Raw genomic sequence first — 288,358 nt, 5'->3', positions numbered from 1 at the left:
CCTATTTAGTTATGGGTTCAAAAAACAGGACACAACTGGCAGCCTCTGGAACATGTCGGCAGAGAGAAGCAAAGGCCCTCGCAACTAAGAAGCCTGGGGATGACGTTTCTCTTACTTCCCATTTGGAAACATCTCTTCCTGGCCCCAGCACTGTGATGTCAATGGCACTATTGATGGAATAAGCTGCTGGAGGAACCATGATTCAGTGCACCAGCACACTTGAGCACATGCATGTTTCAACAAATTGACTGCAAAAGTCTGGATTAAACAAAGAAGATGAATTGTCACAAGATGGCGACTCCGATGTGAGTTTGGAAGAATCAACTTCAGCAGAAGAGGCGTCAGAGCAACGGAGAAGAAGAAGGGCAAGAAACTTAAAGCTAGGCATAATATAGATGATGTTTTAAGAGCTTTGAATAGAAACAAAAAAAAATACAAATAAGAAATTTGACAATATTTTAAAAGTAATAGCTAAGATGGAAGGAGCCATAGATATATTAAATGAAAGTTAATATTTGTTGAAGAAAAATATGATGAACTAATGGATAAAGTAACCAGTTTACTTAAAGATGTTAACACTTGGGATCAGGAGAAAGTCAAGCTTTGGTGCTCTAGAAAATTTTAGTAGGAGAAACAACATTAAAATTGTAGGTCTTATGGAAGAAATTGAAGGTGTTGATGTTATTAAATGTTTTTAAGATTGGGCTACCTAGAGTTTTGGGTCAGGATAAAGTGGGAGATAATATTGAAATAGAGAGAGCCCATAGATCATCTATGCCCCCCCCCCCTCCCTCCCTCTCCCCTCCAGGCCAGAAGCCTCATTTAATGTTGATTAAATGCTTAAGATTTCATGATCATGAGAAAATTCTCAGAGCAGCGACCAAAGGAGAAGGGAGGAAATATGAAGGAAAAAAAGATTTTCTTTTATCCGGATATTAGTGCGTCTCTTTTGAGACGTAGATGGGAATTCAACCCTATAAAGAATTATTTGTGGAAAAAGGGATATGACTTTCTTTTACAACATCCAGCTACTCAGAAGATTATGATTCCAAATGGTGAAAATAGATTTTTATGGATATTAAACGTGCTATGGACTTTGTTAATCAATTTCTGGATGAGAGTTGACAGAATTTAGTTGATGGCAATAGTATTTTTTTTAACATTTGTATGTAATTGTTGTAATATATTGCAATTATTCCTCTTGTAAATATGAAACAAAATTTATACATATATAATGTTAACTTCTGGGGGTGGGGCCTCAGGATTTGTCTTCATCACACCAGTTGTATGTCTATGTGTTAGTCACATCACGCAATAGTAAATTGGGTAGTGTTTGAGATTATTTCTTAACACTTATGGGGGAGTTAAGTTTTATTTTGATTTTCTTTATAGATATGAAAATATTTGTTTTACTATTTTTGTATATTTCACTATTTTCTTTATTTCTATTGGAACTGTCAGCAGGTTTGGGTCCAGTGATGGAAGAAAAAAAAAAGAAAAGGAAATCGGGATCTCTGGGAGAGAGAATGTGGATGGATGGGAAGAAAGATAACAGGAATCGATATAATGACAATCCCTGATAATGGAAAATGCAATAAAGTCTGTCAATATTAATCTTTATCATCTAAACAACCCTGTGAAAAGGAAGAGAATACTTGCACATATTTTTTAAAATGGGAACGGACCTGGCCTTTCTTCAGGAAACACATCTAACTGATTAGGAGCATCAGAAATTGAAAAGAGACTGGGTGGGTCAGGTTATAGCATCCTCCTTCAATTCTAAAGCAAGGGAAGTGGCTAGAATCTTCCAGTTATAGTTTAGAATGTTGTAAGTGAGCTAGCAGGTATGTGAAGGTACATTGTCAGATACATTCTGAATCTTGGACCCTGTTAAATTTATATGCTATGCATCAAATATAGATGATAAAAGGTTTATAAAAGAAACCTTTTTTCAATTGGCAGACAAACATCCAAATATAATAGTTGCGAGGAACTTTAATTCTTGTTTTAATCCCATTCTCGATAAATTAACAAGAGCAGTGGTCAGAACAAGAATGGCTGGAGCCACCTTAGTTTCAATGAGAGAGCTGAACTTAATGGATGCCTGGAGGAAATTACATCCAAGACAAAGAGATTACTCCTTTTACTCTAATAGACATGATTCATACTCTAGGATAGACTTATTTTTGCTATCAGCGCATTTTCAGGATAGAATCATGAAAATTGAGTATAAGGTGAGAGTCCTGTCAGACCATTCATCTCTATTACTCTCTATTATTTTGCCTAACAAACAGGACATTGTATATAGATGGTGCTTCAATCCATTGTTGTTGAGAAGATCTGAATTTTGTGACTTAATTAGAATACATATTGGAATCTTCTGTGAGACTAACTGCCATTTATTAACCATATAACCATATAGCAATTAGAGTATGGAAACAGGCTATCTCGGCCCCTCTAGTCTGCACTGATTTAAGTGAACTCCACTAGTCCCATTTACCCTGCTCCCTGTCCATAGCCCTCCAATCCCCTCACATTCATGCACTCATCCAACCTTCTCTTAAATGACAAAATTGACCCTGTTGCAACCACCTCTTCTGGAAGGTCATTCCACTCAGCCACCACTCTCTGAGTGAAGAAGCTTCCTCTTATGTTATTTCTAAAGTTTTGCCCCCACCCCTTAACTTATGACCCCTCATTCCAATCTCACCTACCCTCAAGGGGAAGAGACTATTCACATCTACTCTATCTGTACCCCTCTTATTTTTATGTACCTCTATCAAATCCCCCCTCAACCATCTATACTCCAATGAATAAAGACCCAGTCTATTCAATTTTTCTTTGTATTCTAGATACTGCAATCCAGGCAACATTTTAGTAAATCTTCTCTGCACCCTCTCTACCTTATTGATATCCTTCCTATAATTTGGGGACCAGAACTGCACACAATATTCCACACTTGGCCTCACCAAGGCCTTGAACAGTCTCAACATCACCTCCCAGCTCCTATATGCTATGCTTTGATTTATAAAGGCCAGCATACCAAAAGACTTCTTCACAACCCTATCTACACAAGAATTGACCTTCAAAGAACAGTGAACCGTTATTCCAAGATCTCTGTTCCTTTGCATTCCTCAGTGCCCTTCTCTTCACTGCATGTCTTAATTTGATTATTCTTCCCAGAATGAAACACTTCACACTTATCTACATTAAAATCCATCTGCCACCTTTCAATCCACTCTTCTAAGCAGTCCAAATCCTTTTGCAGGACCATCCTCACTATCCACAACTCCCTCTATTTTTGTATCAACCGCATATTTACTAACCCAATTTACCACTCCATCATCCAAATCATTAATGTAGATGACAAACAACATGGGACCCAACACCGATCCCTGAGGCACACCACTCATCACTGGCCTCCATCCTAAAAGACAGTTATTCACCATGACTCTCTGGCACCTATCTTCTACCTACCATTGAACCCATCTGACTATCTCAACATTAATCCCTAGCACTTGAACCTTCCTCACCAACCTTCCATGTGGAACCTTATCGAAGACCTTACTGAAAATCATATAGACTACATCTATTGCTCTACCTTCATCAACCTTCCTAGTCACTTCCTCAAAAAATTCAACAAGATTCATCAAACATGACCTTCCCCTCACAAGCCCATGTTGGGTGCCCCTGATCAGTCCCTGCCCCTCTAGATACTTATATATATTATCTCTAAGATACTTTCCATTAGTTTACCAACCACTGACATCAAACTTACTGGCTGATAATTGCTGGGCCTACACCTGGAGCCCTTTTTAAACAGAGGAACCACGTTTGCAATACGCCAATCCTGTGGCACCACTCATCCATCCAGTGACTGTTGAAAAATCACTGTCAGAGCCTCCGCTATTTCATCCCTGACTTCTCTCAAGGTCCTGTGGAAAATCCCGTCGGGACCCAGAGACTTATCCATCTTTATATGCCTCAAAAGTTCCACTACCCCTCTTTCCTAATCCCTATGTTTTCCATAATTACCCCTTTGCTCACTTATCCTATACAATTCCATATCCTTCTCCCTAGTGAATACCGATGAGAAGAACTCATTCAACATCTCCCCCATCTCATTTGGCTCCACACACATTTGTCCACTCCAATTGTCTAGAGGACCAATTCTATCCTTCACTCTCCTTTTGCTATTCACATATTTATAAAAACCCTTCGGATTTACTTTCACCCTGTTCGCTATAGCCACCTCGTACCTTCTTTTCGCTATCTAATTTCCTTCTTAAGTTTCTTTTTACATTCCATGTATTTTCCAAGCATCTTGTCTATACCTTGCTTCCTGCATTTAATGTAGGCCTCCCTTTTATCTCGAACCAACTTCCTACAGGGCCCTGGTGAGACCTCACCTGGAGTATTGCATCCAATTCTGGTCCCCATATTTAAGAAAGGACATACTTGCTATATAGAGAGTGCAGCACAGATTTACAAGTTTAGTTCCCAGGGTGGCAGGATTGGCATACATAGATAGGTTAGAAAGACTGGGATTATATGTGATGGAGTTTAGAAGGGGAGACATGATTGAGGTATTTTGGATTATCAAAGAGCTTGACAGGGTGAAATCAAAGTACACATTCCCAATGACGGGAGAGACTAGGACTAGAGTGGATATTTTAAGAATATAGGGAAGGCCATTTAAGACAGAAATAAGGAGAATTTTTTTTACTCAGAGAGCTGTGGATCTGTGGAATGCATTGCCACAGAGGGTGGTGGGGGCGGATTCACTGGATAGATTTAAAAGAGAGTTGGATAAGGCTCTTGTGGGTAGGGGAGTTAAGGGTTATAGGGATAAGGCTGGGATTAGTTATTGAAAGAGAAAGATCAGCCATGATCCAATAAATTGCGGAGCTGGCTCTACGGGCCAATTGGCCTACTCCAGCACCCATTGTCTATCGTCTAATCGCCCTTGAAAACCACGGCTCTCTTGAATATTTGGCCTTGCCTTTTATCCTAACAGGAACATAAATATTCTTCACCCTCAAAATCTCACCTTTAAATGCCCTCCGATTCTCCTCTAACTCCTTCCCAAAAAACAAATCAGCCCAAATCACTCCCTGCAAATCCTTTCTCATTTCATCAAATCTGGTTATCCCCCACTCAAAAACCTTCATCATCAGACGAGACCTATCCCTTTCCATAATTATATTGAAACTAATGATCATTTGATCTGAAATGCTCCCCAACACATACCTCAGTCACCTGCCCCATTTCATTCCCCAACAGTAGATCCAACACTGCCCCTTCTCTAGTTGGTACCTCAACATATTGCTGCAAAAAAAACTATCCTGCACACATTTTACAAATTCTAAACCACCCAGCCCTTTCACAGAATGTGTTTCCCAATCTATATTAGTAAAATTAAAATCCCCCACTAACACAACCCTGTCCTTATTGCAAATCTCAGCTATTTCCTTACATGTTTGCTCCTCTATTTCTTGCTCCCCACTAAGTGGTCTATAATACACTCCTATCATTGTAACTTCACCTTTTCTATTTTTTAATTCCACCCACACCATCTACCTCGCATCAGCACCGCTGTAATATTTTCCCTGACAAGTAATGTCACACACCCCCCTTACCCCTCCAAATCTATCACACCTAAAGCAGTGAAATCCCAGAATATTTAACTGCTAGTCACATCCCTCCTGCAACCACGTCTCACTAATCACCACCATGTCATACTGCCAAATATCTATCCACACCTTCAGCTCTTCCACCTTCCTTACAATACTCCTAGCATTAAAGTAAATGCATTTCAGAGATTTCCCACATTTTACCTTCTGCTTATCCCCCTCTTTACAGACAACTCTATTATTTATTTATCATCCCCCCTCCATCATGGCACCGATCCCTTTCCTCCTTGATCATCTGCCCTTCCATCCTCAAATTTTGTCTTCCAACCATTACATTTTCGTATGCGTGCGCCAAATTAAAAAAAGAATCTCGAATAAACTTCTCATCATCAACATTTGGAGCATAAATATTCATGAGAGTCTAAAATTCTGAATAAATTTGACAATTTACAATAAGAAATCTACCCATTGAATCATTAATAACTGTTTCTAATTTAAAAGGTAAATTCTTATTAATCAAAATAGTAACACCTCTCGCTTTTGAATTGAAAGAAGCTATAACTTGACCAACCCAATCTCTTTTTAACTTCTGATGTTCCTTCTCAGTCAAATGAGTCTCTTTTAAAAATGCAATAGCTACTTTCATTTTCTTTATATAAGCCAAAAACCCTCTTTCTCTTAATCGTATTATTGATCCCATTAATATTAAATGTCACAAACTTTAAATTAGCCATAAATATATTTAGTACTATAAACATCTAATTCCCACCCACAATGGTGGTACTCCGATCCATGGTTACACTTCAAAACAAAATACATCTTTCCAATAAAGAAAGAAACCCCTAAGAAAAAAAACCTGAAGAAAAAAAAACACTGTTAAACAGTATTAAACAGTATTACCCCCCTCTATTTTACGAGAAGCGACCAATGCCACCAAGTGGCTAATGACTTAGGAAGGAGAAATGGACAAATCCACCTCCGCCTGGGGGGGCGTGTTATGATGGCGTAGGTGGGAGATATCAGAACTAATTAAAACCCAATTTAAAAAAAAATTTTGGTAAACCAACAACATCAAAATTTTATGCCAATACTAATTATGAGAAAAACTGTGAAGAAAATGACTTCTAAACAAGTAACAAGTACAGAGAATTTAGGGCCTACCTTGGAAATGGAGCCTGGAGAGTCAATTCCTCATCCTTCAAGATCATTGCGACAAGTCCCAGCTAAGATCCAAGTAACACTAGCGCCACCTTCCCAGGGAACCGAGGAAGATGGCGCTGGAGTTCAGAAATGGCAGCTCCAGCCTCCTGAGCAGTATCAATCACAGATGCATGGTCCTCCACACATGCACGGGGTACAGGCTGCGATTCTACCTGCAGGGAGGGGGCCAAGCCTCCGCAGCCCAGTATTGCTGAACTGTCTGGGTGGCCGGTGTCAGGGGAAGCCAAGGCCGCTTCCCAGTGCCCGGAACCGGAGGCCCCGAACACCCACCCACATTAACAGAGGAAGAGGAGGAAGAAATAATTGGGACCGAAGAGGAAGATACTCAACTGGTAATAGAAGAGGAGGAAACAGTATTGTGTCAGGGTAGGCCCTCATCCCATTATGTTAAAGCTGGACCATCTGTTGAGACTTCTGTAGTTGCTCCTTAATGTGAATCCAATAAGTCAATTTGATGCTTTAAACAAATTCAAATTGTGTCAACTCAAATGAGTCAAAGTTTTACATCTATTATGAATCAGTTTGAAACAAAATTTACTACTATGAAAGAAGAAATGCTTACTATTAAGACCGATCTTTCAAAGTGTGTGAAGACAGTAGATAAAGTGCAGATTAAATTATAGAGGGTTGAGGAAGATTTTAAAGATTGTCACGATGATGTAGAGTAGGGGTGTCAAACTCAAATTCACGGAGGGCCAAAATTAAAAACTTGGACTAAGTTGAGGGCTGAACTAAATATTTATTGAAAAATTTCAACAACTGCATGTTTCCTCTTCTTTCAACATATGTAATGTTAAACTTTTTCTTATTAAAATAAATGTTTAATAATAGTTTTGGATAAACTCTTTCCAGAAGCATTAACAAATGAGAAATAAAATATTCAATAAATAATATTTCTCTATAGAGGATTTGTCAAATGTTGCTAGTGTGCTGTCGAATAGTAAAATCTGAGGGCTATTGAGAATGTGGGAGAATAACAATGTTCCTGAAACAATCAAATGGGTGACTGAATGTGGGCATGAACTCTAGCAGGGTTATTTGTCATGCCCTTTTTCCATTGGTACAGATATCCTTTGATTTACACACTTTTCAAGTTTTATGCCTAATGAGCTTGTATCCAGGTGCAGGACCATTTTTAACCAGGAATATATTTATCACTGTGACATGAAACTATTGGAAGATCGTTTTATCCTGAGATTAAAGTTCATAACACTTACTCAGGCCTGTGTGCGGGAGGGTGGGGTTTGCGGGCGATCAGGTTGGACAACGACAGTGCGGGGGCATCGGCTCTTGCTGCAGGGCGGCATCTCGGCGGATCAGTGGCCCCGTCACCGTGAGTTGCGGGTTGGCCTGCGGCAGGGAGGGGGAGTGGGCAACGGTCCTGGTGAGGTCAGGCCCGAGGCCTCCGGTCCTGGGCGCTGGGAAGCGGCCTTGGCTTCCCCTGACACCGGCCAGGCCGCGCTGCGGTGGGGGGGCGGGTGGGGGGACATGACAGTGCGGGGGCATCGGCTCTCGCTGCAGGGCGGCATCTCGGAGGATCAGCGGCCCCGTCACCGTGAGTCACTGGTCAGCCTGCGGCAGGGAGGGGGAATGGGCATCGGTCCTGGCGAGGTCAAGCCGGAGGCCTCCGGTTCCGGGCGCTGGGAAGCGGCCTTGGCTTCCCTTGACACCGGCCAGGCCGCGCTGCGGTGGGGGGGCGGGTGGGGGGACACGACAGTGCGGGGGCATTGGCTCTCGCTGCAGGGCGGCATCTCGGGGGATCAGCGGCCCCGTCACCGTGAGTCACGGGTCAGCCTGCGGCAGTGAGGGGGAATGGGCATCGGTCCTGGCGAGGTCAAGCCCGAGGCCTCCGGTTCTGGGCACTGGGAAGCGGCCTTGGCTTCCCCTGACACCGGCCAGGCCCCAAAACCAGAGTCCACGGTGAGACCCTGCAACGTAAACAGAGGAGGTGGGGGCGATTAGCGGGCTGACGCCAATGCATTCTGGGATTTGTTGTATTACTGTGGATGCGCTTTACTGGCGCGGCGGCCAGAGGGCCACCTCTAATACATTTTTGAAATGATCTTGCGGGCCAAATATAATTATATCGCGGGCCAAATTTGGCCCGTGGGCCAGAGTTTGACATGTGTGATATAGAGGAATGGAAAGAAACGGTTGGTAATAATGTGAAGATTGTAGGCTTGCCTGAAGATTTTGAAGGCTCAGATCCAGTACAGTTTTTTCAGAAATGGATTCCTTAACTTTTGGGAAATAAATAATTTTCTGAATGGTTTGGAGTTGGATAGAGCTCATAGATCTATCAGGAAGAAACCTTTTCCTGGTCAACCACCATGCTCTATTTTAATAAGATGTTTGTGTTATCAAGATCAATAGATGATTTTGAGAGTTGCAGTGCAAAATGTGAGAAAACATCAGTTGGTTGGGAATAATAGAGTATTCTTTTATGCTGATATGAGTCAAACTATTATTATTAATCCCGTTAAAGCTGTGTTATGTGTTAGAGTTCTGTGTTGTGTATTGGCCTATGTGTTGTGTGGTTTAATGTTAAAAAGCGACAGTTTACCTTAGAGAGTCAAGGTGAAGGTGGACTGCTGAGAGAGTGGGAGAAGGACTGAGCATGTGCAGAAAATGATTTAAAAAATTCTGGACTTGGACGATAAACCACCACTGGGTGGTGCTGTGGAGTGGAAGAAGGCCCAGAGCATGAGTCATGGTCTGGAGGACAGTTTAGAATGTTGGGATTTCAAAAAGGATGAACATTCCGAAGGCAGGCAGAAGATTTTGGACTAAGCCAGTTGTTCCTCTCTCTGCAAACAACAGAAGACAATTTTGAATTTTATGCTCTCTCTATCTCTCAAAGATCTTTTGGGTTCAGTTTACCAAACAAACTGAATTTTGTTTACGATCTTTGCTTCCATTGAGATCGAAGTTTTGTGAGTTTTGTGTCTAATTTTTTCTGTGGGCTGGTTGGAAATATAACTTAGACTTTAATTACATATGTTATATTTAGGCTAGGGAATTTATTAGTTTTACACTGTTATAGAAATTTGCATATTAACCAGTGGGCATTGTTATAAAAGGGGGGAATTTTGAATTAAAATTTGAAGGTGAATTTTTGTTAATAAAGTAATTGTTCATCTTTACCCCTGTGTGATATGCCTTCTTTGGTTTGATCTTGTAACATAATTTGGAGGCATCATCAAAGATCAAACCAATTTGGAAGCTTTAGGGGCGATTGACTTGTGCTTAGTTATCAGTCGTCTGAGTTTGACTCAACCTCCAGCTTGAAATTAAAAATAAATGGTGAGTGTATAAATCACCAGCAGATAAACCAGCAATTATGAATATTGACCAGTTCATAGCTAACCCTTCAGTGGTTAATTTAAAAATGGCTAAAGAGTCAGAACTGATGGTTATAATTGGCAAGTTAAAACTTTTTACAGTAAGAACTGGGATGAAAAAAAAAAGGAGATTGCCCAAAAGATTGTTAAGCACTATGGTGAAAAGTGGGTATTTGAAGAAGCTGCATTAGAACAGTTTCCAAAGGAGAAAACTTCAGAGGAAGTAAAGTTGGCTTTGAGAAAACGAGAGTTAGAGGAAAAAAGAAAGGCAGAAAGAAAAGCCGAACGGGAAGCAGTAAGGCAGGAAGAAATGGAGGAAAGGGCAGCCGCAAGGGAGGAGAGAGCAGCCACAAGGGAGGAGAGAGAGAAAGAATGGAAACATGAGCTAGAACTAGCTAAATTGAGGCAAACCCTAACCCAAGGAGAGGGAGAAGCCCAAAACCCATGTTCTGTTCAGGAGGAGAGGTTTCTGGTCAGTAGAGAAGTGAGGTTAGTTCCTCCATTTGAGGAAGCTGAAATAGACCAGTATTTCCAGCATTTTGAGAAAGTAGCTGTAAATTTAAAATGACCACCAGACCAGTGGTCACTCCTGCTACAAAGTGTTCTTAAAGGGAAAGCCCAACAGGTGTACTTGGGTCTCACTGTACAACAAGCAGCTGATTAGGAATTTGTAAAGCAGGCTATACTCCAATCTTAGGAAATAGCCCCAGAGGCTTATAGACAAAAGTTCAGGAGTTTAAAAAAAGCAGCAACCCAATCTTACCTGGATTTTGCTTATAGGAAGGTTGTGTGTTTTGATCGGTAGTGTGTCGCAATGAAAGCAGAAAATAACTTTGATTTATTGAGGGAAATCATTGTGATTGAGGAGATTAAAAATTTTGTTCCTGATGATATTCAAGTGTACTTGGCAGAGAAAGATATAAAAACTTGGCAAGAATTGGTTAAATTCGCACAGGAATATGCTTTAACCCACAAGCTTAAGTGGATACCAGGGAAAACCTTTCAAAGGAATATTGCTGATAATCCAAGTTGAGTAAAAAGAAAATCTAGAAGTGAGGATAAAGGAAGAGAGGAAGAGAAAAGGGTGAAGGAAAAATTTGAGTGTTATTTGCCACTATTGTAAGAAGCCAGGGCACATAATAGCAAATTGTTCTGTACTGAAAAGGAAGAAAGAGGAAGGGGTGGGACCAACTGCCTGTGTTCAGAGTGAGAAAGTTAGGGATATTTTTAAACCATTCATGACTGAAGGTTTCATTTTGGTTAAAGAAGGATCCAATCAAGTGCCAGTTAAAAATCTGCGGTATACTGGAGCAGCCCAATCGCTTGTATTAAGCAACATTTTGAATTTTGGTGAGGAGACCGATACTAGAGATGTGAATTTAATTAAAGGCATTGGTGATGAAGCAGAGCCTATACCTTTGCATAGAATAGTGATGAAATCAGACTTAGTTAATGGCCCGGTTATGATAGGGATAAGATCAAGTCTGCCAGTGGATGGGGTTTCTCTTTTGTTAGAGAATGATTTAGCAGAGGGTAAAGTCATACCTGCGCTGTAAGCCATTGGTTTATGAGTCTGAAAAGGATTTGGAGTGTGGCATGTGCCATTACTAGAACCATGTCTAGAAAAAAGGTAGAGGTAGAGAAAGTGTGTGATGATCCTGTAGTGGAGGCAAGCATTGAGGACAAACCTAAGGATCCAGCTTTGCTGCTGTCAAGAGAAGAATTAATAGCCAGACAGAAGCATGATCCTGATCTTGCTGGGATAAGAGATAAGATTCTGTCTAACCAGGAAATTGAAACTGTGCCAGTAGGTTACTTTGTTCAAGATGGAACATTGATGAGAAAGTGGAGACCACAAGTGATACCTACCAGTGAAAACTGGGCGGTAGTAAGGCAAGTTGTAATTCCCAAAACTTACAGGAATGAAATATTAAAGTTGGCTCATAGTACACCTTTAGGAGGTCATCTTGAAATGAAGAAGATGGTAGAAAAGATAAGGAAAGTTTTATTGGCCGAAATTAAGAAAGGATGTTGTGAACTTTTGTAGAACCTGTCACACTTGTCAACTGGTGGGCAAGCCTAATCAAGGACCACCAGTGGCACCTTTACAACCCATCCCTGCTTTCGGGGAGCCCTTCTCAAAAGTGATAGTGGATTGCCAAAAACCAAAGCAGGAAATGAATATTTGTTAACACTCATGTGCGCAGCTTCAAGATTTCCAGAGGCTATTTCCCTGAGAAACATTAAAGCAAAGACGATTGTGAAGGCTATGCTAAAATTTTTCACTTTGTTTGGCCTACCAAGGGAAATTCAATCGGACCAAGGGAGTAATTCTAAGTCTGGAATATTTCAACAGGTGGTGTATGAATTGGGAGCCCATCAAATTGTGTTGTCTGCCTATCATCCTGAGTGAAAAATATGATGAGGGCTTATTGCATGGAAAATAATGAGGATTGGGATGAAGGCTGTTTGCTGTTAGAGAGGCAACTCAGGAGTGCCTTGGCTTTAGTCCATTTGAGTTGGTGTTTGGTCATGAAATCAGGGGTCCATTACTATTGTTGAAGGAACAGTGGATACATAATGATATACAATCAAATCTGTTGGATTATGTTTTCAAATTTAAAAACAGATTACATCAGGCTTGCGAGATGGCAAAGAAAAATTTTAAAACTGCTCAGGGAAAAATGAAAATTTGGTATGATCAAAAAGCAAAAATTAGGGACATTAAACCTGGTGACAAAGTATTGGTTTGTTTCCAATGCAGTCAAGCCCTTTGAGAGCTCAGTTTTCAGGACCATTTAAGGTGAAATCAAAAATTAACCAGGTCACCTATGTCATTGAGATGCCTGATCATCGAAGAGAGACACAGATCTGTCACGTGAACATGTTTAAACCTTACTTTGAGAAAATGACTGAGGAGGACACTGGGATTCCAACCAAGTTGCTAGTTATAGAGGAAAGTAAGGAGGAGATAAGTTTTGGGGAAGGTCATGGAGCACAGAAAGTGATAAGCCCCAGGCTGGAAAATTCTATAGTTTTGCAAAACTTAAAAACCAAGTTAATGCATTTGACTAAATTAGAAAGGGAAGAAATGAAATCATTACTTATGAAATTTAAGGATATATTCCCAGATGTTCCAAGAAGAACTACTGTGGCTTGTCATGATGTGATGCTAAGCCTATAAGCAGCATCCTTACCAAGTTAATCAGGAAAAGAGCAGATTGTTGGATCAAGAGGTGGATTATATGCTCAAAAATGACATCATCTGAAAATCAAGTTCAAATTGGAGTTCACCCTGTGTTCTGGTGCCTAAGCCAGATGGCTCAATTAGGTTTTGTACAGATTATCGAAAGGTAAACATGGTGACAAAGACTGATATGTTCCCTATTCTTAGAATAAATAATTGTATAGATAAGGCGGGGAAGGCTAAATTTATTACAAAGATTGATCTCTTAAAAGGATACTGGTGTGTTCCTTTGACAGAGAAAGGCAGGGATATTTCTGCATTTGTTACACCTTCGGGATTGTATGAGTATAATGTTATGCCTTTCGGGATGAAAAATGCACCTGGCACATTTCAGAGAATGATAAATGTAATAATTCAGGGTTTAGAGCACACAGGAGTCTATATTGATGATTTAGTAATTAGTACGGATTAATGGGAAGCACACATGCTTGAATTAGAGCAGTTATTTCAGAGACTTATTTCAGTTATTTCACCTCACAGTGAATTTGCACAAGAGTGAGTTTGGACATGCCACTGTAATTTATCTGGGTTATGTGGTAGGACAAGGACAGTTGGAACCAGTTGGAGTGAAAGTATTGGCTATCACTGCGTTCCCTATCACCGGTAATAAGAAAGCTCTTCGGAGATTTCGAGGTATGATTGGCTATTATCATATATTTTGTAAAAACTTTGCAGAAATTGCACTCCCATTAACAAAACTACTTGGAAAGAAAGAAAAATGTATCTGGTCAGATGCATGCCAGGAAGCGTTTCTGAAATTAAAGGCCATTTTATGCCATCACCCTGTACTTGTGTCCCCTAACTTTGAAAAGCCATTCTCTTTAGACATGGACGCCAGTGATGAAGCAGTTTGTGCTGTACTGTTACAGAAGAAGGATGGTGATGGAGTAGAACATCCTATTTCGTACTTCTGTAAAAAGTTTAATGACCATCAACGAAATTACTCGACCATTGAGAAGGAGTTATTAGCACTTGTTTTTATTGATATGTATATTTGTACTGCTCAAAAACCATTAATAATATATACTCATCATAATCCATTAGTTTTTCTGTCTAAAATGAAAAATAAGAACAGACGGTTATTGAATTGGAGCTTACTATTACAGGAGTATGATTTAATTATTACACACATAAAGGGGAAGGATAATATAATAGCAGATTGTTTGTCAAGATATTAATCTGGGTAGATATGAATCTAATCACATACTTACTGTGAAAAAAATGGAGTATTTATTTTATTAAGTAATACTTCCATTAATTGTTAAAAATTTGTTCTTGTGGATCAAATTTCTGTTTTTAGCAGGGGAGGTGTTACAGATATCTGTGTTGTGTTTTGGCCTATGTGTTGTGTGGTTTTATGTTAAAAAGTGACAGTTTGTCTTAGAGAACCATGGTGAAGGTGGACTGCTGAGAGAGTGGGAGACGGACTGAGCATGTGCAGAAAATGAAAAAAAAATTCTGGACTTGGACGATAAATCACCACTGGGTGGTGCTGTGGAGTGATAGAAGGCCCAGAGCATGAGTCATGGTCTGGAGGACAATTTAGAATGTTGGGATTTCAAAAAGGATGAACAGTCTGAAGGCAGCCAGAAGGATCTGGACCAAGTCAGTTGTTCCTCTCTCTGCAAGCAACACAAGAAAACTTCGAATTTTGTGCTCTCCCTCTCTCAAAGATCTTTTGGCTTTGAGAGAGTCTTGTATGTTTTGTGAGTCTTGTTTGTTCTGTGTCTAAGTTTTTCTGTGGGCTGGTTGGTAGGAAATATAACTTAGACTTTAATTACATATGTTATATTTAGGTTGGGGAATTTATTAGTTTTACACTGTTATAGAAATTTGCATAGTAACTGTGGTGATATGTAATTATACCACTAGGTCATCAGGGGTCATCCCGGTGACCTTGTATATAAAGCAGTCCAGAGCTACAGTGTAGCCTTCCAGGTTTGTCTTGCAGACCTCTTAGTGTACATATCAGTTTATTAAAGCTGTCTTATACTCGCACAGCTGTTGTGGTTATTGTCAGTACAATTTAATAAACTAATATGATAGCTTCTAGGATGAAAGCTGCTTCTGCTCCAACTACCTGGAGATTCTTCCTGAGGAATGGAATTCGGTGATGACTAGCATGCACGTGCTTCTGAGGACAGAGATGGTGAGGAACCGCTCTACTGGAATTGTGGTGGAATGCAGGGAAGACCACAGAAGTACAATAGGGCAGGTAAGAAATGGCCAAGAGCCCTGCCTGCCATTGGGTTCACCGGTACAGATGCCGCCAACCTTAAACCCCGGTCTGATCAGAAAGGGGCCACTACAAGTGCGGGTGGAAGGATCTCCACAAGTTGTGCTCCCGATCGCCACATATGTACAGAATTCCTAACCACTCCAGAGCCAGTGAAAGCAGACACTGCTACCATCACTCCCCCAGCAGCATTTTCCCCAGTACCTCGGAGACCTGACGCTATGGCTGGGATCCCCCCTAAGCCCACTGCAAATGTCCCAAAGCCAGAGACTCAGCCAACAGCCACAAGCAACCAGGTTACTCTTCCAGAAGACGCAAGCCCCAGCAGCTTCCAGTACCCCAGGGTCCACCTTGCTACACCTAAGGGATCAGAGACTGCGGCTTAGCCATGTGCTGCGACCAGACAGGCTGGAGCTCGACCCCAGAAATCCCAGAGTCGGCACGCACTTCGGCTGCTGGCAGAGATGCTTTCTGAATTACGTGGAGGGTGCTGAGGCATCAGATAAAAAGCTATTAATGCTGCTGTTAGCCCAGCTGGGAGACCACCCTTACTCCCTTATACAGGATGCCAGGTCCTACCAAGAGGGAATGAGCATTTTACAGACAAAAGGCAAAGGAGGAAAAACCCAACACCCAACCCCAACCAACCAATTTTCCCCTGCAACCGCTGCAATCGTGTCTGCCTGTCCCACATCGGACTTGTCAGCCACAAACGAGCCTGCAGCTGACGTGGACTTTTTACCCCCTCCATAAATCTTCGTCCGCGAAGCCAAGCCAAAGAGAAGAAGAGACAGTAAGGGGGATAGTGAACTCCACTCCCGGTACAGGCTCATGACCAGGTCACAACAAGTAGGGGAGTCTGCCAGAGACTTTACACTCTCTCTGAAAGACATGGCGAGAGGCTGCAACTTTAAAGCAGTATCAGCTCAGGAGTATGCGGAGGACCTTATTAGGGAAAGAAATGTTGTGGGCATACGGTCCACTGAGACGAGACATCGATTGCTGGAGAAAGGAACGGTGGGGCTAGATGAGGCAGAATATTGTAGAAGCTTTAGAAAGCACCAGGAAAGAATTGGAGGAGTACTCACAGGACCCTGGGGCTGGGACAAACAAAACACTGCTGGACTCTCTAGCCCCACGAAAAGAAAAGTATGCTGTCTCACAGGAATTCACAGCAGCAGCAGCACCTTGAGGGTCCCAAGGGCTTTTTCTGTGGACAAAGAAAGCACCCCAGAGCCCTCTGCCCTGCCAGAGAAAATGTCTGTTTCAACTGTGGAAAATGTGGGTATTATGCAAAAATCTGCAGAAGCCCCAAGGACACAGCCAAGGCCTATTCTCATTCTAATGAGAGGCTGGAAAGCTCTTCTTTCTCCACAGACAAACAGAAGAAGAAGAATGCCATGTCCAGCCGGCCATCTTGGACAAATGCTACAAAGCAGAGGACACAGTCTTCAGAATATGAATATGACACTGAGTACTATCGGATGGAAGGACACGAAGGACATGCCAGACTTTCTTCCCTACACATGAATCAGGCGAGTCCACACAATTTATCTGATGCCACTGTGTGCATCAAAATTAGTGATGTGAGGGTAAATTGCTTAATAGATAATGGAAGCACTGAAAGTTTTATTGACCAGGGATTAGTCGACCACCTTGCCCTTCCCACACGCCCAAGTGAGCACCGGATCCCGTTAGCAGCCAGCAGCCTTGAGGCTGAGGTAAAATAGTTTTGCAGGGTTACTCTAGAAATCCAGGGCACAAAATACGGAGGGTTCAAATTACTAGTACTCCCTCACCTCTGTGCCCCAGTACTATTGGGGTTAGATTTTCAGTGCCAGTTAGAAAGCATTACGATAGTGCACAATGGGCCTCATCCTCCATTACGCCTTACGAAGAAACAACACTGCAGCCTGTCTGTCCTGAACATAGAACCCCCGCCACTGTTCACACACCTGACGCCAGAATGCACACCGATAGCCACAAAGAGCAGGCGGTACGGCCCGAGGGACAGAGTCTTCATTAGGACAGATGTCCGCAGGCTACTACAGGAGGGCATCATAGAGCAGAACACCAGCCCCTGGAGAGCCCAGGTAGTTGTAGTAAAATCAGGAGAAAAACTGTGCATGGTAGTGGATTACAGCCAGACAACCAACAAATTTACACAACTAGATGCCTACTCCCTGCCATGCATAGCAGACATGGTCAACAACATTGCGCAGTATAAGGTGTTCTCCACCATAGACCTGAAGGCAGTATACCACCAACTGCCTATTAGAAACAGCGATCGCATTTACACGGCATTTGAGGCAGACGGCAGGCTGTATCAATTTCTGCAACTTTCCTTCAGAGTCACCAATGGAGTGTCCCTGTTTCAGAGAGAAATAGACTGAATAGAAGATGAGTTCCAACTGAAAGTGGTGTTCCCCTACTTGGACAATGTGACAATCTGTGGCCACACTCAGAAGGATCATGACACGAATTTAAAACGCTTCTTCCAGGCAGCCGAAGAAAGGAACCTAACGTACAAAAGGGACAAATGCGTCTTCTTTAGTGCCAGGAAGTTGCCATTCCTAGGCTACATAGTGCAGAACGGGAAAATCAGCCCAGACCCAACCTGTATGTGCCCTCTCCTAGACCTCCCAGTGCCACACATGCTGAAAGCACTAAAAAGGTGTTTGGGGCTGTTCGCTTAATACACCCAATGGGTCCCCAACTACGCCGACAGGGCCCGCCCACTTATAAAAGCCTCAGTTTTCCCACTGCACCCAGCAGCCACCAGAGCATTCAGGGACATTAGGGACCATATCGCTAAATCTACCATGCGGTCCATAGCTGATTCAATCCCATTTCAAGTTTAAACGGATTCATCCGATGTGGCTCTGGCAGCCACCCTAAACCAAGATGGATGACTGGTGGCCTTTTTGTCGCGAACTCTACAGGGGTCAGAAGTAAGACACTCAGCAGTAGAGAAGGAGGCCCTAGCCATTGTGGAAGCAGTAAGGCACTGGCGACATTATCTGGCGTGCAAACACTTCACCCTCATCTCTGACCAAAGGTCTGTGGCTTTTATGTTCGATAACCAGAACAGGGGGAGAATTAAGAACGACAAAATCCTGCGCTGGGGGATAGAATTGTCTACATTTAACTACGACATTCTATACCGCTCCGGGAGACTCAATGAGCCCCCGGACGCGCTGTCCAGAGGCACTTGTGCCATCTTTAACCACATGTACCAGTTGCAGAGCTTGCACAATGAGCTGGGCCACCTGGGGCGGGGTCGCTAGACTGTTTCACCTCATTAAAACCCAAAACCTCCCATTTTCAGTAGAGGAAGTGAGGTCAGTGAACAAGAGCTGTCCCATCTGTGCGGAATGCAAACCACAATTTTACCGCCAGACAAAGCCACCCTGATAAAAGCTACCAAACCTTTTGAGCGCCTCATCCTCGATTTTAAAGGCCTGCTCCCATCCAATAATTGAAATGTCTATTTCCTAAACATCACAGATGAACACTCCTGTTTCCCCTTTGCAATCCCGTGTTCTGATGTATCAGCAGCCTCTATTATAAAATGCCTCCAACCCATCTTCAGCATATTTGGGTACCCAAACTACATACACACAGACAGGGGCTGCTGCATTCATGAGCACAGAGGTACAGCAGTACCTGCACGAGAGAGAGATTGCTACCAGCCGCACTACAAGTTACAATCCTGGGGGAATGGACAAGTCGAAAGGGAAAATGCCACTATCTGGAAAACAGTCCTCTTGACTTTAAAAGCAAAAGACCTGCTTGTTACTAGATGGCAAGAAGTGTTGCCAGAAGCCCTACATTCTATATGTTCTTTGTTGTGTATTGCCACTAACATGACCCCACATGACCGTATCTTTTATTTCACAAGGAAAGCCATGACGGGCACAGTGCTGCCTAAATGGATGATGACACCAGGACCTGTTCTCCTCTGGAAGCACTGCGGATCCCACAAAGCGGACCCGCTGGTGGATCAAGTGGAGTTGAGGCATGCGAACCCTCAGTACGCCTTTGTCACATTCCCAGATGGAAGAGAAGACTAGGTGGCCACCCGGGATCTCGATCCGGCCGGATGTGTGAACAACCCGGAGAAAACACAGATGTCTATGGATCAACAAGGAGCCCAGCAGCAGTCACTAGAACAGTCGTCCATCGAGACACCCCAGAGGACTATACCACCCACCCAGGAAATCAGGACCCTGGGTACGCCCACCCCACAAAATATCACCACCCTAGACTTGATGGCAGGACCTAATCCCATACAAGAGGATCCACAGCCCATATGGCCAACCAGTACTTCCCATTCCCACACCTTCACCAAGAAAGGCTGAAAGGCAGACCACATTCCCCACTCCTATACCACTACTGAGGAGGTCCAGAAGGCAACGGAAGCCACAAAAAATTTTGGACTTATGAACTTACAAACAAGGGAAGGGGGACGTGGGTGATAATTTTTTAAGGGGTGGGTGAATGTGGTGATATGTAATTACACCACTAGGTCACCAGGGGTCATCCTGGTGACCTTGTATATAAAGAAGTCCAGCGCTACAGTCTAGCCTTCCAGGTTTGTCTTGCAGAGAGACAAGACCTCTTAGTGTACATATTAGTTTATTAAAGCTGTTGCACTTCTGTTGTGGTTATTGTCAGTACAGTAACCAATGGGGATTTTTGAATGAAAAGGGGAATTTTTGAATTAAAGTTTGAAGGTGAATTTTTGTAAATAAAATAATAGTTCATCTTTACCCTTGTGTGATATGCCTTCTTTGTGGTTGCTAGTTTGATCTTGTTACATATGGAAAAGGGGATATAATTTGTTTTCAGATACCTAGCTACAATTAAATTTTTTATGGAGAATTTTAATTGCAACTCTTTACTGATTAAGATGATGCTCTGCTCTTGCCTGATAATAAACAAAAAGAGAGTCAAGATCAATTATCTCAAGAATGTTGATTCAAGAGAAGAGTAAAAATGGTGTATAGAAGGTGGAATGCCGTGAACTGACTGAAATTGATGATGATTGAGTTAATAGAGACTTGGAGGCAGCTCATCATTCTTGATATATTGAAGATTGTTGTTGTTTCTTTTTTATCTGAGAACTCAATTCTCCACCTCAGAATTTTATTATTTTTTATTTTCCTCACTGCTGATTATTAAACATTAAGGCGACTGGCCTGTTGGTCAGTCAGCACGGTAAAATACTTACCGGTGAGATAATGTTCTCCAGTGCTTTAGAGATAGTGCGATAGCCTGGGCCTCTTTCTCCATGGAAGAGTGCCAGATCTCAGGGCTCTGGAGGATGCGCAAAAAAAACACCACGGGCCTGCCCACCTGGTTAAGTGTGGCGGCCAGGGCAAAGTCCGACACATCACTCTCCACCTGGAATGGGATGGATTCGTCCATCCTGGCCTTTGCAATTTCGGCTTTGATCTGGTCGAATGCTTCGTGGGCTTCTGCTGACAGGGGGAAAATAGTGGCATTGATGATGGGTCAGGCCTTCTCTGCATAGCTGGGGACCCACTGAGCTTAATAAGAGAAAAACCCCAGGCACCTTTTCAAGGCCTTGAGGCAGTGGGGGAGTTCCAACAGGAGGTGCATACAGTCAGGGTCAGGGCTGATGACTCCATTCTCCACAATGCAGCATAGTATAGCCAGGCAAAGTGTGCTGAAGACACATTTCCTTGTGTTATACATCAAATTTAGGCATTTTGCAGTACGGTGGAATTTCTGGAGGTTCCTGTTATGGACCTGCTGATCATGGTTGCAGATGGTGACGTTGTCAAGGTATGGGAAAGTGGCCTGCAGCCAATGTTCATCCACCATCTGATCCATTTCCCTCTGAAAGACTGAGACTCTATTCATGATTCCAAAAGGGACCCTCAGGAAATAGTAAAGCTGGCCATCCACTGCGAAGGCGGTATACTGGCAGTCTTCGGGGCAAATTGGGAGCTGGTGATATGCAGACTTAAGGTCTATGATGAAGAATATCTTGTATTGTAGAATCTGGTTCACCATGTTGGCTATGTGGGGCAGGGGTTATGCATCCAGCCGGGTGAATCTATTGATGGTCTGGGAGTAATTGATGACCATCCGGTGCTTCTCCCCAGTCTTCACCATCACTATCTGGGTTCTCCAGAGGCTTGTATTCTGTCCTATTACCCCACAGCAAGAAGGCATTTTACCTCTGACTTAATAAAAAGGGACATAGGGTCTAAAGTGGTAGAATCATTATGGGTTGGATTAAGAAATGTCAAGGGTAAAAAGACTATATTAGCAGTTATATACAGGCCCCCAAACAGCAGACTATGAGTTACAGCTGGAAATACAAAGGGCATGTTGCAAGGATAATATCAAAATAATTATGGGGATTTTAACATGACAATAAAGTTGAATCTAATCTAATCTAATTATAGTGAGAGGTGACTGGAAGTGTAAGTTGTCCTGAATTATATGGAGGTGTTCCTAAAAGGTGGAAAACATTTCCATTGGTTCAGAATTCCCTTGTTGCAAATCAATTTAATATTTTAAGGGAAAGAGATAAAATATCTTTATGGAAAAGTTATTATGTTAGGGAAAGGAGAATGATTGGTACATTTTTGAAGTGAAAATTGGGTAAATAATTTAAGAAGCAAAATGTCTTAATGTATTTGTGTCAATTCCTTGAAAATACAGCAATGTGCAGCTGTTGGACACAAGTGACAAAAATATCTCCCAGCTATTGTCAAGGGTTTGGACTGTCTAATGTAAAAATGGAGGAATACCCAGAAGGCCAGGTCTGTGAGAAGAGAAACAGAGCTAACATTTCAGTTCAAAGACTCCACTGGAAATGAGAAGACAAAAGAAGTTTGGTAAGCTGCAGGTAGGATGGAGGAAGGAGATTGACAAAGTTTACTTCTTTATTGACAGTTCTGAGAAAGTAATCGACAGACTCAACAGTTCTGATTTCAATGGCGTCACTGGGGGGGGTGCAGATCACACAGGGTGGTGCCATCAGAGGGAGCGACACCAAAATGACTGTCTATAAAATTTCTATGCAGTGTTTCAGCAGAATTTTAATTTTATTTTTATAAAAATAAACCCTTTAGTTATAAAATCAAAAGCAAGGCTAAAACTCTATGCTAATTTACTTTTCGAACCTTCTAATGTGTTCCGATCAGAGCTGTCACTATACACCAATTACAATGACACTTCGAATCAAGTGGTTTCGTCTGCACATTGCAGCTGCTGTTTTTATAGTCGCTTCTTTTGTCAAATTTCTGATGTTTTAGCTACAATATTGAGGTAATTAGTATTTGTGAACCTATAATCAATAACTTTTTTTGAGAATGAAGTAGTAATTAAAGGAACAAAGGAGAAAAATCAAAAAAAGGCTTCCGCTCCGTTACTAATAATGTTGTAACTAATAATGTAATTCAATGTAGAAAGAAAGATTTTACAGAACAATTTTGTATTAGTCTAAGAACTATTCCAAGAAATATAATCTAAGAACTATTACATTTTATCAATTTACAACTATATTTATCACATATTATTCTACATTTTTACAGCTATAAATTATATACATTTAGGCTTGTGTGCATGATATTGTAATTTAATTTTGCTAGATGCTTATCTCACTATTATTGCCATTATATACAGGAATTACGATTTATATACAGGAATTACGATTTATGAGTGACATTAGAACAAAAAACATTACTAAGGATTCTATATGGTCTGGTATGGGAGGAGGTCCATGGGGTGGGGGGAGGGGGTGACACCAACCCTTGTGATGCCACCATGTGATGCCACTGCTTACTTTAGATAAAGAGATTCAATTTATGGTGCAAATCCTAATCATAAGGAGTTCTGGTGCCAAAAGAAAATAATAAAAGATTCAGCTAATAGCACTGTTGGCTATTCTTGCCAAGATCAAATGATCCAGACAGCATTAGCCTTCAATGTCTGAGACCTGGTATTTTTATATAAAGAGTCTATCTATTTGTATCTCCAATGCTAAGCGCACAAAGTTGATAAAAATAGTTACACAGAACAACAAGTACTCTGTCACTAATAGGTATTGACTTTCCTAGTTAAGCATTTCTGTAATTAAATACCTCTAAAATTTCAGTATCCCTGAGCCTGGTGAAATGAAAAGAGAGCTCATCCTTTTTATAATGCTCTGTCATAGGGTTGTAGAGCTGTACAACAAGGAAACAGACCCTTCAGCCCAACTTATCCATGCTGATAAAGATGGTCGTCTTAGCTAGTCCTATTTTCCTGTGTTTGACCTATAATTGCTCTAAACTTTGTTATCCATGTAACTGTCATAATTGTACCCAATTCTTCTGGCAGTTCATTCCATATACCCATCTGCCTCTGCAGCTTCTCAGGGATCTTTTTAATCATTTCCCCCTCACCTTAAACATATACCCTCTGGTTCTAGACCCTACATCTCAGGGGAAAAGACAGTGACAATTTACCTTTATCAATGCCTCTCGTGATTTTGTACTGCATACCTTTAAAAGGTCACCCCTCAGCCTTCTATGCTCCAGGCAAAAATGTCCCAGCCTTTGCAACCTCTCCATATAATTCAAACTTCCAGTACCATTAATAACCTTGTGAATCTCTTTCGTACCCTTTCCAATTTTATGATATCCTTCCCATAGTAAGGTGACCAGAACTGCACACAATATTCCAAAGATGGCCTTACCAACATCTTGTCCAGGTACTCAGTGGCCTCACCAATGAAGCACACTTAATACCTTCATTATCATCTTGTCCATCTTTGGTGCCACTTTCAGTGAACTACTTGTGTGTGTGGCAGGCTGCACCAAAGGAAAACACAGGCACAATACTGTTTGAGGCAACACAGCTTTATTCCACTCACATAAATATCTAGGTGGCTGCTCGCTGTGCTCACAGTGTGATCCTAGGGAGAAAGAGAGCACATGGTCAGGACCTCAGCTTTATACCATGGGTCCTCTGGGCCCACCTGGTAGTTGGATGTCATTAGGCCGGGTGCCACGTCTCTAGGCCACCTGTTGGCCAAGTGATGTACCGCAGTGTATCATCACAATGTGTTCCCTTGATCTTTCTATCTACAGTGCTTCCCAGGTCATAGTATTTCCTGTGTAAGTCCTACCCTAGTTTGACTTTACAAAGTGCAATATCCTAAACTTATCTTAAATGTACACATACTACACCAGCACAATTTGTCCTTGGTCCAGAATCTGCACATACATCAAGTCTCTATGTTCTATATTCACCACCCTGAAGTTTCATACCCTTTGTTCTCAGTCCCTTCCACCTATAATCATGAACATTCATTTAATGATCTCTGATAGTTTGAGACTGCTGGTTCTGGAGACTCCAGTACATCATGACAGGCCACCACTTGAGGAAATGGGCAAATCCATTATTTACAGACAATGTGCTTCTGAATAATATTTAGCTTCTTATATTAACTTTCAACGTGTTCCTTGATCACTGGCAATAGAACAGAACAGTACAGTACAAGCCCTTCACCCCACCATGTTGTACTGATTTATATAAACATCAATCTAACCCTTCTTCACCAGCCATAATCCTGTTTTTATCTTACACCCATGAGTCTATCTTGACCAGCCTCCAACACCACCTCTGGCAATGCATTCCAGGCATCCACCAATCTCTATGTAAAAAAAAAACTTACCTCTGACATTTCCCCTAAACTTTCTTCCACTCACCTCAAATACTATAAATCATATTACATAAAATGTACAAAGCAGCTGTTTAAGCTAGCATGTGGTTCCAGCATAGTCAAGATAAGAGCTCTGCTTTTATCATGATGCTTCAAACTATGCAAGCCCCTTCTAGTGAGCACTTGAATGACGATCTTTGGGTTCTTGCCATGAAACAAGGCAGACAAGCAGAGCAGCAAAGGTTATATGTGGTTTCTCATCACATTTGCAGCAAGTTACTTTGTTCTGCATCTACTACAGAGAGAATATCAGTCTGGTTCAAGGCAGCCAAGAGAAAAAGTAAACTTAAGAAGTATTTGCAAACCATAATACATAGAAGCTGAATTTAGACATTCAGCCCATCGAGTCTTCCCTGCCATTTCATCATGTCTGATTTATTATCCATTTTAACCCCATTCTCCTGTCTTTTCCCTTTAACCCTTGATTCCCTTTCAAATTAAGAACCTTTCTACCTCTGTCTGAAATAAAACAGCTGTCCGTGGCAATGAATTCCAGATTAATCAGTCTCTGGGTAAAAGATTCCTCTCATCTCTATTCAAAAGGGACATTGTTTTCTGAGGTTGTGCCCCCTGGCCCTAGACTCATCCACCACAGAACACAATCTTTCTACGTCTACTCTATCCAGTCCTTTCAGTATTCAATAGGTTTCAATGAAATCTCCTCCCCTCATACTTCTAATCTCCAGCAAGTATAGACATAAAAAGGTCATCACTGATAACTTTTTCATTCCAGCGATCATTCTAGTGAATCTCCTTTGAAACCTCTCTAATGTTAACACATCCTTCCTGAGATAAGGAGCCTAAAACTGCTCATAATACACCAAGTGCATTCTGACCAATAAAGGCTCAACATAACATCTCTGCTTTCATATTCTAACCCTCAATGAAGGCTAGCATTGCTTCTGCCTTACTTACCACTGACTCTTCCTGAGTGAAAATGTGACAGATAAGCTTTTCTCTCATATCTCTTCACTCTAAGCATTTCCTTTACTGCTCCAAAGATCAGATTACCACCAGCATCTCTTTCAGGCTCCATAATATCCTCTGAGACATTTGGTGTGTACATTCCTGATTGAAAAGTTAGAACATGCACTAGCTAATACTAGAACTCATGAGATAGTTCAAAGCATCCCCAATCAGTCAGACAACAGCCCTTCCTTTGACTCAGTAGCTGCACTTCTACAAGATCAAATACTAAGAATTTTGGAAATATGAAATAGAAATATTGTAAATACTCAGCAGGTAATGTAGCATTGTGAACCTAGAAATGTGGTAAGAATTTAAGACTAAGAATTTGTCAGGTATTTGGTGACTTGACTCAGAGGAGCAGAAAGCAAATGAGCTAAAATGGCTAAGATCTCCTGTACTTTTCTCCAAACACCCCTTCAGTCTGTTCACAATCAGCAAAATGATGGAAGATGAAAATTGATACCTTCCCACCTGTAATCTGCTCATTGATCTTCAGTCTGGGTACCACCAGCATCATTTGACTCCACACCTCAATATGGCATGGAAGCCAAATCACTTCCAGAGGCAGACATAAAAATGGAATCACAGTGAAATATAATAAAATATAATGGAATCAAGGGAAAATTCTCCACTGCCTGGAATTATAATGAGCACAAATGTTAAAGCCAATCATCGCAACTGTGGGACACCACTGTAGAGTTACTCAGGACAGTATCCTCGAGTTTCAGTAATCACCTTTGACCATAATGATTCAATATTGTCTCATGTTGTTGTTGTGTATTTTCCCTTTGAAAATAACATCACTCAGGAGGAGAGGTAACTATGTCCTTATTCATTCAAAGATGGCACCAAACTGAAACTCTCCCCACAATGTACACCATGTACCTGTCATCACCCACGCATGTGCATTCCAACAACACTCCTCATGCCTGATGTCACACATGCATGTGCATTCCAACAATGCTCCTCATGTCTGATGTCACCCATGCATGTGCATTCCAACAACGCTCCTCTTGTCTGATGTCACCCATGCATGTGCGTTCCACACTCCTCATGCCTGATGCATGTGTGCTCCCATAACACTCTTCCCCCTCAAATGTTTTGTACTTACTGGTAAATAAGTATAAAGTTAAATTTATCAACGTTAACACTACAGAGAATTTAACTATAACTTCCACTAATCATGGTTACTATACATCTCACACTATTTGACTTAAAATGTATCAACTGGAAACATACAAAATGTATCAACTGGGAACATACAAAGTCTTTAAGCAGGCCCATAGTCTTTGAGATGCATTGAATAAAGTCTTCAAGTCACTGCACTTAAATATACTAGGCACATCCCACAAGGTGTCCTCATCAGGCCAGTGGACTGGATGATTGGACTGACTGCTCTCTATAGCTTCATTTGCCCATCCACACTACCAATAGGGCCTTCCTTTGCAGCGCCTGGTTAATTGTGACCTTATAGTCCCCACAAATTCAAATTTCACCATTAGGTTTTCTGACCAGCACACTAGCAACTGGCCAATCACTGTATTGGAGTTTTCCGAGTATTCCTTTGTTTTCTAATCTGTTGAGCTCCGTCACAATTCCTTTTTTTAAAAAAAAATAACATATATATAATTTTTTTTAATCGCAAAAGGTACTGTCCTTAGCTTAAAGAACTTGGGTTTGACTTTCAGTTCCAATTGCAATTTTACCTGGACTCCCTAAATTTTTCCCAGGTCCTTTTCAAAAACTGTCTAATACTTCTGAAGCACCTGCTTCAGCTTCGATTTCTTTTCACCCACAGTTTGTACATTCTTCACTGCAACAATTTCCTTCCAATCCAGTTGGATATGCAACAACTAATCTCTTCCAAACAAAGTGGGTTATTTTGTATCTACAATGTAAAGGAGTAATCTTTTCTTTGTATGTCCCTTATACTTATATGTTTACATTTCCCTAGCACTTTGACTTTCTCTCCAGTAACCGTCTTTAACACTGTATTTGACTGTTTCATTTCAAGTTTGGGCAGTAGTTTGTTTTTCAGATCTTTCGACATTAATGACACAGCTGCCCCTGTGTCAAGTTCCATCTGGACCGGATCATTGTTAACTTTAATACAAACATGTCCGTTCTCTTCACTACATGCCCCCCTTGTGTAATATCAATGTTACAATCAGCCATTTCAAAACTCAGTGCTATCTCAGACTTAATGTCCAAACTTTTCCTGCTCAACATTTGTTGTTGGGCATGGTGGTCAGCCAAACTGATTACCAATATCTCAGAGCCTCATCCAAAAAATTTCCAAAGTACATATCTCTGACAACTTGCGCAATTTTGCAAAAATTTGGCTCACTGTTGCACCTGTCTTTTGCTTTCAGGTGTAGAGTTTGTATCTTTCTGTGATCATCCCTGGTTTTGGGGACAGATGTTCTCCAAGTAGGTCACATAATTCTTCAAAAGACTTGGTATTTGTTATTGCCGGTGCCAAAAAGGTCTTAATCAGACTATGTTCTGCATCCCACCTCGCTTTAAAAGAGTGCCTGTTTTTTCTTGCAGGTTTCTGTATCCCTCACACCATGGGGAATGCAGTGCATATCGAACCTATCCACAGTTTTCCATTTCTTTATATTCTCAAAAACATCCTTCCATCATTATTATTATTCAGTAACCAAGTAATTCCAAAATTTATTCTCACTTTTTTGTTGTCTGCCTCGAGTTTCTTCCCTTTTCCTTTCTTTCTGCTGCCGAGTTTGTGCTTCCATCTTGCTGTAGCCTGACATCATTCCTTCTTTCTTCACTCATTTTCCACCTCCGCCATCCTTTTACCCGAAAATTCTGTAGATCCCGTCATCCAGAGTTATCCTTGTCACCATTTGGTCGTGCACTTTCTCTTTGAAAATAACATCATTTGGGAGGAGAGGTAAGCATGTCTTTATTCATTCAAAGATGGTGCCAAACTGAAACGCTACCCATGATGCACACCACGTACCTGACATCACCCATGTATGCATGTTCCCACAACACTCCATGTACCTGACATCACACGCACATGCACATTCCCATAACAGTTATTTTCTTCTTTCTTCAGAGATATAAATTTAAAATCTTCTGAACTTTCATTCAGCCATAGCGCTACCAGTTGCAACAGACAAAGGTCAGGTTCACAGACATTTTCTGTAAGAGATGTTGTGCCAGCTAACAATACATCAATTGTAAGTGCCAAATAGTTGCAAGATGGAGAGTGTTGCCAAGATGGAAGGGGATCACATCACGGATGTATGCATAACTCAGAAGTAATCAAACAGGAGCCAAAAAGAACTCATAGAATAAAAGTACAAAATTAAAAAAAACACCCAACATAGCATATTGCTTCAATCCCTTCCTGAAAGTCAATTTCTCCATTTTACATTCACAATCATGTTCATACAGTTGCTCGATAATGATTTTTCCTGCATTCATGGAAAAGTTTTCATTTTTTTAATGTGCTAGTGATGTTTTGATATTTATGTAATTAAATCAGCTATTTGTAAAACATTCAGAGATCATTAATCTTTTGTGGTATTGCAGTTCCACAGAAGTGCACTCCTCGTTGTTAGAGCTACAAGACCCTTATCTTTCCTCTCCTTGCCCTCATCCATTTCATTTCACTCTTTGTATTTTGTGACCATTGGTCCTAAGATAAGTGAAGGAAGGTGTTTCACAGCAACCTACTTAGTCATTCTTGTTCCATCACCCTTCAGCTCAGAGTTTGCCCACGAGTTTGCTGTTTAAAAGCATGGTCCTGTCACTGAGAGAGAATGCTGTCAGAATAATATAAAACATAGTGATGGGTTAGGGAGCTCAAGTCCACAACAAACAGCAGTGAATAAAACTCAAGAGTAGGGAAAAGGACCAACTAGTCTAAAGTAGAAAAGGGAAGCAATGTATCTTGTCCACTGCTGAACAATCCCTTTAAATTTCTGTGTGAAATTGCTGGCCTTGTAAAGTTGCAATCCTGCAACCTGCTCCACTCCTTAATCACTGCCTGAAGAGTTCTGTTAATATTAATTATTTGTGATCCAATTGTTATTACAGTATTTCAATCTTTTATCTTGTCAAATGTTAATTTGTGTCCATAGTGAACATTGTGTTTAGGAGTTTCTGGGCAGAAGAAAGAATGCTGCATTCAAACTTGCCTAACAATATGCATGTTATATATTGGGGTGGCCAAACTGTGCTTGTGAGTCACATGTGGCTCTTTGATGTATAATATGCGGATCACAGAAATATGTTGGCTGGGACAGGAATCGTATGAGCAGCACATTATATGTCAAAGAACTGCATGTGACCGCAGACTCTCACCTATCCCCAGGCTGCCCACCCACCAGAGCTCCTGATGCCCCAACTGCAGGCTCTTGCCTAGGCCCTGGCTGTCCGCCCATCCAAGCTCCTGACTCCATAGCCACACTCCCATCCAAGCTCCCGATGTCTCGACTATGGAATCTCACCTAGGCCTTGGCTGTCCGCCCATCTGTGCTCCCAATGCTCTGACCGTCTGGTCCCCCTCTATGGCCACCCATCCACTAACTTCTCATCAGTGCTGAGTATCATCTCATCTTGAACTCTGCCTGACCCTCTGTGTCAGTTCATCTTGCTTCCTCCACCCATTGAACCAATAAAGCCACTACCATGTTCCTTCACATTTTCCATCTCCTTCATATCTTAATTCCCTCCATATTCAGCCATATTCACCAATTGTCAAACCAAAATGTTTATCCTTTACTCCACATTGCACAACATTTTTGCAAAGATCTATCTGATCAACCACAAGGCCATATATTTCCTTACCATACAAGAGGCCAGGCTACGTGTGATTGTTAATGTCGCTGCCTTTGTTTTCTGTGTTCCCATTCAAATCATTACGTCATAAAAAGTCTCCCACCTCTACATCATTCAGTCTAGGAAATGCTCATTTTAAAATTTCTGGTGGCTCTGGATCACACAACCCAAAATCAGTTTGATTATTTTCTGCCAAACCTGATCACAATTACAGAATCATTATTGAATGCAAAGATAACCTGGGTCTTTTTATTCCAACCTCTGAGCAACTTCTAAGTCCACCCCATCCCCACACCCTTTCAGTAATATGTTGCTGAAACTATATGTACCACTTTGGTTGCCAGGCATGAGGGAAGATGTCATTAAGCTGGAAAGGGTGGAGAAAATATTCATGAGGATATGCTGAAACTGAAAAACTTGAATTACAAGGAAAGGCTGGATAGTCTGGGACTTGAGTGTAGGAGGCTGAGTAGTGACCTTATAAAGGTGTATAAAATTAGACAATTTTAACACATCAGGTAACATCTGTGGAAGGAAAAACAGTGTTTAGTCAAAGACCCTTCATCAGAACTCATGGACCTCCTTATCATTAGGACTGAGAACTCTGCTGCTTTCCTCCTTTCCCCCCAGGCCATCAAGCCAAACATTTTTTCAAAAGGCACCTCCACTCTTCACCTGAACTCACAATTGTTCTATATTTTCTTTTTCATCTCTTCTACTCTCAGAGTAACAAACTGGTCACCAGTCGCTTACCCCCCAGTGGATAATGTTAACAGTTTTCTTTGCATTCAAATCTGTCATCTTTGGAAACAGCAGATTTATTGTCTTCATTTCCTGCCACAAACTCCTTCCTCTCTCTAATGATTGTGTCTCTCTTTCATTTCTGCATTTAATCATTCACTACATTACCATCCTATCCGGCCCTGAACAGAGCTTCTGATCCCTATATACCTTCCCCTCATCCCTCTACCTCAATAACACGAATCCATAGTTATAGTATTGAAATCTATATTCATGTTTTAAATTCAGTTTTCCACTCATTTGTGACTTTCCCCTCCAACTAGCAACATTTGTAACCTAGTTGCAGGTTCATTACAGGTTCATTCAGAACTCCTACCCACATCCTTACCTGCATGAATACCTATTCACCCATAATCTCAGTGATTGTTGACTTGCAATCTGTCTCTACAAAGTAATTCTTTGAATTTGGACCTTGTCTGACATTACACCTCTCTATCTCTATGAATTCCCTAGTCTCACAAATATCTATGTATTGTCTGGTCATAGGGATCCTCATTTTACTTTGGCCCATCTTTAGCTACATGTCTTGTGCAGCCCACTAAGACCTGGAATTGCCTCTAACCTTTTGTATCCCTATCTTTTCCTCTATGGCAATCCTTAATTTCTTTCCATTTGATCACACTATTAAAACATCACTAGAGACGACATGATGTCAAGATTCATTTGTTGTTGTTTTTTTGTGAATCAGTTTGCAGCATTTTGCAGCTCTAGAGGACTCAATGTGCTCATGTTGTTGAAGTAGAGTGGTTAAAGCTAGCCTAACTGAGTGATCCATATCAGTAAATATTAAGATGTACCTGGGTAAATAAAGTAAATGATGGTACTTGGCATTATTATAAGTTTTGGTCATCATGAACATAGATGATAATTAAGAAAGTTGAAACGAATAACCTGAGCTCTTGTTTGATTGGTGCCATATAAAAGGAGGGTGTGGAGTTATTTGGATGACTCTTTCAAAAGACAGTGCAATGGGCCATATAGCTTCTTTGTTGTATGTTTGCAAGAATATTTAAATCAGATGAGTGCCTCCAGCTGCATAGTGCTATCTGGTCAATTCTCCAGAGTTGGGTTTGAATCCAAAGAAGCAAAGTACTACCACTGAACCAAAGTTGACACATATAGGAATACAACTCCAACTGAATCTACAGTAGAATACAGAAAGAAAGTTGTGGAGTTAGAGTTCACTGAACTGGTTTGTAAAGCAGTTTCTCCAAGATGAATAACTATGTTGATTACAAGGGTGGATTGACATTAGAGTATTGCTTGGCTAGTTATGACGCAAAGGTGAATCTGACTCAGTGAAGTGCACTTTTCCTCAAAGGAAAGCCTCAGGTCCTCATGTAAAAGGTTTTAAGTTGATGTACTACACTAGAGCTTGAACAGACAGAACTCCAAAATCTACACCTTGTAAGTTCAACTATTTTTATTTTTAAAATGTGCCATGCACCAGAATTTTGCTGAGACCAAAATTCAAAATGTGACTGTGTAAATTACACAGCACACTTCCAAATGTTCTCAATACATATAATGTACTTTTGCATGGAGGAGGAGTGGGGAAGGGTGGTGGCATGAGGTGCACATGAGTGATGGTATTAACAAGTCAAGTCGTTTATTGTCACCTGACTGTACCACCTGACATAACAACATTCTCTGGTCCTCACTGTAAACCACACAGACATACAACCAGATATAACACACATACAGACAATCCCACCCTTCAAAACAAACCAGGGATTGCAGGTCAATTGGATGTAATTAAGTGGCACAGACTCATGGGCCAAAAGGAACTGTTACCATGATGTATGTTTAAATTTAAACAAAACATAGGCATATTCGAGCATTCCTCTGTACAAATAAATAAATAAATAGATAGCATTTCATGAATATGAGTATCTCAGATGGTGAGGGTGAGCAACTCCTTTGGTTGTTCAGCATTCTCCCTGTCTGTGGGAAGAAGCTGTTCCTCAGTTTGGTGGTGCTGGTTGTGATACTCCTGTGTCTTTTTCCTGACAGGAGCAGCTGAAAGATGCTGAGCACAGGGTGGAAAGGGTTCTCAATAATCTGTTTGCACTGGCATCACTCGCTCACCTTTTCACTATGAATATTCATTCTGTATACTCATGGACCTCAATTGCAGGACCAGCCCCAATCAAAGGGTGCAAATGGGCTCCTGTGTAATGAGAAAAGCTATTCCTGTCTGTCTAGCCAGCTGCTGAGGTTCTCCAGCAGCCAAGATTCTATGAAGTGAATTATTCTTTCTCCAGTAAAATCAGGTTTCCCTTCCATTTACCTGGTCTGGACCTGCTGACTGGAAAGATCCCAACTCTGCAAGGTTGATTGCTGCCCTTTGTTCATAAGGCAATTGTGAAGCAGTGTCTTCAGTGGTGAATAGCAGGGTGATGTACAAGAATTTCACTTGACGGGCTAAACCACAACAAGGTTCTGCCCCAATTGGAATTTCTAGTTAACCTGGCGACCATTTATTCAATATTTTCATTTGTGGTGAGTTGATCTGGCTCTGTTTTCTTTCTATGATTATGTATGATAATTGGGCTGTAAGATGAGATCGGAGTGATCGGCGTGGTTTAGCTATATCTGTAGGTTTTTTTTTTAAGTTTTTTTTTAAAGTTTTTTTAATTCAGATTTGTTTTTTCTTCTTTTTTGGGTTTTTTCTCTTTTTTCATATATTGTTATTAATTATATCTTTTTTTTAGAGATAGTTCACACCCTAAACTGATCTAAAAAATTTTTTATGATATATTTTTATTCTGTAATATTATTGTTTAATATCTCTGTATTAATTCATTACTTACTATGTATTTTTTATATCTCTTTGAACTGTATGTGTTTATAAATTATAATAATAATAAAAAGATTGAAAAAGAAAGAAAAAGAAAGGAATTTCTTTGTTTGCTAAGTTTTACCCAAATTTTCACTCACCACACAGGACACTTAATTTTTACATCAAGTAGTAGCCTAAATCAAGCTGCAAGAGAAAGAGAATGATGAAATAAGCTGTAAACCCAAACAAAAGTGGGAACAAGATCTAAACATAAAGATAAAAAATGAAAAATGGGAAAAGCTATGGTCCGGAACTATGAGAAATACAATAAACATGAGGTTACGCATGATACAATATAATTGGTTACACAGGCTATATACCACGCCCAAACGTTAAATAAATGGGACCCAGCAGTATCAGATAGATGTTTTCGCTGTAAGAAGGAAATGGGAACAATAGTACATTCAATTTGGGCATGTGAGAAAGTGGAAAAGTTTTGGGAAGACCTAAATCAGGTATTAAATAGAATCACAAAAAGCAACATACCAAAAAATCCAGAGATCTTTCTTCTAAGTAATATCAGAAGTAAAGAAAGTAAAGAACGAGGCCTCAATTTGGATGAAGCACAAAAAAGATTTATTATGATAGCCTTAGCTGTAGCAAAAAAATGTATAATGTCAACCTGGAAATCAGAAGAGAGCCTGAGAGTACAGCAATGGTACATAGAAATTAATAAATGTATTCCATTGGAAAAAATAACATATAATTTAAAAAATAACATCACACTATTTGAACAAATTTGGGAACCGTACATGGAACACAACAGAGAGGTCCTACCGCGGACCCCCACCCCCTAAAATGACAGAATGAGAAGAAGATTAAATTAATTGACCCATTGTGTAAAAGTAGATGACACAATTTTATTGTTTATTTTCATTGTGTGATGATATTGTTTAATGGGTTTATTGTATTGTATATGTTGAACATTTAGTGGGTAGGAAGGGGATGAGAAGGAGGGAGGGAAGGGAGGGGGAAAAGAGGAGAAAATGACATTGTGTATATTCAAGAGGGAAATGTTTGTGTGTATTTTGGTTAATATGGTTCATAGTGTGAAAAATAATTTAAAAAAATGTAGCCTAAATCCAGAGAATATCTGCAGCTGACACATAGACATTTTCCAGCATAGGAAAACATGCATTGAAGCCTGGCATATCCAAGCCAATTGTGTGTGTGGGAAAGCAACATTTTAATTCACAGATAAGTATGTACTTCAATCTCAGGCTTTATACTTGCACATTAAGTCATACTTCCAGGATTTCCCAATAGAAAATATCAGTTTTATAGCACAGAAACAGATTTTTAAGAACCAACTCTCCATGTTCGCCAAGTTACCATCTCAAGCTAGTCCCATTTGTTTGTGTTTGGCCCACATCCCTCTTAAAAGTTTCCTTTCTATTTACCCCTCAAATATATTTTAAATGTTGTATTCCCTGTCTCTACCACTTCCTCTGGAAAATCGTTCTGTATACCTTCCACCCTCTCAAATGAATAAGGTGCACCTCAGGCTCCCTTTAAATAGTTCTCCTCCCAACTTAAATGTCTGCCTTTTAGTTTTTGATTTCTCTATCTGAGGGAAAAAAAATTGTACCATTCACTTTATCTATGACCTTCATTTTTTTCAGTACTTCCATAAGATCACTCCTTAGCGGCTGATGTTCCAGGGGAAAAAAGCATCAGTCTATCCAGTCTTTCCTTATCACTCAAACCTCCAATGCTAATCAGTGCAAATCTTTCCTGTTCCCTTGCCAGCTAAATGACATCCTTCCTATATCTTGGAACCGGAAATGGACAGAACACTAGAAGTGTGGTCTCACCATCTTCTTGTAAAATTGTAAAATGATATCACAACTGTTGTTCTCAATGGCAAAAAAACAAACTGCTGGAGGAAGAGTTTGGACTTCACCCTATCTTTTAGCTGTTCCACCCAATTGATTCCTTTAGCAAACTTTTCTTTTGTCTCCCAGTCTCTTGTATTCAATTCCCTGCCAAAAATTATCTTCATACCCTGTTCACTTATGACACCACTTTCAGAGAACTATGCACTTGAACCCCTTGGTCTCTCTGCAACATAGCACACTCCAGAACCTTGCCATTTACAGTCCAAGTCCTTTCTTGGTATAATTTCCCAGTAATGCAACACATTGCCCTTATTCAAGTTAACTTCCATCTGCCATTTCTTGGCTCCTTGCCATTTACAGTCCAAGTCCTTTCTTGGTATAACTTCCCAATAATGCAACACATTGCACTTATTCAAGTTAATTTCCATCTGCCATTTCTTGGCTCATTTTCTGAGTTGATCACAATCCTGTTATACTCTTACATAACTAACCCCAACTTCATTGTCCATTAGAAATAAAGAAAATTACAGCACAGAAACAGGCCCTTTGGCCTTTCAAGACTGTGCCGAATTATTTTTCTGCTAGTCCCACTGACCTGCACTCAGTCCAAAGCCCTCCATACCTCTCCCATCCATGTATCTGTCCAAATTCTTCTTAAATGTTAAGATTGACCCCGCATTCATCATTTCAGCTCCTTCCACACTCTCACCACTCTGTGTGAAGTTCCCCCTAATGTTCCCCCTGAACCTTTTATCTTTAGCCCATATTCTCTGATTTATATCTCACCTACCCTCAGGTAAAAAGTCTACCTACATTTACTGTCTATACCCCTCATAATTTTAAATACTATCAAATTTCCCCTCATTCTTCTATGCTCCAGGGAATAAAGTCCTAAACCATTTAACCTTTCCCTGTAACTCAATTCCTGAAGTCCAGGCAACATCCTAGTAAATCTTATCTGTCCTCTTTCTATCTTATTGATATATTTCCTGTAGTTAGGTGAACAAAACTGCACATAATACTCCAAATTTTGCCTCACCAATGTCTTGCACAACTTCACCATAACATCCCAACTCATACTCAATTCTTTGATTTAAGAAGGCCAATATGCCAAAAGCTCTCTTTACAACTCTATCTACCTGTGACACCACTTTCAGGGAACTATATACTGTATTATTCCCAGATCTCTACCGCACTGCACCATTTACTGTGCATGTCCTTTCTTGAATTGTTCTTCCAAAATGCAAGGCCTCACACGTCTTCATTAAATTCCATCTGCCATTTTTCAGAACATTTTTCCAGCTGGACTAGATCCCTCTGCTGTCCACAACACTTCCAATCTTTGTGTTATCTGCAAACTTGGTGACCCAATTTAACACATTATCATCCAGATCATTGATATAAATGACAAACGACAATGGTTCAAGCACCGATCCCTGAGGCACACCACTAGACACAGGACTTCAGTCTGAGAAGCAATCATCCACCACCACTCTCTGGCTTCTCTCATAGCCAAAGTCAAATCCAGTTTACTATCTCACCATGCATACTGAGCATCTGAACTTTCCTGATTAACCTTCCATGTGGGACTTTGTCAAAGGCCTTACTAAAGTACATGTACACAACATCCACAGACTTTCCTTCAGTAACTTTCCTGGTAAACTCCTTGGAAAAACTCTAAGATTTGTTAAACACGACCTACCATGCACATAGCCATATCAGCTATCCCTATTCAGTCCTTGGCTATTCAAATACCTGTATATCTGATCTCTTAGAACACCATTCAATAATTTACCTACAAGTGACATCAGGCTCACCAGCCTATAATCATCAATGTTACTTTTGGAGCCTTTTTTTAAACAAAGAGAACAACATGAGCTACCTCCAGCACCACACCTGTGGCTAAGGACATTTAAAATATTTCTACCAAAGCCTTTGCCATTTCTATACTAGTCTCCCTCAAGATCTGAGGGAATATCTTGTTAGGGCCTGAGGATTTATCCATCTTTATTTGTTTTAAGGCAGCAAGCATTTGCTCCTCTTTAATCTGTGTAGGTTCTAAAATTTCACTGCTTGTTTCCCTTACTTCCCATGACTACACCAGGTTCCTGAATAAATACTGATACAAAAAACCATTTAAGATTCCCCCTAACTCTTTTGACTTCATATGTAGCCGACCACTGATCTTCAAGGGGACCAATTTTGTCCACTACTATCCTTTTGCCTGTAGAAACTCTTAGGATTTTCATTCACATTGCCTCCAAAGGAATCTCATGTCTTCTTTTAGCCTTCCTGATTTCTTTCTTGAGTTTTTTAAGCTTCTCAACTACCTTATTTGCTCCATGTTGCCTATACCTACTATGTACCTCTCTCTTCTGAACCAGATTCCTGATATCCCTTCAAAACCATGGTTCCCTATGCCTGTTAACTTTCCCTTTATTCCTAATGGAACATACAAATTCTGTATTCTCAAAATTTCTCCTTTGCAGGTCCTCCACTTATTTCACACATCCTTGCCGGAAAACAACTTATCCCAATCCACTTTTCTACATCTTTTCTCATTCCCTCAAAATTGTCTTTTCTCCATTTTGAGAACCTTAACTCAAGGTCCAGACCTATCCTTCATAATTAACTTGAAACTAATGTGATCATGATCACTGGACACAGAGTTCCCCTATACACACTTCAGTCACCTGTCCTGTCTTGTTCCCGAAAAGGAGATCCAGTATTGCATTCTCTCTAGTTGGTACCTCTTTTTATTGATTTAGAAAACTTTCCTGAACACATTTGACAAACTCCAAGTCATCCAGCCCTTTTAGAGTATGGGAGTCCTAGTCAATATGTGGAAAGTTAAAATCTCCTACTATCTCAACCTTTTGTTTCCTTCAGCTGTCTGCTTTCTCTCTACAGATTTGCTTCTCTAATTTTCATTGTCTATTGGGAGGTCTATAATACAACCCCATGAATGTGGTCATACCTTTCCTGTTCCTCAGCTCCACACACATAGCCTCAGTAGATGAGCCCTCTGGTCTGTTCTGCCTCCTGGTCACATCTGAAATAACAGAAGCCCAGAACATTCTGCCACTCCTGCCTCTCCATCAACCAAGTTTCACTAATGGCCACAATGTCATATTTCTACATGCAATTGAATGCTCTAAGCTCATCTACCTTTCCTATAATATTTTTTGCATTGAATAGATGCACTTTAGAAAATTTCCATCATGTAAAACTCTGACTTTTAATATTCCATGCAATTTTCACATCATCTTTTCCCTCCTCCACTCCTTTATCTTTTCTGGCACTCTGGTCCCCATCCACCTGCAAATCTGGATGAACCCCCCCAGAGCAGCACTAGCAAACCTTCCTGCAAAGATATTAGTTCCCCTCCAGTTCAGATGCAAATCATCCCATCAGAACATGTCCCTGGAAGAGACCCCAATGTTCCAGAAACACAAAGCCCTCCCTCCTGCACCATGTCTTTAGCTGCATTATCCTCCTATTTCTAACCTCACTAGCACGTGCCACAGGTTGCACTCCAGAGATCTCAACCCTGGATGTCCCGTCGTTCTTCTTTGTGTCTAACTCCCTGAACTCTCTTTTCAAGACCTCCTCATCCACACCATTAGTCCCTTCATGGACAACAATATCTGGTCCCCCTCCCTCCTGAGAATGCTGTGAATTCAATCTGAGATATCTCCATCCCTGTCACCAGGGAGGCAACATACCACCCGGGATTCTCGATTTCTTCCACAGAACCTCTTATCTATTCCCGTAATATCGAATCGCCTATCATTATAGCTCACCTCTTCTCCTTCCTTTGCTTCTTAGCTACAGGACCAGATTCCATGCCAGAGCTTTTATAACCATGGTTTGTCCCTGGTAGGTCCCTCTGCAGTGAGCTTGGATTCACTGGTAGTGTGTTGTGCTGATGGCTGGCCCAACCTTCTGGCTCCACCCCCATCTGCTCACATATAATCCTGTTTTCCTGCCTTATCCCAGACCCTTCAGAACACTACTGTGAGTCTCTATCCTTGGTTATAAGGTAATAAAAGCATTTGTTCTCCCTCCAGTTGTGAGAGCTTTTATTTGCACTACAATTTTATTAGCTTATTCCCTAAACAATGGAAGTGCTACTCAAGCCAGGTATGCTACTGGTAGACCCTCTGTCCCCTGACATGGCTAAAGAGTTCACATACTGGCTAGACTGCTTCCAGGCCTACCTCAACGCGACCAGAGACATCTTCCTCACCAATGAACTCAGGAGGGTATGAACGAGAAGGTATGCAGACATCATATGACTACATATGACGCTGCCATCGAGGTGTTGAAGGCTAAGTACCTGAAGTCACAAAACAAAGTCCTAGTGAGGTACTGACTCACTCTACATTGCCAACGGCCAGGAGAGACCATCGATTACTACCTTCTGGACCTATGGACACTTGTCAAGAGTGCAGGTGTGAAATGGCTACGTCATGTTCATGAGGAAGAACAGATCCAGTGCCTCGTTGAACTGGCCAAATCATTTGAACAGGCCAAGCGTGAGAATGACAACCTCAAAGCCAGTGAGCTCGCTCACCCAGGTGACCCCTTCCAAGGACCGGTTGCTCCCACTACCCCAGCCCAAACAGCTGCTGCTTCCTGTGCCAGGGAGGGCTTTTTCTGCAGCAAGAGCCAACATCTCCAATCTCGTTGTCCGGCTAGAGTCAGTGTGTTCCAGCTGTGGCAAGAAAGGGCACTGGGAGGGTTTGCCGCATGAGGGGAAGCCCGCAGCTTGCTCCCAGATCCAATTCTAGCCCTAAGCCATCTTCCCCAAATTCACCCAAGCCCACTTGCTGCGCTACATGCTGATGGAGGGTGGCAGTGTGGAAACAGTGCGAAAATTCAAACTCGTTGCCATCATCATCAGAGGAGGAAGGAGGGTGACCATTTTGCCGCAGCACGAGGTCGACCCCATCATACTATGCAGGGCAACACAGGATGGTGGGGATCACTCGAATGAGGAGTATGGAGTGTCCAGGGTCCTAGCCTCAATGGTCCTAGATCAGGATAAACCTCACCAGTTCAGCAACTCCATAATGACTATGAAGGTAAACAGACATTCCACTAAATGCCTAATCGACACGGGCTCTACTGAAAGTTTCAAAGACTCACGGACTGTGCAAGAATACAACCTAAAGATGTTTCCTTCCAATTACCGCATATTCCTTGCGTCCCATTCACATTCTATGCGTATTCAACAACATTGTATGGTACATCTGTCATTTGGGGTGGGCGGGGGGAAAGTTCTGTCAATTTTGCCTGTATATACTTAATGAATTGTGTGCTCCGGTGTTGTTGGGTCTGGACTTCCTGCATCACCTTTAAAGCAAGACCTTGGAGTATTCTGGTCCCCTCCCCTTGTAACAGTCCAGAACAGAGACCCCTAAAATCAGAGCCCACATGCAGTCTCTCCATACTGTATATTGACCTCCACCTCTCTTCCCAAGACTGTCCTCGGACTAAAAACCTATTGTTACTAACATTCGGAGATACAACACAGCAGACTGAGATTTTATAAAGTCTGAATGTCTGCTTGACAAAGATATCATCCAACCTAGCACCAGCCCATGGAGAGCACAAGTGGTAATGGTAAAAGGGGAAAATAAGTCCTGGCTAGTAATTTACTATAGCCAAACTATTAATCGGTACACACTCCTGGCTACAATCCCCCTCCCTCTAATTTCGGACATGATGAATGATATTGTGCAGTATCGGGTCTATTCAACCATCAACCTGAAAGCTGCCTATTACCAGCTGCCAATCCATTCCGAGGACCGTCTATATACGGCATTTGAGGCTAACGGTCATCTCTATCAATTCCAGAGGGTCCCTTTTGGTATCACTAACAGGGTTTCTATCTTCCAGAGGCAGATGGACAGAATGGTGAATGAGTATGGGTTGAAGGCTACCTTCCCCTACCTCGATAATGTCACCATCTGTGGCCACACCTTGGAAGACCATGACGCCAACCTCCAGAGTTTTCTGTACACAGCAAAAGCCCTGAACCTCACTTATAACTCTGACAAGTGTGTGTTCAGGACTAAATGTCTGGCTATCCTTGGCTACGTGATGGAGAATGGCATAATTCGCCCTGACTCTGATAGGATACACTCCCCTGTTAAAGCTCCCTGTTCCCAGGACCATGAAGGCTTTGAGGAGATTCCTGGGGTTTTTCCTCAGGATTCACACCCAGTGAATCCCTCAATATGCTGATAAGGTTAGCCCTCTCTTAAAAGCCACTAATTTCCTCCTCTCGGCTGAAGCCCAAACAGCTTTTAACTACTTCCAAAATCATATGGCGAAAGCCGCCATGCACGCAGTGGACAAGAATGTACCTTTCCAAGTGGAAAGTGATGCTTCGGACGTAACCCTGGCCGCTACCCTCAACTAGGTGGGCAGGATGGTTGCATTTTTTTCCACAGATATTACAAGGCCATGAGCTCTGGAATCCATCTGTAGAAAAGGAGGCTCAAGCCACTGTAGAAGCCGTGAGGCACTGGAGACTCTACCTGGCTGGTAGGAAATTTATGCTCATCACTGACCAGCACTCGGTCGCATTCATGTTTAATAATGTAAAGGGGGCAAAATCAAAAATGACAAGATTTCTAGGTGGAGGATTGAACTCTCCACCTACAATTATGACCCTTCAGATGCCTTATCCAGAGAAAGCTGTGCCTCTGCACACACTGGCCATCTATGGTCTCTGCATAATGAGCTCTACAATCCAGGGGTTTCCCACACGGCTCATTTTATCAAGGCGTGCAATCTTCCATACTCCATGGAAGACGTCAGGGAAATGACCATGTCTTGCCAGGTCTGCGTGGAGTGCAAACCGCACTTCCACTGCCCCGCAAAGGTGCACCTGATCAAGTCATCCAGGTCCTTCGAACGGCTCAGTGTCGATTTTAAGGGACCTCTCCCTTTCATGAACGGGAACACCTTCTTCCACTCTATCTTTGATGAATACTCCTGCTTCACGTTTGCCATTCCATGTCCAGACATGTCCACTTTGTCAATCATAAAGACCCTGGATTACATTTTTACCCTGTTCGGGTATTCAGCTATATTCATAGCGACCATGGCTCATCCTTTATGAGTGATGAGCTACATCAGTACCTGTTGGTGAGTGGCATCGCATCCATTAGGACTACTAGCTACAACTCCCGGGAGGAACAGGCAGGTTGAAAAGGAGAATGCCATGGTCTGGAAGGCTGTCAAACTGGCCCTGAAATCAAAAGGCCTTCCAGACTCACGCTGGCAGAAGGTCTTCCCCATGGAGCTCCATTCCATTGGGTTGGTACTATGTACTGCGACCAACGCCACTCCTCATAAGCTCCTATTCAATTTGGAAAGACAGTCGGCATCGGGAACTACACTCCCAACCTGGCTCTCCACTCCTGGTCCAGTCCTTCTCAGGAAGCACATGAGGAGAAGCAAGACTGACCCCCTGGTAGAAAGGGTGAAACTGCTCCACGCCAATCCCATATACATCTATGTGGAGTACCTGGATGACAGGGAGGACGCCGTCTCCATCAGGGACCTGGCATCCACTGGAACAGAGGGTTCGTTGCTAAAGTGCTCCACCAGGAACTCCAGACCCCTGGACTGCTTAAATCTGTAAATAACTGTTTATTTTTCAACCATTATTTTCTGAACCCATGTTCTGTCTTCATTCACAGACCCTAAATTCTACAGGAAGGGGTGAATGCAGTGAACTGGGATTCACTGGTAGTGTGTTGCACTGATGGCTGGCCCAACCACCGGCACCACCTCCATCTGCTCACTTATAACCCTAGTTTCCTGCCTAAACCCAGAATCCTTCCGAAAACTACTTCTGTAACTTCTGTCTATCACCCCCTCAGCCTTCTGAATGATCCAGAGTTCATCCAACTCCAGTTCCAATTCCTTAACTCAGTTTGCAAGGTGCTGCAACGGGATGCACCTCGCAGATGATGTCATCAGGGATACTACTGACTTCCCTAACTATCCACATTCTACAAGAGGAGCATTCACTTGGCTTGGCTACCATTCCCACTGTCTGTGACGAGAGGAAAAAAACATTTACTGTAAATATAAATCTACTCTTACCTGTGCCTACCTGCTATATCCTCTTTTTTCCTCAAATAAAGTGGCCTTTACTTACTCCAACTGGTGGTGGTGGTGGTGGTGGTGCACCACTCCCCTCCCCCTCCCCTCCCCTCCTCCCCTCCCCTTCTCCCCTCCTCTCCCCCTCCCCTTCCCCTCCCCCTCCCTGTTTTTATTCTGTTCGAATTTCTGTTTGCAGAGACAAGTATAATATGAAAGTGGGTACAATGACTTCAAGATGGTGAAATAGTCATTCAAATGCTTGATTGCATGAGCTCTTCGCTCCTCCACCTGGTGGTAGAAATAAATGCTTTTGTAAAATCAGAAAAGATGCAGACAGATAAACCAACCAAATTAGCTCATAAGGAAGAGAGACACAAGTGCCTGCAGATACAGGGTCTTGACCCACTATGCCAACAATTATATTCACCCACAATGCAGCTCCACTTACTGAGTTCCTCTTGGCGTTTGTATTTTTTTTGCATAATCAAAAAAGATAGTTCCATCAAAACGCTTTTAAATGTGAAATATCAAAACCTATGTTCACCTCTTCAGATGGACTAACTTTTATGTATGCGTATCCAGCATTTTCAATTTAAGTTTATTTTTCACTGTGTACCATTTGTGTCACTGTGATTGAAGTTTACACAAAAACACTGGAGAAACTGAGCAAAGCATGCAACATTCTTTATGTCGCAAAGAGAGATAGATAACCAACATTATCTTGATGACGCCTTCAACAAGGTAATAGTTACTACATAAAGAACGTTGCGTGACTTGCTGAGTTTCTCCAGCATTTTTGTGTAAACTCCAGTTAAGTTGTTTTAATGTGCTTCGTTAAAGACAGAAAAAAAAATCCTACTTTTTAAATCCATGAACAATGAAACTGACAAAATCTCATTACATCAAAGTATTTAAAGAGTTCATGTTATGGAGCTCAAAAACTTCAAAATCCAAGGACAAGAAGTGGCCCAGTCCAGCAGATATGCTAACAGGAAAGTACTATTTTGTGAGATTGTTCACTCTGCAGTTATTTGAAATAAGATTTTATTTCAAAAAGTAATCCCTTGGAAGTATCAATCCAAAGGCACATGTGTTACTGTAATTAATAACCTAAAGCTGAAGTCACCAAACATTTAGAGTCAAAGTATTTTCATGCATTAAAGATGTATTCATTATCATTCTCAGATATCATAATGAAGCTCTTCCCTCATTTTCAAAACCATGGCTGAATTCAAGTCCATTCTTGTATTGAATTATATATACCCAACCTCTCCAGGGCAGTATTTACACTTTACTCAAACATCCTACTGTCTTTCATTATGTCAAGATAAGCAAACCCATGATCCTGGCCTTGCTCATAATCTTAGTTTGTTTTCATCCAAAAGGCACCTGTAGAATCCACTTCAATTGCTGTCTGCCATAGTTGATCCCACATTCTTGCTGTTCTTTTCATAAATGAATTGCTTTTCAATGCTACATTTAATTTTTGGTGTTTTTTATTCTTGACCTTACCAGGAAGTTAAAATAATCTTACTGCTGAGTTTCTTAAAACCTTTCAGGATGTTATAGAGGTGCCCTTCAGCTTTCCCTTTCAAAGAGAATTGTAGCCTAGTCTGTTTATTGTTTCTTTCTAGATACAATGCAAGTTCTGGAACTGTCCATGTAAATCATATTTGCACACAATCTGATGCAGATATAGCAATTTTACCAGATCTAAACACACACTACCAAGTTTGATCCAATCACAATGTATTATAAATTGAACATAACTCCCTTCTTTCCACTTCTAGTACTGGAACCGCACTTTTTATTATGGTCTAATTTATCATAATCTTGAGCAACTTTGGTATTTATATCCACAGATGATTTTGCTTCTGTGACCTAGCTAGTATCAATTTCCAGCTAAAATATATGCTAATTTTCTTAATCAAAATGTAATACTTCACACTTTTCCATATTGAAAGTTATTTCTAATATATATGCTAATTCTGCAAGTTTATCTTCATTTTTTTTAGATTTCAGATTTATTATCAGAGTACATACATGATATCACATACAATCCTGAGATTCTTTTTACTTGCAGGTGAGCCAGTTATTGGTAGCGCAAGAAAAAAATTGTACACAACATACACATATACAGAAGTGAAAACAATAGTCTGCAGCAGAGGGAAAAAAATCAATAAAGTGCAAAAGTAAGAGTCGTTAAATGAGTTCCTGATTTACCTAATTGTTGAGGAGTCTGATGGTGGAGGGGTAGCAGCTGTTTCTGAACCTGGTGGTGCGAGTCTTGTGGCACCTAGACCTCTTTCCTAATGGCAGCAGTGAGAACAGAGTGTATACTGGGTGCTGTGGATCCTTGATGACTGATGATTGCTACTGCTCTCCGATGGCAGCGTTCCCTGTAAATGTTCTTGATAGTAGGAAGGGTTTTGCCTGTTATGTCCTGGGCTGTGTCCACACCTTTTGCAGGATTTTATGCTCAAGGGTATTGGTATGAGCATAATGTCATATGTTCCATACCAGTCCATGATACAGTGAACAGCACACTTTCCACCACACATCTGTAGAAATTTGCCAGGGTTCCAATGTCATCCCAAACCTATGCAAACTCTTGAGGAAATAGAGGCACTGACGTGCTTTTTTTCACAATGCTGGGTCCAGGACAGAGCCTCCGAGATAATGACTCCCCCTCTGGTTTTCCCTTCCTGAAATCAACAATCATCTCCTTGGTTTTGGTGACATTGAGTGCAAGGTTGTTGTTGGTGCACCATTCAGCCAAATTTTCAAATTCCCTCCTGTATGCTGACCCATCACCCTTTTTTATGCAACCCATTACCATGGTATTATAGCAGACTTCAGCAGGGATTTTATCTGAAGGCTGCACCTGGCAATTGGAGTCAGGTGACTCAGGCAGCTCAGATCAGCAGGAAGCTGAATGGGCAATAGAAATCAAGGGGCTTGTTTTTTTTTCATGAACTTGTGACACTTTAACTCTGGTGATGGTACCAGCAACCGGAGTTCCACACTGTACATGCAGCAGTGAGTAGGAAATTCACAACCATCTAGTTTTTTTTTCTATACTAGTGACCCTCATGTGATCTGCCATTCCATGTACATTTATTGTTCTACTGTCTATTTTTATCCATGGATAATCTAGAGACAGAGGAGGCGAGTCAGTCGGCCACCACCTCAGCTGTACCGCTCATTGCAGCAGTCAGTTTGAAACCAACACTGTTTGGGCCAACTGACCTGATGTTATGGTTTGTGCAGACAGAGGTGCTATTTTCCACCCAGAATATAACATCTCAGGAGATGTATTTTGTGAATGTTATTGCCTCTTTGCAACTGGAGGTGGCACAAGAAGTACACGACTTCTTAATTTCTCCACCAATTGGAGAATGTTATAACAAGCTTAAAGCTGAGTTGATCGGGCACACTCGCACTTCAGAACAGCAATGTTTACACTGCATTCTTATCTTGGAAGAGCTGGGGGATAGGAAGCCGTCGCAGTTTCTTCGGCGAATGTATCAGCTGTTAGGAGACAGCAAGCTGGAGGACAACATCCTAAAACAGTTATTATATGGAGCATCTGCCCGATAAATACTCATCTGATCCTGGCATCAACATCAGAGGCTGTAGACATCGATGAACTTGTAAGATCATTGACAAGATCTTAGAGGTGGCTATGCTGGGCAGGTCGGTGCAAACAGTCAACAGCAATCAGAAATGAAGGAACTGCAGCAGACTATTGATCAACTCATGAAAGAAGTCCAGGTGCTCATCTGACACACCACCGTGGATCAGTGCCATAGTGACAGCCCAAAAGGGCAGCATTGGTCATGTCAGGAGCAGAGCCACAACTGCAAATGTACACCATTGCACACTGGTGCCAAATGCTGGTATCACTGGAGATTCAGTAACAAGGCTCAACACTGTGTGCCGCCCTGATCTCAAGCTAAACAGCAGGGAAATGCCCAAGCCAGGGACTAGGGGAACAAGTCTTCCTGGTGCAGAGCTGCACAGTCATCCACTATTTCACATTTCAGAAAAATACCAGGCATTTGTTTTCTAGTAGACACCAGAGTTCTCCCTCCATTGACATCTGATATCCATGATACTTGCACAACCGTTCAACTACTAAATCGCCCATTTCTACATATGGAGAAAGATCACTCACACTTAATCTTGGCCTGTGGCGTGTTTTTAGGTGGGTTTTTAATCATTGCAGATTTACCCACACCCATCATCAGAGTGGATTTTTACACGAGTATGGACTACTGATGGATGTCAACCAGCCTCACAGTTCAGGGGATCATCAGCGATACACAACATGTCAGTCTGTCCATTATGACCATGACATTGACTACATGATTTGACACCCTTCTTCGAGAATTTACAAGCATACCGAGTTCAAACACTCTGAACCCACCATATACAAACACATGGACTGCCCATTTTGGCTTGGCCTCGCTGACTTGTCCCCATCATCAGCATGTTGCTAAGGCTGAATTTGATCGTATGCTGAACTGGAAATCATTTGACAGTCTGACAGCAACTGCTTGTCTCCCAGGAGATTGGCACACAAGTGGAGACTACCATGCCCTGAATGCCTGTACAGTGCCCATCCTGTATCTCCAGGATTTTTCGTCATCTCTTAGTGATTGTTACAAAATGCTGTTGTAAGTACACTCAATATGCTATTGTCTGAGGAATATGTGCATCAACATGTGTTCAATCTATATCAATGTAATGCACAGCATCTGTACATATGAATTGCTTTTATAGCTTGTCTGCATCTATCCTAATTAAGCATGACAGGCATAAAGTAGCATTTGCATAATACCTGCACTGAGTGCATGCCCAGGGATGCTTGTACTGACCAAAACAGTTTGCTTTGTGGGCAATATACTAGTAGACATAAAATATGACAGGAAATCACCAAGTAGGCTATAGCTAATAAAAACAGTATGTGATAGGAAAATTTTAAGGTGATTTTCATAAAGAACACGCAGAGATTTTCAGGAAGCAAAAGCTTCATTACCAATGTAATTTCAGATGACTTTTCAACTAAAATTGAATAGTGTAGGATAATGCAAAACCCTATCCTGCTTGAGACTGTCTTCTCCATTCAGCAATAATCCTATTTTTTCAATTGAGCTATTGTAAAACTAGTAAATGAGTTGTTGTAGCAACAGACCTACCAGTGTTGTACTACAATGTAACACTGCATCAGATTTGTCTTCATCGGTCTTACAATCCAGCGGAGTATGCTGATACGTCCGTACCTGAGTGGTGCAGACATACAATGAGTCACAATTCAGAAACTCCCCCTTCAAGTGACAGAAATCCTTTCACAAAGCAGATGAACCATTGGTAAACATTATAAAATATATAATTGTACTCTTATTGATTGAGCAACAGTTACAATTCGGTGCGATTACACCATCTGCAGATTTGCCGACGATACCACTATAGCGGGCTGTATAAAAAAAGCTTCAATAATGAGTCAGAATACAGGAGGGAGATTGAAAACTTGGCTGAATGGTGCACCAACAACCTTGCACTCAATGTCCCCAAAACCAAGGAGCTGATTGTTGACTTCAGGATAGGAAAGCTAGAGGTATTCAATCCAGGGATCATTTGGGGGGGCGGGGGGGCGGGGGGGGGAATCAGAGGTGGAGAGGGTGAGAAAATTAATTTCTTCTGGACTTCTATCCTGGACCCAACACACTAATGGCATCATGAAGAAAGCATGACAGCACCTCTACTTGCTCAGGGGTTTGTGGAGATTTGGTATGACATCAAAAACTCTGACAAATTTCTACAGATATGTGATGTAAAGGGTGTTGACCGACTGCATCACTGTCTGGTATGAGGACACCAATACCCGAGCCTCATCATGTTGGAGGTTTGGATCTGGAGCTTGTGTTGCCAATGGTTTGGACTACAAAAGGTAATGGACACAGCCCAAGACATCACAGTATTATGAGCCCAGAGGACCCCAAATCTCAGAAGCAATAGAAATTCACCAGGACAAATGGTTACTTAAACAAAAGTTGGTTTTAATTATCTTTAAACATGAAAACAGGATCAAAGTTTAACTTGTTACTGTTAACAACTTTACCTAACTTAACCCCCTTCTAATTCTAACCATACATGTATGTAATGTGTATATGTTCAGGAAAGTTCTTTGATTTGCAGTCCAATCTCAATTCTCACTCCTCCAAGTTCACTGGTATCAGGCAATTCTTATGCTGTGTACAGAATTTAACTTTTATGAATTTTCACCAGGCTCTGGTGTTTAAAGGTAAATGGTTTCTGCTCAGGAAGATTCTTGTTGGTTTCAGAGATAATTGTTGCTCGTTGGTCACACACAAACTGATTTCCTCCGATCAGTCACTTCAGTGTCTTGCTGAAGCAACACGCCCCATCATGGGTTTTCCAAATTATAACCTCTCCTTCCAAGTCACCAGAGTTCTTCTTATTTTAGGAGAAACACTCAAGCCAGTCATTTCCTCTTGTAAGGACTAGAAGGGTTTTCAACAGGCTGAACTCAGAACTCACAACCCATCCTCAAAATGGAATTTTCAACAAGCCTGCCAGTTTGCCATGTTGCAGCCTCCAAAAGCTACTGCAGGACTTCTCTCCCTTAAAATCAGAACCCCTCCCAAGGCTCCAAATCCAATTCTTGAAAGATCTTTTATCAGCACTTGAGCCCGGACTTTGTTCCATTTTACACCTACTTCTGAAGTTCCTTTCAAAGCAGTTCCATTGTCTTTTGCAAATTCACTCGTGCCTGAATGTCTGGCTTCAGCAAAGCTCTTGCATTTTAAATGAGATGTGAAGTGTAATTATCTGTGAAGTGAGCTACACTAAACCCCCACAATCAATCTCTTTTAAAGACATTTATATATATTACATACTATAACCCATAACAGGCAAAACTCTCCCCACTATAGACATCTACAGGCAATGCTACTGTCAGAGAGCAACAGCAATCAAGGATCCACACCCCCAGCACACACTCTGTTCTTGCTGCTACCATCAAGAAAGAGCTCTATGAGCCACAAGACTCACACCACCAGGTTCAGGAACAGCTGCTACACCTCCACCGTCAGACTCAACAACAAACTCAATCAGGGACTCATTTAAGGACTCTTACTTGTCCACTTTATTCATTTTAAAAATTCTCTTTGTATTGCACAGTTGGTTTGTTTACATTCGTTATCTGTTTACAGTTATTTGTTTACATGTATATGCTGTGAACAGTTTTTTTTCTTGCACTACAAATAAGTAGTCATTCTGCGTCACCTGCAGAAAAAAGAATCTCAAGGTTGTATATGTCGTCATGCATGTACTTGGACAATAAATCTGAAATTAGTAGCTGTATCTTTGGGTGTTTTTGCTATTTTCACTACTTTTTCTTCACTTAACCCTCCCTGGGTCATCATTTTCTTCACTTAACCCTCCCTGGGTCATCATTTTCTTCACTTAACCCTCCCTGGGTCATCATTTTATCAGCCAAATTCTTTGTTGAATTCAGTCTTTCAATATGTTCATTCTTCTCTCAACTTTGACCATCACGGGTCAATGGGAAACAATGCTGAAAAATTTGCAAATAAGATTCTTTTGAACTTCTAATAGTGCATACTACGATACATTATTGTACACGTCCAATTTATTTCCACGTGTTCTGAAGAACTGATTGTTTTTAAATGTAGTCATTCAGCATGGCCTTTTTGGTCCACCAACTCTTGCTGCCCAATTGAGCTACAACTCTCAGTACATTTTGAAGGGTGGGAAGAAATCAGAGCACTGGAGGAAACCCATGCAGACACAGGGAGAATGTTCAAACTCCTTAGTGTCAGATTTGAACCTGGGTCACTGGCGCTCTAAGTGTTGCGCTAACTGCTACACTTACCATGTTGCCCAGGTCAACCTCCTCCTTTCATTTAAAATAGATGGAATTGCATGAACATTAGGCAAAAAACAAGTATTTTCATTGGCCGAGAAACAATTGTATGTTGGGATCTCATTGGCAGAGCATCAAATCATCAAATTCTATACTGTGCTCTCATTGGATGTGTGAACTGAACATGATGGCCATGTTAAACAAGTGGGTTGATCTGATTCAGCAAGATCATCATTAAACGATAAAATATGTTGACTTCTGTGGCTTTTACGAATTTCACTAAACAGAGTGATATAACAAAGTGCTCTGTTGGATATCAGTCCCAAATCCCAACGAAGTTGAAAATTTAACCTATAATGTGCCACTCATTATAAATTCTCAGCTTTGTCCTTCTTACATCACGGTGCATTCCCACAATCTCTTTCACAAACTTGCCAACCCAATTATGAAGAAACAATTCTCTGTTTTATTAGTTTCCAAATGGCAACACATCATTTTTTAAACCTATTGATCGTGTGAAGTTTGCACCATATGGTCAAGAGCTGCATGATATAGACCCACCCTTTTCAACTGAGCCACCTCCCTAAACCCTTGCTATTAAGGGGAGAGCTATAGGATTGAGATCCAACAATAATGAAGAAATGGTAATGCACTTTCCAACTTAGGAAGGTGCATGGTGGGTTCATCCAATAAATGAACTCTGATACTTTTTAAAATTCCTACTGCTGGGTCACTGTTAGGAGTAAGTTAATTCAACCAAATTCAATTGATGAATACATTCTCTGCTCAGCAGTGTATAATTTCTGGAGTTGCCCTTTTATTTCTGGTGATGAATCTAACTGCCTCAGCTCTGAAGCTGATGATTATCCTCATTTAATTTTTAGTGTTATTCAAGTTGCTGAACGATTATCAATTAAAAGCATTAATTTTACTTTCCTTGCCACAGCCTCAGAGTGCATGTAAATACTTTCTTCCGATTCAGTTTTTTTTCTTCTACCATGACATTCAGGCAGTTTTCAGTAATCCTCGTAATTCTTTATTTCAGGACTTCTTTCCATAAAAGCAGTTATTTTACAGAGAATTAAAATAGACTGCACCATCCATCAGTGTAACAAATAATTAATGCTTACAGTCCATGGTGAAAACTCCACCAACTGGTACATTTGTGAAAGGACAACCATCAGGAAGCTAGCTCTAAACTGATTTATAGTGCTAAGACTCTATTAATTATGTAGATGCAAACCTAGCTGGTGGAGATAGCACCCATTAAAACCACCCCTTCCTCAGTAAGGGAAATTCCAAAACACTGTAGTTTGTTTCAATGCAAATTTTTTAAATTCAGAAAATAAAACACAACACATTTGAGATCCTCAGTTTGTAATGTAAAAAGTTACAAATGGAAATGCTTTCCGCCATTCTGACAACAAACCAATTCAATAAATAATTTAAAAAAAAAGAAACAAGAGAGCAGTTGTTTTGAAGTTATACATATCCTAAAAGTCACTAAGGAGATTGCTAACATCTGCTATTCTCCTCTCATTTAGGGTATTTACATAATCCCCAATCTGGGTATGTTGCTACTAACTCAATTATAGAGGGCTGTTCCAGGAAATCCATGTCATAGTTTTCCAAGTGGCCTGACATTATATTGTTATGATTCTTTGCCCGTCTGCAGCGTGACTACTGTAGGAAAATTTCAATCAACATCATCTTCATCTACTTCAGAATTGTTCCTTTCATTTTCTTCGTATATGTCCTTTATCACAAGAATCCTTACAAGCATATTTTCTAACACATTGCGGTCCAAAGGGGTACTGGAGAACCAAATTGGGCCGTCAGGGGCACTGGAGTGTTCTGGCTGAAGATAAAAGAGGTCAGTTCTCTGTTGTAGATTTGGAGGGCTGGAGAACAAAAGAGTAATATAAAACTGAGTCAATTGTAAAAGAGATACAAAATAAAATCAGTAATTTCCCAACGATCTCCATCCACCCCATTTGTAATTTTGATAGAATGTACCATTTATATGAGATGAAATTTGTCAAAAAATGGAAAAGAAAAACCTGACTGAGGTTAGTGGAAACAAGATTCAAAAGTAACATACAAAAAGTCATTAGATATACAACCAAAAAGTAAAATAGGACAAGACTCCAGTAAAAACTGACAGGTGTGCAATGAATAGCTTTCAAAGAGACAGAGCTGCCATGGTGGGCCAAATTGTTCCTTCAGGGCTGTAACATTCTGAAATTCTAAAATGTACTGAAAGTTGTGGTTGGCTGGCACAGTAATTATACTCCTGTATTAGTTATAATGTTGTGTTTAACTATAGGGCACTTGTGTATATACGATTACTGACACTTCAGCACAAAGCCAAGGGCTACTCTTTGATAACTGCATTATTACTCACAGAAATAATTATTATGTCCTCCAAATTTCTATTTGAAGGTTTTCTTCATGTTCATTTTCTTTATTAATCTTACTGCCTCATTCTCTTTAACTCTATCTTAACTATGTCATGACCCTAATTGTTCTGACTGATGATTTATGCTTACCCAGGAAGCGGGTATTCTTCTTCAATATCACGGAAGAGATTGCCAAACTCAACATTTACTTTTTAGGTTATCAGTTGCTTTTTAAATGCTGTATGAATAAATAATTACATCCTCACCTACCACCCCACCCATTTCAGTCATCTAGTCACCTCCAATGGGATCCCCTCACCAAACACCTTCCCTTCTCTGCAGGAATTGCTCTCTCCCAACCCCCTTGCCCACTGATCATCCCATGGCACTTATCCCTGTGACTGTACCAACTGCTACACTTGCACCGACACTTCTCCCTCGCTCCCATTAGGGGCCCCAAACAGTCCTTTCAAGCAAGGCAGTACTTCACCTGCAAATCTGAAGGGGTTATTCACTGCATCTGGTGCTCCCGGTTCTGCCTCCTCCAGGTCAGGGAGACCACACGCCTATCCATGGCGTACTTTACTGTCAAGTTGAGGCCACAAGCAAATGAGAACACTTCGTATTCCGTGTTAAATATCTCCAACCAGGTGAAATCAATATTGACCTCCAATTTCCAGTACCTTCCCCCTTTCTTGTGTACCCTGCACCCCCCCCACCCATTTTCCTTCATCCTTCTGGCCCTTTCATTCTTCTCTTTCCCCCACTCCTACCCTCTCAACCTGTCCATCACCCACACATTCCTTCCAGCAGCTCCCCTCCTTCCCTTTTCTTCATGATCTACTGTCCTCTCTTATCAGAGTTCATCTCTCTTAGTCCTCTCTACCCCTTGCTCCATCTAGCTTCTTACATTATTCCCATTTCTTCCCTTGCTTTTTCCCCCTCACAACTATCACCTTTCAGCTCGTGTAACATCCTTCCCCACAGTGCCTTCATGTTGGCTGCCCAAGCCTCAGTTCTCCCCTCAGTACATATTTGGGCAGCCTGGAAATATATCAGTCAGTAGCATTCCCTCATTGACATGTCTATGTGCCAAAAAACCAACAAGTTTTGGGCAGACAAAGGGGCCTTTCACTGAGATCATGGTCTTCCAACAGTCCTGGATGTCTGCCTGTGTGCGTCCCCAGGAACAGCCCGTAAATCTGACACACTGCTGCTGTTGGGGATGAACTGTGTCAAGGACCTTTGCGTCCTACTCCAAACACTCTTAGAAAATCTGCATTCTGCAAAGAGGATGGCGAATGTCTCCACTCCACTGCAGTCATCTTGTGGACAATGTACGTTGTGGGTAATGTTCCGGTTGTACACCAGTCAAACCAAGTCCTGGTGCTTGTTCATGAGCACTGGCAATGAGATATTCCGCCAGATGATGTGGACAATCTGCTCAGGAACCACCCCACTGTGTCCATCATGTCCTTGTCTCTCAGTATATGCAAGATGTTCTGTGGTGACCACTCTTTAAAAGACTTGTGGTCAAGGGGGTTTTGTCTAAAAAAACCTTTCCACAAAGAATAGGTCAGGTGCCAATATCCAACTGACTGGGACATTGGGCAATAACAGGGCCAGTCCAACACCTTGGACAAGTAGAACCTCAGCACATAGCAGCATTTGGTGTCTTCCTACTTTGGTTCCATGGAGCACCTGATTCAGCCACACACAATTGTGATCATTAGGATGAGGGCTACATCGAGCACATTCATGCCCCCGTTGTCTGGTGACTTGTACACGGCAACCCTTTGGACCCTTTCCATTTTGGATCCCCACACGAACCTGAAAATTACTCCAGTGGCTGCTAGGGCAGAGGTGCGAATATGGGCCAAACTTGTGCCACGTACAGAAGTACCAAGATCACCTCGCACCTGATGACCAGGTTCTTCCCTGTTATTGAGGGGGATCACTGCACCCACACACACCTAATTTCTGGTGGACCTTTGTGATCGGCTACGACCAATTTTTGTTGCATGCCTCAGCCTCTCCAAACCTGATCCCCGACACCTTTAGGTAGATAGGTCAGTTAGCAGTAAGGCAAGGTTAGTGGGCTTAGTTAGCAGTTTATCCAATTCCAGATCCCCTCCCCAAAGTCTAATTTGGATAGCACATCCATTATGTATGTGTGCAATATCTGGTTGAAAGCTTTCTCCTGGTAATAAGCTGTCCAGCCAGATGTCCAACTCCCTGATATTGCATTGATATCATAGGTGATGGAATCTCTAAACATCGCAAGGCTGTCAGAGACTTTCCTGACCAAAACCAGATAATGTTTCAGGGCAATGATCATTCTTCAGAACAGAGGGAAGAATGGAAAGTTTAGTTTCTAAAGCAGAGCTGGGCGTAAGGGGGAGGAGCAAGGTATAAAACAAACGACTAAATAGAGATAGGTGAAGACAGATCAGGTGATAAAGAAAATGAATACTAACTATTAGTGATGATTTTTCAAAGAAACGATGAGAAAGAGACATAATCATAATGGGGAATGATAAGATAGAGGTTTACCCGAAGCAATTACAACACAGTAGGAAGGGTATGATTAAATTGAGTAAATTAATCAAGGTGGGACTAAAGTATAAGCAATTAAATAATAACATTTCGAAATAGGGAATGGAAGATAAAATAACAGTTAAATTAGTCAAGCAATAAATATATAGAAATCTGAAAAAAGAATCTAAAAATTTTTGAACATTGGATAGGCAGTTGAGGATTAATGGTTCCAATTTCGGCAACATGCAGGAACTTTATAATGTATCATATGTCCTGGTGGGCACAGTCAGGAAATACAGCACAACTCCGATTATCCAAAATCAGATTCTTTGAAATACGATGTAATCCGTAATTTAAAACATTTTTTTGGATAAATGAGGATATCCGAAACAAATCAGAAATCCTCATTTATCCAAATTTTTTCAGACTGAACTGACTGGGGACGCCAGGCTCCTAGAGGAGGCAGCAGCGGACCTTGGGCTTCATGCACAGCGGGGATCTCAAGCTCCCAGCACGAGTCGGGCCTCGGTGGGGAAATGCCCATGATCGGCAGTGGCCAGCATTTTTTTTTGTGAGAATTAAACATTATTTTAATGCTTAAAAAGCCTTCCCTTGTTGTTTGTTGTTGTTTAAACACTTACAAGTGACTTGCTGTTGCTATGGGGCTGTTTTGAAAAAAAAAATCAATTTTCTGAAAAAACATTTATCTGAAATAGGCCTGGTCCTGACCATTTTGGATAATCAGAGTAATGCTGTATTTCCATTTCACTAAGCTTATGGGGAGCTGGAGTTACTGAGAAGCTTTTCTGGATCATAAGGGTCAGGAGAGGAAGTCCCACAGAAGGATGGGAAGTGCAGAATCATCAAGAGGAATAGAGGCTTGAGGCTTTATAAGCCATTGATGAGACCCCTCTTGGACTATTGTGAGTTCCTCATTTAAAAAAGGATGTGATGACGTCAGAGAGGGTTCAGGATAATTCCAGGAATGAAAGAGTTATCATACGAGGAGCATTTGATAGTCCTTGGCCTGCTCTCGCGAGAATTTAAGAGAATGAGTTGGGATCTCATTGAAACATTTTGAATGGACAGAGTAGATGTCAAAAGGTTGATTCCCATGGTGGGAGAGTCTAGGACAAGTGGGCACAACTTCAGGGTTGCAGGGCATCCTCTTAGAACAAAGATGCAGAGAAATTTCTTCAGCCAGAGGGTGTAAATCTGTGAAATTTGTGCCACAGGTGGTTGTGGAGGCCAGGTCGTTGGGTGTATGTAAGGCAGAGGTTCTTTATTAGCCAGGCATCAAATATTATGGGAACAAGGCTAGTCAGTGGAGCTGCATAGGAAAATGGATCAGCTCATGATTAAATGGTGGGGCAGTCTTGCTGAGCTAAATAGCCTATTTCTGCTCCGATCTCTTATGGTCTTATCAGGATTTGTTACTAAGGATATCTCGAATGCACCACAGAGTAAGGGTCTCTGCTGAAAGGAAATAATAAAGGGTAGAAATGCAATTTTTAAAGGGAATATCATAGCTACTGGTGTAACTGCAAATGTGAATTTCTCATTGCCTGTTTGCTTCCTGGTATCAGTGTTGAGAACTGGAAGGTGTAATGTGTTCTAAAAAGGTTGGGGAATCAATGAGCCAGAAATCATTCTTTACAATATAGAGTTAACATTCCAAAACTAAATGGGCTCTGAATGTTAAACATATTAAAGCACACAAAATATACAAAAAATGGTCAATGGCTAGATTCCCATATCAGAGATGTGGCTTGGATTTGGATTAAGATTGGATTAAAATTGAAAAATCCCACTTAAAAATATTTCAGGAAAGATGATGAAAAGCTGTAAGAAGCTTTGTCCTGTTGCCAGAAAAGTTATGAAAATGAAGGAGGTTATTTGACTCATCAGCCTAATATGTTTTAAGAAAGCTTATTATTTAGCAGTAACAGAATGAACATCATTTCTATATCTCAGCCTATTATTTGTGGCAATGCATTAATATTGCTAGAGAAACAAGTCCAAGAACATATGGATGTTGTGATAAAGCATTCTCAAGGAAGATGGGAGTGGATAGATATCTATTTGCCAGCAATATAAAAAAACAGATAGTTAAAGACGTGTCCTCAAACTGGAGAGGGCATGGTAGAGCAGGGCACTGAACATGACTGCCTGTCAAATCAATGCAAGAACATCATATCCTATCTTATTACTCTGCAGTATTGAGTGATTAAAAATAAAAATGAACAATTCTTTTGAATGAGTCTTGAACATAGTCTGATGTTGGAAAGATCATTTACCCATGGCAGAAACAATGTCTAATGTTGTTACTACTGATAAAATGGCTTAATATAAGATTAAAAAAAACATCCACTCATTACATTGAATTCAATGGGAGATAAGGGTTCGCATTATGGAAAATCTCGACGTGGATGGTTTGAGGAATGTAGTCCCATCAGGGTTGTGGATGACCTATACTATCTCAGGGTAATTAGTGATGGGCAACAATACTGGCCTGACCAAGGGGCATTCTGATAATGAATTAAAAAACAATTTATTTCATTGCAAAAGTAAAGTATACAAAACAATTGTTAATTTTAAATTTGTAATCTTTAACCTTACCACTTTGAGAGGTAGCAGTCAAATATTTTTACAGGACATCTTGATGGATCAGCTATATTTTCTTTTTGTTCAAACACAAGTTCATCATCCTCTCGTTTTCGCTTTCCTGGTGTAATTTTGTCTGAAAATACAATTTAATCACTTCAGATTTACTGAAAACTGAAACAGGTTTTTAAGCAAACAAATCATTAAGGCATTGTAGATCTGACAGTGCTTACTTCCTGAATATGCATCACATTATTTCAAATATTAAGCAGGATTCGTGCAGCCCAAGAAAGCACTATGAATACATGCCTCCAAATAGTTACAGTACAATGCGATTCTCCAAAATCGGATTCTACAAAATCCTCATTTATCAGAATTTAAAAAAAATATTTGGATAAATGAAGATATCTGAAACAAATCAGAAATCTTCATTTATCCAAAATTTTTTAGGAGCTCAACTGACCTCGCAGGTTGAAAAAAAATTCAATCGACATGAAATTAGAATGACAATTGTCCTAGCTTCAGGTAACTCCCCTCTCTCTTTCCATTTCTTCTATACCTTCCCCAATTGACTTTTCTCTCCAACTCTTCGTCTCAAACTGCATGCCGCTGTCTCCCAGCCGCAAACGGTTGGAAGGATCCCTTGTCCTGGTGTCATCAAGGGAGTGGCCCCCAGGCAGGAACAGGATTTCGGGCTCAGTGGCGTTCCCTCCTTCCCCTCCCCTCCCTCCCAGTCGGCACACCAGATGCCGGCTCTGAATCCTCCCATCGGCCTACTTCCCCCAGTGTGCGTGTATGATAACCTAGGGGAAGATTTGGATTTGGGACTCCGGTGTCAGGAGCTCCAGTGACTGGGGAGACAGGAGCCCCCTGACTCACCAGTGAGTGTTCCGTTGGCCTGGGAAGCCTCCCCGGGGTTCAGCGGTAGCGATGTGTTTGTGTCGGGGATTGGCAGCAGCGGTTGGGAGGTCTCGGTGATGGCGGATGGGTTCGTCTCGATGATCGCTCGGCCAGCATTTTTTGGTGTGAATTAAACATTATTTTAATGCTTAAAAAGCCTTCCCTTGTTGTTTGTTGTTGTTTAAACATTGATACAAATGATTTGCCGTCGCTACTGGGGTGTTTTTAAAAAAAATTATCAATTCTCTGAAAAAACTGTTTATCCGCCAAAGGCCCGGTCCTGACCATTTCAGGTAACTGGAGTAGAACTGTATCTGCTGTTTCTAAAATGAGTTCCAAAGTCAAAAACTATGATCTAGCGGGATTCAAAGCTCCAAAGTAAACACAAGATCTTTTGCAATTGTAATTTGTAACAAAGGAGATTACCACATTTTAAATGAATTGATTATGGGACTATTTGAACATTACTCAGCTATGGACCTAAAAGGGAATTAGACAACTTTTCAATCATTACAATCAACTATAACCAAATGCCTATTTTCAGAAGAATAAAGTACCAGGTGAATTATGTGTCTACTTGTTTCAGTGGTAGGCCCTTTTTAGATGTACAGTATTGTGACTGTATATAGATATGTTTTTGAAAGATAAATTGGGGCAGGTCAGTTAGTGTAGGTCACATACAAACACTTTAAAACAGATCTTATTTAAAATACTGGAGCTCTGCTCACGCTAAACATGTCGGCCTCAGACCCTTTGCAAAAGCTTTGGAGAGTGCCCAAGAGACTTCATCAATGGATTGTTGTTTACAAAAAGGCAAGACGAAAGAGCTTGTTGGGGCCGCATTCTGTCTGGAGTGGAAATTGCTGTTCTAGGAGGATCATGTGGTTTTGCAAGCAGAGAGAGGGTCAAACAGGTTTTTCTCTGAGAGAGAGACACACACACAGAGATCAGTTCTACAGTCAGCAGGAACAGCTGGGACTGGAACAGGACAAGCTGGCAAGCATGTGGAAAACCCCATTTGGAAGACGGGTTGTGAGTACTTAGTTCAGTCTGGTCAAAGCCCTTGTGGTTCATGCAAGAGGAGAGGACTGGCTGTCTAATATTTCACTTGAAATTAGGGAAACAAAAAGGATCTCTGTGGTGACCTGAAAGAAAGAGGTTATCATCTGGAGAACACTGAGGGGGCAAGTTTCTTCGGCAAGACACTGAAGTGGCTGATAAAAAGGAATCAGCTGTGGGTGTCCCAGTGTACAACAAATCTCTCTCTGAAAACCCACAAGAACCTTCCTGAGTGGTAACCATTTACCTTTCAAGCACGAAAGCCTGGTGAACTTTATAATTATTAAATTCTGTGCATAGTATAAGAATCGCCTGCAACTAGTGAACTTGGAGGAAAGAGAAGTGAAATTGGACTGTGAATCAAAGAACTTTTCTGAACTTACACACACATTACATACACGTGCGCTTAGAATTAGAGGGCGTTAAGTTAGGTTAGTTAAGTCAATAGTGAGTTAAAGTGTGATTCTGTTTTCATGTTTAAAGATTATTAAAAGCAACTTTTGTTTAAGTAACCATTTGTCTTGGTGAATATCTACTGCTGCTGGGTTTTGGGGTCTTCTGGACTTGTAACATTTTATTCATGCTCAACATAAACTGCACAAGGCAAGAACAGGCACTTGTGGCCATGATAGCCAAATGCCATTTTAGAACAGATCTTTTTGTCTGCAAATGCAATGGCCATTCAGCTCAAGTGCTTGAGTTGAAGAGACATTGGAGAGGTAAATTTTAAACTAGTTTGATATGGTAGAAGTAAATGCATTGTACAGTAAAACGCTCTTATCTGGAATTAAAGCAATCAGCAGCCTCAAGTAACCAGCAAAAATAAATAGGTAAAAAATACAGAAAATTAAAATTGGTGTACCTCACCATTAGTTCACAATCACACAATAAGCGATCTCAAGCAACTGGAAAATTCACTTATCTGGCTTATACCAATCCCCATAGATGCCAGATACCAGGGGTTTTTACTGTACTACTTTGTCCTGAATTCAGTCAGCTCTGGAACTACCAGTTTAGTGCCTTCACTTTTCTAGTTCTCTTTAACAATATGATTCAAAGGGAGCTGTGATGGACAGCTCCAGTTATTCACCCAAAAATTAGAACACTTTTTTTGTTCAATATTTTGTGTTCAGATCAGAGGGCAAACGATTTACACACTGGCAGTTGACTGTAGATTGAACCTGAGAATTTACCGTAAATGTAGTAGTTCACCTGTCAGTGTTAATGCTCGGAACCCGGTGTTTGGGGGTGGGGTGGGGGGAGGGGGTACAAATCGACCCAGGACAGATACAACCCAGGAGGTTGTACAAGAGCTGAGCTATTTTGACTCAGCTCCAATGTGAACAAGCCACCCACTATACTGGGTGGCATGAGTGATGCCATTGCCTACGTGCGTTCTTCATCCTGGCAGGAAACAGTCAGTCTAGCCAGGTTGTTTGGAGGGAAGGTCAGTGTTTCAGTATAGTTAAGGATAGTGCTGTTTTCAAATGTTTTTAGTGTAGATGCTACTGTAGTATTCACATGACATGTAGTGTTAGTGTAGTTTTAGCATTAATGTAGAAATTAGTATTAGCGTGGTTTTAGTATTAGTATTGTGACAAGGTGGTACAGGAACTCCTCTCAATAAGGGCCGAGAAGGAAATCTCCAAACATATAACAGGTACTGTGGATGCAAGCCCATTATATGAGAAGGTCTCCTGTAGACTCAGGGACCTAGATTTGACACTAGGTCTGCCAGATTGTGAGGGAGCTGGTCAGTGGGTTTGTCCTTGGTTTGTATAGTCTGAAGCCCACTGCAGTAGATTTTTCCACAATCTTTTATAAATTGTGAACGAATGTTATATTAAATAGTGCATGCATTTTCCCACACTCCTTTATACATTGTGTGTGTATGTCTTATTAAATTGTGTACTTTTCCCCCCATGTTCTTTCATAAATTATGGGTGTATGTGCTATATTCCCACTACAATTTCACTGCCCTGTGCTGGAGGTTGGGCCCCCCTTATCTCCACGATGCCAGTACTTAATATTAAAGGGCGTATGGACCCAGGATTCCATGGTCCGGTGTGAACAGCACACCTGGTATTTCAACAAAGGTTGTAAACACATCAATTTAACAGGTTGCCAATATGAAAGGGGCTTATGAGTATTTTTTAAACTATAAATGAAATTATGTAACATCCATTTCACTCATGCAGATATCTAAAGTAGCCATCATGAAGCAAAGGAAAAAATGCTGGTGGGAATATAAAGGGTACAAACAGTATTCTGTATTACTATAACTAATTCCTTACCTTGATTGTCATTTGTACACAGTGCAGGTACCTCATATTGAATGCATACTGTATTATCACAGCATTTATTCCATTTGTTGACAACATTTCCAAAGGAAAGTCTTAAATGCTGCTCAATGGTCCTTAATCCAAAGTGTTTAGTGTTAAAATAGAGTAGAGTATTAAGAAGTACAAATGGTGACTGTGATCCTAGTTGCTTGCTGTTCCATAGATAATCCTCTTCAACTCGTGAAAATATTGATCCTACAAAAATAGCCAAAGTAAATATTAATTTAAAATCTTCACAATGGGCAATAACTTTATACAATATAGAGTTGAGGAATCTAGGAAGGGAATCAAGTCCAAACCTAAAAACGAGAATTTAAAAACCTTGTGCGCTGGAAAGGATATAATTCAAGATGGTAAGCCAAGGTGGCTAATCAGGCAGGAGCAGCAGGAAATCGACATGAAGATGACTGAAGAATGGGAAAATGACTCCAAGAGCATTGATTGTTTAATTTGGATATTGATAAAAAGCACACAAAAATTGTTTCAGCAGTAGTAGAAAGGGGGTAAGATCAAGATATGTTTTGGTAAGAAACATGAGATGAAAAGAATTAAGTTAAAAAGGACAAATAAATTGTAAAGAATATGGTTTAATCTGTGATGGGGAGAGGAGGGAGATGGGATAGAATAAGTTATGTTTATGCCAAAGGTAAATGATCCTTCCAATACCTGACAAAAAAAAACCTGTGGCTCACCAGGAATGCTGGACCAGCAATCTGTCAACAGCGGAACCAAGGTGCGGGGGAGGATGAGCAGGGTATTGTCATGCTGAGCTTACATCTTTGAGAAACATCGCACTTTAAAGATAAAGAGGAAAAGGAAGCCTTCTGAGGCAATGTTATGGGACTTCGTTGGTGTTGTCCTGCTCTACAAATGCAGAGCTAAGAATAGAAACAAGTTCCATCATGATAGAGATATCATGGAGGAAACTACACAGAAAGGTAACAAATAATAATCATGTATTCAAATATAAAAAATAAGTATGGATGGGCATAGTTTTAAATTGTTATGGGTTTTTGGGTTATAATTAGGACAAGGTTGGTAATTGTAGTTCATTCCTAACTGTCCCTGGAACTCATTGACTAGATCAAACATTTGAAAAGACAGATGAGAGCCAATTGAATTTGTGGCGTTGGAGTCATGTCTTTGTTAGACCATGCGAGGGTAACTGATTTCCTTTCCTATCGGGAATTTGATTAGAGATTTACAGACAAGAGTATATGCATGACATCACATACAACCCTGAGATCCTTTTTCCTCCCGGCGAGGCAGAATTATTGGCGTGCAAAAATAAAACTCAACATACACATGTAAACAATTAAAGAAATGTAAAAAATGACTGCAATACAGAGAGAAAATGTGTGAATCAATTTATTTTTTCAACAATCTGGTGGCTTTGTAATTACCGATGCTATATATTTTTTATTTTAAATAATAACCTTAATTTAAGTTCTCCAAAGCCCCTTGGATACAACTTAACTGCAATGGTACCCTATCTCTGAAAACTATTCTAGTTAGGGAATTCTACTGAACATCATTGGATTAAGAGTTACATGTAGACATAGAGATGTGAGATCTTTAATGGATAAATGATTATTAGGATTATTGTTAGATATATTGGAATTTAACATTAGAATTGATGTAAAATATAAGAGGTCTAACTGAAATTGAAAAATATATAGAACTCTCAGACCATGGCTGTAATTAAATTAGATTTGGTGGAAACTTTGTTTTTTAATAGGCTGAGTAAATGAAAAAGAATTATTTGGAATGGGGCAATAGACTAGTAAATTAGAGACTTTGTTCTGATGTAATATTTGGGAGCTGAAAGGTACCCGAAGTTTGTCGGCCGCTGTTTAAGGGCTTGTTTGTGGCAATGAGTCACATCTCATATGATAGAGGGTGGTGGTGTTATATTCCTTAATGTCATAGTGGGAGTTATATTATTATTAAATATGTTAACGAATGGAGTTATATCGATCACATTGATGTTTTATTTTACTTTAGAGAATTGATTTAACATGAAATTTAAATTGGAAGGGGGGAAACCGAGGATAGCACTAGATAAATTAACAGAATGGTATAAACAAGGAGGTTTACAACTGCCAAACTTTAAAAATTATTATAGAGCCGCACAATTAAGATACCTATCAGATTTTTATCAAACAAGGGAAAAACCAGACTGGACGAGATTAGAATTAGATAAAATAGGGGAAAAGATACCTGAACACATATTATATAAATGGGATGAAAAATTGGTACAACATAGAAGTTCTCCAGTATTACATCATCTCCTCAATATTTGGAAGAAGATTCATGTAGAAAGGAATAAAACAAATTATCAATTACCAAAACTAATATTGACGCAAAACAAGTTACTCCCTTTTACAATAGATAACCTTTCCTTTAGAGAATGGGAAAAAAAAGGGATTAAAAGAATAGAAAATTGTTTTTCAGGAAATAGATTCTTATCCTTTGAACAAATGAAAGATAAGTACAATATAACTCAAGATACAGCGCTGGCATATTACCAATTGAGATCCTACTTGAAGGATAAATTAGGAAGCAGTTTGAGTTTGCTAGAGGCAAACTTAAAAAAATTCACTCAATGTTTTTCTCTTGTGCTTGCTTTCTTTTCTTTTGGAGGTGGGGGATAAAAACAAAATTATGTATAATTTTGCATCATTTCTATTGTAATGTATTGTTCAAGATGAAGAAATATATATGTGATTACAGACACAATGATAATCAAAAGATTTATAATAAATATGTATATTAAACTGCAAGAAAAGGAGAATGAGGAAACAAATGGTAAAACTAAACAAAAATGGGAACAAGATTTAAATATAAAGATAAAAAAGGAAACATGGGAGAAATTATGTTCTGGAACGATGAGAAATACAATAAATACAAGGTTACGTATGATACAATATAACTGGATACACAGACTATACATTACACCTCAAAAGTTAAATAAATGGGACCCAGCAGTATCTGATAGATGTTTTCGATGTAAAAAAGAAATGGGAACAACAATTCATGCAATCTGGACATGTGAGAAAGTAGAAAAATTTTGGGAAGATCTCAATCAGATATTAAATAAAATAACAGAAAACAATATACCAAAGAATCCAGAGATCTTTCTCCTAAGTAACATAAAAAACAAAGAATTTGGAATTGATTTGGAGGATGCACAAAAAAGATTTGTTAAGATAGCTCTAGCCGTAGCAAAAAAATGTATTATGTCAACCTGGAAATTGGAAGATAATTTGAAAATACAACAGTGGTATATAGAAATGAATAAATGTATTCCATTAGAAAAAATAACATATAGTTTAAGAAATAATATTGAAATATTCGAACAAATATGGGAGCCTTACATTAAATACAATAGCGAAAACCTACCGGGGACAATCATTACCTAAGTTGATGGAAGGAGAAGGAAAGAAAAGAATGGACTCAGTAGAATTTCTGGTGTATTTTTGTTGAGTGACAACATTGTCTGACTGGTTTAATATATCCTAGATTATATACCTTAAATGGATGGGAGGGGGGGGTGGGTTGGGAGGAGGGAGGTGGGGGGGAGAAAATGTCACTATATATGTGTGAAAAGGAAAAAGTGTGTATCATGGCTAATGTGATTTATGGTGTGAAAAATAAAAAATTTAAAAAAAAATTTTTTTAATTGGATGATGTAAGAGATATGAGATTCTTAATAGATATATGATTAATTAGGAGTAATATTAGATATATTGACATCTAAATTAGAATTGATTTAAAACATAAGATTTATGTATTTAGATATTTGGTTATGTAATCTCTTAAAAAATTCACTAAATGTTTTTCTCTTGTGCTTGCTTTCTTTTCTTTTGGAGGTGGGGGATAAAAACAAAATTATGTATAATTTTGCATCATTTCTATTGTAATGTATTGTTCAAGATGAAGAAATATATATTTATGTTTGCTGCAAATGGTAAATTAAAAAAATATTTAAAAAGTTACATGTAGACATTAAAATAATTCATTTTGCTATGTTTCACCTATTTTCTTATATCAAAGAGCAAATGATCAAAAACAGAAGTACCAAACTACTTTTTTCATTAGTGGCTGCGTAGAGAAATATTGTTTTCTTCTATGCTTTTTTACTTTACAGTGCAGGCTGACTTTTACAGCTGGATGACATTGAAATAAATAGTACCAATTCCAACTAGAATTGCTACTAAGAATTGTTCTGTTGAATTTGAAATGGGTATGTCTGGTTGGTTTTGATCCCAATTTCTAATATATATATTCAATTACAAGTAAAATTAGGATTGTCAAAGAATTTAATTATGACCCAGTTAACTTTAAATAATCTTAGCCACTTGAAAATATATATTGCTAAACCGCACAACAAACTGAAAGTGCATGAAAGTGTGTATAGGCAAATATATAATATATATCTTTGTTACTGGATACATGTATACAAACGTTTATTACCGTTTGGCAGTATGCTTGGTCGCCAGCTTCTCAAGATTGTATTGAATTCTTCGTTAAAGGCTTTGAAACAGGGGTCAATAAATATGTTTTCATTCCTATTATTTTCATAAAGGTACTGGAGAAGAAAAAACAAATCATTGAAATCATTTAATTCAATCAATAAAATACTGTATATATAATATACATTTTATATATATATATATTTGATTAGTTGAGAACTTTGTAATGGATCAGAGCTCAATCAAGTTCTTTGACAACACACAAAGCAACATTACAATATAAATACATGTTTTTAAAAAAAATATTATAATAAAATAACCAATAATCAATGCATGCCAGAGATGAGCATTTAACAAGTATCCAGATTTTGAAAAAGATGATATTCAAAAGTAAATTTATTTCTGGTAATTGGGTATGGGTATAACCAGAAGGCTTTCAATTTCTTGCTTTTCTCCCCAGTTTGTTGATCAGCTTCAAGAGAGGAATGGTGTTTCTTCTGAAATTGAGCCAAGAATGATGGCTCTTGCTAACAATAATGATTCCAAGAAACTTCATGTCCAGGTTCTTAAAATTACCTCTTCACCATGACCTCAGAAAAAAGGTCTGTGTTAGAAAGCAAAATTATGACCTTTTCAGTGCATGACAGATTATATCATATTTTATATTGTATATATGTTTTTGAAGGAGATAAACTGTGGGGCTAGTGTAGGTCACAAACAAACACAAACATATCACAAAACAGATCTCATTTAAAATGCCAGGGCTCTGCTCAAGCCAGACAATCCAGGCTCCGACGGCCTTTGCAAAGACTTTGAAGAATGCACAAGTAGGTGTTAAGTGGACCACTCTGGAGTGATGGATTATTTGGTTTGAAACCAACAGATGAAGATTGGGTCCAGTGCCACAATCTGTCTCAATGAAGTTTGCTGTTCTAAAAAGGTCATGTGGTTTTGCAAGCAGAGAGAGGAGACAAAACAGGCTTTCTCCAAGAGAGAGGGAAAACTGGTTTCTGCATCATGGCAACTTGGCAGCTTGTTTAAAACCCTTGTGGTCCATACAAGAGGAAATGACTGGCTAGTGTGTTTCACCTGAAATAAGGGAAACCATAAGGAACTCTGTGTTGACCTGCAGAAGAAGAGGTTATCATTTGTAAAACCCTGATGGGGCAAGTTTCTTCAGCAAGACACTGAAGTAACTGATGGAAGTAAATCAGTTTGTGTGCATCCAATGAGCAACAAATATCTCTCTGAAAACCAACAAGGACCTTCCTGAGTGGTAACCATTTAACTGTTTCCACCAGAGCCTGATGAAAATTCATAAATGTTAAATTCTGTGCACAATATAAAAATTGCCTGATACCAGTGAGCTTGGAGGAGTGAGAAGTGAGATTGGACTGTGAATCAAATAACTTTTCTGGACTTATACACTTTACATACACGGTCACTTAGAATTAGAAGGGGGTTGTTAATAGTAATTAAGTTAAAATTTAATCCTGTTTTTATGTTGAAAGAAAATTAAAAACTACTTTGTGTAAGTAATGATTTGTCTTGGTGATTTTCTATTGCTGCTGGGTTTTGGGGTCCTCTGGGCCTGTAACAAGTGATAAAGATACTCAAGTGCTTGCATTAAGTGTTTGTCCCTCAACATTCTTTTAGATATTCTTGTACTTAATCAACTTGTAATTCTGAATTTTTTTATTTGGAAAATATGTGATCTTTGAAGTGCAAACTAGAAGTATGCTTTAAATTTTTGTAATAGAAAATAATTCTCTAAAATAATAATCAAAGGTAAACAACCAATCCTGATAATTCCTTCATAATGCATCAAAGCTATACAGCAAATGCAAAATTCAAATTGTGCACAGGTTTTTAAACTTCTCTTATACTCTCAAGAACTGCTTCCACACATTATAGTTGGATGAGAAGAACACGTATGTCTGAAGAGCTACATCTGAAAATCATTCCCATTGATACTTTTAATGGAATTTGCACCATCTTTATAATTGAGTTAGTGATAAAACTCTCAGGGAAGGAATGGTTTAATAAGTTTGCTCCAAGACTGTAATCTTCATAAGAGATTAAATGAAATTGATTTTTAATAGCAGCAATATATAACCCAGACAATCGACAGGATCCCATTACTTTTGGTACATGGCTAGTCAGAATTGATAACCGGGGTCTTGGGGGGTGGTGGGGGAGATATGTCACTTGATGCAGCAGAGCTAGGAGGATGCGGGATCTGGGGCTCTCCCATAGAATCTAATTTAAAGGCTTTAAAAATGCCCAGAAACACCTCCAAACTAGCTGAATAGCATGAATATGCACAAAAAAACCCGAAAGAACCAAACAAGGTAATTTTGTCAGCAATCAAAACCCTGCTTCTACAGCAGAAACTATTTCATGAACGGGCCGTCCAGAAAATGGCAAAATGGTGGTTGCAAAAGCCTCAATGTCTAAAGAGGGACCCATCTTTGGAACGGTGCCAGCCCAAGAGCAACTGCTGAAGGAAGGAGAGGTAATGAACCCTTTTCTAATAAGCTGGAGTCCAAAACTGAAGAGATTAATCAGTCCATCTCACGACTTAAACTATATTTGATCAGCTGAGTTCCCATGTGGCTGATATAGAGGAACATGTTGGGATGGCAGAGGATCGATTAACAGAGATGGACTCTTCAGTTAACGTGTTAAGGAAAATTACTTTCTACTGGGGAAAATAGACCAGTTAGAGAACCTCAGCTGATACAATAACATCTGTATAGTTAACTTAAAAGGTTGTGAGGGAAATGACCTCTTGGCATTCTTCAATGGGTGGATCCCAGACATTATGGAATGAGAACACTTTAATAATTGTTAATAATTGAATAAGCCCATTGAGTTTTTGCACTCAATCCATCTGCAAGTCAGAGACCAAGACATGTCCTGATGTCTGTTGAAGTATCAGGACTGGAAAAAAATCCTGTGTGTCGACTTGAAGTGGTTGAGAGAGGACAAGAACCCCATCACATACAACAATAGGCCTGTGCTATTTTTTCCCAACCTAAATGCCAGTTTAATGAAGTGCAGGAGTTCAAATCAAGAAGGAACTCTGATCTAAGAACATTCCATTTACCTTACTTCACCCTGCAACATTGTGAGGAGATTCTTCAAAACGCCTAGAGAAGCAATGACATTCTTGCGTAATTTGCCAGGAGGAGAATAAAATGGTGAGTGAGAGCAGATGGAGAAAAACTGGATAGGTAGTCGTGGTTCTCATGAGCTGTCATGGGTATGTGCCTTAAACTGTACTCATTTTTTCCACTTACAATGAATAGACAAGTTCTAAATTGACTAGTCTCTATAGTAGCTAATTTTTACAGTGATTATTTCTGAGTTGGGTGTTTTCAAATCTATTGTTGCATTCAAAAATGAATAATCTTGTATAATAGTTCATGGTTTTAGATAGGAGCCCTTGGCTGGGCAAAATGTTTAGGACTTAGATATGCTGTGTCTTATGTGTGCAGGATGCATATCCCAGACTGATGGGGAAGGTAATGCCGAATATTCAGAAGTCGGCATTGGGAGGGGGGATTTTTATTTTATTAACCTTGTCAGTGCTTTATCTGATCTTTTACTATTTTGTCACAAATGACATATTTTTGCTTGTTCAGATGAATCCTTTATTCAAGATATCTTCCTTAAGGTTTAAGGGCAATGACAAAATAAACTCGTAGGGTGCAACTTCCATTTCTCTTTGAATCCTGTCCTGGACAAGTCAGTGCAGGGTCCAAAATAAGAATGCCCAAAACTACTTTGGCTTTCATGAATTAAATTTGACAGATGTGTGGAGGCAAACATACCCTCAAACCAGGAACTACTCTTTTCCCCCCATAATTCCCACACTAGGATTGACCTCTTTTTGTTATCAACACAATTAATTAATAGAATATTGGAGACTGAATACTTATCCAGAACCCCGTTGGATCATTCGCCTTTGACCGTCTCTATTTTGAAGTCAAAAAAACCAACCAACTCATTCAAAACCAGAATTTTGTAAGTTTATTAGAGACCAGATAAAGTTATTCTATGAGATAAACTGTCCTCTGCTTCCAATAGTTTTATTTTATGGGATATGTTAAAAGTCTATTTAAGGGAACAGATAATCTCATATACAAGAGGTATTATGAAGAAATACGTGGCAGACAAAGGAGGACTGGAAACAAATTCTGAAATTGGAAAATGAGTTCCAACTGTCTGGCTCCAAGGAAGTATATAAAGTGCTTGTAAAACAAAAAAAAAACTCAAGTATAATACACTATATACATATAAAATTGAAAAAACATTCTAAGAACTAAACAAATATATTATGAATTTGGAGAGAAAGCACATAAAGACTTGCCCTGACAATTGAAAGCAGAGGAAAGTTTGAGAACAATTAATTCAATTCAGACTGAAATGAGGTCAGTCTCATAAAATCCAACAGAAATCAATGACACATTTAAACAGTTCTTTGCAAATTTATAATAAATCAGAATAGCCAGAAGACGTGACTAAGACTGATTACTTCTTATCCACTGTTGAACTGCCCAAACTTGACCAAGATCAAGCACATTTGGATCTCTCCTTTACCCCAAAAGAAAATGAAAAAGCCTTAGGCTCACAATAGTCCAATAAATCACCAGACACCATCCAGAATTTTATAAAGAATTTAAGGATTTACTTATACCCATCATGGATGTAATTAATTTAGTATCTAAAACCCAAACTCTCTCTGAATTATTTTCTACTGCCACAATTACAGTGATTCATTAAAAAAAAGACCCATTAAAATTATCTTCATTTCAAGGCCATTTCATTACTAAACTTAGATTATAAATTGATTTCTAAGGCCCTGGCTAACAGGCTTGCCCAATACTTTGAAAATAAATTTCCCCATAAATATACATAGAAAAACTCTCCCATTTATATATATTATGTATAAAACTCACACACACATAATAATTTGTCCTCTTGGATAACCTTTAAGCATCCCATATTAAAAAAGTATTATCAGCAGAAGAAAGATTAGTTTCAGAGTTTCTATCCGTCTCTTAATAAACTCATAAAAGTCCTTCCTTTTCAATAGTGTGGCATTGAAATGCCATCCTCTTTTTAATTTAGCATGTTCTGATTTGGTAAGATGCATTTCTTTAATTTTTTTTAGGTATGCCAAGACCTGCCTCCTCTTCAGTGTCCAATTTATCCCATTAACATTAAGACTAATACATTTTAATGTTCTACCCATATTGTCCCTATCCTGACGGTGACATAAACAGGAAACCCCGCAAAAGAAAGCCCACAGAATTTCCTCTCTCTTTCGCGCCATCTTTTATATATACTCCAGCCATCATTCTCCCCCTTGCTACCACGTTTCCAAAGTTTTCTTTCTGAGCTCTCTGTGAACATTTCAATTAAGTTTACTTTTCAACAATAAATAAAAGACGTTTAAAAAAAAAATACATTTAACTTAGTCCCATTGTAAATATTCTTCAGTCTTCCTCTTTTGCAGCCTCAACATTTTCATAAACCTTGCAGAAAGTCTTTCACCTCATTCTTAGTCTTGAAAAATCGTCAATGTCTTCTGCTACTTTGATCCTCAGAGTCGCAAGGTATATCATCGAGTATTTCAAGTTTTTGGAACACAATTGTCTTTTTACATTGCTTAATCAAAGTAGGACTAAAATCTTGAAAAAAAAAGCACTTTTTCACGGTCACTCTCAAGCGGACCATCATTTTGTTTAGAGTATTCATATACTGCTCCCAGAATTGTTGCTGATTACCGACTCTTTTGAGTCTGAGGGTCCGGTGAGCCCTTTCATTATGCAGTCTCCTTCCAGCACTCACGGGATCCATGTTTCAAAGAAGTTCACTGGATCTCTTCCCTCAATTCCTTCTTTCAGTCCAATAATTCAGACATTATTTCGTGTCTGCTAAAATTCTCCATGTGGTCCATCTTGTCCAGCGATCTTGTCTGTCTGACTCCCATTGCTTCACATCTTTCTCCAAAGCCTTTAGCCTATCTTGTGTTTTTACCGTCTGTTTCTATTTTGACCATTCTTTTCATTAAATCTTCCACGATTTAATTTCAGTCATTCTTTCAGTCATGTCTCTCATTACATTTTCAATGCCAACAAATCGGTTGCTCGAGCTTTCCATTTTCTCCAGGATAATATTTAGCTCTGCCAGGATCTGCTGATCACGAGGCCATTTTGTGCCACTCCCTTTCAGGCTTTCACTCTATGTTCCTGGGTGAGTAGAAACTTCATTTTTTGTTCTCAGCTTCCTTGGTTTCTTAGTAGTTGTTTTGTCCATTTGTTTTAGTAAAAAATTCTTAATTTTAAAGTTTTTACCTTTTTTGGTACTCTTCACGGAGAGTGCCATCAAAACACGTCTGTCTAAGTCCTTTGCATGGCCACGCCCCCCCAGCTTGGCCAATACTTGCCAAAATTAATAAATCCAGACCAGAGTGGCTTTATTTTGAAACACTGATCAGCAAACAACCTATGTAGGCTCTTGTAGTAGTATTATCCACTATGCAAAGTCCAAAGCTGAACTGAGTGTCACTGTGGTTCTGGATGCTAAGAAAGCCTTTGACAGGCTGGAATGGCTGTATTTATTTAGTCTGGCCAAGCACGGGTTTGGGCAAACTCTTTATCATAGACCTAAAGCCAGGGTCGCCACTAATGGAAAGATCTTGGCAACGTTCCCTCTGAGCAGGTCGAGTCAACAGGGCTGTCCCATATCTCCAGGACTTTTTGTCTTGGCTATTGAGCCCTTAGCAAAGGCAATTAGACAAGACTCAAATATAAAGGGTTTTAAAGTTGGTCAGACAAATCAAGTTGTTACCTTTATTTATCATTCACACCATGCTCGTATACTAAAGATGAGATTTGATTTCAACAGGACCACGGAGCATATTTACATAAATATAAGTTAGAATAGAAGTTAAACACATTAAAATATTAAGACTTATACATTAACAGTCCATGGTATCCTGTCACCAAATGTTCTGGGAGTTCAGGGTCTGATGGCTTGGGGGAGGGGGAAAATTAATCACAAAATTAATCTTATGGCAGATAATATAATCCTGCATTGAACAGATCTGGTCAATTCCCTTACAGACTTTTTATGGCAAAGTTTCAGGATACAAGGTAAATTGGAAAAAAGTGAAATTATCCCACTAACAAACTTTGATGGCACTGAGTACAAGCAAACAAGCCCATTCATGTGGCCCTCGACTGGCATTAGATATCTTGGAATAATGCAGATAATGATTTTCAGGATTATTATAAACTTAATTACCTCCCGTCATTTAGTAAAATTGAAGAAGATTTGAGTAGGTGGCTGAATTTGCCCATCACTCTAATTGGCAGAGTCAACTGTGTGAAGATGAATATATTGTAGAGATTGTAGTGTCTTATCCAGTTCTTGCCTCTTCCATTACCCCAAACCTTTTTTAAAACCATTAGTAAGTATGTTGGGCAATTTATATGAAATTGTAAAGTACCCAGAGTATCATGGAAACGTTAATATTGAACTATAGAAACTACTTCATGAAAGAAGTGTATATAAATTTGTTTCTAAAATATACTTTTCAATGATGAATGAGGGCCCAAAGCCAGGTTTGCATAAATCTAGAGTGAATTGGGAGTCAGATTTAGATGTAACAATTGATAAGCAACTTAGTCAGATCTATGTCAGTGAAGTTTGTTGGCTACTATCAATGCCAGGAATAGACTGGTTCATTACAATTTTCTCATCCTGCAGAAATTACACCAATATAAATCCGAGTTATCAGAGATGTGCTTTAGGTGTGGTATAGAGGCCGGTTCTTTCTTACACTCTACCTGGTTCTGCTTGAAGGTGAGACCCTTCTGGTATGACCTTTGTGACATCCTTACTAAGATCACAGGAGTCACCTTCCCATTAGACCCAGATCTTTGTCTTCTGGGAACTTTACAAGTTTTGATAGATTGCTAAGTTCCAAATTAAATTCACAGAAATGGACTTGTATGTGGCCAGGAAATGTATAGCAGTAACATGGCAATCTGACTCCCCTCTCCTCCTTGATAGGTGGTTTTCAGAAATGAGCAGCTGCATTCCTCTTGAAAAAACATCAAATATAGTCTTAGGAAGGGATATAAATATGGCATCTTTATTTAGAACACAGAGACTCTTCAGTGGCACCACCATATGTTATGATCGCTATTGACGAGCCAGCAGACCTCTGTAAAAGTTATAATATTGTGGTACTATCACGTCTCTATGTGTTTTATTGTATGCATTGATGATGGGATTTTTCTTTTTTTTCCCCTCTTTTTAATTGGGGGGGGTGGAGGGATGGGTTTTCTTGACATTTTGTATGGTTGTTGATTGTTAAATATACTTAAAATTATAAATGAAATATTACAAAAAATAATTGATAACCTAAAATTTAAACATTTAAACCAGCTCTTAAATTTTAGGATTCAATAATTTATTTTTGTGTACATCTATAAAATCATTGACCCAAGAGCTCAGACTGCTTGGAAGGCTGTGGGATTCTAACATGTTCTGCACTTATCTAAGTTTATCATCTCCAGAACCATTTAGAAGTTGCACAACAGAACATTCTAACTCCTTGAAAGATATAATGAATCTATCTAATGGAAAGAAATATCAGTAAAAAGTTAGATTGAACATTTTTCATGAAGTGCAACCCCACCTCCATCTTGACGAGCAATATTGATCCTGGCATTTTAACAGGCCACTGTGAATTAATCTTAGAATTGTTGGGAGATTCAGAGGGGTGTTTATGGATATCTACTGAGAAAATAGTTAACAAGAAGGGGGATGAGATGATTCAAAGAACTGGCAGAGACTCAACAGGCCAAATTGTCTCCTTTTATGCTACAAGGAATTACGAAAATCGACAAAAGAGAAAATTGAAATGTTGCCAAATTCTTAATGTGGGCATTTATCAAAATGCACCATACAAAAGTGGAATGCTACATATGAAAATTCATCCTTTGAAATGCTGAATGTGGAAAAGACATCAAGATCAATTAAAACAAAGGCAAAAACAAAATATAATTCTTTTTACATGTGACCCCCCCCCCCCACCCCCCCCACCCCCGCATGACAAGCTAATTGGGTTATGGAAATTTATCCTTACAAATCTCTATCCCAAAATTTGAGGAACATTAAAAAATGCACTCATACAAAATGTACCATATATGCTGTTGTTTCGGACGACCTGAATTTCCACCTAAAATGTTGGTTTTGAGTGATACCCTTTGTATAAGAAGATCCCCCCCTTTACAAAATCTGGCACTTACCGCTGATCAGTGGATGCTGTTAAAAGCAAAATCATAAATTAGCATTTAAAGATTTAAATTTTCAGAATCAGGATTTATTGTCATCAACAAGTCATGAAATTCGGTGGTTTTGCAGCAGCGTCATGGAGCAAACACACACATTATAACCATCTTACAACATGACTAAAAAAAAACACCAACCCACATAAATAAAATTAAATGAAATAATAACAATAATATTGCATGAAAAGTGAGGCCGTGTCCTTGGTTCATTGATTATTCAGGAATCTGATGGCAGTGGGGAAGAAGCTGTCCTTGTGCTGTTGAGTGCTTGTATTTAGGCTCCTGTACTTTCTTCCCCAATGGTAGCTGAGTGAAGAGGGCATGACCTGGGTGGTGGGGGTTCTTGAGGATAGAGGCTGCTTTTTTAAGACACTGCCTCATGTATATGTCCTCAATGGAGTGAAGTCTTCTGTCTGTGATGTCTCAGGCCGAGCTAACAATCCTCTGTACAGGTACACAATCCTTTATCCGGAACCCTTGGGGGTCAGTGTGTTCTGAATTTCAGGTTTTTTCGGATTTCGGATAGCCAGATTTACGCCCTATCGAATTGTGCTGCTGTATCCACCCCCCACCCCCTTCCAGTCGGGCTGCTGTCTTCCCCCTACCCCCTCGTCTGCCCGACTCACACAGCCGGACTCTCCCTCCCGCCCGCCCGACTCGTGCTGCCAGTCTCCCCCTCCTGCCCAACTCACGCTGCCGGTCTCCCGCCCGCCCGACTTGCACCGCCTGTCCCTCGTCTACCCGACTCGCCCCACTTTCTGGATTTTGGAGCTTTCCAGACTTTAGATGTCAGGATAAAGGATTGTGTACCTGTACTTTATTCTTGTCCTGAGGGTTGGCGCCTCCAACTCAGGAGTTTTTTTAAAATGGATTTTTAAAAATAAACCAGTTGGCTTCAGTAACATGCTGTTTAAAGCCTGTACAGAGCCAACAGTAGTCAGATGGACCCTACGGAGAAGCGTTGAGACTTCGCAAACAACTAATTGGGAATGCGCGAGCTGGCAGGAAGATGGCAGTGGTATTGAGCTAAGGTAAGAATTTAGGACCTTTGTATATGATGACTTGATTTTAAGGTGTAAATTTTAAGTTTCGAGGACAGTCCTAGACAACAGCATATACAATATGTTAAAAAAATAAATACACTATTTATTTAACTCTTATTTTCTGATGTACTCGCAGGTGATATGGCTTCCCATTATGGAAAATCAATGACATGACCTGCTTTCTAGCAATGCAATCCCCTTCCCTAGAAACGTGAGAGTCGCCTGCATAATATTAATACAATAATGAAACATATTTTCTGCAACTTATGGTGAAGAGGTTTATTTATAAACATTCTTTTTATATATGCAACTAACCTGTTGGATTCCAAGACAAAGATAATATAGACTATCAGGTGCATAGCATTCCCCATTTGGCCTTCGAACTTCCTTTACAAACTCAGCCAATCCATAATCAAGTTCTGCTGCTGTACATGACAACAAGTCCTCTTTAAACTGTGTTGACTTTGCCAATACTAAAAGAAAAGTGGAAAATAATTTATATTTTTGACTATTTCAATGCAACGTGGCAATGTTTTGATTTTAAAATACTTTAACTACTCCGCCTTCCTTTCTCTATTACCTCCTCCAATTTAATCTCTGCTTTCTCTTTATTGTGTCCTGTTCCATTCTCCGATTTTAATTGGTTAACCACTGACAACCATGTCCTCAGCTGCTAAACCTTGACTTCACTTTTAGACTGCCATTTAAAACCCACACCATTGCCTTAGCTTTTGACAACCTTTTCAAATAATAATTACCTTGGGGAACTTTGTATCAAATTTAGATTGATAATATGAATGAGTGTAGCTTCATTTCCCAGTTTTGATTCAGCAGACTTTGGCTCAAGTTCATTTATGTTGCCAGTGTCAATGATAGGGAATGTAGGCAAGGAATGTGGGTCTGGTGTATAACCCAAGCTGGGGATTGAGTACATCAGCTTTGCATGCAGCTGGAGCCAGGCTCATTTACAGGCAAGTTCCACTCCACAATATGGAGATCAGAACCTGGAATATCAGGATTGCAATGGACCATTGCAACAGCAACAGATTTGAGTGCTGCTCGGGTTTCATAGTTTGACACTTTTACACTGGCCTGACAGCTCTGCACATCAGGCAGGAGATGACCAGTTTAAACAACAAAATAGTAGGTATAGCTTTTTTCTGGAAAGGCAACTTAGAAGAGGAACACCTACTACATGGAATAAATTTCATCATAATTCTCCCTGATGACTTTCACATCAGGGTGGGAAAGGTTACATACTCTGGCAAAGTATGATCAACAAGGAGCAGGAATAGCCAAATCCACTGGGTTCTTCTGGAGTACAACCCTCATCCTAATGATTAAATGGTTTATGATGAATACATCATGTCACAGCAAGATCATGAGTTTATGAACTGGAACCCAGTAGATCATATCACTGTCTGACCAAGGAACAGCAAAGATGTTTACGTCATGCAAGCCACAACAGGCCACTCCTATACTGACCTCGTTTCTATTTACCCAGTTATCTCCGCCAAGCTGGCCCCAAGTCATCAGCAACAACAATAATGCTACCAGAAAGAACGACGACAAAATTCTTATGGATGCCATAAGATGGGTTTTATCTGCCAGCACTTTACAGACATGTGTCAACAGGCAGCCCTTAGGAGCTGAAGTTTATGGGCTCCTCTGAAGTTTGGTGTATTTGCCACCTGGGAAGAGACTTCTGGTTTGTGTACCTAGAAGTCTGGAAATGATGAGGAAACTGATAAGCTACTCAATGGAATACACAAGGCCTTCCAGGATTGGAGCTACATTTTTGTTCAAGAGTACAGTAACTGCTCTGCAGGCAACTGATGTCAGAAATCCAGCAGATGGGAAGGGTCCTAAAAACAATAACTGATGAAGTGAGTGCATGTGGCTGAGCAACCAACTGACAGTCATGACATGCGTAGGTTCTTCAATGCTATAAGAAACATCTTTGGTGCAAATACACAAGGCTCCACTCCAGTGAGAGCCAAGAATAAGGTGAGTTCATCAGGGACAATAATAACATCTAGTTCCTACCATTAAACAGTTGTCTATTGTAAGGAACATTTCAATAACCTCCTCAACTACAACTCTGACTTGAGCACCCTGGATTCTAACCCACAACAGTGTGTTCAGGTCAGCCTTCTGCTATCTTTGACCGACAAGAAGTTTATCCCAGTTCAAAAATAGTAGTAACTTGGGAACAAGTAGCAGCTCTGTTGAAATTCTTTAACTCTGTGAAGAGGTTCAGTCACAAATCCATCATCTTTGTCCAGATCCCAACCCTAATGTCTGACAGAAGCCCAAAAGAGCTCTGGAGAACAGAGAAAAAGATTCTAGAATATATTCAAAGCTCCTTCAACACCTCTTTCTAAATGAGAACTTTCAGGCCATGACCTTTCAAAATGAAGAATGACCATTTGGGATGATCTGGTGAATCTCTGGGCCATATATTAAGAAGTTCTGCTTGGTTTGTTCATAGGGAACAGAGAGTAGTAGAGCATAATATTCTCACTAGAGATCTGTGACCAGAGGTAATGTTCAGGAATTAGTGCTGGGACCTTTGTATGAAATATATGATTTGGACAAAAGGTAATTTGACTGATTAGTAAATGGTAGACAACATAGAAGTTGGAGGAGTTTTGGTTAATGAAGGTGGTTGCCAAAGGTTATAGCAGAATATGAAAATATGGGGAGATGAACTTTAATCCAATTAAGTGAGAAATGTTGCACTATGGGAGGTCAAAGACTAGAGGAAAGTGTACACTAAATGGCAGTACCATTAAGAGGATTGATGGATCGAAAGTCCATCGCTCCCTGAAAATAGCAACAAAAATAGATAGCATGTAAAGAAGGTCTAAATGGAGTATAAAAATTGGTATTTTGTTACAGCTGTATTAAACTTTGATACGGTCACATATGGAGTATTGCAAGCAGTTCTAGTAGCCACATTATTGGAAGGAACATTTCCCTGATTTGGAGAGGGTGCAACACAGACACACCATCTGACTGGATTAGAAAATACGAGTTAAAAGGAGAACTTTCTCTGGAGTATTGGAGATTGAGGGTTGATTTGATAGAAGTATATACAATCATGAGAGGTAGATTATTCAAGAGTTTTTTTCCCCCGAGGCAGAGATGTTAAAAGTAGAATCTGAAATGTGATACCAGCGTGGGTGTTAGAAGCAGATTATGACAGCAATGTTTAAGAGGTATTTAGACAGACACATGACAGACAATGGAGCGATATATGGAACACATGCAGGTAGATGAGATTATTAAATAGCTTCATGGTTGGCTGAAGGGCCTTTTCCTTTGCTTTGCTGTTCCAGGTTCCAAGTGGAAGATGGAGCTCTCTACCTCACAAACTATTCACCCTCCTGTGCCATCAACCAATGTTTATCAAAGCTTTATGTGTTGAAAAGTTTGCAGTTCCCACGTTCGTCTCAGAACCTAAGAAACCAAAGTGCACCATTTTCTATCCTGAACGACAGTTTAAGAAGTGAAAAAAAACATATAATTTCAAAAATGACTTGTCGTTGGTTATGTAATTCTTACTGCATGGGAGGTATTATTCTAACTTCTAGAGGCCATCAAAAATTACTTTAAAAAAATCAAACTACATTTAAATTTAATTTCCATCTCTTTTAAAAATCAAAATCGCCAGCTTTCTTATTTTCCCTTTCTTTGACTTTCAGCACTTCCTCTAACATTGTGGCTACTATTGAAGTGGATTAATGGAGATAAATATCTATCATGCCAGTGAAAATTGACTGTTCTGTCAACTTACAAGCAGTGTTATATCCATCTATTTTAACCGTATCTTCATTCTTTGCTTTCTTGTTTACAATCCAATGCTTCCAAGCATTTATACCATAAATGTAACTTAATGTGAATCCATTTTCAGGAGGGGAGATGCTGCCATTTTGGGAATGATCATCACAAAGTGCCTTTTGCTTTGTACCCTATGAAAGTTAAACAAACCAGTATCATGCAACAGATTAAGATGCATCATTTGAAGATGTATATTTTCGATGTAGCAAGAAATAACACAAATACAAACCATAAATAACGCATGAAGTTCTATAATTAATTTGTCAAATAAAGTAAAACGATAGTGTCAATTTCGGACTGTGCATGTGTGTGTGGTATATGTATGTACACACACACACACACACACACACACATGCATAAACAGGCAGTCCCTGGGTTAAAAACAAGTTCCGTTACCCAAGTCTATCTTTGATTCAGACTTGTAGGCAAGTTGGAACACGCAGCATCATGTAACACAATGAGTTATTGGACTTGGGTGTCGGGCTCCTGAGCAAGAGTGGGGACGTCGGACTCCAGGCAGGGATTTTTATTGAAACCCCAATTCAGTGAGACCCCACCTTTTTTACATATACATATATAGATGTGTATATAACACTCACACACACACTCACACAAAAATAACGAAGTAAATAATTTGTCACCAATACATGCAGATAAATAAGGAAGAACTGATTACATCAGATTTAAGCTCATTTTTATATCAGACTTAAAACTGTGCCTAATATCTAAAAATAGAACGCCCAGTTAAACTTTGTTAATTCGACAAATATTCTGTCTAAAAAATAATTCTTATACCTTTCTTCTGGATTGTGGTCTGGGTTGCTCTTCATATTCTTCCCCAAAAACTGGAGGTAACAGATAATCGCCCTCAGTATCCAACTCTTCTGCAGCTGTTAAAACACAAAGTTTCCTTTTGCTTGTGCATAATACATGAGCTCAACAAAATAAACCCATTAACATCATTAACCATATCATCATCATTCAATGGTAGAGAAATCACTTTTCGATATACACCCTTTAAAAATAGATCACTAATTTCTACTCTTGAACGTGTTAATCTTAAACTTTGCTTCCCAATCAAGGGGAGTTGGAACTGCAACGTACAATGTAATAATGGGAACAATTTGGAATGCCAAAGGATCCACCAAAATTCCAAAAAAGATACAAATCTTTGGATTAACTACTTCCTGCGGTAATTAATACGTGCCATATTCTAATGATACTAAGTAAAATTACCCTAAATCCTCCAACTCCTCTCAAATATTATGGTGGGAATTTCAGATGGATAACTTTAAAAAAACATAGTTCATGTACTACAAGCATGGACAATATTATGCTCTTAGAGTGCACTTCTCATGATTAAAATATGACAAAAAAGCAGTTTCAGTTGCCAGTTGAGATAAGGAAACAATAAGGAAGCATAAGGAAATAACATAAATTCTTGACTTTATTAGTGAACATCAAGTAGGATTTAGCAAAAACATGTTAACTTGTACCCTTGTTCTCATTCACCTGCAGCATTCTATTCAGAAACAATTCTTTGTTCATAATTACATTGCAAGTTATTTACATGTATCACTAACATGAGATTATTGTGGGGAGGATCTTAAAATATTCAAGGTAAGTTACAAAAATAAAAGTCACTGTATTTTACTTAAATAACATACTTCTTGGAAAATCAATCTCCAGGTCGAGTCCGAGTTCATATTGATTATCAGGCATTTTGGATTGCTCTTCCAGATCATCTTTCATGGTTCCAAAAACATCTAAGAAACTTCCACCATTGTCATTGTTGTCAATGCCTAAGAATAGATTCCACAATAGTACATCATAGAGAACGAGGATATTTTTAAAGATTAAATTCTATCTCAATATATATTTAAAAAAATTTTTTTAGTTGACATTTAGCTTTTCAGCTCTGGTAACATTCTTGCGAATATTTTCTGTACCCTTTCCAAGTTAATAATATCTTTCCTTCAGCAGGGTGCCCAATACTCCAAGCATGGTCTCATCATGTGAGACAGCACATCCTGATGTCTTCCCGATCATTGTAGGGGACTTCAATCAAGCCAACCTGAAGAAGACCGTAATGAACTACCACCAACACGTCACATGCGAGACCATAGGAGCCAGCACACTTGACCACTGCTACACCACCTTGAAGAACGCCTACCAAGTCATTTCACACTGCACTTCAGCAAGTCTGATCACCTGCCTGTACTTCCACTCCTGGGGATACAAGCAGAGACTGTGGACCACAGCACCAGTAGTGAAGATATGGTCGAGGGAGTTAGAGAGCATCTGGAGGACTACTTTGAAATGGACTGGACCATATTCAAGAGCTCATCCTTAGTCTTGAATGATTATGCAACATGTGTCTTTAACTTCATCAAGACCAGCATGGATGAGTGTGTGCCCATTCACACATACCAGTGTTCCCCAACCAAAAGCCTTGGATGAATCAAGAGGATTCACAACCTGGTGAGAGCAAGATTAAGGGTGTTTAAGGCCAGGGATCCAGATCTCTACAGGTACAACCTGCACAATGCTACCTCTGAAGCAAAGTGGCAATTCCAGAGGAAGGTTGAAACAGATAGATACAGGAAATGCAGGCCATTACTGCCTATAAAGTAAGAGTGAAGTCCATAGATGGCTGTGATGCTTCATTACCTAATGAGCTATGCTTTGAGGAGAACCCAACGGTGCCTACCAGATTCCCTAAAAGGGAATATTGGTCTCTGAGGCTGACATTGGAACATCATTCAAGATAGTACTGAAAATCTGTGCCAACAAACTAGCCAGAGTGTTCACGGACATTTTCAAACTCTCACGGCTGCATTCAGAGGTCCCCACCAGCTTCAAAAGGACATCAATAATCCCAGTGTCAAAGAAGAACAATGTGAGCTTCATCAAAAACTATCGCCCAGTAGCACTAACATCTACTATCTACTTTCCAGTAGAAAGTGTGGTGAAAAAGGCATTTGACATTGACGTCAAGCACAGGAGCTGTCATGTTACAATTAAACAAAATGTTGATCAGAATCAGAATTTATTGTCATGAACATGTCACAAAATTCATTGTTTTGTGCAGCATCACAGTGCAATGATTCATAGAAACCACTTGACAACAATAAATAAAATAGTGCACCAAAAGTTAAAGAAAGGCAGTGTCTTTGGTTCACTATCACTCTGTAGCAGACACAATATCGCTGGCTTGCCACTCAGCTGTGGATCACCTCGAAAAATAGCAACTCATACATATGGCTGCTCTTCATAGACTACAGCTCAGCCTTCAACACCAGTAGTCCTTCAATGCTGGTCAAGAAGCTAAAAACTCTGCGCCTCTGTACCCTCCAACTGGATCCTTGCTTTGCTCATCGGAAGACCACAGTCGGTACGAATTGGTAAAATGCCCCCTCCTTACTGACCATCATCACAGGAGCACCTCAATGATATGTGCTTAGTCCACTGCTCCCATGACTGTGTGGCCAGGCACAATTCCAATGCTATCTACAAGTCTGCCAATGTCACTACAGTTTTCAGTAGAATCACAAACAGCAATGAGGAAGCGTACAGGAGGGAGATAGATCAGCTCGTTGAATGGTGTAACGACAACAACCTTGCGTTCAAGATTACCAAAACCAAAGAGATAGTTGTGGATTTCAGGAGGAAGCCATGAGAAAACGATCTAGTCCTCATCGATGGCTCAGTATTGGAGAGGGTCAAGAACCTCAAATTCATGGATGTCCATATCTCTGAGGATCTGCTCTGGAGCCTCTGTGTCAATGCAATCATGAAGAAGGCTCTCCAATGGCTATACTTTGTGAGGTGTTTGAGGAGATTCAGTATGTTACAGAAGATTGTCGAAAACCTTTACAGGTCTATCATGGAGTGCATCCTGCCAACACTCAGGACAAGAAAAAACTCAAGGAGTTTGTTAACTCAGCCTGCGATATCAGACGGGCACCAGACTTCACTCCATTGAGGACACCTACAAGAGGCGGTGTCTTAATAAACCAACCTCTATCCTCAAGGACCCCACCACCCAAGGCATGCCCTCTTCACTCTGGTCCCATCGGAAAAAAGGTACAGGGGCCTATAGACGAGCACTCAGTGGTACAAGGTCAGCTTCTTCCCTGCTGCCATCAGATTCCCGAATGATCAGTGAACCAAAGACACTGCCTTTCTTTAACTTTTGGTGCACTATTTTATTTATTGTTGTCAAGTGGTTTCTATGAATCATTGCACTGTGATGCTGCACAAAACAATGAATTTTGTGACATGTTCATGACAATAAATTCTGATTCTGATCAACATTTTGTTTAATTGTAACATGACAGCTCTTGTACTTGACGTCAATGTCAAATGCCTTTTTCACCACACTTTCTACTGGTGTTGTTACTTTCAAGAAACTATGTGCCGCCTTTGTTTTACAATACCCTCCAGGGCCCTATCATTTACTGTGCAGATCCTGCTATCATTTATTAATGGGTCCACCATTCATTCCTCAAACTATTTATAGTTACCCCAATCCTAAAATTACATAATATTCTCACAAGCAAGCTGTATCCAACACTATGGTTGCATTGGTTTCTTCACAGCAATGGTTCTTTTAAATCTTCCTTTCCCTTTTCCATTTTGTTGCAATGACTGTACATTACTGTTTCACTCCTTAATTTCCTAATTTATATCAATTTTTTAAGCAAAGAAGATTTGGTGATTTTAAGTGGTTTGATAATTTCAATACGTGCCCTTTTCTCTATATCAGGGAGAGAAAATAAATTAACAGTTGCATTTTGACTTCACCAAGAATGATTGACATTTTGTTTTAATTTCTGTCTTTACTGGTACTCATGGTGCACTCTAGTGGTGGGACATAAAAATGCACTTCCACTTCCAGTAATCTGAGTTTTTGAGTTTTTAATTTTATTTAGCAAGGACCACTGGAAACACTGATCAAACACCATATCTTTACCCATTTTCCTTCATTTTTCACTTAAGTGTCAAAGCTTACCGCAAATTTCCATAGATACAGGATTCCGTTCAGCTTCAGCAATAATTTCTGCCATAGCAAGTATGTCAGCTTCAATAGGATTTGAAGGTACCTTCCTCCTGAGATCCTCAATTGTTTCGACTATCTTCTCAGCATTCTCAAGGGTAGTAGGTAGAAATACTGGAACAGGTACCTGATCCAGAAATATTGCATTAATGGTTTCATTTATCATGAGAAATAAGCTAAGAATTGGACAATAGTCAGTTTAGTGTGCTGAGGAAAGAAAAAAAATACCATTTCATTTACCTATTGCACAGTTTTACTTTTAATGTGCCCACCACATGTTTAAAGAATGAACTTACTGGAATAGGCATTGAAATTGGTACTGGATAGTTGTTACAATACATGTGCATTGGCACTGGGATGTACACTGGTACAGGGATAGGCACAGGAACCAACTGAGGCTTCCAGTCATCCTCTGAAATAAGAAAACATGAGAGTTCATGAAGCATAGTCAAAGATATAGATATTAAAAGCAAGTCAGAAATGAAAGATTGAATAAAAATTGGTGAGAAAGATTGGGATGAGAATGACATAAATAAAAGCTGGAGGAGCATGGTCTTTAGTTTTTTATCATTTTTCCACTTCACATTATACTTTGAGATCCCATCACACCACTGGGACAATGGCAAAATACCCCATTTCCCCACATTTATCAAAACTATCCAGTCGCTCACGCTCATTTGCACTATTAAAATGAAAAAGAAAATATGAATGAACTGTTTTTAAATGTTAAACAATAATAGAATATTGGGAAGTCTGTCAGGTCCATTAAAAAAATCTTCATCTGTGAAACTCCAATTATACAATTTAAAATTATCAATCTTCTGATGGACGTACCCTCCTTGCTCTATAATCTCCTATATTCCTTTTCAGATCTTTTCAAAACTCAAATCCCACCCTATTGTATATGGTGAGTCCCCAACTTTTACTTCATGGCCCTCTAGCCTTTACACTCATCCTCTCTTCTTAATTAGATCCAAAATATCCCTCGAAAACCAAGGTTACTAATGCCAATTAACATTGCCTTTAATCCTGACAGGAGCATACAAACTCTTGTGCTCTCAAAATTTCATCTTTGAAGGCCTTCCACTTACAGAGAATCCTTTCCAGAAAACAAGCTATCCCAATCCACAAATTCTCGATCCTTTCTCATTTCCTCAAAATAGGCCTTTCTTCAATTGAGAACCTTAACCCGAGGATCAGCCCTGTCCTCACCCACAATTATCTTAAAACTAATAGCATTATAATCACTTCATCCAAGGTGTTTCACTACATATACTTCTGTCACCTTTCTTGTAATATCATTTGCTATCTTGTTCAGCAACCTCATGTGCAGCATCTTATGGCATAGAACACTACAGCACAAAATAGGCCCTTCGACCCTCGATGTTGTGCCAAACCATATATTCCTTAAAAGTACAAAATCCTCCCTACCCCATAACCCTCTATTTTTCTTCCTTCAATGTGATTGTCTAGGAGTCTCTTAAAAGCCCCTAATGTTTCGCCTCCACCACCATCCCTGCCAAGACATTCCAGGCACTCACAAGAGAAAAGTCCCAGCTCTGCTAACCTTGCCTCATAAGACCTATTTTCCAATCCAGATAACATCTGAGGAAATTTCCTCTGTACTCTCTCCATAGCTTCCATATCCTTCCTGTAATGAGGTGATCAGAAATGAACACAATACTCTAAGTATGGTCTCACCGGAGATTTGTAGAGTTGCAAAATGACCTCTCTACTCTTGAACTCAATCCTTCTATTAATGAAGTCCAACATCCCATGAGTCTTCTTAACTATCCTATCAACATGTGCAACGACCTTGAGGGATGTATGAATTTGGACCTCATGGTCCCTCTGTTCATCCACACTCTTAAGTAAGCAACTATTAACCCTGTATTCACCTTTCTGGTTTATCCTTCCAAAATGCATCACCTCACACTTATCTGGATTGAACCCCACCTGCCACTTTTCCACCCAACTCTGCCTCCTGTCTATATCTTTTTGTAGCCTTCGACAACCTTCAGCCACATCCATAACTCCTCCAACCTTCATATCATCTGCAAACTTACTGACCCACCCTTCCACCTCTTCATGCAGGTCATTAATAAAAACCACAAAGAGCAAGCATCCCAGAACCTTGCAGTACTCCACTAGTCATCAGCCTTCAGGAAGAATACTTTCCTTTCACTATGACTCTGTTCACTACCTGTAAGCCAATTTTTAATCCACACAGTCAAGACTTTCAGAACGATTTTCTCATATGGGCCCTTATCAAATGCCTTACAAAAATCCATGTAGACCACATCTACCATCTTACCTTCATCAATTTCTCTTATTACCTTCTCAAAACACTCAATTAAGCTCGTGAGGCACGACTTTCCCTTCACAAAGCCATACTGACTATCCTTGAGTAGATTGTACTTCTCCAAATGCTCATAAATCCTATTCTTAAGAATCCTCTCCAATAGTTTGCACACCAATGACGTTAAGACTCAAAGGCCTTTAATTTCCAGGATTTTCCATATTACCTTTTGTAAACAGGGAGATTACATTTGCCATTCTCCAATCCTCCAGCACCTCACCTGTTGTCAAAGAGGATTCAAAGATCATAGCTAATGCTCTAGCTATCTTGTCCCTCACTTCCCACAGCAACCTGGGGTATATCGTGTCTGGCCATGGGGATTTATCAATAAATAGCCGCTTTCAGGTGGCCAGAATACCCAACTGTAAAGCTGCCTATTCTACCCCAATGCGGCTGTTGGGTGGCCACCTGAAAGTGGAGAACCCAGCCAGGAGGAGCACTTACCTAACCCTCCTCCTGTAGGTATATTCTCTGGCTTGGAGAATCCCCCGTTGCACCGAAAGCAACAGTGGGACTTATGGCCACATTCCACAGGTGCCGGCATTTGCTGGACGTGGCTCTCCTTCAGCTGGCACGTTCAGGTGACAGAAAGGCGTCTTTTCCGCGGCCACCTGAACGTCCCAGCTGCACTCCCCCAGCCGCGTCTGCCAGCGCATTATCTGCGTCCGAGCACCTGAAAGCAGCTCGTGTTTTTAAGAATATCCAAGCCTCATGGTCCTTTTCTCTTGTGAATACTGAAGCAAAGTATTCATTTAGAACCTCAGCAACCTCCTCTGCCTCCAGGCACATGTTGCCTCATTTATCCTTCAGCGATCCCACTTTCATTCTCATCATCCTTCTGTTCTTCACATACACATAGAATGCCTTGGGGTTCTCCTTAATCCTACATGCCAAGGCCTTCTCATGCCCCCTTTGAGCTCTCCTAAGTTCTTTCTTAAGCTCCTTCCTGTTTACCATAGACTTCTCATGAGTCCTTCCTGTTTCCTATATCTACTATGTGCTTCCTTCTTCCTCTTGAATACCTGTCTCACCTATTTCGTCAGCAATGGTTCCCTTTTCCTACTATCTTTTCCTTGTCCCAGTGGGACAAACCTAACCTGAGCTCAGCACATGGTCCTTAAACTTCCTCCACATTAGTTCCTTGAACAAGTTCCTGCTTCATCCCATCATAATTAGCCCTTCCTCAATTAAACACTTTCCCATTTTATCTACTTTCATCCTTTTCCATAGCTGGTTCCTGACTCTCACAGCTCTCCTCCTCTTTAAGCGATGGTCCTGAAATTACAATGCTCCAAGTTCCCTTTTGAAAATCCAAATAAATAATATCCATTGACTCTCAGTACCACATGGACTGACTCATCTATCTGTGACCATTAAACTTTCACAAATAGCCTAAATTACATAGCAACAGTCCACGCCAAAGCTTTGAACAAACTTTGAAGCATTAACCATAAATGTTACAAAACAGTAAGACTTTACTCAGGTTATAAAGATGGCTTTTTACTGCTAGACAAAAGTTAGAGGTAATCAGCAAAATTTCTAAAAACCATACATGCACTTGAAGATGAAAGTTCATACCTGTTTGACAAGATTTTGACTGCATATGAGGTTTACAGTAAGTTGCCTTTGTTTGGGTCAAAGGTTTGCATAGCAATGCTTTATTTTTCAGTTCTTTTACAGGTGTCGGTGAAGGTGTCAGTATCTGATTAGAAGCCTAAAATAGTAAAAAAAAAGTTAATGAAGAAATGCATTTATACCTTTTCCTAACAAAAGTGAAACAAGAGGGATAAATATCCACGGTGATATTTTTGGTTTTATAATAGAAGATGCTGCAAATGATCAAATCAGTTAGAATTTCCAGCATATTCTGTTTTAATTATAGATTCGCCAATATCTGATGTTTCTTTACAATTTCATTTTCACCTATTTCTGGCTGAAAAAAAATTGGTGGCGTACACATTTGATACTACTGAAAAAAAATCAGGGAAGATTACATACAAAAGATCCTTTAGACAGAGTTTGACTTAATTCCAGGCACCAATCTCAGGCTGATGAAATTTAACACAGGGCAATGCAATGTGATTCATTTTGGAAGGAAGAACAAGGATGGGCAAAATGGCAAAATTCTAAGGAGTATGCAGAAACAGAGGGATCTCTGTGTAGATTATTTAAAGTAGCAGAACACTGTGAGAAAGCAGCTAGTTAACCATAAGCTACCCTGTGGTTCATAAGTGGATACTTTGAGAAGAAAAGCAGGAAGATTTTGTTGAACCTTGGTAAATGCTAGTTAGGCCACGTTTGAGCATTACATTGCATTCTGATTCCCACATTTTAGGAAGAGTGTGAAAGAAGACACAGAAAGATGTTCTAAAATAGTTCCAGGAATTGAGGATTTCAGATACAAGGGTATATTGTGGAATCAAGAATTTTTCTCCTTGCATGGAAAAAAAAATGGAGTTCCGTTAGGAGGTTTACATTCGTTAGATTAGGGGTGGTCAACCTTTTAATTTAGACATACAGAAGGGTAAAAGACCATTTCAGCCCACATGTAACTATTGGGGGTGTAGGTTAATTGGTTGGCACAGACTCATGGGCTGAAATGGCCTGTTACCGTGCTGTATATCTAAATTAAAAATTAAAAGGTAGGCCACCCCTAGGTAGATGATACAGATATGAAGCAGTGGGCAAATGATTTTGCAGAAATAATAAAAAATATTTTTATGTGCAGAATGACATGGAGCTCATTCCTTGTAAGGATGATGGCAATGGTAAATAAGGGGCTTTGAAAATCTGATAGGCAAAATAATTTGCAGGACTACAAGTGAAAAACAAGGAAAATGGTACAGCCTAGGGTGCTCTGCCAACAGCTGCAATTATTGACCCAATGGATCAAACAACTTTTGTGCCATGATTCAATTAACTGGTCAAAGCTGCACTACAATTATGTCACCCCCACCCCCCCCCACCCCCTCAGTAGACAACAACCCACATTCATAAATGCTGCAATCAATCCCAGACCTGGCAAAAATCCCTGGCAGGATTGGATGATATTTATAAACAACTACACAATAAGACAATAGGGAAGTGGTGGATAGAGGGTTATTGAATTTGCAGCTCTTTTGCTGCCTTAGTTGTAGGGGGAGATTCCAATAATTCTGAAATCAAATAAACTGCAGAGGGTGGAAATCTCAAACAAGAACAGAAAATGCTGGTGGGCTGCATCTGTAGAAAGAGAAACAAGCTGTATTTAAGACTGAAGTCCCTTTATCAGAACCTGGGATTTGAGAAAGTTTTATCTTGGAGAGAAGGTGGGGATGGTTAAGTCAAATATAACATCTATGGTAGCTGAGGCAAGGGCTTCAGTGGGATGAATTGTTAATGGAAGCTTGCCAGTTGGGGTTGGGAGTGGGATGGAGCTTCCCAGTTGCCTGTCTGCTTAATTGTCCACCCCACTTCCACTCTGACCCATCTGTCTGTGGCACCTTGTATTGTTAAATTGATAAAGCCGCTTATCTTAATGAAGACATTTATGATTGTTGGAGACCCATTATCTTAGCCCCCTGGACACCATTGTTCAGGAGTTTCTCAGGTTTGTGCTCAAGATCCAACCAAATACAGCTGTATCATCAATGACCTTCATCCATCATGAGGTTAGAAATGGGACTATTCATAGATGACTGTGTCATATTTAAATTAGTTTGTAACTCCTCAATTAATGAAGCAGTTGATGCTCATCTGCAGTGTTGGCCTGATGTGTGGTACTATTGTTACTTGCCACACAAGTCTAAATGACCATGTGCAACATGAACAGAATCATGAAAATAAACAGATGCTGGAAACATGGGCCAGGCACCATCAATGGAAAGAGAAGTAGAATTCATGTTTCAGGTCAAAGACTCATCACAATTAGGAAAGAGAGAAAAAAAGGATAGTTTTACATAGCAAACAAGGTGGGGGAGAGATGGATTAATGGAGCAGTCAAGGAGTGATTATTCTTCTTTGTCTATTCTATACTACTAAGAGCAGGGCTGTGCAATATGGCCAGACATTTTTAAAAAAAGATGTACTAATGGAGAAATACTAGGATCATAGCATTGATAAATTCAAGGCTTGAAGATTATGTAGAGTCCAGAGGCTGCACCTTGTCCGAAAAGAGGGCACCGTTCTCAAGCTTGCTTTAGACCTTTTGTAAAAATGCAAGATGCCTCAAACTTGTGAGAATAGGAATAGGATAGAGAAAAAAAAATAAACTGGAAGGCTACATGAGCTGAGGGTGGCTGTTTGGAATGCAGATGCTCTGCAAAGTGGTCACCCAATTCCATTAATTTCTCAAATGCAAATACAGTATTCTGAATGAAAGAAGTTCAAATGAAACATTGCTACATTAAACAGTTTGGAATCTGAAAGGCAGGAAGGAAAAAAAGTGAAAGGACAGTTATATCTCTAGCAGTTGAATGGGAAAGTGCCATTAAAAAAAAGAGTGGGTGGTAAGGTCAGAAAAGGAGATCAGAAAATAGAAGGTCTCTTTGAAATGTTGGAAGGGGGAAAAAAAGGGGAATTATATGCCTAGAAGTGTTGTAGTTATGTTGGAGCTGCTTGAAATCTCACAGCCATATTACTACGATACCCATTACACAAATAACGTTTATTAATTCTCCAACTGCCCCATTAACTCATTAGATCTGGCCTCATCCTTGATCTATCCCTCCCTCCCCCACCTTCTCCACTTTAAAATTAACTTGTTTTTATTTCTGTCCCAGTTCTGATGAAAGATCATTGACCTGAAACATTAAATCTCTTCCCCCCCTCCCCCACTGATGCATCTATTTTTATTTCAGATTTTTAGCATTTTGAAATTTTGAAACATTTTAATCATGAAAATGCTGGGTTCATGTTTTGAATAAAAAGTTCATTAACCCAAAACGATTTCTCCTTCCACATACTGTTTTCTGTTTTCATTTGAGGTCGCCATCATTAACAGTATATTTCCCTCTTACCCAACAGCACTATAATTGCCAGATCAACATCCCTTGGAGGTCATCATTTGCCAAAAATTCAATGATCGATGAATAAATCCCTGCCTCCCGTGTTGCATATACCGGCAACTAATGAAAAAGAAAAGGAGTTGTATAATTTTCAGTGAATTTTCTCCAGTGAAGAGTAGCAGACTGTGCGTGCACTTCATGATTATTTCTGAATTTAGTTACAACTAGAAATAGTGAAATAGCTACTGTGTCCAAGTACAGCTTTAAAGCAGTGTGAATTTATCTGTTGAGAAGGTTGATCTGATAAATCAAACTCAAATATTTACTGTAGTCAGGTCACAATTAAAAGATGTATGACAAACCAAATTTTGTATACATTTCATAACAAGCTAAAATTCTCCACAATTTCTCACATGGCAAACATTCCAGGAAGGAGTGACAGACATCTTCAATTCTGGTAAAAATCTATTTTCCTCTACTCAGCAGAATTAGACATATTTTATTATTCTTATAAAGAGATCAACGAGCTGTAGTGATGATCAATAGGAAGACTGCACTTAAGGGTGGCACGTTTAGCGTAGCAGTTAGTGCAACCCTGTTACAGTGGCAGCAACTGGGACTCAAATCCCCCACTGTCTGTAAGGAGTTTGAATGTTCTCTCCATGTCTGCGAGGATTTCCTCTGGGCACTTTGGTTTCCTCCCACCATTCAAAACGTACCAGAGGTTGTATGCCAATTGGGCATAATTGGGTGGCATGGGCTCGTGGGCCAAAAGGGACTGTTACTCTAATGTATGTCTAAATTTAAAAGAAAAACGATGATATACAAATCATAAAATGAAGTTTACCTTTGAAAATAATCAAAAAGTGAGTCAAATTTTACAGAAAGATCCATAATTTATTTAATACTTTTGGACCAAATGAGAATGCCTACTGGAATTTACTTTCCCTTTATGATAATAATGTCATTAATGAACCACTGATATTAAGGTTATTGTTGAATAAGTTCTAGTGTTTTTCAACAGAACTGTTCAGAGAAATGGAATGTAACCGTAATTCCATCCTCAATCAGAAAAGGGAATATGCTGTTTAGTTCCAAACAGAAATGATTCATTTTGGCTGTAACATTTGAGTATTTCAGGATGATTTCTTAATTTGAACCTTGTGAAGACAAAGCAAGCTAAAAAATGAATCTCTCTCCAAAATAAAAAAACCCACTGTATTTGCTGAATTTAAAAGAACAAACTTTCCAAATTATAATGCTAACTTCTGGATGCTGAGAGAATATTTCCCAGATTTGATTACCTATACATGCAGAGCAAGTATGAGAACACCTTTTTTATTATAACACAATTGCTGTGTACATTAACTTATTTATTTGCTGACAGTTTTGGACTGCTAAATTGAAAAGTATATGAATTGCAAAAAAAGGGGTGCCATTTAGTTTAACAGTAATTGGCAAAAAAGCCACTAGAAAAGTGCTTAGTAAGATTGTTGTTGATCTTGTGCTTCAAGATCAATTTCCTCACAACCTTTTGTTGTCTCAGAGTCCAAAAATCTAACTATCACTCTCTGGACACAACGAGTACAGGTCCTTATCACTTTAGCCATGATTCCGAAAACCAAACATTTTCTTTTAAATGCATGTACAGTATATTTTCAGGTGGAAGAGAGGGCAAGGAGAGAACGCAGCTTGGGTGGTGAGCTGGGAGAGCAGTAGCGCGACTCAGATGGGCGAGGAGAGTGAGAACGTGGCTCGAAGAGCGTGGAGGCCCAGCTAGGGCAAGTAGAGTCGAAGCCCATTGAGCCACCAGGGCCAGAGGGTGAAGGGACCTGGGTGCTGAGCTCCACGGCCTGGGAGGAAGGAGGAGAGAAGCGATCCGGAGGCGAGGAGAAGGTGGTACCGGAGGGAGATAAGCCAAGGGAACATTGGGTAACGGCCGAGCCCAAGCAGCTGCAAGAGCTGGGCCCAAGGGAGGAGCAGGTGATGGGAAGTTCCATGGCAGCTGAGCCAGTGCAGAGGGACCAGATGATGGGAAGCAGCCTAACAGCAGCCTGGCCAGAAAGAGGCAGACAAGAGCATAGCGGAGCCTGGCAGGTGAGTCTCTTTTTGTTTTAATGCGGGATCAATGGCTGTCTTCATTACCCATAATCTCCCATGCAGATGGAACCGTTCTGCGTTTCCCAGAGTGGTTCCAGCTGCGTGGGGGGTTTTGGGTAACGAAGATGCCTATTGCTCATTGAGCAAGCTTCTTCTAAGCGGAATTGCTCCACAAAAAGGATATATTTTGAATTAATATATACTGCCACCATTTTAATTCCATAATCAGGAATAAAACAAATGCCAAGAAGTGTCCAGTCCCAAAAACCTTGGATAAAAAGTTAAACATCTGTACCTACAGCTTGCTGGGGTGGAGTTCTGAAACCTTTCAACAGTAGGTGTTAAGAAATTTCTCCTCATTTGGAGGTTTTTAAAAATTCATTTATGGCACATGGATTTCAATGGCAAAGCCAGTGTTTATCACTTGACTTTAATTGTTCTCAAGAAGATGATGATGAAGCACTTCCCTGAGCTGCTGCGATAGTGTTGTGAGTGGACTTCAACTGTTAAAGATGATGAGTTCTGGTATTTAGGCCCAGCAATTTTAGATCCGTCAGGAAAGGGTGTAATTTGGTTTGATACTGGCATTCCCACATGCCTACTGCTTATATATTCCTTGGTGGAGGAAATTGAAAGTTTGGGAGTTACTGCAAAGAAGTTTGTGGCTATGGTGTGGATGTGCAGGAGGGTGTGAATAATTTGGACTGGGCATCAATCAGGAAAGCAGTTTTGTCCTGGATTACAGCCAGCTTTTCCTAAGTGTTGCTCCTGCTGCTGTCATCCTAATAAGTGAAGAATATCCCACCACATTTTGATTTGTGCCTTAGAGAGAGTGAAAAGGCTTTGAGGTGTTCTGATTGAATTATTCCCAAGAGGATGTCAAACCTCTGACAAGTTCTTTATATAGTCCAATTAAGTAATATGCAGCGGTATGCTTGGAGGGAGTGGCAGAACCAGTGCTAACAGCTCCCATCATGTGACAGCTAGACACAACATCTATGAGGCATAGTGACTCGACAGCACCCGTAGGTCTACTGAGAACCCCTGGCCTACTCAATGTAGCTACATCATGAGGTCGTTAGCACTTCAGATGTCATGACGCCAGGTCACCTGTTGTGTGTCTATAACAAGCCTGATAACACAGTAATAAACGCTTCTTTCTTCGCTGCCTGACAACTTCATGTGTAGTCTCGTTATTTCAACATGATGGCATATGAGCACAAACATCATCCACCACAAATATATATTAATGATTTGGCTGAAAACATAGGTTAGTTGATTAGTAAATTTGTAGATGACATGAAAATTGACGGGAGTTTTGGAGAGGAAGGCTGTCAAAGGATATATCAGAATATAGATCAATAGGAAAGGGCAGATAGAGCTTAATCCGAGAAAGTATGAGTATGACTGGTAATGAATCTCATCAAGTTCCACCTTCCAATAACATTGGACCCGGTCCACAGATGACGCAATAACTTTGACCCTCCACTCTATCCTGACCCGCCTAGAGAATATGCCTCATATGCCAGGCTGTTGTTCATCGACTTCAGCTCGATAAACAACATTCAACATGATCATACCTCAGAGACTGGACGAACTGTCCTCGCTTGGAGCTCAACATCCATCACCCTCCTTGCAACTGGATACTGGATTTCTTGACTGAAAGACCAGTCAGTCCGGGTTAGTAGCAAAACATCAAGTCCCATCACATTAAAACCTCAGGGCTGTGCTCAACTACTTCTATTCACACTGCTAACTCACAACTGCACTGCCAGATTCAGTTCTAACAGAATCATCAAGTTTGCAGATGATACACCAGTCTCTTTGGCAACAATAATGATTCTGCTAACAGAGAGGAGGCAAGAAAGCTCATAAAATGGTTTGAGAACAACAACCTGAGTCTCAATGTGGACAAGACAAAGGAGATGATTGTGAACTTCAGGAGGATAAAGACTGACCATTCTCAACTGTACCTCAATGGTTCCATTGTGGAGTGAGTGGAAAGCACAAAGTTCTAAGGCATGCATGTAAATGACAATCTATCCTGGATTCACAACACACATTCATTAGTAAGGAAGGCGCAGCAGTGTCTACAATTCCTAAGAAGGCTGAGGAAGGCTACCGGCCCCCACCTTGACAACTTTATACAGGAGCACAATTGAGATTGCCCAGTAGACTGCATCATTGCGTAGTATGGTAGCTTCAAAGCATTGGACCAGGTCAATACTGTGGATCACCAAAATGGTCAAGAAGATCACTGGGGTCTCCCTTTTCTATATTGATTACATTCACCAGGAGATTGCTTAAATGGGGCTCAAAGAATTATAGAACACCGTTTCCATCCAGCACACAGTATCTTTGGCCCACTACCATTAAGAAAGAGACACAGGAGCATCAAATTTAGGACTATTAGACAGGGAAATAGCTTTTTCTTGCAGTTTGTGAGATTGATGAACACTATCCTGTAAGCGAGTAAATCATCCCAAAATATTTATATATATTTATTATATCAGTATGTCTTTATGTATTTATTATGTACTATACATTGTGTGTGAGTGTATACACACCGTGGTTTTGAGGAATGATGTTTTATTCAGTTTTATGTGTACATTCAGATGATAATAAACTCAAAACTGAACTTGAGATGATGCATGTGGGAGAACAAATGCTACAGGAAAGTATACAGAAAATGGGAGGACCTTTTAAGAGCCTTAATATACAGAAGCTACAATTCCATTGCTCCCTGAAGTGGATAGGGTGGTAAAGAAATTGTACAGCATTCTGTCCTTCATTGGAGGGTGCATTGAGTATAAAAGTTGAGATGTTGAAACTTTTGTCAGACCACACAATAGGAAGGATGTGAAGATTTAAGAGAGTGTGCAAAAGATATGCTGTCTGGATTGAAGTGTATTAACTATAATGAGAGGTTGGACAAACCTGGATTATTTTCTCTGGAGCATCAGAGAGGAAGGGTTGACCTGTAAAGATGTACAAGATTACTAGGGACATAGACAGGGTCATCAGAGACTTTTTCTCTTGGGTGAAAATATTAAATATTGGTCGATATGGGTTAAGGTGAGAGGTGAAAAATTTAAGGAGATCTTTGAGGCAATTTTTTTTAATAAAGAGTGGAAGGTGCATAGCAGAAAGTACAGCAATATCAAGAGCATTCAGAGAGACAGGGAATAAAGGGATAAAAGCAGGGAATTAAGCAGGGAACAGAGGGATAAAAGTCTATGTTCAAGCAGACAGGAAAATGTTGGAGGAACTCAGGTCTTAAAGCATACATAGGAAGTAAAGATATAGAACTGATATAGCCTCGAAACATCAATTTTACATCTTTACCTCCTATGGATGCTGGGAGACATATAGATTTTCTCCAGCATTTTTGTGTTTTTACTATGATCACAACATCTGCAGATTTGCGTATTTCACCTCAACTAGACAAGGATTAGTTTAGATTGGCATTGTTGCCACTACATGGTATAACCTGCTCTAGTGATGAACCGCTCCATGTTCTATAAGCTTCTGGTCAGTGATGTACAGTAGATCATTGATGATCGTTGGTGAATGCCAATGAAAAGTGATTATATATGCTTTTGTTGGTGGTGGCTATTGTCTAGCACTGTGTTGTATAGTATTATATTATACAGGTGCCAGTCAATATATGCTTAACTTGAATGTTGTTTTAGGTCTAGCTGTAAGCAGGAATAGACTGCTTCATTTTCCACGGAGTTGTCAATAGAATTAAACAATGAATTCATCAGTGAGCATCCTCACATCTGACTTCATTGATGGATTAATGTGGCAATAAATTTACAAAGATCACATATTGCTAAAATTACCAGCACAATTCTAAACATCACAAATGAAAAAGCTGAGGGCACAGAATGAAATCCTGGGGAAAAACTAGATTCAAAAACTATTCCAATTATAGAAAATGTATTAACTTTCAAAATACTTACTGTAACTTTGTAAACTTGGGTCTGAATATTCTGATCTGAAACTGAAGAAAACGCAAAACTTTAATAGTTGAAAACTGAGGAAGATAACTGAACTAACTTGGTGAATTTAAGCTTTGTATGATCTTAATCGTAAATAGAGGCAAATGTACATCCAACAAATGTGTACCTTCAATAAACATGAAATATTTTCAGAGCAGCAACAGTTTAGATTTAAACCCTGTCTTAATACAGAGTAAGATGATATCAGCCATCAGGGCAAGAGGAATGATAAAACTGGTCTTGGTGCCATGCAGTTATTGACATAACCACCCACTGGTCAAGTTCTAGATTGCTTTAAGTGATCACTGCTTGAAATAATAAACCTATGTGAATACCTGCTGGCAGGAAAATGAGAAGCTATCATGTCCTCAGCAAAATGCCTGGCATTTTTTTTGTATTCTAGTGCAAAGCCTTGAGGAAAAGGGGGAAAAGATCGATGAAAAAATATTTTAATATTAATAAAATTATACTTCTGAAATACACAAACAAAGATTTTGAAGTTGGCCACTATTTTTACTCAGTAATTAGATAATGAGTTTATTGTCATACACACATCTACAACATTCACACCCCCATAAATGTTATTAGCTGCAGCCAAACAGACATTTTGTAAAAACCCCAAAAATATACATTATTTACCATACAAAAAGAGGTAATAAATATAAAATATAGCTACCAGTAATAATTATTCACAATTACAGCAGTGCAAGAAAAAAAAGCATTTCGATACCACATACAGGTTTTTGGTGCGCCTGAGCAATTAACGATAAGAATAATAATGACGGGTCCAAGAGCCTGATGAAGCTAGAAAAACTGCTCATGAAAGAGAAGTGCTGGGCTTCTGGCTTTTGTGTCTTCAGGATAACAGTGAGAAGAGGTTGTGACCAGGGTGATGAGAGTCCTTTCTGATATTGGCTGCTTCCTTGATACAGCATGTCACATAGATATCTTCAATGCATAGGAAGTCAAAGACTCTGATGGTCTTGGCTGCGTTTGCTGCCTTGTGCAGCTTTCTGCTCTTCTGGGCACTTGAATTAACAAAGTAGGCAGTGATGGAACCAGTCAGTATACTTTCTTCAGGATACCTGAAGACGTTTGATACAATATTGAAAGAAGTGTTAAATCTTCTTAGAGAGGCCTTGGCATGCCTTCTACATGGTTGCCTCGATATTTTGACTCCAGGAAAGATGTAGACTCGAGGAACTTGAAGGTACTAATCCTCTTCATTTTTGTCCCATCAAACGAATGTATGGTCTCTTGGCTTTCCCTTCCGCAAATCCAAAATAATAACTCCTTGGTCTTGTTGACGATTAGAACAAGATTGTTGTTCTGTCACCACCCAACCAAATTATAGATTTTCATCCTATATTTTGACTCATCATTTCCTCTTACTCAGGTATTATCAGTGCTTACATTCAAGAGATGTACTTGTATTGGTATAACTCTGATGTTTGGTTATTAAGTTTTTCAATAATCTAGACTATGATCAAAAGTCATTACTATTGTAGTTTGCACCAATTACTTCAAAAGGTTCATACTAAATTGAAATAATAATGAAAAACTGTGGAACAAATGCAAGTTCAAATAAAATATGAGCCACAGCCATATACAATTTTAATGTTCTTACTTAAATGTACTATTTATATGAGAGTGGGTATGGAAGTTCACGAAAAAGGAATGTGATTTTCCAGATATGCTTTATTACTGGGGTGCCTTGGGAACAATTTCCAAGTTGAATTATTTTACAGTGTTAACGCTCATCTTACAAACTATATAAGCAATTATAGAACATTTCTATAAACAAAGAACATGTATAAATCACGTGATGATTTTTTTTCTAATGAACTGCCATCTACATTGATTTTCTGGAAGAAAATGAAATTCAGAGATGAGGGTTTTCATTTTATGTGCAGTGACAAGGGTAGTTGGAATTGTTCTCCTTAGAGTTAACAAATGTTCAAAATTATGAGGAGCTTTAGGGCTCAACAGTATTTTTAAATTAAATGGGAAAAGGACAAGACGAAGATTCATTTTTAACGTATTTTTCACTTTCCAGTATTTTGCAGAAGTACAATCGATTGAAGAGGTGTTTCCCAGTCCCATCATATGCACAATGAATCCGCATGAGATCCTGTGCTGTATAACTCCACGTTTTCCTGTTTAATAAGCTTGTATTCAAGCTGTAGTCTGTTACATTACCAAGTAGCTGTTGTGAGTGACTTTAGTAAGTGGAAGCGTCAGAACAAAAAACAATTGTCAGGTCAAGTTTATCATCATCTGATTGTGGAAGTGCAACTTGATGAAACAGTGTTCTCTGATCCTCGGTGCAAAACATGCAGACACATAACCAGACATAACACACATAAAGACAAATAATACATAGTTTAGTTTAGTTTATTTATTCATATAACACATTTAAAACGACTCACATTGACCAAAGTGCTGCATAGATCAAAAAGACATCACAACTAGGCAACTTATTTAAAGTACAGAATAAAACAAATATGACAGGTTAGAACACAAGATAACAATCAGGGGCATGAGGAGGACTCAAAATGCTAGTGAATAAAAGTACATCTTCAATTTGGATATAAAAGAGTTGATGGATGGGACCAATTTGATAGAAGGAGGAATGTTGTTCTACAGTTTCGAGTGCTGAAATAGTGAAGGTGTGATTTCCTCTGAGTTTACAATTTGAGCGCAGAACAGCCAAGCTCCCCAAGTTAGCCAGCCTAACCTGAGGGTTTTTGAAGTGGAATAAGGAGTTAGGAGATCTGTGATATAAGAGGGGACAAGCCCAATAATGGATTTATACACAAACAAGAGAACTTTAAAATAAATTCTGAGTCTTACTGGCAACCAATGGAGGAAGGCCAGAATAAGAGTGATATGCTCCCTCTTCTTGGCACTTGTCAGGAGCCTGGCTGCAGCATTCTGAACCAGTTGCAGACGGGATAATGAAGACTGACTAACCCCAGCATACTGAGAGTTAGAATAGTCTAAATGGGAGAATACAAGAGCATGGATAACTTTCTCAAGATCTTTAACAAGTATTTTATCCATATAAATAAAGTCTTGTAGATTTTAGACTTGAATTGTCAGTGTGAGCATTCATTTGGTCGTTCAGCATTTTTACTGCCCGTGGGAAGAAGCTGTTCCTCAGCTTGGTGGTGCTGGCTCTTATACTCCAGTATCTCTTGCCCATCGGGGAAGATGCTGTGTGCAGGGTGGAAGGGGTGGGCCCACAATAATTTTTGTGTGCCTGCCTCAGACGATGATCCCGGTAGATCATGTCAATAGGTGGGGGAGAGTGAGATTACAGTGATCCTCTTTGTCACTCTTATGATCTGTGGATTGACCTCTGATCCATTTCTCTATAGCAAATGTACCAAACTGTGACGCAACAACCCAGGACGGTCTCAATAGAGCTCATATAGAAGGCTGACATAAAAGTGGCCAGTAGCCTTGCCCGCTTCAGTCTTCTTAGGAAATGAAGTTCTTGTTGCGCCTACCTGACAATCGAGGAGATGTTGAGTGTCCACAATAGGTCACTAGTTAAATGAACTCCATGTAACTTGATGCTCTCCATTCTCTCTACTACAGAGTTGTTGATGTGAAGTGGAGACTGGTCATCCCTGATCCCCCTCAAGTCCTCAATCATCTCCTTTGTCTTGTCCTTGGTAAGACTCAGGTTGTTATTAAATATGAACATTTCAGTGAGGATGGGCATGATTTGTTGGTACATAACCAATAATATATTACTAGTTACATGGAAATGGCTGACCAACAGCCATACAGGGCAGATTATAGAGAATGAGAAAATATCTTTTCTGTCATATTCTGTCAATTGGTACATTCCTGCAATCAAAAAGGGCAAATCAGGACTGACCATATCTCAATGAATGGCCTTATTTCTGCTCAGTAGACTCAGTTGACATGAGTGCCTAACCACAAAAAGAGTAAATATCATTCTGCTCAGTGCATTTATTCTGGTGATTAAGCACCTACCCACATTCATGTTCTCAGGACCTTTCTGTGTAAACATGTTAGGTTCATTCTGCTGACTATAAAACTGCAGAAGGCATTGCTGATTACAAAAATGCTTCATTTCTCCCCGCCATTGAATTGTTTCATTCAGCTCTCTCTGAGCTTTACAGCAGTCACACCTAGCAGCCTAAAATGAAAGAAAGAAAGAAATTACTTCAGGAAATACAATTCCTCTCTAATGACACATCATAAAAAGATTAGTATATAAATGCATAATAAATCTTGTTACAAATTCAATAAATACAGATTTTTATATCAAATTTTATCATGATTTCTTTTTTTTTTTAATTTTTTATTTTTCACACCATAAACCACATTGACCATGATACTTATATTTTCCTTTTCAAATATATACAGTGCCATTTTCTCCACCCCCCTCCCTCCTCCCATCCCACCCTCCCTACCTCCCCCCCATCCATTTAAAGTACAAAATCTAAGATACATTAAACCAGTCAAACAATGTTGTCATTCAATAAAAATAAACAAGAAATTCCACTGAGTCAATTCTTTTCATTTCCTTCTCCTTTCGTTAATTTAGGTAGTGAATGTCCCCGGTAGGTTTTCTCTATTGTGTTGCATGTAAGGCTCCCATATTTGTTCAAATATTTCAATATTATTTCTTAAACTATATGTTATTTTTTTCTAATGGAATACATTTATTCATTTCTATATACCATTGTTGTATTTTCAAATTATCTTCCAATTTCCAGGTTGACATAATACATTTTTTTGCTACGGCTAGAGCTATCTTAACAAATCTTTTTTGTGCACCATCCAAATCAATTCCAAATTCTTTGTTTTTTATGTTACTTAGGAGGAAGATCTCTGGATTTTTTGGTATATTGTTTTCTGTAATTTTATTTAATATTTGGTTTAGATCTTCCCAAAATTTTTCTACTTTCTCACATGTCCAGATTGCATGAATTGTTGTTCCCATCTCTTTTTTACATCGAAAACATCTGTCAGATACTGTTGGGTCCCATTTATTTAACTTTTGAGGTGTAATGTATAGCCTGTGTATCCAGTTATACTGTATCATACGTAACCTCGTATTTATTGTATTTCTCATCGTTCCAGAACATAACTTCTCCCATGTTTCCTTTTTTATCTTTATATTTAAATCTTGTTCCCATTTTTGTTTAGTTTTACCATTTGTTTCCTCATTCTCCTTTTCCTGCAGTTTAATATACATATTTGTTATAAATCTTTTGATTATCATTGTATCTGTAATCACATATTCAAAGTTACTTCCCTCTGGTAACCTCAGACTGCTTCCTAATTTGTCCTTCAAGTAGGATCTCAATTGGTAATATGCCAGCACTGTATCTTGAGTTATATTGTATTTATCTTTCATTTGTTCAAAGGATAATAATCTATTTCCTGAAAAACAATTTTCTATTCCTTTGATCCCTTTTTTCTCCTATTCTCTAAAGGAAAGGTTATCTATTGTAAAAGGGAGTAACTTATTTTGCGTCAATATTAGTTTTGGTAATTGGTAATTTGTTTTATTCCTTTCTACATGAATCTTTTTCCAAATATTGAGTAGATGATGTAATACTGGAGAACTCCTACATTGTACCAATTTTTCATCCCATTTATATAATATGTGTTCAGGTATCTTTTCCCCTATTTTATCTAATTTTAATCTAGTCCAATCTGGCTTTTCCCTTGTTTGATAAAAATCTGATAGGTATCTTAATTGTGCGGCTCTATAATAATTTTTAAAGTTTGGCAATTGTAAGCCTCCTGGTTTATACCATTCTGTTAATTTATCTAGTGCTATCCTCAGTTTCCCCCCTTTCCATAAAAATTTCCTTATTATTTTCTTTAACTCCTTGAAGAATTTCTCTGTCAAGTGTATTGGCAATGCCTGAAATAGGTATAATATCCTTGGGAAAATGTTCATTTTAATACAGTTTATCCTTCCTATTAGTGTTAATGGTAAATCTTTCCAATGCTCTAAATCATCCTGTAATTTTTTCATTAGTGGATAATAATTGAGTTTACATAGATGGCCGAGATTTTTATTTATTTGTATACCTAGGTATCTTATTGCTTGCATTTGCCATCTGAATGGTGATTCCTTCTTAAATTTGAGAAATCCGCATTATTCATTGGCATTGCTTCACTTTTATTTACGTTAATCTTGTAACCCGACACTTCTCCATATTCCTTCAATTTTTATATAATTCTTTTATTGATAGTTCTGGTTCTGTTAAGTATACTATAACATCATCCGCAAATAAACTGATTTTATATTCCTTGCCTTTTATTTTTATCCCTTTTATATTATTTTCTGTTCTTATCAATTCTGCTAGTGGTTCTATAGCTAACGCGAACAATAAGGGTGATAGTGGGCATCCCTGCCGTGTTGACCTGCTTAAGTTAAATTGCTTTGATATATATCCATTTACTGTCACTTTCGCCAATGGCCCCTTATATAATGTTTTAATCCAATTAATATACTTCTCTGGTAAACTGAATTTTTGCAATACTTTGAATAAATAATTCCATTCTACTCTGTCGAAGGCCTTCTCTGCGTCTAAAGCAACTGCTACTGTTGGCGCTTTACTCCCTTCTACTGCATGAATTAAGTTAATAAATTTACAAATATTGTCTGTTGTGCGTCTTTTTTTAATAAATCCAGTTTGGTCTAGATTTATCATTTTAGGTACATACTCTGCTAATCTGTTTGCTAATAGTTTAGCTATTATCTTATAATCTGTGTTAAGTAATGATATTGGTCTATATGACGCTGGTGCGAGTGGATCTTTCCCTTGCTTTAGTATTACTGTAATTATTGCTGTTTTACATGAATCTGGTAAGCTTTGTGTTTTATCAATCTGGTTGATTACTTCCAGGAGGGAGGAATTAATAAATCTTTAAATGTTTTATAGAATCCTATTGGGAATCCATCCTCTCCTGGTGTTTTATTATTTGGTAGTTTTTTTATTATCTCTTGTATTTCTACTATTTCAAATGGTACTGTTAATTTATTTTGTTCCTCTATTTGTAATTTTGGTAGTTCAATTTTAGTTAAAAATTCATCTATTTTCCCTTCTTTCTCTTCGTTTTCAGTTTGGTATAATTGTTCATAGAATTCTCTAAAGTTTTCCTTGATCTCCGTTGGATTATATGTGATTTGTTTGTCTTTTTTCCTTGATGCCAATACCATTTTCTTAGCTTGTTCTGTCTTAAGCTGCCATGCTAGAATTTTGTGCGTTTTTTCCCCTAGTTCATAATATTTCTGTTTTGTCTTCATTATGTTCTTCTCCACCTTATATGTTTGTAGTGTTTCATATTTTATTTTTTTATCTGCCAATTCTCTTCTTTTAGTTGTATCTTCCTTCATTGCTAATTCTTTTTCTATATTTACTATTTCCCTTTCCAACTGCTCTGTTTCCTGATTATAGACCTTCTTCATCTTGGTTACATAACTTATTATTTGTCCTCTAATGAACGCTTTCATTGCATCCCATGGTATAAACTTATCTTTCACTGATTCCGTATTTATTTCAAAATACATTTTAATTTGTCTTTCAATTAATTCTCTAAAATCCTGCCTTTTAAGTAGCATGGAGTTTAATCTCCATCTATACATTCTTGGAGGGATGTCCTCTAACTCTATTGTCAATATCAAGGGTGAATGGTCTGATAATATTCTAGCTTTATATTCTGTTTTTCTTACTCTATCTTGCATACGAGCTGATAACAAAAATAGGTCTATTCTTGAGTATGTTTTATGTCTACCCGAGTAATATTAATATTCCTTTTCATTTGGGGGTTGTTTCCTCCATATATCCAAAAGTTGCATTTCTTCCATCGATTTAATTATAAATTTGGTTACTTTGTTCTTTCTGTTAATTTTTTCCCCAGTTTTGTCCATATTTGAATCCAAATTCAGGTTGAAATCCCCTCCTATTAATATGTTCCCTTGCGTATCTGCTATCTTCAAAAAAATATCTTGCATAAACTTTTGATCTTCTTCGTTAGGTGAATATACATTGAGTAGATTCCAAAACTCCGAATATATCTGACATTTTACCATTACATATCTCCCTGCTGGATCTATTATTTCCTCTTCTATTTTAATTGGCACATTTTTACTAATTAATATAGCTACTCCTCTTGCTTTTGAATTATACGACGCTGCTGTTACATGTCCTACCCAATCTCTCTTTAATTTCTTGTGCTCCAATTCAGTTAAATGTGTTTCTTGCACAAATGCTATATCAATTTTTTCTTTTTTCAGTAAATTTAGCAGTTTCTTCCTTTTAATTTGGTTATGTATTCCGTTAATATTTAAAGTCATATAGTTCAGCGTAGCCATTTCATAATTTGTTTATCTTCCCTTTCCGTTTCTCCATCATCACCTTTCCTTCTTATCCATTTCTGCTTTCTTGTTTTGAACCCTTTATAAGACATTTCTAAAACATCAAACATTTTCCTTATTCTCCTATTTAAAACTTCTTTAACCCCATTCTCCCCTCCCCCTCCTGAGTTGCCCTTTATCCCTTGTCAGGCAACCACATCTCCCCTCTCCATTTGGATTTGCGAATTCACTCGCAAACGTCAACTGATTTTGTAGTGACCATAACTCCTCCCCACCCAGCCCCCCCCAGAAAAGATTTCAATTTTTATATGTAACAAAGGTCACTCTTTTAATTCCCTCCTTATTCCCTCTATTCCCTTTCCCTCCCTTATTAATTATTGTCTATACTCTATATATTTTCCTCTAAATACGGATACATTCATGTATACACACTATATATATACACACATATACCCCTTTACACACATACATATAGTTTGTGGTCATTTTTACTCTCATTACATGTCTTCATCTCTCTGCTTGTTTTGTAGTTGTTCTGCAAATTTCCTTGCTTCCTCTGGATCCGAGAATAGTCTGTTTTGATGCCCTGGAATAACTATTTTAAGTACCGCTGGGTACTTTAACATAAATTTATATCCTTTTTTCCATAAGATCGTTTTTGCTGTATTGAACTCCTTCCTCTTCTTCAGGAGTTCAAAACTTATGTCTGGATAGAAAAATTTTTTTTGACCTTTATATTCCAGTGGCTTTTTGTCTTCTCTTACTTTCTTCACTGCTTTCTCCAATATATTTTCTCTTGTTGTATATCGTAAGAATTTTACTAAAATGGATCTTGGTTTTTGCTGCGGTTGTGGTTTCGGGGCTAAAGTTCCATGTGCCCTCTCTATTTCCATTTCTTCCTGTAATTCTGGTCTTCCTAGGACCCTGGGGATCCAATCTTTTATAAATTCTCTCATATTCTTGCCTTCTTCATCTTCCTTAAGGCCCACTATCTTTATATTATTTCTTCTATTATAGTTTTCTATTATATCTATCTTCTGAGCTAACAGCTCATGTGCCTCTTTAACTTTTTTATTAGATTCTTCTAATTTCTCTTTTAATTCCTCTACTTCCATTTCTACAATTGTTTCTCGTTCTTCCATATTTTTCACTCTTTTTCCTATCTCTGACATGGCCATTTCTATTTTATTCATTTTTTTCTTCTGCATTCTTAATTCTTCTTTTTATCTCATTAAATTCTTGTAATTGCCATTCTTTCACTGATTCCATATATTCTTTAAAAAAAGATACATCCATTGTCTTGCCTTTCTCTTCTTCTTCCATTTCTTCATGTTCTTCTTCCTCTTCTTCCTCTGGGTTGACCATCTGTTGTTTCCTTGTTTTCTTTTTACCCTCTTCTTTCTTGTTGTCGTTATTGTCTGTGTTCTGCACCTGTTGCTGAGCTGCAGGTGTCTCTCTCAGCTGTGGAGATCGACTCCGCAGCTGTTCCCCCCTCCCGTCAGTGTGTTTTTTTTTCATGCGCATGCGCGGTTGCACACTTTTACTCGGCTCTGCGAGCCATTTTTGTAGTCCCAAGCCCGGGACTTCCACTGACCTGAGGGAGCGGGCTTCTCTCTCCGCGGCGAGCCTCTTCGGACATTCTTCCGACATTCTTTCTTCCTCTTTTCTTCCCGTTGTTTTCGACTTTTCTCTCTTCGCTACCATTTTCTTCTCACCTTTATTTTTACTTTATTATAAATTTTAATCTTGTACCTTTGTGCTTTGTGTGTTTTTTTTAAACTTTTCGGGAGAGGGCTGGAATTCCCTGACTGGCCACTACTCCATCACGTGACTCCTCCTCTTTTATCATGATTTCATGTAATAGCTTAAGTTTTCTAAATTGTTAATTTCTCAAATAAATTTTGTATTTGTATTTTTGAATAGGGATTCTCAAACTCAAGAGTTTTACAGCATGGAAACAAGCCCTTCAGCCCAACTTGTTTATGCTGACCAAGTTGTCTACTTTTATTAAAAATAAACAAAAAGTACCTATAAAGATAAACATCCAGAAATTAAGGTCACATTGACCACTCAAGATAAACATTATTAAAGACATGCAGTGGGAGTACCTTACAAAAAGAAACTATGCTACCACAATTATTTGTGGAAGTTGCCACAATGCACAACTTGCATTGCTTCATAGACTATACCTGAATTTTTTTTTAAAGTTTAGACGTACAGGATGGTAACTAGCCCTTTTGGCCCATGATCCCTTGCCGCCCATTAACATATAACCTCGTATGCTTCAAGGGAAGAAAACCAGAGCACCCAGAGAAAACCCAAAACACACAAATTTTACAAGAGAACAAAACTCCACATTTAAAAGTAAAGAAGATTTCATAATTATTCTGAAAATTTACATGCCATATTTTACTAAATTTATTTTGCCACTGGTTTTCATTCCAAAGATCTTATATGGTGAACTGGCACCATATTTTAGCAAAGCAAATTTTAAAGTCAGATTTAATATAATAACTATTTGGAATATACTGTATTTTGGAATCTTAATTATTTACAAATAATGCAAGGTAAAAAAAAATAAAGAAACATTTCACTGACCTTGAAGTACCAGTCTATAAACCTTTTGCAACAGTCATCACTACAAAAGTCTCTTGCTTTTCCATCTATTTCTTTAGCCGCAGCTCGCTTGCACATCTGGGAGCAATAACTGCAGGTAACACAGCGCAGACCCAAGCGTTTTGCAAAGTCTTGCTTGTATAAGAGCTTACAGCCTGAAAACAGAATGTTTTTTTTTCATGCAATCTTTGTTAAGAAATATAAACAAACTCGGATAAAATTTACGCTTGACATTCAAGTGCTGGATATTGTATCCTTTTTAACCTACAAGGTAAAATGCTTTATCTATTTATTTTTCCAGACTTGGCCCATAAGAAGGACACTAAAGGTGCATTGGTCGGCATTCAACAAGTTCATGGCTGAATTAATCTAGTCTTTCCTATACCTCCATTTTCTATCAATCCCCTTCCATCCAAAAATCTATTGAATTCTTGAATGTACCTCTTACCACTTCGCCTCTGAGGTAGAAATTTTTAAAGATCCAATACTCTTTAAAAAAATCCTCAACCCAAACTTCAATGGCTGACTCCTTTCCTGAAACTGTGCACACAGTACAATATTCTCTTATACATCAATGCCCCCTCAAGCCATGCATCTTTAATGAGGCAGATCACTAATATCTGAACACTAGAGAACAGAAGGCCTATCAACTCAATCTTTCATCTTCCCTAGAATCAACTTAGCTTGGTTGCAACTGCCCATAAAAGCAAAGCTTTCTTCATTAAAGAAGTAAAAGGTGTAAGCCGTATGGCAAATTTATTCTGAACAAAACCCTGTATAGCTATAATACACTTCAATATATGCCCCTCTCTAGTTTCAATGCCAAAAATAAAGCATATAAACTGGCAGAAAAAAGCTATTCCCTCAATAGACTATAGGTGCTGAGTTGAATTAAATATTCAGGATTTACAGATTTGGGGGCAATGGAGCTGAGATTTTTAGTTGGTCATAATCTAATTAAAAAACAGAGCAGCCTTTAAGACCCAAAGAGTCATTGTGTTCCTATATACCTTTGTCATATGACTCAGTTCTTTTGTTAATCTCGCCCAAGTCAGAAGTAATAATCTTGGAGGACAAAAGACCAGTTGTAACTTTTCTGCCGTTCTGAGGAAGTATTGCAGTGGTGTTGTATTTCAATGAAAGAATAAAACAAGTTCCCAGATGCCCTCTCATTTGGTTGTAAAATATCCTGTGACATCTTTTGGAAAAAGATTTGATGAAAGATATTTATCTCTGATTCTATATGCATCTGCTAGTTTTCTTCATGCTCAGAATGCATTCTCAAAAAGTACTGATTGAATCAATACCAATAGGAGGTTAATGTAGCATTATACAATTATTGATAGCACTGGACACCAGGTGTGATCTCTTATCCTCTGCTCTGCTGAGAACCTGGTCTAAACCCCCATCCTCTTTATTAGTACAACACAAGAGGCAGACGTTGCAAGGTCCAAGTTATGCACTGCAGCCTCTCAATACTCAGATGCAGGAGTTGGAACTGCATTTTGGCTGACATGGTGAGAAAGGGTCATTGCTGGTGTCTGGCAACACATGAACTCTGTGTTGACAGATTTCTTGAATCCTAGCATCTCCCCCTTCATTCCCCACCCTTGGACAAATGAAAGCCGTGCAAACAAAGTAGTGACACAGCAACATGGATTCCAGCTATATTACAGGTGTATAGCACATACCATAAGTGCTTGGAATGGAGGACCAAGAATAGCATAACCATTCAAAAACAGTAGTAAGAATGTACCAGTGTATAAAAAACTAGATCTGTTTAGTACCAAGTTCTTTGTACCAATTGGATGTCCAGAATTAGTTCATAGTCTAAACATTGTTTTATCCTCAAAATTGTCTTCTATCATGTTAATATGATATTTGTGCCCATTATGCATAACAAATGTCCAATGGAATATAAAAATGTTTGGAAAGCATTTCAGTAAACAGAGCATTTATGGACAATGCAATATCAGTCAATGAACTGAAATTGAGGTGGTGTGTACGAATCATAGCAAATAGCTTACAGTCCAGGTAGCAAATTCAATTTACTCGGGGAAAAACAGACTATTTAATGTAAGAGATAAATAGAATCTAAATAATTTCTCCCAATAAAAGCTAGGCAATTTTTCCAGAAGAATTGAGTGGATCAAATATAGTTACATATAAATCCATCACAATCACTTGTCTGGGGATTATCCAATCATCTCCTTCTGGCTAATGATAGCAGTCACTTGATGCTGGCATTTAAAATTACTATACCTTTATGTCTTAAATTTCAACCATGTAATGAAACATACCTTCACTACAGAATGTTTTCTTTACTCCCGAGAACTTCACAGTTTCATATACAGTTTTCTCTTCCTGACAGTACTCACAATACGACACAATGCAATGCAACTTCTTGTAATCCTCACAGCACATTTTGCTGCAGAACTGAAATATGATATTCTGAAGGAAAAAAAATGACTTCAATATACATCTTTTTATGGCAAAACTAAACAAATTCACTGAGCACACTTTTGAAATCCTGCATTTGCAGATCCAAGTGCAATACAAATTCTTCCAAAGAATTTTTAATCCAGAGAATTACATCCTAAGTATGTATTTTTACATTTGAGCTAATCCCACCTATCATTATGAAGTCCCAGTTATCCAGCAACAATTTACATGGTTTGTACATCATCGGTGCTACATAAAATTATGAACATCCTAGCCCCTGGAACCAATTTTTAACTCTCCTGGCTGGATATATGGGCTGGGTTGCCATTCTCCCAGCTGGAAATAGTAATTCACTTATGGTGAAGGCACATTTTCCTAAGGAGATCAAATGAAAAACAGACAAACATAGAGTTCCCCAGATGAAGAATAAGACACTAAAGATAATGAAGCAAAATGGCTATGAGTGACAAGTATTTGCGTTGTTAGGTCCGGTAAGAATCAGGCTGATCTGATATATATTTAAAAAAAACCCAAGAAGATACACAAGAAAAGATCAGCTGCTGATATAAATGGCAGTACATGAACATTAAAGACAAAAATGCTCAAACATATAATTCCACAGTAATAATAAGAGAAAATTCATAACTTGGAAGCATCAGAAAAGTTGGTTGAAGGTACAGGATGCCACTTGTTCAAAAAAAGGAACAAGATCAGGCCCAGCAACTACAGGCCAATCTGTTCAACATTAACAGTTTAAGAAAGCTTCAGAAACACAATTAATAGTCATTAATAGAAAATGTATAAAGTGTGGCAAATTTGTTTAACTAATTTTAAAGAATTTTTTTTTTTTACCCAGGTAATAGATGCAGATGATGAGGGTACTGTATGGAACATGATCTTCCTGAAAACTTCTGATAAAAGTGCCACACAACAAGCTTAGCAACAAAGTTGAAGCAGAAAGAGCAAAAGGCACATTTTAAATATGTATACAAATTTGACTAACAACCGAAGGTTGTAGTAAATTATCATTACTTTTGCACTGGAGGAGTATGAATAGGAGTGAGTGTTAAAATATATTGCTATTTTGGATACATATTAATGTTAACACCAGGGACCACAAACTACAATTTCAGAATTTGATCCAATCCTTTGCTAATGAGGATAGAAACAGACTGATGCAATGGAAAAAATGCATAGTATATGAAGTTTATTAGAAAGAAATGAGAAGCAATAAGATTAGCAATTTTAAAATAAAATTTACACATTGGAACAGGTTAGCATTTTCTGAACTGATTTCATAAGGTATTTTCAGAGGAGAATTTAATGCAGTCAACTGAAATTTCAACCTTAACATTGCCTCGCTTCTTCCAGGACGCCTCCCTCATTATTCCCCTTGAAATCTGTTGGGATTCTCCACTCCAAGTATGTTATTGCCTTTCCTCGACTTTAGTCCTACATTATTCTCCCCTGCTTGCCATGAAGCATCTTGTACATAAAATGTACTTATTTTATAGCTTTTGTAGATACCGTACGGCTCCTAGAACGCTTCCACCAGCGTTGTCTCCGCTCCATCCTCAACATCCATTAGAGCGCTTTCATCCCTAACGTCGAAGTACTCGAGATGGCAGAGGTCGACAGCATCGAGTCCACGCTGCTGAAGATCCAGCTGCGCTGGATGGGTCACGTCTCCAGAATGGAGGACCATCGCCTTCCCAAGATTGTGTTATATGGCGAGCTCTCCACTGGCCACCGTGACAGAGGTGCACCAAAGAAAAGATACAAGGACTGCCTAAAGAAATCTCTTGGTGCCTGCCACATTGACCACCGCCAGTGGGCTGATATCGCCTCAAACCGTGCATCTTGGCGCCTCACAGTTTGGCGGGCAGCAACCTCCTTTGAAGAAGACCGCAGAGCCCACCTCACTGACAAAAGGCAAAAGAGGAAAAACCCAACACCCAACCCCAACCTACCAATTTTCCCCTGCAGCCGCTGCAACCGTGTCTGCCTGTCCCGCATCGGACTTGTCAGCCACAAACGAGCCTGCAGCTGACGTGGACTTTTACCCCCTCCATAAATCTTCGTCCGCGAAGCCAAGCCAAAGAAGATATTTCAGCTTATGTCAAGTTGTGAAACCCTCAAAAATCACTCAAAAAATGGGGGTCAACATTCTCCAGATATACTTTTGAAACCTTAAGTTCAGGTCAAAAACTGTTTTGACGCCAATTCAACGTATAAGTCAACCCTGTAAGCGCCAATTCGGTGTACTAGTCAACCCTGGAATCACCTCCCTACCACTCCCTGACCCCGCCCCACCACCAGGCGCTGCCATAACCCACCCAGACATTCTATAATTGTAGAGCCTGCGGTCACTGCTCCTGCCCGGTAGGCAGAGGTTGCCGCTCCTGCCACATAGGTCCGAGGCTCCTGCTGGAGAATGAGGTCGTTGGTCCTGTCTGGTAGGCCGAGGTTCTTTTTTTTTTTAACTGTTTTTTTTTAAAACTTGCTTAATTTACAGCTTTGTTACTTGGCAATTGGGTGTTTTAACAAATTTTGGGCTGTTGCTGGGAGGCCCGGATAGCCCAAAAATGAGGGGGGTGGGGGAAGAGTCAACTTATACACCCAATATACCATAAAGCCATTAAAATGAGGTTTAAAAAAAAGGTGGGCGGGGGGGGGTCCAACTTATCTGCCAATCGACTTATACACCGAAATATATAACATTATAAAAGAAAATCATCCATGTATAATCAGCCTTCATTTATTTTGTTACTTGCAACTGCATTAAAATTTATATTACTCTTACCTCCCATTCCAATAGTTCTGGCTTAGCACTGAATCCATTCTTGCAATAGATACATTTCAGCTGTACTTCGTTTGTTATGGCCTGTCCATTTGTAGCTGTCTGAACACTGTAGGACTAAAACATAACTATGATAAATGTTGTATTTGTATTTCCTTCGCATCCCTTCTTAGTATTTTTTTCCTTAAAACCTCATATCTTTGCCTATTAAGCAGCTGTCCTACCAATCAGAATGTCTTCAATGATGGAGTAAAGTTCAAACCTATTACCTTTCTGAATGCAAATAGTTTTAATCTCCAATTATGGACACAAAATGTATTGGGGAATGGTCCATGAAGGATGCAACATGAAACATGTCAGAGATTTTTGAATTTATTTATGTTATTTTTATTGAGGAGAATTTAAGTTAATGAAACAGAGCCTAAAAAGTCAAAGAAATTGATTATACAGTCATGACTTGTTTATTCCAGATCTTGGGTGGAACAACAAAAAACCTGAATCAGTCTAGCTTGGTAGCAAAATCTAAAGCCCTAACATGCTGAGCTCTGGCGCACCTACTGCTGTGTGCTCAGCCAACTACTGTTCATGTGGTGACTCACTACTGCACTGCCAGATACAGTTCAAATAGAATAATCAAGGTTGAGGAGGGCAAGCTACTGCCCCTCTCCTCCCCCGATCACATTTTACAGGAGCACAAATGGGAGCAGCCTATCTGTCTTCATCATTGTCTGGTATGGCAGCTGCAAGCATTGGACCAGAGGTCAATACAAAGGATAATCAAAATGGCTGAGAAGATCACTGGGATGATCTTTCCTCTATTGATGGCATTTACTGGGAGCATTGCTTAAATAGGGCTCAAAGAATTATAGATGACCCATTCCATCCAGCAAACAGTATCTGTGACCCACTAATTACCATTAAGAAGAAGGTACAGCAGCATCAACATCAGGACTGCCAGGCTGGGAAATAGCTTCCTGCAGCTTGTGTGATTTTAAGTATCCTATAATCGAGAATATCATCCCAAAATACATATAAATATTTATTTTAAATTATATCTTTACATATATATATGTGATTATTATGTGCAGTGTATTGTCTGTATATGCATGTGCACAGTGATCCAGAAAAACAGTTTTGTCTGGTTATATGTGTGAACTATGATAATAAATAAACTTGAAGAAACTTTAATTCTGATATGCCAACCAATCTGAAATATATGCTTATTATACACCTCAGATACAATTACTACATAGATGTCATACATTTTTTTTAAAGAAACTTGAGATTTGTAAGGAAGACTAGAACTGCATACCAATCTGTAGAACTGAAAAGATATTTTGAAGTTGTTCCCATTAGTCAGAATTTATTTATCATACAACATGCAGAAGAAAAAAAATTCAAACAAGTGACCAATAAAGTGAACAAACATAGAAACCTGAAATTTAGCAATACAGCTAGAGCTGCAGAAGTTGTAGAGTTTTCCATCAGGCATTGTGGCTTGGTATTGAGGCAAAGCACTTTTTTTACAAAAGGGGCAAGATCCCAGACCTAAAAGAAATAAACAAACTTCTGTGAAATTTAGAAGTATGATGTGATGATATTACAATATTTACAAAACTTCAAATTTAGCAAACAGCAATGGCATAATTTAGCAAATATGTGCCCATTACGAACATAGATAGAATTTATTAAGAAACCTTTCTGTAACAGAAAATACACCAATTACTTCATTCTAATAGATGGCAGACTGAAAAAAATGTAGACATGAAAAAGGCAAGCAGGAATTTTTGATAAATTAATAGGTGATTATTGTAACTGAATCAATCAAGGCAATTAAGGCAATTTAACAAGTCAATCTTAACATTAATGTCTCCCAAACAGTATTTCTTCTCTTCATTAATGGAGTTCAAAATCTGCACAATGTACTCCAGACGCAGACTCACCAAAGCCCTGAAATGTTGGAAGACTTGACAGTAATAATATCTACAATAACAGTCATATTCTATTAACATTCCTCATTACTCTTAACAGTTGATCTAGCACATTTAGGATTTTGATGCCAGGCAAACAGATTTTATGGAATATCAGGTGATACTCCAACACACTAAATTCATTTTTTGTTTAAGGTTTATCACTGCAACATTCAGTGAATTCTAAGTTTAAAGGGAGCACAGCCAACAGAGCCATGCGTATTTAATGGAGTACAAGAGTAGAGGTGAATAGACTAGAAAAGTGGCAAACATTATCTGATGAGACAAGGTACTAAACTCTCACAATTTCTGAATTGTCCAAGTGGATTATCAAATTTTTTTTTACTATACTTGCCACCCTTTCATAACTAAAATTCCATGGTCTTTAGAACAAAGTACAGCACTGAAGCCAGTATTGGAGAAATAAATGCTGTGAGATGCAGCATTTCTTTAATATTGTCAAACAAGATGCAACCTCGTATAATTAGTTCAGAGATTTGCCCAAAACTGAATTCACATAATATTCAGGTGTGTTGTTCTGGTAAAACAGGGATGCTTTCCTTTTTGTTTTAATTAACCATTTACTTTTCTTAAATGGAGCTCTACTACAAAATATACAAGGAATACAGGGAATATTTCAATTGTGAATTTTCAAATACAAAGAATTATTAAAAGAACTGCATGAGGATTTAAGAACGATTGCATTAAATTGCTCACCTTTAACTTTATAATCAATCTAATTATAACAGTTTAGTTATTTATGGAAAACAGTATCTGTTAAAATAGGAAACAATGCTTCCACATGATGAGTGGGCTTGCTGTTGTTACAGCTTCATGCTCTCCACATCTTGGTGGTCTGAAAGTTATCTGTTGATGTGAGCCTCCAGTGGAGGTTCTTTTCTGGGTTTACTTCCTCTTTATATCTGAAACCTGGGGTGGACTGTGATGCAAAGTTAAATTCCACAGAGCAGATTTTTAAATTGGTCATGGACCCCAAAGTCGTCTGTCATTTCTAGAGTCTATCTTGTGCCTATATTTAATGTTCAAGGCCCTGTTGGAATACTTCAAGAGGATGCTCTTTAAGATCAAATTGCTCTACAACCCTTCTGGTTCACAATGCCACACACTTAATATTCCAAGAAGTAGGATCAACACCAGCAGATTAACCCTGATGCAACTTCTTGCTGTTATTGGGATCTTGTTGTTCACATATTGACCAAATAAGTAACTTTGCAATATGGAGTTAAACAGGAAAGTCTGCAGAAATTGATTATAATGAAACACACAAAATTGGATAAACTCCGGTCACACAGCATCTACAGGAAGTGTAGTGCAACCAACACTTTGGTCCTGAGGTAAAAATCAAAAAGGCATTTACAAATATCTAGAATTCAGCGGCAATGCAAGTGAACACTATCTTTTTTTTAATTTCTCCTAAATTTAACACATCTGCAAAAATACTGTACACTAGATATTACACCATTTAAACTTAAAAGGTCGACACAGAAAGCACTTACTAAATATTGTCATTATTCTATTTTTTAATAATTTCACTGTTTTATAACTTAACAGTGGCAAATATTTTATTAAACTACATCTGATTTAAAGTTCAGAAAAAAGTAGCTTTACAATCTTAACTATGAAAATATATGATGAAAATGATGAGGGAAAAACACAATTTTAACTTTACCTGTTGGTTTTTGACATTTTGTCTTGTGCATGGACATGCATGCAACTGAACAGTATGCTTCAATATTCCCACCAGATTCCACACTCTGAGTCATATCAAAACTTCTACACAGAGTTCTGCAAGCTGTGCAGGGAATTATTTTGCTGTTTTTCTAAAATCAAGATAAAAATATTTTGTTCATCTGGCATAGTAGTCTCAAACCACTTAAAATATATTTTAAATTTCAATATTAACATTATTTTTACTATTTACTGCTCAAAATTACACAGAAAAATCACAAAGCATAATTTACAATAGACATGAAAAGAGAACAATTTAGATGTTGTGTTTCACAGACAATCAAGAATTTCTAGTCACCTGGAATGAAAATATAGTTTAATAAAAATATAAGTACTTTTGACAGCTCAATAATTTGATAACAGCAGCCCTGAACTGCAATGGCCAGGAAGCTTAAAAGATTTGCAGGAAAATTTTGCAGATTCTAGTACAAGAAATCACTGTTTAAAACTAAGGGATCCCTCCCTCCCAATTCCCCCCTCCCCCTACTTCTCCACAGCTAGTAGTGCCTCAGCCTTGCAATGCTAGCGACACGGGTTCCGTACTGACCCAAATTCTGTGTTGAGTTTGCACATTCTCCTTGTGATCACATGGGGTTCCTTTCATATTCCAAAAGACGAGCAGTTGGTGGGTTAACTGACCACTGTATATTACCTATAGTGTGTAGGTGAGAGGTATAATCTATGGGAAGCTGATGTAAATATGGGGAGAGCTAAAGAAAAAAAGATACATTTTGGGTTAGTCTAAATAGGTTGTTGATGGTTGGTGTGAACTTAATGGGCTGAAGGACCTGTTTTTGTGTTGTTACCTCTCAATGAGATGGAGAGTCTTTGAATACATTTAAGGCAAAGGTTATTGGCACTCGCCATGAAAGCAGAATTGAAGTGATAATTAGATCAACAATGACATTATTGAATGTCAGAGCAGGCTTCAGGGGTGATTTCTGCACCTAATAGATATGTTCATGTCATTTTGTCAATAATCTGGAATAAGATAGCCTGACCCAATCAAAATAACAGCAAGGAAGCCACACAGGAGATTGCAGATGCTGAAATCCATAATTAAACATAATCTGCTGGAGGAACTCAGGTTAAGCAGCAACGAAAGAAAAACAGTTGACCTTTATTCTGAAATATCTAAACATCTTTAATTTAATAATGTTACATATACATGTGATTATGTACTATATATTAAGTGTATGTGTGTGCACAGTGGTCCAGAGAAATGCTGTTTTGTCTGGTTGGAAAATGTAGTCAGATGACAATAAACTTGAACTTGCTTCAAGACTAACCATTCTTTTTCTACCACAGAAGCTGTTTGAACACCCAAGTTCCTTCAGCAGATTGTTAGCTTAGTGAGAAAGCCACAACTGGCCTGCGTTACCAATTTAAAAAAAAGGATCAGAAGATTTGGGGAATTGAGATTTTGTTTCTGTTATCTATGCCAGGATTTACAATATAAAATACAGATGCATGCAACAGTGAAACTAACATTAAGTGTCTGTGATCTAGTGTGAGGGGTAGTTTCTGCAGTTAATTACCCAAGTATTGTTAATTGGCTGGATCAACCACAGATTGGGAGCTACTGGAGTATGTTGGAACTTGCTTTGTTACCATTCATAAAATGACCAGAGTGGTGGTATAGTTTGTAGATTATAGAGCCTATCTTACCAATGACAGCAAAAGTTGGTCCTTCACATTGATACTGGGTATGGAATTTCCTGACCTTTATACAAGTGGGTAGGGCCTGTGAATCAGTGACCCAACTTTGCCAAAATTTTATCAGATATCTGGATGGCTTAATTACAAGTTGATGAATGAATCCTGATGTTTCCCAGTATCTCTTGCCCTGCTTAGCACTCCTGGAGTATGTGGGCAAGAGAAGGTGGGAAAAATAAATTTGGTGACATTACTCAAGTAACTGGCTGCCCAAAATACCAGGGAACAAGGCCCAAGTATTTTGGGCAAACAATTCAATGAGGCTTTAGTCCTTTATTGAAATCAGTCAAGTATAATCACATTGATCTATCAAAATATTTTAATGGTCATATATAAAAAAAATCTGAAATTTGCAGCAAATAGATTAAACTTTTGTGTACATATCTACAAAAATATGTAACTTGGTTTAATACAGCTATAATAAGCTTCTTGTAATAAATTTTATTTAATTAATAAAGATGATTGGACATATTTGCCTGTTCAGCAGTTACAAGACTTTCTGCAAATTACCTGTTTAAAATCATTGAGGCATCTAGCACTACAGAATCTTTTGTGATGACCATCATGGAAAAGAAAGTGGCTTCCAGATCCTTTATTATAACAGTATATCCCACACTGATCACAGCCGTTCATTATAAGTCCATTGGCTTGTCTATATTTATTGAAACATGCATCACTGCAAAGTTTGTGGACAAAATTTTTAAAGCTCACTTCATGTCGAATCTATAAAAGAAATGTACAATATTATCTAGGCTGCACCTGTTACTTATGTCCCAGTTCATGCATAGATTTTAAAACAATTGACAATGTTTCTTTGTACTTCCTGACAATAAGTCCATGCAATTGTAGTAAATTTTAGTAAATGTTTTTTTCCTCTCTAAACTTCTCAGGACAAAGAAGGACCTTGACCTTAGCTCAGCCATTTTGTCAGGGCCACAGGATTTTGGTCCAATTTTACTTCATTATTAAGAATACCAAAATTATACTTATGTGCAGTGTTATGGGAGTACTGTACTGTTGGAAATAATATCATTTGATGGTCTTCAGATGAGGCTTTGTAGATGGCAATAAAAATGGGATTGGTACTATTATTGATATGGCTTGTATTTAGATTTAAAACAGCAACATGCAAAAATCTCTGATCAACGTATTGTTGTGGGACCCTGTTGCATGTAAATTGACGACTGTGTTTGTTGCATCACAACAATGACTCTACTTTAGGAATATTTCAATGGCTGTTTTGAGAAGATAAGGAATAACTTTTTTTAATTACAGTGTGGACACCAAGTGTATAATATCCTAAAACCAATCATCTTAGACTACTTATCCTGCAGGAAGGATGCACAGCATAACAAACATTTCACAAATATTCCTTCTTCCTCTTGGGTGCATAGTTTTTTCCACTATTCCCGAAAGACAGAAAATAAATAGCAACTTCCTTAAAGTCGTTTATAATCAATTTTAAGTAAAAGTTTTTTTTTGTTCTTCAACTGCTGACTCCTGTAGCTACATTATGTTCCTTTGGAACTTTATGTTCTCTTCCAGAATTATGGACGAGAAAACAGGTACTGCAGTGGTAGAAATAACCAGTACATATTTGTTAACCAAATGAATGCTGTACAAACTATTAGAAGTGGACCAACTATTTTGCATACAATGGCATAAATAACCTCTTAATCATTTATGAAGAGCTTATTGAAAAATATAAAGATCTGACACTTCCTATTCTTCAAAAGATGCTGCACCATTTAACCTATGGGCAGGTGAGTTTAACATGTCATATGAAGAACAACATCTGTAACAATGCACACCTCAGTGCTACAATCCAGTGAAAAATCTAGATTATTTACTTAGATCCTAATCAAGTTTCCAAGAAGTGGAAGTACTACCACTTAAATCAAGCTGTTAAGTCTTGGGTCATAATCATCAGGGGAATGAAATTCATAAAAAGAATAAAAAATCTTATATAAATCTAACAAAGAAAATATTGATTTTGAAAATAAAGAATAATAGATCAATCATATTGAATTCAAAAGGACAAAGAACAGAATGAAGAGACAAGGATAATGTCCACATTTCTCTGGACTTTAAAGACCTTTGACAAGGTTCCAAAAATTAAAATGAAGAGTAAATTCACAGCATATGGAGACAAGGAACAACCAACAAAATAGCTATCAAACAGGATAAAATAGAGGAGCAAATGGCAAGCAATTGCAGAAGACAAGAAGTTGGGTCTCATAAGGATCAATGCTGGAATGATTAGAAGGACCATGATATGTAATAAACTGCATTACAGGTGCCTAATCTTTTATCTGGAATCATCAGGACCAGACACCTGCCGATGTTCTGAATCTCTCAGACTTTGGAATTATTTTAAAATGGCAGTCCCTTTAAGCAAATGCAGTGTTTCAAAATCGTGCAAATAAGGGGGCGAATGAGTGTTAAATGAATTTAGATAAATAAAGACCATAATATCACTAACATTTTTTAAATTTTAAAGTAAAACTTAAAAACAAAACTGGCACAGACAAACATCTCAAACAGTGCAAGTGCAGTTAACGTACATTAAAGCTCAAACACTGCGTCAGAATGAACTTTTTTTAAAGACTTCTTCCAGTGTCGTCTGTTTAATTAAAAGAGGTTTTTGTCTAAGCAGTCTCTTTTTAATTGAATAAACAGCCATAAACTCACGCTCACTGATGAATAAACATTGTTCCATCCCACCAATTAAAATCGCACATTTTAACCATATCATCAATGGGCATTTTTTTCACCTGTGCACACAATGTCTTCATCCTCATCACTCCTTTCCTCATGCTTATCGGGATTGTGACAGAGTATATATAGAAATGTTTTTGGGAGATAAATTTGGAAAGGTTTGTTATAGTACGTCACATGCAAAGACTTTAAAACAGATCTTATTTGAAATACTGGAGCTATGCCAGACATAGTGGCTTCTCACACCTTTTTGCAAGAACTTTGAAGAGTGTTCAAGAGAAGTCACTAATGGATTCTTGTTTACCCAAAAGCAACAGATGAAAGAGAATGCTGGCTCCACTATTGTCTGCAGGAGACTTGCTGTTGTAAGAGGGTCATGTGGTTTTGCAAGCAGAGAGATTCACACAGGCTTTCTCTCAGTCTCAGTGTGTGTGTGTGTGTGTGTGTGTGTGTGTGTGTGTGTGTGTGTGTGTGTGTGTGTGTGTGTGTGAGAGAGAGAGAGAGTGACACACAAACAGATCATTTGACTGTGTTTCAGCCAGCAAGAGCAGCTGGAACTGAAACAGGAAAAGCTGTCAAGAAGCCCCAGTGTGCAAGATGGCCTAGTCATAGCCTTTGTGGTTCATGCAAGAGAGGACTGGCTGTCTAACGTTTCACTTGGAATAAGTGAAACAGAAAGGAACTCTGTGGTGACCTGAAGAAAGAGGCGATCATCTGGAGAACCCTGACAGGGCAAGTTTCGTCAGCAAGACACTGAGGTGACTGATGGAGGTACATCAGTTGTGGATGTCCTTGAACAACACATCTCTCTCTGAAAACCGACAAGAACCTTCCTGAGCGGTAACCATTTACCTTTTGAGTACCAAAGCCTGGTGAACTTTATACATGTTAAATTCTGAGCACAGTATAAGAATTGCCTGCACCAATGAACCTGGATGAATGACAAGTGAGATTGGCCTGTGAACCAAAGAACTTTTCTGAATTTACACACACACACACACATTATATACACATGCGCGTAGAATTAGAAGGGGGTTAAGTTAGGTTAAGTTAATAATAGATAAGTTAAAGTTTGATTCTGTTTTCATGTTTAAAGATAATTAAAAACAACTTTTGTTTAAGTAACCATTTGTCTTGGTAAATATCTACTGCTGCTGGGTTTATGGGTCCTCTGGGCTTGTAACAGTATGGAACACCATTTCAGCAATTTCCCTATCACTCAAGGAATGCACAATGGGTGCATCATTGTCAATGTTCAGCACTGTTTCAATGTCAGCTGCCTCTAACATGTTTACATTTTCTGTTGCAAAACTTTTCGTGTAGGCAATGAGGCTAGTGATCATCCTCCTCTTGTTACTGATATGAAAACATTTAAGGTCTTCACCTGTAGGCTCACTTTCATCGAATACTGTTGATGGCCAAAGTCTATGCCAAGCATGTTTTAATGTTGGTTCAGTTACATTTCTCCATGCATAAATTGCATCCTTTAGAGTGAAAGTTTTCAAGAAGTCTTTAATGCATATGCCTCTGTTAACTGCATCAAGTACGTAGTTCAGAAAAAAGTCCTTGTAGTTGCTCTTCATTGAGTGTAAAATTCTTTGGTCGCAAAGCTGTATTAACGATGTAGCATTAGGATGAAGGTAAATGCTGAACACATTATTTCTCACAAGAACTTCAATAGGGGGGGTGAGTGGAACAATTGTCTCGGAGCAATAAAATGTTGGTGTTTTCTTCCAGGCCAGCTTCCGTATAATGTGCGCATGGAGCCGGTACGAAGTGATTATTGAACCAATCAGTAAAAATTTCTCATGATACCCATGCTTTCCTAAGTGAAACCTTGTTACACCTTGAAAGCAGTGAGGATCTTGGCTTCTTCTAAGCACTGTTAGCCTTAACCTGTCTTTGCCTGAAGCATTTGCACACTCAAGAAGAGTCACCTTGTCCTTAGTGACCTTGAAACATGATGGTGCTTTATCATCTGCTGAAAGTAACGCCAGTGTAGAGCTGTCTCATCTGCATTGTAAATTTGTTCTGGGCTAAGTTTTGATCATATTTCATTTTGAAAAATTCATCTATATAATGTTCAGCTGCATCATAATCTGCAGGGGCTTTTTAAATTTTTGCAGCCAACCATGTGAATATTCACACTCACCCTCAAAGTTCAGTTCTTCATGGAATTTTTGAGCTTGTTTCATTACAAGCAGACTAGTCAGTGGCATATGTTCACTTCTTTGTTGTTGCACCCACTCAATAAGCACTCGGTCAATATCTACGTTTTTTGCCTTATGCAAAGTTTTCCTTTTATTCATCAGTCTGTGGTCATCATTCTCACTGTAAAATTTCAACAACTGTTCTTTGTTTCCTCAAATCATATATGGTGGTCGATCCCACACCATAATCTTCCATTACACAATGCACAGATATGCCACTATCAAGCTTCCGCAAAAACTCCATCTTCTGCACGATCGATAATGAAAGATGCTTTCTTTTCTGCATCTCACTGCTACCCATAGGGGACTCTGCAGCTCTTTGCTATGTTCAGAGGCTTCTGACTGGTAGCATCGACTGGAAGGGTGGGTGGCTATGACACTCGAGAGGGAGGGGCGCTAATTAGTGACGGTGCCTGACAGGGAGTTGCTCTTATAAAGTGATAATCACACTAATTAGCAATGGTGCGCGTCACGAAGGGCCATTTATTAGGTGATGGTACTGCAAATTATCATTGCAGAATGTGATGGGATACACGGGAGTTGAGTAAGGATCGTGTCAGGTCGTTTGGAACTAACTCCATCTTTGATGAGAAGATGTCATCTACCAAAAATATTGCCAGCTTTTGGAATTCCGGATAAAAGGTTAGGCACCTATATTGCAGATAATTTAGAGTTTAGAACCATAAACAATTTCTGGATTTACAGATAAAGTTTAAGTTCACAAGTGGTGCTAAGTACACTTGGAAAATAGTGTGTGGTAAGATGGTCATCTGGCATTTATATGCCTTTAATTTCATGTACTATCAGGAAATTTCTGATTTCAAAACAAATCTTTATAACAGCTTCTTTAAACGACTTTTGATCTGGTTCACTCTCATACAGCTCAAACAGGGTTTGAACATCAAACTATAACTTGCCAATCACACCCAGCTATTCATGAAAAATGCTGTTGTAAAGGCAGAATCAACTTGCCATGACCTGCCAACCTTCTGAATTCCTGGTAAGACAGTTCTACTCTCGATCCCCACTCCTGTTGCCTGTTTATCTGTAAGGTTGCATGAATAAATAAGAAAGAGGGTGGGCAGATGAGAGGTGAAGATGGGGAGGAGGATGTGGAAGTCGAGGGAAGAGTTTGAGGCCATAGAAAAGCAGTGGAGAGGTACGATGAAGGGGAAAAAAATTGAGAAAATGGATAACGGTACCATTATTGTCCAGTGCTCCTCACAAAAACCTACAGCACCTGGTATTCCTAGGCAGTCTCCCCTCCAAGTACTGACCAGCTCTGTGCCTGCTTAGCTTCCGAGATCAGACAATCCCAGGCATATTCAGGCTATAAGGTAATGTCCCTAGAAACAATGAAAATCTCTCCCTTGATTCATAACATTTCATTCAAAATAATTATACTTTTTAAAAATAAGTGTTATTGAGCAAATGGTAAGGCAATGTGTGCCAAAGGAAACTGACTATGTCAAAAAGACACATCTTAAAAGAAGAGAACTGCGGTAAATAGATAAGTACATGTCAAATTAGAAATGGTTTAGATAGAGTAGACAAAACTTTCTATACTTATGGAGGAAAGCAAAATCATGCTAAAATATTCACAATAATTCAAACCAAATTCTTCATGCTTGAATAGTGAGAACATGGAACATGCCACTATATGGATGTATTTAATGGTAGATTATATAAGCATACATGCAGTATTGGAAAAAAAAAGATGAGGCTCAAATGAAAGATTAATATGGTAGATTGGTTTGGATGAATAGTCTATATATCTTTATGTGAGTAAAGATTCGAGTCAGGTAATGACTTTAAATCTATGTCAAACAACTTGATACATGCTACTTTAAGAATATTGATTGAAAAAAGTCACAAAGTATACCTCAGTCATTTTTCCACAAATGGTACATCTCCCAAAATTTCCTTGGGTGACGTGACTTGTATGTGCAGGAGTTTTTTGTCTTTCTTCATAAAAAGATAAGCAGGATGTACTACAAAATTCCTGGAATGTTTCACTGGAATCTACTTGTGCAACAATTGTTCCCTTCGTATTAGTTATCTCTCTGTAAAATAGGATAACAAATCACATAAATATGTGAATCATTTTTTAAAAAGTGACAATTTTGAAATGAACACAGGATATGGTTCCACAAAAGGGCAAGGGGGAAAACACACTGCCCCTCATTTGCTACAAATCTATCCAATTAATTTTCAATTAGGAAACACAAAAACTGTAGATGCTGGGGAATCTTGAGCAAACAATGAGAAACTGGGGGAACTCATTTGTGTCAGGCATCTTTCAAGGTCAAAATAGTTAATGTTCATGGTCAGGACCCTCTAGCAAGGCAGTCTCAATAAAAGGTCCCAAACTGAAACATGAATTGATCATTTCCACCCCAGGAAGCCATTTGATCCACTGAATCCCTCCAGCTTCTAAATGTTTCCATATTTTCTATTTAGTTTCACAGATTATCGGAACATAAGAAATAAGAGCAGACAAAGACTTGAATACATATAACCATTCAGCTGTCAAAACTCACTGGAATGGACAACTCCAATCTCATAATTCTCAGAAAGTCCTTGCCATTATCAGTCTTAAGTGGGCAGCTTCTTTTCCTTACATTATATCCTTTGTTCTCATAACATAATCATTTGAAAAATTATTGTATCATTTTAAAGAGAAATACACCAATATTGGAATCTGCTTTTGTGAAAAAAAATGCTATTCGGGCCAGTTTTCTAAATGCATCATCAACATGCACAGGTTGGAGAACAACACCTAATGTTCCTTGACGCCTTAAGGCCTCAAGCCTGAAATGTTGGTTATGTATCTTTGCTACATAAAGTACACTGTTTGACCCAGTTGTTCCAGCATGTTTTTCACTTCAATTATGATATCTGCAGACTTTCATATTTTACTCCCTCTAACCCCTACTGTTCCATTTGGGCACTCTCCAACCAGATGGCATTGATGTCAGCATCGCCGGTTTCCATTGGACCCCTCCCCTTTCTCTCTCTCTTTCATCCAGCTCCCAGCCCCCTTCCCTCTCCATTCGGAGAGCTATCCCCTCCCCCTATCACTTCCCAGCTTTTTTTCCTCTTCTGCCCTCCCAGCTGTGCCCCTTTGTGGCTTCTTGCCAGTGGGTCTCCCCCTACAATTTTACTCAGGCACCAGCCTGCTTTTTGCTTGTGCGTTGACAAAAGGCTCAGGCCCAAAATGTTGGTTACATATCTTTGCTACATAAAAGAATGCTGTGTGATTTGCTGAGTTTCCCCAGCTCTTTTGTCTATTGAATTACAATCATAGCTTGTTGATGAGCCCACTAAGGGATCGGCTGTATTGGATTGGGTGTTGTGTAATGCACCAGATGCGATTGGATATCTTCAAGCAAATAATCTATTAGGGGGCAATGATCATAATATGATTGAGTTCAATTTAATATTTTACAAGGAGAAACTAAAATCAGATATTTCAGCGGAGTAAAGAAAATTAGTGGCATGAGAAAGGAACTGTGTAAAGTAGATTGGAAGCGGACACTAGTAGGGAAGATGGCAGAACAAGAAATGAGGTAGGTGCAGGATATATATATATATATATATATATGCCAAAAAGGAGAAATAATCAAATGGAAAAATGTTACAACTGTGGTTCACAAGAGAAGTCAAAGCCAATGTAAAAGCAAAAGAGAGGGCATACAAAGAAACAAAATTAGTAGGAAGATAGAGGATTGGGAAGTTCTTAAAAATCTGCAGAAGGCAACCAAAACAATCATCAGGAACGAAAATATGAAGTCTGAAAGTAGGTTAGCAAATAATATGAAAGAAGACACAAAGCTTCTTCGAGCATATAGAGTAAGGGAAAGTAAATATAGGACCATTAGAAAGTGACGCTGGAGAGATAATGAGAGATAAGGAGATGGGAGAGAAAGTAAATGAGTATTTTACATCAGTCTTCATTGTGGAAAACATGAGCAGTGTGCCAGATGACGAAGGGCATCAGGGAAGGGAAGTGAGTGCAGTTACTGTTTTCAAGGGAGAAGATGCTCAGAAAGTTGAATGGTCTCAGGGTGGATAAGTCTCCCAGACCAGATGGATTGCAACCTCAAGTTCTGAAAGAAGAAGAGATTGTGGAATCAATAGTCTGGTATGGTCCCAGAGGAGTGGAAAATCACAAACATCACCCCACTATACAAGAAGGAAGGGAGGTATCAGAAATTATATACTGGTTAGCCTGATGTCAGTGGTTCAGAAGATGTTGGAGTTGACTGTCAAGGATGAGGTTATGGAACACTTGGAGGTACATGACAAGATAAAGCAAAGCGAGCATGATTTCCTTCAGGGAAAACTTTGCTTGAAAAACCTATTGGAATTCTTTGAGGTGACAAGCAAGCTAGATAAAGGAGATACAGTGGACATTGTGCATTTGGATTTTCAGAAGGCCTTTGAAAAGGTGCTGCACATGAGCTACCTAACAAGATAAGAGCCCATGGTATAACAGAGAACATAATAGAGTGGGTAGAGCTTTGGCTGATTGGCAAGAAGCAGAGCAGGGATCACATTTTGGTTGGCTCCCAGTTGTTAATGGTGTTACACAGGCATCATAAAGTGTTGGGGCTGCTTGTTTTTATGTTGTATATATTTGGATTATGGAATGAATGGCTTTGTGGACAAGTTTGCAGATAATATGAAAGAAGGTGAAGGAGCAGGCAGTGATGAGAAAACAAGGAGACTGCAAAAGGACTTATCAGATAAGGAGAATGGGCAGATAAGGGCATATAAAATATCATGACAGAAAGTGTACAAGTCTTGCACTTGGGTAAACAAAAAAATGGGAGAATGATTTTTAAAATGGGGAGAAAATTTAAAATACGCAGATGCAAAAAAACATGGGAATCCTCATGCAGGATAGCCTAAAGGTAAACTTGCATGTTGAGTGGGTGTTGAAGAAGGCAAATGCAATGCTGGCATTCATTTCAAGAAGAATAGAATACAAGAGACCTCACTTGGAGTATTGAGATCAGTTTTGGGTTCCTCACTTAAGAAAGGATGTGCTAATGTTGGAAAGGATTCAGAGGAGGTTCACAAGGATGATTCTGGGAATGAAAGGGTTATCATATTAGGAAAAATTGACAGCTCTTGGCCTGTATTCATTGGAATTTAAGAGAATGACAAGGGATCTCATTGAAACATTTTGAATGTTGAAAGGTGTGGACAGAGTAGATATCGAAAAGTTGTTTCCCTTGGTGGGAGAGTTTAAGACAAGAAGGCACAACTTTAGGATTGAAGGGTGTCTGTTTAGGACAGAGATGCGGAGGAATTTTTTCAGCCAGAGAGTGGTAACTCTGTGGATTTTGTTGCCACACTCTGTTGTGGAGGCCAGGTCATTAGGTGTATTCAAGGCAGAGATTGATGGGTTCTTGATTAGCCAGGACATCAGTTATGTGGAGAAGGCCGGGCAGTGGAAAATGGATCAACTCACAATTAAATGGCAGGGCAGACTCAATGGGCTGCACAGCCTATTTCTGCTCCCACGTCTTATGGTCTGCGCAAAGTTTCTTGTTTAAATGGTAATACACTTTTTTTTAAAAAAACTGGATTTACTATGATTAATTGGAATAGTGAAAATAGAATATATCTGTTTAAGGTATTTCTAACAAAGGTTTTTTTTTCCAATGCTGTTTCATAATTAAACTGTATGCACGATCTCACAAATGCTCATGTTTACTTCCAAGGAAACTAACCAAGTAAACGTGTGGCTGTCAATACTGTTTTTTTACTTTTTACTTAGAGAGAAATCAATTACTTGTTACAAAATATCTTTCTTAACAGATCATTTTTCACCTTGTCTATCACAGCATACTTTCCTCAAAATGGTTTAAAACGCAATAGGAACATAAAATTGGATTTTGTTTTCACTTTTGCTGTTTTTCTTATAAATGTAGTGTTTCTCCCTGATTTGTTAAGTTGCTATGTCAATCTGACAAACATTTCCCACAAAATATAGTTCAAGTATACTAGAGAAACACAAAAAATAGAATTTAATGAACAATTTGAAACTAGAGGGACTCCGCAGGCAAGCAACATGTACATACAAGTGCGAGGAGAATTATCAATCACGGCCTCATCCGCTGTTAGCGTGAGGCAACATATTATTCCTGGATAGTTTTAAACCAAACGACATGAACATTGAATTATTCAATTTTAATTTTAATTAATTCCTCCCTCCATTTGGATCCACTTTTTCTATCTTTCCTTTACCTGCTCCAGTCCTGACTTTTCTTTTCCCCTCTCCCAGTGTTCACTTCCCCTACTTGTCTCTCCATCTCTTCCACATGCTTCTGTCCATTACCCATCAGTTCATGGCCCTTCCACACTACTTTTATCCCTCTTTTATACACATATCTATCCATCCCACTTTAATCTTGATTCACAGTGCTAACCCAAAACAATAACTGACCATTTCTTTCCATGGATGAGGCCTTACCTGCTCAGTTCCTCCAGTTTCCCTTTGATCACAAAGGTTACCGGTAAGTATAATTACTGGTCACAAAAAAGGGTCACAAGCTGAAAAGTTGACTATTTCTCTATGAGAATGCTGTCTGACCTGCTGAGTCACTTCAGCTTCTCTTTGTTGATTGAAGTATTATTTGCTTTTATGTCAAACATTCACTCTCAGCATTAAATGTGAGTAACCTCTGCTCCCTTAACAATCAATAAATATTTGACTTTTAAAAGAACAGAGCTCTAGGAGTTTTATAAAGGTAATTCTGCTTTTTAGAGAAGAATTTTACAAATTTAAATTATCAATTGCTGAGCTTGTGAATTTGAAGTTTAAATATAAAAATAAGTTTGATTTAAGTGTTTTAAAATGTAAAATTAAATACCGGTAATTTCATACCACATAAAATTCAAAGCAATGCCAAAGAACAGCTCTTTTTTTGAGTAACACTTTAAAGCAGGGATGGCCAAACTGCTTTGGTTGTGGGCCACACAGAGAAAAATATAAGGAGTCACGGGTCAAACTATATTAAGCCCAGCTGTTTTCAACCAGTTACACTGCAAGAAAAATTGTGTCTTTAGTCCAGAAAACCTGTGTCATCGAAAAACCATTTCTATCAAAATAATGATACATCACTGAACAGTTTAATTGTTGACATAACAGCAGTTTATTGATATGCTCACATTACAGTCAGCATTTTAACTTAAATGAATACAATAAAACTCAAACTCTCATTCAAAAAGCAGTGCAAAATGAAAAGCTGGGTGCAAAATGAGAACAGGAGAAAAAAAATCAAGGGACAAAGCAGTCTCCACAACTCTCAGTGAATAATTGTGAATAATTGTGTCCACCTTAATGATTATGATGCAATGTAAATGGCCCTATTAAAGTAAAGATTCTTGAAAATCAAACAAACACACGTCCTCTTGACTTCTGTGAAAAAATATTCATTTTCCCATGTCTGAAATTTTCAGCACTCCCTTTCTATTTTCCAACTTTTAGGTTGTGTTTTAGGTTAATCAACTGAGGAAAATGTTTTTTTTTTAAATAAACAAAGTTAAACATTTTCATCAATGACATTGCAAGTCATTCTAGTGGCAGTGACATCTAGTGTTGAAACTAAGAGGTGCAATGTATATGCAGTGCAATTTATTGAGATAGACAATGCTCTAATGGGCCATATTCCATTTTCTTTTTAAAATTCACCCTGGGCCACTTAAAAATTGGAAATGGACCATAGTTGGCCACCCTGCTTTAAAGTAATATAACCTTTCTCCTATCAGCTGTCCCTGAGCTAACAGAAGTGGTTATGTTTCTCTTTTGATTTCTCCACATATGCAAGATATCATGGACTACAACAGATTGCCTTCGATACTATTGTCCTGAACAAACTCATTCCCAAACTTCAGGATCTAGGCCCACAACTGCAGAACAAAATATCACTCCAACTTCATCTTCAGATTTGCCAATGACACCACAATAGTGGGCTGGCTATCAAATAACAATGAAACAGAACACACGTAAGGGACTGCAAGTCGAGTGCCATGTTGCTAACATAACCACACACAATGTCAATAAGATTAATAAGACAATCATCAACTTCAGGACAGGTGGCAGAGACCACACCTGTCCATATTAATGGAACTAAAGTCAAGAATCAATTTTTTAAGAATAAACATCCCCAAACACCACAGCATGTTGACATGATGGTCAAGAAAGTGCACCAATGTTTCTATATACTCAGAAGACTAAGGAAGTTTGGCATGTCCCCTTGTGTCTTTACAACATCTACAATTGTATCAGAGAACATTATAGCACAGAAAACAAGTCCTTTGACCCTTCTAGTTGGTGCCGAACTATTATTCTGCCTAGTCCAACCCAGTGTACCCAGTCCATATATCTGCCCAAATTTTTCTTAGATGTTAAAATTAAGGCCACATTCACCACTTCAGCTGGCAACTTGTTCCACATTTCCACTACTCTCTGTGTGAAGAAGTTCCCTCTATTATTCCCTCTAAACCTTACCTCTTTCACCCTCCGGTTTGTATCTCACCTAACCTCAGTGGACAAAGCCTAGCTGCATTTACTCTGTCTATACCTCTCATAATTTTGAAAACATCCTAGTAAATCTTCTCTGCACTCTCTCTATCTTATTGATATCCTTCCTGTAGTTAGGTGACCACAATTGCACATAATACTTCAAATCTGGCCAACTTTACCATAACATCCCAACTCCTATAACTCAATATTTCAATTTATGGTCAATATGCCATAAGCTCTCTTTACAACCCTATACATCTGTGATGCTACTTTCAAGGAAATATGTATCTGTATTCCCACATCCCTCTGTTCCACTACACTCCTCAGTGCCGTACCATTAACCTTGTACGCCTTACCTTGGTCTATACTTCCAAAATGCAACACCTCACACTTGTATGCATTAAATTCCATCTGCCATTTGTCACCCCATTTTTCCAGCTGACCCAAATCCCTCCTCAAGCTTTGAAAACCTTCCTCATTGTCCACAACACTTCTAATCTTTGTGTCATCTGCAAACTTGCTGATCCAATTTACCACATTATCATCCAGATCATTGATATAGATGATAAACAACAATGGTCACAGCACCGATCCCTAAAGCACACTACTAGTCACAGGCCTCCAGACTGAGAAGCAATCATCCAGCACTATTCTCTGGCTTCTCCTGCATTGCTTGTCGAATCCAGTTTACTACCTCATCATGAATACAGAGTACTCCTATCTGGGACCTTGTCAAAGGCCTTACTAAAGTCCATGTAGACAATATCCACAGCCTTTCCTTCAGCACCTTTCCTGGTAACCTCCTTGAAAAACTCTACAAGATAGGTTAAACATTACATACCACTCACAAAGTCATGTGGACTTTCCATAATCAGTCCCTGACTATTCAAATATTTGTGCAGCTGATCTCTTTGAACATATTCCAATAATTAACTACTGACATCAAGCTCATTGGCCTAGAAATTTCTGGGTTACTTTTGGAGCATGTTTAAGCATTGTAATAACATAAGCTACCCTCCAATTCTCTGGCACCTCACCTATGGAGAAGGACATTTAAAATATTTTGCCAGAGTCTCTGCAATTTTTACACTAGCCTCCTACAAGGACCAAGGGAATATCTTGTCAGGCCCTGGGGATTTATCCACCTTTATTTGCTTTAAGACAGCAAGGAACTCCTCCTCTTTAAAGTATATAAATTTCATGACCTCACTGCTTGTTTTCCTTACTTCCCTAGATTCTGTGCCAGTTTGATGAGTAAATACTGATGCAAAATAAAAACATTTAAGAACTCTATCTTTTCTGGTTTTATACATAGCCGACCACTCTGAACTTGTACTCCTCAAGTACCCCAGTTGCTCTGCATTCCCTATACATGTTATGCACCTCTCTCTTCTTCCGAACCAGATTTCCAATATCCCTCAAAAACCAAGGTTCCCCATGCCTGCTAATTTTACATTTAACATGCAAAATTTAACATCCCAAAATTTCACCTTTGAACATCTTCTACTTACCTAACACACCATTGCCCTAAAACAAACACATTCCAGATCCTTTCTCATTTCTTCAAAATTGGCCTTTCTGCAATTTAGAATCTCAACCCAAGGTCCAGGGACCAGACCAATCTTTCTCCACAAAAACTTGAAACTAATAGCATTTTGATCACTGGACCCAAAATGTTTCCCTACATGTACTGCTGTCACCTGTCCTGTCTCATTCCCTTAGATCTACTATTGCACTCTCTCTAGTTGGTACCTCTACACACACACACACACACACACACACAAACTTTCTTTAACACATTTGACAACTCTAAGCCATTCAGCCCTTTTATAGTATGGGTATCCCAGTCAATATGTGGAAAGTTAAAATCTCCTACCATCACAACCTTATGTTTCCTACAGCTGTCTGCTATCTCACTACAGATTTGCTCCTTCAATTCTTGTTGATGATAATAAAACCCTATGTGCATGGTCATACTTTTCCCATTCCTCAGCTCCACCCATATAGCCTCAGTAGATGAGTCCTATCGTCTGTCCTGTCTGAGTATAGCTGTGATATTTTCCCTGATGAGCAATGCCACTCTTCACACGTTCATCCCCCCATCCTATTGCATCTGAAGCAATGGAAGCCTGGATATTAAGGGGCTTGTCCTGCCCCTCCTGCAAACAAGTTTCACTAATGGCCACAATGTCTTAATTTCACATGCCAATCCATGATCTAAGCTCATCTGCCTTTCCAACAATATCCCTGCATTGAAATAGATGTACCTGAGAACACTTCCACCACGTACCACCCATTGACTTCCAATGTTATATGCAATTTTCACATCATCTTTTCTCTCCTCCACTCCTCTACCTGCTCTGCCACTCCTCCAGTTCAGATGCAAACCATCCCTTCAGAACAGGTCCCAACTACCCTGGAAGAAATAAACCTCAATACTTCAGTGCCTGCACAAGATTTCAGCCTTAGTTAAGTGATGACAATTCTACTTCTAAGTCAGAAGGATGGAGGTTTGAATCCTATCCTTAAGGCAAGTAGAAATCTAAATAAATACACACTCAAGCAGTAGATTCAGATGACATGTCAAACTAAGGTTAGCCCTCTGATAAATGTGCAACCTCTGAATGTTTTATTAAGGTGAACAACACTACTTTCTTCCAGCACAACAGCCAATACTTCACCCTCAACCAACTTTATTAAATCCATAAATAATCACTTGCTTGTGGATTTTGCAATATATTAGATGCAACCTTTCCTATATTATAAGAGGACCCTTCAATAATTAGTTACTTTGATAAAAAGCAGACTAGAACTTCAAGAGGAAGAACTCAGGCCCAAAATGTCAGTAAATTAACCCTATGGATGCTGCGAGACCTGCTGAGTTCATCCAGCATTTGTGTTTTTACTACGTTCACAGTATCTGAAGACTTTTGTTTTACTTTTAGTACTCCAGTATATCAACTCTTAATTCCTATTGTCAAAATTTCCAAACCTTAATTTGGTACTTATCACCATCTCCAGTTTCTCCACAATTCCTAATCCCACTAAATAAAAGAGGCTTACAAAAGGGTAAAATACAAAAGAAAATAATAATCATCAACCTGAAGATTTCCTTTAGAAACAAAATTTTCAATATCAGAATTATGAACCAAAAAATATGAAAGCCTTTTGAAGAGCCACACAATGAAAATGAACTTAACATCAGGCAGAGTACATGGTTAATGGCAGGATTATTAACAGGGTGAAAGAATAGAGGGCCATTGGGATCCAAATCCATACATCTCAAGGTTGCCGCAGAGGTTGATGGAGTAGTTACAAAAGATTATGATATGCTGGCCTGTTGGGGGGATTGAGTTCTAGAGCCGTGAGGTAATGTTGCAGCTCTATAAAACTCTGCTTTGACCAATTTGGAATATTGTCTTCAGTTGTGGTCTCCCCATTAGAGGAAAGATAAGGAAGCTTTGAAGAGGGTGCATAGATTTACCAGGATGTCGCCTGGATTGGAGAACGTGTCTTGTGAGGCAAAGTTAATAGAGCTAGGGATTTCCTCTTTGGAGAGAAGGATGAGAGGTGACTTAATGGAGATTATGAGAGGCATAGATAGGGTGGACGCCACCATCTTTTTACCCCCAGGGTGACAGCGGGAAACATCTGTACAAAGTGAAGGAAAGGAACATTCAGGGGAGATGTCATGACATTTAAAAGACTCTTAGACAGGTGCATGGATGCAAAAATTACAGAGGGTTATGGGTGCGAGTTAGGGAAGGTTTAGATTTAGTAGGTTAATATAGGTCAGCAACATTGTCATACTGTGCTGTAATATTCCATGTTACATCAGCCATCCAGATGAGCCATTGTGTATTGTATTGTTTAGCACCAACTTCTGTGCAAAACAAAGAGCATCGCAGTTAATGCAATGCTCTTACAGCACCAGCAACTCAGTTACAAATCTGGCACTGTCTGTAGGGCGTTTGTATGTTCTCCCTGTAACATTATGAGTTTCCTCCAGGTGCTCCAGTTTCCTCCCACATTCCAAAATCAAATGGGTTAGTAGGTTAATTGGTCACTTGGGTGTAATTGGGCGCTGCAGACTCATGGACCAGAAGGGCCTTTTATCGTGCTGTATTCTGACTCACTAAGAGCACCACCATGAGAGACATGCTAATGTTAAAAATAGCATGTCAGGGTGTAGAATTTCATGTTATTATAAATGAATAACAAGTTTCAGGCAAAGATTCCCTTTCAAACAATATCAGACTGAATAGTTCCCAAAAATAAAGTGAATCCTTGGTCTAAAATGAATAGATTTTTTTTTACCTTAGGGAACAATATTATGCCCACTACTGTGGGACAATACACAGACAAGACGGCATGCAACACTATTGGAAATTCAACAATGAAACTTACATTTTCTCTATCAATTAAAATTTTTCAACAAAATATTCTTTGAGAAATGCATCAATTTCACATTCCATCAAAGCATTATCATTGTCAAAACTGCTTCAAATTTAGCTGGGTAATCAAATGTATTTATTAACCATTTACTAAAATGAAATTTCATGTGATGTATCTCCTAACTAACTGGACTCAGATTTTTTTGCTAAGATGTTTGCAAGCTTAATGGATACATTGCTATTGATGTGTGAAGCAACTTATGATGAAGAGATCTGTGCATTGCAAACATCCATTAGCAACTATGATCTACATGATAAAAATAGTAGCTTGCTTAGAGACCCAAGAGATTTCTGCAATCTCACTATAAAATGTTATTGCCAGTAGAACACTAATTGGAAGACATGTTCTTCCAGAATGCCATTCACCTACTTTGACCCAGAAAGAAATAATTAACATTATTCATAGTATTTTCTGCGAGAAAGGTATTGTTCTTGGAGATTTAATTTATTTGAATATTCCTTTTACTTTTATTCCAATTTTTTTTCCTCTCTATTTTCTTTCCATATGCAATGTGTCTGAATTACTGTTGACTTCACTTGTATTTCTGTTTCTATATAGTCCTTAAAAATCACTTTATATAAAGTTGATTTACTAATCAGCTCTGTCGTTCATCAACATCCCAGAAACCATGCTGTCCATTATTATTTTAAACTGCTGCATCTTGCAGCACAGTTTTATTTAAGTTGAAGACAAAAAACAAGGAATGTCTTCCCAGGCAATTTGTATGATGCCTTGGTACAGCAGTCTGATAAATATTCTGGTACTATTATCACAATATTGCAAAGTGATATGTTGCAAGTATAAAACATGCACAATTCCTTCTACAATCATTAATTCTACATTAATAACCATCACTAAGATATGTAACATAGAAAAGAATTTCTTACTTTTTGCACGTAGTACAGAGTTTTTTTGGAGCTGGTTTATGAGAAAATGATGATAAGCAAGTAGTAGAGCAGAAGAGGTAAGATGATCCTTTTCTCTGGTATGCTGTTTGACCTTTCTGTAATGGCTTTTTGCAGTGAGCACAAATGACTTTGACAGATGGCTTAGGCTGTTGCTGAAGTCCAGTGGACTGGAAGACTGGTTTTGAAAGTGGCGCCATAGGCATAACAGAATCTGAAACATTCAGTTTACGATTTGTAGGCAATGTGGATGGCAGTGATAACCATGAATCTTGAAATAAAGCATTCATATTTGTTAACTGTTAGAGCTACAATTTGCATTTAAATTTAAAATACAAAATTTAGCAATTCATCAAATGACATTAAATCTGTAAATATTTTCCATCAAAATTCAAAAATGTACTAAATAATTTATTTTATTTTATTTTACTTTTTAAATAAACTATTTAGGTATATTCAAAAAAACATTTAGAACTATTAGTATGCATCGACTTCTGTTCAACAACACTACCTTAGCTCAGTTTTTCTTTTAGATCAATCCCTTCCAGAGCTATAATGGTAGATTCTTTCCTATTGTAATTTTATTTATCTTTTTAAATATATTAACATAACAATATTTCACATGTAAAATGTATTTTTAAAGTTATCATAAATTGTGCAAACCCAGATGTAAACACAGCTTGCATTCAATAATTTTAAAAATGTAGAAAGCATACATTTCTTCTAAAAATTTGATCTCCATAATTATAGTAAAAATCAGAAATTCTTCTTCACAAACTTAAGTGCAGTTGGTTTGTCGCTGTATATTGAATAAAGAAAAGGTAAATAATTCAGTATTATATACCGTTAACAGGATGGCTTGAAGATCCATAAACTTCACTAATTCTTATATCATTCACGGTTATATCTTCACAGGTTCCATTGTTTACCTAAAAAATATTAACTGTTATTCATCAGTCATTTATTATTTGAAGACGTACAATATTTTGCACTCTGTAAAAAATTTGGGGATAAAATAAAGCAAAGGACATCTGTGGTGAATTATCAAAAGCTTAACTTGTGTCCACTGATGTTCGATTATCCAACTTAACCAAAAATGCTGCTGTTGAGATGTCAGTGAAAATATTACTTAAAAATTAACAGCATTCAAATGTTTATGCACTGCATGCTAACGAAAATCTAAAACCAAAGTAATATTTTCACATCATGAGAATATTACTGCACTCCATGTATTTATTACTACTGCCTCTTAGCTCATAATTGAAGGGAGCGAGCAAAAGGGAGGAGCTTATGTGAACCAAAAGGGATAGGAGAACAGAGGTAGGGAGACCAAGAGAAGTGGGACTGAAGAAGGGAGGCTAACAAAAGGAATATATTATGCAAAGCATCAGAGGCTGATTTTGGACCTCATTGCCATTGAGCCTAGAGCTTGCCTTGTTAAAGCCATGTAAAGGCTGGTATGAACACCCATATCTTGGAAATAGCAAAGTAAAGTCCATTTGAAATGCTGCAAGATGATTGGGGTGGCGCCACCTGGGGTGATATTGTGGCCCAGAAAGTCTATTTCTGTGAGGCCGACTGGCACTTCTCTGAGTTAACGGTGAGGCCGAACTGTGCAAGGCGAGTGAACAGCTGGCAGAGGTCTTTCATATGCTCTGCAAGTGAGCTGCTAGTTACCAGGATGTTGTTAAGGTAGATGAAGACGAAAGGCAACTCTCTGCCGATCGCGTCCATGAAGCGCTGAAAGGCCTGTGCTGCATTTTTCAAACCAAATGGCATGAGTAGGAACACAAACAGGCAGAACGGAGTGATGATAGTGGCCTTTTGGACATCATCTGGGTATATGGGGATCTGATGGTATCCCCAATTAGGTTGTCTTTGGAGAAAAGCTTTGCGCCGTGAAGATTTGCTGCGAAATCCTGGATATAGGGGATTTGGTAGCCGTCTGGTGTCGCTGCATTGTTGAGACGTCTGTATTCGCCACAGGGCCTCCAGCTGCCATTGAACTTAGGCACCAAGTGGAGGGGTGAGGCCCATGGACTATCGGAACGACGGACGATGCCCAGCTCTTTCATGCACCTGAACTCTTCCTTGGCGAGGTTGAGTTTGTCTGGGGCCAGGCAGCAGGCACATGAATGCAAATGGAGGGCCAGTGGTAGCAATATGGTTTTGAACAACATGTTTGGGCATGGCTGCCTTGAGCTGTGGGCGTAGAATGGAGGGAAAGTCTGCAAGGAGTTGGCTGTACTGGCTATGTTTCGTCTCCACGGAAGCGACCTGGGTGGAAGTTTTGTTGGACCTGCTGAGGGGCACCGTGTGGAAAGTCAGCTTGGACTAGCCATCTATCCTGGAGGTCAACAAGTAGGGAGTGGGCCCAAATGAAATCCGTGCCGAGCAGATTTTGGACCTCCACCAATGCAAGGGTGAAGAACCATTGGAATGCGCTGTTGCCGAAACGTACAGGAATCTGCCTTTTTCCAAAAGTTTGTATGGCGTTGTTATTGGCAGCCGAAAGGGAAGGACTGTGTGATCTCGTGCTTGTCTTGAGTGCCTTAGAGGGTATGACTGTAATCTCCACCCCCGTTTCCATGAGGAACCAGCAGCCTGAGATGCTTTCCCAACGTGGAGAAAGTTATTTGGTTGGTCAACCACTGCAGCCACTAACGGTGGCTGGCTACATTGTTTCCTGGGAATGAACATGGCTGGCGGCATCTGTGGGCGGATGCAACCCCAACGTTAGTGATAGAAACACCATTTGGGATTGGACCTCTCCATCCTCTGGTGGGGCTTGCTCACGTGGTAGACTAGATTTGGACATTGTCCTCAGTGGTGGCTGCGAGACACGGTTGACGGAGTCTATGGCTTCGCATTTCAAACAGTAGAGAACATCTGCAAGCGCCTCAACCTTGCGCAGGTCACTGAAGTCCACGTCGGCCAAGAGGAGCCTGATGTCCGAGGACATCTGCTCAAGGAACGCCTGCTGGAATAAGAGGCAGAGCTTGTGCCCTTCTGCTAGCATGAGCATCTTGTCCATGAGGGCAGAGGGGGTCTTATCACCTAGGCCATCGAAGTGCAGGAGCCTGGCTGCTCACTCGCGTCATGAGAGGTCATACGTGCTAATGAAGAGGTTTTTCAGAGCCATGTATTTACCTTCCTTCAGCGGCACCTGAATGAGGTCAACTCATGAGGCGGCTTCCTGGTCAAGCGAGCAGACAACATAGAAATATCTCGTCAAATCAGAGGTTATCCGTTTGATCTTGGCCGAACCAAGTGCAGGGCCTGTTCGTCCAGAAAGTCGGCAGCTTCAACGCAATGGCACCTACAACCGTTTGTCCATTGTGTCGAGACTTCAATGTGGCAAGTGCAGTAAAGAGACTGAGACAACAGGCTGTGACTTTCCCTCTAATATCACAACTGCTTTATTTTGAAGATTGTGCTGCAGCCTTTAAGCCCGATCTAGGTCCCGCCCCTAGCATCCCGATGAAGAAAGTACGTACGCGACCTTCCAGTCTGGACCGGAAGAGACGGTCCTGCGACGTCATCCTTGCCACGGCTGCCCTGACAACCGCACATGACAACCGGGGCTGGTTCGCCACTACAAGCATGTGCATCGCCACACAGCCCTGATTTAAATGGCAAAGCTAAATAGATGGCTTAATTGTGCTCTTATGTCTCTGGTCAATGGTCTTTGGTTAAGTTGGAGCAGTTATGTCCAGAGACCTGGACTAATCTGCATACATATTTGAATTTCATCACATCAAGGGAATTTAAAGAAAGTACTTAAAAGGACCTGGAATCAAAAATAGTCACAGTAAGAGTGACGAGGAAACTATTGGGAGTCACTAGAGTATTTCCTGAATATTTGCCAGCTTTTCCCACTCTGGCATTTATATCCACAGACTAAATTTTCTCTAAAATGGGGTAATAAATGCCAGCTCACCCAATGACATTCACATTTCATAAATTGAAAATTTAACAGTCCAAAAAGCAGAGCTTCACAAGTACCTTAAGACTGTTCCTTTTCCTTTCAGAATCTTCAGTCATTTCCTGAGATCGGGTAGAAGTCTTGGGGAAAGTATTTTGCACGTCACCTGGAAAATCCCAAAACAAGTATCAAAAAATGCATTTCAATTGGAACATCAGGAGGAACATCACTGGAGATTTATTTAACATAATTGTGTGGGGAGGTGTGGGGAGCTGTACACTTATATGACCATCAAATTGAAACATTTATTAATACTGTTATGACCAGCTAAGTCATCATAATAATCTAGTTATGAGTGATCACAAATTTATCAATGTCTCAATACGAAAATACACGTCAAGTTTAAATAGCCAAAACGTGCATCCTTAAATAAATGGTGTTCACCTTAATTTTGATTTCATGGCAGATTGCCCTATTGAGATGAAGACTTCTGGCATGAAATTAAAAATGAATTTTAATTTAACTGTTTGATCTAAATTTTTACAATTACCATTTCTAATATCCTGAGCTATTCTGAAGTGTTGAATAACTGGGCCAGAGGTTTTGTTATAGAGGGGCCTCTAATTCACTGCAATATATTGCAGCCATTTTTAATACACAGTGATTGCAATGTACATCTTCAAAATGCACAGCAATTACTTGTCTAAACTTCTCTGACCAGTACATTCTAAATCTGTGATCTCTGACAAAAGTTTGAGGGCAGCAGCTACATGGGAACATTACCACCCGTGGGTTATCAAAAAAAGTTCAATCCACGTTCAAAAAAAAATCAATCATCAATGTTGCATGTCATTCTTATTTGAAAATATGTAGTCTTTCATTTTCACTGAGACCAAATCCAGGAAATCCTGTCCAACAGCATGTGAGGAGCATCTTCAGCAGGAGCTTACTATCACCTTCTCAGGGGCAATTAGGAATGGAGAATAAATGCTGGCTTTGTCATCAATGCCTAAATTCCTAAATATGAACAATGAAAACATTTACTAGGCATTCAGATTAGATGGAATAAGTTACTTCTGATAATACTGCAACAGGTTTAGAGTCAGTGGGAGGTGCATCTTGTGATCGAGTGAGCAGCTCGGAAAATGCCTTTTCAAATTCCATCTTAAATTAAATATTTTTTTCCAAACAAATATAACAATTATTTACAAAAAGGAAAACCATATAAAGGCTTTTCACATGCTTTGATGTCACATCCATACATTTCCATCACTGTACATGTTGCATTCATTCTTTATTCAGCACCACTGTGGCGCCTTAAAGCTATTCTGCCCCTCTGGTTGAGGAACTTACCCTTGGTTACAGCCCTTTATGCCCAATAACAGAAGGGCTCCAGACCAACTACTCCCATTGTTTTTTTTGGCTATTGCCCCCTTAAGACTCTGTTCCTCTTCCTAAGAAGCAGACAATTTTAGTCCATACTTCTAACAACTACATAAAAACAAATTTTATGATTTCACTCCATGTCCCCCCCAATCCCTTTAAATGTGCTTTCCTCAGGAAGGAGCCACAGGGCCTTGTTGAAAATGGGTGCTCTAGACTGTGGAATTTCCTCACCACACCCTTGCATTGGTATCAGAGTGCCCCTTAGCATGAGCCAACCAGCAGCATTCCCTCATTGACATCTCGGAATGTTGAAAGGCCAGAAAGTTTCTGGCAGACCAAAGTGTGTCTTTACCAAGTTGATGACCTGGATGACTGTCTCTGCGATGGCTGCAAATTAAATATGGATATTTTTCAACCAACAGCAGGAAAGATAACCATCAAAAAAACCAGACTAATGCTAAAAGAATCAATGGTTCACCAATGCACTCAGGAAAAGAATGTTACCTGGCCCATGATATCAAATTCCAAAAGTAGACCTCACAGGAACAAGCAAGCACTTACTTCTCCAATTTCCATTAACCTCCTCCATCAATCTCTCTATTTCCTTAACCCTCATCTCCTTCCTTTCCATCTCCTATCAAAGAGCTACCCTTCTTAACCATCCACTAACTCCCCTCTTCATTTCTCTGCTTCTTCTACCTTCACACTTTTATCCACCTATTGCCTCTTACCTGGTAGCTTGTGCCCCTTCTTTCCTCTTCTTCTGTCCCCCCCACCTCTCGCCACCTTTTTATTCAGGCCATTTTACCCATTTTCCTATAGATGCTATGTGACCTACTGAGTTTCTCCAGCAATTTTGTGCATTGCACTTTTATGTTTTAATTTTAGTGGCTAGAATTTAATCACTGGGAGTTTAGAATTCAATCACAAGTCAATAATTTATCATTCTGCACCATGCTTCCAGCCCCAGGAGGGTTCAAGATTGACTTTCCATCAAGATTGACTTTGTATCTTATCAGTTTTTAGAACTTTAGGTTAAACAAGACCAAAGAAACTTCCTCCTATTTATTACCTGTTGCATCATTCAAAATGACAGATCTGTACTCTTTTTTTTATTTAATACTTCACTGTGAACTATTTCAATAACAATATATACAAACATTCATCATTAAAATATACATGGTGACTTTTTCCCCCTTCCCCCACCCCTATAACCTAAAGAATAAAAGAAAGAAAAATAAACAATAAAAGAATATAAAACAGAAAGAAAAAAAAAATTGTCGTCCTAAATTCCATATTTAACTATTTTCATAATTGTAGCTTATCATTTTAAGAGATGGAAATCTGAAATCAGTGGTTTCTAGTATACTCTGTGTATGGTTTCCAAACTTGTTCACATAAAGTATATTTGTCTTTCAGATTGTAGGTCATTTTTTTCTAATGGAATACATTTGTTCATTTCTATGTACCATGGTTGAATTTTTAAGGTTGGCTCCGTTTTCCAAGTTATCATTATGCATTTCTTTGCTGCTGCGAGCGCAATCATAATAAATCTTTTTTGAAACCTGTCTAATTTTAGGCTTAATTCTTTGTCTTTTATTTTGTTTAACAGGAAGATTTCTGGATCTTTTGGTATCTTATTTTTTGTAATTCTATTTAATATTAAGTTTAAATCCTCCCAAAAAGTTTTCACTTTTGCACATGTCCAAATTGCGTGTAATATTGTTCCAATTTCTTGTTTACCACGGAAACATCTGTCCGACATGTTGGATTCCATTCTTTTAACTTTTGTGGTGTCACATATTAATCTATGTAGCCAATTGTATTGTATCATACGAAACCAAGTATTTATGGTTCCTGTGATTAGTTCCTCCCACGTTTCGTTCTTTATTCGTATTTTTAAACCTTTTTTCTAACCTTTAGGTTTGTACATTGCTTCATCATTTTCCTTGTATTGTAATTTTCTGTACATATTTGTGATTTTTTTTAACTATTGCTGTGTCTGTATTCATAGCAGCTATTCTCAGGTAATCTTAAGATAGTTCCCAATTTTTCTTTTAAATAAGTTTTCAACTGATAGTATGAAAATATTGTACTATGTGATATTCTGTATTTGTCTTTTAACTGCTCAAATGTTAATAAATTATTTCTCAAAAAGCAGTCTTTTATTCTTTTAATTCCTTTTCTAGCCCATTCTTTAAAAAATAAATTGTCTATTGTAAAAGGAATTAATAGGTTTTGTCTTAGTAGCAATTTCTGGTACAGGTACACAATCCTTTTTCCGGAACCCTTGGGGGACAGTGTGTTCCAAATTTCGGATTTTTTCAGATTTCGGAAAGCCAGATTTAAACCCACCCGAAATGTGCTGCCATATCCACCCCCACCCCCTTCCAGTCTTGCTGCCGTCTCCCCTCGCCCGCCCGACTCGCGCTGCTGGTCTCCCCCATCGCCCGCCCGACTCGCGCTGCTGGTCTCCCCCATCGCCCGCCCGACTCGCGCTGCTGGTCTCCCCCATCGCCCGCCCGACTCGCGCTGCCGATCTCTTGCCCTCACCTGCCTGATGCATGCTGTCGGTCTCTCACTCGCCCGACTCGCGCTGTCGGTCTCTCGCTCGCCCGACTCGCGCTGTCGGTCTCTCGCTCGCCCGACTCGCGCTGTCGGTCTCTCGCTCGCCCGACTCGCGCTGTCGGTCTCTCGCTCGCCCGACTCGCGCTGTCGGTCTCTCGCTCGCCCGACTCGCGCTGTCGGTCTCTCGCTCGCCCGACTCGCGCTGTCGGTCTCTCGCTCGCACGACTCGCGCTGTCGGTCTCTCGCTCGCCCGACTCGCGCTGTCGGTCTCTCGCTCGCCCGACTCGCGCTGTCGGTCTCTCGCTCGCCCGACTCGCGCTGTCGGTCTCTCGCTCGCCCGACTCGCGCTGTCGGTCTCTCGCTCGCCCGACTCGCGCTGTCGGTCTCTCGCCCCACGCCCGCCCGCCCGCCCGACTCGCCCTACCAGTCTCTATCCCCACTTGCTGGATTTTGGAGCTTTCCGGATTTTAGATGTCCAGATAATGGATTATGCACCTGTATTTGATAATTTATCATCTTTTGCTTTAGATGTATTTTTTTCCATGTTTTTAGTATATGATGTAGTATTAGTAAATTGTTGAGTTGCACCAGTTTCTCATTCCATTTATAAAGTAAATGTTCTGGGATCTTTTCCTCTAGTTTGTATAATTCTACCTTGCGCCAATCTGGTTTTTCTCCCGTCTGATAAAATTCTGATAGATATCTCAATTGTGCTGCCCTATAATAATTTTTGAAATTTGGAAACTGCAATCCTCCTTTCTTATTAATTTATTCAGTTTCATAAAAAAATTTCCTGTCAAGGGAATTCCTGTTTGGAATAGATATTGTATCAGTGGAAATATATTCATCTTGGTGCAGTTTACTCTTCCTATTACAGTTAATGGTAAATCTTTCCAGTTTTCTAAATCTTGTTTCTTTTAAAATTAACGGTTGGTAGTGTAGTGGCCTACCTTACACAAGTGGCAATAAATGACACTGAAGACAGGAGTCAGGAATCAGTACCTTTATTGTGCTTAACCACAGCTTTTATAGTTCCCTCTGAGCCTTCTGGGATGGGGTAGTGACATCACTTTCCAGCCTCAGGTGTCAGGTGCCATAAAAAGCGCAGGCTCGCATTCGCACACTTTTTCTAATTGCTGGTGCCTGGCTTGTAGCTGGAGGACTGGGATATGGTTGGAGGCGATGTGCTCTGGTAACGCACTTGCTAAATTGCTGTGGCTGCATGCGATTCTGTTGTTTGCTTGGGGCTCCCGCTACAGTAGTTTAATTTATACAAATGATTTAAATTGTTATCTATCCTGATACCAATGTACCATATAGCCTGTGGTTGCCATTTAAAAGGGATATTTTTTTACATTTTGTATAATTGAGTTTGTTCATTGGTATCACTTCACTTTTATTGATATTAACCTTGTATCCTGATATTTCTCCATATTCTTTCAATGTTATATATAACCTTTTTATTGATTTATTTCGATCTGTTAAATATACTATAATGTCATCTGCAAACAAACTAATGTTAAATTCTTCCTCTTTTATTTTTATTCCCTTTATCCTAGGTTCTCCTCTTATCAGTTCTGCCAATGGTTCTATGGTCAAAGCAAACAGGGAAGGTGACAGTGGACATCCCTGTCTGGTTGACCTACTCAATTTAAAATGATCTGAAACGTACTGATCTGTACTCTTTCTGAACAGCTTTGGACCCAGCAGTTAAGGAAGAGTACACAATTTATGCTCATTGGTAACTTTAATATCTGCAACCAAAATGGTTCAGAGGCTGCATCTCCAATTGAAGTAGTTAAAATCTGAAATTCAACCAAATTGAACAAGTAGCCAACATGAATTTCTCATTATCAACCTGGTTATTAACAAGTGGCCCAATATCACACAAAATTTCACTTGCAGTCAACCAACTCAGGCCTGTGTTTATACTCTATTCCATACAACATAATGTAAATTTAATGAATGGCATTCTCACTCCATTCTTTGCTCCTATCCAATCTAATTTTGAATGCATCTATACATGTCACTTTCATCTACTTCATGTAGTGAACTCCACATTATTACTATTCATTCCTCTGTACATCATCCATTGCTTTTCTCAGCCTCCTTCACTCAAGCGAAAACCAACCTTGCCTACTCAGTATCTCCAGATAGATAACTTAAACCTCCCCCCATGGCACGTAACACTCTCGTTAATCCTTTCCGCTCCTCTCTACTTTCACCATATTTTTCCTGTAATGATCAAAACTGAGCGTAACACACATATGCGATCTGCAGGCCTTTGAGAGGGAGATGGACGACTGCTTTCAGTTGGGGTCAGAGATCAAACCATATGGAAAGTATATGTATTTACAGTGATCTATCCGGACATGATCATTTTGCCCAATGAGAAAGTTTGGTAGAAAGTTTTAAAAAAATACTACCAAATCAAAGGGTTTTGGATAATTTTGCACAATTATGTTGGCTAAAAAGTTATGCAAAATTCCATCTCAAGCATCTGTATTCTAAATATTTTTACAACATTTGTGCACATATAAACATGAGATGAGGAAGCAGTCATGTGCCACATAACATTCATTACTGGCTTATATCTATGTCCTGTCCTTTCTATTGTTATTTCAATGTGAACCTCCTCTACTTACAAACCATATAACAGTGCATGATTTGATTTGTAGGCAACAGCATCAAATCTTGTATATTGCATGTTTCTTGAGTGTTGCAGTGTTATCTGTTTAATTTTCTTTCAAAAATATTACAGGTACACTGCAGCATCCAATATAGCTTTGCTAAGTATATGCGTTGTTCGCACAACATCCAAATTGCATGACATCCTTTATCACAGAACGTATTATGGATGTTAAGCATAATTATGTTCAACACCATGCTCCTATGAACATTCCAGTGTGCATCCAGGAAACTTCTGGATCTCGTAAAGTGGTGCAAAAACAACAAAATGTAGACAAGACAAAGATGTAGACATCAGGAGGATAAAGGTCAACTATCCTCCACTACCTATCAATGGCCTAGTCGTAACTGCGTGCTCTCTCTGACTGCATCATTATGTGATTATGGTAGCTGCAAAGCAATGCACCAAAAGTTAATTCAGGAACATCAAAACAGCCAAGAAGATCACTCCTCTCTCTTTCCTCTATTGATAACATTCTCTAGTAGCATTGCTTAGAATTTATGAGAACACTTTCTATCCAGTGCAGAGTTTATTTGACCTACTACCATCAAGTGGGTGGTACAGGTGCATCAAAAATCAGGCCTGCCAGGCTGGGGAATATCTTTTTTCCCCCTGCCACAGGCTCTCATTCGCACACTTTTTCTAATTGCTGGTGCCTGGCTTGTAGCTGGAGGACTGGGATATCGTTGGAGGCGATGTGCTCTGGTAACGCGCTTGATTGCAAGATTGATGAACAGCATCATGTATCTGAAAATTATCCCAAATATTTAAAAATATTTATTTTGATTATTTATGTGATCACTATGTACAGTATATTGTGAGATCCATGGTCTGAAGACATGCTGTTCTGTTATGGTTGTATATGAACAATCAGATGATAATAAACTTGAACTTGATAAGCATCCTTTAACTGAGTAAATAATTCAAAAGTATTTATAATTATTTTAAATTATACATGCTGTGTATTTTGGTCCAGAGAAATACTGTTTTTTCTGGTTGAATGTATACAGTCAGAAACTTGAATTGAATGTTTCTTTGCAAATTGCCATTTTTTTTATTTAATGAAAGGAGTAAAAGTGGACCAAGTTTGTATAGTAAATGAATTATGTCTGTGCTGTAGTTACTGAATGGAATTTTGAAGGATGGGATCCACATGCATTTGGAAAAGCTGGGACTAATTAGGGAAAGTCAATATGGGTTTGTGCATGGGAAATAGTCTCTCTTGAATGTTGATTTTTTTTTTAAAGAAATGACCAAGAAGAGTGAGAAAGACAGTAGTGGATATTGCCTACATGGTCCTTGGCAAGACCTTTGATAAATTCCTGCATAATGCTGGTCCAGAAGGCCAGATCTCATGGGATCCAGGGAGTTGGTCAATTGGACAAAAATGACTAAGCGTGTTCCAGGAAGATTGTTATTGAGTTTGGAGGCCTATGTACAGTGGGGTGCCAAAGCAATCACTGTACTGTTTGTTGCTCATTGGTATTAATGACAATATAGTTAGTGTGGCTACTAAGTTTATAGTTGACAATAAAATTAGTGATATAGTGGTCAGTAAAGTTGTAGCTGAAGCTAAGATGACAGCAGGGCTTTGATCAACTGGAAAAATGGGCCAAAGAATGAATGACAGATGGAGTTTCATTTGATAAGTGCAAGGCTTTGCACCTTGGGTTGTTAAATCAATGCAGAGCATGCATGTTGAATAGGAGGACCCTGGAAAGTGTTTTGTAAATCAGAAAAGACCTATGGGTACTTTGTTCCAAGGAAGAGGCAACACATATAGACAGCATGGTGTGGGTGATATTTGACAAAGTTGAAATTTATTGTCAAGAGTACATACATGAAATATCACCCTGAGATTCTTTTTCCTGCAGGACAGGCAGAATTTCTACTTATCGCTAACTGAATAAAGTTATGAAAAATGGTATAGATATAAAAAAATGTAAAAAGATAGAAAGATAAACTGCTGAAAATACTCAGTAATAATGTGCAAATAATGAGTCTATGATTAAGATTATTATTTACAAGTGTGATAGTGGAGGGGTAGCAACGATTCACGAACCTATGAGTCTTGTGGCACCTAAACTTTTTTCTTGATGGCAGTAGTGAGAACAGAGCCGGTCCTGGGTGATCTGGATCCTTGATGATTTCTGCCTCTCCCTAATGGCAGCAATCCATGAAGATTTTCTTGATTGTGGGGAGAGTTTTGCTGTGTCCACTAACTTTTGCAGGGATTTCTGCTCAGAGATATTGGTACTCCCATACTAGACCATGATGTAACCAGTCAGCACATTTCCACTACAGAAGTCTGCCACGGTTTTCAAATTCATACCAAACCTCCAAAAACTTCTGAGGAAGTAGAGGTGTAGATGTGCTTTCTTCACAATTTTTCCTCCGAGATGGTGACTCCCAGGAATTTAAATTTGCCCCCAATAATCACTTGATTGTACACCTCTGGTTTTCCCTTCCTGGAAGTCCACAATCAATCACTTGGTTTTGGTGACATTTAGTGCAAGGTTGTTGTTGGTACATTTTTAACAAAGCTTTCAATCTCCCTAATGTATGCTGCCTCATCACTCCTTTTTATACGACCCACTACTGTGGTATCATCAGCATATTGGTAGATGGTATCATTTGTTGTACCGAACCCCACAGTCATAGGTGTAAAGCAAGTAGAGCAGGGGGCTAAGAATGCAGGCCTGTGGTGATCCTGTAAAGATGGAGATTGTGGAGATGTTCTGACCTAGCCTCACTGATTTGGGTATTGGGGCCCAGGTCTTGGAGTTTGCTGATCAGTTTTGAGGGGATGATTGTGTTGAATGCAGAACTGCGTAGTTGATAAAGGGCATCCTGTTGCATGCGTATTTTGCTGTCCAGATGTTCCAAGGTTTTGAGTAGAGCCAATAAGATGGCATCTGCCATAGACCGGTTGCTGCAGTAGACACACTGGAACAGATCCATGTTGCTGCTCAGACAGGAGCTGATGTGCTTCAACACCAGCCTCTACTCTCCTCGATAAAGTTGGAAAATAGTGACAAAAAGAGGTTATAAAAGTTACATAAAATAGAAGAAAGAAGTGTTTAAAGGTACACAGAACAGATCAACATGCCACCAAAGGATAAAGCTGCTACAGCGACACATGAAACTGAACATGAAAAAGAACAAAATAAAGAAGGAGCCTGGAGCTGTCTGTAACATTCAAGGAGAGAGGCCAGAAGCTGGGGAGCACTTGGACACTGCAGCACAGAGTCTCCTCCAACAAAGGCCAACTACATCGGGAGAAGAACTGTCTCTGCACATGCGCAAGGCGTCACACATGTGCAGAAGACCAAAGGAGGCAATTTTTTTTTTAATATATAAAAAAAAGATTCCTCAAGTCTCCAGCTCCAGAGAACAAGAAAACCAGGAGGAGCAAGAAAAATATTCAGAACAAGGAATTATGAAGAGGGAAAAAATTACAGATATTGCTATGTATGCACCTGAAATTAAAAAGTATATGGAGACTTTTCAGCAGTCTATGATGGCATTAGCAGATGAAGTTAGAAAAATGAAAGAATAATGCAACAGGTGGACATGAGATTTGAAGTGATAGATGGAAAAATTAAAGGAACAAGTTCAAGTTTCAAGGCATTAAAGAACAGATGAAGAAAGTACAAGCTGAAGCTGCTGCAAACACTGAACAATTAATGCAAAAAAATAGACATTTTGGAAAACTTTAGTAGAAGGAATAACATCAAGATTTTTGGACTTAAAGAAGGTGATGAAGGACAAGACATTAAAGGGTTTTTGCAAAGTTGGATACCAGAATCTTTGGGACAGGCTGAATTTCAAGGGGACCTAGAGAGTGAGAGAGCCCATCGAGCCCAAAGCCACAACCTGATCAAGGGTCTCGTCCAATACTTGTTAAATTTCTTCAATATTAAGTAAGAGAGAAGATATTGGAGCTGGCAGCAAAGCAAACCAAAGAAAGGCAATCATCTCTGATTTACAATGGAAATAAGATTTTCTTTTATCCAAACATAATTTTTGAATTGTTAAGAAAGAGTTTAATCCAGTTAAAAATGTGCTGTGGAAGAAAGACTATGCCTTTGTCTTGAGGTATCCAGCTGTTTTGAAAGTTTTTGTCCCGGATGGGAGAAACAGACTTTTTAGGGATCCCAATGAGGCAAAGATGTATACCAATTCATTGCCTGAAAGAAAAAGACAGGTGGTTGCTGATATTTGAACGGTTTATATGACAGAAGGAGTTTTGCTGTAACTGGAAAAAAAAACGTTGAGAGTTTAAATGGTGAGGAGGGTTTAACCTACAAGTGATCTATATATATTTTAAAAGATTGACGATGAAATCAGAATTGATAATAGGAATATAACAAGGAATTGTATAATATATTGAGTGAGTTAGTAGGGAATATGGATCTAACTACTCTGAAGTCATGTGCAGGAGGGTAATTTTGATCAAATCTTGAATAGATCAGGGAAATAAAAGGGGGTTCCTTTTTTTTTCTTAGTTCTTCTTTCTATCTTTTTCTTTTTGAGCCTGAATTGATTAAGGACATTGTAACGCATGTTATTAATATAATGGGAGTGAGAGAAGAACAATAGATGGACAGAGGATTTAATATTGGTACTTAATGGCAGGAAAATTGAATATTATTTGTATTAATACTAATGGAATTCAGAATACAACAAAATGAAAAAAATTACTAAGTTATATGTGAAAAACTTAGTGGATATAGCTTTTTTGCAGGAAACTCATTTGACTAAAATAGAACATGGAAAGTTAAAAAGAATCGTATGGTCTTCTTCATTTAATTCTAAGGCCAGGGTAGTATTTATATTAATAAAAATTTATCAATTAAAATATTGGATACAACTATAGATAAAGCAGGAAGATATGTAATGATTAATTGCCAGATTTATTCAGAATATTGGACATTAATGAATATAAATGCACCAAATATAGATGATGGGAAATTTATACAAGATATTTTTATGCAATTATCAAATGCACAGGGAAAAATAATAATGGGTGGAGATTTTAATTTTACTTTTGAATTGAAATTAGACCGATCCAGTGGAACTATTGTTAAAAAGTAGTTAAAACTGTGACAACTTTTATGGAGGCGAGGCTAATTGATATTTGGAGGAAGATTCATTTAATGTTAGGGATTATTCATTTTATTCTTTTAGACACAAGATGTATTCACATATAGATATGTTTTTAGTCTCTACACAATTACAAGCCAGAGTTCAAAAGATTGAATATCAAGCAAGAATATTATCAGACCATTCACGTTTAGTTATATTATATTGGAGGAAGAACAAAATGTAGGTTATAGATGAAGATTTAATGCTGCACTTTTAAAGAGGAAAGATTTTTGTCAATTTATAAGACAAAGTTTTTTCTAGACACTAATAAACATTGAGTAACAAATTTATTATATGGGACTCTATGAAGACCTATTTAAGGACAAATAATGTTATACATCTAAAATAAAGAAAAAGCATATGAGAGAAGTAGAGCAATTGGATAAGGATATCTTTCTTTGGCTTGATGGATGAAGATTTATGGAGGGGTAAATGTCCACGTTAGCTGCAGGTTCGTTTGTGGCTGACAAGTCCGATGCGGGACAGGCAGACACGGTTGCAAGGGGAAAATTGGTTGATTGGGGTTGGGTGTTAGGTTTTTCCTCCTTTGTCTTTTGTCAGTGAGGTGGGGTCTGCGGTCTTCTTCAAAGGAGGTTGCTGCCCGCCGAACTGTGAGGTGCCAAGATGCACGGTTTGAGGCGATATCAGCCCATTGGCGGTGGTCAATGTGGCAGGCACCAAGAGATTTCTTTAGGCAGTCCTTGTACCTCTTCTTTGGTGCACCTCTGTCACGGTGGCCAGTGGAGAGCTCGCCATATAACACGATCTTGGGAAGGTGATGGTCCTCCATTCTAGAGATGTGACCTACCCAGCGCAGTTGGGTATTGTATTTAGAAAAGGAATTGCATGTTCAGAAAAATGATGAGAAACTAAGATTATTGGAATCAAAAAAATTGAAACTTAATACAATAATCTTATAAAGCAGAAAGAGATACAAGACATACACGACAGAAATATTGTTTGGGGATAGAACCCATAAAGTCTTAGCGTGGAAATTAAAAAAGGAACAATTGTCAAGAACAAAAATTGCAACAAAGAGAGAATCTGGTCAACTTACCTATAAAATGCAGGAAATTAATGATGATTTCAGGAATTTTTATAAAAAGCTATATCAATCTAAATCTCTGAAGGAAGGGAAAAAAAAAGTAGACGAATATCTATTGCATTATATTATTTGTGCGATGCATTTGCATCTGCCTGCACTGAATTTGGTCTGAAAATTAGCCTGGCCAAGACTGTTGTCTTTAGCCAGCAAACCCACGACACTCCATCAATTACCATCAATGGGTCAGTGCTCGACAACGTAGAAAAATTCTGCTACTTGGGATCCACCACGACAACAACGAACTCACTTGACGCAGAACTGGACACACGCCTGGGAAAAGCATCCACTCCCTTCAGATGCCTCTGTGCTCGCGTGTGGAATAACTGCCACCTCTCCACCAAGTTGAAGATCAGCGTCTATGAGGCCTGCATGTTGAGTACTCTTCTCTATGGCTGTGAATCCTGGGTCACATACAGAAAGCAAGAACAACGCCTTAACACATTCCATTTCCGCTGCCTCAGATCCTGGAGAAGACTGGAAGTATGGACCTCTACTCAATCATCCGCACTCACTGCCTGCAGTGGACTGGCCACATCTTCGTTACAAAGACATAATCAAGCACAATCTCTAGTCATTCATGTCAACCATACTGACTGGGAGGACCTCACAAAAAAAAATCACTGCATGGCATTCTGCGATTCACAATGGCACATCACAATGTGCCAACAACTACAAAAAGTTCTATGAGGGCAGAAGAACTACAAGGCACTGTGTTCATCTTTGCTCGCAAAGGGATGGACCATGACAATGATATATTACCTGAATAAGGAGGAAAAAAATTGAATTATTGAATTCCTTGGATGTTGAAATATGACACTGATATTTTTGCCAAATAACAAGGCTCCGGGAGAGGATGGTTTCTCTCCGGAGTTTTATAAAGAATTCAAAGAGTTATTAATTCCTGATTTTATGGAGCTATTGGATCAAATAAAAGATTTTTATGATGTACCAGAATCGTTTAAAACATAAAAAAATAAGGTATTCCAAAAAAAAGGAAAGATCCTTTGTTACCATCTTCTTATAGATCAATATCATTATTAAATACAGATTATAAAATTGGATCCAAAATATTAGCTAATAGATTAGCTAAATGTTTACCTAAATTGATAAATATGGATCAAATTGACTTTTTTTAAATATAGAAGATCTGCAGACAATATTATATATTTATATTTATTAAATGTAGCCCAAAAAGATACCAGTAGTTGCGGTGGCTCTAGATGCAGAAAAAGCGTTTGATAGATTAGAATGGGATTTTTATTTAACGAGTTAAATGCTTTTGGAATTCCAAATACTTTTATAAATTGGATGAGAGTTTTGTATAATCATCCAAAAGCCAAGGTGGTCACAAATAGGCAAATATCTAAGCCTTTTCTATTAGAAATATCATCCAGGTAAGGCTGCCAATTATTACTATTCTCATTTACATTGCAAGTGATAAGAAGTGATAATGAGATCAAGGGTTTTTAGATAGAAGATAAAGAACATAAAATTAGTTTATTTGCAGGTGATGTTACATCTTACAAAACCAGAAATATCATTGAAGAAAATAAATGTTTGATTGGCAGAATATGGTTTAATATCAGGCTACAAAGTTAATGTAGAAGAGTAAGTGATGCCTATGAATAGTGGGGACTATACTCAAAGCAAGCAGGTGATGAAGTTTAAATGGCAAAAGGAAGCAATTAAATATTTAGGAAGAAAAAGTGACAGGAATTTAAATAATTTATTTAATTGAATTATTTACCATTATTTAAAAAATTAGTGAGGATTTAAAAAGATGGAAAGATTTACCAATAACTTTAATAGGAAGGATAAATTGTGCAAAGATGAATATTTTTCCAAGGATACAATATTTATTTCAATCATTACAAATCCCTGTACCAACAAAATTTTTTTCAAGTATTAAAATGTAGGAAAATTTATTTGGCGAGATAAAATGTCAAGATTAGCCTTGAAAAACTGACATGAAAATTTGATAAGGGAGGACTAAGATTGCTGAATTTTAATAATTATTATCATAAAGCAGCTCAATTAAGATTTTTTATCCTCCTGTTATCAAACTGGGGAAAAGACAGCATGGATACAGATTAAAATGAATAAAGTAGAAAAAATTAATCCAGAACACTTTTTGTACAAATGGCATGAAGAACTTTTGAAAGGGAAAATAGAGACCAATTCTAAAGCATTTACTTAAGATATAGAATGGAATCCATATGGAGAGAGGAATAAAGAACTATCAAATAGCCAAGATCATATTAAAGCAGAACCCACTTATCCTTTTTTAGATATTTGGCATAATCATGGGAATAAAGAGGATAAAAGATCGGTTTTTGTTTTTTTTTTCTGACTTTTGAACAAATGAAAGAAATACAATATAATCAAATAATACTATTTTCTCATTATCAGCTCAAATCATATTTAAGAAAGTTAAGTGTCAATTTTAGATTTCCAGAGCAGGGTCAATTTGAGTATTTAATAACCGACACATTTATAGAGAAAGTTGGTAATAACATATATAAAACTACAAGACACAATGCAGAAAAAGGAATTATACAAGTGAAAACAAAGGTGGGAAAGAGATTTAAATATACAAATTCTAGAAGAGGTATGGTCAAGATTGTGTCACAAGAGTGTAACCAATACAATCAATGCCAGATATCAAATGGTACAATATAATTTTTTTGTACCAGCTATAAATTACATAGACTAAATTCAAATTTTTCTGATAAATATTTCAGATGTAATAAGGAAATAGGAACTTAACTGCATGCAGTTTGTTTGTGTAGAAAAGTTGAAAAATTTGGGGAAGATTTGAGAATATTAATGGGATGAATTATGAAGATGCAAATACCAAAATATCCCAGAATATTTCTGCTTGGTGATTTATATGAAATAAACACTAAATTGAAATTAGATAAATATCAACACAAGTTTTTGAGTGTAGCAATAGGGGTGGCAAAGAAGTGTATAGCAGTAATGTGGAAGTCAGACAATATTGTAGGGTTGGATAGATGGCATGTGGAAATACAAAATTGTATACCATTAGAAAAAAATTACTTATAATTTAAGGAATCAACCAGAAAAATTTTTATATGATCTAGAAACCATATATGGATTTTGTGATAGAAATCTGTTAGACCCAAACATAATATTTCTGTCGTGTATGTCTTGTATCTCTTTCTGCTTTACAAGATTGTATTGTATTAAGTTTCAATTTTTTTTATTCCAATGATCCTCCCAATTAATAGGTTTAAGAAAGAATTAACATGTTACAAAATATAAATAGTATATATTGAGGTGTGCTTTCTTACATTTTCAGGGGGGGGGCAGAGATGGGGGATAAAAACAAAATTATGTATTTTTTGCATCTGTTTTATTGTAATGTATTATTCAAGATGAAGAAATACACGTTCATATTTGATGCAAATGGAAAATAAAATTTTCCCAAAAATAAAAGTAGACACATTGTTGCCTCAGTGTGCTGACCCAGATGCTGGTGATACCACACTTGGGCTGTTGAGTGCAATTTTTGTAACCAAGCTATAGAAAAGATATCATTAAGCTGGAAATGGTGAATAAAAGATTTTGAGAATGTTACCAGAACCAGAAGACTTGAATTGCCAAAACTTTTCTACGTTGGCAGGAAGGACCTCAAGGTTTACAAAATCAGACCTCAATCTGTTAAGTTGGGAAATATTTTCTTTTCCATTCTTACCTTGAATACCAGCATGCCCCTTTTGTATTTCCTCTTTGCCTCCGACTGCATTCCTATGTATAGTACAAATTTAATAATCAAGTTCGCAGATGACACCACAGTGGTAGGCCTCATCAAAGGGGATGATGAAACAGCTTATAGGGATGAGGTTCAGCACCTGGCCTTGTGATGTGCTGTTAACACTCAGAAGACCAAGGAGATGGTGGACTTCATGCATGTCAGAAGCCACACTCACATCCCGATTTACATTAATGGAGTGGTGGTGGAGCGTTTACCAAGTATTAAATTCCTTTATGTTCATATCTATGAAAATCTCACTTAGTCCTTGAATTTTTAAATTCTGATTAAAAAGGCACAACAGCATCTTTACTTTTTTGAGGAGTATGAGAAAGATACATCTCGGTCCCAGGATACTGTTGGATTTCTGTAGATGCAAAATTGAGAACAAGCTAACACATGGTAGTTCAATATGGTATGGGAATTGTATTGTACAAGATTGCTCGGCACTCCAGTGGGAAGTGAAAACTGCCCAATGGATTATAGGAATCCAATTGTCTACCATTAAAAACATCTATACAGAATTATGTCTGGGCAGAGCGAGAAACAATATTAAAGATGCAATACATCCAAATCATAGACTATTCACTCTTCTCACAATGGGCAGATACTATAGGAGCCTTTTACTTTTTAAACAGTTCATTGTAGAAAAGTGTTGTTAGTTTTAGTTGCACATGTTTTATTGCAATGCATATAGCACAATTTTTTTTAAAAGTTCTGGTCAATGCTGATTGTATTCTATTGGGTAGTTTATTGGTACAAGGACAATAAAATGAATCATCATCATTGATCGACAAGGTAAATAAGGAGCCTTTTTTCCCCCTCCAGAGAGGGAAGAAGGCATAGATTTAAAATGGACTTGAGGGGTGGTTGTTTTGAAGCACAAGCTACCAGAGGCAGATACTATTACAACATTTAACAGACATTTAGACAAGTATATGGATAGGAAAAGTTTAGAGACAGGGACCAAACTAAGGGAAATGGGACATGTATGGATAAGACAACTTGGGTCTAGGAACCGGTTTCTGTGCTGCAAAACTATGACACTATGCGGTTTCAAAAATAACAAGCAACACCAAAAAGCTAAAATTTCTCACCTGTCAGCATTAAAATATGTAGCTGACAGCTCATCAGTTGACTTTAAGTTATAGGTTCATAAATAAAGGACTCTTCTAACTATTGGACAGCACAACTTCCCAGGCAAATTCCAAAGGAAAAATCATGTTCCAAAATTCACTGAAGGGGTCTCAAGATGTTGATTGAGATAGAGGATTACTGCAGAGACTATCCAGGCTCATTGCCAAAGTTTACAAAAATTTCTAGGCAGATCTACAAGGACTCAAGTCCAGTTTGTTTGGGCACTATGGGGAAGCCTGAAATGTCAATAGATGGCCATGCATGGGTTGCCTACTCCTATGGCTGCTGGAGAAAGACAAAATCATGTACTGAGGTCTTAAGGACTCAGTGGCAAACTTTACCTCAAGTGTTGGACCTACTTCATTTATTGGATTGATAAAGGCTTTATATAGCCCGAAGGCTAGAATTGCTGTTAATGGCCAAATTTCAGAATCTTTTACTTTGACAAGATCTACTACACAAGGATGTCCGGAGTCACCTGCTTTATTTGCTATAGTTATTGAACCTTTAGCACAATTAATACGTCAAAATGAAAATGTTAAAGGTATGAGAGTTCTGAATGAGGAATACAAGATTAATTTATTTGCTGATGATGTTTTATTATATTTGGTGGATCCGGATACTTTACCTGCAATTCAAGAATGTTTAGAAATTTATGGCCAATTATCTGGTTATAAAGTAAATTGAGCTAAAAGTGAAATTTTGCCAATTTGTAAAGATGATTATTCAGTGTATAAAAATATTACAAATTTGAAGTGGACTACACAAATTAAATATTTAGGAATTAATGTTAATATTAAATTTCAAGAATTATACTCAATTAATTACCTTTAATAAAAAGGATTAAATTAGATTTGATTAGGTGGAGGGATCTACCTTTGGGTTTACTAGGGAGGATTAATACCATAAAAATGAATATTTTTCCTAGAATACAATATCTGTTTCAATCAATTCCTTATTTTTTTTTTTTAAAAAGTTTCTTTAAGGACTTATATAAAGCGATTAGAGAATTCTTATGGAAGGGAAAATTTCCAAGAGTAGCAATGAGAAAATTGATGTGGGATTTTCAATTTGGAGGTTTAAGATTACCGAATTTTCAGCATTATTATGAAGCAGCTCAATTTAAATTTCGTAGTGCATTAATGAATATGGACAACCCACCTAGTTGGGTAAAGATAGAAATGGCGGTTATTTTAGAAAAATTTCCTCTTGAGTTTTTGTTTCGATGGAATAAAAATTTAATACAAACTTACGATGTGCCAATATTGAAACATTTATTGAATTTATGGACAAGTAAACTTAAAAAATTGAGACTTAAAAATATATATTCTGGAAGATTGCCATTATATAATAATCAACTTGTTCTTTTTACGGTCTCCAATGCCACTTTGAAACAATGGGAAAAGAAGGGAATAAAAAATTTATCTGATTGTTTTTCTGAGGGTTGTTTTTGTTCCTTTGACGAATTACAAAGGAAATATGGTATTAGTGGAAATTCTATATTTGTATATTATCAATTAAGATCTTTTGTAAAACAGTTTTGTGGTCGACATATGATTTTATTACCCAAATCTAGTTTTAAAGAATATGTACTTTCAATACCAAAAAAGGGATATATATCTGATTTGTATTGTATTTTACAAGAAATTGATAGTAAAAAAGATTGGGATAAAGACAAGTTGAAATGGGAAAAAGATTTAGGAATAAAATAGCTGAAGAAGCTTGGATGGAAATTTGTCAGAATAGTATTTGGAAATTAATTAACGCTAGACTAGCGATGATTAATTATAATTTTATTCATCAGCTATATTTAACGCCGGAGAAATTAAAAAAATTTGGTCTTAGTAAGTTGGACTCTTGTTTTCGATGTGATCAGATGGCCAATACTTTTTTCTATACTGTTTAGCTTTGTGATCGATTGGAACAGTTTTGGAAAGGTATTCAATCTATTTTTAACAGTTTATATAATATCCATCTTGTATTAGATCCTGATATATTTTTAATTCGGGAACATGCAATCATTAATTGATTTAGGTTTAGAGGATTATAAGATTTCCTTTATCTATTTAGCTTTAGTCGTGGCTAAGAAATGTATAGCACTTACTTGGAAAGATAAAAATATACTAACTTTAGATAAGTGGTATTTGGAGATGAAATTTTGTTTGACTATGGAAAGGATATCTTTTTCAATTCAGGATAGGATGTCCTTTTATAAGTTAAAGTGGACTCCGTTTGCTAATTATATGCATTTAAGTTTGATTTAAATATATGTTTAAGCGTGATATTTTAGTATTGATAAAAAAATTTTTTGTTGTTAGAATTTTTTTAGGTTAAGTTTTATCTCTTTTTTTGTAAGTGGGTATTTTTTTTCCATATATAATATTGTTAATTTTATTAACTCTTCACTCTTTATTTGGGGGGTGGGGGGAAGGGATGGACTAATTTTAAGTTAGATTACTAATATTGTGTTACAATTAACGGGGGGGGGGGGATTTTGTGTAGTTTTCTGATGTAATATTGTAATCATACCATTTTAATTTTTTTTTAAATTTTTCTTTAAATGTAATTCTCTATTGTATTCATGTTATAAAATTTTAAATAAAGTCTTCAAAAAAAAAAAAAGTGTTGGACCTAGATTTACAGCCAAACTTACTACAGCTATTTTTGGGATCACAGTATTGGGAATCAGGCTTTGTACCTGTTTCAGCCAAAAGGATAGTAGCCTTTTCAGCATTGATGGCAAGGAGAGCTATATTACTCAAATGGTGATATTGCAATCGCCTACTTTACTTCAATGGCTTTCCTCCATTATGTCATGCTTAGATGTAGAAAAAATTAGAAATCGGACATTTGATACTACCTTTAACTTCAAAAAAACCTGGCGACCGTTTACTCAATAATTTTGCACAACTCAAACTAATAAACAAAATTGAACCACTTCCAGTTTGTTCCCCCCCCCCCCCCCCACCTCACAAGTGTGTTGTGTTTACTCAGGAAGAATCTCTTTTCTACTTACTTTGAAATTGCTCTCAGAATGGATTGACCAATTGTTTTTGTTTTTTGGGTTTTTTTTTTAAATCTTTTTTATTCCCTCTCCCCCCATAGGAGTTGGATTGTTTATTTTTGTTTTATGCATTAACTTTTTATTTTCTTACTCAATGTAACAGTCAATATATGGAAATGTTGAATTAATTTGAATGTACTTGATTGTTATATTCAAGGGTCTCTTTCAAGGAGAATTCTATATATTATTCCTCTTTTTGTGGAAAATTAATAAAAATATTAAAAAAAATAAAGGCCTCAATGGCTCACCTAATTCAACAGTCATTTCCAGTAAATACAGGCTAAAATAATCCAGGGATTAGAAAGACGAGAATAAATGTGACCTCGTCTTCAACTGTGAGAGCACCCACACGCAGTTTCCTGTGAAGCCTGGTTGCAAGCCCCTGTGTGCCTCCTGAAAAATGGTCTGCATGAATGGCTGAAGAGTCAGAGACAATTGGCACATCAATAGGAAGGATATTCCAAGTTCACAAGAAATCAACTAGTATTCTATTTAGTATACAAATTTAATTTAAATGCTGTGTTCTTAGTGTACATATTTACTTATAGTTGTTAAACTATTGCCATATTATAATGCTAATCGAGCTTGTCTGCTTCATCTGGTCATTGAATGTTGCTGCAATGGGCTGGATTTTAGAAGCAACTAGTTGACATTTACCAGAGAGACTGTATTCATTTAAATAAAGAATAATTGCAATAACACGCTTTAATTTCTTTTGGAATTGTTTTAATTTAAAAGCTTTTTAGGAATGTTTTTAGTTGCTTTTAAGGAATTTTAATTGAAACATCTTCGAATGGGTATGAACTTTATAAGACAAGTTTGACAGATGGCAGAGCTATTCTTTCAGTCCCAATTGCCACTCTCATATTCTGAGACCTTCCAGTCATGCCCCTCAAGAATTTTCTGCATTTCAATGAAATTGCCTCTTCTAAACACATTCCAACACAATATTTAGATCCACTCAACATCTCATGAATAGATAATGCACAATCTTCTCTACCCCTCACTAACCTCCCATTTTGATACTCGAAAGTTTGCTTTCTTTGAAAGAGATTGCACATTTCTGAACCCAAGTACTGACCCTCATGGAGCTCAATTAAATATAGCCTGTCAATCAAAAACATGTTCCTTTTTTCCTATTTGTTAAGCATCCTTTCAACTAGCCATCAGCTCATGCTCTTGTATTAATACCCACATGGGACCAAATTTTGTACAATTCTCTCTCCTGTGGCACTTTATCGATTGTATTTTGGAACTCCAAATGCACTGCATTTTCAGTACCCCAATCTATCCTTCTGGATGGCAGTGGCTAAGTTACCAGACCTGTAACCCAGAGACTTGGGCAAACAATCCAGAGATTGCAAGTTCAAATCTACCATGGTAGTTGTGGAATTTAAATTCAGTCATTATTTAATAAAATTATTTGTAATGATCACAAAGCTACTTAATTACCATAAAAGGACTAAGGAAGGAAATAAGCTGACCTTACCGTCAAGGACCATGTGCAACTCCAGAACTGCATCAATGTGATGAACTCATGACCACACTTTGAAATGGATAAACAACCCCTTTTGTTAAATGAAGATAAAATTGGACAGATCACCACCAAATCTGGATTTAACTTGTCATATCCTCCTCACAACACATTGGGACCAAGCTGGGAAACACTTCCCACAGACTGGTTAAGCACAGTCTTTATAGAATCATACTTTGTACACAACCTACCAGATCTCTATTCTATCAAAAGGTAATAGTACAGTGGTATACAGTTGCCAGAGAATAACCCAACATCACCATTCTCACATCGACACAAACCCTCATAGCATCAAGTCAAAAATGAGAAGGAAAACCCCCCCTCCCCACTCCTGATAACCATCATCAACCTTCAGCTGATGAATGTGCACTTCAGATTGAACAACACTTGGAAGAAGCAATGAAAGTAGCAAAGGCACAGAATGTTTTCTGGGTGGGGGAATGCAACAAGCCCAGCAAGAGATTTAGTACCACCACCACTAACAAAGCCATTAACCTTCCAAAAGATAAAACTACCAGACTGTGCCCACAGCAAGAAGTGAGCAAAACAACATTAAGAATTTGTTCCAGACCTCATCCTCACCAATTTATGTGCTGTATATGCATTTGTCCATGACATCTTTGGCAGAAGTAAACATTAACTATTTTCATCTTCAAACCAGCCACATTTTCCATCCTTGTGTGTATGATTACAGTAGTGAGGTGCTAAATTAGATCAAACATCTAATGGGAGGAAGTAGCTCCAAAATTTGTCAGGGGTGCCCAAGAAGGATTCCTAACAAGTATGTGGACGCTAACTATAGGAGAGGCCATATTGGATCTAGTACTTGGTAATGAACCTAGTGAGATGTCAGATCTTTTTGTAGGTGAGCATTTCGGAGACAGTGACCATAGCTCCTTGACCTTTAGCATAGGTATGAACAATGATAGGAATAGACAAAACATTAAAGTACTTATTTGTTGAAGGACTAATTACAATGGGATAAGACAAGAACTAGAGAGAGTAAATTGGGAACAGATTTTCAGAAAAATACACAGCAGAAATAAGGAGAATGTTTAGAACCACTTGTGCAAGGATAATGAATAAGTTTGTTCCACTGAGACAGAGAAAAGATAGTATGGTAAAGGAATCATGGTCGACAAATGGGAGAGCTAATCAAGAGGAAAGTAGCATAAAGATTCAGAAGCAAATAGTCAGGAAGAGCTCAAGAGAATTATACAGTAGCCAGGGAGGGGCTCAAGAAAGAATGCTGGTCTACAGCCTTAAATAATTATTTGTTATCTTTTCACAAGCAAACTTTTTGTTAGCAGTGTCACACTATAAACTCACACATGAATAGCCACACACATGTTTACTTATTACGCAACCCATGTAAACTAGCTGTCTGGCTTCAACTCACCAAGATGTTGAAATTTGGTAAGAATTTCGTTGCTAGGCCTTTAATGAACTCATACAATTTGTGCTCACAAAGCAGGTATATGCCAGTCTCAGAGCATCCCATTTACTCACCACCAAATCACTTCTAAGTCTATTCAATAACTGAATATTGAAGAGGTTTCCTGAGCATTCAATATTCTAACTTTCCCCACCTTCACAAATCAACACTCTGGTTATGACCTTGAAACAACATTTTAACAACCATCTGGTGCTTTTTTCCTAACCATCACTCTTCTTTCCATCTATCCACTTTATTTCCCATCTTCTGAAACATCAGCTCCATTCTCCAACCCACAACCCTATTCAGGTCCAATTAAGCCCAAGTCCTCTCATCCTGTTAGCCATGAATATTTCATTTGATTCTGACTTTGAAGCAGCTTAAACTGAGTCATTAGAGCTAAAAGTATTCAAGAGTTGCTCATCTGTGAACATACATTTACTTTTCAACGTACTCACCGAGTTTGTGTTGTGTCGTCAAAAGAACAGACTCTCCATTCATTAATCCTTCTCCAGCACCATCCAAAATACTATCAGAGTTAGAAGCTCCTATGCCAGTTTGAAAAGGTTGTTTCTGATTTCCCTCATTTGCACCTTCGAATTTCTGATCTTGAAGAGATGTTACATTGCAAATCATTAAATCTAAATCCATTCCTCCAGAACACTGTGTTGGTGGTTCACTTATGACTGGCTTTGAACTAGCATCTAAAGTCGTGACACAGGTTATCTGTATCTCAGAGTCAGGCTCAGTACTTATACCATGATTTGATGCTTCCCCTCCATTTGTGGACGTGGCATTCTCTCTCCTAGGATTTGAAATCAACGTTGTGTGTAAAGAATGGCATTCATTCAAGTCAGCCTCCTTTATCCTTGTCCGACCCTCCCAATTTAAATCATTATTCACCAAATTTGAAGTACAAAGCAAACTCTGATTATCAATGATTTGGACATCAACATTATGCAAACCAACTTTTTGATTGCCCAACTCAGACGATGAAAAATCAATTCCAGTTGGTTCAACAAATCCATTTCTTTCATTACATTTTTCAGGTGTGTTAATGCTGTCAACTTTTCCTAGCTCAGAGTTTCCTTCTTCTTCATCATCAATTATGATGGGTTCCACTGAAGATGCAAAATCTTTTCCTACAGGAGCCAGTGGTGAAATCATTTCATTTCCTATGGATTCTGGATTTTGAAACACTGCAAGTGAGACGTTGCTTTTATTTACTTGTGAGGTTGCAGAACTATTTGTGGACAAGGTAGGTTCAATAAAGACCACATCATCATCATCTTCACCATCCTTCTGAGTCTGGGAATAGGTTATGTTGCCTTCTACTGGTTTCCACAGGGAGTGAGAGTTACCTTTAAGAAGATCACTCAAATTTTGAGAGCCATCAAATGCTATGGCTGAATTTGAGATTGCAGCTGACATATTATGATCACCACGCACTCCTCCAACTCCGAAGTATTTCTGTTGATTAATATAATTATCTTCCGGTGCTGAAGTCATACCTATAGCTTCCCAATTATTCTCAAATAGTCATGCTTGAAGTATTAGCTGCATTAAAAAAAAAAGAAATATTGTTATTTCATTACTGGAAGAAATTACCAACAGTTTTAAATCAAAATAGTCAAGGTGAATTTCTTTATTTTGAACTAAATTTATTAATTGTCCTCATAATATTAATCTATTTATTATAAAACATTATTGAACATTAGAACACACACCTTTCCACCCATAACATTTTGTAAATGCTAAACAAAAGCTTTTACATTGAAAAAGAGTCCATTAAGATGTTTGTTTTTATGTCTGGATCATACACAGCAGACTATATACAACCATATTTGATGCACTCACAATATAGGCAGAATAAAAATCAACCAGGAGGCGGCAGTGAAATATTTACAATCATGATCAACACAAATGAATATTAATTACAAAAAATAATAGATCAAAAGTAAAACAAGGATTTGATTCCCATTTTCAATTATTGGAATTAAAATCCAAAAATCATGGGATACAATACTAGAAAAAAATTCAGGATGATCCAATGAAAATCTGGAATTCTCTTCAATGAGACTGAAATTACCTAATATGGCAAAACACAATGCTGGAGTAACCCAGCAGATCAAAGAACATATTTTATATAGCAATGATACATAACCAATGTTATGGGCTTGAGCCCTTCATCAAAGTATGAGCAAAATGTAAGCAGGCACCTGAATAAAAAAAGTGGGTGGGATGGAACACTGGCAAGAGGTAATAACAAGGCAGGGAAAGCACAACAGAAAACAGTGGGGAGGGGTGTGGGGGGAGAAGGATACCTCTCTGAATAAAGAGGAAAGGGGCTGGAGAGCTGGAGGAAAGCAGACAGAGATACAAGGAAGAGAGGGGGAATGGGGAGTTCTTGAGTTTTGCAAAACTAATAATGTTATGGTCCTGAAATTTATTTAGTGGTCTGAAGCAAGATGAAACTTTAACAGCAGGCTGCTGGCAACTGCAGTCACGGACTCGCACAAGACTGTGGACTGCTGGAGACTGACTGAAGGAGTACAGGGATGTGAGAGCTTCCTGAGGGCACTGAAGGCTTCCTGATTGTATTGGAGGTTCTGATCTGGAACTCTGGTTGTGAATAGTTTAGACTAGAGACTGTATGGTCGCAGAGGCTCTGGAGGAGAATCTATGGCAGGGGTGTCAAACTCAAATTCACGGAGGGCCAAAATTAAAAACTTGGACTAAGTCGAGGGCCGAACTAAATATTTATTGAAAATTTTCAACATCTGCATGTTTCAACATATATAATGTTAAACTTTTTCTTATTAAAATAAATGTTTAATAATAGTTTTGGATAAACTCTTTCCAGAAGCATTAACAAATGAGAAATAAAATATTCAATAAATAATATTTCTCTATAGAGGATTTGTCAAATGTTGCTAGTATGCTGTCGAATAGTAAAATCTGAGGGCTATTGAGAATGTGGGAGAATAACATGATTCCTGAAACAATCAAATGGGTGACTGATTGTGGGCATGAACTCTAGCAGGGTTATTTGCCATGCCCTTTTTCCATTGGTACAGATATCCTTTGATTTACACACCTTTCAAGTTTTATGCCTAATGAGCTTGTATCCAGGTGCAGGACCATTTTTAACCAGAAATATATTTATCAATGTGACATGAAACTATTGGAGGATCGTTTTATCCTGAGATTAAAGTTCATAATCCTTACTCAGGCCTGTGTGCGGGAGGGTGGGGTTTGCGGGCTCTCGCTGCAGGACGGCATCTCGGCGGATCGGCCTGCGGCAGGGAGGGGGAGTGGGCAACGGTCCTGGCGAGGTCAGGCCCGAGGCCTCCGGTTCTGGGCGCTGGGAAGCAGCCTTGGCTTCCCCTGACACCAGGCAAGGCCCCAAAACCAGAGTCCACGGTGAGACCCTGCAACGTAAACAGAGGAGGTGGGGGCGATTAGCAGGGTGACGCCAATGCATTCTGGGATTTGTTGTATTACTGTGCATGCGCTATGGCACAGCAGCCAGCAGGCCACCTCTAATACATTTTTGAAATGATCTTGCGGGCCAAATATAATTATATCGCGGGCCAAATTTGGCCCACGGGCCAGAGTTTGACATGTGTGCCCTATGCCATCGGAACTCTGTAATCAGTAAGGGATTGCTTAAGGTGGGATGTGAGTGGGAAGGAAAGGGTGAGAATCACTGCTCTAGACCCAATTGTTACTAAAATATTTTGCTTGAGAAAAATTGTCATTGGCCTATTTCCTTTAGCGTTCTGAAACCGTGCACATGACAAGTCAATGAGGGATGATTAAAGCAGTGGTCTTCAAACTTTTTCTTCCCACCCACAGACCACCTTAAGCAATCCCTTACTAATCACACAGCACCAATGGCACAGGGATGCGAGTGGAAAGAAAAAGGTTGAGAACTGTTGCATTCTGGTAACTCCACATCTGATTAGGTTAATTGTTAGGCAAGTGGTCAGAGAAATACCCCCCCACCCCAAGAAAGGCTTAAATCACAGGAACAAAATAAGCTTCCATCTCACTGCTCCCAATCTTACACACAGCCCTGATGTGGAATGTGGGGTCGCAGCTCCACGTTCACCCGAGTTCAGGTGCTGTCTGTGTGGAGTTTGTACGCTCTCCCCTTGTCTTGGACCAACAGGTCGGTCGCCTGACGAAGGCACCCGAACCCCCCGTTGAAACGCCGGCGTCCGGGGCGGTGGAGGAATTGGCTGAGAAGAGCGCGTTGCTCCCACCCCCCCTCCCATGGTTGGAGAGGGATTAAACTGCGATCTCACGGCGCCGGGCTTGTCTCCAACAAAAGGAGCGGGAGGCAGGGTCCGCCGCGCACGGAGCGAGGGGAAGGCATCGCCAACGAGACATTCAGTCCGGCGTCGCCGCTGAAGCGCAGACCCAGCAAGGATGGTCCCCAACTCCAGCCGCGTCTATGTGTCCGGGAGCCGGGCGGGCTGAATGCAGCACTCCGATCCCCGGGATTCTGGACTCTGAGATCCCTCCACACCTCCGGCATCTTCATTTTCACCTTCAGTGTGCATGCGCTGTACTGGCACGACGGCCAGCGGGCCAACTCTAATATATATTTAATATGATCTTGCGGAACAAATATAATTATATCGCGGGCCAAATTTGGACCGCGGGCCAGAGTTTGACATGTGTGATCTATGGAAACTTGGTGACTGAAGATTTCTTTTTAGTTTCTCTACCCAGCAATTTCAGCTGATGGTGAAGCCTTGTCTGTCTTACAGCAGATTAAGGCAAATTTTGTGTACTATTGCACCTGTTTTATTACATGACAGTGAAGGAATCTTGAATCTTAAACCAACTGTACAATGTTATCAATCCCACAAGTGGCAAGATATTGCTGATCTGTTACCGTTTTTGTGAGACATGTATGACAATTTTGGTCCAAGTTCTATTCTACACCTACCAAATCTTGACACCAAATTCAAAACTGCAAGCTTTAAGGTGATAATTTTCTAGCATTTATTTTGTCTGGTCTGACAGCAAGGCACAGCATTTTACCATCTCAGATGATTAACCACTTAGATGTTACTATTACTAAAAGCTAATAATTTGTTTAAAGAGAATTTTCTTACTTTAATGAATTATGTTAAGTCTAGCTCCGTGGTCTTAATTGAATGAATTAATGTTATTAAGATGAACATTTTACCCAAGTTTTTATAAATTTTCCAAGCTGTTCCTCATTTTGTTCCCAAAACTTTTAATGATTCACTTGACTTGATTATTTCCTCATGTATTTAGAAACTTTTCCTTCAAAACCTTAAGGTGATTTTAGACTTTACTCTTGGGCAGCTAATATTAGGTGCATAATTTTTTTGATTCATGAAAGGATAGAATGGACAATTCAAGTTGGATTAATTTAGACATTAACTCTACTAAAAAGTATCATTTCATTTTGATACTTGGAGTGTCATTACCTTTTTCTGCTTGTAAATGATCCAATAATTTTGTTGTTAAACATACTTTGAGAATTTGGTTTCAATTTAGGAAATTATTTGGATATTACAGATTTTTACTTGCTAGTCCTATATTATGTTAGGAAACAAATTACTTCTGTTCAAGATTCTGTTTTTTCTGAATGGCTTAAACTGGGTATCCAATCTTTTCAAACATCATTTCTTTAGTTACCTACAAATTAGGATTTTTTTTTTGAACTCTGTAACACTGAGACTTCCTCAAGACCTTGCTATTAAAACAATAGGGGTATTCTATGATTTTAAACCAAATCAAAAAAGTTGATAACATCACCTATATAATATTTATTATTAAAGTCTAGGGATAATTCCATAGATAAGATTTAAAAATTATGAGAGCAAGATCTTCAGCTTTCATTTTCGGATACTAGGTGGGATTCTATCTTAAAATTGGTAAATTCATTTTTGTGTGCCCAACATTCGCTTTTACAATTTAAGGTAGTACATCGTGTTTATTTTTCTAAAGTTCAAATGGCTAAATTTTACTCTAACATTTCTTTGAAATGTGACAGGTGTAAAACTGAAGAAGGTACTTTGCTACATGTTTTGGACTTGTTCCTCTCCTTCCATTTTTTGGGAAGATTTTGTTTGTACCTTATCTTTAGTTCTCAATGTGAATCTGATACCTAATCCTACAATTGCCCTTTGTGGATCAACTCAGAAAACAGATTTGAATTTAACTATGTCTCAATCCCATGTAGCCTCCCTTATTGCTAGACATTCAATACTTATGAGATGAAAAGATCCCTCTTACTTATACTCTATAGCTATCTGATATGATGACATGCCTAACTTTAGGGGGGGGGGGGGGGGGGGGGGGAAAGAAAAAAAAAAAAATCAGATGTTCTTCTTATGTAACAGATTTAAATTTTCTAAGTTTATGGGGTTCTTTTATAAATTATTTTGGTAATTTATAAGTCCACTTTGATCTTGCTTTGAAAGTTTATAGGTTTAAAAAAAAATTATATATATAAATATAAATAATGGTAGCAAAATTATATGTACTTATCAGATAACTTCAGAAGGGAAGGAGTTAGAATTTGTTGTATAGAAGTTACTTTTTTTAAAAAAAATCTTTTTCAATTAGCCTTATGTTGTAATTGTTCAAGTGTTTGCCACTTTTTTTTTCCTGTGACTTATGATAGAGTTTAAATAGAGTCTTATTTTCTTACATACAGGTACCTATCCCCTTATCTGTAATTCCAAAAACTGAACTTTTTTTCCCCATGGATGTTAATGTGCTCACCAAACACAAGGCGACTCACACTCTGCTCACTTGAAAACCCTGTGTTGGTCCACGTTGTTAATTAGTGGAACCCAAGGGAATGCTTACTTTACAAGTACCACTAGAAAAAGAGGCAACCACCTCTAACGTCCAGCGTTGCTGCAACCTCCTCCTCCAGGCCAGTGTCACCGCAACTGCCCCCCAAAGTCTTGTAACTTTTATCCCCTCTGTATATTCATTTTTATATATTAGCTTTGATTAATAGCTTCTACTTGTGTACTATTTCTGTAAAATCCAAAATATTGAAAAAAAAAATATATATATATACATACATATATATACATACATATATACACACACACACATATATATATATATATATATATATCACACACACGAATTTCAAATCCACAGAACATTTTGACAAGTCTGACTGCAGTAAAGAAACAAGATTCATTCACAGTTCAACAAGCCACTGAAATTTCTTAATTACAAACTCAATCAACACACGCAGTGAAAATAACATAAATATTTGTATAATTATCACTGGTGTGAAAAAACATTAAAGCTAAATGAGCTAAATAGTTTAATTCTGGTTAACATCTCAATTTGTTCATAACCAACAAGACAACAGCATCTGCTGATGCTACAAGCGATTTTTAAGAATCTGTTTTATCATGCACTTTTTACTCAATGCAGGAGTCCTGTGGATCAACAAATTTATGCTGCTAAACGTTTTCAATGTTTTAAACAAATTGATTTTAAAAGATGAAAATTTCAAGTAAATCAGTGCCTCAACCAAATAATCTGTCATGTTGGCATGTAATAATTAAGCCACTTTATTTGGCTTTATAGAATCGTCCTTTAGAGGTAGATGCAAATTATTCAAAATATTATAACACTGATTTTGCTGTAATGATCCTTCCTTGTTAAAATAGTTCACCTAAATTACAACCATTTTTTTTTTATAAATATAACTACAGTGGCTGCCAGAATCCTACACAAGTAAAAATCAACTCAAGGAAGAAAAAAAGTAACTCCATCACTAAATATGTTGAAAAATACAGCTCAAGTTATCTTTCATTTTATAGATAGTGGCCTGAATAGCAATCTTAATATAAATTCTCTGCAGTTACCAAGTTAGCATGCACATATGGAATGCAGTTGCCCTTCATACCAAATTATCTGCTTTTGAATATTTAGAACAGGGCACCAGAAATGGGGAGAACATCTCCCCACTCCGTTAAGAATGGAAGATAACCTTACACGGAAGGAGACCACAGAAGCAGGCTCATGAAGGGCTCAGTGGCTGAAAGACCCACATTGACTGTGACCCGTTGGCAATGCAGTAAAAGGACCCACACAGGCGTCTGAAAACTGGCTCATGGGAACCAAAATTCAAGTGAGTGCCAAGGACAAAGAGGGCTCCCGCAGGGCTTCAAGCACTGAAAGCTTCCTGATCAGTTTGGAAAGTTTGGACCTGGAGCTTGGCTTGCCAATAGATTGAATAGGGCTGTGCACAGACACTCAAGTGTCTCTGCAGGGGCTCTCATATGCTTCGCTTTCATTTTTAGGGGTGCCAGGCAATACTCGTGACAACGGCAATACTCGTGACAACTGTTGCCTTATGGCAGACAAAAGTTGATGTCATGTATATTACATTTTTATGTATTATTACATGACAATAAAAGGAAACCCTGGAGTTGAATTTTATGTGAGGCCTTTCCCAATTTCATTAATTGCAGCAATTATGTTTGTTCTCAACTCAATTTATCTGGCAAAACCCATTCTCACCTCACAATTTTTGAGGTGGCTAACCTTTTATGGGATTGAGGAACATCTACGCCACGTTCCAAAACAAAAAAAACATGCTGAAATTTGCAAGACACGGAAAATGCTGGAAACACACTGCAGGTCTGGCAGCACGAGTGGAAAGACAAAGAGTTACTGCTTCAGGTTCAGGACCCCACAGAGCCACTTACACAATTCTGACCAGAAACCTCAACTCTCCTTTCCACAGATGCTGCCTGATCGGTGAAGTACTTCCAGTATTTTCTGTTTTAATTTCCCGTTTCAAAAGCTGAACATGATGCTTTCTCCAATATCAAGCACTTTTGGCTATTTTGAAACCCAATTTTCTCAGCATTATTTGGCTCATCCTTTCCACCACTGTCTCCTCCACAAGGGTTTTCTCTTCTTCTAGATTTCCTAACTACCTTTTCTTGATGTGCTCCCAATTGACTTTCATTTAATTATCATCCAGTGTATTACCGAGATCTCAACTCCTTGTATAAAATACCATAGACTCTGCAAAAGATTTGTGGTTAATTAAGCATCGTCTTGTGACATTGTAAAGAATTCTGGGAGTTTTTTGCATTCTATTTGGAACTCTTCTTGACCGATTTCTGTACGAACTTTAAGAACAAAGCACCAGTGAAGAGTCAAGGACTCTTCATGAGTATTCCTTTCTCCCACCAGTGTTACAAGTATTAAAGCTGTTTGTATTTTAAAACTGGTTCTCTGCTGTGATCTTTACTCACAAATCAGTTTGTAGCATGGGCAGTCTTTAACAGCTCAAGCCATGGCTGCCTTGGCAAAGCAGCCAACATATTAGGACTGATCCCACTCTGTTCTCCCAACCATCCCACTCCCCCCGTTGGGTAAAAGATACAATTTGAAGAAATGCACCACCAGATTAAAAGGACATTTTATTAGACTTCTCAATAAAAAAATGATGATGCCCTTTGTTTTAACTAACCCTTTTTTTAAATGTCACATTACACACTATTTTTTAAATTTCTTATTACCTGTTTTACTTTGAGGCAAAACAGCATTTTAAAACTACAAGTCCAGAGACATGACAAACAATTCTACATGGACTGCATAAAACAATCTTTACAATAATTAGCAGCCAAAGGAATTGGGCAACCATAAGTCTGGTTTTAAAATGTGTACAGTACTTGGCACAAAGTTGAAGGTGTGGTTAACACAAATGAAAATATAATTACATATGACAATTAGCACAGGGTAAAAGGTAACAATTTATTATTTCAAGAGGGATAAAATTGAAGTCATGATATTCTGTATTTGTTTCAAACCTTTGTCAAACAATATCTGAGAGTACAGTGCAAAGCTCTGAAATTTACAGTACATAAAGACATTAGATTTTACACAAGTTTCATGGTGCTATTGGAATACAGAGGCTACAACTGGCAATTACATTTCTTTTCGAGCCATGCTAAGAGATGAATTGATCATGGTCTTGAATGATAAAGAAGTTTGACATTTCCAAATAGGTTGAGTCTCAAAACTTGGGCCCATAAAATTAAAATGTGAATAATAAAATCAATTTGGAAATTCAATGAAAACATCTTTCCTAAAGGGAGATAAGAACATGAATTGCACAACATCAAGGAGTCTTCAAGTGGAAAGAGGACTACATTAGAATGTAGAAAGAATAAAACATGTGTGAAAGGTTTTCAAAGGCCTCTGTGGACCATACTGATAAAGGCCATCTTGTGCTTGACATTCTATTTATCTCCTAACATTATGATGTGTTCTACTTTTTTGACTTCATTGCTGCCATCTCTTCTCTTCCCCAAGAGAAGAAACTCTTCTACGTTTCACCTTTGAGTTAGGAAATGGTTATTGGCATTAATAAGTGCTGGAATAGCTCCAGATCAATAAGATCTCCAGGTCAAGAAACTCTTTTTCCCCCCTCTGAAGAAAAAGCAGCATGCACCACATTTCCAATAATTAAATAACAAGGTGTCTGATCAATTAATGCATTCAGGTTTGTAAAGTGGCAGTTTGTGTTTTTTTCCCCCCCACATTTTGAAAAGTGACGTATTCCAGGAAACTTGACTGGCCAGATTTATCTCAAAACAAACTCTCACTGTTCTTGGGTATAAGTGACAATAAATTTGAACTTTCTATGACCATCTTGTGCAAAAATCGGTTTTCTAATCTTGCTTTTCAAGGTTCCTTTATTGTTATGTAAATAATGCACAAAATATGTTTACATAATTGGACTGATTGCCCTTACCCTGAACACACCTTGTTCTCTATTACCACTTCCGCTTAAAGAGGTTTGATTTCAAAGCCTCTTTCAAAAAGATGTTGAATAAAGGACAAAATTCCATTTCCATCTTTCTCTGACTTTGGAATGTTTTCCAGATGCAAGCTTAGGAATTGAATTGTTATTAACTTAAAATAGGTGATCAAATTCAAATACAACCTACTCTCAACCACTTTTCTTTATTCTGGCCCAGGTAAACTTCAAAGTTTGCAGAATAACTACGGATAAAATAGTCACTTCAATTTCACCCAGAAATTTTAATTCAGTAGAGGATTTAAAATTTCTGTTCCAGCATTTCTTTGAATTTTCAAATTGTGTTCATTAAATTTATTTGGATATTATTGACTAATTTTTGAGGAAACAAACCACAGATGAAAACTTTCAGAAAGCAGTCCCAAGTATTGGTGAGAGGTTGGTGACCACAGTATTGATGCTTTTCTCTCAAATGTAAACAAGAATTTATAATGAAGTGCATTTAAGTGCAACAAGTAATATTCAAGTTTTTCAGAAAAATATATTTAATAGTATTGTGTAGTGGCCTGTGCCAACACAGGAAATGGACATCAAACACAGCGACTGCCAAGGCATTGTGTAGGCTGAAACACCAGTTCCATAGGCCGCCGGCAGAGCAGTAAAACTGGCCAATCACCACCGGTGGATTGCAGGGGGCCATCAGGGCCCAGGCATCGGAGGTAACCAATCGGCAGCCAGCCTGCTCAAGCCACGCCCGATGGTGACGCAGCTGAACTGAATGCCACTGAATGAACTGTGTCAAATGGTTGGGGGGGGGCGGGGGGGGTCTTCTCCTGCAAATTCGAGCCCCTTAGGGCTCTAACTTAAAGCTATACCCTAGCTGCAGCCATAGCGACTTTGCCACAATGTTGACCCCAACAGTTGCAAACGACGCTTTGGACCCCAAAATGGAAGGCAACCTGCAATCAACGCCATAGCGCTGAAGCTGCCCGGCTTCTGGACATCGCAACCACGGGTGGAGTTCCAGCAAGCCAAGGTGCAATTTGCCATTCGAAAGATCTCTGCTGACGAAAAGTGCTACTACCAGTGGTCAGCACCCGCAATCAGGACATAGCAACCTGCATCATTGACCTCCTCCAGCAGCCCCCGGAACAAGGAAGGTATGTGGCCATCAGAGTTGTTAAACCACACTTTCGGACTATTGACTTACTTAACTAACTTAAACCTCTTTAATTCTAAGCACACGTGTGTGTAAAAGTTCAAAAAAGTTCTTTGGTTCACAGTCCAATCTCAATTCTCATTCCTCCAAGTTCAATGGTTGCAGGTAATTCTTATACTGTGCACAGAATATAACATTGATAAAGTTCACCAGGCTTTGGTGCTTGAAAGGTAAATGGTTACTGCTCAGAAAGGTTCTTGTCAGTTTTCAGAGAGAGATTTGTTGTTCCAGGACATCCACAACAGATTCCTTTTCAATCAGCCACTCAAGTGTCTTCCTGATGAAACTTGCCCCCTCCAGGTTCTCCAAATGATAACCTCTTTCTTTCAGGTCACCACAGAGTGCCTTTTTGTTTCTCTTATTCCAAGTGAAACATTAGACAGCCAGTCCTCTTCTCTTGCATGAGCCACAAGGGCTTTGACCAGGCTGAAATAAGAACCTGTCTTCCACAAGCTTACCAGCTTGTCCTGTTCCAGCCCCAGCTGCTGTTGCTGGCTGTAACATTGTAGAAGTTATGTCTGTCCCCCTCCCTCCCTGAGAGAAAGCCTGTTTGACTCTCTCTGCTTGCCAAAACAACATGATCCCCTTATGTAATGGAGGATTAAAACCATGTACCCAGATGCTTTTTGCTTATGTGGAACTGACGACACTGGGTCCACACGCAGGTCACCTTACTTTCAGAACTAGCAGATGTAATTAAACTCAGCCATGTGGACTTATCTGAAGATACACTTTGAAATGGAATTCCACTGTGAGGCCCAGGGAAAGCAGTTGTCAAATGCAACACTCTGAAATTGACGAATTGGTCACAACCTGTCTTGCTCGAGAAGTTTTAATAAGTCTTTGTATCTACGAGATAAACCAGGAAATTATAACATCCTGGTTCCATAATAATTAATCTTCTAAATTGTAGAATGTAATGTTCAGTTTTGATTTTGACTGACAAATGTTAGAGGGAGTGGGTGCATGATTAATTGTTTTTGGGGTATATAAGCCTGTGGTCCTGCTGCTGAAGATTAGATTCTCCGAGGGGTGGGAACATCCCTTGTCAAGAAGGAAGAACAGCCAGAGTCCAAGCAACGTCCCGGTCGGGGGAGGTGGAGAAGCTGCTACCAGCGCCCTGACAACCTACTACAAGTGTGCAGTCGTTGCCTCGCTTCGGCAGTTGGGACCAGTCCAAGCGTTGATAAGTATAGTTGGGAAGGGCTTGCATATTGTAGTGTGAAATCAGCTTTTGAATTAGTAATAAACATTTGTATAAACTGAACTGCTCTCGGTGTGTGTCTATTTTCTTTCGGTAGCTCAAACACTGTGACCAATCTAAAATGAACAAAATGAGAGGTATAAGTTTACCCAAGACAATTCCCACCCCTTGGTCACAATCTGTCATTTGCGAGGCCTAACCAGTATTTGAGTACAGAGGGAGCGAAAAAAGAGAAATCAAAACAACAATTACAAAGATAAGCAATGACGCGAGCCACCAACGGAGGATAGTGTGGCCCACCCCCCCAAATGTAGCAGTTAGCCATGAGAAAGGATTCCAACCAAGGCTCAAATTATCCTTGTTGGCCACAATACCCAGGTACTGGAGCTCACGAACAGATTTTGAAACATGCTGAACAATAACATATTTATATAAGCTGCACTTGAGGCTGGTGACCGAGGACTTCCTTGGTGTAATGCATCGGACCGTGTTTCCCACGGGTAACTCCCTTGGAACGTCCTCGACATTACAAATCCAATTGCTGGCATCAAAGCAGCTGTTAAGCCAGATCACCAGGAGTGTAAAATGGAGAACCTGGAACAAAGAAGCCTGACACATGTCACTCACGATACCATAAGCGTTCAGTGTTTAAACAGACTAAATCATCCTGTCCCTCAATAGCTACCCACTGAGTGTTACCCTGGGCAGGTGTCACTATTTCCCCTTTTACAGGAGGGCCACTACCTGGTGGTGCCACCCATACCTTTTGTCCAACATTCTCTAGTTCGGGGATGGGGGGCAATGACTGTTATTCCTCTGGAATAGGCTGTAATTCAGGAGCGTGAAGAAGTCGGTGGAAAGGTGTACCTCCTTTTAAAGGGCGATGATTCAAATTGTCGACTGCCTGCTGCAGCACATGGCACCATCCCTTCTGGGTCCCCAGTGATGTTTCCAAACGAATTTGTTCCTTCAGTAAGCCGTTCATTTGTTCAACTAACCCGGCAGCCTGCGGGTAATAAGGAATATGGTGGACCCATAAAATACCGTTGTCATTTGCCCAATCACAGATTGCTTTCCTGGAGAAGTGCGAGCCATTATCAGAGTGAATCTCCTCTGGAGCATCATAACGATAAATCAAATGGTTTAGTCCTTGGATAGTGCTAGCTTGGTCAGCCGTCTTGGTGGGAAAAGTAAAAACCAGGCCCGAAAAGGTGTCAACCATTACTAGGATGTAATATTTACCCATACAGTCTAGCATGGGGCCTATGTAATCAATTTGCCAGACCGCAGCTGAGTGAGCACCCCGTTTTATTCGGCCATGTGGACCAGGTGGAATGGTATGGAACTTCACAAGCTGACATTCTGGACATGTACGTACGACCATGCGGACATCATCCTGATGGACGGATAAAGCATGTGTACGGGACCACATAGCTGATCCCTTCTCCCCCAAATGACCACTCTGTTCATGTGCCCATCGAGCCAGGGGGACGGTATCAGCACAGCTGATAGTGGCAAGCTGATCTGCTACTGCATTATGTTGAGCCATGTTAGTCGCCATATTGGTATGGGCATCAACGTGATAAACGGTTATCTCACGATGGTGGGAAGCATCCCACAACAGCTGCCACAACTCTTTGCCCCATACTGGGCGGTCATGTATCATCCAGTTGTTCTTTTGCAAATCAGGCATCCATACCACAAGTCCATTAGCCAAAGCCCAGGAATCAGTAAACAGGTGAAGAGGGTGATCATGGGGATCTAGTGGTAAAGTGACTGCCTTCAACTCAGCATACTGACTGGAGCCACCATCCCCCTCCTCCGATAAGTGAGTTCCTGACCTGGGATGGTAAGCCACCTGTTCGTGTACGCGGCCCACCCCTTCAGGCCCTCTGGTCGCACGACTCTGAATATACCACTTCCATTTAACAATAGAAGACTGCTGAGCCCGCCTGATCTTTAGATTAGCGTCATTAGCCAGGACCCAGTTCATTATTGGAAGTGTAGGTCTCAATTGAACATCTGCATCGCCTGTCATTCTTTCAGTCTCTAGCAGGGCCCAGTAACAGGCTAGTAACTGTTGTTCAAAAACAGAATAACGAGTGGCAGCCTCGGGCATGGTACGTGACCAGAATCCCAGTGGGACTCGGCGACCCTCTTGTTTCTGCCAGAGGCTCCAGGAGGCCACATCATCAATATAATGGTGAATTGAGAGGGAAGGCGATACTGGAAGGTGGGTGAAGGTATACTGGCGCCCCTTCCAGGTAAAGGCGAACTGATCCTGTGAATCCTCAGCTATAAGAATACTGAAGAAGGCGTTATCGAGATCAATGACAGCATACCATGTTCCTGAGTTCCCAGTAGCAATGTTTTCAATAAGGGTGACAATGTCCGGAACTGCTGAAGCAAGTGGTGGGGCATGTTTGTTCAAAAAACGATAATCAACTGTCATTCTCCAGGAGCCATCTGGCTTCTGGACCGGCCAAACAGGGCTATTAAAGGGCGACATTGCGGGCCTCACTACCCCTTCTTCTTGCAGAGCATCGATGGTGGCAGTAATCTCTTCCTGCCCCCCAGGGAGACGATATTGTGGAATGCACACTGGTTTCATGGGGGCTGGCACCATCACAGGATCCCACTTAACCTGACCCACTACTAGTTTTTTTGTAATAGTTCGAATTCCGAATTCAAATCCCCCTTGGCTAGTATTAAGGGCCATACCGGCCAACATATTAATACCCAGGATACACTCGTCAGTAGCAGCCACCAGGGCATGTAACCAGACAGGGGAAGGGCTATCACCCACCATGGCACAGACTTTTATTTCCTTTGCCAGGGTGACCGCTCCTCCCAACCCCTCTATTTGAAAGGCCGGTCCAGTCCAGAGGTCGGGATTACCAGGAATCACCGAGTGCTCTGCACCGGTGTCGACCAAAGCCAAGTATTGGCGATCATTACCCCCACCCCAGTGGATTGTTAACGGTATGTAGGGCCGCGGATCCCCGTGTGTGCGCCGTGTCTCGATGGAGTAGACATGGGAATCCTGCCCACACCTTGAGGCTTCAGAAGGGTTCGGGGGCTTCCAGGACCACATGCTATTGTTATCTTTAAGAGCCTGTTTAACCCATTGTTTTACCTCATCATGAGTAACTGGAGCAGGAGAAGCCAGCTCGATAGAAGCAGCAGTGGGAGCAGAAAGCACAGCTGGGCCAGGAGGACTCAGCAGCTGGGGATGATGTTCCCCTGCTTTTTGCCTAAATCGATCTCCAATGGCAGCCAGCTCTTTTACAGAGAAATCACGGATCATTGACTCCTTCCGACCCCTGTTCCCACTTTGACTCACAGGGTCCTCCACCCAGTCTAGGGGAGGAGGTGGAGGCCATCCAACAGAGGGAGTAGGCCATAGAGCACAAGCAGGGGTTTGGGTATTTTCCCCTGGGTCCACATGGGAAACCGGGGTATCTATCCCTTCCATCTCTACCCTTACATCATCCCCCCTTCTGTCTGTTTGGGAAATCTGCTGCCTTATAGGGCGGGCGTGAACAGCAGATGGAGAGGGTAGTATGTTAGACACATGCTGAGGAGTATCTGCATTATTACCATTGTCATTCCAGATATTCCCATCCCAATCCTCAATTACATCAGGATCGTTACCATTCCTTATCATGGCATGAATACGATATGGATCGGGTTCTACTCCATGCCTTTCCTTATCTGCACAGAGCTGCTGCCGGAGTTTAATATTACGGCAAATCATTTGGACATGCTTATCTTCCCATTCTTTGGCTCTGTCCTGACTGGTGCGAACAATCTCGCTCATCATGGAACAGCATTGTCGCAGGACTTCTAGCTCCTCCTCTAATTGCTTTCTTTTGCACTGAGATTCTACTTCTCTTTGAATTAATTCTGCTTCACGCTGAACGGAGTGGCGTAATGCTGTGGCCAGCAACCAAAAACCATTCGTCAGCGTTCCCTTTTTATCAGGAAATTTACTTTCTCGAAGGAGAGTGGCAACCCGCTCTCCCAGAGGTGCACTTGATGAGTCTAACTTCTCATCCCAACTAATGGGTGGTCCCAACAAAGACAGGGTATTGGCCAACATGCCAAACCCATCGTCTTTGGAAGTCCATACAGGAATCAAGAACTGCTCAGGGCTCACCTCTTTCTTTCGGCGAAACATCTTGAGACCAATCCTGCTCGCAGCGCCAATTGTCTTGGGTAAACTTATACCTCTCATTTTGTTCATTTTAGATTGGTCACAGTGTTTTAGCTACCGAAAGAAAATAGACACACACACCGAGAGCAGTTCAGTTTATACAAATGTTTATTACTAATTCAAAAGCTGATTTCACACTACAATATGCAAGCCCTTCCCAACTATACTTATCAACGCTTGGACTGGTCCCAACTGCCGAAGCGAGGCAACAACTGCACACTTGTAGTAGGTTGTCAGGGCGCTGGTAGCAGCTTCTCCACCTCCCCCGACCGGGACGTTGCTTGGACTCTGGCTGTTCTTCCTTCTTGACAAGGGATGTTCCCACCCCTCGGAGAGTCTAAACTTCAGCAGCAGGACCACAGACTTTTATACCCCAAAAACAATTAATCATGCACCCACTCCCTCTAACATTTGTCAGTCAAAATCAAAGCTGAGCATACTATTCTACAATTTAGAAGATTAATTATTATGGAGCAGGATGCTATGATATCCTGGTTTATCTCGTAGATACAAGGACTCATTAAAACTTCTTGAGCAAGACAGGTTGTGACCAATACGTCAATTTCAGAGTGTCGTATTTGACAACTGCTTTCCCTGGGCCTCACGGTGGAATTCCATTTCAAAGTGTATCTTCAGATAAGTCCCCATGGCTGAGTTTAATTACATCTGCTAGTTCTGAAAGTTAGGTGACCTGCGTGTGGACCCAGTGTCGTCAGTTCCACATAAGCAAAAAGCATCTGAGTACATGGTTTTAATCCTCCATTACACCTTAGAACAGCAAATTTTCTTCCAGACAGAAGACAGCTCCAACAAGCTCTTTCAAGTTTCCTTTTTGTCAAAAAAATCCATTAGTGAAGTCTTTTGGGCACTCTCCAAAGCTCTTGCAAAAGCTGTGGAGCCGATGTCTAGCATTAGCAGAGCTCCAGTATTACAAATAAGATCTGTTTTAAAGTGTTTGTATGTGACCTACTCTAACAAACCTTTCCCAATTTATCTCCTCAAAACATATCTATATACTCTGTCACAATGGTCATGATCCAAATGCAAGAATGATCATGCTTTCTTTATCCATATACAGATCAATCAAGAATTATTACAATAATCATGATAGATTATAGTTTTTTCCTTCAACAAGGAGGGACAGAAGTGCCCATTTCACACAGTTAGTTATTTCTGACACTTGCAGATCTCTGGTTACTTTTTTTAAATTTTATTTTAAAATTTTCCATATATGTAATTAATAAAATTTTACAGACAAAATATTAATTCAATTTAAAATTACAATGTTGGTTTTATCCCACCTTACCCTCCCCTCCTTGTATCCCCATCCTACTAAAAAAAAAAACACACACACATACACAAAATATAGAAGAGAAAAAGTTTCCTGGATTGCATAAAGGATTGGATCACAGACTGCGGTCCTACAGTATTTGTACAAACCTTTTAGGGAAGATGATTAACACAGGCCTTCAGAAGCCAGAGAAGTACATTTTTACATATTCACCCCTAAACTTTGCATATACAAGCTCCAAATTTCTAAAAAGGTCAGATATTTATTTCTTAAATTATATGCAATTTTCTCCAAAGGAATACAACTTTGAAATTCTGCATTTCATCATTCCATATCTAGATGTGCATCTAATTTCCAAGTCAGTGCAATACATTTCCTTGCCACCACTAATGCTATTTTAATAAATTACACTTGGATTTTGTTTCTCTAAATATCCCAATAAAAATAAGTCTGGATTTTGTGGAAAAACAATACATTTAATTTGTTCTAAAAAATTTCCAGAGTCCACCCAAAATCACCTTACCTTTAGAACATAACCAAGTAGAATGTAAAAAGGTTCCCATCTCTTCACCACATCTAAAGCATTTATCTGATAAATGAAATTTATATATTTTTTTTAAACAATTTTTACTGCTTTAAATATAATTAATCTAAGTAATTATATTAAACTTGTATATACCTTACATTTATGTTTGTTATATAATCTCGACAGAGATCTGACCATCTTTTCTCATCAACTGTAACGTTTAGGTCTACCTCCCATTTCTGCCCAGATTTATGAGCTCCATGTTTAATAGTGCATGTTTGTATTAAAAGATACATTGCAAAAATAAATTTCTTATGTATAACCTCTCCCAATACAAATTTCCAACTCACTACAAGCTGGTAAGAACATTGTCAGACCCAATTTTCTCCAGATATCCCTCTCATTTGAAGGAAGTGTATTCTATATTTATTCCTTAATTGTTGAAATAACATCAATTAACTTTGTTCATAACAAATTTGTATATTTTTAATGCCTTTATAGAAGTATTTAAAAATTGATCATCTTTAGTAAAAGGTACGAGATTATTTTGAATCAAGGTTGTTTTAGGTTCCAATTTTACTATTTATCTGGTTCCAAATGGTAATCAAATGTTTTAAACTTCTTTCACAACAGTTATTAACTTTGAACATTTGTATACAAATTCCTCTGCTAATTTCTCTCTTATTTTATCTATCTCCATTTTGACCCATGCTGGTTTTCTTGATCCCTCAAAAATAAGTTAGAAATCTCAACTGAGCCACTTGGTAATAATTTTTAAAGTTAGGAAACTGAAAATCTCCCAATTCATATTTCCACATTAGTCTTTCTATAGAAACTCTTGACATTTTACCTTTCCAAAGAAATATCCTTGTGTTTATTTAAATCTTGAAAAAAAGTGTGGTTATAATATTGGTAAGGTTTGAAAAATAATGTATTTGCGGAAAAATATTTGTCTTAATACAATTAATCCATCCTCCTAACGTCATTGACAGGGTCATCTTTTTTACATCCAAGTTTTTTTTAAATAAAGCAATGGTAAGTAATTCAGTTTATACAAATTGTTTAAATTGTTATTTATCCAGATTCCTAAATATTTAATTGCCTCCTTTTGGCCATTTAAATGGAGTATTTCTTCCACAAAGACTATAATCTCTTAGTGTAAGGGCCATAACTTCACTTTTATCCCAATTTAGTTTATAACCTGAAATCTTAACATATTCTTCCAGATTTAGATGTAGTTTCCATAATGAAGTCTACGGTTGACAGAAATATCAAAATGTCATCAGCAAACAAACTAATTTTAAATTCTTCCTGACTGACCTTTAACCCCAATTTCTAAATTGCTAGTGTCTCTATAGATATAATGAGCAGAGCTGGCGATAAGGGACAGCCTTGTCTGCTAGAGCTTGCCAATTGAAATGAAGTGGAAATTTGTCCATTAGTTACTATTTTCATTTATCCATTCATAAAGTTTGGCCAAACCCAAATTTATCTCGCACTTTAAACAAGAAGTCCCACTGCAATCTATCAACTGCTTTTTCTGCATCTAGGGCCACAGCTGCTCTCAAATCTTTCCTTTTTTTGTGCTGTGTGTATGATACCGATTAACCTAGCAACATTGTCCGCCGACTGTCTCATTTTCACAAATCCAGTCCGATCCAGGTTTATTAATTTGGGCAGTAATTTAAATTACTGTATTCACCAATATTTTAGCAAGTATTTTGTGATCTGCATTTAATAATGAGATAGGTCTGTACAATCAAGGTTTTGGTATCACAATATTATTGCTGTTGAAAATTAGTCCAGAGTCATTGATGTTTGATCTAACATTTCCATAATAGGAACCAAAAAAGTCTTAAAATACTTTATAATATTCAGATGGGAAACCATCTTTCCCTGGAAATTTATTACTTTGTAATGAACTTATTGCCTCCTTTACCTCTAATTGTGTAAAATGTGCACTAAAATTTTTGTTCTTCCATATTTGAACTAGGTAAATTTATCCTAGATATGTCTATTTTATTAGTGTCTTTTAAGGACTCTGAACTATATAGTTTGGAATAAAAGTTTCATTTATTTCAAGATTTAGAACTGGTCACATTCAATTTATTTTTAAATGCAGTGATCATTCTTGAAGCCTGTTCGGATTTCAGTCACCATGCAAGTACTATATGTGCTCATTCATGTAATTCATAATACCCGTTTAGTTCTTGTAATCATTTTTTCTGTTCTTTTGGTTTGTAGTGTATTACATTGAAGTTTTTTTAAAAATTAATTAGTTGCCTACACTCATGTTTGGAACTTCGGCTCTGAAGAACCTTTATTTCTTGCTCCAATTGATCTACCTCTTTCATATATTTTTTTCTTAATTTTAGCAGTAAAACCTATAATTTGTCCTTTCAAATAAGCTTTTAAAGCATCCCATATTACATCATTCACCAAATTCAAATTTGTATCACAAAATAACTGAATTTTTCAATTTTTTTATTAGAATTTCTTCTAATAAAGTCACTTTTTAAAAAAAAATATTGAACTCATTCTCCATCTATATACCAATTTCTCTTTATCTGGCATCATAATAATCATTAACAAAGGCGAATGATCAGATAAAATACTTGTTTTATATTCAGCATCTAATATCTAGCTTTGTATTTGTGCAGATAATTTAAAAAATCAATTCTAGAATAAGTATGTCTATTTGAATAAAAGGAATAGTCTCTTTTTCTGGGCCAAATTCTCCTCCATACATCTATTAAATTCAAATCTCTCATCAATAACAAAGTAGGTTTTGCTGCTTTAGATCTTACTGTTCCATTTGTAGTTCTATCTAGACAAAAATTAAAGTTTTATCCTATCAAAATATTGTCATGGGCATCTGATAAATTCAAAAAAATTTCTTGAATAAATCCCTCATTACCTACATTTGGTGTGTAAAGATTAATAAGCATCCATACATACCATCATACATCTCCCAGCAAGTTCGGTTACTAAATTTTGTATTTTAATTGGAATATTCTTTTTCACTAAAATTCCCACACGTTTCGCTTTAGAATTAAAAGCTACAACATGTCCAATCCAATCTCTCTAAATTTCTTGCAAGGCGGCTAGATCTACTCTTTTCCATTTCACAGTCTTGTTTAACCCATTAACATTATAATTTACAAATTTCACTATATTACTCATCTTAATAATGCATTATTTCTTCTACCTCTGCTTGTGAACCTTCCTCCCACACTCTTACTCCAAGCCCAGCATGCTTGCATGTACCTCTTCCGGCAATCCAGATTAAAAAAGAAAAATACAATTAAAATGAGCTTATAACCAAACATAACTATATATAAACAAAATGAACTGTCCCCAGTAGGTGTTGGGATAATAAAATCCAAAACCACTTCCCTCTATTTTACAGGCCATGACTGAAGTCACAACTACCCATGTGATCCAACAGGAGTCATAAACTCTTAACCTCCCCAACCCCTCAGTACATTTACTTCAAGTTCTTAAATTTTACTTAAACGTTTAAAATCCATAGACTAAACAAAGAGAATAAAAATAAAATAATTAGTGTACAATATCTTGAATTAATTCTTATAAAACTACGAAAGGAATTTAAAGAAAGAAAAAACAACAAATCTCATTTATTGGGAGATTTTGTGCAAATCTTCAGCTTCCACAAAACTCAAAAAGAACTTCTTTTCTCCACAAAGTATCTTCACAGGTATGTGAGTGACATCAAAAAGAGGAATGAGCTAAACCCTTTGCATGAAGTGTACAGCAGAGGTCAAGGAGGCACAGCGCCCCCACCATTTAGAAATTTTTTAAAAAATGTACACACAAAGTTACCAGTTTCAACCTTATTTTATTGCATTTCAAAGAAAAAACAGAAATTGAAAATATTTATCCTTAGTGATTTGTCAATTCTTTTCCTTCTCCATGTCTTTATGCCACCTTGTTCCAGGTCATAATGATCTCTTCGCCACTTTATTCTATTCTGTTCCCAGTTACAATGAACATTTTTGCTGCTGTATTCCACCTTGTTCTTGACTTTCAAAAAATGTTGGCCGCCATCAATCACAGACACCTTCTCACTGAGGTTCCTGCTGCTGACGCCACCAGAAGCCCATGGTTCCCGCTGCACTTCTACTCTAAATTAGCAGTGAGAAGACCAATGGGCCCCAATCCAAGCTCCTGAACATGGAAATCATTCAAAAATGCAGAAAATTTTTAAAAATGCGGAACTCTGTGGAAAATTCACATGCCAATTCTTCTCCCATAAAATCTTAACTGGATTGAATTTTCTTTAAGAAATCTACACAGATCAAAAATAAAACTTTGCCCCTTCATACTCAAGTGGGCCTCCTGTTGATCTTACCTTTTCTGCTTCCAAAGATAGAATCTTCTCTTTATCTTGGTATCAAAGAAATTTAATCAATATAGATCGTGGATTTTGAGTTGGAAGCAGTTTTGCCCTATGTGCTCTTTCAATCTCTATAGGTCAGTCAAAATGTTTAGCTCCCAACATTTCAGGAAACCAAACCAAAAAAAAATGCCAATTAGGTCTTGTTTTTCTATACTAAGACACGCCATCTTAGTGTTGTTTCTCCTACTGAATTTTTCCAGTATATCCACCTTTTGCTGTAACTTCTTATTCTCCAGTTAAAACAGTGGTAGTATCTTCCACAACAGTCACTCTATCTTTTATATGCTGTATATCTTCTTGCATTCTTTAGATTGAGCCTTCCAATTTAATCAGTTTTTTGTTCATTTTGTTAACAGGCTCCAAAACTTTATTTCTCCCTTTACATCTGACATAATTCAATATTAGTTGTGTCTTTGACCTTCATTTTAGTTCTACCTTTTAGCTTTAGCTTCTTTTTTCTTTACCTCTTCTTCTTGGTCTTCATCCTCTTCGCTGCTAGATGCCTACGAGCCGGAGTCTTTCTTCGACAGCGTTGCTGAAGGCCCCTATTGCTTGCATATGCGCACATCACTTTTGGGTTCTTGGACGTCATCTCTCAGTCACTACAGGAGAGCGAAGCTCAAGCGCTAGCTCCCTGCTTCTCACCAGCGGAAAGCCTAGTCTTTTCTTATCTTATCACGTAAAGCTGCAGCAATTTTTTTGGAGACATTTTTAAAGATGTACTTAAAAGTTATTAAAATACATTTAATTGGTCAAAACATTGCTAAGCTTAACTTTTTTTTTTAAAAAAGACAGTTTTCCCAGGAAATTTAGGTACCACGTCCTAACCCTAGAGCATCATGCAACATCCCCTTCTGGTTACTTATTAATCAATCTTGCTTCTTCAAGTGTCTAATAACATGACATACTTGATCAATAGTCAAATCGGTTTCAATTTCCCAAAAGCATGACTCATAGGCACCTCTAAACGTCCCATCTAGTCTTTCTTCCTGAAAGAACAACCATTGTTCTTCCAAACATTAACTTTGTTTATGGTTCCTACTTGATGGTGCCTTTCTGTCTGACGACAAGCTATGGATGGTTTTGTTGTGAAAAGGTTTTAATGAAAAGGTTAAAGCGTGGCTACTAAATAATGTGAGCTTATAACAATCAGAAAATGCTGAAAGAGTGAAGAGCTAAATGACTTTCCTTCGGATAGTATCGTGCCCTCAAGTCTCAGGTGATGGAGCCTAAAGTTTGGGTATGACACTCAGATCAGTTAACGGATTTAATTGCATCAAAGCAATTCTTGGTCAAAATTAACACGTACACACCTCTGGGAACAGAAAGAAACGAGTTCAAATACAAAACATCCTTGTGAAGTAAAACTTGATTTGCATTTCGTGGGCAAATTGATAATTTCCGAGTGTAGCTATAATTCAAACATACAAACCCAATCAATAACGCATTACAAAATATTACCACCAACGCGTTTTAATAGGTTTCAATTTTGAATGGTTACATAATGGGGGGGGGGGGGGGAAGGCCAATCCACAGGATTTCCTTTATTCTGAAATATTTCTCATTAAAAGAAACAAATCGACAGATGGCAAGCTTCTATTCCGCCACAACACCGACTAACAAAAGCCGTCAAAACGGTTCTGAACCGCTTTGCATGTAAAACGAAGGAGGAATTGAATCAAGGACAGCGGTTTGTCACAAAATCTGGACTGGATTGCCTTCAGAAAATCTTTTAAAGCCTTTTCTATCGCCACACATCCGCCAATAACAAGAAAAGTTTAAAGTCCCAGGAGCCATAAAAACACCACCTCACTGGGAACAAGGTGGCGGGGAGGGGGGGGGGGTCACTTTACTTTGTTTCTGGGGCTGAGAGTCGGAATCAAGATGAAGAAAACAGCCCGGTTAAGAGATTAGCACCAATCTCCGCGAAGTTCCCTTCTCTCCACCCCGCCTTCAACACATCAAGATCGCTTGGTGAGAGCGTCAGTGCGTTTCCCTATTCACACCCACAATGTTCGCAGATAAAAATAATTACCCAATCGGGATTTTAAATCTACAAAGGGGGCAAAATTAACTATTGAGTGATCAACATCGAAATCATTTTAAAAAGCTCAATACTGGTTAATGTGACTTCACTCCCATTCGACTTAACGAGGGGGGGGGGGAAGAAAGAACAACAAACAGCTTTTTTACCTCCAACTGCAGAAAAGCACAATAAAAATATAAATAGTGCAAGATTTTCAATTTATTTGGAATTAAAACCGAGTTCTAACAAAATGTGTAAAATTCCCAAAGGAAGAACATTTTTCCCCAAGGCTGCTGCTTCCCCTCCCCATTCCTCCACCTCCCTCAATCCCTCGCGAGTTTACCCCCTTCGTTGCGGTACTAACGCACGTCCGCCATTAGAGAGCGAGCGAAACAATACGTGCGGGGGATTAAAAAGGGAAAATTAGAGGCGGGACAAGTGAAACTTTACTCAATTGACCATTATTTTCACTGACGGAGCCCTCATACAGCATTCTACCTGTTTCGATACAAAACCCGTTCCAACAATCCCACAAAATGAAGGTTAGAGCAAGCATGGTTAATATCACATCTTACCCGATTTCCCAGAGATCTACACCGACCGCACTCGTTCCAGTCCCGGGCTAAGTCTTCAAGTCACTCTAACCGGATAATTGAAGTCCCGCCTTTGCCGCATCCTGGTTGGTTTAATTCTCGTATTTATCGCAAGAGCGCCGGCATTATGACGTCCATATGGTTATCAGATCTGTCAATTCTAATGACGACATCATCTTCCCGTCAGCACTTTTGGTTGACTCTGGAGCTCCAGCACGTTGTTTTTAATGCTCGGCTGAAGAGGGCGCTGCGTGATTCGCGGGGAATTGAGGGGAGGCGCATAAAAATAAGTAAGAGCTCGCACGATGATAAAAAGCTATGTGGAACATATTTTTCATTGGAAAATATTTTTTTTAAATCGTATTTTTTTAATACTTGGCTGGTAAAACGATGCTGGAATAAAAGGCAAAGACCTATGGGAATTGTTGTTTAACCAGAAATACCAATGACAGTAGCCGTGTTGTCCCTAACGGAGATGGATCGATCGGCCTCGAACTCCCACAATGCAAGGCACTACGTCACGTCCCTTGTAATCTACATCATTTAGTTTCAAGCGTTTGAAGGTTGTACAACCGCAGCCATTTTGAGTTGATGTAGTGGAAGTGGTACTTCACCTTGGTATACAGTATTTTTTCGGTATTTCGAGGTGTTTTTGATTGCAGACGGCATATTTTACACATTTAAGAAATGCAATCGAATCAAATTAACCGGAATTTAAAACAAGTGAAAATGGAGAACAGTCGAAATTCTCCTGTCAAAAGAGACTATGACACGGCGGATCTGGAAGGAATTATAACTGGAGACGAAAGTGAAGCCCTTATGGTGGATATTAAAAATTTTCGCCGGCCAGGAGAGAAGACCTACACTCAAAGATGCAGGCTTTTCGTTGGTAATTTACCCATTGATATAATGGAAGAAGATTTCAAGAAATTATTCCGGAAGTATGGGGAACCATCTGAGGTGTTCATCAACCGGGACCGCGGGTTCGGTTTTATTCGGTTTGTGAGTTCAACGTGTATTCTTTCAATCTGTTTTTGCGCCAGTACTTTGCTTACTTTTAAAAGTATATAAAGACCAAAAATACTCGAAATCGTTAATAGATCCATCTATATTAGCGTAGATAAAATCATTTTCTCCGTCGAATTGGTATCAATTAACTTTTAATTCATGTGATCTATGATTCAAATGAAGTCATAATGTAGGCGTAAAATTGGGTCATGTGTTATTCGTGAATTTCTGAATTACTATTTCGATTAACGTGTACATTTTGCTCGCATTTTCACATTTGAGGTCATTTGTGAGTTGAGACCTGGATTAAAAGTATCAGCCCTCATCTGCCTATTTGATTTTTTTAAAAACCTTTTATTCTATTCTCCTTTGGAATTTAAAAATTGCATTTCTAAAAGACTCCGTGGTGCCTGCAATACTTGTGTCGCGTTTTCCGCCGTGGAAAGAAATCAGGATTGATGATCGTAACAGTTGTTTGATTATGGTTACAGAGTTGTAAACCACCTTTGGCAGTTAATTTTCCATGCCCGTAAGCTACTGACAAGGAACTCAACAGAACCAATGGTTGGGGTTGAATATGATTGGGTGTGGAATAATAATTCAAAGTATTCACTATCGAGATATAGTGAATACTTTGAAATATTATTCCACACCCAATCATATTTTATATATATATATGTGTATGTGTGTGTGTATGTTTATATTTTGAGAAAAAACCTAAAATGCTGGAAATGTTCCATGTTTCAGGTCAAAACAGAGAAAATCATTTTTTTATAGTTACAGAGAACGTGAGTGAGGGATGAGAATATCACTAATAAAATCAAATAACTAATGTCTCCACTTTAACATTTTTGTTCTGATATTAGTAGGAATGTGGGATATGCTTCTTTCTGCAGCTAGATTGTGATAATAATAGGAATGTGGGATATACCAATTGTACCAATGAAAAGATAAAATCTGAGCAAAAATAATAGATGAATGGCCGACTGTGATAGAGACAGAACAATTGTGTTAACTAAAGGTAAAGAATTTAATGTTTGATTCTGGAATGCTGCAGTATTCTCAGGTTAAAAAAAAAATTAGATGCTGTTCCTCAAGCTTGTATTAGGAATTTTCACAGGGTAGGAGACTACAGCCAGGTGGATCAGAGTGAGACTGTGGAATTGAAGTGTTGGGCAGCGTAAAGCTGAGGTGTTTAAGGGAGTTGAGTGGCCCTTTTGACATTATGGGAAATCCTCCATGATGTTGAATGCCAGTTGGTTGGCTCCAAATTAATTCTCATGAAAGGAAGTATTTCCCATATAAATCAATGACTTTTCCATAAAAGGGACTTCCCTGCTGAAAATGAGGCCAAATGTGAAAAGAGCAACATCTTCTCCAATGACAGACTCCTCCACTGCTGAGCTCATTAGGAGTCCATTGGCGGGGCAGAGAGGAGTCGCATGGTGTCCTTGTGCAAAACTAGTTGATGACTTCTTGTAAAATAATTTTAAAATAAATCAACCCACAAATGTAATAAATTTTCACTAGTCTTTGGATGACCTTTCATTGTTGGAATTATGAAAACATTTAAAATAGAAATTTAAATACCTCTGATTACTTTTATTTAAATTGGGGCTTCTGGAAACTCTAAAATGCCCAAATTAAAATTTTAACAAAAAAATTAACTTGTATTTCCAATTGAAACCATGTTTTTTCATGTAGGAAACCAGGACTTTGGCTGAAATAGCGAAGGCTGAACTTGATGATACAATGGTGAGGAATCGACCACTACGTATTCGTTTTGCCACTCATGGAGCAGCTTTGACCGTGCGGAATCTTTCTCCAGTTGTATCTAATGAGTTATTGGAACAAGCCTTTTCTCAGTTTGGACCAGTAGAGAGAGCAATAGTTGTTGTTGATGACCGTGGGAAGTCTACAGGGAAAAGTTATGTAGAATTTGCAGCAAAGCCTGCAGCTCGCAAAGCATTGGAAAGATGTGCAGATGGAGCATTTTTATTGACATCGTAAGTTCATTTTAAAGATTTTTCTTTTATAATTGAGCTTATTACTGAGCAGAACATGTAAACATAGCTTCAATTCCATAAAGTACCTCAATTACTTTTGTTTTTTAAGAAGATAGCTCTGTACAAAATTTATAATTGCATTTCATTGTTCGTTTACTCTTGTTTTTAAACAAATTGTTGGATTTTCTGCTATTAGTTTGTTTTCATAAAGTGTATGAATTATCTTTTTCTTTGAGGATTTATATTTTGATTGGTAATTTGTTGGTTTACTCAAACCAAATATTTGAATATTTAAGATTTTTTTTTTTCTCTTGCAAAGGCTTGTAACTTTCAGATCACTTAAATGATCATCATGTCCTAAATAATAGGATGGGAGGAAGAACTGTTTGTTCATTTGACCATGTTGCAATTTAGACCAGCAACAATAGAAATTCACCAAGACAATGGTATTTTAAAGGCCATAATTTTTATTATAACTGTTAATAACATAACATTTCTTACTTAACTCTAACTTAACCCCACTAGGCGCATGTGTGTGTGTGGCAGGTCCCAAGCCATTACAGTTTAGGAACGATTGTGAAAAGTCAATTTTTAAAGTTCAGTTTCTATATACATATGTGTACATATATATATATATATATATATATATATCTATATATATAGATATATATATCTATATATATCTATATATAGATATATATATATTTGTGTGTGTGTATATAATCAGTAGCCATGTTAGTCTGATAATATTAAAGAATAAGAAAGCACTACGTCTCTGAGTCCTAATTGCGTAAGTGCATACACAACAGTGGCGACAAGGAACGAAACGAACCCTACATGTGCTCCATGCACCAACCATGGGAAGGAAACAAAAGGATAAAGGTAAAAGATGACTACCTAATGAGCTTCACGAGTTCCCGCCCAAAGATCAAAGCGAAAGCATGCCAAGATGGCGGAGAGAAAGTTCGGAGAATTCAATGAAGCAGATGAAAGTTGGGGTAATTACGTAGAATGGTTTAACCACTACTGTATAGCCCATAATATTAATGAAACCCTGGTAAACTGAATGTGCCTTCTTCCTCAGTATAATGGGCAGCAAAACATTCGATCTCCTTAAAACCTTGCTGGCCTCGGATGACCCAGGGATGAAGACATACACTGATTTATGTACAGCACTGGGGAACCACTTAAGCCCCAGACCACCAATTATGGTAGAGAGGCAATGATTCTATGAAAGGAAACAAATGCCAGGGGATGCAGTAAGTGAATACCTAGCAGCATTGCATAAACTAGCCAAACACTGTCATTTTAAGCAGTTTCTAATCCAAGCACTACGAGACAGATTGGTGATGGGATTGGCAAATCGCCAGGCAAAGCAGAAATTACTAGCAATGGACAATGAAGGAACTCTCGAAATCACTTATATAACGGCCTTGAGCTCAGAAATGACAGACAAAAATTTGGATGTGGGCCAACAAGACCTTGTCGGGAGGTCTTCCCACCAACAGTGCTTCCGTTGCAGGAAGTACAACCATTGCCCATAAAACTTTCTTCAAAAATTCCAAATGCCACTGTTGCAACAAAAAAGACATATTAAAGAAACAGTAAAACGCAGGTGAACTCCAAATCATGATAAGCACCCAGCCGAGGTCAAAGCACTGGCAGAGAGCAGCCCTAGCAACAAGGATAGCAATGGATCTGGGGACGACAAAACCACAGCTGAAATCTTGCACATCCAAGAGATAAATGGAAATAGCACAGCAACCTATATTCAGCTGAAAGTAAACAACGAACCTCTGAAAATGGAGCTCAAGTGTCTCTAATGCCAATAAATTTAAAGCAACACTTGCTACCACACCTTCCAGCGAAAATGAGTAATATGGAGATCTGTAATTGGAGACAAAGTCAAAGTGTTTGGAACATGTACAGTCAAGGTACAATACAAGCAACACAACCAAAAACACTATTCTCTCTACATCGTAGATACCCAAAGACCAGCAATTTTCGGAAGAAACTGGCGACAACACCTTCCGCTAGACTGGCTGGAAATCTGTTCAATACTAAATGTAACTACAAAGGCAACACTCAGCCAGAACTCAACCAAATCCTCAACAACCACGCATTGGTTTTTCAACAAAGGTTGGGAAAGATCAAAGGGGTTCAAGCCAAACTGCAATTAAAAGAGAATGTGGAACCAAAGTTCATCAAAGCCAGAACAGTTCCATTTCCAATGAAAAGAAAAGTTTAAGCTGAGTTAAATAGACTAAAAGATGAATGCCTATTAGAACCAATAGAATACAGCAATTGGGCAGGGCCCATCTAACTCTTACAAAAAGCAAACGGTAAGATTTGCATTTGCGGCAATTACAAAGTCACCATCAATCAGGCATTAAAAGTACCAGAACACCCCATGCCCAAAGCAGAAGAACTATTCCAAGCACTAAATGGAGGGCAAAAGTTCACAAAATTAGATTTGTCACAGGCATACCAACAAATAGAGTTGGGTAAAGAATTAAGAAAATATGTGATAATCAATACCAACCTGGGATTGTTCACTGATACACTCATGCCATACGGAATTTCAGTATCACCTGCATTTTTTTTAAGCTACAATGGACAAATTACTACACTGAATCTCAGTAGGATGTTATCATCACATGCCAAAATGACATGGAACACTTACAAAAGTTTGAAAATGTCTTAAGCAGACTACAACAAGCCAATGTACAATTACAACAGGATAAGTGTGTCTTCATGCTGCCCTCAGTAACATACTTGGGATTTTAAATTGTCAAGGAGGGGGTACGAATGGAAGCAGCGGCCACCAAAGCTGTTCACAATGCCCTATATCCAACCAACAAGTTGGAATTACAGTCTTTTCTAGGCCTTATAAATCACTATCAGAAACATTTCCCTAACATGTCTATGCAGCCCCCTAAACCACTTACTCAAGAAAGATCAGAAATGGTACTGGAAAAAGGAGACTAAAAACACAGTTGATCGACTAAAGGAAATATTAACGTCAACAAATGAGGTTCTGATCCACTACAACCCGAACAAGGGAGTGACTCTAGCCATTGATGCTTCACCAGTAGGACTGGGAGCAGTATTATCCCAAATCATAGAGAAGGATGAGCAACCAGTGGCATATGCTTCATGAACATTAGCTACAAGCGAATGCAATTATGCACAGCTGGAAAAAGAAGGATTAGCAGTAATTTTTGGTGTAAAAAGATTCCACCATTATCTCACTGGAAGAACTTTCACCATAATCACTGACAGCAAACCTCTAACTTTAATTCTGGGCCCCCACAAAGGGATACCAGTAATAGTTGCAGCCAGAATTCCAAGATGGGCCACGCTACCTGCCGCATACAACTAAGAGATAAATCATAAACCAGGAACCCTTAACAGCCACATTTACCACTACCCAAAACTGAACAAAAAGAAGAAATTATTAAGTGGACAGCAGAAGCAGCAGCTATTAACCAAGAACAACAACAACTGCCCATTGCAGCTCAGATGATTGGCAAAGAAACCCGAAAGGAGGCAACGTTTAAGTCTTATACTTAATGGATGGCCATAATCTTAGGTCATACCCGAAGACCTGAAAACTTGCTTCACGTGCCGCCATGAACGATCAATTGAAGAACAATGTTTACCATGGAGTACCTGTACAATTATCTCAGCCAAATTGCAATCCACCATATTATCAGTGCTGCACCACCACCATCCAGGAATGGTACGAATTAAAGCACTGGCCTTGATTGTTTGGTGGCCATCAATAGACAGACATTTTGAAACAAAATGAGAGAATGCAAAATATGTCAGACAATGCAGCCCAAAATGCTGCAGTTTGAAGCTAACCCATGGAAATGGCCTTCCAGACCCTGGCATTGGATTCACGTAGTCTTCGCGGAGCCATTCATGGGAGAGACTTTCCTTATATCAGTGGACACACATTCCAAATGGCCAGTAGTGTCGCATATGAAAAAAACCAAAGCCAATTCTACACATATACATTTTCTCACAAATTGGTCACAGACAATGGACCCCAGTTTACATCAGGACCTTTTAAGAGATATATGTGCGACAACAATATCAGATATATTTTGTTGGCACTCTCACCCAAGTACTAATGAGGAGGCAAAAATGCTTTGTGAAAACATTCAAGTAGGCAATGAAAACCAAGAAACTTCTAAACACCTCCTAGACTCAAGATTGCAGATTTCCTATTGGGGTATAGAAATACAAGCCCTTTTTGTGGACACTGCCAAAATGTTTGGCCTGGAAGTCAGCCTGAAGAAAACTGAGGTCCTCCATCAGCCAGCTCCCCACCATGACTACCAGCCCCCCCACATCTCCATTTGTAGGATCACTCCTACCACCCATGGGTCTTGTGCCAGTACTCTCTCACCCACTTCCAGTGCTCTAGGTAAAGTTTGTGGCAATGTTGATTTTTCTAAACAGAGGCCCAGATCTGGGCCTCAAAACGGTCAACCAGTTTACCTATCTCGGCTGCACCATTTCATCAGATGCAAGGATCGACAACGAGATAGACAACAGACTCGCCAAGGCAAATAGCGCCTTTGGAAGACTACACAAAAGAGTCTGGAAAAACAACCAACTGAAAAACCTCACAAAGATAAGCGTATACAGAGCCGTTGTCATACCCACATTCCTGTTCGGCTCCGAATCATGGGTCCTCTACCGGCATCACCTACGGCACCTAGAACGCTTCCACCAGCGTTGTCTCCGCTCCATCCTCAACATTCATTGGAGTGCTTTCATCCCTAACGTCGAAGTACTCAAGATGGCAGAGGTCGACAGCATCGAGTCCACGCTGCTGAAGATCCAGCTGCGCTGGGTGGGTCACGTCTCCAGAATGGAGGACCATCGCCTTCCCAAGATCGTGTTATATGGCGAGCTCTCCACTGGCCACCGTGACAGAGGTGCACCAAAGAAAAGGTACAAGGTCTGCCTAAAGAAATCTCTTGGTGCCTGCCACATTGACCACCGCCAGTGGGCTGATATCGCCTCAAACCGTGCATCTTGGCGCCTCACAGTTTGGCGGGCAGCAACCTCCTTTGAAGAAGACCGCAGATCCCACCTCACTGACAAAAGGCAAAGGAGGAAAAACCCAACACCCAACCCCAACCAACCAATTTTCCCCTGCAACCGTGTCTGCCTGTCCCGCATCGGACTTGTCAGCCACAAACGAGCCTGCAGCTGACGTGGACATTTACCCCCTCCATAAATCTTCGTCCGCGAAGCCAATCCAAAGAAAAAGAAAATAGAAATACACATTTTACCACAAAACGCACCCCAGCAGAATTGATGTTTGGCCACAACCTGCAGACAAGGCTATCCACAGTTCACCCAGATCTGGGCCTCTGTTTAGAAAAATCAACATTGCCACATACTTTACCTAGAGCACTGGAAGTGGGTGAGAGAGTACTGGCACAAGACCCATGGGTGGTAGGAGTGATCCTACAAAAATTGAGCCACTGCTCATACTCTGTTCTAGTGGGGGACAGATTGTGGAAACGACATGTTGACCATTTGCAAGCATTGTCTGACATTAAAGTCCACGAACTACCTCATGACCTGGAAGAGGTAGAATCAGACCTGCCATGGGAATCCAATCCCTTTAGCCAGGTGAAAGGGAGGTGGAGATGGGTAACCCAGTAACTGCGACAAGCAGCCCAGCACGTAGAACCCTGGAGGCCAGTGAAGGTGGGCAGTCGCCATCAACCCGACTATGGATCCCACCCAAAACAGCCCCAAGTAAATACCAGTACAGCATACCACGCCGAGGCAGTCCAAGAGAAAAAGACCACCCGAGTGCTTTAAGGACTATGTCCCATAATTATTGTTAAGTGCCTTTCTGTATTATAATCACTCAGTATATGTACCCTAATTCTCACTAGTAGTCATGGGCCTGATGTAGTAATGATAGAGTGGGCCCATGCAACATTTATTGCATGAGGGCAAAGAGTGTTGTGTATAAGACCACCCTGCTGTACATCATGATGTCACCCCTCTAGCAATGTTAGTCTGATGGTATTGCAGAATGAGAAAGCACTATGTCACAGAGTCCTAATTGTGTAAGTGCATACACAACAGAATCTTTACTGTTGTTCTCAAAACTCATGACTTGTAGAGTTGTTTTCAGAGAATTGACTTCTTATGAATGATTTCCCTCTCTTGCATGGAGGTTACAGAACTTGTTTTACATGTTGATTTCACACCCAGGCAAGGGTTACCTGAAATGACCATTTAAAAATGGAAATGATAGAACTGCCCTCTTTTAACAAAGAGACATTGAGGTGGCTCTTTCTCTTCGAAATCACTGATTCTGTGTACCTCCCATGATGAAGAGAATACAACACAAGAGTACCGCTCTCACAGAACGCTACTGCATTTCTAAATTCAGTTGATTACTGGTGCAATATTAAAGATGCCTTCTTGGAGGTGTATTGCATGACATGACATCACTCCTGGTTCTATTTGAAGTTTCACCTCTTCCAAAAGTATGAGTTGTCTGCTCGGGTCACAAGCAGATGGCTTTCTGTACACAGATCATTGATGCAAAAGCCAGCTTGTTTGAACAGATTCCATCTCTTGGCAAACACCATTGTCTTTCGTTTCAATGAAGAATCACTCTTTATTTTTTGGTTGTTCATACAGCTTCAGCTGAACAATGAATTAACAGATGTTTTTTCTCTCAACATGGTTTCTTAATATAGCCTCTGCTAATTATAAGATTTCAAAAATATCATCTATCTTTCCCTATGTATAACCCATTAAAGATTAATAATAGCACAATTCTGTCACACCATGCACATATTAAAGTATCAATGTAATAGCATATTAACAGACTGGTTAACGATTTGAGGTTTACTAAAGGTCAGAGTTCAGTGCACATATTTTAAAGTGAAACATAAATGGAATGTTAACTTTTTGCAAATCTTGAATTTATTTTGGACAAAAACATAAAATAAGTATCTGAAATATTGTTAATAACACCCTAATTTAAGATAAAAGTATGCGTGCTCAATGAGTGCTTCTTTCAGAACACTTAATAAGTGAAACATACAAGACTTCTTTTACCACCACAGCTCATTGTTGTGGATGACTCTTGATTGTTATTTTGATTATATATGTTTCCCCCTAGCTTCACTTGCATAGGTTATTGGAAAGTTTGTGTGCAGTATTGGCCTCCTTGTGCAAGGATGGATGTTAATGCATTGGAAACTGTTCAGTTAGGGTGACTATAATTTGACATGGGAAGTTGTGTTCTGGAATGGGACAGGTTAGATTTTCTATTCACTGGAGTTTGGAAGAGTTAGACAATTGAAATACTGGTAACCTCTGCATTATTGTTGTTTGGATTACAGCTTGCACAGAACTCATTAATGTTATCCAACAATTTGAGATGTGCAATAAAATTTTCTCTTACCATTTGTGACAAGGGTGGGTAGGGTAAATAAATGAACATACAGTAATTTTTTTTTCAGTTGTTTCTAATACAGCTTTGACTTCACAATACCACTTTTCTAATAAACAACATTCTGTAATATGGGGGTCATCAGCATACGATCTTGGGTGGATATGGAGGTTTCCTCCTATGGGAGGATCTAAAACTTGGTTACAATCTCAAGTCAAGGACTTGTTCACTTAAGCCCAATTTTGTTTTCCCTCCCAAGGGTCCCAAGTTATTGGGATGCTTTTCTTCAGATGTGAGTGAGAACAGAATTTTCTTTGAGGTGTATTCAGTTCAGCAATGATCTTGTTGAATGGTGGAGCTGGCTTGAGGGAAACAAATGACTACTGTCCCTCATTTCATATTGTGATAGATCAAAGAAAGTATGAGGCAGGGTTGTCACTTCAGCTGAAGGTGATCCAATGACATCAATGAACTTTGTGGCTTTGATTTCAAGGGGTTATCCTGTGACTGTGTGGATGGCTAAGCTGGACAGTTCTTTACTTTGTGTTTTTCCTTTATCAGTCACATTTAGAGTTTTGCTTGGTTGAAATTGTTATCTCTGAATGTAGCTGGTTTCTTTTGCAGTATAACAACACTCCTGAGAACATTGAGCTGTTTTTGGTGGCTTCTTCTATTGGAAGGTCTGACCTCTTTTGTGTGCTCTGCTGTGTAATTACACATCAGGCTTGTAAGCCAACCCAGAGATTTTTGATTTGGGCTTTTGAACGAAAAGGAGTCACAAACACCATATGGACCGTTTCCTTTTGTCCACCATTCATTGCTGCAAGACCAAATCCGTGGCCATTTTGATTGCACCCATTGCAAAGTTCTTGAATGGCAAGTTAAATGATGTGCTTCTGGAATAATATTCTGCTACAATCAGTGGAGGTCTGTGTGCAATGGCCTGTTGTGTTAACTTCCAATTTTGTGATTGAGTTTGAGCCACTGTTGGTCAAGTGGATCTCTATTGCTGGACACAGATGTGCATGTCTGAGATTTTAATTGCTGCTTGATAATGTTCTAATAGCAAAAAAACCTAGATTCAGTATAATCTCTCTAAAATGTCAAATTTGTTTTGTGAAAATGTGTAAATAGAATGTTAGAGCTTGATTGCCATGCCACAGAAGAAAGCCTTTCAGACCTTTAGATTCATGCCCCCAATTAGAGCACTCCTATAACCCTGCAAAATGTTTAAGTTTGCATAGCTGCCAATTCCCTACATAAAAGGGTATTTCTACATAAATTTGCAGAAGCTAATCTCCTTACAAGAATGTCTTTGGAATATGGAAGGAAATCAGAGCTCAAGACAAGAACCCCTGTGATCACAGAGAAAATGCACACACAGGCAACACCACCGGTCAGGATTCCACTGGGTCCTTGGATCAGTGGTGCTACACTGTGTTGTGATATCACAACTTCAAAGACCTGGGTTTGGACCTCACCTTGGGTGCAATTTGTGGGAAGTTGGCATGTTTTTGTGGTCTCATGGGTTCTTGTGCTCTAGTCCACCCACATTCCAAATACATTATAGTAAGGAGATTAGCTACGGTAAATTAACCCTTTCTGTAGACTTACTATTTATGTAATTAGATGCATGAATAAGTGTAATTGATTGGCATATAAGAATGTAAGTTGCAGGGTACAACAAAAAGAAGAGAATGGGACAAATCTTTCAAAATTGCTCTCCTGTGAGCCATTGTGGGGTTTGAATGGCCAAATGACTTCCAGTTATGTCGAAGGTAAATTGAGAAATATATGTATTAACTGGTGGTTTATTTTGTTATTTTTTTTAAAACTGTTTGTAACCATCTATGATGGGGAATTAAAAAGACAATTTTGGTAGTTTCAAGAAATGCACTGATACTTTTGAGGGGGTAAATACAAATTTTTGTTGGGATGAAGAATGTAAGAAATTAAGAGAATTTGTACTAAAATGATAGGCTTAGAAAGGTTCCAGGTGGACCAGTTGGGCTCATTGGCCATTTTCTGTGCTTCAATATTTGGTCTACGAATTGACTACTTACTGAGGCTAAGCTTCTGACAGTAAATTGATTATAATTTCCTTTGAGCATCCAACATGATAAAATTGGAAAAGTTTGAGTCAATAAAACTTCAGTTGTGCAGATAATTCAGATTTTTTTGTTGTGGTTTGTAAGAAAAAAAAATATTGTGATATAGAGGATTTTATTATATATATTTATGAAAAAATAATCAAAAATAAAGTTCAAAAAAGATCATTCAGATTTATTGTCAGAGTATATACATGACATCTCATACAACCCCGAGATTCCTTTTTCCTGCGAACACAGTAGAATTCCCACTAATTGGTAGTGCAAAAAAAATGTACACAATGTAAACAAACAATTGTAAACAGTAATGAATGTAAACAAACTGAAATACAGAGAGAACAAAACGAAAAATCAAAGTGCGTAAGTAAGAATCCGTAAATGAGTTTGTTATTGAGGCGTCTGGTGGAGGAGTAGCAGCTGTTCATGAAACTGGTGGTGCAGATCTTGTAGCACCTACACCTCTTTCCCGATGGTAGCGGCGAGAACAGAGCGTGTGCTGGGTGGTGTAGGTCTTGGATGATTGCTGCTGTTCTCCAGCAGCTCCGTTCCCTGTAGATATTCTCAGTATTGGGGAGGGTTTTGCCTGTGATGTCCTGGGCCATGTTTTCTACCTTTTGGAGGGGTTTGCTTTCAGGGGTATTGGTGTTCTCAGCACCTCTAGAAATTTGCCAGGGTTTCTGGTGTCATATCAGAAACTCCCGAGGAAGTAGAGGCACTGACATGCTTTCTTCATGATGCCATTGTTGTGTTGGGTTCAGGAAAGATCCTCCAAGATGGTGACTCCCAAGAACTTAAATTTTCTCATCCTCTCCACCTCTGATTTCCCCCAATGATCACTGGATTGTATACCCCTTGCTTTCCTTTCCTGAAGTCAACAATTAGCTCCATAATTTTGGTGACATTGAGTGCAAGGTGATTGTTAGTGCACCATTCAGCCAAGTTTTCAATCTCCATTATAATATAAGCTGTCCAGATAGGCAATAAATAGATACTGAATAATATGCATCCAAAGGATAAAAGTTTCACTGAATTTCTGTGTCACTTTGATCATGACATTTAAATGAATATATTACTTTAAATTATTCAACTTTTTATTTCATGCATTAAGTTTTGCTTTTTTCAAATTGCTGCCTAAATGTGAATATTGAAGCAATTGTGGAATATGTAATTGTTACAGTATTAATTGGGGATGTGTACATGTCAGTGGGTTTGCAATGTGTAATTTAGGGGTGATTACATATAAATTAAATTAGTTCTGAAAGTTCTGAACACAAAACCTTTTTCCTACTGTAAATGTGACATTACTTTACAGTTCTCCACGTCCTGTTATTGTGGAACCCATGGAACAGTTCGATGACGAAGATGGACTTCCTGAGAAACTGCTGCAAAAGAACACACAATACCACAAGTAAATATTTGCAATCAAGTAGTCTGGAGAACACAAAGTGCTGGAGGAGTTCACTGGGTCAGGTGGAATCCATGCAAATTGATGGGCAGTCAGTTTTGAACTGAAAAGGGGGGAAGTTGGGGCCCATGTAAATACCCGCGGCTATACCTTTGATTTGGAGAAAGAGGAAGGAGGCGATGTAGAATGCTTCCCAAATCTTTTCACTGCTGCATTGACGACTGCAATGGTGCTGCACCCATGATGAGCTCGTCAATCTTATCAATTTCACTGCCACCATTAATCCTGCCTTCAGATTTACTTGTTCCATCTCTGGTACACCTCTATCCTTTCTTGATCTTTGTCTCCATTTTGGGAGACAGACTATCTACCAACATATTTTATAAACCTACTGATTTCCAAGGTAACCTTGACGACAGCTCTTTCCACCCAGACTCCTGTAAGGTTGCTTTTCCTTCTGCTCAGTTCCTCTGCCACATCTCCCAGAATTAGGTTTTCATCCAAGGGAATCCATGGTGTCTTCTTCCTTTAATAAATGTGGTACCACCTCTACTTCTATCAAAGCAGCCCTCAACTGCATCTCCTCCATTTCCTATCCATGTACCCATCACCCCCTCCCCCAACATAATGGGGATAAGGTTTCCCTCAACCTCAGCTTCCCACTAATTCCCTCATTCAATATATTAATTTCTATCACCTACAATAATGACATTCCACCACAAGACATATTTTGGCCCCATCCTCTTTCTCTATGATTCTTTTGCCCACTGATTGCTTTGTACTAATCATCTCCTTTTCTTCCTCTATTCAAGTATTATTTCTCCACCTGTACTCCCCCGATCTTTCCCCCCCCAACCCCCCCCCCCCGCAACCCTGCCACACCCATCACCACCCTTTTATCTAGGCATCCACTTGGCTTTTGCTATTCCTGGTGATGACTTTTCAGCTTGAAAATGAGCTATCTATTGCTTTCCATTGATGATGTCTGACCCACTGAGTTCCTCCAGCACTTTGTGTTGCACAAATGAATGTTTCTCATTATTAGCATAGCTAACAGTTATTAGCATAGCTATTTCCAGAAAAAGTGTCATCAATAGGTTTGAGCCATGGATTTATTTTGATTGCCAGTATCACTTTTTTTTTCCCCTGTTTTGCTATATAAAAATAGTCACTTCTATTTTTTGGTTAGCTTTTAATTTTCAACAGCAAATGTATAAACATGATAATAAGTTATTATGTATCCTGCATTTGATCATTTTGAGTATCAATCTTAAAATTATTTGACATTCTAAAGATTAATTTTTGAATATTTCAATGAAATATTGTATCACGGGTGTTCTCAGCCTAGTAATAACATTTAAATGCCTTTGGTTACTATTTCCACATTTTGTAATTATAGTCCCTTTTAATAGAAGAGAAACATTCACATTAAAAGTGAGGTTTTTTTTTTCAAATCTCAAATTTGAAAAGATTTTTCAACAACTGTTAACACAACTATTTTGAGCATGTTTTTACTTGTCTAACACAAAATAGCATTTTTTAAAAATATTGAAGCCATTTTGCAAGTTGTGCATTGTGCACCATTCTGTATAGATGAAAGTAGTGTTTTATCATTATAATTTGATAATTATGAAAATCAAGTTCCATTTAATTTTTTTTAAACATACAGCATGGTAACAGGCCATTTTGGCCCATGAGCCCATGGTGCCCAATTACACCCAGTTAACCTATAACCCCTGGAACATTTTGAACAATGGGAAAATCCCATGCAGACAAAGGGAGAACGTTCAAACCCTTTACAGACAGCATGGGATTCAAAACCCCCCCTCCCCCATCCAATTGCTGGCACTGTAACAGGGTTGTGCTAACTGCTATGCTACTGTGCCATCCCAGTTGACCTCTCTTTGTTCACTCAGGTGTACTGGTTTTAAAACTTTCATTCCATCTTATGAATCTGATTAAGTATTGGTTGTTTGAAAATAGCAAATTGAAGTCTACTCAGTTAACTTGTGAGATAAGATAGAAAGTTGTGTTATGTCGCAGACCAGCAGCTATGGAAATTTACCAAGGCAATGTTAATATTTTTCTTTTAAAACACTATTTATTAGTAACTACTGATAATATAACACATTAGTCAAATCAAAACCAACCATGTGGGTGGGGGGTGTGGTGTATATGTCCGTCCCAAACCATTACAACTTGGGCACAATTCTAGAAAGTCATTCCAAAGTTTAGTCTTAGAAATTCATTTTCACAACACACACTTTTAAACTGATGCACAGAAGTATTACCAAGGAGACGAGAGAGACTGATTGACTGGACTGCCGAAAACTCACAAATCTTCATCGAGTTTCTTCTAGAGAAATATCCTTTTGTACGAACGGTTGTCACCACTCCCTCTTTCCTTGCATTGGGGAAATGAAACACGTAGCTTCCACGATGCTTCCAAAACCAGGTACAGGTCGATCAAAGTGACATTTCCTTTGGTCACGGTGGGTTTCAGTAATTCTCCTGACAGAGAATTGGCCGGATTGTCCATTATCACACAGTCATTCCTGCTCTTTGTTCGATGAGATGGTCGCTGGTTATAAAGTGCCGTTCCTTCAGTGTTCCACATACAGGACTCTCACCAACTGTGTCCCTGGAAAAGGCACCCAATGTCCTTTCTCCTCTCCAAAGTAGCGAATTTGGGTACAGCCTGTACTCGCTGATGCAACCCAGGCTCTCCAAAGCTGTGAATAGTTGCAGTCTGTACGTGCCCTTAAAGTGATACTTACACTAAATGAAGTGGGAGCTCGTAATAGTTGTTTTTCATTTATAGATGCTCACCAATTTTTAAATAGGCAGCATCAAATTAACATGCTCTAATTTAACTAGGGAAAGGGAGCAGCCACCACGTTTTGCTCAGCCTGGGACATTTGAATTTGAATATGCATCTCGGTGGAAAGCTCTTGACGAAATTGAAAAACAACAACGAGAGCAAGTTGATCGAAACATCCGAGAGGCAAAACAAAAGCTGGAGGCTGAAATGGAAGCTGCTCGTCATGAACATCAGCTTATGCTTATGAGACAAGGCAAGTTACTGCTCTATTTCTAAAATAATTGACTTTTATTGAATAGAAAGATTGCATTAGATTGCAGTCTTTTGCAGTTAACTGTTGAACCGTTTCATGGAAGTCTGTTTTAAATGTCACTGCCTCAGGCACCTTTAGGTTTGTGTATATAGATTTGTATTGCTGATGAAGACCAGCACTTTCTATGACTATAAGACCCACACTAAAATAGCATTCCTAGATGCATCTGCTGCACATCTCTTACTGGAGTCTCTTCTTCCTTCTACTTTAAATTGAAATTTAGTTATACAGCATGGTAACAGGCCATTTCGGTCCATGAGCCCATGCTGCTGAATTACACCAAATTAATCTACTACCCCCAGTATATTGTTTGGATGGGTAGGAGGAAACCGGAGCCCCCGTGAAACCCACACAGACCTGGGCGAGCATACAAACTCCTTACAGACAGCGCAGGATTTGAATCCCCCAGTCATGATCGCTGGTGCTGCAACACTAACCGTGACTTGTTTTGTTTTGGAGTCAAGTTATCCATATTGATGTCCAGAATCCTGAAGAACTTCTTGCAGGTGCCTTTTGAAGCACAAGTATTAGCTCAATTGGTATCATTCCCAAGATAAATGCTCTGCATAGAAAATAATTTGAAATTTCTCCTATTGCTCATCTGGAGAATATGCCAGTGCATCACTGACTGAACATTGTGTAGGTCCAAAAATCTCTGCATAAACCAACCAATCAGAAATGGTCTCTTACCGTGATATGTTCAGAATGTGCATCAGCCAACGCATATAGACGCTGCCTCTACTTAAGATCTTGCAACTGCACAGTAGTATACTGACAGTTTTTTAATCTATTCATTTACATTTAATTGCCTGGAAAAGTGGCAATTTTCCCAATGTGCACTTTGATGTCTTCATCATGAGAAGTTGTGTAATAATGGTGAGCTTAAAAGTAAGAAGCACAGTGACAACCTCTCATAATTGTTGATGCATTTCTTTCCTTACCTTTTGTTTTATTGGTTGCCCTGAAATCTTGCATGCTTTGGAACAGTGGATCATGAAACAATGATGTTCTGAAGTCTTTAGCAGTGGATAATTTATTTTCTAAACTATCAAAAAAGGGTATTGCAAACAGGTAAGAATGATCTTCAGGCAGCTGGCCGCATTTATTTTTGCGCTGGACACATTTTGTGGCAGATGATGAAATAAAGCTATGTTAATTCCTGTTTGATATCTTATAACCATATAACCGTTTACAGCACGGAAAGAGGCCATGTCGGCCCTTCAAGTCCGTACCCATATATACCATGGTGCATAATCTTAAGTTTGTGCTATTTTCCCCTCACTTTGATTGTGGAAGTCCCTGTACCCTTCTGGCAAATCTGCTTATCGCAAGACAACCAACCACAAAAAATCCAGAACTCTCACTCTTTTCCAGTGATGATCTAACCAAGCCGCTGAACTTCGGAGGATAACTTGCTTGCCCTTGAATTCTGGTCACTGACAGAACAGCACTGAAGACCAACAGCGACTTTCATTGAAAGGTCTTCAATTTGAGCATTGTATTGAATTGGACATTTTATATTTGTGAAAATATAAAATCTCTGTGGATTGTCACTATGTTGTATTGGAGAAGCTTGTGTGGTCCTGTGATCCCAAGAGTGATGCCGTCAGAATCCTGGTAGGATCACCCATGGCGCTAAAGTTGAGAGTGAGGTCCCTGACAAAGAAAAATCCAACCAAGTCCTCAATGGTGGAACTCAACGTCTGTGAAGGCAGGTGAAGGCTGCAACAAATCCATCAGCTCCATTGTCATGGTTTTCATCCCATTGGAACTAGTTGATTGATTTGTGAAGTATTGTGTGCTTCTTGAAGTACAACATCAATTACACTTTAACAAATACATACACAAGTGTCTTCACTCTGTGAATCAATGGACAAAAACGACTGACTGAAGGCACTGGAAAAAAGTAAACAAAAATATGGGATACAGAAAAGAAAGGACTGATGGACAAGGTTGACCAGATGGAAAATTTTAAGCAGACGTAACAATGTAAGAATAATTGGACTGAGAGAAGGAATAGAGGGAAAAGGTGCAGTGAGTTTCTTTGAAACATGGATCCCACAAATGCTGGGACAAAATAAGTTGCAAATTGAAAGGGCTCACTGGACCCTCGGACCCAGAACAACCAGCAAACAGCGACTTTGACCAGTCCTGGTAAGACGTTTAAGTTACTGGGAGAGAGATGTAATCTTGGGAACAGCATATGAAAATTCAGATATTGGGCTGAAATGACCTGTTACTGTGAGGGTGAGGGTGGATGTCTCAGAAGGTAATCGACGAATTTTCAAGAATAAAGAAGTGAAAGAATTTTCAAGAAAGTCATGAAAAGATTAAAGTCATCAGCTGAAAGGACTGAAAAGGCCATTTCAAAACAGGACTAACTGAAAGACGTATTTATATTTTATTTATACTAATAGTTCTGAACTGTCTAGTTTTCACTTTTAAAAGAAAAAATGCATTGGTTTATATGGAGAGCTCTGAAAAGACAAAAAAATGGTAAAGAAAGCAGCAAGGGGGAACTCTTGATTTGGGGGGAGGGGAAGATGGCACCAAAGATAGGGTTTCTTTTTCAGAAGAACCCGTGGGCTTGCGGATACTGTTGTCAATGTCACTGTCAGAGCTAGGAATGTGTGTGTGTTTCTTAAAGGGGAAATGTATGTGTTGGAAATGTCTTTTAATAAGGAAATGTTACAATAGTATTTAGAAAATTGGGAAGATATACAATATTTGTGTGAAAAATAATATGGATGAAACACCAAAGTTTATTAGTCTTCATTTAACAGGATAAACAAGCTAATGAAAAGGAAGATGGTCTTGGCATACTTATTGAAAGTGGATATAATCTTTTTGCAGGATACACATCTTAACAAATTGGAATATGATGAATTGAAAAGAGGGTTGGTGGGACAAATAATATTGCCTTTCTTTGGTTTAAAGACAAGAGGGGTGCTATTCTAATTAATAAAAATAGACCAGTGTTAATAGAAGATACCTCGATTGATCAAGCTGGATGGTATGTAATGGCACACTGTAAAATTTATGGAGAAACAAGGACATTTGTGAATATTTATGTCCTGAATTAAGACCATGAAGCCTTTATGAAGGACGTCTTCTTAAAAACAGCAGAGGGAAGACAAAATATATTAGTAGGAAGAGACTTTAATTTCTGCTTGGACTCCGTACTAGATAAATCAGCAGGAACAATAACGAGGGCGAAAGCAGCAAAAACCCACAATATCATATGAAAGATCTAAATTTTATTGATGTATGGAGTCAATTAAATCCCACAGATAGAGACTACTCTTTTTCATCAATGGTGCATGACTCACATACAAGGATTGACTTATTTTTAATGTCTGCTCATTTAAAAAGTAGTGATAAAATATTTAGTGAGGCTTCTATCAGACCATTCTCCATTAATATTAACTATTAGCAACAATGGAAAAGCAAGAGTATGTGTACAGATGTTGTTTCAATACTACATTGATTAAAAGAACAGACTACTGCAAATTTATAAAGAGATAGATGGAAATATTTTGTGAAAGATATCTGCTGTTTACTAATAATAGTTTTATGATATGGGACACACTTAAAGCATATTTAGGGGACAAATTATATCCTATACGAAAAATCTTAAGAGGGAACATATGGCAGAAGTAAACAGTTCGGAGAAGAATATTTAAAAATTAGAAAAAAAATCAAAGAACAGGACTACAAGAAGAATACAGATTTCTGAAGAATAAAAAGATATAATACAATACAAACATGGCACATAAAAAGCTATATCAAAAACTAAACAACACTAAGAGTTGGGTGAATGGGTGCACAAAACAGTCATCAAGATTGATAAATGCTATAAAAACAGAAACAGGCGCTCTAGCATATAAGCAAAAAGAAATTAACATCACTTTTAGATAATATTACATGGAACTATACCAATCAGAATTACTAGGAGATGAGAACAAAATGGAAGAATTTTTTTGATGAATGTCAAACTTCCAAGCCTGGAAAGGAGAGAAAAGTTAGAAGTAGATATTCCCTTCACAAGGGAAGAAATCAAAAAGGCCCTGGACACCCTATAGGATAATAATTCACTGGGAGTGGATGGATTTCCTCCTGAGTTTTATAGACAATTCAAATAATTATTAATGCCTTTTTTAATGGACGTCCTGGACCAAGCTGTGGAAAAACAGACCCTCCTGGAATCATTCTCAACCACGATTATTAATGTTACTAAAAAGGAATAGGGACCCACAAAAAAAAACTTTGTATAACAGACAAATATCCCTGTTAAATGCTGATTATAAGATGCTTGCAAAAGCATTGGCTAATAGGTTAGGACAATACTTGCCAAAACTGATACATAAGGACCAACAAGCAGGATTTGTTAAAGGAAAGCATTCTTCAAATAGTCTAGGAAGATTATTTAATAGAATACACATCATTAAATCTGAACAAAATCCAAGTATTACAGTCTCCCTCGACACAAAAAAAATTCAACCGTTTGAGATCGCCATTTTTATTTAAAACACTGGAAAAATTTGGTATAAGAAGAATATTTATGAATTAGATAAAGACTTTATACCACAGGCTAAAAATAATAACATATAATCAGATGTCTGCTGTGTTCCCCATGAGTAGATTGAGCAAACAGGGATGCCCCCTGTCCCCAGCACTTTTTATTTTGGTGACTGAATCGCTGGTGGAGGTAATAAGAAGGAATCCATGAAGTCCTTTATATAAGTCCTTTATAAGTTGGGCAAAAAGAACACAAAAATCCATCTATTCTTCAATGATATGCTATTGTACCTATCAGAACTGGCTAAATCTTTGGAAAAATTATAAGATATCAGGCTACAAAATAAATATGGATAGAAATGAGATATTGCCATTAACAAATTTTGAATATGAAAGATACTAAAAAGGAAGTAAATTTAAATGATAGGCAGATGGAATAAAATATCTAAGAATAGTGATTGACAATAACTTGAAAAATCTGTACAAACTAAATGTGTTCCTCTTCTTGGGAAAATAAAAAGAGACCTACAGAAATGGAGAGACTTAACGATTACTTTGGTGGGAAGGGTTAACTGTGTCAAAATGAAAGTGATGCCAAGACTGCAATACCTTTTTCAATCGCTGCCTATTCCGTTACCTAAATCTTTTTTAAGCTCCTAAACAACCATGTTATGAAATTGGAAAAACTGGCCTAGGACTACGGGCTGCGAGGACTTAGACTTCCAGATTTCATAAAATATTACCTAGTTGCACAGGCTAGATTTCTTGTAGCCTTCTTCACTGAAGACCCATTGCCCCCATCTTGGGTTCAAATAGTAATGTATTCAATGGAGGAGGGGGAAACAAAGGATTTTATCTATAAGCAGAGTTTCAAATCACTAAAGAAAAAGACAGATAACCCCATTTTAATACATATGATTAGAACGTAGCAAGAAATTAATGAAAGTATAGGGGGGAAAAAAAGTAGGGATATCAATAAAAGCACCATTGTGTAAAAATGTGCTATTGCCTATGAACATGGGCAATAGAATATTTGTGGTATGACAAAGATATAAAATATATTAAGGACTGTTATATGGAAGGTACTCTTATGTCCTTTGAACAATTAAAACACAAATATGGAGTGGCCAGTGGGACCCTCTTTTCTCCAGCTTAGATAATTTTTGAGAAAGATGGGACAAATGTTGACGCCAGTTGAAATTAGTGAAACTGAACGAACAGTTTGGATGGGGAATAAATCCGAATTTATAACAAAAATGTACTATGCTCTCCAATGCAAAACCAGGGTGGCAGAGGTCAAGGGAAAGATGGGAGTTGGACTTGGGTGTGGTGATTTCAGAAAGAAGCTGGTCAGATTGGTATAAGGAAAGCATGACATCAATTATAAATGCAAGGTATAGATTGATTCAGGATAATATTTTTTTACACCAATTATATTTTGGCTCACAAAAGTTGCACAGATCAAAAGCCAAAATTTCAGAGATGTGTTTCAGATGTGGGACTGAGACGGGAAGATTTCTACAGGCCACATGGTCATGCATGAAAGTGAGGCCATTTTGACAAGAAATTGGAGAAAAACTAACCAGGATAACAGGAGTGGCCTTCACTGGTGACCCAGAGCTATATCTATTAGGTAATTTCATGGAAATAAGCGACAAATTGAGCAAATATCAAATCTCATCTATAAAAATAGCACTGTTGGTAGCAAAACATATCATGATCACTTGGAAGTCCGACTCCCCTCTACTTATAGCACAATGGACTGCAGAAATGAATAGATGTATAACTAGGGGGAAAAAATTACATATAACTTAAAGAATAAATATGACACTTTTGTAAAGGTCTGGCAGCCATACCTGGACCACATAGTGGCCCCGGATACTGTGATAAACAGGAACAAAAAAGGTATAAAAGTAAATATATATCTAGAAACGTAGTTTCCCCAACTGTCACATGTGGTGCCTGCCACATTGACCACCGCCAGTGGGCTGATAACGCCTCAAACCGTGCATCTTGGCGCCTCACAGTTTGGCGGGCAGCAGCCTCCTTTGAAGAAGACCGCAGAGCCCACCTCACTGACAAAAGGCAAAGGAGGAAAAACCCAACACCCAACCCCAACCAACCAATTTTCCCTTGCAACCGCTGCAATCGTGTCTGCCTGTCCCGCATCGGACTGGTCAGCCACAAACGAGCCTGCAGCTGACGTGGACTTTTTACCCCCTCCATAAATCTTCGTCCGCGAAGCCAAGCCAAAGAAAGAAAGATGCAGTGGCTACTTCGGTAGAGATACTAAAGCAACTGTGACAGAATATAGATATGTTTTTGGAAGATAAATTGGGGCAGGTTTTAGTGTAGGTCACATACAAACACTTTAAAACAGATCTTAAAACAATGCTAGACATTTTGGGGCCAACGGTCTTTGCAGAAGCTTTGGAGAATGTCCAAAAGACTTCACTAATGGATTGTTGTTTACAAAAAGGCAACAGATGAAAGAACTTGTCTGGAAGGGAACTTGCTGCTCTAAGAGGGTTATGTGGTTTTGCAAGAAAAGAGAGTAAAACAGGTTTTCTCTCTGAGAGAGACAGAGATCAGTTCTACAGTTTTACAGCCAGCAACAGCAGTTGGGACTGGAATAGGACAAGCTGGCAAGCTTGTGGAATACCCCATTTGAAAGATGGGTGTAAGTGCTTAGTTCAACTTGGTCAAAGCTTTTGTGGTTCATGCAAGAGGAGAGGACTAGCTGTCTAATGTTTCACTTGGAATAAGAGAAACAAAAAGGCCCTGTGGTGACCTGAAAGAAAGAGGTTATCATCTGGAGAACGCTGAGGGGGGAAATTTCATCAGCAAATCACTGGAGTGGCTGATTAAAAAGGAATCAGTTATGGATGTCCTGGAATAACAAATCTCTCTCTGAAAACTGACAAAAACCTTCCTGAGCGGTAGCCATTTATCTTTCAAGCACCAAAGCTTGGTGAACTTTATCAATGTTAAATTCTGTGCACAGTATAAGAATTGCCTGCAACCAGTGAACTTGGAGGAATGAGAAGTGAGATTGTACTGTAAACCATAGAACCTTTCTGAACTTACACACACATACGCTTAGTATTAGAAGGGGGTTAAGTTCAGTTAGTTAAGACAATAGTGATAAGTTAAAGTGTGATTCTGGTTTCATGTTTAAAGATAATTTAAAATATCTTTTGTTTAATAACCATTTGTCTTGGTAAATATCTATTCCTGCTGGGTTTTGGGTTTCTCTGGGTTCGTAACACAATACACATACACCAGGTTAGTCAACACAAGACTTTACAAGCTTTTATATACCTCATGTCCCGTGCTCGACAGGAGGACATCACTATGAGTTTGCCGCCGATTCACAGGACCAGCAGGTTTAAATTAAGAACAGTGAGAGTCCCGTGCCTTGCAGCAGGAGACTAAGCAAACCAACGTGCTGTTACTCAGCACGCAGCATCGCGCACGTGTGGTCCATTAAATGGGTGCGTATCCAGCTGTCTGTCCTATGGCTCCATGCGCTCACTGAAGAACCACTCTGGTGATGGTTTACAATACCGCACTGTGCACCCACTTGGCCCACTACAACAATGTATTTTATTTGAAAATTTTTTTTTTAAATTTTACCAACGTTTACCTATTTTGGTAATAGATTCTGCCTCTGTGTTGCAAAATAGGCTGTGATGATTCAGTTTTAATGATCTGATGGTTGGTTTATTATTCGTCATGAAGATTGCTTGGTGACAGCCAACAGCAACCACAATAGAACTGCCTTTTCAGAAGGTTTTGCAGGTAAGTGCAGATGTGGTTTTATTGAGAATAAATTACTTGCTACTTACCAAAGCAGGAAGGATGATTTGGGTCATGAAGTATATAAATATGCAGTAGGATGCAGGTATGTTATTTCCTGTCACAATTTTGCAAATATTAATTTTATTTCGTATACTAATTTTGCTGCACTGGAGAAATTGAGCTATGAATGATATTTAATACATATTAAATGGCTTATTATCTAATAGCAAACATCCAAGAAAAAGTATCTTTTTTTAAAAATTTGCTGATTATGTTTTAAATTGGATTTTTTTTAGATTTGATGAGGCGCCAAGAGGAATTGAGGCGTTTGGAAGAAATGAGAAATCAAGAGCTGCAGAAAAGAAAGCAAATGGAAATGAGGTATATTCAATTCAATGCAAGATGAGAATCAGAGTCTATTGTGAACATGTGACAAAATTCATCGTTTTTCTGCAGCATCACAGGTGGGGTTTCAGAAGGATTCAGAAGATGACAGGGCCATCTTATTTCTGACATGTTTAAGTAAATCATAAAATGAGAGTTTCTAGGTTCCCTCACGGTTTGTTTTACTTCTCTGCTCGTCACAGTTCAAGTATTAAATGGTTTAAGAGTTGTCCTCCAAGAAGTTGTGTATTACAAGACAGCCAAATTAGTTTTTTTAAATGGATGGAGTGTTTGGCTGTGGAACAATGGAATCAGAGATAATTCTACTATTATATTTGTCATTGTCGTGTTGGGTTCAGACACGCTCATTTATAAAAATAACCTTGAGCCTGGAGTCGTGTTCATAGCTTGTTTTATTTTACCATATCTACATGTGCAGGCTTTTCCCTGCTAGTCCTGAGCCCCTTTCTCCAAGTTGCGGAAGTCCCACCCCATGATGTCATTGGCCTGCTTGATGTCCCACCAATAATGTTACACCACATACCCTCTTTCTGTGGCTTTGTCTGCTACAGTTACCTTTACGCATTCCAATACAAATGCACATACAACATTTACAATATATTTCTTAACTCTGGGTGTTTTACAGTCTCTATAGATTCAATCTCTACAGTCTCTTTACTTCTCGTCCTCACTTTGTTCTTATGCCAGGCGAAATCTGTGTTTCAGTCGGCAGAGTCTCTGGACCTGCCTTTGCAAGAGAGTCCATTTCCGTCACATGCTCTCGTTGCTTTTCACCTGGAGACTCTGGTATGGGCAGAGTCTGGCTCAGTGTCCCTTGTGGTCTGCTAACCATGTACGACTGTGGGCTGTGGTGCACAGAAGTTACTGTACCTTGCTGTCTTGCATCAGAGATCCACACCTCATTTCCTTGTGCCAGCTTTTCCAGTTTCTCATTATACCTCTTCGCATTCTTACACCTCTTCTCCCTATCCTCGTTCTGGAATTGTAGCAGGTCTGGGAGTTCTGCCTGCAACCTCTCTGTAAGGGTTGGTAGTCATGCGAAGGCAATGTCCCATTTGCAATTGGGCTGGACTGTAGCCGTTGCTCAGTGGTGTGGCTCTCTGCGCCAATAGTGCACGTTAAGGGTCATTTGCTTTCTTGAACAGGTTCTTCACTGTTTGTACTGCCTCGCCATTGCATTGTGGATACTTAGGGCTTGAACCAATAATCCACTACGAAGGCTTTCATGTTTTGTCCAGAGAATTGTGGACCATTGTCACTTACTAATGTCTCTGCCATGCCATGCAAACATCAATTTTTTTAAAAAATGAACAATTACATAGGTATTTTGTGTCAGGCTGAGTTGTGCTATTTCTATGAATCTAGAGAAATAGTCCACCACTAATAAGTATGTGTTTTCTCCAAAAATGAATAAGTTTTCACCAAGGTTTTGGCATGGCCTGTCAGGTCAGAGAACTTGCTTGGAATTTACTCGTGGTTGTGTCTTGTAGTGGGGAGTGAGAGAGTGTATCTGCAGTTGTATCTTGGCAGGTGTGTGTAAGATCGTGGAAGAGTGTCTCATCCGCCTCATCCTGAACCTCTATCCGTGGCGGCAGCGAATCCAGTGCTTGCCCACCTAGCAGACTCACAAGTGGTTTGTGGACTGTCTCCAACTTGAACTGTGACCCCAAAATGAAACCGTTGAATCTCTCCTCAGCCCAAGTCAGAGCCCATGTCCCTTTTTCCATCTGCACGTACTGTTGCTCTGTTTCTGTTAGTGATCTGGAAGCATAAACGACTGGTGACCAATTGTCTCCCCCGTTTTGTAGTAAAACTGCTTCCAGTCCATATCATGAAGCATCAGCTGATATTTTCAGTTGCCTATTTGGAGCATGCAACTGAAGTACCAGTGTGGATGATATCCCTCATTTGAGGTTTCTAAATGTTCTCTGTTGCTCATGTCCCCAGCTTCACTAGTTTTTCTTGGATAACAGGTCTCTCAATGGTTTGTCCTTTTCAGCCAAATTTGGTATGAACTTCCCTAGTTGATTCACCATACTGAGGAAACTTCTGAGCTTACTAATGTTGTCAGCTCCTTCTTGTCCTGCACAGTTCTTGTCTTGTCTGGGTCTGGTCTCATGCTATACGCTGAGATGTTGCACCCCAGAAATTTCACCTGCCTCCTTCCAAACTCTCACTTCACCATGTTGAGAATGGCCCCTGCCCTTTCTGCTTGTTCTAGGACTGCATGGACCCTTGCGTCATGTTGGTCCTTCTTGGTCCCCCCAAAGGAGGATATTATCCATGTGGCAGACAACAACTTCCAGGCCTGAAGTAATCTCTGTCACCATTCTGTTCTGGAAGTGTTCAGGGGCAGAGGAGATACCAAAGGATAGGCAGTTGAAATAGTGGCATGATAAATGTTGTGTAGAGAGCTAATTCTTTGGACAAAGGAATTTGCCAAAATTCCAAGTTCACGTCCAACTTAGTAAAATATTGTGCCAGTGAGGATGCCTCGGGTTTGATCCACTGAAGGAAGTATAAACTTTTCTCTGATCCATTCAAGGGTGTCAAGTCCACTCAAATGCAAACATCTTCTATATTCTTTTTCGGTGCTACCACCGTGCCACAACACCACTCTATAGGTTCTTCTGTGTGACTGATAATTCCGAGCTTCTCCATTCTTCCAAATTCTCTCTTCACTTTGCCCATGAGCAGCAATAAGACCATTTGAGGTACTTTCAGTGAAAATGGTTTCACGTCAGACTTCAGTTTAATAACATACGGCTTCTGTACTAGCCAAGTTCATTGAAAAGTTTGACCATCTCCTGGTCTAAGGTGTCTAATCTGGCCACTAGCTGGAGTCTCACCAAAGTTGGTCTGCTCAACAGGGCCACTTGTAAGTCTCTCACCACGTACACTTCTTCTGTGATGCTCCTCTCTCTGTATGAGAGCATTTCTTTTTCCAATCTCAGGACCCTCAATTTTACTTCCGCCGGACCATAGAGTAGCTTCTGTGTTTTTCCTAGTTTGCTGTCTCCGGATATAATTCTTTTGAACACCTGCTCGAGAATGGCCCTGTGTTAATTTTTTTTAAGGTCACTTTTCTGCCTCCTATATTAATGTCGGCCATGCTTGGCCGACATTTCTCCGAGGAACAATCTGTCCATGTCCTCCGCTACCTCATTCACCATGCAGATTGACCTATAGACTTTTCCATAGTGACCTCATTTGCCGCAGTTGTGGCATTCTGCACTCCTGGTTGGGCATTGAAATGCTGGGTGGAACTGTAGTTTTCCGCACTTGGGGTGTGTCTTGCGCTTTACTTTGTGTTATTGTTTTAACTTTGCTGTCCTGGTGTCTGCCCTTTGCCTTTAAACTTTTGCTGTCTCCTTTCTTAAGTTGCATTGTGTCTACTGCTAATTTGCTTGCGCACATTTCTTGCAAGTTGCTTGGCTGCTGCTTTATCGCCTCTGACTGTCTAGCCACTGTGACTGCTTTCATGAGGGTGAGGTTTTTGCCACGTTGCATCCTCTCCGACAGTGATGAATCTCTTAGACCCTCTACTAGTCTGTCACGCAAAAGTTCGTTGTGAAGATCCCTATATTTGCAGTTCTCTGCCAATGCGTACAAGGCTGCAATGAAAGTGTCTACTGTTTCTGTAGGCTGCTGCACGCTCTTGTTAAATTTCGCCTGTTTGTAAATTACGTTCTTCTAAGGCACGAAATAATAATCGAACCCTCTCCGTACTGCATCAGACTGCTGCCGCTGCACACCTGTTAAGTCTAGGAGTCGTAGTATGTCATCAGCGTCATCAGCATCATCCCCCATGCAGTATACCACTGAATTCACCTGGTCAGTTTCAGAGGAATCATTTAAATATCTCGCCAGTCTGAAGCACTTGAATCTTCTTATCCACTTCTCCCACTCCTGTGACTTTGAGAAGTCAAAGAGTTCTGGAGGTTTTATTGTGAATGTCTCCATTGGAGGAGCAACCATTCCCAATTGGGGTGCTTCTTCATGTTCAGGCCCATCCTCCATCTTGGCTCACCTCTTTCACTTCAATTTTTTCACAGCCTGTCCTTCTCTCTGTGGCTCAAAGCTCCACTTCATGTCGTGTTGGGTTCGGACATGCTCGTTATAAAAATGACCATGAGCCTGGAGTCGTGTTCGTAGCTTGTTTTATTTTACTATAAACTTAGTGAATATCTTCATGTGCAGGCTTTTCCCTGCTAGTCCTGAGACACACTCTCTGTCTGTCTGTCTCTCTCTCTCTCTCTCTCTCCCTCCAAGATGCAGAAGTCCCGCCCCATGATGTCATTGGCCTGCTCGATGTCCCACCAATAGTGTTACACCATAGTCATCATTCAATCAGATCATGGCTGATTTGTGCCTCACTATTTTATTTGTTGCTGCCCTCTTGACTGCTTTGCCAAGCAAACCTCACATAAATTGACTTGGTTCTGATTAACCTATGGATCTATTTAGTGACTGTCACAGAGAAGTTGTTTCGATTGGGCATATAGACTCAGAATAGATTGATTCTATTGAATAAAGAATGAAAATTGAGACAACTTTGTAGAAAGTGATGTGAGCTGAAAATAGAAAAAGGAACAAATATGATGATTTAAGCTGCATTTGTGCAGTTTTTTGGGGGCACTAGTAGGTCACTAAAATTATAAATGTGTTTTGTTGTACCTATTCAGAGGTATCAAACCAAGTAATGATGGTTAGTTAAAGGAAATTTAAAGTTGGTTTATTACTGCTGACATGTTACGAAAGACTATTTATGATAGATTTTAATAGATGCACTTAACATAGCTTTGGTTGAAATTGGACCATTTTGCAATTTCACCTTGATACAGCATAGAAACATGCCGGTTAACCCACTATATCTCTGCTAACCAATTTGCTCATCAAGTATAATCAACTCCATTTCCCCATACTAGTGTCATATCCTTCTGTGCCTTGCCTATTTAAGCATCAGTCTAAATACCTCTATTATACATATTGTATGTTCTACCACCTCTAGCAGCAGGTTCGTGATATCAACCACTCGGCATGTTTACACAACAATGGCTTCCCTGAAAGTTTTCAAAACTTCTGTTTTTGATAACACTACCAGGGGGTTGGATGTGGTAGCGGAGGAGTTTTTAAATACCTCTCCTATTTAATCTTCTGAATCTTGTATACCTCTAAAGATTTTCCTTTTAATTTCAGACAAAACTTGAAATCCATTCTTCTGAAGTGGGATTACATTAATGTTAACTGAAATAGCCTACAGTCCAGAATTTGGCTTGTGTTTTGAAGAAGCATAATTAAAATTGTGATTTAACTCAAACAGGTGTTGAGAGATTGGATCGACAACAGATTAAATCCAGTGTGCATACTAGTTTTTTTAGTTAATCTTAATTTTATTAATTTTTCTGACAGGCATGAAGAGGAACGTCGGCGCCGAGAGGAGGAAATGATGCGTCAAAGAGAGCAGCAGGATGAATTACGAAGGCAGCAAGAAGGATACAAGTCAAACTACATAGATAATGTAAGTTGGAAAATTGAGATTTGTGGAAATAGAAAAGAGTTTACACAGTTTTATTTTTATTATTTTGGGTGTGTTCAGTAAAGGAGAGAAACTATTTCTCTTTTCAATTATTGTCCTTTGCAATAATTGTCGGTACTAAAATAGTTGTAGATTGAACGTGATTTAACTTTTTAATGCAGTCTTATTGATCATGTGTTGCAAAAAAATGAGACCCTACCCAAAAAAATTGAATTTTAAACTTTATCCATACACCAATATTTTGCAAATACATCTGAATATTGAAGACATTTTTACTTTATATTTGAATAAAATTTAATTTTTGTTGTAAAATGTTTGGCAGTTAAAGCTTGAATAACCTCTGAATTGTATTCTGTGGAGAGTTCTATTAGAGCAATACAGTTTGGAAACTGCAGAGAATTATTCTGGAGTATTTCCGTGGCATCATTGTACATATTTTTCCCAACTGTGGATTATGGTTTGTGTATTTTTTTTTCTAAATTCCATTTTGAGTATCATGTCCACTTTTCTTTTTGGATAGTATTAATCAAAATGATCTGGTGTTTTTTTAAACTGATACACATGTACATTGCTACATTTTCCATTGCCGCTTTCTTAGCAGTGGAGCTCTTAAAATGAAGTTTTAGCTATTTGGATAGTTTTGTGATTTATTTTTAACTGGCCAACATTATCAAATTGTCTGTTTACAAATTTTTTTATCTTGGAGTTTCACTCTGTAATTGGAGGAAGTGCAAGTGCTAAATTTATGTAAATGACACTAAATTTATCAAAAATAACCCAATATAGAGAGAGCAATGTAGATACTATTGGGTGTTTTCTTTTTGCCTTGTCGAATAGCAAAGTCACCACAAATGATGGTAAGGATGTCAGTTGAAACTCTTTAACACGAGCATAAACTTTGGATGACTGAAATATTCAAGTAGTTGAACTTGTGCATTGAGCTTTTTTCTACTATGACCACCCTTATTTTTCACTAAGCCTCAATATCTTGATGTTGGAGTAGTACTTTTTTTAGTATTTTGCTTTGAAACATTATATTCTTACTTCCATTTTGAACTGTTTGGATTGTGTAGATTTTTAAACAGTTCTCAATGAACACTTAAGACTGTTCAAGATTCCTTTATTGTCATGTAATAATACAGAACATGTAATATTACACAAAATTGTTGAAAGGTGGATGAAGAGTCATCAATAGTGTTAGTGTCACTGTAGAGCTCGTCGAAAAAATCAAAGACTTGTTGATCCAAACCAAGGCTTTTATTAGCAAAAGACAGGAGCTCTTCACAGGTGGCCGACCAGTCCGGAATGATCCGACCTGGCTAGGGACACAACCCTTTAAGGCCCAGACAGTAGGCGTGGCTTAGCTCTCAGCCAATCGCTGTAAGCACAGTCTAGATACTGTAATTATATACACTATATACATTGGTGATAGATCTGTACTATCACAGTCACCCAACCCCCCCCCCCCTTTACAAAAAGAGAAGCAAAAGAGAGACCCTTCAGAGTCATTGAATGTCCGAGGTTTTTCCTGCAGCTTCTGCAACTACACACACTCCTGTTCAATTCATTGGCAACCTGAGCTCCATATCCAAACATCCAACACAATCAGTAAGCCTCAGTACCCGAGGCCCTTCTGGAGCGCTTCTTGCCTTCACCATCCTCTTGAATCTTGGCTCAAATACCCTGGTTCCCAGTCTCCAGCAGCCCACAGCCTGTATGAATCCCTTGGCCGCTGAGCCCCTCACTGGTCCACCACTGTGGTCACTGTCCTTAACGGTCCTTTCCTCTTGGTCTCCTTCTCAATAGTCCGCTGCTTCCTGGAGTTTGCTACCCCTTGTGGCTGCTGCAAAGCATAGGTGCTGCCATCTTGGGACAGGTCCTGTGATTATAGAATTTTACTTTTAAAAGCACTAGCTTCTCTGAAAAGCCATTTAATACTTGTATGGAGTCACCAGCATGAGGGCCATGCAGTTGATCCTTTTGGAGCAGCTCTCCAAAGTCCACACTAGTGACAGCCCTGCTGTGATGGCATCATCACCATTGATGTTGATACTTGGAATATATATATATATATATATATATATATGTGTGTGTGTGTGTGTGTGTGCAACTTTGTGCTGCAACTTAAAATAAATTTACATACAATCATAAAATGGGCATTACCAAGGTGATCTTGGTGTCATGGTAGCATAAAATAATTACCAATTTCAAAATATTTATGTGAATGTATTATATGCAAGATGGAAAAATGGGGAGAAGGGAACTAGTAACAAGGAGTTGAGTTTAGGCTGCTTACCTGTTGATTATATTTTGACAGTTATTTATGAATTCCAATGGCCAGAAAAAAACTGGATACAACTTTTACCATTATCTCAAATTGTTTAACTTGGTTGAGCTCTTCCTATCTTAAGAATAGAATTCATCTTGTCCCACTTGATTAAGTGCTGGTAATCATTCTAAATCTAGTGGATTTGTGCCATGTGTTACTTCATAAAAAATTTTAGCAATACTATATTTGAAATAGAACAAACATGATCTAACCTTGTATTGAGGTTTCAGGTATGAACAGTTATCCCTTTTAATAAAACATTGTGTATGCAAGCTCTTTTAGTTGGCACTAAATGGAAATTTTGAAATTGTACCTTCCTCAATGATGACCTGTCTACCTTTTAATATTGAACAGCTAAAAGGTCCAATCATAGTTGTTTACAGATATTTGGAGGTGTACAGGTAAAATTGGTGGTTCACATAGAAATTACAAAGTGGTCAAACCATTGAACAGTGAAAATACTTGTTGATTTTTTTTTAATCCCTGTGCTTACAAGTGATGAATTATGTTCTGTAGTATAGAAAGGGTTATAATAAAATATGGTTTTGGTGATAGGCCACAAGAGAAGAATGGGAAAATTGCAGATATTCCTGAAGTGAAACTTGAGAAATTTGGTGCCAGTCAGCAGTTATGCTCTTGGCTGTAGCCTGAATTGTTTTGAGCCTGAAAAGCCTGAAGAGATTTGATGGCATTATTAAATAATCTGCATTCTCCGATCCTCTGTCCTGGGAGCAGTTATTAATATTATACCCTAATACTCTGAAATGCAGGAATGTGTCGTACATGATGCTTCTGCGTGGTGGATTTTTTTAATACAATCAATGGCCAGATTCCTGATAATACCCAAAAAATGTTTGTATAAATACTCTTTCATTTAAAGTCGGATGACTAGGTCTTTAGAATTGTATAACTCCAGACTTGAACAGCTGAGAATTGTTATTAAAAGGTGTGATATTTTGGTACTTATATATTCCATACCATCTGCAGCAATCCATTGTTGTGTGAATTAGATCAATATCTCTGCTAGCTTTTTATTGTGAGAATGTGCCTGCCTGTGAAATTAATTATCTTTTATAGGGGGCATAATTCTTAATTCCAAGTTGAAAATTTGACTTAATTATGTTGGCTGGCCCTTTGAAGAAATTGTCTCTGGACACTAACTATCAAATCAAAATTTTTAGGCAATTTTTAAAAAAAAACTTTTGCTAATGCTATGTCAGTGATGTGCATTGACGACATTGGGTATCTGCCAAGGTGCACAGGAACTTTTGTTGTTCATTTCTGCTCTTTGTTAAACAACGGATGTATCAACAATTCCGAGCCTTTATCAAGCGTGCTAAGGTGCTAACCAGCCATAATTGAGAATCTGTAAAATAAATCACAGGTTAGATATGATATCTAAAATAAAACCAGAAACTGCTAGAAATTGTAGGTAAATTCCTCTTGCATCTGTTTTGCCTGAACATTTGAAAATAGAGTAGAACTTGTAATTGTTCACAGGGCAAAAGAACTCGTACTCTTTTAAAATGTTTATTGAAAAATGAGAAAATTCCTGAAATAGACAAAATGTTACGTTAAATGCTTTAAAATGATCGAAAATTGTTTGATGTATCCCGATAACACCTGTGCATTATGCCTTAAACCATGACCTACATAAATTCTGAAATGGAGCAACTCTTTCTGGACTACCATTGTCCTACGTGATTGCCCCTCATAATGCACAAATAACTCCGGGGCCAATTTGATTCTTGCAAATTCTCCATTGTTTGTTAGCTACAAAACCTGTCAAGTATGTGTTTCTTGAATATGAGAGTTTTGTCCCAGATGCGAGAATCTGGAACAAAAGAAAATGTATTAGGGGTTGTAGGCCAATTGGCTCTTATTAGGCGGCACAGACTCGTGGGCTAACAGGAAAGGGCCTGTTACTATGCGTTAAAACGTTTTTTTAGAAACTGTTGGAGATGCAGGTTGGTACGGGAAGGGCAGAGATGCAATATTTGTTGTTGCACCATTGTCCAGGAACCCAAAAACCCCTTCCAAGGGGAGCAAAGCCTCAGTGTACCTCTTCAAAGCCTCTAAAAACCTCCTCCAACCCTATCTATTGCATGTGATGTTCCTCATGATAATTGGTGAGACAAAATATAAACTGGGTGACCAATTTGTAGAGCACCTACCCTCTGTCCAAGCTGTATCCATCCCAAGCTCTGAGGTGCACTCAATTTCAAATCTCCTTCCCATTCCCACTCTGACCTGTCCATCCTTGACCTTCACTGCCAGGATTAGGTCTAGTGCAAAGTAGAGGAATAGACCTTGTGTTCCACCTGGGTAATATTTTTTTTAAATTTAGGCATACAGCACAATAACAGGGCATTTTGGCTCACGAGCCTGTTCTGCCCAATTTACACCCAATTGGGCTACACCTCCAGTATGTGTCAAATGGTGGGAGGAAACCGGAGCCCCCTGGAAAAACCACACAGACACTGGAAGAATGTGCAAACTCCTTACAGACAGCATAGGATTAGAACCTCTGTCCCGATTGATGGCGCTGTAAAGGTGTTGTGCTAACTTCTAGGCCACCCATTGCGTAGTCTACAATCCAATGAATTTTGAATTTTCCATCTTCGGATAACCCTTGCCTCCTATGTTCTCCTTTCTTCTTCCAATCCACCTCCAGTCATTTATCCCCTCCTTCATGTCCTCTCCTGGTTTAATCCAGCTACTCCCCACGCATATTTCATCTAGTCTAGTTTATTGTCATCTGTTTGTACTAGTACAACATGACGAAACAGTGTTCTCCAGACCTCAGTGCAAAACATGCAGACTCACCCAGACATAGCTCACACACAGATACATGCAGGATAAGTATTCATATATACAAATAAATAAATATTTTTTCATGAATGTGAGAGTCTTGAATGGTTAATGTGAGCAGTTCCTTTGGTCGTTCAGCATTCTCACTGCCCATGGGAAGAAGCTATTCCTCAACCTGGTGGTGTTGTCTCTGATACTCGTGGAACCTTTTCACCATTCTTTTCTATCTGTCCTTTCCCTGTCCCCCAATGGTTCCTATTATCATCTCATCAGGTTTCAGCTTGGAAGCCTTTGTGTTTCTACTTATCACTCTCTTGCAATTGTCTCCCTATTCCTCTTTGTTTTGGTCCACTTCCACCTATTTCCCACTTAACTCAGTCCCACCTCTGCGCCTCCACCTCTCCTATGTTGCTACATCTGTCAGTCATCCTTCACCCTTCCATGGCATACCATTTACTGGGTGCAAAGAGACAACTTGCTGGAATCTCCATTTTATTCCCTGTCCCCTTTCTCACCTTTATCCTCCTCTTTATATTGGCTATCTTCTTTTTCCATTGATAAAGGGACTCGACCTCCAACATCAACAATTCTCCTCTTTATCCCATTGCCCACAAAATTTCAGTGCCTTTGTACATGGGTCAGTGCAATTGCACGATTCTGTTATCTATCCTTCACAATTTTCTAAAACCTACCCACTTATTTATAATACTTTCCAGCCACCCACTACTCTGTGTAGATTTTTTTTTAAATTTGCCCCTGACATCTCCCCTAAACATCTCTACCTTCACCTTGTACAGATGTCCTCTGGTGTTTGCCACTCTCGTCCAGGAAAATGGTGATGGCTGTACACTCTATGCATGACTATCATAATCTTGTAGACCTCTAAGTCATCTCTCCTCCTTCACTCCAAAGAGAAAAGCCCTAGCTCTGTTAACTTTGCTTCATAAGACAGGTTCAGTAATCTAGCCAATATCCTGGTAAGTCTCCTCTGCACTATCTGAGATGACCAGAACTGAACACCATATTTCCAAGAGTAAAATATGGAAGTTTGCAGACACTGCAATGCTGGAGAAACTCTGCAGGTCAAACAGTGTACTTAATATAGCAAAGATAAAGATTCATAACCCTTCATCAAGGTATGAACAAAATGAGGGAGGAGCACAGTCCCACAGGCAGGGCCCCAACCAGTCCTTCCAAGTGAAGCAACTCTTCACTTGTGTGCACATGGGGCTTATCTATTGTATCCAGTGCTTTTATTGTGGCCTCCTCCACATCAGAGAGACTCAGTGGCGGGGATCTCCCAGTGGATAACAATTTCAGTTCTGCACCCCACTCCCGTGCTGACATGTTTGCCCATGGCCTTGTACTGTCAAACACAAACCACCTGTAAATTGGAGGAGTGATACTTAATTTTCCATCTGGGTACTTTCCAACCTGGTGGCATTAACATTGACTTATCTGGTATCTGCGAGCCTACTCCCCGTTCTCCCCCTCTTCCCCATCCCATCAGCTTTCCACCCATTCCCTCTATATTCACAGAGCCATCACCACTCTCCTTGTTTGCTTGTGTGCCCTCTGCCCCATCCCCTACTTGCTGCCTGTGGGGCAGTGTTCCTTCTCCCCCACCCTACAATTTTGCTCATCTGTCTGCCCACATTTTGTTCATGCCTTGATGAAGGGATCAAGCCCAAAACATTAATTATGTATTTACCTTTGCTATATAAAGTACACTGTTTGACCTGCTGAGTTTCTCCAGCATTGTGTTTTAAGGCTATAATATCATAAACCTTCTAAACTATCCTGTCAACCTGCACAGAAACCTTAAGAGATCTATAAATTTGGACTGGAAGGTCCCTCTGTTCTTTCACACTGTTAAAAATCCTGCAATTAATCATGTACTCTGCCTTCAAGTTTAACCTTACAAAATGCATAACTTCACACTTGTCCAGATTTAAATCTATCTGCCATATCCCATCTACATCCTGTTGTAACCTTCTACAGTATCAACAGCACTTAAAAGGACAAAGGACAATGAAGCTGCTTCACACTGGGAAAATTTCACTTGGGGTGTTAAATGTAATACTTTGCAATTGACAAATATGAAACTTGAGATAACTTATGAGCAAAGTAATTCACATGGATATGTTGGCAAGCAGTTTAAATCTGAGGACTATTAGAAGGAAACAAAAATGCTTTGTCTCCAGTAGAGAAGTCAAATATTCAGTGCTAATGCAATTAAAACTGGAATTTAAAAATACTCTCCAAAGTTGTATTTAAATACTGATGATGTAAATAATGGAAAAAATGAATTGTTTGTAACTTTGTTTAATCCTTATCTGGGTCATCAAGATTGATTAACCAGTTGTTTGAATTTCTATTTAATTCAGAAACAATTGAGCTGCTGCATTAATCTGGGTTTTTGTAACTTCTAAAAGCAAATTTAATGTGTGGGATGTTGATTGGAATAATCTCAAAATCTCCTTGAAAATACCACAAATCTTGAGTGTGCAGGATAATGGGTGTTTTACTGACCAACTTTCAGCTGCTTCACTTGGTTACCATAGATTTTGTTGCAAAAAGTCTTTGAAAATGTTTGAATTGCTTCTACTACTTTCATTCTTTTCAAATATATGACTTATTTTTCTTTGAAACCATAGAAATAATTTTTAAAATCTCAAATGTAATTGAAGCCTCTCCAATAGTTGTTCTGACCTTTACCACTTGACTGTAGAATGAGCAAGCAGTAACTAAGTTCATATTTAAATTAATGACTTTTTCCTCTTATCGTGCTTCAAATCTGAATCGCTCATTGTGAAATAATGATATAAATATTTGAAAGCATTTATTTTGCGTCATTTCTATTTTTTTGTGGATGTGTAGGAATAATATGTCCTTATTATCTAATGGCAGCTTTCAAGGCTCCACGATGTGAACATAATATTTGATTGTTCTTAGTGAGGAATAAAATACCTATAGCAGATGAAACTTTGCATGTCAACTTTTCTCCTGAACAAAAATGTTCCTGTAAAGGATAAACCATGATTAGACTGTTGGTGTCCCATTAAGTAATCCTGGTCTTTCAGTGTGGATTTGTTGTCCATGCATTGTCTTAATTTATTTTAATCTGAAGTTTTTTTCTAAGCAAACTAAAATTATCAAGTACTGGTAAGTACATATTAATTATAGTGAATTTTGCATATTTTAAGCAATATTACTTTTACATGCATTACATTGTCTTAGCTTTGAAATTGACAGCTCTTTGATTCTGCTGACTATTAGTATTTCTATATAAACCATCATTTTAATGGTTCTAATTCATTGAAATTGATTGTCAAAAATTTACAGATCCCTTTGTTAACAGAATTTTTCAGAACTTAATTTTACATAATGGGAACAATTCATTGTTTACAACTAGCACAAAAATGTATGCAATATCATTGTACACTATTAATCAAAGTATCTTTCAGTTGAATTCCTGTACTTAATGTCGTACTGCTTATTTCAGTTTTCTATTATTGGACCCTTTTCTGTCCTATAAAACCTTATGAGTGATGCTTATTCAAGAGTGTTTCTACAAAAAAAAATCAATAATCTAATTTCTCGGAATTTAATCAGTGAAAATATCTTTTCCAAACCTATCCAAATAGCCCTGCTTAATTTCTGAGATGACAAAAATGTAATCGGAAGATGAATAATGCAAAAAAGGTCTTCTTCCTCCTGCCCCCCTGTACTTCACTATTTACATTTGTTAAATAGCTTTAGCTTAAAATTCACATCAAATTTTGGAGGGTAAAAAGTATTTACCTTTAAAAAGCAGACCACAAATGTTTATCGCAAAAGCCATGTGCATTTCCTTTGTCACTTTTTTAAAAAATCAGCCTCGCTTTATGTTGGGCCTATTTAGGGGGGGTGGGGGGGGATGGGGGGAATTAAAAATTGCTAACGAATAACTATTTAATATTTTGAAATGCAAGGACATAAGAAATGGGACCGGGGTTGGTCATTCAATTTGTTGAGTCTGTTCAGCCATTTATCACAGCTTATTTAAAACATGAACTCCGTTCCACTTTTTCCCCGTAACCCTTAATCCACTTAATTTGCATTTTAAATATATTCCGCTGCTTCCCTAGGCAGAGAATTCTACATATTCACCATTCATTGAGAAAAGTATTTTCTTTTAATGTTTAATTTTTATTTGTATGTTTATGTCATTCTAGTAAAGGGCGTTGTGGTTTTGTAGCTTACTGCTAGATCACAAAGACAAATGACATCACATTTTAAATCAGTAAATGGCAATCCTATTTTATGGGAGATTTAATGAATCCTTAACAAGGTGTGTGTTTGTAAATTGAGAACAAATGACATAATTTCACTGATCACAGGTTTTGCAGAAAATTTTAAAATTATTTTTCATTTTTCAAATCAAGTATGTGTTAAGGAAATTAATTTGGGGAAGATGCATAAAAGTAAGTTTAAAAGAGGGTTAATTTTCCAATTTGAAGCATCAGTAAAAAATTAAGTCAAATTCAAAATGCCATATGCACTTCAAACAATTTGAAGATCATGGACAAAGATAAGTTAGTTTACAGATTATTTCCAATGCATTTCAAGTTTATTGTCGCACGTGCTGAGAAACAGTGAAAATATTAACTTTGCTACTAGTCTAACTGGTCAGCCTTTACAAAATAAGCTATCCTTCATTGCTATACCAAAGATATTTTGGTGTTTAAGTCCTATTTAGCCAAATGTTTGCAAATGTTTAGAACTTTTTTTTAGTAGTTTGAAGCACATTTGTCTTTTATCTGTCATTATTCAAAGCAGAAACTACAGACACTGAAAATCTGAAAGAAAAACAGAATCTTAGAAATGTTCTGGGCTGCATCTATGCTGAAGGAATCTGTATTTCCAATTAATGACCTCATAGAACACAATTAATTATATTTTCTCTCCAAGCTGTCTTGATTGCTGATTGCTTTTAGTATTTTCTGTATTCCTTGTAATTAGTATTTAGAGTTCAACAGCAGTGATTTATGCAAGATTGCTTTTATTTATTTTTGTTTAAATTTATTGTCACATTGTAAAAAGTAGATGTGCAGCGAAATTCTTACTTACTGAAGCTGAACAAATACTTGTAAAGAATAGTAAACTAATTGAATTAAATTAAAAGAGACAAATACTTAAGATAGATACAAATATTCCCAATTGTCCTCCGAGAATATGATCCGTTGGAGGCCACTCATAATGTTCTTCTGCTTTTCTGAATAAAGTGAAATCCAATATTTTAACTTTGTTGGATTTGGAATTGTATTTTGATTTGCTTGAAATTTTATTGGGAGGGTGATTGATCATTTTGATGCTCATAGATTAACATAATTAGATGATGTTTAAAATTACTTCAATGAATGTTAATTAACAATGAAGGAAATTAAATTTTAGTGAGATGGTGAGCCAACAATTGGTCAGTCTTACAATGGTGGCTGAATTAAATTCCACAGAAGAAACATTTCTGAAAGTCTATTCAATTATGTCTGCACGTAATAATGAAGCAGCAAAGAAACATTTATGCTCACAATTTTCACTTCTAACTCTTGTAAAAGTTGATACCTTTTTTTGGGGGGTGGGGTGGGAGAAATAAAAAAAAATGATAATAAATCCGTACAAAAATCAGGATTGAGTTATATCCTTTGGTCAAGGTGCAATTTAACCTGCTCTGTTTATGAAGGGTTTGATAGTTTAAAAATCATACGTGGCAACTTTTGTATGCAATGAGAAAGTATCCAGTGTCTAAATTTTTGACCAAGGTATAATTGTGAACACTCTTTCAGGGATATTGTACTGTGAATTGTTTAGTTGCCTTTGATTTGAAACACAAATCCAAGTTGTAACTGAACACCTTAAGATTTGCATATTTTTCTTATTGTCTTCGATAATTCATTGTTTCAGTCAATAATCCAGATAGTACTAACAGGATGCTCACCTCTGACATACCTACCACTGAGTTACCTTGTACTAATATCCCAGAGTATCTTCCAGAATGATATTCTCCTTGTTGGGTCCACTGCGTGGTGTTGTATTTTGGATGCCAGTAATTTTATGTGACTGGGTCAGAACAGGCTCTTCCCATAAAATTGAAGGAAATAAAAGCTCTCAGGATGTTAAACCATGTTCCATGGTTTAGCATGCTAATATAGTTGCAATCAATTGTGGAGTTCTAAACACAATTTAAAAAAAAGTCTAACCAACTGATTCCAAATTATTTAACATTTAATGATTTCTTTCAGCTATTCCTTTACACTAAAGTGAATGGGAATATGCTATTTTGTAATCATTTGTGCCCATGCAGCCATTCAATAAGATTATGCCTAATATGATTTGATTTTGTTTTAGTATTGACTCTTGTTTTCCTGCTCAATTTCCATTACCTTTGATTCTCATGTATTCTAATGTAACATAAATTGGTGCAGGTTCTGCAGAAAAGTTTTCCAAGTAAGTTTATATTCAATCATTGGAATTCAGAGGCAGAATGATAATTGAAACCTTGGTAAATTGTATGAAAGTTCGGGAATTGTGAGTTCACACTTTACAATAGGCATGAGAAGCTGTTATTTCTCAAATCCAGACAACCACTTTACATTTGTAACTTTTTTTGGAACTCTGAATAGAATCTACTCTTATCAAAATGTTTGAAGGCAATTGTTTTAAATGATACAAAGATGCAGGTGAGAATTGGACTTCTCTATAGTTCTATATTTGTAGGAAAGCTGTCTTCCACTAAATGAAGCATATCTGGAAATTTCCCTTTGACCAACAACAATGAAACATTAATAAGTACCTGTACATTCAGAAATAATCTATTGTACATTCTCAAAAAGGTATATATGGCCAAATTTGGGCTTGCAGTAGATTCTGGTTTTAAAATCAAATTTTATTTGGGTGTATGTTTAGAAAGTTTTTGTCCATTTCTTTTTTGAGATTTGCCCTTCAAATGTATCCTCTGAAGAGGGCCATGGTTTGGATATTTTGTGTATTTTATCAAGAGAATCATTTTAACATACTTGGGGATGTTGCATCAATTGTGATTTTAAATGTATATAATTTTGTGTGAAATGTATTAAATTTATGACCCCCTCCCCCCCCTCAATTGACTTTCAAAATACAGGTTAATCTTGTTTGTAATAATGTGAGATTCTGGTGATACCAGAAAAACAAATTCTGCTATAATGCAAGACCGGATCAACTATTCAGTTTTCTGTAAATAAGGAATAGGCAGGCTTGTGTATTTTTAATATTTTTTGTATCATAATTTTTGCAAACTTTCCAAAATGAGTGCAAATCTCCTGAATGGAGATGCATTAATTTCAATGTTTATATATGATTTCATAAATAAAGGCCAGAAGTTGATGGTAATTTTCACTACTGTTTTTTAAAAAAAAAAACCCTGTTATCCAGAATTCAAGGAATTAGTGGCAATAAGCAACTGGCAAAAAAGATCACGACAAATAAATGGGTTTAAAAAAATATAGAAACAGTAAGATTAAAATTGGCACGCCTTGCTGTTAGTTCGCCAATCAAGCAACACACAATCTCAAGCAACTGGAAAATTCACGTCCAGTCAATGTCCCCCCCAGATACTAGGGATTTTACTGTAGATGGTTTGTAAAGCTGTATAATAGAATCCTGGTTGGGGCGATGGGGTGAGTGAAAGAAATTGGCTGGTGTAGGATGAGCAACTGATCAATTGATACCAATTTTCAATCGTGAGCTGAAATTGAAATTACTATTAGGTTTGAATCCTGCTTATTTTTTTTTTCCCTTCCTACAACTTGAGAATTTATTAAACTGAATCTTGGAAAGGTTACTGGGGATTTTAGTGCTTTTGAAGGTATGAACTTGAATATACGGACAATCTGCTAGGAGGTTGATCATGAAAATGTTTTTATTTTCAGAGAGAACAGGATATGAGAATGGGTGATATGGGTCCACGTGGAGGAATTGGCATGGGAGGTAGGGTTTTAACACATGAAAACACCTGAGGCGTTGGACATCTGTTTCTTTTATGGTTGTGCCTAGTAATGTTCTTTGGGACTGTACCTGCTTGTAACTAATTTTAAAATTTGCATTTATAACTGGCATTCTCCTGATACTAACTCCACATCTGGTGTATGAGTTTTATAACATGGCAAACAACTTGGTAAATAGAAGTATTTCTGCTGTACATAACTATATACATAGTATATAATAGCCCTTTGTATACTATCAAATAAATGGACAAAAAATTCTTTAATATATATTCCCTGCTTGTCTCCAATGTGTTTGTTTTGATGTTGTAGATGACTGTTCTTTTCATAATGTTTTTTAAAAAAAAAAAGTTCAACAGACGTATTTCTTTAATTCACTGAAGTCTTGATAGTAATAAACATTCAGCATTAATGTCATTTACCTTGTACTAAAGATACTTGGTGAAATTATTTAAGTAATACAATTGTAGAAGTCATATCTTCTAAATATTTTTTAAAATTTGATTGTTAAGAACTTGTGCATATATAATACAGAATAACATGGAATAGTAGTGTGTATTTTTGTACAATTTCTGATAATGGTGTAAACAGTGCATACATATCTTTTTGAATATTTTGCCAAATATTCTCATTTTTCTTTTTAAAACCTATTGCAATTGAATGAAGTTATAACCTATATACCCATTTTGGCTTCACCTAGTTTTTGTTTGCCAATTTTATTTTCAGTGAATAACGCTAGATCTGAAAATTTTAAGTTTAACAGTGCTGATGACATATCAATAGTAACATACATATAATACTAAAGGTTTGATTGAATTGACTGTTGTAATGGTTCATATTGCCCCAAAACAAAATGATGAGAAACCAATATCAAACTATTGAGATTTAAGGGAATATTTTCCCAAATAAATTTGTGTATTAACAAATAATCATTATTATCACTTTGTACTAATGGTCTGTATGAGTATTTTATTAAAACAATTGTCATTTACTTCGTAATGGATTAAAAAATTTTGACTGTCCACAGTGGTCAGCCTGAAAAGGTTGGTAATCCATGGTAGCAATTTGTGTTGTCGAGTTGAGATTGCCAGCGCGCTACAGTGATGGTACAGAAATTTGCTTTCAGTGCAGAAAAATGCATGACGTTATTTTAATCTCCAGCTTTTGTCTTGCCATTTTACATAAACAGTAAAAATGTACTCAACCCTATGCCGTGCAAATGGGTATTGCTCTCGTGTCCATTTGCACAGTGTACCCTTACGGTGACTATTCAGATGCAGTAAGCTATATCCTGGTTCCTAATTTAACATGTGGCTAACATTAGCCCATTTGCTAATAAATTAAGTGGAGTGATTCAACCAACATTGCTCCTTGGCTGTACTCTTTGACTTTAACATCATTCATGTCATTAATGTAAATTATAATTAAATAACAGCGTCTGTTTACATCCGGTACCGCACGGATGGCAGTCTCTTCAATCTGAGGCGCCTGCACGCTCACACCAAGACACAAGAGAAACTTGTCCGTGAACTACTCTTTGCAGATGATGCCGCTTTAGTTGCCCATTCAGAGCCAGCTCTTCAGCGCTTGACGTCCTGCTTTGCGGAAACTGCCAAAATGTTTGGCCTGGAAGTCAGCCTGAAGAAAACTGAGGTCCTCCATCAGCCAGCTCCCCACCATGACTACCAGCCCCCCCACATCTCCATCGGGCACACAAAACTCAAAACGGTCAACCAGTTTACCTATCTCGGCTGCACCATTTCATCAGATGCAAGGATCGACAATGAGATAGACAACAGACTCGCCAAGGCAAATAGCGCCTTTGGAAGACTACACAAAAGAGTCTGGAAAAACAACCAACTGAAAAACCTCACAAAGATAAGCGTATACAGAGCCGTTGTCATACCCACACTCCTGTTCGGCTCCGAATCATGGGTCCTCTACTGGCATCACCTACGGCTCCTAGAACGCTTCCACCAGCGTTGTCTCCGCTCCATCCTCAACATCCATTGGAGCGCTTTCATCCCTGACGTCGGAGTACTCGAGATGGCAGAGGTCGACAGCATCGAGTCCACGCTGCTGAAGATCCAGCTGCGCTGGGTGGGTCACGTCTCCAGAATGGAGGACCATCGCCTTCCCAAGATCGTGTTATATGGCGAGCACTCCACTGGCCACCGTGACAGAGGTGCACCAAAGAAGAGGTACAAGGACTGCCTAAAGAAATCTCTTGGTGCCTGCCACATTGACCACCGCCAGTGGGCTGATATCGCCTCAAACCGTGCATCTTGGCGCCTCACAGTTTGGCGGGCAGCAGCCTCCTTTGAAGAAGACCGCAGAGCCCACCTCACTGACAAAAGGCAAAGGAGGAAAAACCCAACACCCAACCCCAACCAACCAATTTTCCCCTGCAGCCGCTGCAACCGTGTCTGCCTGTCCCGCATCGGACTTGTCAGCCACAAACGAGCCTGCAGCTGACGTGGACTTTTACCCCCTCCATAAATCTTCGTCCGCGAAGCCAAGCCAAAGAAGAAATTAAATAGGTTGAATTCTTGAATTGAGTATGTTGCATTTATATTCAAGTATATTATCATTCAATTGTACAAGTACAACTTGATAAAACAGGTCAGGTCCTAGGTGCAAAAACATGCAAGCAGACATCAAAACTATATGCAGTATGTATATACATGTATAAAAGTAAATATTGTTTAATAAATAGTAGAGTCTCAGAGGATTTGTATGAGCTTTCATCCAGTTGTTCAGCAGTCTCACTGACTGTGGGAAGAAGGTATTTCTTAGCCTGGTAGTTCTGCCTCCTGTATCACTTTCCCAACAGGAGCAGCTGAAAGATGCTCTGTGCAGGGTGGTCCTCAATGATTTTGCGAACCTTCTTCAAACAGTGATCCTGCTAGGTTGTGTAAATGTTGGGGTGGTGGAGGGATATCCCAATAATCCTCTCTGTCGCTCTTATGGATTGACCTCTAATCCATTGCTCTCTGGCAACTGTACCACATTATGATGCAGCCGGCCAGGACACTTTTGATAAAGCTCCTGTAGAAAGCTGACAGGATGGTGGCCGGTACCTTTGCCCACCTCGGTCTTAGGAAGTGCAGTTGCTGTTGTGCCTTCCTTTACAACAAGTAACGAGACACGTGTCCAAGATGAACCACTACTTAAGTGGACTCCGAGGAACTTGATAGTTTCTACTGTCTCCACTACCAAGCTATTAATGCATAGTGGAGGGTGGTCGTTCCTGGTTCTCCTAAAGTCTACAATTATCTCCTTTGTCTAGTCCAGTGGTTTTCAAACTGCCCCCCCCCCCCTAAACTCACATACCATCTTGAGCAATCCCTATGCCGTAAGTGCTCTGTCATTAGTAAGGGATTGCTTATGGTGGTATGTGAGTGGAAAGAAAAAGGTTTAAAAACCACTGTTTTAATTGTTCCTAATTGACTCATTATGTGCACGGTTTCATAACTCCAAGGGAAATGGGTCAATGACAATTTTTGTCAAGCAAAATATTTCAGTAATAATTGGGTCTCAATCTTCCCTTCCCACTCACATACCACCTTAAGCAATCCCTTAAGAATCATTTATGGCATAGGGGTTGCTTAAGGTGGCATGTGAATTTAAGGGGCAGTTTGAAAACCACAGGTCCAGTCAATGTTGAGAGTCAGGTTGTTATTCTTGCACCATATCATGAATGAGATTTTCCACCTCTATAGTGTGACACATCAGTGTTGTTGATGAGGCATGCTACTGCTGTGTTGTCTGCAGACTTGTTGACTTTGTTAGAGCTTGATCTGGCATTGCAGTCATGGGTCAATAGTGTGACCAAGAATTGGTTGAGCACACAGCCCTGAGATAGCTAATACTCAGTGTGAGAGTGCTCAATGTTCTGCTGCCAGCCCAGACAGACTGTGGTCTTTTTGTTAGAAATTCCAGAATCCAGTTACAGAAAGAGGTGAGTCCCAATGAGGACAGCTTCTCAACCAGCCTCTGGGGAATGATTGTATTAAATGCCAAGCTGGTCGATAAACAACATTCTGGCAGTTGAAGCGTCATTCTCCAGGTAGGTCAGGATGGAGTGGAGGGACAAGGCTATTAGCATCATCAGTAGAACAGTTTCATCCATAGGCAAAGTGAAATGAGTCCAGGCATTTTGGAGGTTTGCTTTGATGTGTTCCATCACCCCATTCTGAAGCATTTCAGAATGGTGGAGGTCTGTGCCGTGGGGCAGTAGTCGTCGAGGCGTGTTATTGTTGGCCTTTTTTGATACCGATATGATGGTGGCTCTCTTGAAACTTGCGGGGACAATGAATTGTTGCAGTAATGTGTTGAAGATATCCGTAAGGACCTCCATCAGTTGTCTGAGTAATCCTTCAGTACCTGACTAGGTATGTGGTCTAGTCCCACTGCTTTGTGTGGGTTCACTTTGGCTAGGGTTCTTCTCACCTCTGCTGTAGCTATGCAGAAGTATTGCCAAGAAATAATTCTTTTGAAATTGAAGCAAGGTTTTGGAAATATATAACTAATTAGCAGTTAGAACATTATATTTGAACTATATTGGCATATAAAAATGCAAATAAATCATATGCATTCAACTTGCTATGAAAGAGTAATAGAGTGTATTGCATATGTTGTGAGAGACGTGGTAAAAAATCTTTGCCTTGCAGCACATTCCTTAAGTTGTATCTTTTGAAATGAAACTTTCAAGAATCTACTAGAGTTATGAGTCATACTTGGAGCACTCTAGAAATATGCTTCATCTTGTCGAGTGTAACTGAACAAAATCATAGATTTTTTAAAAGATATCATAGTTCAATGATATAAAAGTAGGAATAGACCACTTTTCTGCCTTGACTGTTGTTCAATAGCCTCATACCCCTGAAATTTGATATCTGGAGATAACCTAAGAATATGGTCATTTACCTCAATCGTACAAGAGCCATGAATCTTTTGGTGGGTTGGCAAGGCCAACTGTATTAAATAATTCCTCAGTTGAATGGTTGTAAGTGCTATAAAAGGAATTATGTCATTCTCATAATATGACCACAACATCAATTCCAATGTTTCTGCTGTACTTCAGTCAGAGAAATGTAGTGCAGTGAAGTTGGTTTCTCAGTGGTTATGTGTAATCAAGCCAGGGATTAATTTAAATTGCAACTTGGTGCTTTTGGGTTTAATTTGGTGCTTTAGGGTATAATTCCAAATCTAAATATTTTGAGGTAAGCAAGAAAATAATTTGAATTTTGCAGGCTCTCGCAACACACAATTTCAGATTTGTTGAGAGCTTCACTTGGAAATGATAACTGCCTTGTTTTCCTTTCAAAATCTTCGTTATACTGCATTGATTCAAGATTATGTCTTCCTGGTAATGTTCTTTCTTTGGCTTGGCTTCGCGGACGAAGATTTATGGAGGGGGTAAAAAGTCCACGTCAGCTGCAGGCTCGTTTGTGGCTGACCAGTCCGATGCGGGACAGGCAGACACGATTGCAGCGGTTGCAAGGGAAAATTGGTTGGTTGGGGTTGGGTGTTGGGTTTTTCCTCCTTTGCCTTTTGTCAGTGAGGTGGGCTCTGCGGTCTTCTTCAAAGGAGGCTGCTGCCCGCCAAACTGTGAGGCGCCAAGATGCACGGTTTGAGGCGATATCAGCCCACTGGCGGTGGTCAATGTGGCAGGCACCAAGAGATTTCTTTAGGCAGTCCTTGTACCTTTTCTTTGGTGCACCTCTGTCACGGTGGCCAGTGGAGAGCTCGCCATATAATACGATCTTGGGAAGGCGATGGTCCTCCATTCTGGAGACGTGACCCATCCAGCGCAGCTGGATCTTCAGCAGCGTGGACTCGATGCTGTCGACCTCTGCCATCTCGAGTACCTCGACGTTAGGGGTGTGAGCGCTCCAATGGATGTTGAGGATGGAGCGGAGACAACGCTGGTGGAAGCGTTCTAGGAGCCGTAGGTGGTGCCGGTAGAGGACCCATGATTCGGAGCCGAACAGGAGTGTGGGTATGACAACGGCTCTGTATACGCTTATCTTTGTGAGGTTTTTCAGTTGGTTGTTTTTCCAGACTCTTTTGTGTAGTCTTCCAAAGGCGCTACTTGCCTTGACGAGTCTGTTGTCTATCTCATTGTCGATCCTTGCATCTGATGAAATGGTGCAGCCGAGATAGGTAAACTGGTTGACCGTTTTGAGTTTTGTGTGCCCGATGGAGATGTGGGGGGGCTGGTAGTCATGGTGGGGAGCTGGCTGATGGAGGACCTCAGTTTTCTTCAGGCTGACTTCCAGGCCAAACATTTTGGCAGTTTCCGCAAAGCAGGACGTCAAGCGCTGAAGAGCTGGCTCTGAATGGGCAACTAAAGCGGCATCATCTGCAAAGAGTAGTTCACGGATAAGTTTCTCTTGTGTCTTGGTGTGAGCTTGCAGGCGCCTCAGATTGAAGAGACTGCCATCCGTGCGGTACCGGATGTAAACAGCGTCTTCATTGTTGGGGTCTTTCATGGCTTGGTTCAGCATCATGCTGAAGAAGATTGAAAAGAGGGTTGGTGCCAGAACACAGCCTTGCTTCACGCCATTGTTAATGGAGAAGGGTTCAGAGAGCTCATTGCTGTATCTGACCCGACCTTGTTGGTTTTCGTGCAGTTGGATAATCATGTTGAGGAACTTTGGGGGACATCCGATGCGCTCTAGTATTTGCCAAAGCCCTTTCCTGCTCACGGTGTCGAAGGCTTTGGTGAGGTCAACAAAGGTGATGTAGAGTCCTTTGTTTTGTTCTCTGCACTTTTCTTGGAGCTGTCTGAGGGCAAAGACCATGTCAGTGGTTCCTCTGTTTGCGCGAAAGCCGCACTGTGATTCTGGGAGAATATTCTCGGCGACACTAGGTATTATTCTATTTAGTAGAATCCTAGCGAAGATTTTGCCTGCAATGGAGAGCAACGTGATTCCCCTGTAGTTTGAGCAGTCTGATTTCTCGCCTTTGTTTTTGTACAGGGTGATGATGGTGGCATCACGAAGATCCTGAGGCAGATGTAATCACATCTTTAAAGTAAATTTTGCATTTTTTCTTGCTCTGTTTTGGGCTAACTGGTCCAAAGTGCCTATCTGGGAATTTTGGGTTGTCCTCTTGAAGGCAACAATTATATTGGCTGTGAATGTAAGCTTTTGGTTCCTGGTGATGTTAAGCTCTCGATTAACAGATTCTGACATTTGTGTGTTGGGAGTAATAATTTTCTTTTTCATGAGTCATGCTTCTTATCTCTTAGTGGTGTTCTTTTGATCAAGACACTCCCAGTAGTGAAAACATCTTAAAATCTACCTTTTCCAGTATTTTCATATCTTGTATATCTCAAAATGATTACTACTAATGCCTCTAAATTCATATTCAGACCTAATAATATTTACCATCTATTGATAGGACAATCCTCCTCATCCCAGATGTTACACTACTGAATCTGGTTGGGTGGTGCCAGAATAACAAATCTTGCTTTCAATGTCACCAAGACCAAGGAGCTTTTTGATATTGAGGGGGAGGCAGAAGGACCATGCATCTGTCCATATTAATGGGAATGGGATGGAGAGGATTAGTACCTTCAAGTTCCTGGGAGTCCATACATCAGAAGACCTTTTCTGGAACCAGCATAGTGAGGCAACTGAGAAGAAGGCAAAGCCTCTATTTTCTAATAAGTTTGAGGAAATTGGTTATGTCATCAAATACTCTATAAAACCGCTACAGATTTTATCTCATCTGGCTTTGTAATTTGAGTGCCCAAAAACGCAGATGGTTGCAGAAAGTAACAAACATTCAGTTCCATAGTGTTTCACCAACCCACTATATAATTGCAGTAAAACATTTTTATTTCTGAATTTCATTCCCTTGACAATAAAGGCCAATGTGCCCTTTCCTCTTTAACTACTTCCTGCATTTGCCTTTAAACAAGCAGATACCTCAATTTATCTATCATGTTCAAGTTTATTATCACATTGTACATGTATAACCTGATGAAACAGCATTTCTCCAGACCATGGTGCACACACAAAACACAGAGTACATAATGATCACCTAAATAATCAAAATAAACGTAAAATTACGTGGGATGATTGACACTGTTGCAGGATACTGTTCATCAATATGTTAGTCTGCAGGAGGAAGCTATTCCCCAGGTTGGCAATCCTGATTTTGATGCTCCATAATGGGTGAGCTTCATCCTTCTGAAGTCCACAATCACATCCTTCACCTAGTCCACATTGAGTTGCCGTTCTCGCACTATTGTGCAACCCTTTGATCTCCTCATTGATGCTGATGAGGCCCATCTACCAAAGTATCATCTGCAAACTTGATAATTCTATTGGAACTGAATCTGTAAATGCAATGGTTAGTCAGCTGCCTGAACAATAGCAGGCTGAGCACACAGACCTGAGGAGCGCCAGTACGCAGCATGATGAGGCTTGAAGTTTTGCTGCCAAACTGGTTTATGGTCTTTTTGTCAAAAGTCCATAATCCAGTTGCAGAGAGGGATGTTAAACCCCAGCGAAAACATTTTATTCACCAGCCTTTGAAATATGATCATGATGAATGCCAAGCTGAAGTCAATAAACAACAGCCTGGTGCACGAGGTATTGTTCTCTGGGTGGGTCAGGTCAGAATGGAGCGTCTAGGGTATTGTATCATCTCTGTCCCAGTTTAGATGGCAGAGAAACTAGAACAAGTCCAATGTTGCTGGAAGGTGCACTTTGTGATCTAGCACCTGCGGCTCAAAGCACTTCATGATCGTAAACTTCAGTGCCACTGGGCAGTAGTCTTTTAGTCCGGTTACCATTACTTTCTTGGGCACGAGAATGATGGTGGCTACCTTGAATTATGTAGGGACAGTGGACTCCTGCAGTGAGATGTGGCAGATGTCCGTTATGTCCTCTGTCAGCACAGTCGCACTCCTACCTTCAGCACCTGATCAGAAATGTTATCTGAACCTGCTGCTTTGTGTGGGTTCTAACTCACCTTACCTGCAGTGATGCAGTGTGACTGTTCCTCAGCAAACTGCAAGTAGAAGGTATTCAACTTGCCGGAAGGGAGGCATTGTTGCTGACCCACAAGGTTGACTTGTAGTTAGTTGTGGTTTGAATACCGTACACGTGTGCCCAGTGTCTGGATGCTGTGTGTGTACCCAACCTTTGCCTTCCTGATTACATGGGAGAGTTCAGCCCCTGCAGATCTTCATGCCATCTTATTACCCGACCTGAAATTAGCATCACGATCTCGGAGTAATGCATTTACCTCTGTATCTAGCCACTGTTTTCAATACCCTATTCTAGGATTATATTATCCTGATCACATCAGATTTCATATTTCAGATTTTTTTTGTGAGAGTACATACATGACATCAGATACAACCCTGAAATTCCTTTTTCCTGCGGGTGCGGCAGAATTACCATTAATTGGCAGTGCAAAAAATAAACTGTCCACAGTGTAAACATCTAAACAAATAAAGGAACTGTAAACAGATAACAAATGTAAACAAACTGTGCAATACAGAGAGCAAAGAAAATCAATAAAGTGCATGCTTTGTCTTAATTTTGTGTCTTGAATCCTTATATTTCAACCAACCCTCAATTAGTAAATAATTGATGGCCAAGAACTGATCCCAAAAATACTTCACCAACTGCATCCTCCAGCGATGGGAATGGGGCAGGGACTTGAAATGGGTTGCCACTAGGAGATCCTGCTATTGTGATGGACAGTACCAAGTTGCTCAACAAAGCAATCTCCCAGTCTGTCCAATGCAGAGAAGACCACAATGGGACATCCAGATGCAGGAGATGGCCCCTTAGAATTACTTAGGGCCTGAATAATGGTGAGGTAGGAGGTGTGGGCACAGGTGTAGCACTTAACCGCAGTCATGCGTAAGTGCCATGGTGGTGATTGATGGAAATGGAGGAGCAGTAGAAGGCAATGTTCCCTGTAGAAGGCAGAGGAAAGGAAAAGATGTGTCTGGTGGTGGGAACATGAGGTACATGTTAGAAATGGCTGTGGATGATCTGTTGGATGAGGAGGCTAGTGGAATAGTGTATGAGGTATGGAGGGTGCCAGGGCAGATGTGTGGGTAATGGAGGATATGTGGGCCAAGTTGATGGTAGTAGAGAGGAAGCTACTTTTTTTGGAGGACATCTCTGATAATCTAGCATGAAAGACTTTGTCCTGGGAACAGATGCAATGGAGATGAAAGAATTGTGGGAAAAAAAGACTGGAATCTTCGGGGAAAGAGTTTGATAATGTGTCTAAATCACTACCGACCAGTGACACACAGTGATGAAGTGTTTTGAGAGGCTGGTGTTGAAGCATGCAAGTTCCTGCTGAGCAGCGACGTGATCCCTTCCAATTTTCCTACTGCAGCAACAGATCTACAGCAGATGCTATTTCATTGTGTATACACAAAGCCCTGGAACACCTGGTCAGTAAAGATGTATATATCAGGATGCTCTTTATCGACTGCAGTTCGGCATTCAACTCATATTATCCCCTCAAAACTGATCAGCAAATCCCAAGACCTGTGCCTCAATACACCATTGTGTAATTGGATACTGGGTTTCCTCACTTCAAGACCCCAACCAGTGAGGATTGGTAGGAACATCTCCACAATCTCCATCAGTACCAAAACATTACAGGGCTGTGTACTTGGCCCCCTGCTCTACTTGCTTTACACTTATGACTGTGGGGACAACAACAACACTATCTACAAATATGCTGACCATACCACGGTAGAATATGGATAAAAACAGGGCGATTAAACTCTTGGCTGAATAGTATGCACTCAATGTCGCCAAAACCAAGGACCTGATTGTGGACTTTAGGAAGAAGTCTATGATTCGGTTATCACTGAAAGACCAGAAGTGAAGAAAGTAAGCAAATTTAAATTCCTGGGAGTCACTGTTTTGGAGGATCGTTCCTGGACCCAACACACTAATGTAATTGTGAAGAAAGCATGTCAGCACCTCGACTTCCTCAGGAGTTTGCAGAGGTTCAGTATAACATGGGAAACCTTGGCAAACTTCTGTAGATGTGTAGTGGATCACTGTATCACAGCCTGATATGGGGGTACCAATACTTGTGAGAGTGAAGCCCTGCAAAAGGTAGTGGACTCAGCCCAGTACACCACAGGCAAAGCTCTCTCCATTATTGAGAAAATCTATATGGCATGCTGCCAATGGAGAGCAGCAGCAATCATTGAGGAACACACCAATTTTAGGTCGTGCTCTATTATCGCTGCTGCCATCAGGAAAGAAGGTGCCACAAGACACATACCACCAGGTTCAGGAACAGACTCTTAATATACTCAATTAAATGCTCTTTTAAGGATTCTTGCTTTGCACATTATTACTGATTTTTTTTTTCTGTACTGCGCAGTCAGTTTGTTTACATTTCTTTTTTTATATGTATTTTTCTCTTTTTTTTATGTATCTTGAGGTTTTTTTTTGCACTACAGATGAGTAGAAATTGTGCCTGGCCTGCAGGAAAAAGAATCTCAGAATTGTATGTGATGTCATGTATATATTCTAACCATAAATCTAAAATTTGAACTTTGAATTCATTTTGTCATGTAAATACTTTAAAATTTGAGTCAACTTGGCTCTACTAATCCCTCTGGCATTGCACTTAAAAAGCACAATACTTTCTTTTTAGCCAATCCATAGAAAGCAAGACCACTACGTTATCATTGGATTACTATAAAAGACATCTTGGGATAGATCTAGTCACCAAATTGCAGGAAATGCAAGCATTCAATATGCAGGTTATAAAGGAAGCCTGCCAAGACTGAAAAAAATTCATGAAGGAAAATTGGAGATGTTGGCTGTGGGGTTTTTTTTGGAACAAAGAAACCTAGGGACTTGAAGGTAGATCTTTTTTCAGCAACATGGATAAAAGGGATTTTATGACTTTATTTTAGTGTTGGTATTGTTACTCTAGCTGCAGAGCTGTTTAAACTCTTTAAATTTTTGCAAATATTTGTTACTTTATTTTTCCATATTCAGCATTTTCTCCCCTTTATTACTTTTTGGATACCGTTTCCTAGTTCCTAAAACTGTTTTTTGGATGTTTTATCATGAGGCCTTTTCTAATTCTTTTCCACATCTATTAAATATGGGCATATGACCTTTCCTGAAGGCTGAGTAGAGTGTGATTTATTTCTCATTATTTCAAATTTCTTGAGATGGTTGCTTTTGTACTAAACCTTTTATCCTAATGTTGCAATCTAGCATTGACAATTTGTCCCAAATAGCTGCATGATTGGATTTGAATTCGGGTCTCTTGTTCCTGCCAAGTGAGTTACTCAATGAAAATCAAATTCTGTCAAATTGTGATGCTTGCCTCATGGAACTTCTGGTATGAGTATCAGCTAAGATTAAATCAAAGGCTGCCCCTGATGTATTGTTTCAAGAAACTATTCCACTTGCATTCTATCAACTTGTCCAAAATAATCTTTGGTTGTTGGTTTGTATGAAGATCAAACTTCTAATAAAAGAAGCCCCACTGTCATTTCTTGTTTTCCAATAAATCGCTACCTGCCAATATTTTTTGTACCTTTGTCATTATACTGATAATCCAATCTAGCCATCTTGAATTGTTAGAATGAATGAATAATACTTGAAGAGAAATAAATAAGCTGGAAGGTTGAAGTAAAATACAAAAGTCTGCAGACATTGTGGTTGAAGTGAAAACACAATGCTGGAGAAACCCATCAGGTCAAACAGTGTATGTTGCAAAGATAAAGATACTTAACCCATGTTTTGGGCTTGAGCCCTTCATCAAGGTACAGACAAAATGCAGGCAAGTGCCTGAACAAAAGAAAAGTTGTGGTACATATGAATTACACTCATGATTTGGTGATTTTTTTGCAGCTTCTTTTAATGCTTGATTTTAAAATAAAGGTATTAATGGAGAACTCCTCTTAATACTATTCAAAATAACTTGGTGGTTTTACCAAAATGGAAATGTTTGCATTTCATATTAAGGAAGGAAACAGTTTGGAAATGGTTGAGTATTTTTTCAAAACAATGCTGATCTTATTTTACTATAGGGTATACAAATGGAGAGAGAAATTCATTATTTTCACTTGAAATGTTCTTTTGGACCTACAGAATATCTGCAATGTTTTATTATCTTTGTGTTTCTTGACTTCAGGAGAAGTTTCATGGTAAATATTAACTGAGTTCTTTGCTTGTGTAAGCAAGGCAAATTTCTTCCAATACTGTAAAATAGAGATGATTTTTATGGAAGTGTACAATTGTTGAAAAATCAAAGATTTAAACTGCTTCATTGCAGCTAAATTGGTGCATCCATATATCATTAATCAAGTTTATCATTGTTAGAAATGTTTATTTGGGCCTCATTGAAGTTGCGTTGTCTTTATTTTTGACAGTTGAAATAACTTTCAGAAATCACAATACACAAATCACTTTTTTCATTGATACAGTTTACATGTAATAGAATTTGTACAGTCCCAAAGAACATTTTTTTTGCAGGCTTCAATCAGGTTGTAGTTGCATTGCATGGTCAGTTATAAGCATGTTTCTGCATTTATTACTAAAATTTCTGCAAATAATCAGTCCAGTTATTTACCTTGGAATGAAAATTTAGATCTAGGCTAGATCTAAGTACAAACTATTTTGCATAGATGCGTATAGCCCAGCTCCTGCTGGCAACCAAGGCCCTGCTCCACTTGTGGGTATGAACATGAACAACCGTGGACCTGTGCCTGGCGCTTCAGTGGGACCTGTCCCAGCCATTGGGCCAGAAGGAACAACAAATCTGGGAACACCCATGCTGGGAGACAACAGTGGAACAATGGTAATGTATAAAATCATCTAGTGTTTATTGTGATTTCAATTTAAATAACATAAAGGTATTTTTATATTAGCACAGTGCAATGTACTTGCAGTGGTCAGCAGATTTTATAGAAAGCACACCAGGAAAGTCAAGGAAGTAGAACAATTTATTTGATCAAACTGCAAGCTGTTTTGGGGTATTTTTAGATTTGTAGGGTACAATTTAGCTAAATGAGCATCTTGTGCAGTTGACACCTAAATGCTGAAACTGAAAATGATAGAACAATGCAACAACTGCATTGCATTAAATTTATAAAATGAGTATAGATGCTTTTTTAATTGGGCACTTTTGTCATGCAACTAAGATGTTTTGATGTTCAGAACTTAAAATTTCATTTAGATGTTGAATATTGCAAATTTGAAAAATATAATTCTAAGATTAATTTTGTTTTTGATTATACTATGTAATAACTAATAGATAAAGAAATTGGGGCCGTGTCAAGCAAACATTAATGGCTTTAAAAAAGTGTCCATGTTATGTTCAGCGACTGGAGGCTAGTTCAATTTTTTGTTGTATTTTCTGTGATGAAAATGTGGGGATAAAGTTGAAATTTTAAAATTTGAAGGGATACTGCAAAAGAAATTTATCAAAATGTTGCATCTGATGCTGCATTACACTTTAAAACAAGCACTAAATTAAAATTATACTTTTGTCTTAATTCACAGAACTTGAACAAAGCTTTAAACTTACCTCGAGTAACTAAGTGCTCTAAATTCTTTTTTCAGTTTTGTTCAATGTGCCAAGTGTAAACATACTGTTCTAATAATAATCTCAAATTCACACAAAATAATTTTTGCAATTTGTTTTAAGTTTAGAGGCTAGAAATTAAATCATACAAGTTATACAGAGATGTTGGGGTTGAAATTTAGTATATTAAAATCCCTATTATCCGATACCTACGAGGATCGTGGATGCCGGAAATGCAAATTTTCTGGTTGACCGAGACTCACTCTTCCAATGCCTAACCAATAGACCTGAATTATGAATACACAGTTTAAAAGATAAAAGACTATGCAAAATGTTAAATATTTAGAGAAAATAATCAGTATTGTAGTCTTCAATTATGTAAAGTTCACTTTAATCAAGTAATTCCAGTAACTTACAAAATTTAAATTCTAACCCTAGTTGCTGGTGCTGTAATAGTGTTCCACTAGCTGCAACACAAACCATACCACTGTTATAATTGAACCCCTCCCCCAAAGTGTACAGACAAAGACTTACTAATATACTTAATACTAATAAAAATAAAGACTCTTACTAGGCAGGGATAGGGAGACACTTTGCGAGAGTTAGCCCAGCGGCAAGCAGCATTGGCTGGTTCTTCATCCTGGACATCACCATTTCATTTCAACACAACTTTATTGAAACTATTCAAACAGCTGCTGTGTTCAGGGCACGACGGGGGTACTCCACTGTATGAATATTTGCTCCCATCTTCACCAAGGCAACCCAACCCACCTCCAAGCAAGTGTCCAGGTCAGGCCCTTGGCGCACCTTCCTCGCACTGACAACCTGGCTCCTCTCCATGCAAGTGGCAACAGTGAAAAGAATGTGCCTGCATTGAGAGGCATTGTTAGTACATTAGGGCAAGCCTGCACATGTTAACGAAGTCTCAGCGCTCACCCACAGGGACTGTCCATCTGGCCTTGTTCCTTCAAATGTATTTATTTCCTTTTTTTTGCATGTTTGAGTTTCTGGTTGATTTGAATTTCAGATAATGGGGATTTTACTGTAAGTATGCCTAACTCCAATCCTTTTCCAACAGTTTTAGATATTTCTAATGTCCAGATATTGTTTTAAGATTTGATGTTACAGAGAATGAAAGTGTAGTCCATTTTCTCATCAAAATTGAAAATTTGGTTTGTTTGCATCTCCCACGTTTTCAGAATGAGAATGTCGATAATGGTGGACATGAGTGGTATAGCCCATTTCAGTGTGTCATTTTAAATTTTATGTATAAGATTGAGATAACAAGAAATACATGTAATCCAACATTTGAATTGTGACTAGTACCTTAATGTATTTACCTCGGATTTAAATCTGGGTTGAAACATGCTGAGGAAGTGTAATCTTCCCTTTTTTTTGGTAAGAGTTTTTCAATTTGAAAGTAAGAATAGAAATGCATGGTGAAAAACATGAAAATGTCTTCATCTCTTAAGGATTTACCCTTTCAGTTTACTTGGTAACTATACTGAACACTTTAAAATTATTTCTTAGCAATTTTTCCTCATTGGGACAGAATTATTTAACACAGTGGATTTTCTTTGAACTGAACTACTGCCCAGAAGCATAATTAATTTTATCATTAAAATTGGAGAGAGAACAGCATATTTATAAGTGATGGATTGACAATATGGTTTAATTTCATGAATGAGTAATAAACATTCACTGTATGTTGGCCATTTGTGAGTTTTGCTGTACGTGATCTAAATATCTATTTTAGTGCAGGGTACAGTAATTTTTTTTTAAATTGTTTGAGTTCAATATAATTATCTCATATACATGTTACATTAACATAAGAGGGAAATATCAAAATGTTTACATAATGTATAACTGGTAAAAATGTTCTAATTAACAGTTTCCCATTTTTGCTATTAATTGTTAATTATTATTAAGATTAAAAATGAAAATCACATGAATTACTTTATAAGCAATATGTTCATAGCTTTGTAAAATATGTTAATATTATTAATCTAGGACCATCATATATAAATTCCAATTAATCAACTTATATTATGAAACAAAAAAATACAACTAAAAATTAAACTAACACTAATCTAAGAAGGAAATTAAAGGGCATGGATCTATTTTAGTCTTAAAAATTGTTGATAAAGATTGAAAAATGTTTCCCCAAAATCTTCCTAATTTGGGACATTCCCAAAACATGTAGATTAGTGAGCCTTCTAAAATTTTGAACCTTTCGCACAATGGAACAACATGTGCATAAAAACAAGATCATTTAAGTTTAGACGTGTGTATTCTGTGTACCACTATAAATTGTAATAAACTATATCTAGCGCAAAATAATGAATCATTAATCAAATTAAAAGTGAAATGCCAGTCCTCATCTGAAGTAGTTATATTAAAATCCCATTCCCAATTGTTTTTAATCTTAACCATTGAATTAGTCTTAAATCCAATAAATTATTATAAATACATGATATTAACCCACTGTGAACAAACTGCAAATCAAAAAATATATAGAGAATATTTGAGTTTGCGATTTGAGGGAAATCTTGTATCTTAGATTGGACAATATGTCTAATTTTCAAATATCTAAAAAAAATTGTCTATTGAAAAGCTTAAATTTAACTGACAATTGTTCAAAGGAAGCAAAATTCTTATGGATAAATAAATCTTTGTAACTTTTAATACCTAATCTATTGCCATTCTTAAAATCTGCATCTATAACAGAAGATGGAAAAAAAAGTGATTATATACAATGGGGACTTGCCAGGAAAAAACTATTACAACCGAAAAATTTCCTAAATTGATTCCATATTCTTAGTCTATTCCTCATTATCTGATTGTGAATCAGTTTAGAAAATGATAATGGTAAAGTTGAACCTGAAAGTAAGTTTTCCAAAAAAATTTCAATTCCATTTCTATCCAAGAAGGACGGCTAGTTAGATGATAAAATTTTAATGGTAAAAGTAAATGATGTATATTAATCGCTCAATAATAAGATAAAAGGTCTGGCAGTGAAAGTCCTCTATTCCTTACCATTTTCTGAAGATGGATTTTATTTATTTGTGGTTGCTTCCCTGGTATATACAAGAAGAAATAATCAAATCTAATGAGTCAACAAATGATTTGGGAATAAAAATTGGTAAAGCTTGAAAAAGATGTAGAAATTTAGGTAAAATAGTCATTTTAATATCGAATTAATGCATCCAATCATTGTAATCTGCAATGGAAACCATTCAGATGGAAACACTTCAATCTGATTAAATAATGCTACAAATTTTTCTTTTATAAGCTCTTTATGACTTTTTGTAATTATAATTCCTAAATAAGAATTGGTCCTTGACTATCTTGAAGGGAAAGTTAGAATACAAAGAAATAGGTCCCTTTAAAGGTTAGAGTTCACTTTTATATAAATTTTCTTTATAACCTGAAAAGTGTCCAAATTGAACAAACATTTAATATTTTAGTTATGGAAATCTCTGCATTTGAAATAAACAGCAATAAATCATCTGCATAAAGAGATACTTTATGTGTGTTTTCCCTTAAATTCTCCACACTATTGTTGGGCAGCCACTAGAGGTTCCAACACTATGTCAAAGAGTAAAGGACTTAATGACATCCTTGAACTGTTCCCCTAAGTAGCCTAAACATTTTTGATTGTGGTAAATTAGTAAGTTTTGAAGCCATAGGACATAAATATAATAAATTGATCTAATTGATAAAATCTGGACCAAAATTTAATTTCTCTAAAGTAGCAAAGAAATAGTTCATTTCTACCCAATCGAATGAGATCTGGGTAGAAGGTAGATGTATTGTATTCAGTACACGATATATAATAATAAGAATAACAAGTTTTACTAAAACGTGTTTGATCTGAATTAATAATTGATGGTAAAATGTTTTCAAACCTATCCACTAACACTTTACTTAATGGTGATATGAAGATTTTATTTAATGAAATAGGTCTATAAGAGGCACATTCTGTTGCTTCTTTCCCTCTTTTTTTTTCAAAATAAGAGAGATGCTCGCCTTCATTAAAAGATGATGGAAGCATTCCTTTTTTAATTGAATCTTCAAAATCAATCTACAAGCATTTTAGAAAAGAATATATAAACTTCTGCAGGGAAACCTTCTGGTCCTGGAGATTTACCTGACTGTAAGGAAGAAATAGCAACAGAAATTTCTTCCTCAGAAATGGGTTCCTCTATCTTTAAATGCTTATCCTGTAGACTTATTCGAACTAATAATGTTGACATCAAAACAAAATTATTCTTAAACTCAGAGCTATAAAGATTAGAATAAAATTGTCTAAAATTATTAATTTTAGATTAATCTGTTGTCTGCATACTATCTCATCCAAATCTTATTAATTTCCTTTCTCGCAGCAATCCCTTTCAATTGACCAGCAAGTAGCCTACCAGTTTTTTCACCATGAATATAGAAATGATTGTTGCTTCTCAACATTTGCTGTTCTATAGGATATGTGGAAAGAAGATCAAACTTTGTTTTAAGTTCAACACGTCTTTTATACCAATCTGGATTTTTATTTTGAGCAAATAATGTATTAATTTGTTTAATCTGATTTATTAGTTCCAGTCTTTCTTTCTTAGCCTTTTTGTTAATATTAGCTATATAAGAAATAATTTGTCCACTCAAATAAACTTTCATAGTATCCCAAACAATCAAATTAGATATTGATAGGGAGGAATTGGTTTTTAAAAAAATTGTTTTTGTTGTTCCAAAAAAATTGAAAAATTCTTCATCTGCAAGTAGAAAAATATTAAATCTGCATTGTCTTTTAAAGGCAGGGAAAAATTCAAGGTTAGTACAACAGGAGTAACATAACATAACATAACATAACAATTACAGCACGGAAACAGGCCATTAGGCCCTTCTAGTCCGCACCGAACCAAACACCCCTTTCTAGTCCCACCTCCCTGCACAATGCCCATAACCCTCCATCTTCTTCTCATCCATATACCTGTCCAACCTTTTCTTAAATAATACAATTGACTCCACCGCCACTATTTCTCCTGGAAGATGATTCCACACGGCTACCACTCTCTGAGTAAAGAAGTTCCCCCTCATGTTACCTCTAAACCTCTGCCCCTTAATTCTTAACTCATGTCCTCTTGTTTTAATCTTTCCTCCTCTTAACGGAAATAGTCTATCCACATCCATTCTGTCTATCCCTTTCATAATCTTAAATACTTCTATCAAATCCCCTCTCAACCTTCTACGCTCCAAAGAATAAAGACCCAATCTGTCCAATCTCTCCCCATACTCCAGATGCTTAAACCCAGGCAACATTCTGGTAAACCTTCTCTGCACTCTCTCCACTCTGTTTATATCCTTCCTATAATTAGGCGACCAGAACTGCACACAGAACTCCAAATTAGGCCGCACCAACGTCTTATACAATCTCAACATCACCTCCCAACTCCTATATTCCATGCAATGATTGATAAAGGCCAGCATACTAAAAGCCTTCTTCACCACCCTATTCACGTGAGTTTCTACCTTCAGGGAACGATGTACCGTCACTCCTAAATCTTCCTGCTCTTCTGTATTCCTCAATGCTCTCCCATTTACCACATATGTCCTATTCTGATTCTTCTTACCAAAATGAAGCACCTCACACTTATCAGCATTAAATTCCATCTGCCATTTTTCAGCCCACTTTTCTAAGCAGCCCAAATCCCTCTGCAATCCTTGAAAACCTTCTTCATTATCCACTATTCCACCTATCTTAGTATTGTCTGCATATTTACTAATCCAATTCACCACCCCATCATCTAGATCATTAATGTATATAACGAACAACAATGGGCCCAATACAGATCCTTGAGGCACACCACTGGTCACCGGCCTCCAACCTGACAGACAATTATCCACTACCACTCTCTGGCCTCTCCCATTCAGCCAATGTTCAATCCATTTGACTATCTTAAAATTTATATCTAAAGACTGCACCTTCCTAACTAACCTTCCATGTGGTACCTTATCGAAGGCCTTACTGAAATCCATATAGACAACATCCACTGCGCTACCCTCATCCACATTCCTAGTCACCTCTTCAAAAAATTCAATCAGATTGGTCAAACATGACCTTCCTCCCACAAATCCATGTTGAGTGCTCCTGATCAGACCCTGTCTATCCAGATGTTTATAAGTACTATCTCTAAGAGATAGTATGATCAGAAATAATTATTACTTGATGATCACAAGCTTTAGTTGTTGCAATCAGTCGATTATCTAATAAAAAATAATCAATTCTAGAATAAGAACGGTGTACATTCAAAAAAAAAATTCTCTATTATTAGGATTTAAAAATCACAGTCCAGCATTCTTGGTTTACAGCACATTTCATTAATTTATTCTAGTCACGTTTTGCCTGCTTTTAAAAGTCTTTGATGTTGTTTATGATTTAAGAATTCTTTGGTAAATAATTGTATGGTCCTACTCCATTTGCCACACACATTTAACAGGAGACTGGTCCTTTTTGGGAGCACTAGTTTTACTCCCCACAGTTGGAAATGTGCTTTCCTGTTGGTAAATTGCCTTTAATTAGTATTTCAAAGGCTGGCTTTTTTTTGCTTCTACTCTGCATACTGTACCGATGCACTGATTAGGGGAGAATTAATTATAGTTGTGTCTACTTGCCTGGGATAATCAGTATCAAAAGATAAGTATATGCCTGAAGACTTGGAAAACCAAGGAATAGTTGCATACTTTTTCTGATTATATTGACCAGTAACTTTGCGACCTATGACATGGGAAATGGGAATGTAAAACATAGTTTGGCAAGAGGGCGCAATCAGAGGGACAGTTTTGAGATTAGCTAGGCTTGCAGAAAAAAAGTGGGAAGTGTAGTTTGTAGGAAAACTCGTAACTGCGAGAGTGAAGGAAAATGGATCAATGCTGATGAAAGTAGAAAGAGGGAACTGGAGTTGGTCGGGAATAGGAAAAATGAAAGTAAGATGATTTGGGAATATGAGGAGTGAAGGGAGAGAAGTGTTGTCGAGCAAAAACAAAAGGTAAAATGTTCAAGGAGAGAGATTAGAATGAAGGTGAAAAGATGCAATAATCAAGGAAGGAGTGAGATGGATTGTGAGGGGTTGTTAGGGTTTATAAAGGGAAATATTGGCCCCAACAAAACACAAAATTTTTCCCTGTATTTGATCACATATGAAACAGAGCTTTGTTGTTTAGAATTTGCCTGGAAAATGCAAGCAGGTGAAAATTAGAATCAGATTTGAGGGAGTGTGAGCCAACTCTAAAAGATATTGACGGTAATTTTATGAGCTATCAATGTGGCGGTGGCTTTAAAAATAATTAATTGCTGAGCGTGGAACTATCCATTAATATTAATATCATTGGTTTGTGTTTTTTAATTACCGTGATTGTAGTCAACTCTACAAATACGACAAGTAACCTTCGGATTCTTTGGTATTGATAACTTGTGCAGATAATATTCTGAGGTTGTCATGTTTACACATTGATATTTTTTTTAGTCTTGTGAATAGACAAAATGAAAAATATAATTTTGACATATTGTGAGTATGCTTTGGTTTTATGCAGTTGGGAGTTTTTACAAATGGTTTTTTTTGTGTTAAACCAGTAGTTTTAAAAGTAGGTTCTAAATATGCATTTCATTATTAAAAGCACATCATCTGTGTTAACTAATGTCATTGCTCCTTTTATCTCCTTTTTGTATGTTCCTGGTACTGCTGGACTGCCTGCCAAACTTCATGATACCAACATGGGAATGTCGCCAATCAATTGATAAATTTGTCATCTTTTGTTTGGTTCCTACCATGGAATGTGCTGTGGACATGCTTTTTATAAAATTAATCACTATTCAAATGGACACTAGCGTAATGATAGATTTCCTCAAGGAACTCCCAATCAAGTAGGCTCTCCTCCTATGGTCAGTAGGGGAAACTTGAGCGGAACCCCTGCACCTGAGGCTGCTCCACAACAACCCATGGCAGGTGTGGCTGCTGTGACTGGTGCACCTGGTGGTTTTGGTAGAGGAAATCAAGTAGTTAACTTTGATGAAGTCAATAAACGCCGCAGATATTAGACATTTGTAACTGTAACAAACACCATTCCTTTTTGACAATTTAAGGTACATGGATATCTGGTGATTTAAAACTATCAGTTCAGTTTTACCTGCTGTTATCTGACTTTTTTAATGTGATGTAGATCTTTGGATTTTGTTTTCTTAGATCAAGTTTTTTTTTGTTTGAATCTTTATATTGACGTAAAAATTATTTGGGCTTTGTTGCATAAAACAGCCACCACATAAAACATCATTGTTTAATAAGTTGGCCTTATACTTTGTGTCTAGTATAAAACATCTTTTAAAATGTGACCATGCTGTAAAATCCATGGAATGATAAATAAAATAAATAAACCATTTTCTTTTGTTAACGTAATTGATCATGAAGTAACTTTTACTAAGCAATGCACAATGTGCATGATTTTATAGTTGCATTTTATTTGTCTTTTAGTGATCATTTCATCCCATGGTTAATCATGTTTCACAGATCATTTTCTCAAAATCAAGTTGCGTATAATACTGTGCTACCCATGTTAATGTGATCATTTGGAAACAACTTTTTTTTAAATCCTTTTTTTTTCTCTCCCTACATTTCTTTTGCACTCTCTTCCTCTGCTTCTCTTTTTTTTTTAAAAAAAAGCCTCCAACCCAAATAATTAGCTCATTTTCAGAAATTCTGATCCAGTTAAATTTTTGTTTTAAATATCTTATATATTTGTGTAATAGTTGATCCCATGTAAAATTCAACCACCCCCCCCCCTCTTTTTTTTGGGCGCAAAAACAATATATTTTCTGTTTGACCAGTGTAAAAGTCGACCCCAACCCCCCCATTTTTGGCCCTGACCATCTGAGCTCCTGCCCATGTGAGCTCCGAACACTGATTTACCACTCAGTCCTGACCATCCGAGCTCCTGGTGCCTTCAATGTCGCAGATGCTTACCGCAGTCAAAAGTATAACCAGTGTAAAAGTCGACCTGCCCCCTCCCCCCCCCCAAAATTTTGACCCAAAAAATTGGTCCAAAAAAAAACAACTATTACACAAGTCTATATGATGGTCACCACTTTGAAATCTTGTGCAATGCTGCCTATGTTGAAGTAACACTGTAGATGGATTATTTGAATAGGTTAGCAATATCCAATGAAAATTGAATACATACAATTTTTTTCATTTGAGTTTTTTTGTATTTCTACACTCTCGCTTTTGTAAGGCAAAATATGTACTCTAGGAATTGAAGAATTGAACCGTATTGTCAATTACTATTCAACGCATAAACTTGTTTCAATTATTCAGTTTAAATGGATGATCTGTTGAATTGGTATTCATTTGATTGTTGTATCAGTACAGTCTGTTGACAAGTAATGAACAGGTTCTGTTTTTTCTGATATTGTTGTTTATTTTGTCTTTGTGGGAAAATGCACAAAAATCATTGTTAACTATATTTCCCAATACTTCAATGAATGGCATCAAATGCAAGACTGATAAGAAAGAACAATTACTATGTGAAGAGAGAGCAAGAGACGATCTAATTCTACAGTTTGTAAGAACAAATGTGCAATATACATTGAACTGTTTAAGTGTCCCAATATTATGGGATCTTATTCATATGGAGGGGTATCCATAAATCAGGTGATAGTAAGCTGGCGAACTTGGCAGTTTTGGCATATTCCTCAACTGAAGCTTCGTTTTAAATTAATTTGAAAACAGTTGTTCAAATACAATGCCTCCGATATATTTTTTAAAAATCAAGTTACTTGAACTTCTAGCTGCATGGTTATAAGGTTATTCAAAATTCTTTTCTGGTGTAGAACTCTCTTGGTTACTTTTATGCATCTTTTGTAATGTCTGATTGGTCTTCGGCATATTTTAAAAATAATATTTCAGGTCAGACTTCAATCCATTAATGTTGTTAAGATTGAGCTGTGTTTATTTCCAATGTATAGTCAGTTTTTGATTCCATAAAAGAGCACTGCAGTGGCGAAAAAAAATTTGTACATCTTGATATTTTCCAGAGTTTGAATCACAAATTGAAATGTTCTGTGATTCTTCAGTCATATATATTTAATTTGGTGTTTTGGTAGAGCTTCACAATATTTTTAATTGGTGAATATATCTTAATGTCTACTGACAATCCATAAATGGTACAAGTTTTTTTCTGAGCTGAGTTGTCAATAGAAAAGGACAAATGAGGTGAAATCATGTTGGAAAACTGGAATATCCTTCCCCATTTCCCTCAGGGAGTCTCGCAATCTCTGTGAGACTGTTCTGGTCTTTGCAAAATTTTCACTGTGATACAACTTGCACAAAAATTGGAAATATCCAATCTTTTGGATTTTCTTGTGTTCTGATTTGAATGACTCTGGGGCTCTTCACTTGAAACCTTTGTTGACAGTTTATTATGTCATCTGACTAGAAACTGGTGTTTATAAAAACATTCATTTGGTAAGTTCTCAAAGTTTAAAATTAAAACTTAATTCATATCTTTGCATTTTTCAAAGCATGATGGCCTTTTTTATATATATTTATACACTGAAGGTTTATTAATCTGGTTTTTTTGTTCTATTGCCTTAACTTTGGTATTCCTCAAGATTCAAAGAACCCAATACCAAATGTAGGTAAACAAGGGACACAGCAAATGCAATAATCTGAAGCAACATAAATTACTGGAGGAACTCCGCGGGTCAGGCAGCATCCATGGAAGGCGATAAATATTCGATGTTTTGGCAGAAATCCTTCTTCAGGATTGCCAAGAAATGGAACAGAAGCCTGAATTCAAGAGGGGGAGGAGCACAGGCTGGCTAGTAATAAGTGAATACAAGGAGGTGGGATTAACATGAGATGCTAGGGTATGACAGGAGGAAGAAAGAGGATGTGGAAGATGCACTCTGACAGGAGGCGAAAGGGAAGTGGGTGGGAATGGAAGAAGGAAGGTATGAATGATGGACAAGTAAAGGAGTGATGGAGGGAAAAGAGAAGGACAAGAGAGATGTGGGAAAGCAAGGTTGGGGAAGTGTTTGACAAAGCAGGGGAGGTTGGTGGAAATTTGAGAAATGGGAGTGATGCCAACTTGTTGGACTGAATATAAGGTGCCGTTTCTCCAATTTGCTGTCAATATTAAGTGCACATTCACTTCTTCTATTTGCTTCTGTGGATATTACTGGCCAGGCAGCTGTGTACAGTCTATCTGTAACCATTTTTCAGAATGTATATTAGACATTTTGGTCAGATCACCAATATGTAAAAAAAATTTAGACATGCAGCACAGAAACAGGCCATTTTTGGCTCCTGAGTCCATGCCACCCAATTATACCCACCAGTATGTTTCAAACGATGATAGGAAACAAGTGCCCCCAGGGAAATCCCATGCAGACATGGGCAGAATATACAAACTCCTTATAGATAGCTCGGGATTGGAACCCTGGACCCAATTGCTGGCACTGTAAAGGCGTTGCACTCACTGCTAAGCCAAACATACCACACCAAATAATACTCAGGCTTTCACTAACATGTAATTTTATGAATCCTAAACTTATTAATTATTTAAATTGAAGTGCCTCTGTGGTTGTGATAAGAGTTCAGACTTAGTGGACCCTGTCTCTGGGTGTGAGACCTTTTTGGCTTCTTCATTCCATAAATATTCAATTTTTGTCATCCTGAACTACTTACAGCTGTGACCATCTCATATTCTTCATCTTTCAGTAATAAAGTACTTCCCCCATTTTATGACTTTCATTTTTATTTGGTTTCTATTGTTATGAGTTCAGTGAACCTCATATACCAGCAGCAATAAAAATACACCAAAGCAATGGTTCCTTAAACAAAATATTAAGCATGGAACAAGATCAACACCAAGTTATTTACACAATCCCAAACCCCCCCACCTAATCTAAGCCCAAGTGTATGCAATGTGTTTTCAAGGAAGTCCTTTTTACTGGCCAATCTTCCACTGTCCACATTTCCAAGGCTACAGTTTCCAGTAATCTTCAATCCTGTGCACACAATCATAGTCATTACATTCAAGCAAACCTCAGTGCTTTACCTAGACTTACCAGGAGGAAATTTGTAGAGGGTTACAGAGAGATGGTTGTTTTTTGGACACCCCAAACAGGAGTGTCTTCCAGAAGAAACTTGTCTTTCCAGGTTCTTCGCACAAAGTTCTCCTCTTCACCAAAACAGGAAGATTAGCTGCCATTCCTGATTTCCAGAGAGTGTACTCAGGCTACCCTATTAGAACTCTGCTCAGTTTTGAAAAAGAAAGCCTTTTCAGCAGGTTCCTCTTCTGTCCAGCCTTTTCTCAGACTGCCTCCTGCTAACTGCCTTCTCTCTCTTTTTCTCTGCCCCCCCCCCCTGATGTTTCAGGTACTATAATTTTTTGGTTTCAGTTTGCAAATGTTGCAATTTCCAGGCTTTACAAAAATCACATGGCCCCAACTCTGCAAATGCTTCATGTTCTGGGGTGTGCTTGCAAATGTTGCTAAAGCCCAGATCCTTCTGTTTGCACCTGCCCTTGGAACTTTGTGAGGCATTGTTCTGCCTATAAAATACATATAACCTAACAACTAACTCAATTCTAATCCCTTTTGTAAGCATATATTTAATTAACCCATTGCGTCACACTCTTCAAATGAATTTTTACCTTAGGTAGCTAAAGTAATTACTAACCTTACAATCACTGCAGTGATAAAAATACACAGTATGTAACTCAATAATTAAGTATTCACTACAAAAAAAATTAACATCTAGACAAGCAATTTGTATCTTTGATATTAATTTGCAAATTATATTCTTGGAAAATTAAACTTCAATTTAATGCATCTTATTATTTCTCATTTTGTTCAAAATCGCAAGAGGATTGTGATCAGTAAATATCATTACAGGTTCATCTTTGGCTTGGCTTCGCGGACGAAGATTTATGGAGGGGGTAAAAAGTCCACGTCAGCTGCAGGCTCGTTTGTGGCTGACCAGTCCGATGCGGGACAGGCAGACACGATTGCAGCGGTTGCAAGGGAAAATTGGTTGGTTGGGGTTGGGTGTTGGGTTTTTCCTCCTTTGCCTTTTGTCAGTGAGGTGGGCTCTGCGGTCTTCTTCAAAGGAGGCTGCTGCCCGCCAAACTGTGAGGCGCCAAGATGCACGGTTTGAGGCGTTATCAGCCCACTGGCGGTGGTCAATGTGGCAGGCACCAAGAGATTTCTTTAGGCAGTCCTTGTACCTTTTCTTTGGTGCACCTCTGTCACGGTGGCCAGTGGAGAGCTCGCCATATAATACGATCTTGGGAAGGCGATGGTCCTCCATTCTGGAGACGTGACCCATCCAGCGCAGCTGGATCTTCAGCAGCGTGGACTCGATGCTGTCGACCTCTGCCATCTCGAGTACCTCGACGTTAGGGGTGTGAGCGCTCCAAAGGATGTTGAGGATGGAGCGGAGACAACGCTGGTGGAAGCGTTCTAGGAGCCGTAGGTGGTGCCGGTAGAGGACCCATGATTCGGAGCCGAACAGGAGTGTGGGTATGACAACCCATGAACCACTTACAGGTTCATGGGTAGTACCCAAATACACATCAAAATTCTGATGAGTATTAAATAGAACAGTTCCTTCTCAATTGTGGAATAATTGCTTTGATGATTGAATTTCTTTGAAAAGTAGGCAACCGGATGGTCAATTCCATCATGTTTTTGTAACAACACGGCACCTGCTGCTCCCTTGCTGGCGTCCACAACTAAATAATTTTTTTTTCAAAATCAGGAGTCTTTAAACAGGGTTTTGGTACAGTATCTCCTTTAAAATCTTAAAATCTCTCAGATAAAAGTCCTTCTAGGGAAATTTTAGCCATTCCTAAAAATTCTTCTTACTGCTGCCTTGCTATTTGGAATAGAGAACTCAGAAATCGCCTGCACTTTAGCTTCCCTGACCAACGACATGTCCTAAATATGTCACAGTAGCATGTCCAAATTCACTCTGGATAAATTGATAGTTAAGTTTGCTTTAGATAATCTAGCAAGAACTATTTCCAATTCCATCAAATGTTCCTCCCATGTGTTACTTTTTGTGACCAAGTCATTAATATACACATCTGTATGTTTTAACTCTTGGATTAAAGAATATATCTTCCTTTGGAATGTAGCAAGGGTGTTTTTCATGCCAAAAGGAGGCACATTGTATTCACAAAAGCCAAATGGTGTTACAAATGCAGAAATCTCCCTTACTCTCTGTTAGTGGCACACACCAGTAGCCCTTCAACAGATCCACCTAAGTAAGGAACTTAGCTGCCCCAATTTTATCAATACAATCAATCGATAGGCATCTGTTTTGGTAATTGTATCGACTTTCCTGTAATCTGTACAGAACCTAACAGTTACATCTGTTTTAGGTACAAGAACACAACGAGAACTCCAATTTGAATTTGATGGTCTAATAATATTGGTCTAATAATGGTCTCCAACATGTATTCCACCTCCTCATCTATTATTTTACTTTTTTCAATGTTAATTCGATAGGCGTGTTTTATAGGATTTGCTTCTCCAACATCCACGTCATAAAAAAGCACTGATGTCCTTTTTGAAACATCAGGAAACATTTGCATTTTTCAAAAGCAACTGTTTCAATTGCCTTTGTTCTTGTAGCATAAGATGGCATAACTTTTCATCTAGGTTTTCCAAAACTGTTGAGTTAGACAGATGCACAGGAACTATAGTTTCTTTAAGGTAACCCTCACAAGATGTTGTTTCCATAACTTCCTCAACCCTGTCAAAAGCCAATTCCTCTCATTCAACCTCATCGGCATGACTATTTTTCTCAGAGTAAGGCTTCAACATATTGATATGACAAACCTACGAACTGTAGTGTTTATCAAATAGTCAGCATCACCTTAGTTTTGACTTATCTTCATATGGTCCAGAAAATCTTGCTCTAAGAGGGTTATCATGTGTTGGAAACAAAATTAACACTTTACTTCCTGGCTTAAAATTCCTAACTTGAGACTTTCTGTCAAACAATCGTTTCATTTTCCCCTGAACCATTTTTAAATTCTCTCGAGCCAAAGTCCAAACTTTTTCCAACCGATCTTTAAATTTAGAAATGTAATCCAGCAAATCCAACTGTATATCCTCATAAACCCACTGTTCTTCTAACAACCTTAAAGGTCCTCTCACTTGATGTCCAAACACAATTTCATAAGGGCTAAAACCTAATGATTCCTGCACAGGCTCTCTCACTGCAAGTGACAATAAATGAATACTCTCATCCCAATCTTTTCCATTCTCCAGACAATAAATCCTCAACATATTTTTGAGAGTAGAATGAAATCTTTCCAAAACTCCCTGAGTTTCAGGATGGTATGCAAATAAAGCTCAGACACCAAATGCTGAAACAATCCAGACATGAAATTGCTTCCTTGGACACTTTGGATCTCTAGGTAACCCAAAAAGTGTGGGGAAAAAATGTTTGCAAAGCCTTTACCACTATTTCTGCTTTGATATTCTCCAGTGGTATAGCCTCTGTAAATCTTGACGCCACACACATAATTGTTAACAAGTACTGATTTCCAGCTTTAGTTTTAGGCAGGGGACCAACATAATTCAGGATAACTCTAGTGAAAGGTTCCCCAACCACAGGAATAGGTTGCAAAGGAGCTACCGGAGGACCCTGGTTAAGTTTTTCCACAACCTGACAAACATGGCATGTCCGGCAAAAATTTACAACATCCCTGCTAAAACCAGGCCAGAAAAATTGTTTTAAATTTTTATTCATGCACTTCTTCACTCCTAAATGACCTCCCAAAGGTATACTATGGGCCAAATTTAAAATTTCATTCTGGTAACTTTAGGAATGACCAGCTGATGAACCACTGCCCATTTCTCATTTGCAGCCACATCACACTGCCACATCAAGTCAGCAAGATCCACATCCATCTTTTGCTGCTCAATTAAATCTTGACAAAGAAGAGTCCTATCAAACTTAACCTGTTCTTTCTGTTTCCCTTCTATTTCCGAAGTACTGGGCAAGTATCTATCACCTGGATATTCCTTTGCTTTCATCTTCTTAGACCAGTGGTTCTCAACCTTTTTTTCCCCACTTGCCTATCATTTTAAGTAATCCCTTTGCCATTGGTGCTCTGTGATTAGTAAAGGATTGCTTAAGGTGGTCTGTGAGTGGGAAGGGAAGGTTGAGAATCATTGCTCTAGACCCAATTGTTACTGAAATATTTTGCTTGAGAAAAATTGTTATTGGCCCATTTCCTTTGGAGTTCTGAAACCGTGCACATAATGAGTCAATTAGGTATGATTAAAACAGAGGTTTTCAAACTTTTTCTTTCCACCCAAATACCACCTTATTAAACTTTACCAGGTTTCTTACAGAAATAACAGAAAAAACCTGAAATTCTGTCCTTTTCTGAATTACCCTTACCCTCATCTGGTTTCTTGATTTTTCTCCCCACATTTCCAGCACGTAAAGTTTTTTCAAGTTAACTGGGCTTTCAACCTTAAACTTCTGAAAAGACTTACTATACTGGAATTTGTTTTTGTGAGTCAATTGAATATTTATCAGCTAAACAAGCAGTCTTGCCATGTAGCTACAATTTTTCATCCAGATATAATTTGATTTCATTAGGCACACTCCTTTTAATTTCTTCAATTAAAATTAATTCTCTCAATCTAATGAAGCCATTGTTTATATCTTTTGAGGCACACCAATGGTCAAAACATACAGATTTTTCAAGTGCAAAATCCATACATGCTTTTCCTAAACTTTGGTCTATAGGCTTCTGGAACTAACTCATAAGACTTTAATATTGCCTTTTGAACAATGTTATAATCTGCAACTTGCTCTGCATTCAAACTAGCATTTGCCAGTTGTGCTTTTCCCTTTAATAAACATTGAAGCATGAGAGGCCATTTTGAGCTCTGAGCAACCTTTTCAAAAAGCTGAAAATGTGTATCAATATCAAAAGGAGGAACTAAATTAACCTCTCTACTAGCCATAAACTTATCTGTAGAAGATGCAGCTTCAGTTTTATTCTCTCCCTACATCCCGTCTTATTTTCTGTAATTCAAACATACTTTCTTTCATTCTTTCAGCTTCCTCATTTCCTATTTTTTTTTAGCTTCTTCATAGTTCCTATTTTTTTTTACACTTCTTCCACCTCATGTTTTCTCTTTTTATCAGCTTTTTCCAGCTCCAATTTTTTAATTGCAATTGCAGTTCAAAAGAGCTTCCCACAGGAAAATTTTCTAATCATTCCTTTTCAAATATTTATTTGTTTATATATTTTGCTATAATTCTCTGTATTTCAATTTTTTTCATACAAGTTTTGACTTCATCAAGCTTTAATTCCCTAGCAATGAATATCAAATCTTGTTTACTCATTTTCTGCAGGTCAACAAAAGATGGTTGCTTCAAAGTCACCAATATCTATTGCTGCTGTTTCCCCTTCCAAGCTTTAAATTAGCTTGAAAAAACAATTTAGCAATAAATCACAAAACTCTAAAAGTTTTACGATATCAAAACTGCAAATAGTTTAAAATGATTCAAAATCATTCGAGTCCCCACAATGTTCAGCATATACCAGCAAATTTTTTTTGGTTCCAGTTTTCAAATGTTGCAATTTCCAGGCTTTACAAAAATCACATAGCCCCAACTCTGCAAATGTTCGAGGTTCTGGGGTGTGCTTGCAAATGCTAAAGCCCAGAACCTTCTGTTTTCACCTCTCCTTGGAACTTTGCAAGGCATTGTTCTGCTTGTAAAATGTATGTAATCTAACAGCTAATCCAATTCTATTCCCTTTTATAAGCATATATTTAATTAACCCATTGCATCACACTATCCTCGAGTAAACATGGCTGTTTAGAATGGGAAGTGCAATATACTTTTGATCTGGACAAACTCCACAAAAGGTGTTTGGCCATTGTCAAAATTGGCTAATACTACCCAGTTACATGTCCTCAAAAAAAAATTCCATGTTACATTTGGCATCATTTGTCAGTGTAAATTATACATTTTATTGCCTTGAAAAATTTTTTAAAACTTTACGTGCTGGAAATGTGAAAAAACAAATGCTGGAGGTGGTCATCAGGTTAGGCAATATCTATGGGGGGGGGGAGAACTTAAAGTTTCATTTCGAAACTTTTGTCAGACTTTTTTTCTGAGAGGATAAAATTGAGGTGGCCATAAGGATAAGCTGCAAATGAGGTTATCAGGTTAAGGAGTGAAGAGGAAATTGGAGTGACAACATGGACAAACACAACATGACAGTTAACGCAATGCTATTACAGTGCCAGCAACTTGGGTTCAAATCCTGCACTGTCCGTAGTAAGTACGTACATTCTCCCTATGTTTGCGTGGGTTTCCTCTGGTTACTTCCTGCCCTTCAAAAAATATATGGGGTTTGTAGGTTAATTGGTATATTTGGGTGGCATTGGCATGTGAGCAGGAAAAGCCTGTTACCCTGCTGCATCTCTCAATATTTTTTAAAAATGTAGGAATTGTGAAAAACACAGCATGCCAGCAGATATATCTAGTTGGGTTTAATTATAAAAAAATATTTTCGTTGTTTTGTTGCCATAAATCAGAATCATCTGGTTATTGTTTATTCGAGTTGAAGATTTTCTTTAACATTGTTTTTGGCTTTACAATGCCTCCAATTGACTCGTATGTATGCAGTCAAAGCTCGGTTAGATTATTTACTATCAATTTCAATCCTTGGGTCATCTGTAAATGCTTTACTGAATCTTTTTTTGAAAAGCATAAGAATACAATATCAACTGGATTATCCTCATATTGTATATTTTGAAGACCTTGAGTTTTGCTTATTTTAATCTATATATTATACTCTTCAAGGAATGCTGAATAATGGCTTAATATTTGTAGAATCAGAATTTATTGTCATGAACATGTCATGAAATTCGTTGTTTCACGATGCGGCCTTCCATACATTTTCATGCAATTTAGTGGGTAAATAAAACTCCAATTTATTTCTATTGTGCAATTGCTCTTTTTTTTTAATTAATTGTGTAAGTTAACCATCCTATGAGAGTCAACCCTAAATGTACGCTCATGATATATGAGGTAACTTCCCATTTCCTTGAAAGTTTTGTGGTAAATGGAATTTGTGACTGGATTTATCTCAGCAAAAGCTATTACTGCAATTATTTGAATGAATTTTATTTATGGAGTGAAGCACCTCTGAAGGGTTGGTACTCCCAACTGTTACTTCCAAGATTCACCTCCAATCCCAGAACATTCTGCTTTATAAAATAGTTTCAGTTATCCTTTGTATTCTTTACATTTCTACCATTTTTCTTGTCAATTAAATATATTACACATGAAAGTACACTAGTAAACTGGACATGTTTCATGAAAATGTTCATTGGTGGCAGTTATGGTTTTAATTTGGGTATATTTAAATTTGGGTATATTTAAAAATAAAACATTTTTGAGAGGAAGCTACAGAATCAAAACTTGTGGAGCTTTTCTATTGGTGAATTTTCACTTTGAATCATTATATTGCCCTGATCGATTCACAAAATATTATTAATGGTGTATAGTTAAATTTAAGGTAAAATGTCAATTGTTTTTAATAAATCTAATGGTCGGATTTGTTTTTGTAAACTGCTCGTGTCTTGTAAGTTTGATATTTGGATGCTTGTGTACACCTAGTATTTAACAAGTTGCTGATTTTGAGCATTGTTGTACCCAGGAAATTGAGCAGTTGCCTATCATTGATTAAAAAACATAATTGTTCATAAATGCTTAAAACCTTAAAACAATCTTGAGGCTGATTTAATTCACTGAGCAAATTAAATGTTCTTTATTCAGAAATATGACTTAATGTTAATAAGATTATATGCTGGAATTTATTTGTGAATGATTAATAAAACTATTCAATTCATGCCAAAACCAGCTACACAACAGATAATGTAATATAGAAAGTTATATACTTCAAATTTACATAGATCATAAATTTCCCCTTCAACTTGTACCTTGTTATGGATTATGGTTGAATATGAAGCTCCAAATTCTTCAACTGAGATAAATATGCATTAACAATATTTAAGATGTAAACCCATTACTGAAAATGTAATGTGCATTGAATCCATTACTATTTTTAGGACTTTTGTACATTTGAAGGGAAATATTTGACCAAAGTATTGGTGTCGCTGCCTGTACATAATTAGTCACAAAGCACCTCTGTTTCTACTTTGGAGTTTGTTAGACTAAGTATTTTCATGTCTCTTAAAAGATCATGACATTTTTATCTGGGTAAATTTGATGATTGAATTTTTGTTCTGCAGTCAGCAATCCTAGCAGCCAATTTATTAGACGCGTTTATCCTTGCAGAAATGGACAATGTCTTCACCGATACCAACAATGCCATTAAGTTCCTTTCTGCAGTTTTTTGTGCATAAGATCCATGTTCTGTGGAGGATGAATATCTGAGCCTCTGGAATTGCTGTGCGTTATTTAAAAGTTTTATTAAACTGGTGGATAATCTCTCTAGCTATCATTTATCCTAGTGAACTAATACAACAGGAATCAATATGGTTTACTAGATTTTGTTTTGCTTCTCAGTTAACTCCTCTTCACTGTTTTTTCTTTGGGATTAATTTCTTTCTGGACTTTACTCCATTGCTTTGGTCACCATAATCAAAATATAATTTGTCTGGCTACTTTAATGTTTTAGTGGGGCCTTATTACCTATAATAATGATGGTTTGTCAAATTTTATTTTAAACAGAAAATCAATGGCCTTCAGCTGGTTGATATATTTTTGTTACAACTTGAAAGTTATATTCATTTGTCTCCAAGTGTTTCCTTTAAGTTCCTAATGTGGGTGGAAATAATTATTATCCTTATTCTCTGGCAGTAAATGTTTATTTGGTGCTTCTCCAGCTAAGTTTCTATGTAAGGTAGTTGATGGTTTGTAGTTGCTGGTTTGAAAATTTTGACATTTGAATGAACTGTACCCTGATTTCTTAATTCTGTCTTGTTAAGGAGGCAAGTTTCCAAAAGCAAATTACAAAGATTCTGGAAATCTAAAATAAAATACAGGAAGTAGTTGAGGTCAGAGAACATCTTTGGAGAGAAAAATGAAGTAAAAACCTTTCATTGTGTTTATCAAAATGATTTAGTAAGATTGGAGTCTCTCTGGAAGAAATATATCAAGTCTCCGATCTCTTGATTGTCATTGAAAGCAATTAAGAAACAATTTCAAGGGGTGGTTTTGGATGTTCTTGAGTTGTCATTTAAGTTTTTTATATCTCCAAGAATATGAGAAGAATTGCTTCTCAAATCCCTGGTGTTATATTTAAAAACAAGATGTGTCTAGTGCGTTAAGTGGCACTTCCAACTGAGTAAAGAGTGTGATATGATATGGTGTTTGTTCATGTATTATGGAAATGTTTCAATCTACATTGAGATTTTCATTTTATACAGTATATCTTGGGTGTTTTGGAATATCAAATTCTGCTAAAACTGTGCCAAAGGATTTTTTCAGTACTGTACTTGTGGCACATCTGCTCATGCAAGTGCAGTTTCTCTCCCATTTCATTTTTGTGAGCTGAGTAAATGCCAAGGATCAAACTTGAAATATGCTAATTATGACTGTTCATCTTACTTTATCAGACAAGTCACCTTGTCAAACTAAATAATTTGATAATTCAAAGCAGAACCTGTGCATAATCTCTCTTTGCAAGCATATGAAATCTTTACCATGCTGCATCAATTACAACCTGTGTAAAGAATTCAGCAACTCTTGTTAGTTTATTTCTCACATTCTCTTCTTGTTGCTTATTTTAGATAAAGGCATTTTGGATTGATAGAGTAAAGCAAAATATTCTCTGCCTCTCTCAAGATGGACTTGTACCTCTAGAATTCAGGACTGCATTGTATCATTCTGTGAGAATTATCTTTGAATTTGAGCTAAAATTTCTCAACACACTTTGCTGAAATGTGTGGGCTTTTGTCTCTATGAAAGCTGCTGGTGGAATTTTCCAGCAACTTGGGGGTTCAATCCAGACCCTATCAGGCTTGCGCATCTTCCTCTGGTTACTCCAGTTTCTGCCCAATTATGTGTGGGTAGGTAGATTAATTGGTTGCCGTAACTTGTTCTAAGTGTGTGTGAGTGGTAGAACCTGAGTGAATTGTGGGGAGAAAATGTCGTGTGGAAAGTTAACAGAGCAATAGATAAGCTCTGAGCTAGCACATACTGTTTTTAGAGCACCGAACATGGCACAGGAACAGGTCTGTCAACTCACCATGTCTGCACTGAACGTTTTACCATCCCTCCACTTCCTACACACACATGTTTATCTGAGTTTCTTAAATGTCATTGTGGTATCTGCTTCCACCACTAAACCTAACTGCCTGTTCCAGGCTCCTATTGCTCTATGGATTAAAAAAAAACTTACTTTGCTCATCTCCTTTTGTTTTTCTGTCCTCCCACCACACCCCTCCCCTCCCAACATTAAGCACATCCTCTGAAATGTGATACATTTCTACCCTGGGAAAAGGATTCTGATAGTCTACTCCATCAATGCCTCTCATAAAATTGTAAATGTATCAGGTCTCCATTCAGCCTCCCTGTATTGCTCATAGCCTCGAATCTAGGCTACATCGTGGTAAATTTCTTCTGTGCCTTTTCCAAATTTCCACATCCTTCCTGTAATGGGGCAATAAGAATTAGACATTAAGTTTTAGCTGTCTAAGCCTTGCATGTGCTTATATATTCTTTTGGATCACCAGAATGATTGTCTTGAAATCATTTCTAAAGCCGGGGTGGAGGGGGGGAGTGGGGGAGTAGTAGAAAGAAGTCTGACCAAAATGGATGTCCTTGACGGTTTATTTTATTTATCTTTTTAATTGGGTGGTGGGATATTTCAGAGCATCAAAGCCTTAATGAAAATGTGATTGCCAATGTGAGAAAAGAATGTTTAAAAAAATCGATTAGTTGACAAAGCCAATGTGATTGTGGGGAATAAATTTAACATGAAAAGGTGGCTCAGATAAGTCCCATTCTCCCTTTTCTTCTGAAAATGAGTTTCCCATCCATTTTGGGAAGTTTTGGCTATACCAACCTCCATAAACCAACAGTATTCTTATTCATAACTGTTCTCTTTTTTTTGAAGTTGGTACTAATATCTGTTACCTGCACCACCACATAATTTTGTGCTCAAAATTTGAATCTGTGAATCCTCAGGCAGGAAACGTTGGTAATGAAACTTTATTTTTGCTACATTACAAATGTTACATGATTTGCTGAATTTCTCCAGCATTTTAATATAAACTTTATGGTCTCACTAACCCTTATACAACTGAATCATCAGGTCCCAATATACTCTATACCCTGCCCATGAATGCTAGTGTGCCAAACACCACCTTCACCACCTTGTCCACCTGGGTTCCCACTTTCATGGAACTATGCACCTGTACCGCTAGGCCTCTCTGTTCTATAACACTGTTCAGGGGCCTATCATTCAGTGTGCAAGTCCTGCCCTGGTTTGACTTGCCCAAGTAGAACACCTCATAATTGTCAGAATTAAATTCCATTTGCCACTCATTAGCTCACCTACCCAACTGATTTAGATCCTATGGTAAACTTGGATGTCTTTTCTCACTGTACATTATACTTTAAATTTACTAATTGAGTTAACTACACTCCTATCCAAATTCCTCTTATAGATGACAAACAGTAGTGATCCCGGTGTTTGCAAAACACCACTGGACTCCCATCAGAAAAATACCTTTGACTACTACCCTCTGCCTCCTTCCACAGACCCAATTTTAAATCTAAAAGACCAGCTCACCTTGGATCCCATGATTTAATCTTCCAAACTAATCTGCCATGAGGGGCCCTGTTGACGTCCACATATGCAACATCCACTGCCTTGTCACCTCTTCATGCTCATGCTTAATCAAAAGTTACTTCTGAGCCAGTCAAAGCCAGTAGTATAGAAATCTGCAGGCTGGTTCCTGTGTCAAATAATATGTTCCAAACTGCCAAGATTTTGTATTTCAAGATATGCTATTGAATGGCACAAGTTGCTTGTATGACACACGATCTTCTAAGATGAAGCATTCTTGGAGTTTGACTCTTATATTTTACAGACATTGGGTCTGAAAGTGATGTGAAAAAGTGTACATATTAGCAGAATGATTTTCTAATTGTATTAGAGCATGGAAACTGAGCCTTGAGTTCACTGGGTCCTCAAAAACCATCAAGCACCCACTACATTATTTTACTTTCCCCCACCATTCTTAACAATTTCCTCCAGATTATTCCACTCATGTACATATTTGAGGCAATGTACTGTGGCCACTTATCCTCTCCACATGTGCATCTTTGGGACATGGAAGGGCCTGGAGCACCTTGAGGAAACCCACATGGCCATGGAGAGAACATGCAAACTCCACACAGCATCTGAGGTTGGGATTGATCCCAGTTTACTGGAGTTACTACTTGTGCCACTGCCCCCCTAAATCCACCCTCCTCTCCTGCCTTGCAGAGGAAGTACTTCACTTAAGGTTTCTATTAGTTTGGAGTTTTTTTTCTTCTTTCCCTTTACATATTGTATTCTTCATTAGTTCAGGTTTGAGTTTTACTCATTTGGCCAGAAATCCTTGCATTGATTCTCCAGATCTTTTAATCCTGTTTGTTGTGATTTTTTTTCTTCACAACAGTTGTTACCTTTTGGGCTTTTTTGTTCCTGGTTTGCATTTGGCCCAAATGCCAGTTAATGGTTGTTTACTTAATTGCACAACTTTAAAAAAAATACTATTTATAGTTTTGTATACAGTATAATATAATAGAATCATATCCAAACAATACTAACAATTGTCAAATAGAAAAAAAAATGGTTGTACAGTACATAAAGGTGAGAAGAGAGAAAAAAGTGTAAAAGAAAAAAAGAATACAGATATATGTGTAAAGCTACTGTGATAACTACTCCCGCCCCCCCCCCCCCCCCACCACCCTCCCAAATTTTTAATTTGATCAAATGACAAATACTCTTTGCTCACAACAGTCTCCCAAATATTTAATCGCACATCGGAACCAATTTTCTAAATATTTATTGTCATATAGGATTGGTAAGAGTCTGTTCTGAGCCAGAAGCATTTTCAAAGAGACTTGTTATTCATTTCCTTAGTAACCATTAACTAATTTCCAAATACTAATAATATGTTTTACTAACGATGTCTTATTATTCCCCACAAACATTTTTGAATTCCATTTATATATCATGTCTTCTGCTATCTTTTCTTTAACTTAGTGCAGCTCTATATTTACCCATGAATGTTTGTCTCCTCTATTTAAAAAAAAAGAGATGACTAATTTCAATTGGGCTGCCCGATAATATAATTTAACACGTGGGAGTTGCAATCTTCCCAATTCAAAAGGTCACATCAATTTTTTAATGGAGATTCTAGGTGAATTATTCTTCCAAATAAATATTCTTACATAGTTTTCTAACTTATATTAAAAAAATTGCAAAGCCAAAGCAATTGATATTGTTATGGGCCCAGAGGACCAAACCCCAGCAGCCATAGAAATTCAAAAAGGCAATCAATGGTAAGGAAAAGCCACTTCAGCTGTCTTTTTGAAAGAGGACAATTTTACCATGGCCATCTTGTTACGAGCCCAGAGGACCCCAAATCCCAGCAACAATAGATATTCACCAAGACAAATGGTTACTTAAACAAAAGTTGCTTTTAAATATATTTAAACATGAAAACAGGATCAAACTTTAACTTATTACTATTAACTTTTCCTAACTTAACCTCCTTTTAATTCTAAACGCACGTGTATGTAATGTATGTCTAAGTTCAGAAAAGTTCTTTAATTCACAGTCCAATCTCATTCACTCCTCTAAGTTCACTGGTTGCAGGCAATTATACTGTGCACAGAATTTAACATTTATGAATTTCACCAGGCTTTGGTGCTTGAAAGGTAAATGATTACTGCTCAGGAAGGTTCTTGTCAGTTTTCAAAGAGAGATTTGTTGCTCGTTGGACACCCTCAACTGATTCCTTCTGATCAACCACTTCAGTGTCTTGCCAAAGAAACTTGCCCCATCAGGGTTTTCCAGATACGGACCCTTTCCTTCAGGTTATCACAGAGTTCCTTTTTATTTCCCTTATTTCAAGTGAAACATTATGCAGCCAGCCATTTCCTCTTGTATGGTCCACAAGGGCTTTGAGCAGGCTGAACTAAGAACTCACAACCTGAGGGGCGTGGCAAGATAGCGTAGAAGAAAGACGTGTGTTCCACCTTTCCCCAGCTGGATTATTAAATACCTGATTTTAAAAAGTATATGAGTGGTTAAAAATAATATTTACAGTTTTTTGATTAACAGTGATTCATTATGGCTACCAATGTGAAGAAATCTAAAACTCAACTTCAGAAGAAATTACCATATAAAAGTATAGATGACCTGAGGCCAACCTATTCAGCGGAATCCACAGAGTCGTTGTTGGGAGTCTCCAAACCTCAGAGGACTCATGCCCGTTCAAGCTTGACCTCGGCGCTGATCCTGCAGTCACAAGATGGTGCCGGCACATTGGTGAGTTTGGTCATAGCCAACCCGTATTCACGTGAAGCCGTGTGCGCGGGCAGCCCGACCAACAAAGGGGCCCGTGAGCCCGCGACATTGCTGGGTGGCCCAGGAGTGCGCAGTGTAGCATTGGAGGATGCTCCTGCGTGTCCGGTGGTTCTGCTGGGCATGCGTTGGGCATGCATTGAGCATCCCGGGTCTGTGATCTTCTGGAAAAAGTGTGGGCTGTGGGGGAGCCGGCGTCGTGTGTCCAGACCTGCAGCCGCACAGTCAAAGGACCTATGGTGACTGAAGGAGAAGAGGAACTTCCCTTATTGGAATTTGCCCAGGAGGAACAGTCTGCAGTTCAAGAAGGTAGACCTCAAAAAGTGGCTATGGAATCTGGATTGGACTCAGTATTTACTGTTTTGGAAGGGATTGCTTTTCAAATGGATAATATGTCAAAATAAATGTCAACTCAAATGACCCAAGGATTTATGGAGGTGAAAACAAAAATAAATACTTTGTATGAAGAAATGTCAACTATGAAACAAGAAATGACTAAAGTTAAGAGTGGTATTAACAGATGTATAAAATCTGTTGATATTGTACAAGATAACTTTAAAAAAATTGAAACAGCCTTTTCTGAATGTCAAAATCAGGTGGAACACAATAAAGAATAAGTAGAAGGTTCTTTTGTAGATTGGGGGGTTCAAAGAAGGGATTTATTGATGAAGATTGATTCATTGGAAAATCAAAGCCAGAGAAATAATGTGAAAATAGTTGGTCTTCCAGAGGACTTTGAAAGTTTTGATCCAATAAAAAATTTTAAGCATTGGATCCCAGAGGTACTGGGTAAAGAGCTTTTTCCTGAAGTTTTGGAACGGGATTGAGCCCATAGATCGTTGAGGAAAAAAACCACTTCCAGGACAAATACCGAAGGCAGTATTGATTCGTTGTTTGAAATATCAAGATAGAGAAATGATTCTACAAATGGCGGTACAGAAAGCGCGGCAGAGTCAATCTCCATTGATGATTCAAAATAATAGTTTTTTTATGCCGATTTGAGTCAAGAGGTTATTAGAAGACGGCGGGAATTTAATTTGGCTAAAGATGTCTTATGGCAAAAGGGCTATAAGTCTGCTTTTCGTTATCCTGCAATTTTGAAGGTTTTTTACGGAAACTTTCAATTTCAATTTTTTGAGAACGATCACATTGCCTTGGTTTTTGCTAATTCATTGCCAGAATTGCGAAGAAATGGGTGGTCTTCATCATCGTCTCCTAAGAGGAGGGTAAACGGAAATGGGAATGGGTGTGGTAAGAATGGAAAGAAAGAAAGAAGAGCTGACACGAAGTCTTCTTGACATTGAAGATCCGGAACAATCATTGGGCGTGGATTCATTGGGTTGAATATATTTACTATATTTGATTGTTTTTAATTACATAATGAATGTGTATCTGGCTGTGGGGGGGGGGGGGGGGGGGTGGTGGATGACACTGAAAGCTTTGACTTTCATCTGCCACTAGAGGGGTGGCGATTTTGATTCATAAAATTTTATCATTTGAATTGGAAATCTAGGTAGAGTTTTATGGGTGAATTGTAAAATTTTTGCTGAATCTTGGACTTTGCTTAATATAGATGAGCAGATTATTTCAGAAGCTTTTTTATTGTTAACTCAAGCTAATGAAAATATTTTAGTTGGTGGAGATTTTAATTATGTTTGGAACCTTTATTGGATAGTAACCCGAAGAGTATAAGGAAATCAAAGATGGCAATACAAATTAAAGCATTGATGAAAGATTTAAATCTGATAGATTCAATATTTATTTCAATCAATACTTTGTTTACTTTCAAAAGGTTTTTTTCAGGATTTAAATAAGGTCGTGCGGGAGTTTTTATGGAAAGGTAAATTAGTTTGAGTGGCATTGTATAAACTTACATGGAAATATGCGTTAGGTGGACTTCAGCTACCACATTTTCAAAATTATTATGAAGCGGCCCAGTTGAAGTTTATTAGCAGGTTGATGGATCTAGATCAACCTCCTAGCTGGGCTAAGGTGGAAATGGCGTGTATTTCTGAGATCGAGGTACATGAATTTATATTTCGTTGGAACTTGAATTTGTTACAGGAATATAATATGCCGGTATTGAAATATTTGTTAAAGATCTGGATTTAAAAAAAGAGGATTTTGGGATCAAAAGATAAATTATCAATTTTAACCCCATTATATAATAACCAACGTATTTATTTTTCAATGTTTAATAATTATTTAAAGAGTTGGGATTTTAAATACAGGATTATTTTGAAGAGGGACAATTTCTTTAATCAATTGAGAGAGAGATTTGATATATCTATAAATTCTTTGTGTATTACCAACTTAGAGCCTTAGTAAAGGATAATTAAGGTAGAGAGATGAATTTATCTACTTTGTCAAGATTTGAGTCTTTGATTTCCTCTGTACCAAAAAAGGGTTATATTTTGGTTATGTACAATTTGTTACAAGATATCATGGATAAACCGGATTGGGATAAATCTAAACTTAAATGGGAGAGTGATTTCGTGTTTATTTTTCCTGAAAATGATTGAGCGGATATGTGTCAGGACAATGTAATCAAATCTAATGTAAGGTATGGAATGGTTAATTTCTCTGGAGAAACTAAAAAAAAATGGATTTAGTAATTCAGACATTTTAGATGTGATTCATGTATTGGAACTTTTTTACATGCTGTTTGGACTTGTGTTAAAGTTCAACCATTTTGGCAAGGAATTAAAGTGGTTTTGGAAAAACTGTATAATTTTACGTTACCATTAGACCCAACGATTTTCTTGCTGGGTAATTTGATTTCGTTGAGGGGATTAGGTTTGGATAAAATTCAAATTGCTTTTTGTATGTTTGGTGTTATCAGTAGCGCTTAAATGTGTTGCGAGTACTTGGAAAGACAATACAGAGATTAATATACTATGTTGGCAAAATGAATTGAAAACTTGTATTGTTATGGAAAAAATTACCTATAATTTACATGATAATTATTCTTTTATTGTTAGCAAATGGTCTCCGTATTTGGAATATATGGATTTAAATATACTTTGAATTGTTCTTAACATTTATAATTTTTTTTGTATATAATTTATATTTTTGGCTCCCCTTAAGGGTGGGAGGGCGGATCTAGGGTTTTTTTAATTGTATTTTTCTGGGTTTTTTGAGTTTTTTTAATATATATTTGTAAAATTAATTTTTGATGATTATTGGACTATGTTTTTTCTATCTTTAAATAAAGTTTGAAAAAAAAAATCACAATCTGTATTCAAACACCCATCTTCAAAATGGGGTTTTTCCACAAGCTTGCCAGCTTATCATGTTCCAGTCCCAGCTCCTGCTGCTCTCTCTCTCTCTCTCTCTCTCTCTCTCTCTCTCTCTCTCTCTCTCTCACTCACAGAGAAAAACACATGACCCTGCACTCAGACTGCGGCACCGGACCCAATCTTCTGTGACAGTTGCTTTCCAAAACTATAATCCATTACTCCACAGTATGTCCAATTAACACCTACTTGTGAAGTTCTTGTAGGCATTCTTCAAAGTTTTTTCAAAGTCACCTGGAGCTAGGACTGTCTGGCTTGAGCAGAGCTCTGGCATTTTAAATGAGATGTTTTGAAGTGTTTGTATGTGACCTATACTAAAAAACTTGCCACCATTTTTCCCCTTTAAAACATATCTATATACAATATAGAACATAACAATCTATCACAGTATTGACTGAAGAGGTATTGGACTCTTGGCAGTATATTCATTTTTTATACAGTTAATTCTATCATTTAAACTAATTTATAGTCTTGCCATATATCTAAATCATCTTGAATCTTCTGAAGCAAGGGGAGAAAATTTAATTTATATAGATTATGTAAATTATTATCTATCCTAATTCCTAAGTATTTTATACCTTTGAGTGGCCACTTAAATTGTGAATTTTCTTAATAAATCCATAATCCCTTCTAGTAAGTGGCAAGATTTCCCTCTTATCCTAATTTATCCTGATACCAACCCATAATCTTCCGAAATCGATTGCAATTTTGGTAGTGAGGTTTCTGGTTCTGTCAAATATATTAGAATATCATTGACAAATAAGTTAATTTTATGTATATTTTGACCAACTTTAAATCCTTTGATGTATGGATCAAGGCGGACCGATTCTGCCAATGGTTCTATAGCCCATACAAAAAGAGATGGAGATAATGGACAGCCTTGTCTACGTGACCTGGAAAGTGGGAATGATGTGGAAATGTAACCATTTGTAATTACTTTAGCAATAGAATTGGAATAAAGTGCTTTAATCCAATTTATATAATTTTCCCTGTCCAACTGCACACCCTTATTTTACTCTGTTTCTAAAGAACTCTTGAACTATATAATTGCAAGTGAACACTCTGTTTCAGCCTCCCTTTCTTCATATTCTTGAGCTTCTTAAATTTATCCCAACTATAAATTCTTTGTTTAACTCAATCCAGGAGTTTCAAGACTATATTTATTGGATTGAAACTCATGGATAGATGTCAAGCTGTACAATGATGCCACTTTTCTACTTTGTCCTCTTTTGCCTGTCATAAATGAATAAATAACTCCGCTGTGTTTATCCAAATGGGTTAAGATGCATTTCTATGGTTGCATTGTTGTATATCTTTCCCTGGCAAGTGAATTACCTACAATTACTATTTTGCAGTTTCTCAAGGGTACATATTCACTTCTCTTTTGGCATAGATCTCACTATTTCCTATGTAGTAGTAACTATTTTTAACATTCTTAATTCTGGATAAACAAAAGCTATTTCAGTCTTAAATGTTGGAAAGACAGATATATCATTATCTTTTGTTTTATACTGTAAATGCCGTGCCATGACTGCCGATTATATGCTGCTACCTGATAGCAGGGTGAAGTTGAGTCAAGATGTTTGTGCCATGCAACCAAGTATGATCCTGAGTCTAATTTTAAAATCTACGCCAGAGGTATTTCTCACGCGACTCACTTCCATCACTCTCCAATCCCTTTTCTGCCTCCACTCTTCTGCTGCACATGCATTTAGACATCACAAGTTGGTGGCTTGGTCAAAAATTTTGTTTTATAATAATGTAAGGCACTTTGCTCCCTTAAAAAAAACTGCAAAAATACAAAGTTTGGTTATTTGATTAACCCCTTTCATCTCAATTATTGCAAACAAATTATTTTAAGGAGAATATAAATATTTGACTAAGCTACTTATCCACTTCCTTCCAATGTGTGTGTACTTTGTGAAATCTTGATGGAATATGCAGGGCAGTAGCTTCAATTATTGTACAGTTTTGACCAGATTAAAATACCCTTGCCATGTTGCCATGGCTTTCCTTCATCAATGTGTTTGAATACATTGGCTATTTTGTTCAGAGATATGAGAGGAGAAAAAGTGCCTGCATTCTATATCGATCCAATTGATGGTACATTCTTGTAACCTGATTTTGATCATTAATTTAGAACACAAAACAGTACAGTATGGGCCCTTTGGCCCACAGTATTGGACCAACATATAAACTTATTCTGTATCAATCTATCCCTTCCCTACCTCAGACCCTCACCCTCCATTCTTTCTTACATCCATACAAAATATCCCAGATCAGCCTCCACCACCACGCCTAGCAATGCATTTCATCCTATCTGAATGTCTCCCCTCAATTTTACTCCATTCACCTTTACAGATGTCTTCTGGTATCGGCTATTGCCACCCTGGAAGAAAAAAGAAGTGATTATCCACTCTACGTGGCTCATCTATCAAGTTGTCTCTCAACCTCCAATGTCTCAAAGGCAAAAGCCCTAGCTCACTCAACCTGTCTTCATAAGACATGCTCTCCAATCCAGGCAGCATCCTGGTGAATCTCCTCAACACCTCTCTAAAATTTCCACATTCTTCCTACAATGAGGTGACCAGAACTGAACACAATGTTCTGTGTGGTTTAACCTGTTTCCTCGCTGCCTTTGAATTCAGTCCCATGACTAATGATGGCCAATACATCATACACCTTAAGCAGCCTACCAACTTTCACAACAACTTTGAAGGATCCGTGCACTTGAACCCAAGAGTGCTGGTGGAACTTCACCTGGAATGTTGGGTACAGGTCTGGTCTCACTACCCTGAGAGGATATACTTGCATTAGAAGGAATACTACAAAGGTTCACCATTATTTTCTGTTGGGAGGAGAGATTATGCAATCTGATCCTATACTTGAATCTGGAAGAATGAGATCTCATCTCATTGAAACCTACAAAGTTCTTGAAGTGTG

The 288,358-nt window shown here is 38.5% G+C and overlaps 2 protein-coding genes and 2 long non-coding RNA genes across 11 annotated transcripts; 2 read left to right on the top strand and 2 right to left on the bottom strand.

The window, feature by feature from the left end:
- Positions 1–54,087: 54,087 nt before the first annotated feature.
- Positions 54,088–196,464, bottom strand: zmym2 (zinc finger, MYM-type 2). Of its 7 annotated transcripts, XM_069891338.1 has the most exons (29): positions 196,359–196,464; positions 192,546–192,606; positions 189,335–189,400; positions 170,536–171,634; positions 146,317–146,402; positions 143,156–143,240; positions 142,294–142,582; positions 130,295–130,475; positions 123,995–124,207; positions 121,710–121,860; positions 119,485–119,597; positions 118,053–118,166; positions 115,108–115,258; positions 112,790–112,962; positions 105,820–105,985; positions 102,147–102,222; positions 101,773–101,813; positions 100,745–100,785; positions 92,301–92,436; positions 88,660–88,775; positions 88,319–88,490; positions 84,972–85,106; positions 84,100–84,194; positions 83,261–83,435; positions 79,777–79,934; positions 69,046–69,160; positions 64,522–64,764; positions 60,284–60,404; positions 54,088–54,628 (listed from the first exon to the last, which is right to left on the bottom strand). In XM_069891338.1, exons 4-29 carry the CDS (start codon positions 171,584–171,586, stop codon positions 54,424–54,426), a joined length of 4,602 nt encoding a protein of 1,533 aa, XP_069747439.1. In that variant the 5' UTR covers positions 171,587–171,634; positions 189,335–189,400; positions 192,546–192,606; positions 196,359–196,464; the 3' UTR covers positions 54,088–54,423. The 7 variants fall into 7 exon arrangements, with proteins under 7 accessions (XP_069747439.1, XP_069747440.1, XP_069747438.1 ...); XM_069891339.1 differs by lacking the exon at positions 189,335–189,400; XM_069891337.1 differs by lacking the exon at positions 196,359–196,464 and having other exon boundaries at positions 192,546–196,348.
- Positions 196,465–196,775: 311 nt separating this feature from the next.
- pspc1 (paraspeckle component 1) lies at positions 196,776–287,925 on the top strand. 2 transcript variants are annotated; one of them, XM_069891344.1, is made up of 9 exons: positions 196,786–197,378; positions 199,089–199,390; positions 210,261–210,356; positions 213,231–213,427; positions 222,103–222,187; positions 227,624–227,732; positions 240,837–240,894; positions 254,572–254,744; positions 263,347–263,894. In XM_069891344.1, exons 1-9 carry the CDS (start codon positions 197,064–197,066, stop codon positions 263,554–263,556), a joined length of 1,545 nt encoding a protein of 514 aa, XP_069747445.1. In that variant the 5' UTR covers positions 196,786–197,063; the 3' UTR covers positions 263,557–263,894. The 2 variants fall into 2 exon arrangements, with proteins under 2 accessions (XP_069747446.1, XP_069747445.1); XM_069891345.1 differs by lacking the exons at positions 240,837–240,894; positions 254,572–254,744; positions 263,347–263,894 and adding an exon at positions 287,777–287,925 and having other exon boundaries at positions 196,776–197,378.
- Positions 210,022–213,010, bottom strand: LOC138739397 (uncharacterized). Its single transcript, XR_011342217.1, has 2 exons — positions 212,645–213,010; positions 210,022–210,330 (listed from the first exon to the last, which is right to left on the bottom strand). It is a non-coding gene; the product is annotated as an uncharacterized lncRNA (long non-coding RNA).
- On the top strand, positions 213,434–216,247 carry LOC138739398 (uncharacterized). Its single transcript, XR_011342218.1, has 2 exons — positions 213,434–214,558; positions 214,862–216,247. It is a non-coding gene; the product is annotated as an uncharacterized lncRNA (long non-coding RNA).
- Positions 287,926–288,358: the final 433 nt, after the last annotated feature.

This window comes from Narcine bancroftii, chromosome 7 (genome assembly GCF_036971445.1).
Source record: "Narcine bancroftii isolate sNarBan1 chromosome 7, sNarBan1.hap1, whole genome shotgun sequence".
Classification (NCBI taxonomy): Eukaryota; Metazoa; Chordata; class Chondrichthyes; order Torpediniformes; family Narcinidae; genus Narcine; species Narcine bancroftii.
Note: the sequence above shows the minus strand (reverse complement) of the source record. Positions and strands in the feature narration are given on the sequence as shown.

Bases quoted from the DNA above. Each gene is read 5' to 3' on its own strand.
- zmym2 (XM_069891338.1), bottom strand. From the start codon at position 171,586: ATGACTTCAGCACCGGAAGATAATTATATTAATCAACAGAAATACTTC. The intron at 143,241-146,316 runs GTACTTGTGAAG...AATATTTTTTAG, and splicing joins GGAAAAGGAACAGTCTTAAG to GTAAACAATGGAACCTGTGA. The intron at 105,986-112,789 runs GTCAGTGAAATG...CTTTCATTTTAG, and splicing joins TTATAGACTGGTACTTCAAG to GCTGCTAGGTGTGACTGCTG.
- pspc1 (XM_069891344.1), top strand. From the start codon at position 197,064: ATGCAATCGAATCAAATTAACCGGAATTTAAAACAAGTGAAAATGGAG. The intron at 213,428-222,102 runs GCAAGTTACTGC...GATTTTTTTTAG, and splicing joins GCTTATGCTTATGAGACAAG to ATTTGATGAGGCGCCAAGAG. The intron at 227,733-240,836 runs GTAAGTTGGAAA...TTTTATTTTCAG, and splicing joins AGTCAAACTACATAGATAAT to AGAGAACAGGATATGAGAAT.